Source organism: Delphinus delphis, chromosome 1 (genome assembly GCF_949987515.2).
Source record: "Delphinus delphis chromosome 1, mDelDel1.2, whole genome shotgun sequence".
NCBI lineage: Eukaryota > Metazoa > Chordata > Mammalia > Artiodactyla > Delphinidae > Delphinus > Delphinus delphis.
Window position 1 is genome coordinate 67414402 of NC_082683.1, and position 274296 is coordinate 67688697.

Here is a 274296-nt window from a genome sequence, read left to right on the forward strand (position 1 = left end):
TATGCTCAGAAATTGGAATTTTAAAATCTGCAGTTCTGATGGAATGTTTTGGCTCAGGACTGCACATAGAAACAGCATGTTGTTTTCTGTTGTTCTCCCTCCCACCCTATTAGTTTACTGTGTATTAGAACCTCGGAGCTGTGAATACATTGCCTAACCCCTCAGAGTTGACCATATTCACATATTATTTGGTAGCCTAATTCAGTAGGAAATGTGGAGAAAAGCTAAAGAGGAATTGAAATCAATAATAACTTCATCATTACTACAGGATTGGAATACCTCAACATTAATTTGTTTGGGGGCTGAGCATCTATAGTAGTTCTTAATCTGGGACCTGTGGATTGGTTTTGGGCATCTAACCTCATATACACACACACACACACACACACACACACACACACACACACACTATTTTTTCTTTTAATAGTATGTGAGTGTATTTTTTTAACACTGTATTTAAATGACATATGGGGAAAAGTCCCCATAGTTTTCACCAGATTCATAGTATGGTCCTAGAGCCCTCAAATGGTTACGAACTAGGATGCTAGCTCTTGACAGCACTGTAAGAGGATGCAATTCTTCCATTCTATATTTTACATCTATCTGGCAGGGCGAGAGCCTCTACCCTAAACAAAAATGGCGGGAGCTGCTTCACACGTAGCCCCTCACGCAGAAAGGCTAGGAGGCCCCCGCGACTTTCTCTCCACCTTCCCACTCCTGACCCCGGAAGGACTCCGCCCCCGGGGTCGGCCTGCGGCTCGCTGCGGCGGGGAAGTAGGCGTGGGCAGGCTACACTTACCCAGGAGCGCCAGGTACGCGGATGGAGCAGGCGGGCGGAGGGTCGGGTGGGGTCGCAGCGGACACGGGGTAGAGGCTGCTGGGCGGGCAGGAGCGCCAGCCTGCGACCTCTGGACTCCGAGTGCGGGTGGAAGAACAGAAAGCCGGAGGGAGGCCCGCCCGGGACCGCTGAATCAGGGTGGGCTGGCGACCGCTTGGAGCCGGAGCGAGGGTCGGTCGGGGCGGCTGAACCGAGAGGGAGCCCCTTTCCTGGTCCTCTTGGTAAAGAAAAAGGAAGCCCTCAGAGGAGAGCGCGGTGGGGGTGAGGGAGGCCTGAGGGAGGGGCAGCTAGTGTGGTACAAGTTCCTGCAAGAATGTCAGTGGTTTGAGCAGGGAGTGGTTTTTGGATGTGGAAGATTACGCTTTCCTTGAAGATGCTTTCCGAGAATAATTTAGCATCGGGAGGTTTGTGGCGTTAGAGGCCTAATGTAAATAAAGTTTTTCAACTTTTATTTTCTGGAGGGAGGACTCCAAAAGGTCTTGCTCGTGCACAGACCTTTATTTTTTATCATTATTGCAACTAAGCATTTTTTGCTGTATTTCAAGGATCTTCTCAGATTTCGGTTGTATAGATTATCAAAATTTTGTGGATATTTCAGACTTTCATTCTTGCTTGGATTATGAAGTTCAATTTTAGGGTGTTTAAGAAACAAATTCTATTTATGACACTTATTTTTAACTCTCTCGTGGTTAGAATGGAGAGAAGCGAGTAATATTACAGAGTATAATATTTTTAGTGATGTTTTAGACCCCCCTCTCGAAATTTGAATAATCATGAATCTGCCTTCATGTTTTTTAAAATTAATATTTATGAAAGCAACTGAAATGACCAGTTTTTAAAAGCTATTCAGTTATTAATGATTAAGTTTGGAATCACTTCCTCAGTGATTTTAAATGAAAGGGAATGAGGTGGTTAGAATGCAAAAATAGAAATTTGTCAGAATTCTTTTAAGAAAACCCCTGCGGCAAATTGAAGTGATTGCTTTATTTTCTTTCTCCTCTGCTTAAAAATCTGGAACTCTGTTATGGAGAAAATCACTTTGGGTGAATTACTCTCAGTATCTTTTTTTTTTTAATTTTTAATTCAATGGCACAGATAGCTTTAATGATCCAGAATCTATTTCGTTACCAAAAATGTTTCTCTAAAAGAAATTGTCAGGTTTTTTGGGGTTTTTTTTTTGAGGGGGGGGATAAATGTGCTTCCCCTCCTTTTTTTTGTGTAACATCTCAAAAAAGAAGTACATGTAGGCACTTAAACAATCAAATATTACAGAAGCACTTATAATGAAAAACAGTGGTTCCCTGCCCAGCCTCCCAACATCCCTAGTCTCATTCCTCAGAAGTCTATTTTTCACTTGTTTAACTGTTTCTTCATGATTTCCTTTGTATTTCTGAATAATATGTCTCTATCACAGTTTGTTGGTTAGAATAAATGTACTTCAATTAGAAATAATTACACTGAGCTGAAATATTCTAATTAGAATATGAGTGAGGGGGAATTAAGTTTATACTCCTTGAGTGTCCCTAATAGGGAAAAGGTAAACGGTCAGTAGCAGTAACTCACCTTAAGAAGTATTACTGTGCTTGATGTGAAAGGAAACTACTACTTAATCAGTAGTTTGTGTTTTTTTGTTTTTTTTTTCCGGTACGCGGGCCTCTCACTGCTGTGGCCTCTCCCGTTGCGGAGCACAGGCTCCGGAAGCGCAGGCCCAGCGGCCATGGCTCACGGGCCCAGCCGCTCCGCAGCACGTGGGATCTTCCCGGACCGGGGCACGAACCCGCGTCCCCTGCATCGGCAGGCGGACTCTCAACCACTGCGCCACCAGGGAAGCTCTTAATCAGTAGTTTTGATAGTTGTCCGAAAAAAAAAAAAACAAAAAAAAAAGGGGCTTATTAACGGAAGGGATTAGTCTACTAGAGTTTAGAAAAAGAGAACAGAGATATATGCAGAAATAAAGGACTTAAAGTATAGCAAATAAGTTTTTATAGAGGGATTGTTGGTAGTTTCTGTTTTCTCTTTGGTATTTTGTACAGCACTCTGCAAGGGAAAGAAGTATTGAATTCGGTAGGCCTAAACATTCTGGCTAGTGGGGAAGCCTACTCTTGTACATCAGGCTCTTTCCCAGCTTGTATGAAATATTCCTTAGGGTCCATTAATTTTGTGCTCACCACACAGCCTTTTATACTTAATTCAACTCCCTGCAAAGTCTTATTTCAGAAAGGGTATGTTTTGATAGCATATAAAGGTATTCTTTCACTAGATAGTGTATTTCCTTATTATAAATGAGCAAATTTGTAAACTATATTAATACTCTGTGAATTTGTTTAGTGTGTGTCCAGCTGGGTACACTGATAAAATTGAGTTTCTGGCTCTACAAAGCATAGACCCAGACCCTGAACCATCATGTTTCTGTCAGCGTTGTGCTACCTTTAAGGGCCTCTCTCAGTGATGACTGCCTTCTCTGTGGACAACTGATGTTTCTTTCTTTGGTTTCAATAGAAATAGGCATTCAAACAATATTAAAATTTCATAGCATGTATGTCATTTCTTTCAAGAGCTTTCAAATGGGATAGTAGGATCAACTATATTCCAGTATAAAATAAAAATTTTTCTAAAACGGGACAGTAGGAGAATAAATGCATGAGTTCTGAAGTTCAGTGAGCCTTGAGGTTCATTTTTAGCCCCTAGAGTCAAGATTCCAATCAGATTTCTTTCAGTACCTGACCCCACCCAATGCTGTTATTGGACGGAAATAAGTGGGAAGAAAAATATTTTAGATTACTATTTAACAGCTGAAACATTTATTTAACCAGAAAAGAGAGAATCTAGAACCTGCACTTTTCTAAGGAAAGTTTACTACTTGAACTCAAAATTGAAATCTAACTCATGTTCTTTTTGGTTACTTTGGTGATTAATAAACTTTTAGCTCAAGTAAATTTGGCTCAGAATGTTATTTTCTTCAGGTTGGTGTGCAAAAAAGACAGCTGTTTAATTAAGTGCAAAAAAGAAAGCTGTTTAAAAAGAGTTAAATTTTCAATTTGTATCTTTCATTTGTAGAATAACCAGAAATCTTTGTGGCTAATATATTTTTTGTTTCATTTATTGAAGATTAGAAGAGGAGTCATGTCAGAAGAAACAGTAAGTGAATCACAGTTTTCCCTGAGGACAGCAGCACTAAGAGTATTTGATCTTCCTCTGTCTTGGTACTATTCTCTCTGCCAGGTAAAAAAAAAAAAAAAAAAATGAAATACGAAGTTGAATAATAAGTCTATTGCTCAGAGCGTATTGTGTTTACAGTATTTAAATTTCATTTGGGGTTTTAAATGCTTCAAAGTGTTTATTAAAGTAGTTTAAAACTTACTTGGTTTTTATTTATTTCACGTTTTTTTGTTGTTATCATATTCATAACTCTTAAAAGGAGATTGTATTACTTTAAAAAAATCTTCCTACCTTAAGTGAATTTACAGTCTATTACAGTTATTTTCAGAGAATTATGTTATTCAGATAGGCTTGTTCTCACTATTACAGTCCTTTAATTTTAACTTTATTTTATTGTGGTAAAATATATGTAACATCAAATTTACCATTTTAGGGCTTCCCTGGTGGCGCAGTGGTTGAGAGTCCGCCTGCCAATGCAGGGGACACAGGTTCGTGCCCCGGTCCGGGAAGATCCCACATGCCGCGGAGCGGCTGGGCCCATGAGCCATGGCCGCTGAGCCTGCGCGTCCGGAGCCTGTGCTCTGCAACGGGAGAGGCCACAACAGTGAGAGGCCCGTGTACCGCAAAAAAAAAAAAAAAAATTTACCATTTTAACCATTTTTAAATGTGCAGTTCAGTAGCATTAGGTACATTGACACTATTGTGCAACCAATCTTGAGAACTCTTTTCATCTTGCAAAACTGGAACTCTGGAGCCACTAAACAGCAATTCTTTATTCCCGCTCCCACCAGCTACTGGCAACCACCATTCTCTATTCTGTCTCTATGGATTTGATTTGACTACTCTAGGTACCTCATAAGTGGAGTTACATAGTATTTGCCTTTTTGTGACTGGCTTACTTCACTTAGCAAAATGTTTTCAAGGTTCATCCATGTTGTAGCATGTGTCAGAATTCCCTCTTTTTCCCCAAGTTGGATAACATTTGATTTTATGAATATACCACATTTTGTTTATTCATTCATTCATTGCTGGAACTTGGGTTGCTTCTACCTTTTGGCTTTTGTGACTAATGCTGCTGTGAACATGACTGTACAAGTATCTATTCAGATTCCTGCTTTCAGTTATTTTGGGTATATACCCAGAAGTGAAATTTCTGCATCATATGGTAATTCTATTTTTAATTTTTTGAGGAATTGCCATACTGTTTATAATAGTGGTTGTACCATTTTTTAATTTCTACCAGCACTGCACAAGGGTTCCAGTTTCTTTACATCCTTGCCAACACTTGTTTTCTGTTTTTTTAATAGTAGCCACTCATGGTAGTGAGTTGGTATCTCATCGTGGTTTTGATTTGCATTTCCCTAATTAGTCATGTTGAGCATCTTTTCACGTGCTTACTATCCATTCGTGTATCTTACATAGAAACATAGAAGCTGCACGGCCTGCAGGATCCTAGTTCCCCGACCAGGGATTGAACTCAGGCCCTAGCAGTGAAAGCACTGAGTCCTAAGCACTGGACCGCCAGGGAATTCCCAATCCTTATATGTCTATATATATATATGTGTGTGTGTGTGTGTGTGTATTTTTTTTTTTTATTGCCGCACGCGGGCCTCTCACTACTGTGGCCTCTCCCGCCGCGGAGCACAGGCTCCAGATGCGCAGGCTCAGCGGCCATGGCTCCCGGGCCCAGCTGCTCCGCGGCATGTGGGACCTTCCCGGACTGGGGCACGAACCCGTGTCCCCTGCATCGGCAGGCAGACTCTCAACCACTGCGCCACCCAGGAAGCCCATTTTTTAATATTTTTTTAAAAATAAAATTTATTTATTTTTTTGGCTGCATTGGGTCTTTGTTACTGCACACAGCCTTTCTCTGGTTTCTGCGAGCAGGGGCTACTCTTCGTTGTGGTGCGTGGGCTTCTCATTGCAGTGGCTTCTTTTGTTGCGGAGCACGGGCTGTAGGTGCACGGGATTTAGTAGTTGTGGCTCACAGGCTCCGGAGTGCAGGCTCAGTAGTTGTGGCGCATGGACTTAGTTGCTCCGTGGCATGTGGGATCTTCCCGGATCAGGGCTCGAACTCGTGTCCTCTGCATTGGCAGGTGGATTCTTAACCACTGTGCCACCAGGGAAGTCCCTCCTGTTATTTTTAATATATGCTTCTAATGCAGTTTACACTCCATTGTAGTAAATAAAAAGATACGTATGGAAAGTAGCATTTATTTCACTAAACTTAAACACTGAATTTCATCAAATCTAAGATGATCATTTTTCACATTTCAACATTTCTAAAACTTCTTTGCATCTTAAAAGGAATAGTACCTTAGATTGATAAAATATAGTATAATTTTATTTTATTTTTCTCTCTTTTTCTTTTTTTCACCATGCCACACAGCATGTGGGATCTTAGTTTCCCAACCAGTTCCCCCACCTTAGTTCCCCCATCTTAGATCCCTGCAGATTGGATCCACGCCCTGTTCTGTGGAAGTGTGGAGTCTTAACCACTGGACTGCTGGGGAAGTCCCCTAGTATAATTTTATATAGGCGAGGATGTTACACAGATAAGATGTATGAGAATAATACTGGTTAGTATTCACTATGTTTAAGACATTAGTTAGGTCATTTTTACATATAATGTCTCTAATCCTTAAAATAACCCTGGAATTTCTGTATCATCTCCATTTTACAAATCTGGCAGCTTTTTAACAGCTTAATTAACTTGTCTAAAATTGCATATATGATATGGGATTTGAACTTGCATTTCTTTGATCCCGAAATCCATTTTCTCTCTCTTTCTTTCTTTTCCTTTTTAGGATTACATGATTAAAAGAAAATTTGAAAAATACAGAAAAGAATTAAAGAGAAAATAAAAATTGCCAACAACCCCTCTATAAAAGTTTACTGGCTGTACTTTACTTAGGTCTTTTATTTCTGCATATATCTCTCTGCTTCCCAATCCCTCACTCCCCACCCTCACCACTCTGTCCCCCTCATTTGAGATTATAAAGTTGTATATTTTGAGCATTTTCTCTGTCATTAAAAATGCTTTATAAGTATAGGTGTACTATAGTTTATTGAATATTTCTCTGTTTTTGAGTTTTTGGGTTGTTTTAGCAGTTCATTATTTATATTTAAATCTTTGTCCAATTTTTAGATTTTTATTAAGGTAGATTCCTAGAGATGAAAATATTGAGTCTAAGTGTTTGGTATTTATTCTTTTATTCGTTTATGTTATCACACCATTTGGATGACATTTAAAAAGACCAGCAACAGGACATAGCAGCACCCACTGTGTGTAAAACACTGTGTTAGAGATTTTATATTGGTTACATTTACAAACTCTTTAATCCTTACAATGATTCTAAAGTAATATTATTCTTTAAAATTTATTATTTGAATAGCTAATACATTTACATGGTACAAAAAACAAAACTACACACACACACACACACACACACACACACACACATACACACGTACATACATGGAGATGTTTTCTCTCAATTCCTATCCACTGCTATAGGTAACCTTTTAGATTACTTGAATATCTTTCAAGGTTTCTTTATTCAGATATCAGCAAAAGCAATTATATTTTCCTTCCTTCCTTCCTCCCTCCCTTCCTTCCTTCCTCCCTCCCTCCCTCCCTCCCTTCCTTCCTTCCTCCCTCCCTCCCTCCCTCCCTTCCTTCCTTCTTTCCTTCTTTTCTTCGGCTGTGTTGGGTCTTAGTTGTGGCATGTGGGCTTCTCTTTAGTTGTGGCGTGTGGGCTCCAGAGCATGCAGGCTCAGCAGTTGTGGCACGCAGGCTTAGTTGCCCCACGGCACGTGGGATCTTAGGTCCCCAACCAGGGATCAAACCCGGGTCCCCTGCATTGGAGGGCGGATTCTTAACCACTGGACCACCGGGGAAGTCCTATATTCTGTTTTTTAGAAAATATTTATTTATTTATGCCTGTGTTGGGTCTTCATTGCTGTGCGCAGACATTCTCCAGTTGCAGCAAGCAGGGGCTACTCTTCGTTGTGCATGGGCTTCTCATTGTGGTGGCTTCTCTTGTTGCAGAGCACAGGCCCTAGGAGTGCAGTAGTTGTGGCTCATGGGCTCTAGAGTGTAGGCTCTGTAGTTGTGGCGCATGGGCTTAGTTGCTCTGCAGCATGTGGGATCTTCCCAGACCAGGGCTCGAACCCGTGTCCCCTGCATTGGCAGGTGGATTCTTAACCACTGCGCCACCAGGGAAGTCCCAATTATATATTCTTATTTTCTCTTTCTTATAGAAGGTATCATACTACTTATTTTCTTGCTTTTTTTATACTTAAAACATTTCCTGGAGATTTTTCCATATTAATATATGTAGTTTTTTGTTTTTGTTTTTATTCCTACAGCTACATGATGTTTCTGTATATGGACATTTGGGTTGTTTCTGATTTTGTTCATTACAAACAATGCTATAATGAATAAGCTTGATATACTTCAATTCACATAGGTACAGGTATAAGATAAACTTTTAGACTTTGGATTTCTGGGTCAAAGAGTAAATGTATTTAAATTTTGATGGATGTTGTTAAATTTCCTTCCATAAGGATAGTATTGTTTTGCACTCCCCAAAGCTTTGGGATTTTTGCCAATTATTTTTGTGTGTTTTGTCCACACTGATTCTACTATACAACCTGCTTTTCAATCCTAAGAATAATTTTCTGAGGCCAGGACTATTGTCCACATTGTTCCATGGAATATTTTTTTAAAAAATAATATAAGGAATCATTGCAAGTAAACTGAAGGATACATCCTCTACTCTCAGTCATGGTATTGCGTATCCAAAACTCATTCCATGTTATGAAATGCACTAAGGTGGGTCAGCAACCTACAGGCTATGGGCCAAATCCTGGCCGCTGCCTGTTTTTACAAGTAAAGTTTTATTGGAACACAGCCACGTTCATTTGTTAATGTATTATCTGTGACTGATTTTGTGCTACAACAGCAGTGTTCAGTGGTTACAGTAGAGACCGTATGTTCCACAAGCCTAAAATAATTTACCTGGCCTTTACCAAAAAAGTTTGTTGGCCCTGTACTAAGAGAGTAGGCTATAGTTGGAATAGCATCAAAGGACCAAGAAAAGACCAAGGAAAAGCTCAGAGTTCTTGTTCAGACAGTTCTGTAGCTTTAAATAGTTTTGTTGATTCTCCAAATTCAGAGTGTTATGTGGAAAAGGCTAAGAATTAACTAAGCACTTAAAAAATAAAAATCTGTCTAAATGTAGTGTGGTATCTTGAGTTGGCCTTAGAATAGAAAAAGAACATTAGTGGGAAAACTGGTAAAATCAGAATATATACTTTAGTTAATATTGTACTAATGTTAATTTCTCAGTTTTGACAAGAGTACTATGGTTATGTAGGATGTTACTATCAGAGAAAAACTGAGTGATATGGGAACTTTCTCTACTATCTTTGCAACTTTTCTGTAAATTTAAAATTATTTCAGAGACCCGTGATATGCGAGTAGGAGCAGTGTACAGGGTAGTTGTCTCTGAGGGGTGGCAAGGGAAAAGGATTAACCATGTCGTCTTTGATCAGAAAGGTGATCAGCACCGTGAAAGCCCCAGCGGCCATTGGTCCCTACAGTCAGGCTGTGTTAGTTGACAGGACCATTCACATTTCAGGACAGCTAGGCATGGATCCTGCAGGTGGACAGCTTGTGCCAGGAGGGGTGGCAGAAGAGGCTAAACAAGCTCTTCCAAACTTGGGTGAAATTCTGAAAGCAGCAGGCTATGCCTTCACCAGTGTGGTAAAAACAACTGTTTTGCTTGCTGACATAAATGACTTCAATACTGTCAGTGACATCTACAAACAATATTTCCAGAGTAGTTTTCCTGCAAGAGCTGCTTACCAGGTTGCTGCTTTGCCCAAAGGAGGCCGTGTTGAGATTGAAACAGTAGCTGTCCAAGGACCTTGTGACAGCATCACTCTAAGTGGGCCCAGTGTTACTTAGTCTGGAATTTTAATAATGTTTTTAAATTAATGTCTTAATTTTTACAGTCTTTGTTGGAAAGTGTAAGGTTGACTGAAATATCTGAAGTTATTATGGAAATACCATATAATAAGGGGAATTGAACATGAGTTGAAGATTAATAATGAATCTAGTTACTGAAGTTATAAATTACACTTCTATAACACTCATATTACTGGATGTGGGAAAAGAGACACACACTACATAGTTACTCAGAAAAATAAAAATAAAGGGAAATAACATGTAGGAAAGATGAGTTACTATTCCTGAGAAATAATAAAGAGCACACCTAATTCAGTTAAACTATTAATTTAATGATGTGAAATATTTAGTTTTCATGTCAGATACATGATTCTGCTTTTACTTGAGTAAAATTATTTAAGTTTGAATGTTAGAGGTAAAGGAGAAGAAACTGGACCAAATTTTATATAGATAATATTTTTCTAATGGAAATAAAATAGCATGCAGATTTTAAAAACTAAATAAAATAAAATCAAAATAAGGTGTTCGTTTAAAAAAATTTTTTTTAATTAAAATAATAAGAGTGCATATTTTTGGAATGTGTACTATGTGTCAGATATAACTTTACGTGTTATCTCCTTTCACAACAACCCTGTGAGGAAGACGGTATTATTCTCATTTGTCCAAAGGTCACAGTTAGCATATGACATGTGGTGTGTTCAAGTTACCAGAGAGATTCATTCAAACTATGTTTATTGAGTATCTACTCTGTTTCAGTTGATATAAAGTGGTGAACAAGATCTAGATATAATCCCTGGCATTATTGAGCTTAGAACTTCAGTAACGCTCTTAAGAGTCCCCCTGCCAAAAAAAAAAAAGGAGTGTTAAGTACTGTGTTAGAGGAATAGATCAACTTAGTTCTAGTTAGAACTTAATGCTGAATAAAGGGAAATAGGTTATTGGAGCAGGAGACTTGTGTGTGACTAAATAGCTATTCTGTCTCCAGAGAACATTAGATGACGGGGGAAACTTGACAAGAACATTAAACAATGGCATCGGGTTATGGAGTGGGGAGGATTGTGAAATCTGAGCACCAGGAACAGTGTCTTATTCCTTTCTTTGTATTCTCAGTGTTTGGCCCATAAGTTGGTACTCAGTTCATGTTGAATGAATAGGACACATGTCTGGTTTCCATTTTGTCTGGGGGTAAGGAACTGTATCACCTCGAAAAGCCCCTCAGAATTTGGGATTCAGAGATGCAGTATTTTCAGTGTTCCAGGCAATGATAATAGGAAATAATTGACTTTCCTCTGGGGAAGAAAGAAGTAACAAAATGAGAAGTGATAGGCAGGAGTAATAGAGACTTTCAAACCTTGTGTCATCTAGATTACTTGTGATAAAAATCTTTTCCTGGGAAATTTACCTTATTTTTGTCATGGAAAGGTTTCTTTTTTCATGAGATTAGGACTGTAAGTTGTAATGGGTCTTTTATGTAAAAATAATATTTAACATATACACAGAACTTGGATCTTAATAAAAGTGAATTGATTTATATTGTATTTGAATTCATATTAATAAAAGCATGTTATATTTTTGACAGTAGTTTTAATTTTGTATTTATGTCTCCTAATAGTTCTCTAACTTCAGTGCCCTAAGATATAGCAGAACTGACAGTTTAAGAACATGTGATCACTTAGTTATGGCTGGGCCTGTGTTAATAGATTATTTTCTTTCTTTCCTTTATTTTTTCTTTTTTTTGGCTGCACCACATGGCTTATGGGATCTCAGTTCCCTGAGGAGGGATTGAAACCAGGCCACAGCAGTGAAAGTGCCGCATCCTAACCACTAGTCCACCAGGGAACTCCCAATAGATTATTTTCTTTAGTTGAGGTCTTAATTTTGTTATCTTACATTTGCTTATTCAGTAAATACTAATTTTTATATTTGATCTAAGAAACATTTTTTGGGGGTAATGAAGTTAAGGCAGTTCATAAAATAAAATGAAAAGTAAGGTGTTCTTAATAATAGTGCTATTTTTAGAATTTATTTTATTATTGGTTGTTTAGCATCCAAATTCTAGGAACTGTTTTGTTTTGGTTTTTTTCCCTGAATCTCATTTGGTTGCAGTGAACACTGGAGCTATGGTTCCAGAGGGAAAAACATAGAAATGGAAAGAAACAAAGATTTGGCAATTCCTGTATGGATACATTACTGAAGAGAATAATTCTTACAGTTTGCAAAAGGAAAAAATCTGAGGCAACATTGGAATGTTCCAATTTTCCATGATAGTTTTGGAAGAAATTAAATGGATTTGAAAGAAAAGTAGAGTAAGAATAGTTTTAACTTTTTGTTAGATTACAGTCACTGAGGCCAAATAATAATGACAAGTGGAAGTAAATAATTTCTGGTATACCAAAAATGAGCAATTATTTTGGATTTATGTGTAGAACCAAGATGTTATTTTTTTAATTTATTTAGTTTAAAAATTTTATTTATTTATTTTTGGCTGCATTGGGTCTTTGTTACTGTGCGTGGGCTTTCTCTAGTTGCGGTGAGCGAGGGCTACTCCTTGTTGCGGCGCACGAGCTTCTCATTGCAGTGGCTCCTCTTGTTGCGGAGCACAGGCTCTAGGTGCATGGGCTTCCGTAGTTGTGGCACGCGGGCTTCAGTAGTTGTGGCTTGCGGGTTTTAGAGCGCAGGCTCAGTAGTTGTGGTGAACGGGCTTAGTTGCTCCATGGCATGTGGGATCTTCCCGGACCAGGGCTTGAACCCTTGTCCCTTGCATTGGCAGGTGGGTTCTTAACCACTGCACCACCAGGGAAGTCCCGAAGATGTTATTTTTCAAAAACAGCTTTATTGAGGTAAAATGGACACACATTAAACTATACGTGTTTAAAGAATACAATTTAAGTTTTATCATACATGTGTATATGCCTGTGAAATCCTTGGCACAGTCAGGGTAATAAACATACCTATGATCTCTAAAAGTCTATCATTCCCTTTTGTAATCTCTGCCTTTGCATCTTCCTGTCCAACTCCCCTCCCCCACTTTTCCCCAGGCAAGCACTGATCTGCTTTTTGTCACTATAGATTAGTTTGCATTTTCTAGAATTTTGTATAAATGGAATCATACAGTATGTACTTCCTTTTGTCTGGCTTTTTTTGACTCAACCTAATTTTTTTTTTTTTTTTGTGGTACGCGGGCCTCTCACTGCTGTGGCCTCTCCCGTTGCGGGGCACAGGCTCTGGACGTGCAGGCTCAGCGACCATGGCTCACGGGCCCAGCCGCTCCGCGGCATGTGGGATCTTCCCGGACTGGGGCACAAACCCGTGTCCCCTGCATCGGCAGGCAGACTCTCAACCACTGCACCACCAGGGAAGCCCAACCTAATTATTTTGAAATATATGCATGTTGCATGTATCAGTAGTCAGTTCTTTTTTTATTACTGAACAATATTCCATTGTATGGATATACCACAGTTTGTTCAGCTATTCACCTGTGATGGACTTTTGGGTGTCCTGTTTTTTCTTTTTTTTAAAAAAACTTGTACATAAAGCTGCTAAGAACATTTCTGTGCTAGTCTTTGTATGAACATATGGTTTCACTTCCTTGGGTAAATACTTAGGAGAGGAATGACTGACTCATAAGTAGGTATATGTTTAATTTTTTAAGAAAATGCCAGACTTCTTCCAAAGTGGTTATACCATTGGTATGGACAGTCTTTTTAATTTTTGCCATTCTAAAATAGGTGTGTAGTGGAATCTCATTGTGGTTTTAATTTGCATTTTCCTAATGACCAGTAGTGTTGAATGTGCTTTCATGTGCTTATTTGCTATCTGTTTATTTTCTTTGTTGATGTGTCTGTTCAAAGCTTTTGCCCATTTTTAAAAATTTATTTATTTTTAACATCTTTATTGGAGTATAATTGCTTTACAATGGTGTGTTCGTTTCTGCTTTATAACAAATTGAATCAGCTATACATATACATATGTCTCCATACTTTGCCCATTTTTAAATTGGGATTTTTGTTTTCTTACTATGTTTGGAGAATTCTTTATATACCCTAGATACAATTCCTTTGTTAGATAGATGATTGGCAGCAATTTTCTCCTAATTCGTGGATTGTCTTTTCATTCTCTTAACAGTGCCTTTTATTTATTTTTTTGTTTTGTTTTGTTTTTTTCTGTTTGTTTTTTTAACATCTTTATTGGAGTATAATTGCTTTACTATGGTGTGTTAGTTTCTGCTTTATAACAGAGTGAGTCAGTTATACATATACATATGTTCCCACATCTCTTGCCTCTTGTGTCTCCCTCCCTCCCACCCTTCCTATCCCACCTCTCTAGGTGGTCACCAAGGACCGAGCTGATCTCCCTGTGCCATGCAGCTGCTTCCCACTAGCTATCTGTTTTATGTTTGTTAGTGTATATATGTCCATGCCAGTCTCACTTTGTCACAGCTTACCCTTCCCCCTCCCCATATCCTCAAGTCCATTCTCTAGTAGGTCTGTGCCTTTATTCCCGTCTTACCCCTAGGTTCTTCATGACCTTTTTTTTTCCCCTTAGATTCCATATATATGTGTTAGCATACGGTATTTGTTTCTCTCTTTCTGACTTACTTCACTCTGTATGACATCCACCTAGACTCTAGGTCCATCCACCTCACTACAAATAACTCAGTTTCATTTCTTTTTATGGCTGAATAATATTCCATTGTATATATGTGCCACATCGTCTTTATCCATTCATTCAATGATGGACATGTAGGTTGCTTCCATCTCATGGCTATAGTAAATAGAGCTGCAGTGAACATTTTGGTACATGACTCTTTTTGAATTATGGTTTTCTCAGGATATATGCCCAGTAGTGGGATTGCTGGGTCGTATGGTAGTTCTATTTGTAGTTTTTTAAGGAACCTCCATACTGTTTTCCATAGTGGCTGTATCAATTTACATTCCCACCAACAGTGCAAGCGGGTTCTCTTTTCTCCACACCCTTTCCAGCATTTATTGTTTCTAGATTTTTTGATGATGGCCATTCGGACTGGTGTGAGATGATATCTCATTGTAGTTTTGATTTGCATTTCTGTAATGATTAATGATGTTGAGCATTCTTTCATGTGTTTGTTGGCAATCTGTATATCTTCTTTGGAGAAATGTCTATTTAGGTCTTCTGCCCATTTTTGGATTAGGTTGTTTGTTTTTTTGTTATTGAGCTGCATGAGCTGCTTGTAAATTTTGGAGATTAATCCTTTGTCAGTTGCTTCATTTGCAGATATTCTCTCCCATTCTGAAAGTTGTCTTATCGTGTTGTTTATGGTTTTCTTTGCTGTGCAAAAGCTTTTAAGTTTCATTAGGTCGCATTTGTTTATTTTTGTTTTTATTTCCATTTCTCTAGGAGGTGGGTCAAAAAGGACCTTGCTGTGATTTATGTCAGAGTGTTCTGCCTGTGTTTTCCTCTAAGAGGTTGATAGTTTCTGGCCTTACGTTTAGATCTTTAATCCATTTTGAGCTTATTTTTGTGTATGGTGTTAGGGAGTGATCTAATCTCATACTTTTACATGTACCTGTCCAGTTTTCCCAGCACCACTTATTGAAGAGGCTGTCTTTTCTCCACTGTATATTCTTGCCTCCTTTATCAAAGATAAGGTGACCATATGTGCGTGGGTTTATCTCTGGGCTTTCTATCCTGTTCCATTGATTCATATTTCTGTTTTTGTGCCAGTACCATACTGTCTTGATTACTGTAGCTTTGTAGTATAGTCTGAAGTCAGGGAGCCTGATTCCTCCAGCTTCATTTTTCATTCTCAAGATTGCTTTGGCTATTTGGGGTATTTTGTGTTTCCATACAGTTTGTGAAATTTTTGTTCTAGTTCTGTGAAAAATGCCAGTGGTAGTTTGATAGGGATTGCATTGAATCGGTAGATTGCTTTGGGTAGTAGAGTCGTTTTCACAATGTTGATTCTTCCAATGCAAGAACATGGTATATCTCTCCATCTGTTTCTACCATCTTTATTTTCTTTCAGCAGTGTCTTTTAGTTTTCTGTATACAGGTCTTTTTTCTCCCTAGGTAGGTTTATTCCTAGGTATTTTGTTCTTTTTCTTGCAATGGTAAATGGGAGTGTTTTCTTAATTTCATTTTCATATTTTTAATAATTAGTGTATAGGAATGCTAGAGATTTCTGTGCATTAATTTTGTATCCTGCTGCTTTACCAAATTCATTGATTAGCTCTAGTAGTTTTCTGGTAGCATCTTTGGGATTCTCTATGTATAGTATCATGTCATCTGCAAACAGTGACAGCTTTACTTCTTCTTTTCTGATTTGGATTCCTTTTATTTCTTTTTCTTCTCTGATTGCTGTGGCTAAAACTTCCAAAACTATGTTGAATAAGAGTGGTGAGCGTGGGCAACCTTGTCTTGTTCCTGATCTTAGTGGAAATGGTTTCAGTTTTTCACCATTGAGGACGATGTTGGCTGTGGGGTTGTCATATATGACCTTTATTATGTTGAGGAAAGTTCCCCCTATGCCTACTTTCTGCAGGGTTTTTATCATAAATGGGTGTTGAATTTTGTCGAAAGCTTTCTCTGCATCTATTGAGATGACCATATGGTTTTTCTCCTTCAATTTGTTAATGTGGTATATCACGTTGATTTGTGTATATTGAAGAATCCTTGCATTCCTGGAATAAACCCCACTTGATCATGGTGTTTTGATCCTTTTAATGTGCTGTTGGATTCTGTTTGCTAGTATTTGTTGAGGATTTTTGCATCTGTGTTCATCAGTGATATTGGCCTGTAGTTTTCTTTCTTTGTGACATCTTTGTCTGGTTTTGGTATCAGGGTGATGGTGGCCTCATAGAATGAGTTTGGGAGTGTTCCTCCCTCTGCTATATTTTGGAAGAGTTTGAGAAGGATAGGTGTTGGCTCTTCTCTAAATGTTTGATAGAATTCACTTGTGAAGCCAAGCCTCGGTAAATTTTAGAAAATTGAAATTGTATCAAGTATCTTTTCCGACCACAACGCTATGAGACTAGATATCAATTACAGGAAAAGATCTGTAAAAAATACAAACACGTGGAGGCTAAACAATACACTACCTAATAACGAAGTTATCACTGAAGAAATCAAAGAGGGAATCAAAAAATACCTAGAAACAAATGACAATGGAGACACGACGACCCAAAACTTAGGGGATATAGCAAAAGCAGTTGTAAGAGGGAAGTTTATAGCAATACAATCCTACCTTAAGAAACAGGAAACATCTCAAATAAACAACCTAACCTTGCACCTAAAGCAATTAGAGAAAGAAGAATAAAAACACCCCAAAGTTAGCAGAAGGAAAGAAATCATAAAGATCAGATCAGAAGTAAATGAAAAAGAAATGAAGGAAATGATAGCAAAGATCAATAAAACTAAAAGCTGGTTCTTTGAGAAGATAAACAAAATTGATAAACCATTAGCCAGACTCATCAAGAAAAAAAGGGAGAAGACTCAAATCAATAGAATTAGAAATGAAAAAGGAGAAGTAACCACTGACACTGCAGAAATACAAAAGATCATGAGAGATTACTACAAGGAACTCTATGCCAATAAAATGGACAACCTGGAAGAAATGGACAAATTCTTAGAAATGCACAACCTTCTGAGACTGAACCAGGAAGAAATAGAAAATATGAACAGACCAATCACAAGCACTGAAATTGAGACTGTGATTAAAAATCTTCCAACAAATAACAGTGCCTTTTAAAGAACAGAAGTTTTAAATTCTGAAGTCCAGTTTGTCAACTTTTTTTAAAAACTGAGTCAGGTTTTTGGTGTCATCTGAAAGAAATATTTGTCTAATCAGAGATCACAAAGATTTTCTCCTATGCTTTTTCTGGAACCCTTATAGTTTTAGGTTTTGTGTTTAAGTCTGTGATCCATTAGTTATTTGTTGTGTATGGTGTGAAACAGATTGAAATTCCATTTTATTGCATATGGATACTCAGTTTTTTCCAGCACTAGTTTTTATTTTTTTTAATATCTTTGAGTATAATTGCTTTACATTGTTGTGTTAGTTTCTGCTGTATAACAAAGTGAATCAGCTATACGTATACATACATCCCCACATCCCCTCCCTCTTGAGCCTCCCTCCCACCCTGGCACTAGGTGTTGAAAAGACTATTCTTTTTCCACTGGACTGCGTTTTTGTACCTTTGCCAAAAATCAATCTTCTGTATATGTGTGGGTCTATTTCTGTACTCTCTCTCATTGCATTGATCTGTTTGTCTCTTTGTGTCAACACGACAGTGTTTTGTTTATTGTAGCTTTATAGTAAGCCTCAAAATCAAGTAAGGTTAGTCTTCCAACTTTGTTTTTCTTTTTCAAAATTGTTTGGACTATTCTTGATCCTTTTCATTTCCATATGAATTTTATTTTTTTGGCTGCACTGTGCGTCTTGTAGGATCTTAGTTCCCTGACCAGGGATTGATTGTACCTGTGCCCTCAGCAGTGAAAGCACAGAATCCTAACCATTGGACAACCAGGGAATTCCCTCTATATGAAATTTAAAAATCAAGTATCAGTTTTTACCAAAAAAAAAAAAAATCTTGCTAGGATTGTCACTGGGATTGTATTGAATCTATAGATCAATTTGGGGACAGTTGACATCTTTGAGTCTTTCAACCTGTAAATGTGTTATGTCTTTCCATATATTTAGGTTTTCTTTCTTGAACCTCAGCAGTGTTTGCTAGTTTTCAGGATACATGCCTTTCACATCTTTTGTCGGATTTATCCTTAAGTATTTCATATTTTATGATGCTACTGTAAATGGTATTTTTAAAATTTCAATTTCCAGTTATTTATTACTAGTATATGAAAATAGGCTTTTGTATATTGATATTATATTTTATAGCTTTATTAAACTCAGTTATTAGTTCTGGTAGCTTTTTGTAAGTTTCATAGGGTTTTTCTACACAGATGATCATGTGGTTTTAAATGGTAATGAATAATTGTTTTTATTCTACTGTTATAGTTTAAAGTTTATGTTAATTCAATTTTTATTTTTACAAATAGTTTTATTATAGAAAATTTTAAGCATATACAAAATTGAATAGTTTAATGAACCCCCATATACCTGACACTTAGCCTCAACAGATAGCAATGCATGGGCAATCTTATTTTTCTTTTTTTCTTTTTTTAAATTTTTATTGGAGTATAGTTGATTTACAATGTTGCATTAGTTTCAGGTATACAGCCAAGTGAATCAGTTATACCTATACATATATCCACTCTTCTTTACATTCTTTTCTATACAAGTCATTACAGAGTATTGTGTAGAGTTTGCATGGGCTGTCTTGTTTCCTCTGTTTTCGTATCCGTTTCCTCCTCCATCCCTCACTGGATTCTTTTGAGGCAAATCGATACATCATATTATTTCATCTGTAACTGTTTCATTTTATATCTCACCTCTTAAAAGTAGAGCCACCACAATAACATTACATCCTTCCATACAATAGTAATTCCTTAATATTACTAGTATCCAGTCAGTGTTTAATTTCTCCTGTTGTCCTATGAGTATTTTTTGTTTGTTTTTGTTTCGTGTGATGGAATTGAGGTATCTGTCAACTCTTAGATCTCTTTTAATCTGTAGTTTCCCCATACCGTTTTTTTTTTGTTTTGTTTTTTGCTTTGCTTTTATTTTCTCTGTGGAAGAAACCATGTTCTTTATTGTGACAGGATAATCCTGATTATATTCTCTCCACTGTATTTTTCTATGAATTGAGTTAGATTGGAGTATCAATTAGATTCAGTTTGTTGCTAAAGCTAAGTTATAGGAAGTACATAATATCTGGTTGAGTCTTTTTGTGATGTTGGCAGTCTTTAATAATTATTATTGGATCTGCTAATTCAAGAGGTTGTAATATGGTGACATCATTCTATATTTCCTTCTTAATTTATTAGCTAAAATATATCAATGAAGAGAAACTTTCTGTCACTACTTGGGTACCTTGGTGCAGTTTGCATAGAAATGGCAGAATAATTGCTTCTTTCCTTTTTATTGACCAGATTGTAAAATAATGAGATGGTTCTTTAGTATTCGTCAGAGCTGATCAAGGAGGGTTTAAAAAAAGATCATTTTGATCTCACAGATTTAATTATATATGATATATTAAACCATTACTTTATTTATCCTTATTTATGCTCGAACTCATTTTGGCCAGTGAGAGCCTATTCAAGTTGGCCTGTTTGCGCTTTAGATACAACTCTGTTGACAGCCTCCTTGCTATCTGGTATGAGAAGATGTTACAGGCTCCTCTCATACTTTTCATGCCCCATATCTGGAATCAGCCACTTCTCCAAGAAACCCTTTAGTGTAAAATGATATTTAAAGACAACAAACTGTGCACCATGGGTCAATTCAGTTCTTTAAAGATTTTTATTTATTTATTATTTTTTGGCTGCACCGCACGGCCTGTGGGATCTTAGTTCCCCAACCAGGGATCGAACCCAGGCCCTCGGCAGTGAAATCACAGAGTCTTAACCACTGGACTGCCAGGGAATTCCCAGTTCAGTTTAATTGAATAGTTGTGCAAAGGAAAACAACCCAATCATAAAATTCTTCCAAAATTTCATTGGTTTGAATTAACTGGGATTAGCAGCTGTGTTAATACAGCTTTATTTTCTAAAAACTTTAAGTACTTATAGATTCACAGGAGGTTGCAAAAATAGTACAGAGAGGTTCAATAATTTGTTCCTTTTTATTGTGGTATTCCGTAGTCTGTATATGGATGTACCAGTTTGTTAACATTCATTTATTGAGGGACATTTTGGCTGTTTCCAGTTTTGATTATTATAAATAAAGCTGCTGTGAACATTTGTGTACAGGTTTGGTGTGGGCATAAGTTTTTATTTTTCTGGGATATATGCTCAGGAATGTGATTACTGGGTCATATGGTAAGTGGATGTTTAGTTTTTAAAGAAATTGCCAAATTATTTTCCAGAATGGTTGTCCCATTTTAAATTTCCAACAACTATATATGAGAAGTAGTCTTCATATCCTCACCAGCATTTGATATTGTCACTAAAATAATTTTTTTTAGCTGTTCTAATAGGTGTGTCATATGTCACAGTAGATTTAATTAACATTTCTCTATTGATTATGTTGAACATCGTTTTGTGTATGTGTGTGTGTGTGTGTGTGTGTGTGTGTGTGTCTATGCCATCTGTGTATCATCTTCTGTGAAATGAAATGTCTCTTCATGTCCTTCGCCTGTTTTCTAATTGGATTGTTTTCTTACTGTGGAATTTCAAGAGTTCTTTATGAATTCTGTAAACTAGTCCTTTGTCAGATAGGTGGTTTACAAATATCAATATTTTCTCCCAGTCTGTAGCATGTTTTTTCATCCTCTTGGCAAGGTCTGTCAGAGCTTTATCTCTTTTATTTTAGAAAGAATTTTACTTATCAAAGTTGTAAAGATTGTACAGAGAATTTCCATATACTTTTCACCCAATTTTCCTTAATGTATACATCTATCATAACTCTAGTATAATTACTAAAACTAAGAAATTAACATTGGCATAATATTCTTAACTAAAAACTGTAGACTTTATTTATTGGGTTGACCAAAAAGTTCCTTTGGTTTTTAAGTAAAAATAAAAGACACATTTTTCATTTTCACCATGAACTTTATTGAACAACATATTCACTGTTTTGATCCACTACCTTCTGCCATTTTTCAGGCAACTTCATGATTCCATCTTGCCAAAAGTTTTTATCTTATTGAGCAAAGAACTGTTCCAGGTGCCTTTTACAGTCTTCTAGGGAAGTGAAATTTTTTCATTAGAGAATTTTGTAAAGACCAAAATAAATGGAAATCTGAAGGTGCAATGTCTAGTGAATACAGTGGATGAATCAGAACTTCCTGCCAAGCTGTAACACCTTTTGCATGGTCATGAAAGAAACATGTGGTCTTGCGTTATCCTGATGGAAGATTTTGTGTTTTCTGTTGACTAATTCTGGATGCTTTTCGTTGAGTGCTGCTTTCAGTTGGTCTAACTGGGAGCAGTACTTGTTGGAATTAATCGTTTGGTTTTCCGGAAGGAGCTCATAATAGAGAACCCCCTTCCAATCCCACCATATACACAGCATCACCTTCTTTGGATGAAGACCGGTCTTTGGTGTGGTTGGTGGTGTTTTACTTCTCTTGCCCCACGATCTCTTGCATTCCACGTTATTGTACAGTGTCCACTTTTCATCACCCATCACAATTTGTTTTAAAAACGGAACGTTTTTGTTATGTTTAAGTAGAAATTCGCATGCGGAAATACAGTCAAGAAGGTTTTTTTCCGCTTAACTTATGTGGAACCCAAACATCAAAGTGATTAACATAACCAAGCTGGTGCAAATGATTTTCAGCATTTGATTTGGATATTTTGTGTATGTCGGCTATTTCCTGTGTGATATAACGTTGATTGGCATCTGTCACAATTCAGTCTAACAAAATTGTTTCACATGAAGTTAAAGGGATAGGTGCTACTAGAGCAATCTTATGGGGAAACCGAACGAACTTTTTGGCCAACCCAATTTTTTTCTTTTATGTAATTACTTAAATTTCATTGCTTTTTCCACATTGCTTTTAGTTGTTAAGTCTCCTTAGTCTTCTTCAACCTGTGACAGGTCCTTCAATCTTTCCTTGCCTTTTATGCTTGACACTTTTGAAGAGTACAAATTAGGCATTTTATAGACTGTCCCTCAATTGAATTTGTCTGATGTTTTCTCAGGATTGCATTGAGATTATTCATTTTTGACACAAAACCACAGTGCGTTATATCAGGGGATACATGATGATATGTATATGTCTTTTACAGGTGATGTTAACTTTGATCACTTGATTAAAGTTTTTCTGCTGTGTTTTCTCTTTGTAAATAAATTTGGAGGTGGGTGCTTTGAGACTATACAAATATATTGTTTCTCCTTAAACTTTTGTCCCCTAATTTTATTTATTTATAATAAATTTTATTTATTTATTTATTTCTGGCTGCGTTGGGTCTTCATTGGCTGTGTGCGGGCTTTCTCTAGTTGCGGCGAGCAGGGGCTACTCTTCACTGCGGTGCACAGACTTCTCATTGCGGTGGCTTCTCTTGTTTCAGAGCTTGGGCTCTAGGCCCGTGGGCTTCAGTAGTTGTGGCACGTGCACCTCAGTACTTGTTGCATGCAGGCTCAGTAGTTGTGGTGCATGGGCTTAATTGCTCCGTGGCATGTCCAGGGATCTTTCTGGACCGGGGATTGAACCCTTGTCCCCTGCATTGGCAGGCAGATTCTTAAATACTGCCCTACCAGGGAAGTCCCTGTCCCCTAATTTTAGCACTTAGTAGTGAATCTTGCCGTAAGCAGTTATTACCATAGCGTTTATTGGTGATTTTCTATTTCCTTCATTTCTTCTACACTCATTATTTAAAATTATTCTATAAAGGAGAGTTGTCCCTTCTTCCCCTTTTATTAATTTATTCAATTATTGATTTATATCAGTTTGGGTATTTATTTTGTTCTTTGGTTTGTAATCTAATACTATTATTTATTTTGTTGCTCAAATTGTTCCATATTTGGCTTTGGAAGCTCTTTCAGGTTGGCTCCTGTGTCTTTTTTTTTTTTTTTGCGGTACGTGGGCCTCTCACTGTTGTGGCCTCTCCCATTGCGGAGCACAGGCTCCGGACGTGCAGGCTCGGCGGCCATGGCTCACTGGCGCAGCCGCTCCGCGGCATGTGGGGTCTTCCCGGACCGGGGCACGAACCCATGTCCCCTGCATCAGCAGGCGGACTCTCAACCACTGCGCCACCAGAGAAGCCCTCCTGTGTCTTTTGACATGCCTGACATGCCCTCTTCTTTTTTTTTTTTTCCCCTCTCCAGGTTCATTTTGTATTTTCTCTGCCTCAGTCCTGGAATTACCCACTTTTCCGGGGAGCTTTGGCTCTCTTTAGTCTCCATATTTAGTTCTCTTTAGTCTCTGGCAATTAGAAACTAAGATCTGGATGCAAGGTGTGTGCGTTGCTACTGGGATGTTGCTATTTCTAGTCCCTCTTAGGAGACAGAACTAGGATGTGTGTGAATGCATACTGATCAGTGTATTTATACACAACTGTATTTCTGAATTTGTCTATCTGTATATATTAAAAAGAAAAAGCAAAACATGAGTTCATATTGATACTTCTTTTTTAATATATTGAGATATTATGGCTTTTCTTCCTTAGTTTGTTATTATGTTGAAGTATATTAATTAGTTTTTGAATGTTGAACCAGATTTGAATTCCTGGAATAGACACCATTTTGTCATATATATTATTCTTTTTATATATTGCTGGATTTGATTTGTTAATATTTTATGAAGGATTTCTGCATCTATCAATGTTGGTCTGTAGGTTTGTTTTTGTAATGTCTTTGGTTTTGATGTTAATAGTAATGCTGGGTTTGTAAAAAGATTGGGAATTGTTCCCTCTGTAGGATTTGATATTTCTTCCTTGAATATTTGGTAGAATTTGGCTTATAATTTGCTTTGTTAGAAGATTTTAACTACATATTCAGCTTCTTTAGTAGGTATGTAAATATTCATGCTATCTATTTCTTCTTGAGTAAATTTTTTTTTCCAAATTTATTTATTTTTGGCTGCATTGGGTCTTCGTTGCTGCGCGCAGGCTTTCTCTAGTTGTGGCGAGTGGGGGCTACTCTTCGTTGCGGTGCACGGGCTTCTCATTGCGGTGGCTTCGCTTGTTGCAGAGCACAGGCTCTAGGTGCATGGGCTTCAGTAGTTGTGGCACACGGGCTCAGTAGTTGTGGCTCGCGGGCTCTAGAGCACAGGCTCAGTAGTTGTGGCATGGGCTTAGTTGCTCCGCAGCATATGGGATCTTCCCGGAGCAGGGATTGAACCCTTGTCCCCTGCATTGGCAGGCAGATTCCTACCACTGTGCCACCAGGGAAGCGCCTTCCTTAGTAAATTTGATGGGTTTTCTCTTTTAAGGAATTAGTCAGTTTTATCTAAGTTGTTGAATTTATGGGCATAGAGATGTTCATAGTAATCATTTTTTTTATCCTTTTCATATCTGTGAGGTCTGTAGTGGTGGCCCTTCTTTCATTTCTGATTTTGGTAATATGTATCTTTTCTTTCTCCCTTTCTTTTTGATCAGACTGAGTAGAGGTTTATCAGTTTTATTTATTTAAAAAAAAACCTAGGGGCTTCCCTGTTGGCACAGTGGTTAAAAATCCGCCTGCCAATGCAGGGGACACGGGTTCAAGCCCTGGTCTGGGAAGGTCCCACATGCCGCAGAGCAACTAAGCCCTTGCGCCACAACTACTGAGCCTGCGCTCTAGAGCCCGCGAGCCACAACTATTGAGCCCACGTGCCACAACTGCTGAAGCCCGTGTGCCTAGAGCCCATGCTCCACAACAAGAGAAGCCACTGCAATGAGAAGCTCGCACACCGCAAGGCAGAGTAGCCCCTGCTCGCCGCAACTAGAGAAAGCCCATGCACAGCAACGAAGACCCAACACAGCCAAGAATAAACAAATAAAATAAATTAAACAAAACAAAACAAAACCAGGAATTCCCTGGCGGTCCCGTGGTTGGGACTCTGAGCTTCCACTGTCCAGGGCCTGGGTTTGATCCCTGGTCAGGGAACTAAGATTCTGCAAGCTGCGCAGCGCAGCCAAAACAATAAAAAATTAAAAATTAAAAAACCCAAACAACTCTTGATTTTATTGAGTTGGTTTTCCATTTCATTGATTTCTGTGTCGTCTTCATTACTTCCTAATTTTCTGCTTGCTTTAGATTGGATTTGGTTTTCTTTTTCTAAGGTCAAAGCTCAGATTATGGATTCAACACCTTTCATTTTTTCTTAATATAAACATTTAATGATATAAATTTCCCTCTAAAGTTAAAACTGCATCCCACAGTTTAAGGCTTTTGTTCCTTTTGGGGGACAAAAGAGAAGGGTACTGATGCAGTTCATGTCCCTCAACAAAAATTCCTGTTTCCCTTCCACAGTTCACCATTAGGAAGACTTTCTTAGGACTCTTGCCGTCTTTTCTGTGTGTGCTTGGTGGGATTCAGGAAGATAAAAACGTCCAAAAAGTGTGAATTACCCTTATATTTGCACCACACCTGCCCCCCTGGGAAGGGTGATTCACCGTCTTTCACCAGTACACTCTCAGTCTCCACCAATTTACCAACCATGCTAGCTGAACTCTTCTTACTGATATCCTGATATGCCTTCTTCCTGCATGTCAGTGTTCATGTCTTATCTCTCCGGGTGAAAACCTGTGTCTTCTTAGTTTTGGGGCCAGTTGATTACCCTCCAACTTCTGCATTCTGATGGGTTCAAAAAAATTGAGAATTTGTCATTTGACTTTTTTGTTTTTGGAAGGTTGGAAGTGACACTCTTTCTAGCTTTCTACATCCCCAAGCCTATAGCTTTATTTTAAAGTTCTTTTGCATTTTAGGTGATTAATAGTGTTTGTCCCTCAAGACAAAGTTAATTACCTCTTGCTCTTATGTTAGTACTTAGTACATACTTACATTACTGTATTTATCACACTATACTGTAATTATTTGTAATACATTATTTGTATATTTGTCTTTACTATTAGTACACTCTTTAGGGAAGCAAGATCTGTATCCTCTGTATACCTGGTGCTTCTTGATAAATGAAAGACATATGCTTATTGAATAGAATTACACTAAGATTTTCATTTTCATTTTCATAGCACAGTCCTGGTATATTGTAAGATGCTGAGTAAATATTTGTTGATTAATTCATGAATAAAAGGGCTTATTTAAATGATATTTATAAATTGAGTTAATTTATGTTTGCCCACATTTCCAGATAGTTTTAAAAAATTGGTTCATTTTAAAAGTCTGATTTAATCATTCCTGCAATTAAAAATCTTGCTGTGATTCAGATAGAAGATTGAGTTGCATGAATTAATCATTAGTTGTTCAACAGATATTAATGGGATTGAATTATTTTGTGCTCCTGGTAACTTTTTGGGCATTATTATTTATCTGAGAACTGCAGAGCAGTGGATAATAAATTACTACATTTTTTGGGTTTGTCTTTAAAATTCAAATTGGGCTAGTTGTCATTGAAAGAGTAAAATAATATTATCTTGGTAGTACTTAGAACTAGATTAGCTTAAGAATAATTTTAGTCCTCATGTCGATTTTAAACAAACAAATAAGACTTTTTTTCAATCTAATTGCATCTTTTCCAGATCAGATTTTCGCCAGTAGCTAAAAAGTTATTTGTGGTAACTGCAGTGAGTGTTGTATCTGTAATTTTTCTGGCCCGTCACTTTAAAAGAAGACGTGGAAAGAAGAAAGGAAAAATATTACCATGGGAACCAGAGCATCTCATACTTGAATACACTAAAAGAGCAGCATCAGACAAAGGTATGTAGAAATAGCTGAATTAAGTCTGCAAAGGAAATTTTATATGTAAATCATTACTGGAGTGCAGTGATTTCAGTGTTTTAATTTCCAGAATTTCCTTGCTTAATATTTAACTCACAAGTAGTACAGATTAATTTTAGAAAGATTAGAAAATACAGACCAGCAAACAGAAAAAATTAAAATCACTTGAAATTCTGCTACCCAGAAATAAATACTGCTAATACTTTGGTATATATCTATCCATTTATATTTGCACTTAAATGTCATATTGAGACATAAAATTTTATATTATATACAAGTAAATAATTTATGCATTTTAAGTAAAATTCATACCTTTTGTAACCTGCCTTTAAAATATTTAACATTATATAAGAATGTCTTTAAATGTCAATAAATATATCTCTGTGCTATCATTTTTAATATGTATTTAGTGTACAAATGTACTCTAATTATTTAACCAGTTCCCTGTTGTTCTCATTAGGTTGTTTTTCTTGCTTTGCGTATACTTGTCTGGTTTATTTCCTAAGTTTATAAAGTTCTAGAAGTAGAATTGCTGGCCTTTAAAGCATCTATAGTTTTTGTTAGAGATTTGATACATATTATCAAATTGTATCAATAGAAATAATTTCTTCAGCATGCTGCATTTATTTTTTAATTTTAAATTATTTTAAATTTATTATTTGATTTATCATATGATTTTGTGATTTGTTGGCCCAACAAATAATTAATGAATGACTATTTTGTGCCAAGTGTAGTGAACATTACAATAATGATGCCTCTCACTTACTGATGTTTTATTAGACCTCGGGTGCAGTGCTACATTCTATATATTCACTGTGTTAATTTAACCTTTATAACAATCCTATGAATTAGGACTATAATCCTATTTGTTGTTCCCATTTTATACCTAAAGAAAATTGAGATATGGAAAAGTTGAGTGACTTGCTCAAGTTCATATAACTAATAAGTGCAAGGATTTGAATTGAGGAGTGTCTTAACTGCTGCATTAAGATAAACTAAGGCACAGTGTCTGCCCTAGATGAATGGGTAGATGGTTAGGGGAGACAGATGTATAAAAAGGCTGATTACAATATAATGTGATAAGGATAAAGTTTAGAGGTAATTCAGGAAAGAAGTGCTTATATTTTGTTAAATTTATAATTTGAAGGTTCATAGTTGCCAGTATTTTTATGCTGATTACAGTAGACCATTCAAATACCACCTTGAGTAATTGATGAATGTTTTAATCTTCATTTCAGAAGCAGATTTTAGCAGTATTAAAAATATTATATAGAGATGTAGATTTTAATAATGGTATACATTTAATAATTTACACAGTTGAGGGAAATGTGTTTTAAAATGAGCCCTCTGAATGAATATATAAACTTTGAAATTTTACCTGAAATTTATCATTGGAGTTATTGATACTTTTAATATTAATACGTTTGTTTGGTAGGTTCAAGTTGTTCCAGTAGCAGACAGAATTTGACACTATCTTTAAGTTCTGCCAAAGACAAAGGATCTCAGTCTTATAATTATGCCAATGGAGGACTCTTCAGTAAATACTCAGGTTCTGCACAGAGTTTGGCCTCTGTAAGTAAAGAAAAAATTTTTATTAGTTTTTTCTTTTAACTATTTATATATCTATTGTTATCTATTGGTTTAAATGTCATACAGTTATAGATAGCTCTTAGTATGGAAAGAAGCTTAAGAAATCTGGTTGATCCTGTTTTCTTCAGGCAAGTAAAATTATCCTTTTGCTAAATATTCAGCCAACTTGGTTCCAGGTTGTTTTGAGTTAAGTGATGTGGTCCCATGGGGTCCTCTGAGGATGATGTTGGTATGGAAGTGTTGTTTCAAAGCTAGATGCTCTGCAGAAAGCTAGAAGATGCAGCAAACATGGTACTAGGTCACAAAAATCACTTGATGAACCTGCCAAGGGTGGAGTTCTTCACCTCTTTCTTGACAGCATTAATATAGTATTGATTGACAGGTGAAAAATGAAGTTAATATTTGTTTAAATCTAATGTAGTTTTAAAAATTAGGTAGGATACGCACTTCCTACTAAGTAAAGAAGAGGCAAAAAGCAAACAGTGAAAATGTGCTCCTGATCCTCTCAATTCCCCTCCTTAGAGACGGACACTGACAATTTCTTATGTGTATACTTCCAGGGAGAATATGCCTCCTACCATCATGTATATTCATTAAAAAAAATAGTTTAAAAAATAAAAAAATACTTTATAGAATATCATAATCTGTTCCATACCTTGCTTCTGTATTTTGTTGGAATATACAGCTGCCCCATTCTTAAATGCCTAAAAATATACCAAATTTTTAAAGGCTATTCTGTGGTAGGAACATCTAGATCAAAGGCATGCAGACTCTCAATTCGTTTGTGAAACTGAGCTGGATGATGAAGTATATGCCCATTCTATAATCTGGGGTACCTCTGTGTTGAATTTTCTCAACTGAAAGTTGAAGCTGTTCTTGACTAGAGAAAAGGAGTTTTATGGTAATAGTATAAGTAAGAAGTCTTTAGAATCACTTTACTAGATGTGCCTTAGCTGACCTAGTCATTCCACTGCCAGGGCTGTGAACCCAGATTTCTGCCTCTTAATGAGTGCCTCAGTGAGGGTCATGACAACAGGAGTGGAAGAGGAGGGAACAGGGTCCACAAAACTTGGTAACTGGATATGAGGGGTGTGGGAAGAGAAGTTGTTTGAGGAATTATGGAGATAAAAGTACTGTGAGTGAACTTGGGAGGAGGAAGAGTTTTTGTTGTGGGAAGATGCAGAGCTCTTTTTTGATATAGTCATTTTGAGATGCCAACAGAAGAGCCAAGTGGAGTCACCAAATAGGCAGGTGGAAGTGTGGGCTTAGATTTCTCAAAAGAGGACAGAATTGAAGTTCAAGATTTGGGAGTCATTTGCATAGAGGTGGCTGAAATGATTGGCTCAGCGGACCTTGCTAGAGAAGGGAAGATGACAGAGGCTTTTCGATTTTCATTATTACATAGTAGAGAATCAGCATTGTAATAAGTTCTAAAAGGAAAATAAGCTAGCTACCTCAAATCAAAGTAGGTGTGGATAAATAAATACTTAATGACAGTAAACTATAAAAATAACTGCTTGATTTTTGATGGAAATATCTGATTTATGTTCAAAATATTGTTCTAGTTGTATATTTTTGAGCAAACAAGGGTTCAGAATACTTAGGGCCTTATGACTCTTAAGTTTGACTGAATATAATCAGATTTATTTCTTCAGGTAGAAATTCCATGGGTTGTTATACCAGGATTAAGATTTACATAAATAATTTATAAATATAAAAGATCGCAAAATACTATTACAAAAGAGATTTTGAAGTAACTTCTGTCCATTTTAATTTTAGGTCCAGAGTGTCAATTCTTGTCATAGCTGTGCTTGTGGCAATTCTAATTCCTGGGACAAAGCAGATGAAGATGATATTAAACTTGTTAATATTCCTGTGACCACTCCTGAGAACCTATACTTGATGGGTAGGAATAACATAATGAAGTTTTAAGATACTGTACTCACATTTAATGTGAAACAGAAGAATGATGAATTGTTCTAAGGGAAGCAACTATAATTCTAAAATGTTCTCATCTGTTGACTCTAGTCTATATAACATAACATGTTGTGTTAGCTTCCTGAGGCTACTGTTAAAATTACCACAAACTTGGTGGTTTAAAACAATAGAAATATATTCTTTCAGAGTTCTGGAGCCCTGAAGTCTGAAATCATTAATTATCACTGGGCTGAAATCAAGGTGGCATTTGGGCCATGCTCCCTCTGGAGGCTTGGAAGAGAATTCATTCCGTGCCTCTTCCAGCTTCTGGTGGCTTCAGGCTTGTGGCCACATGACTCTAATATCTGCCTTCCTCTTCACTGTGTGTATCAAATCTCCCTCTGCCTCTCTTTTATAAGGATGGTTGTGATTGGTTCTAGAGCCCACCAGATAATTTAGGATAATCTCCCCATGTTAAGATTCTTAATTTAATCACATCTGCAAAGACACTTTTTTCTTATATGGTAACGTTTACAAGTTCCAGAGACTAGGGCCTGATATCTTCGGGTGGTTATTATTCAATCTATTACACTTACCTAACCTAATCTGTTGACTTTTATCTAATGAATCTATCAAAATCCACTTTATGTAGTCTTTTATCTAGATATCATTTGTATTCTTCCTATATCTAGAAAGGATTTTAGATAGAAAGAGGCATGTGTTTACAGCTCAAACATGAGCATGTCTAGAACGTCTCACTGTAGCCCAGGAAGAGAACCAGAGACCTTAACACCAAATCAGATTCAAGTGCATTTTCAAATCCATTCCCCTGTTCTTCTGTACTCTATTTCAGGCTATATTCCTTTTAAGGGAAGTGCATACTAACTAAAAAAAAAAAACCAAAAAACTCTTGATGTGGCCTTGGCCAGTGAGTAGTAAGGGGATGATGAGTTGGCAGAAGGACTGTGTGCCTGCGTGCATTCCCACACTCTAGAATAGTTAAAGACTATATCATCTGTAAAGCAATTATACTCCAATAAAGATGTTAAAAAAACAAAAAGACTATATCATCCGCCGTGATGTCACAGTAGGTAATACTGCACGGGGGGAGAGATATAGGAGTAGTTCTTCTGCCACCTTTTCCAGGTCTTCTGAGAATTAAGCTCACTATGTTTCTAGATTAACTATGCCTAGTAAACCTACACTCAACACTTCTGTAGGAACACTGAGAGTTAGAATTGAAGAGAAATAGAGTAAAACTAGGGAAGCTGCAGGGAGTCTCAGTGTCATAGAATTAGGATCGGTAGGAGATATTGTTTCAATTCCCACCTATTGTTTCAGTTCCCTTCATAGTGTTGATGACATAAAAAATATATTGGTAACATGTTTGAATTCCTGTTACAAAACTGCTGATGTGTGACAGTTTGGGCCACGTTCTGCAGTCAAGTGAGACACAGTACTTCCTGAGAGGTAACTTTTATCTTTGGACAACTCTGCTGTTAGATAATTCTTCCTTGTATTTAGCCAAAATAATCAGAAGGATAGAGAGTGGATGGAGTGAGAGGAGGATGAAGGAATTAGAATTGTATAGCTTGGAAAAAGGAAGTCTTTTAAGTGAGTAAATTTTTTAGAAGCAAGATCCAGACAATGAGTCTTCGCTACAGAAAATTAAACAATTTAAGGCCTACATTTCATTTAAAGAACATCTTATTTGTTTAGAGTTGTAGGTTCTCCAGATAACTGAAGAAATGATTTTCGAGGACAGGTATTCTCTAGCTACCATATCTTAAAAATATCTTCAGAATGACTTGGTCAGATTCTTAAGCAGCTTTTAAAGATCTTTTACTTTTATATGTCTAGAAAAATTGAGGTTTTGAAATATTTTGGTTTTGTTTGAAGTGCATAATTATTATTATTATTATTATTTTTTTTTGCGGTACGCGGGCCTCTCACTGTTGTGGCCTGAAGTGCATAATTATTTTGGTAAGCCTTTTTTTTTTTTAATTTGGAGAAAAAGAGGCACATATTCACCTATTTTCCTACAAAAGCTTTCTATAAGGAGGGATATGAAATTCCTACTCAGATTGTAACCCTTTATTGGTTCTTCTTGTATATTTTTAACTCTGGCCCAGCACTTTATCCATCCAAATCAGCAAGTTGGTGTCAAGGTGGTCTAAGACACCTTTTGGTGGAAAAAAGATAGAAAAGACTTTATTCTGGACCTCTGTGCTGTTATCTTTCTTCTTAGCTTTACTCTCTCCTTCTGAGAACCTCTTGTAAACCTGATAGTTTCTTATCAACTAGTTTCTTCTATTCGCCCATCAGTTTTCTGTTTCATTTAGGGGGATATTTTGAAAGATAGTTATGTGACTATAAAAATTAGCCATTATTGTTAGGACTTTTGATGAATTCATGATATTTTTTTAGAAAATTTCCAAGCACCGTATACCTTTGAGTTACATATTTTAAAAAGGGAAAACATACTAGTCATTTCTCTCTCATTGTTGGTTGACTACATCTGTAGACCTGGAATGTATTGGGATATTAAGATTCTGCTAAGAAATGATGTGAGCATAAATTTTATCCTTTAGTGCCAAAATTACAGTCACACTGTGCCATTGGTGCTAACTGTGTGAAAAACACTTTAGACTGAAAATGATTTTGGTATTGATTTCACTTATTTAAAATTGTTCTGTTCTTGGGACTTCCCTGGTGGCGCAGTGGTTAAGAATCTGCCTGCCAATACAGGGGTCGTGGGTTCGATCCCTGGTTTGGGAAGATCCCACATGCTGCGGAGCAACTAAGCCCATGTACCACAACTACTGAGCCTGCGCTCGAGAGCCCACAAGCCACAACTACTGAAGCCAGCGTGCCTAAAGCCCGAGCTCTGCAGCGAGAGAAACCACCGCAATGAGAAGCCTGTGCACCGCAACAAAGAGTAGTCCCCGCTTGATGCAACTAGAGAAAGCCTGCATGCAGCAACAAAGACCCAATGCAACCAAATAAATTTAAAAACTTTTAAAAATTAATAAAATTGCTCTGTTCTTTGGAAATCGCAGGCAGTCCAGTGGTTAGGACTCAGCACTTTCACTGCGGGGGCCTGGGTTCAGTCCCTGGTTGGGGAACTAGGATCCTGCAAGCCATGTGGCACAGCCAGAAAAAAAATAAAATAAAATTGTTCTGTTCTCAATTTTTAGGTATGGAATTGTTTGAAGAGGCATTGCGTCGATGGGAACAAGCTCTAACCTTTCGAAATAGACAGGCTGAAGACGAAGCCTGTAGTTCCATTAAATTGGGTGCGGGAGATGCCATTGCAGAAGAAAGTATAGATGTAAGGATGATTTATTTGGGAGTGATCTTCATAATATTGGAACAGTTGAACTATTTTTAATGTTGGTTCAGTGTATTTGATTTCTGTGGCATTTAATAGAACTTTTTTTTTCCTTCCTTGGGATTGTGTGGGGATATTTCTTACTGGGCTTTTCCTGTTCGGTTAGTTGTTAAACCCCAAATTTGCAATTTATCATTGTTTCCTGATTTTTCAAGAAAATAAAGAATTAAGCAAATATGATTTTTAAAAGTCTGTTTTGTGCTTTGGGTTTAATTAAGTGCCATTATATACATAAAAATCACACAGAGTTAGAGCTAGACTCATCTAGGTTAGTGATTCTCAAATTTGAGCATGCATCAGAAGCCTCTGAAAGGCTTGCTGAAAAATAGATTTGGGGGTCCCACCTTCAGGGTTTCTAATTCATTTCTAATTTGCAATTCTAACAAGTTCCCAGGTAATACTGATGCTGCTGGTTCAGGGACCTTACTTTGAGAACCTTACTTTGAGATCTAGTCCAACTCCTTAATTTTACAGATTACTAAATGGAGATGATTTTATCTGAGGCATAGCTAGAACCCAGGCCTCCTGACTTCTATCATAGTATTCTCACCACCCAACAGCATTTTTTATATCCCTCACTTTTCTGCCTTTCATTTAAAAGTGGAAAGTGTTTAGAATTTTAACATTAGAATCTAATATTTGCTGTGTGTACTTTTTCTCTCCTTATAGGATATTATTAGTACTGAATTTATCCATAAACTTGAAGCTCTGCTGCAAAGAGCATATCGTCTCCAAGAGGAGTTTGAAGCTACTCTAGGGGCATCTGATCCTAATTCCCTTGCTAATGATATGGGTAAGGTGGTTATTTTATATGGTTTTTATGAAATGTGTGATTTTATTCTTTTCTATTCTTGGAATCATTGGCATAAGTACATTAATATGGTTACATACTTTTTAGAAAATAGCCAACAGAAAAAGAGTACTAGCATATTTATTGGATTTTTTTCTTTCAGTTTAACTTTTCAAGTGAACTAATTGACATAAATTCAAGTACTTACCATAGATAGGATTGTAACATTATTTTAAAATTACATTCTAAGTGAAAGAATCCCAGTTAAAGTGTTAGAGGGAGGAAAAAAATAATAATATAAAAATGAGACAGAGACACACTACCTCAGAAACAGGCATGTAGCTCATGACTTACATTTAAAGTATTTTAAGTCACTCTATTTCTTGACGCAATTTCAGTTGCAGGCTACATTTTGATGTAAGTAGTCAATACATACGTCAATATATACCATTACCTTTGTTTCCTACTTTAAAGAAAAAAGAACTTTGAAAAGACTTCTTAAGTGAAGTCTTCCAAGGAAAGAATGATTAAAATTATTTCCGGGAGTTCCCTGGTGGCTTAGTGGTTAGGATCCTGGGCTTTCACTGTGATGGCCTGGGCTGGTTGGTGAACTGAGATCCTGGAAGCTGCCCAGCGCGGCCAAAAAAAAGCTTCCTTGACTTCAGTACATCATCCAAAGAATGAAATAAAATAAAATTACATTATATATTTTTTTTGTTAAAAGTAATTTAAATTTTTTTATTTGAGGATTTTTGTTTTCTAATAAAGAAAAATTGTTAAGGCTTGTTAAGTTTTTCCACATTTATTTCTGAACATGAAGTACTGAAAGTGGCTGCATTTTGAGATGTTTACATATTTATATATTTTGAATTTAGGTAAAAGATTTCACTTGTATTAGAATTATGAATTTCTGTCTATATGTTACAGTGAGGGTTATGTGAAACCTCTGCATTAATTTTGGTCTTTGCTTTTTCATCCTGTTACTGTCACCAAAAATTATTCATTAGACTTGAATGAATAGTTTTTTAAAAGTTTCTCTGCTTTTGGCATAGGTATAATATTTTGACATGGAGATTCAGGCCAGAAGAAAAGTAGACAGTATTCATGTCAACAAATAGAATTTGCCAAAGGTTTCTATTTACATTTTTTTTACACAATTTCTTTTATAACTTACTAGAATGGCATTTATGATAGTAAGTAGGAAAAAGAACAGAGAGAAGCATTTTTGTAAATGAATTTTTACTGGAGTATAGTTGCTTTACAATGTTGTGTTAGTTTCTACTGTACAGCAAAAATGAATTGGCTATACATATATCCCCTCTGTTTTGGATTTCCTTCCCCTTTATGTCACCCCAGTGCATTAAGTAGAGTTCCCTGTGCTATACAGTATGTTCTCATTACTTATCTATTTTATACATAGTATCAATAGTGTATATGTGTCAATCCCAATCTCCTAATTCCTCCCTACCACCGAAGCATTTTTAAAAGAAGTCAAATGTAAAAATGGGAATGGAACAACTAGAAGAGACAGCAAAGTGGTTAAGTAGCAAGGAAAGCCACAGAGAAAAAGAAGTAGGAAAAAATTATAAATATAAGGAAGGAAGAGGAAGAGGGCCTGAGACTTTTATTCTTTTATTCTGGGAATGGAGGCTTTGCCCTCACTGTTCTAATCTTCTGCTTGCAGTTTCTGTCTAGCCTCATGATAAGGATCATGTAGATGTGTAGTTCTTGTACTTGTTAGTCTTCTAATATGCATCTCAGATTTCGTTCTGTTTGGCATGCCCAAAGTTTCTTTTTTCTACTGTCCATAGAAGTTGGTGGAATCCATCTCTGATTTCTTCAGTTTATTAGGTAATAAAGGTTTTTTGGGTATTGCCCAGAGGGTCTGCTTTGGGTTTACATTGCATCTGGACAAGAAGACCCCTGGGAAAATGGCTTAATTTCTGGGGCTTTCAAGTTGTTTCTGAGGAAATTGTTGTTAATTTGGAACTCTAAATGGGTAGGATTTCTAGAGTGGGACTCATAATCAGTCTATCCATTTGGTTAGCTTAGGTTTGTAATAAGTTCCTGACCCCACCCATGTCTTAACCTGAGCTGTCAGTGGCTACTAGGCTGGCTGGCTTTTCCCTGCAGCCTAGCAGTACCTTGGCCTGTTATTGCCCTGGAGATTCCAGTTGACATGAAGCTGTTATATTTTGTTTCTTCTTGGGAATTATTTGGATGTTCTTCTATATCGCAAGTTTCCATTTTGGAACTTCTGGATTCAAAGAGCTGAATCTATGGCCAGGACTCTAGTAGGGAAGTAGTTCTGTTATATCTGTTATTTGATATTAATCAAAATTGCTTAGAAGTCAGTTAACTCTCCTCATTCTCTAAATCCAAATTCATTTTACACATTTAATGTATATTAATGAGAGGCAACTTACAATTAGTAGTCATAAATAAAGAGAGGTTAACAAATGCCTTCAGAGGCTCAGGGGTGAATTTAAACCACCCCTTATTGATCTGACTTCAGTGAATACTTTATTGTTTTGAAATTTGCTTTGTCTTATTTAATAAAATCAAATTTTTTTTCTCCTAAGGATTTGATAGGTTTTCAAGGTTGGAAGATTTTTTAGCAGTCATCTAATTTATCGCCTTTCCCCCTGGACTTAATATTTGACAGCTACCATTGTTTGCATGTCACCATGTTCCAGGGCCTTTGCTAAGTAAGGCCCATAGTTTCTTCTCTGAGTCAGGCACAATTCTAAGTAAAAATTATGTCACTTAATCCTTACAACTTTTATGAGGTAAGTATAGTTATCCTCATTTTTCAGACGGGGAGAGAGGTACAGAGGTATTAAATCACTTCCCCAGAGTTACATAGCTATTAAGTGACAGAACTTAGATTTGGGCCCAGGTGGCTGGCTTTGGAGTCCATAAAACACCATGCTGTATTGCCTCACCACTTAGAAGACAGACATGTTCTTTGAATGGGAGGATTGACTGTGAACTCTTTGTGGCAAAGTTCCCTGTAAGAAATGTCTTGGAGTAGGTAGTCTGGAATCCCCACAACTGCTGAAGTAAGGAACCTTATTTCTGGTGGTGGTATCATTTATTTAGTGTGGATCTTCCTTTCCTTTAAATTTTTTCTTCCTCCGCATCTATCTGGGGATCTGCAATGAACTCATGCATCTTTCCTCCTCTCTCAGGCCCTCTATGCAGTCTAGACAGACTTCGCGCATTTTATTTTTTTTAAATATTTATTTATTTGGCTGCGTCAGGTCTTAGTTGCAGCATGCGGGATCTTCGTTGCAGCATGTGGGATCTTTCGTTGCGGCGCGTGGCCTTCAGAGCGCAGGATCAGTATCTGCGGCACATGGGCTCTCTAGTTGTGGCGTGCAGGCTCTAGAATGCACAGGCTTAGTTGCCCCACGGCATGTGTGATCTTAGTTCCCCAACCAGGGATCAAACCTGCGTCCCCTGCATTGGAAGGCAGATTCTTAACCACTGGACCACCAGGGAAGTCCCTCACGCGTTTTATAGAAGGGAGTTATCAAGGTTTAATCCAGGAACTGAAGACGTGAACTGCTGTATTTACCTGAGGGAATAGGGGGAGAGGGCCCAACTGTGCCAGCTGACTTTAATGTAGCACTTTAATGAGTTATTCTAGTGGATTACCTTTTGGCCTATATCTGCATAATAGCTAAAAATACAAACTCAAGATTCAGACTAACTGGGTTCAAATTCTGTCTTCACCATTTATTAGCTGATGATTATGTAACTTGTCTAAGCCTCAGCTTCTTCATCTGAAAAATGGGCATGTAGTACCTATTTAACAAAGTAATTATGAGAATTAAATTATATTAACAAATAAAAAGTCTAGGGAACAGGGTAACAATATTTATGAGGTTGGAGTTTGGAACTCTCTGAGGAAGACAATCATTTTTACCTCTAGGATATTAGGCTGTGGTTTGATAGGACCTACCTGATCCTACCTTGGCCAATTTCAAGGTATTCTTTAAAATTTCTGGTCTGGGGCTTCCCTGGTGGCGCAGTGGTTGGGAGTCCGCCTGCCGATGCAGGGGACGTGGGTTCGTGTCCCGGTCCGAGAAGATCCCACGTGCCGCGGAGCGGCTGGGCCCGTGAGCCATGGACGCTGAGCCTGCGTGTCCGGAGCCTGTGCTCCGCAACAGGAGAGGCCACAACAGTGAGAGGCCCGCGTACCACAAAAAAAAAAAAAAAGATAAAATTTCTGGTCTGGTGATACCTTTTCCATGTGTTCCAGTGAGGCAGTTATTTTCTTCCTGTCATTTTTTTTGGGGGGGGGGGGCCACTCCACGTGGCTTGATTGAACCCATGCCCTCGGCAGTGAAAGTGCGGAGTCCTAACCACTGTACCACCAGGGAATTCCCTCTTCCTGTCATTTTTTTTTTTTTTTTTTTTTTTTGCGGTACGCGGGCCTCTCACTGTTGTGGCCTCTCCCGTTGCGGAGCACAGGCTCCGGACGCGCAGGCTCAGCGGCCATGGCTCACGGGGCCCAGCCGCTTCGCGGCATATGGGATCCCCCCGGACCGGGGCACAAACCCGCGTCCCCTGCATCGGCAGGCGAACTCCCAACCACTGCGCCACCAGGGAAGCCCTCTTCCTGTCATTTTTAATGGGGCTTTAGGAAGGAGAAGTAGATGCTTTTTTTTTTTAATTTAATTAATTAATTTATTTATTTTGCCTGTGCTGGGTCTTCATTGCGGCACACAGGCTTCTCTAATTGCAGTGCGAGGATTTCTCTAGTTGCAGCGTGCGGGCTCAATAGTTGTGGTGCACGGGCTTAGTTGCGGTATGTGGGATCTTAGTTCCCCAACCAGGGGTCGAACCTGGGCCCCCTGCATTGAGTTAAGAACATGGAGTCTTAACCACTGGACCACCAGGGAAGTCTGGAGAAGTAGATGCTTGCTCTGTCATCTTGAACTAGAAATTCTGGACATTATAATTACAGAGCCTAAGGACTACATTAACTTGTAACATTGCTAATGTAGAGCTAATGGTTAACTAAAACTTTTAAGTTCTTTGTTGTTACTGTTAGATGTTATTATTAAGTCACATCTTCCTTCATTTGTTCCTGTGCAGTTGTGTTTTTGGACCCAAGGTTTAGATGTTATGTTTATTATTCCTACTAAATTGTCATTTCTCAGTCATCACTCTGAACTAAGATAGTTTTAGATTTTGATTTGACATCCCTTTTAGCTTTCTGTCACTTTCTAGTTTGTTCAGTTTGGTCTATTTGTTCATCAATGCTCTCATTGAAACCATTAACAAAAAATGCTTAAAGGAAAACTTATTTCCCTCTACTTACAATTTCTGACAACAGATGAGTGGATTTTCCACACCAAGCAATTCTCCGGTTCTCTTTGGATACCAACTGGGTATCCTGCAATTTAATTCAATTTGAGCACTAATTACCCAGAGTTAGCACAGATTCCACAGGTAAAGGGCTCATCTCACAAGGCTGCCCCCCCTCATATGCCAATCGCAAATCCAGGCCTCCCATGCTTCTGACCAACTGTCTGTAAATCAGAGGTTCCCACCACTCCCTCCTTGGGCTTCATAATTTACTAGAATGGCTCACAGAATTCCGGGAAACACTTTTCTTACTATTACTGGTTTATTATGAAAGATATAACTTAGCAACAGTCAAATGGAAGAGGTGCATAGGGCATGGTATGGGGAATGGGTGTAGAACTTTCATACCCCGTCCAGACACAACGTTCTCCCGGCACCGGGATGTGTTCACCAACCTGGAGCTCTCTAAACCCTACAGTTTGGTGTTCTTATGGAGATTCCATTATATAGGCATGATTGATTAAATCTTTGGCTATTGGTGATTAACTTAATCCCCAGCCTCTCTCCCTTCAGGGGTCAGGGTTGGAGTTGAAAGTTGCAACTTTCTAATCAGAGGGTTTGTTCCCTTGGCAACCATCCCCCATCCTCCAAGAGTCACCTCATCAACATAAACTCAGGTATAGTTGAAAGGGGCTTATTATGAATAGCAGAAGATACTCCTCTCACCCCCATCACTCAGGAAATTTCAAGAGTTTTAGAAGCTCTGTGCCGGGAACCATGATAAATATATATTACTTATTTTATCACAATACCATATTTTAAAGTGGACAGGGCCAGAGTCAAAGATCTGAGGCATGACTTTCAAGTAGCCTTAGCAACTTGTGCAATAAGCTATAAATTCAACTGTTTCTGCTTTCATATTTTTTTCATCTTGATCATAAAGAGATCATGGGATACTTTATTATGTATCATGCCAAAATATGTGTGTATTTATGTACTTAACTAGTTAATTTAAGAAAATATTATATGAATTTTTTTGAAAAAGATTTAATATCAATTCACATTGTTTGGAAATATTGTCATTGCTGAGCTGTTTTGCAGATAGGTATTTGCCATCAAGTATTCATGGCTGGTTTTACACTCACTTGCAAATAAATAAATCATTTTAGTTTTGAAAGGCACATGTGTCAGGTTTTATTGACTATAAGAGCCTCAGCAAAACTTATTTCTCTAATTTTGGAATTCAAAATATAAACGGGGGCTCTACTTAATTTTACATTCATTTGTACTGTTTATAGTAAGTAGTAAGTAGTTTGCCAAGTTAACATTGTGGACTATAGGAGGACAGTTTAAATCCTCCTAAGCATGATTCTTTTAGTATGTTTAAAATCGTCTTAGAGTTTTTCTTTTTTGATAACAGTGTATTTGTTGAAAGTAAATTGTATCGATCCTCTTTAGCAGATCCAAAAATACTTTTGACTTGTCAGTATTGTGAGTTATTTGGTTAGTTTAGGTAGGTGAAGTTAATAACAGAGTTTTAAAAATGTATGATTCTAACACTGGATTGCGGTGATAGTTGCACAACTCTATACATTTACTAAAATTCATTGAATTGTACACTTAAAATGGGGAAGTTTTATGGTTTGTAGATTATACTTCAATAAAGCTGTTAAAAATACAGTGTGATTCTGTTAAGCTAATTTTAAGTAAGTAATTTTTTGTGATTTGAAAAAGTGCAAAATAGCACTTCATACTAAAAATTTTAAATAATGCAAGTGTCAAAAAAAATTTTTTTTAATTCATTAAGAATCTCTTAGTTTCAAAGCTCATGGACATGGTGAATTACAAATTTTGTTTACCCAAGGTGATGCCACTTCAGCTGGTAACCAGAAATACTGAGTATCCTATGTCAATATCCAGTGAACTATACTATTGGTTACATGCATGGGAACTTATGCAAATGGTTTTGGTGATAATTGTGCTGTTAATTTTACTTTTATTGTTAACTTTAGAATGTTTTTTATATTCTATAATATAATCATCCAAGTGGTCATTAAATTAAATGTGATAAAGAAGCTCAAATAACTGCTGACACTCATGCTGTTAATTTAGTACAGAGCATCCTGGAAATATTGGAACTAATGCTAAGAAAATAAAAGAGCGGAATTGAAGCAGGAGCCCTTTTATTTAAAAAATGAAATAAACCTCTGGCAACATGGCTCTAAAATCACAACTCGAATTCACCCCTAAGCCAGGTTATCATCTGTGTTGAAATAGGAAATATTTTTGATATCTGGGAAGGAAGTGATAGTGATACAAAAAACTTTACTACCAATACTTAGTGTTTTTAAAATATTCTTAAAAACAGACCGTATTATAGTCATTTATTGTGCTTTGAAACTATGCTTGAGAAAAGAAATATAGTACAATAGTTGTATGTCAGCATTTCTTTACATTTATTCCTATAGCAAAGTAGCTTTGAATTAGGCAGGGTTTGAATTACGTTTTAAGGCATGAATTCCTTGTATAAAATGTAACCACCCTGTATTCTCTAATTCACCTTTGTCATGTTCTGTACCGATATTTCCTTAATCATTATGAATTAATGAATCATTATTGGGTATAGTTCTGTATTTGCTCTTACACACCAAAAAGTTTACTTCTGGCTTAAAAGTTATTTGCTCTGTTCTTCTGATTATTAAATAAAATAAAGATTTTAGTTCTCTAATTTAAAAAAAACAATCATTTCCCTTCACTTACAAGAGACCACTTATTGTTAAATGCAAGGTGTTGAAGTCACTAGAGGGCAGCACACTTTATCTGCATGTGGGACGCCTATGACTCATAACTGCCCTTCTGTGCTGTTCGTAGCACTGGGAGTTAAATTTAGGTCACCACTCTTTTTCTGGCGTGTTTCGTATACACCTGCTACTGTAACTCAGAGTGAGACAGAGTCAGGAGGGTATGCACAGAGACTTGAAATAATATTACTGTACAGTTCCATTTGTGTGCAATTTCTTCTAGCTAACAGCATGTAGAAGTGTTACATTTATTTGTAGTTTCTGTTTTTCAGATAGTTGTTAAATTATAATTGTTAAATGATAATTTTGTTATTGTACTGATAATTTTTGAAGATTCAACCAAAAGACTGCACTATGTTTTCAGTTGTAAACAGTATAGCTTAGTGGTTAAGAACATGGGCTTTGGAGTTAAACAAACATGGGTTCAAATACTGGCTCTACCACTTTTACTAGCTGTGAAACCTAAGGAAGCCTTGACCTTTCTTAGACTCATATTCTTCCTCTGTAAGCCGGAGGACTATATTAGGATCAGCTTCATAGAATTGTGAAGATGAAATGAGATAACATGTATATCGTATTTTAGCATAGGTACATGGTGAACACTTGTTATCCATTCATATATATTCTGGCATTTTTATGAGGCCTGTTCTAAGATTGTTTAAAAAATACATGGTTGGGCTTCCCTGGTGGCGCAGTGGTTGAGAGTCCGCCTGCCGATGCAGGGGACACGGGTTCATGCCCCGGTCCAGGAAGATCACACATCCCGCAGAGCGGCTGGGCCCGTGAGCCATGGCTGCTGGGCCTGCGCGTCCAGAGCCTGTGCTCTGCAACAGGAGAGGCCACAACAGTGAGAGGCCCGCGTATCGAAACAAAAACAAAAAACATGGTTTATCACCACAGAATCCACCTAACCGATCTCCCACTCATATCACTCTGTCCACTCAAGTGGCAGACACTCTCCTGAATTGTGTACTTATCATTTTCTTTGAAGTTCTTTTAGTTTGACTCCTATGAAATTTCCAGTATTTGATCATATTTGCCCTATGAAACAGGCAATAAGTTTAAATGCCATTGACTTATCATCCCTGTATATATTCCTGTCCAATTTATACATTTGACTCTTTCTTTTTTAAAATTTATTTATTTATTTTTGGCTCTAGGTGTGCAGGCTTCAGTAGCTGTGGCACACGGCCTCAGTAGTTGTGGCTCACGGGCTCTAGATTGCAGGCTCAGTAGTTGTGGCGCACGGGTTTGTTGCTCTGTGGCATGTGGGATCTTCCCGGACCAGGGCTCGAACCCGTGTCCCCCGCATTGGCAGGTGGACTCCCAACCACTGCGCCACCAGGGAAGCCCACATTTGACTCTTTCTTAACCTGTTAGAAGATTAATCTTAAAATATGAATTTTGTGTCCTGGTTGTTCTTTTAATTATTGCACTTTCAGTTCAATCATGTTGTTGGTTGTGGCAGAAATGAACTCATTTCCAGTACTCTGGACTTTTATGTTACATGTGGTATCTTTTCAAAGTGTGTGTTCTTTCTGATACTGATGGAAATTTTATTTCTTTGTAATTAGTTCTCTGAATAAATGTTTTTGAATAGGCTCTTACTTTAAAAAAATACGTGGTTACAGGTAGATGCTATCACATGTTCATAACTTGTTTTACAGTGATATTGTTCAGTTATGCTCCAGACAGCATTTATTTGTCTCTGGAAATTTATTTTTCTCATATTTTAGTAGTAACCTAAGTTTGCACTTCCTTAAACAAGGTATTTAAGCCATGTTCAAAGTTATTTGGGAAAGTAAAAAAAAATGCTCTTTATAAATCTACTTTTTCTCAGCATTAGAAAAGAAAACTGCCATCTGAAGGACAAATACTTTGTGGAAGTATTTATTTCAGATATAGCTAAGATTTTTGACTTTACTTGATCCTTAGTCTTGCCATATGCGTAGGAGGAAAACAAAAAATGATAGTGGATGTACTTCTTGCCAGCACATCCAGTAATTCTGCCTCCATAATATAACTGTCGTTCGTTCCCATTTCTCTGCACCCTCATTGTATTTTGCTGGGATTTAATAATCTCCTAATAAGGTTCCTACCTCCAGTCTCTCTCCCCACTGGTAAATCTGTACCTTGTTTCTGGAGTTATCTTCGTGATGCAGAGCTCTCATCTTGTCACTCCCAGGTTCTCAGACCACTTTTCTGACCTATTTGTTTTACTGTTTCGCATATATTCTAGCCAGACTAGGTCTCTTCCAAAACTGAAATTCTTCTCTAAGATTTTAGTTTTATAATCAACTCCAGGTTTTTAGTAAATTTTCAGTGTTTTTCTTTTGCCATTTCTTTGCTGATGCTCTTCCTTTGTATAATTCAACATGCTTTGAATCATTTGTTTCTGCCTTTTGTGGAAGCAGTCAGGAGCTGATTTTTTAAATGTATATTATTACTCTTTTTTTTTAACAACAAAAAAAACATTTGGATAACTAGTTGCCTCAATACCATTCACTGAATGATGTATCCTGTTCTTACTGATTTGAAATGCCCCCTGTCATATGTCAAGTTGTCTTATATGTGTGTCTTTTCTGGACTCTGTTTTGTTCTGTTTGTCTGTTTCTGTATTGGTTTCTAGTGTCTTAATTACTGTAGCTTTATAAAATTTTATAATGAGTCTTGACACCTGATGGGGTGAGTCCATTCACTGTGTTCTTTTTTTTTAAGTTCTTTAATTTTAATTAATTTATTTATTTTTGGCTGCATTGGGTCTGTTGCAGTATGTGGGCTTCTCATTGAGGTGGCTTCTCTTGTTGCGGAGCATGGGCTTTAGGCGCACGAGCTTCAGTAGTTGCAGCACACGGGCTCAGTAGTTGTGGCTCGTGGGCTCTAGAGTGCAGGCTCTATAGTTGTGGTGCATGGGCTTAGTTGCTCTGCCGCATGTGGGCTCTTCCGGGACCAGGGATTGAACCCGTGTCTTCTGCATTGGCAGGCGGATTCTTAACCACTGCACCACCGGGGAAGTCCCCACTGTGATTCCTTTGGCTATTTTTAGCCCTTTGCTTTTCCATGCGAAGTTTAGGACAGCTTGTCAAGTTTCATGAAAGCCCCTCTTGGGATTTTGATTATTGCTTTGCATTTTTAGGTCAGCTTGTGGGAGAATGTATATCTTTATAATATTAATGTTTCCATCTACAAACATCATATGGCTCTTCATTTACTTAAGTCTTTTATGTCTTTCATAGTTTTTTATAGTTTTCTCCATAGAGGTCTTATATATCTTCATTCCTAAGTCCCGTATAGTTTTGTTGTCATTGTACATGGTATCTTTTCTAAATTTATTTTCTAATTTTTTATTGCTGGTATCTAAAATGTTGTTGATATTTGCATTTGAATATTATCAACAATGCTTATTAACTCTTAGTTCTGCCACCAGTAATTTGTCATAGGTTCTTTTTTTAATAATATTGATTGATTGATTGACTGATTTGGTTGCACCGGGTCTTAGTTGTGGCACGTGGGATCTTCGTTGCCGCACATGGAATCTTTAGTTGTGGCCTGCGGACTTCTTAATTGCAGCATGCAGACTCTTAGTTGTGGCATGTGGACTTATTAGTTGGAGCATGTGGACTTCTTCGTTGCAGCATGCGGACTCTCAGTTGCGGCATGCATACGGGATCTAGTCCCCAACTAGGGATTGAACCTGGGGTCCCTGCATTGAGAGCTTGGAGTCTTACCCACTGGACCACCAGAGAAGTCCCTGTCATAGGTTCTTTTTGGAATTTTTATCTAGACCACGTATCTGTGAATGATAACCTGTTTATTTTTCTTTCTTTCTTTCCAACCCTTATGCTTTTTTCCAACCTTTATGCGTTCTTTTCTTTCCTTCTCTTTTTTCCCCCATCTTACTGCTCTGGATAGATTCTTAGAGTCTTTTTGCCTCTGAAGAGAGCTGTGTAGAAAGGAGGACCATGAGTTAGCTGGCCCACTACACAGAATCAAAGACTGTGCCCCTATTGCTGTAGGCTCCCAGTTAGGTACAAGAGTGTTGATGTAGGGACTTGTGAATACTGCTAAGGCGAATTAAAGCTTAAAAGTCACCTTGCAAATATTTATTTAACTGTTTATTGTATGCCTTATGTGTGATGACGTGCAGATGAAATAAGGACTACAATGCCTGTTTTCAGGTTACTTGTCGTCTGATTGGCCAATTAAGACTTTTAGGAAGCAGTTAGAATACCATACAGATTAGTATAAACCTCAATACTGAGCTATTTTGTAAAACTCAGACCTTAAGCTCCCTCTACAAAGCAGAAGATCCTTCTTTTAACTTTTCGTTCCCACCTCCATTCTTTCCCATACTTCCCAACTGAAGTGCCCTCAGTCTGTTTAAGAGCCTAAGATAAGGGTTTGGGACATGTGGTTATCTTTGGTTATCTGCTGCTGTTTTTGCTGAATATCTATGAAATTCATTTGGAGATTCATGAATATCAGGTAAGGAGATGATATTTACAGTAGTGTCTTCTACGTGATTATATTATTTTTTCCTTAATAAGTAAATAATTTTGTAAATGTTGAAAAGTGGCTGTAGGGAATTCCCTGGCGGTCCAGTGATTAGAACTCTGTGCTTCCACTGCTGGGGCCTGGGTTTGATACCTGATCGGGAAGCAAGGCACATGGTGCAGCCAGAAAAAGAAAAGAAAAGTGGCTGTAAATGGGTAGTATATTCACAAATGTTTGTTTCAGTATTTTGATTCAAAATATGCACCTATACTATATATAGTTTTTTGTTTGTTTTTTTGTGTGTGTGGTGCGCGGGCCTCTCACTGTTGTGGCCTCTCCCGTAGCGGAGCACAGGCTCTGGACACACAGGCTCAGCAGCCATGGCTCACGGGCCCAGCCGCTCCGCGGCACGTGGGATCCTCCCGGACCGGGGCATGAACCTGTGTCCCCTGCATCGGCAGGCAGACTCAACCACTGCACCACCAGGGAAGCCCCTATATATAGTTTTTGTACATATCAAATATTACACAATAAAAGTATATATATTTTTCATATTAAACAGAAATTTATGTTATTTGAATTACTTTGGAAAAAATTAGACTTTATTTGGTCACAACAACTAACACCAAGGAATGGTGTTATATTTTAGGAGACTTTTCTTATCATCATATCATGCAGAGTATACATCATTACGTAGTTTGGTAGTTTATTTCTGTAACAGTGCATTCAGGAATTAAGATTATTTTTTACTCATTTGGTTAGATTATTAGGGCAGGACCAGATTGCTGAATTTAATACCAGTGTAAAAATAAACTTGATTAATGCCGAATGAAGCTTGCTTACAATTTCTTGGGCATATTATTTAGTTGATATGGTTTACAACAGATAAAGTTTAATCTATACTTTAGATTTCTTTTAAAATTAATTGGGCTTTGTAGTTTGTATGCTTATATTTTCTCTCTTTTTTAAAATTGAAGTATAGTTGAGTTACAATGTTGTGTTAATTACTTCTGTACAGCAAAGTGACTCAGTTATACATATATATATATATATATATATATATATATATATAGATTCTTTTCCATATTCTTTTCCATTATGGTTTATCATAGGATATTGAATATAGTTCCCTGTGCTATACAGTAGGACCTGTTTATCCATTCTATATATACCAGTTTGCATCTGCTAATCCCAAACTCCCAATCCATCCCTCTCCCACCCCCTGCCCCCTTGGCAACCACCAGTCTGTTCTCTGTGTCTGTGATTCTGTTTCTGTTTCATAGATAGGTTCATTTGTGTCATATTTTAGATTCCACATATAAGTGATATCATATGATATTTGTCTTTCTCTTTCTGACTTGCTTCACTTAGTGTGATAACCTCTAGTTGCATCCATGTTGTTGTATGCTTACATATTCTGTAAAGAATAGTATGTGTTTGCAATAACCATGTTAGCAGGCAACTCTGAAGCCATAAGTTTGATAAATGTTGTTTTTTTGGCTGAAGCAAAGGACTTTGAAATTCTTTTATAATGATGTGTAGGGACAAATTTAGCCCTTAAAAACAAACCAGGAATTTTTGTAGCTTAACAGCATCGCTTTGCATATTTCAGATATGTGTTTAGGCCTCTTTATAATCTATTTTTTGAACAGAATGAACACAGAATCTTAGGTCTGGAATATTTATTTAGCAAACATTTGCTTTCCTGGTATATGTCAAACATGGTATAAGCCACTGGAGAGACAAGAATGAAGAAGATTTCACTCTTGCTTTTAGGCAACCCAGAAGCTAGTTTTGGAGACAGGCATTAAAAAATTTTATAGCACAGTGAAGTAAGTGCTGTAATAATGTGTTTAGAAGGTGCTGTGGAGGTGTCACACAAAGAAAAGTGTGACACTTGAAGAAAGACAGTCCACCAGGAACGTGAGAAAAGAGCATTCCCAGTGGAGGGAATAACATGGATCAAGGTGTAGAGTGGAGCCTGTTCAGGGAACTATAAGTTGATTGATATGTTTGGGAACACAGTATATGTAGGAGAGTGGTGGGAAATGAATCTAAAAAGGTGGGCAGGAGATAAATCTTGAAGGTCTTTGTTTTATACCTTTAGGCAACAGGGAGCCACTGAGAATTATAAGAAGTCATAATCAAATTTACTTGTTTGCAGGAGATTGTGGAAACATTGACTGGTACAGTTTAAATATTTTATCCATCTTTCTGTCTGCTCACTTATGCATAGGATTTCAGGGGAAATTAGAGATTTTTCCAGCCTAGTACTGACTGCACAATTCTCTGGCAGAGAACAGGAAAAGCTGTAAAGTGGGACCTCCCGACCGCTAGAGAGACGTTTTTCTTCTCTTTTGTTAAGCAGCCAGATAGAACATTTAGCGATATTGAAAGAGCTCAGCAGCAAGAGGAAATAACCTCAACCTATCATCTTATGTCAAACGTCAGACAGCCCAGAGTTGACACTCTACGACCTTGTCCTTTTCTTTCCTGCAGAATCACTGTGGTCAGAGGATAAACTCCCTGAGGGTTTATTTTTAGGGAGTGACGTGAATTACAGGCCTAACTTGTATACTCAGACCTCTAAATATACAGACTGCAAATTGCAGAACATATGAGAAATTTGCCCTGTAATTTTCTCTCACGCATTAAGGCTCATAATCTTAATTTCAAAGTGTTAAACAAAACTACAAAATGAAGTGTAAGTGGTGTTATATATGCAAGTCAAAATCGGTTCAGAGATGAAAGCAGTATAATGAAAATTGCTGGGGTGCCACGCACAAGGGAAATTCCTGCTTCTTGCCTTTGCCTTTTTTGTATTCAAGTTATATCTTATCCACTTGGATTTCTAAGTACAGGACCTGCACTAGCCCATCCAAGGCCTTTGTTTGATTTAGATAAAGGCCCATGTAACCTCTTGGGAAGGGCACGTTTGTGATAAGAAAAAGGTTCAACTTCTTCCAGGAAGATGTAGGCCTGAGATGTGGGCTGGAGTTCTGCCCCTACTTGTCCCATCAGCCAGGGACCTTTGTGTAATGTACAGAGTGACCAGTGGTTCTAGTGTCCCCATTAAAGTCTCCATAACTGCAGACCTACCCTTAATTACTTTTTGCCCTTTGGGTAATCCAGTTACTTCTTTCTTCTCCTAAAAAAGGTATAAAGTGCTGTTACTCCTTTCTCTTTCCTTCTATTACTTGTTTTGCATTGGCAGCTGTATTTCCCAGTTAGGAATCACAGTTGTTATGTTGGCCAATCATGGCATATAAGAAGTTTTGATACACAGGGAAAGCCACCGACAACTGTTGTGGAACTATTGTTTTGAGTAGGGACATAGTATCAGGCTGTTTTGTGCATGTACTGTTTCACATAGGCAAAATTGTGTAAGTTATACCACATCAAGAATTGGTAAGATAGCCTTTTTTTTGCTCCAGTGGATTTCATTGCTGCTCTTTTCAATATTAAGGTACATAGAGGGAAAAATCAAGAAAATATCATCTGTTAGCTCACTCAATTCTTTCACTTTCTGAAATTATGGGTTTCTTGATTCCAGTTTTATTTTAATTGACATGTAGCACGGTGTATAGCATAATGGTTTGACTTACATGCGTCATGAAATGATTACCACAATAAGTTTAGTGAACATCCATCGTCTCATATAGATACACAATTAAAGAAATAGGGAAAGGAGATTGGTTCAAGATGGCAAGTAGAAGGATGTGCAGGGTCAAGATGGCAAGTAGAAGGATGTGCACTCACTCCCTCTTGCAAGAGCACTGGAATCACAGCTAACTGCTGAACAGTCATCAACAGGAGCACACTGGAACTCAGCAAAAAAGACACCCCACATCCACAGACAAAGGAGAAACCACAATGAGATGGAAGGAGGGGCACAATCACAATAAAATCAAATCCCATAACTGCTGGTTGGGTGACTCACAAACTGGAGAACACTTATACCACAGAAGTCCACCCACTGGAATGAAGGTTCTGAGCCCCATGTCGGGCTTCTGAACCTGGGGATCCAGCAACAGGAGGAGGAGTTCCAAGAGAATCAGACTTTGAAGGCTAGCGGGATTAGATTGCAGGGCTTCGACAGGTCTGGGGGAAACAGAGACTCCACTCTTGGAAGGCACACACAAAGTAGTGTGCGATCAGGACCCAGGGAAAGGAGGAGTGACCCCATAGGAGACTGACCCAGACCTACCTGCTAGTGTTGGAGGGTCTCCAGCAGAGGCGGGGGGTGGCTGTGTCTCACCGTGGGGAGAAGGACACTGGCAGCAGAAGTTCTGGGAAGTACTCCTTGGCATGAGCCCTCCCAGAGTGTGCCATAAGCCCCACCAAAGGGTCTGTAGGCTCCAGTGCTGGGTAACCTCAGGCTAAGCAACCAACAGGAAAGGAACTCAGCCCCACCCATCAGCAGACAAGCAGATTAAAGTTTTACTGAGCTCTGTCCATGAGAGCAACATCCAGCTCTACCCACCACCAGTCCCTCCCATCAGGAAGCTTGCACAAGCCTCTTAGCTTCATCAGCCAGAGGGCAGACAGCAAAAGCAAGAAGAACTACAATTCTGCAGCCTGTGGAATTAAAACCCCATTCACAGAAAGACAGACAAAATGAAAAGGCAGAGGACTATGTACCAGATGAAGGAACAATATAAAACCCCAGAAAAACAACTAAATGAAGTGGAGATAGGCAACCTACCAGAAAAAGAATTCAGAATAATGATAGTGAAGATGATCCAGGACCTCGGAAAAAGAATGGAGGCAAAGATCGAGAAGATGCAGTAAATGTTTAACAAAGACCTAGAAGAATTAAAGAACAAACAGAGATCAACAGTACAATAACTGAAATGAAAAATACACTAGAAGGAATCAATACAGAATAACTGAGGCAGAAGAATGGATAAATGACTTGGAAGACAGAATGGTGGAATTCACTGCCGTGGAACAGAATAAAGAAAAAAGAATGAAAAGAAGCACAGCCTAAGAGACCTCTGGGACGACATTCAGCACACCAACATTCGCATTATAGGGGTCCCAGAAGGAGAAAAGAGAGAGAAAGGACCTGAGAAAATATTTGAAGAGATTATAGTTGAAAACTTCCCTAACATGGGAAAGGAAATAGCCACCCAAGTCCAGGAAGCACAGAGAGTCCCAGGCAGGATACACTCAAGGAAAAACACACAGGACACATAGTAATCAAATTGACAAAAATTAAAGACAAGGAAGTTCTCTGGTGGCGCAGTGGTTAAGAATCCGTCTGTCAATGCAGGGGACATGGGTTCGAACCCTGGTCCAGGAAGATCCCACATGCCGCGGAGCAACTAAGCCTGTGCACCACAACTACTGAAGCCTGCACACCTACAGCCTGTGCTCTGCAACAAGAGAAGCCACCGCGGTGAGAAGCCTGTGCACTGCAAGGAAGAGAAGCCCCCACTCGCCGCAACTAGAGAAAGCCGGCATGCAGCAATGAAGACCCAATGCAGCCAAAAATAAATAAATAAATTTATTTTTAAAAAAGAAATTAAAGACAAAGAAAAAGTATTAAAAGCAACAAGGGAAAAACGCCGAATAACATACAAGGGAACTCCCATAAGGTTAACAGCTGATATCAGGTGAAACGCTACAAGCCAGAAGGGAGTGGCATGATATATTTAAAGTGATGAAAGGGAAGAACCTACAAACAAGATTACACGGCAAAGATCTCATTGAGTTTTGATGGAGAAATCAAAAGCTTTACAGACAAGCAAAAGCTAAGATAATTCAGCACCACCAAACCAGCTCTACCATAAATGCTAAAGGAACTTCTCTTAAGTGGGAAACACAAGAACAGAAAAGGACCTACAAAAAGAAACCCAAAACAATTAAGAAAATGGTAATAGGAACATACATATCAATAATTACCTTAAACGTGAATGGATTAAATGCTCCAACCAAAAGACACAGGCTCGCTGAATGGATACAAAAACAAGACCCATATATATGCCGTCTACAAGAGACCCACTTCAGACCTAGAGGCACATACAGACTGAAAGTGAGGGGATGGAAAAAGTTGTTCCATGCAAATGGAAATCAAAAGAATGCTGGAGTAGCAATTCTCATATCAGACAAAATAGACATTAAAATAAAGACTATTACAAGAGACAGTGAAGGACACTACATAATGATCAAGGGATCAATCCAAGAAGAAGATATAACAATTGTAAATATTTATGCACCCAACATAAGAGCACCTCAATACATAAGGCTAATGCTAGCAGCCATAAAAGGGGAAATCGACAGTAACACACTAACAGTAGTGGACTTCAACACCCCACTTTCACCAATGGACAGATCATCCAAAATGAAAATAAATAAGAAAACACAAGCTGTAAATGATACATTAAACAAGATGGACTTAATTGATATTTATAAGACATTCCATCCCAAAACAACAGAATACACTTTCTTCTCAAGTGCTCATGGAACATTCTCCAGGATAGATCACATCTCGGGTCACAAATCAAGCCTCGGTAAAGTTAAGAAAATTGAAATCATATCAAGCATCTTTTCCAACCACAACGCTATGAGATTAGAAATAATTACAGGAAAATAAACATAAAAAAAACACACACATGGAGGCTAAACAATACATTACTAGATAACCAAGAGATCACTGAAGAAATCAAAGAGGAAATCAAAAGACACCTAGAGACAAATGACAACGAAAACACGACCATCCAAAACCTATGGGATGCAGCAAAAGCAGTTTTAACAGGGAAGTTTATAGCATATACAGTCCTACCTCAAGAAACAAGAAAAATAAACAATCTAAACTTACACCTAAAGGATCTAAAGAAAGAAGAACAAACAAAACCTAACGTTAGTAGAAGGAAAGAAATGATAGAAATTAGAGCAGAAATAAATGAAATAGAAACAAAGAAAACAGTAGGAAAGATCAGTGAAACTAAAGGCTGGTTCTCTGAGAAGCTGAACAAAATTGATAATCCTTTAGCCATCCTCATAAAGAAAAAGAGGGAGAGGGCTCAAATCAATAAAATTAGAAATGAAAAAGGAGAAGTTAAAACGGACACCACAGAAATACAAAGCATCATAAGAGACTACTAAAAGCAACTCTATGCCAATAAAATGGACAACCTGGAAGAAATGGACAAATTTTTAGAAAGGTATAACCTTCCAAGACTGAACTAGGAAGAAATAGAAAATATGAACAGACCAGTCACAAGTAATGAGATTGAAACTGTGATTAAAAATCTTCTAACAAACAAAAGTCCAGAACCACATGGCTTCACAGGTGAGCTCTATCATAGAGATGAGCTAACACCCATCCTTCTCAAACTCTTCCAAAAAACTGCAGAGCAAGAAACACTCCCAAACTCATTCTACGAGGCTACCATCACCCTGATACCAAAACCCTACAAAAATACTACAAAAAAAGAAAATTACAGACCAATGCCACTGATGAATATAGATGCAAAAATCCTCAACAAAATACTAGCAAACGGAATGCAACAACACATTAAAAGGGTCATATACCATGATCAAGTGGGATTTATCCCAGGGATGCAAGGATTCTTCGATATACACAAATCAATCAGTGTGATACACCATACTAACAAATTAAAGAATAAAAACCATATGATCATCTCAACAGATGCAGAAAAAGCTTTTGACAAAATTCAACACCCATTTATGATAAAAACTCTCCAGAAAGTGGGCATAAAGGGAACCTACCTCAACATAATAAAGGCCATATATTACAAACCCACAACAAACATCATTCTCAATGGTGAAAAAGTGGAAGCATTTCCTCTAAGATCAGGAACAAGAGAAGAATGTCCACTCTCTCCACTGTTATTCAACATAGTTTTGGAAGTCCTAGACATGGCAATCAGAGAAGAAAAAGAAATAAAAGGAATACAAATTGGAAAAGAAGAAGTAAAACTATCACTGGAGATGACATGATGCTATATATGGATAATCTTAAAGATGCCACGAGAAAACTACTACAGCTAATCAATGAATTTGGTAAAGTTGCAGGATACAAAATTAATGCACAGAAATCTTCTGCGTTCCTATATAGTAACAACAAAAGATCAGAAAGAGAAATTAAGGAAACAATCCCATTCACCGTTGCAAAGAAAAGAATAAAATACCTAGGAATAAACCTACCTAAGGAGGTAAAAGACCTGTACTCAGAAAAGTATAAGACACTGATGAAAGAAATCAAAGGTGACACAAACAGATGGAGAGATATACCATGTTCTTGGATTGGAAGAATCAATATTGTGAAAATGACTATTCTACCCAAAGCAATCTACAGATTCAATGCAATCCCTATCAAATTACCAGTGGCATTTTTTACAGAACTAGAACAAAGAAATCTTAAAATTTGTTTGGAGACAAAAAAGACCCTGAATAGCTAAAGCAATCTTGAGGAAAAAAAATGGAGCTGGAGGAATCAGACTCCCTGACTTAAGACTGTACTACAAAACTACAGTAATTAAGACAATATGGTACTGGCAGAAAAACAGAAATATAGATCAGTGAAACAGGATAGAAAGCCTAGAGGTAAACCCATGCACCTATGGTCAACTAATCTATGACAAAGGAGGCAAGGGTATACAATGGAGAAAAGACAACCTCTTCAATAAGGGGTGCTGGGAAAACTGGACAGTTACATGTAGAAGAATGAAACTAGAACACTTCCTAACACCATACACAAAAATAAACTCAAAATGGATCAAAGACCCAAATGTAAGAGCAGACACTATAAAACTCTTAGAGGAAAACATAGGAAGAACACTCTTTGACATAAATCACAGCAAGATCTTTTTTGACCCGCCTCCTCGAGTAATGGAAATAAAAACAAAAATAAACAAATGGGACCTAATGAAACTTCAAAGCTTTTGCACAGCAAAGGAAACCATAAACAAGACGAGAAGACAACCCTCAGAATGGGAGAAAATATTTGCAAATGAATCAACAGACAAAGGATTAATCTTCAAAATATATAAACAGCTCATGCAGCTCAATATTAAAAAAACAAACAAGCCAATCAGAAAATGGGCAGAAGACCTAAATAGACATTTCTTCAAAGAAGACATACAGATGGCCAAGAGGCATGTGAAAAGCTCCTGAACATCACTAATTATTATGCAAATCAAAACTACAATGAGGCATCATCAGAAAATCTACAAACAAATGCTGGAGAGGGTGTGGAGAAAAGGGAACCCTCTTGCAGTGTTGGTGGGAATGTAAATTGGTACTCTGGAGAACAGTATGGAGTTTCATTAAAAAACTAAAATTAGAACTACTGTGTGCCCCAGCAATCCCACTACTGGGCATATACCAAGAGAAAACCATAACTCAAAAAGACACACGCACCCCAATGTTCATTGCAGCACTGTTTACAATAGCCAGATCATGGGAGCAACCTAAATTCCCATCGACAGACAAATGGATAAAGAAGATGTGGTACATATATATAATGGAATATTACTCAGCCATAAAAAGGAACAAAATTGGGTTGTTTGTAGAGACACGGATGGACCTACAGTCTGTCATACAGAGTGTAGTAAGTCAGAAAGAGAAAAACAAATATCATATGTTAACATATATATGTGGAATCTAAAAAAATGGTACAGGTGAACCAGTTTGCAAGGCAGAAATAGAGACACAGATGTAGAGAACAAACATATGGACACCAACGGGGGGAGCGGGGATGGGGGTGGTGGTGGTGGGATGACTTGGGAGATTGGGATTGACATATATACACTAATATGTATAAAATAGATAACTAATAAGAACCTGATGTAAAAAAATACATATAAAAATAAATTGGTGAAATAGGCAATACAAAAAAAAGAAATAGGGAAAAAAATTTTATTGTGATGTGAACTCTTAGGATTTACTCTCTCTTTTTTAGATTTATTTATTTATTATTTGGCTGCGTCACGTCTCAGTTGCAGCACGCAGGATCTTCGTTGAGGCATGCGGGATCTTTCGTTGCAGTGCACGGGCTTCTCTCTTGTCGTGGTGTGTGGGTTTTTCTGTGTCTAGTTGTGGTGCGTGGGGTCCAGAGCACGTGGGGTCTGTAGTTGTGGCATGTGGAGTTGAGAATGCCTTAGCTCTGTGGTGTGCAGCACGCAGGCTCTCTAGTTGAGGCACGCAAGCTCAGTAGTTGTGGCATGGGCTTAGTTGCCCCGCGGTATGTGGGATCTTAGTTCCCTGACCAGGGATTGAACCCGTGTGCCCTGCATTTTAAGGCGGATTCTTTACCGCTGGACCACCAGGGAAGTCCCAGGATTCACTCTCCTAACAACTTTCATATATAACATCAAATAGTGTAAATTATATTTATTATTTTTTACATTACATACCTGGAAGTTTGTACCTTTGACTACCTTCATCCAGTTCCCCCTCCCCTATGTTGTTTTTGGTTTTTGTATTCCAGTTTGTTTTTTTCTCTCAAACTTTTCTGTAGTATTAAAATAAATGAGAGTAAAAAATTATCCACAGTGTGGAAGGAGCACATAGTCATGCAGGATAAACAAAGAACAGCAGTAATTTTCTAGATTTCTTAATTATTTTAACAGGTTATAGCAGATTCTGGAAAATAACTTGTCAGCAGCAGGACCTTTTCCATTTTTATTAAAACCATAAAAAAGATAAGGTTCCACGTCATATTTAAACTGCTAAAAATCATCTGGAGAATAGCTGCTGACATAGAAGTCAGATGACATTGAGACATCTGGCAGGCTCCCTCTTCTTGTTGGTGTTATAAAATTCACAGTGGACAGCCTGGATTTGAAAAGAAGAGTGGCATCTTTGGAATCTCCACTAGAACCTGCTGAAGTTAAAATAGACCTGATGCCTTCTAAGTGACAGAAAATAGAATATGCTTGGGCATGGCAAAAGTGAGACATGCATAAAACCCACTTGGTTTGGTTTAAAGAAATAGATCCAGGCTTGAGGTTCCAAGTTCCAGAGCTGAAGTGTCCTCTAGTTTTTTCTTTTTCTTTGTATAACTTTCAAGCAAATTCTGCTTTGGAAAAAACTTAAGTAATATGTGAATTATGAGATTGTTAAAGAAGGAGGAAGACTTGAATCCAGTCAGATTTTCAGCCTAAAATATATGACTATTTAGTTAAGTAAGCAGTATACTTTCAGTGTTCTTCCAAAGAATGTAGTTTATGTCTATGCATGAATGTTTTAAAAGTTCTGGATGATTGAGACATGTAAAAAAATGTTCTTAAAAATGTTAGATTTACTATTTAAGAAGGTTAGGAAAAAAAAAAAAGCTGCCCCACTGAGAGCCAATGAGGCAACACATGGAGCATTTTTTTTATATTTAATCATCCAATTATGTGGAAAGCTTTCTTTTAGGCACTTCTAAGGTTAATGATGAGTCCTTAAGGGGCTTAAGCTGCATATTTCATGTTTATAGTATCATAAGTTTAATTAATTTAGGGTTGGATTTTAGAAACATAAGAATTTTAAGAGTGCTCTTAAAACAAGTTAAAGTCATAGAACAAGCAAAATAACCCAGGGGAAATACATGAGAGGTTTTAAAATAGACATTTTTCATGTGTTGAGAATGGTCAGTCTATAATAACAAGTTTTATTTAGTTTATGTGAACAAATAATTGTTTGCAATGTGTTCAATGCTGTACTGAGAACTGTAGGAACCATCAGAAAAAAGAAAAAATGAAAGAAAAAGGAAAGAGAAAAAAAGAGAAAGTTCATCCACTCAAGTTGTTTCAGTCCAGCTGGACAGACAGGTTACATATTCAGGCAGTAATTAAATAAAGATTCAGAGAGTGTATTAAATGGTATGTCCTTATTTTTTGCATAATAATATGAATAGCTAACATTTATTCAGTGCTTACTTTACATATACAGTCATCCCTGCTCCCCATGGATACCAAAATCCGTGGATGCTCAAGTCCCTTATATAAAATGTTGTAGTATTTGCATATAACCTATGCACATCCTCCCATATACTTTAAATCATCTCTAGATTACGTATAATACCTAGTACAATGTAAATATTATGTAAATAGTTGCAAATACAATGTAAGTGCTATGTAATAGTTCTTGGCACACAGCACATTCAAGCTTTGCTTTTTGGAATATTCTGGATTTTTTTCCCCCCATCTGTGGTTGGTTGGCTCCTCTGATGTGGAACCTGTAGTTATGGAGGGCCGACTATATTAACTTGTTTAATCCTCACACAGCCCTGTGTGGTAGATTTTATTCCGATTTTACAGTTGAGAACACTGAGGAATGGAGAAGATAAGAAACTTACCCAAGGTTACACAGCTAAAAAGTAGCAGAGTCAGACTTTGAATCTAAGCTGTCTGGCTCCAGAACCCATGGTTTTAACATCTTTTCTGTACTGCGTTACATAAAAGCAACAAATTAGGTAGTTCTTGGAGGAGAATGCATGCAGGGGTTAGATAGTACTTGAGCTGCATATTATAAAACAGTATGTGTTCCTGGGTAGCATGGGGCAAGGGAACAGAAGGAGAGAAATTTATATGTTGGAGAAGTTTCAAGAGAAACCGAAAACTTGAGTAAAGAATATATTTGGCAGGGCTTCCCTGGTGGCACAGTAGTTAAGGATCCGCCTGCCAATGCAGGGGACACAGGTTCAAGCCCTGGTCCGGGAAGATCCCACATGCCTCGGAGCAACTAAGCCCATTTGCCACAACTACTGACCCTGCACTCTAGAGTCCGCAAGGCACAACTACTGAGCCCGCGTGCCACAGCTACTAAAGCCCGTGTTCCTAGAACCTGTGCTCCGCAACAGGAGAAGCCACCACAATGAGAAGTTCACACACCGCAACAAAGAGTAGCCCCCCGCTCACTGCAACTAGGGAAAACCCTCACACAGCAACAAAGACCCAATGCAGCTAAAACTTAAAAAAAAAAAAAAATTAAAAATTTAATATTATAAATTTTAAAACTGCACAAAAGCAGTTAAATATTGCCCAATATTCTTTCTTTATACTTCTTATTGGCTTATCTAAAAAACAGATGTATTATTTCTCTTCAAAATTATTAAGCTGTCATTCCAGGAATCATAACAATTACTGAAATGAGAGATATGGTCTGTGGTTTATGAAGTTGGGTTTAATGAGTAAGACTTTCCAGTTCCTTGGAGCCACTTTTCTTTGTTAGATTTAAAAAAAATAAAATACAACCATGGTAACTGATCTGGATGACATTGAATGGCTGGTTACTGTTGAGTGAAGTAAAACAGACTTTTAACAGCTCCTGGGTAATGTCTGAAAGGTAAAGTGACATAAGATAAATGTCTGTGTTCTACTCTGAAAATAGCAAAAGGCATATGGAACCAAGATTTAACTTAGTTGGCTTGTAACTTAATCCCACTTTAAACATGCTTTGGCATAATGAAGGTTGTAGTGTGATTTTTTTTTTTTGCAGAATTAATACCAACGATGGAAAATAATTAAGAAGATAAAGGTTTGAAAGTTATGAATGCTGATTTAATTTTGTAAATAATTGATTCCTCAGAGTTTGTGTATGTATTTTCAAAGGTCATATATGCACTGAAAAGAGAATACTGGGAATTTTTCTGGATACCTGAGTGCCCCAAAATACCAGTTTTATAGCTGTTTATAAATGTAAAACGATTATGTTGTTTTGTTCTCAAGTTTGATGAAAAAATTTTAAATTCCTAAAAGAACTTTTATTTTTGAAAATAGAATAATTTAACCTCAGATTTTGTTCAGTTAATAGTCATTTAGTAGTAGGATTTTGAACTGACAAGTTAGGTATTTTAAAAGGATTGATGTAAGCTTCATTTGAAAACAATTATAACTTAAATTTGGAAGATAAATGGTTAAAATGTCAACTATGGTCCTATCAGATATAAAGTAGAAAAAAATATGCTATGCGTATGGTTATTTTTGATACTTAATAGGAATAAACCTTGTCCCAATTCACCCTTCTGCTTGGCTTAGAGATTGGAATACAAATGGCAAAACTTGAGTTTCAACTAAATTGATGGTTTGGATTTTTTAAAACTTTACACTTCCTGTAGATCATCATAAAAGGTCTGTTTTCTGGTACTTGGGGGTTGTAAACAGGATTTGGAACATTTATGGTAAAGGTAATAAACTTTATTTTGGGAAAAAATGATGGAATAGAAACTTGGATTAATGAAAGCCAAAGAGATTTCCGATTTCTTTTCAAACAAGATTAAGTATCTGACAAATTTAGCAGATTGAAAATCAAAATAAAAATCTGTATATATTTTGTTCTTTGCTTTTTTCATACTTGTGATAGAATTTGAAGAGTATCAGTTGCTTGCTACAATGTAGTCACATCTATAAGTGAGTACTGAATTTGTTTGAAAATGTAATTTTTTTTAACTTTTTATTTTATATTGGAGTATAGTTGATTAACAATATTGTGATAGTTAAAAAACTATAAACAGAAAAGTGATTTGGTTATATATGTATATATATATGTCTCTATTCTTTTTCAAATTCTTTTCCCATTTAGGTTGTTACATAATATTGAGCAGAGTTCCCTGTGCCAATCAGTAGGTCCTTGTTGGTTATCCATTTTAACTACAGCAGTGTGTACATGTCAATCCCAAACTCCCTAACTATCCCTTCCCCCCACCCTTCCTCCCTGGTAACCATAAGTTCCTTCTCTAAGTCTTGAGTCTGTTTCTGTTTTGTAAATAAGTTCATTTGTATCATTTCATTTTAGATTCCACATATAAGCCATATCATTAAGATATTTCTCTTTCTCTGAGTTACTTCACTTAGTATGACAGTCTCTAGGTCCATCCATGTTGCTGCAAATGGCATTATTTCGTTCTTTTTTATGGCTGAATAAGATTCCGTTGTATATATGTACCACATCTTCTTTATCCATTCCTCTGTTGATGGATATGTAGGTTGCTTCCATGTCTTGGCTATTGTAAACAGTGTTACAATGAACATTGGGGTGCATGTATCCTTTCGGACCATGTTTTTCTCCATATATATGCCCAGGAATGGATTGCAAGATCATATGGTAGCTCTATTTTTAGTTTTTTAAGGAACCTCCATACTGTTCTCCATAGTAGCTGTACCAATGAAAATGTAACGTTAACAGTTAGATGATAGTATGTGAAGATATTGACATCGACGTTCAGAATGCTTTATATTGGTAATAGGTAGCCTGTCTTGGTATGGTCATATTAACCATTTACAAATGCCTTTAAAATTTTTCAACACTGCAAATCATTGGGGAGGAATTCCCTGGCAGTCCAGTGGTTAGGACTCTGTGCCCTCACTGCCAGGGGCCCAGTTGCAGTCCCTGGTTGGGGAACTAAGACCCACAAGCTGCCACAGTGTGGCCAAAAAATAAATAAAAATAAAATCATTGGGGCAGTTATATTTGATCCTCAAGTAAGCAGAATAAACATGAGGGACCTAAACCAGATCATTTTGGGCCTTTCAGTGTTTTAAAGTAGACCTTAGAGACTGATGATATCTTCCTGAATTATTTTAATTGGTCAGTTTATCACAAGTGACTGGCCAGACAACATTTTATGTGAATAATTCATTTAATTTGAATGAACCTACCAGTTATCCCGATTTGGGCAAGGCCACTTGCAACTTAAATTGCTCTGTTTCAGGCTATCTGTGGTATATGCTGATAGCTGGTAGATAATCCAACTCCAGTTATTATATACCAGTTTAAGTTATTATTTACTCAGAAGCTTTTAAAATCTGAAATAGTTTAATATTTTTTAAAAATAAACATGTCTCCTTTATAGTACTTTCTCCTCTTCTTGGCAGTGTTCAGAATCAGTTTGAAGCACTTTGAGAGTCTTGTCAGATTATTTCCCATTGATTTGTATTGTTTTCCTTTTAGATTCCAGAATTCTAAATAAAGACTGATGTTCAAACGAAAAAAGAAAAAGAAAAACCAACCATAGAATATGAAATATAGCAATGACAAGGAATGTCAATTTCTGAACTTTTCACCTTTTCTTTTAAGATAAAGATACAGATATCACCATGAAGGGGAATATGGATGACTTTGGCCTGAGAGACACCTTGAGTGTCACATCAACCGATTCTTTTGCTTCAGCAGCAGAGGTAGGACATATATGTTCCTAATGAGGATTTCTTATTCTTTTTAGGTGGAGAATACAGTTTTGCCATTGTGCTGTAATTCAGTTCAGTAGCCATTTATTGAGTATCAACTCTGTAGATAGATACAGAGATACAAAGATGATAAGATACCAGGATACAAAGATGAATATACCATGAATATAAGTTCCCACAGGAGCTTAGAGTCTCTTTAGAGAGGTGGACATGTAAACACAAACTTTAGATAAGCACTTTCATACACTGTGGATTATGGGTGAGGCATATAAGTGTCTCAACGGAAAGCAATTAACCTTATATCAAGTGTCTTAAACATATTCAGATTCTTTAGCTGAGAGATCATACCTCTAGATATTTTTTCCAAGGAAATGATCGGATTCAAAGATTTATATATAAAAATATTCACTGTAGCATTTTTAATAATAATGAAAAACTGAAAACAGTCTAATACCAAATTATGGAACATCCATAATTTGAAGTATTATATTGCCATAAACATGTTTCCAATAATTTTTAATGACATGGGAACACATGTTAAGCGAAAAGAGTGGTATGTAGGTTTTATACAGAGAGTATGCTTGTAATTTTGTAATAAAGAAAAACATGTATGTGGTATATTATGTAAGTATTTAGGCTGAGGAAAAGAAGACTAGATATAAATACACTAATGTGTAAGGAGTGGTGATCACTGAATTACAGATTTATGGGTAATTTGTTTTCCACTGAGATTTAAATTTTTTATCCAAAGAGAAGATTGCAAAGTGGTCATCTTTTTCTACTTGAAACAGCTTTAAAAAATCACATATGGCCAATTTTGTCTTAGAATTATTTCATTTTTATGGTAGATTTTGGATACTAATGCTGTCCTTTTTCATATCGATAGTATCACACATCTGTAATTGATGTGTGAATTCAAGCTCTAGTGTGGAAAGCTTTAGGTGTTCCAACACCCTGTACCCTAAACCTTGATTCTGCCTTTTTTAAAGCTGTACTGACCATAATCTTTCATTGTCTCAAGATTTTTCTGTATATGTATATTTTAGCTATTGCTCACAGTATCATCTCCTGAATTGTTCATCTTTTTCCTTATATTTTTATACTTGTAAGTTTGCAACACACAGAACATATCTACTTGTTTTATGAAGAACCTATTTCCTCTTCTTTTTACTATTCTATATAGACAGGGTTATCTTTCTGTTTTTTCTAGCTTTATTGAGATATAGTTGACATATAACTTTGTGTAAGTTTAAGCTGTACTAAGTGATGATTTGATACACATATATTGTGGAATAATGAACACAGTAAGGTTAGTTAACACATCCAGCACCTCACATGATTACCTTTTTTTCTTTGTGGTGGGAACGTTTAAGATCTACTCTCTTAGCAACTTTCAAGCATGTAATGTAGTATTGTTAACTGGGGTCACTATGCTGTACATTAGATCCTCAGAACTTACTCATCTTCTGACTGGACATTTGTACCCTTCGACCAGCATCTCCCCACTTTTCCCACCCCCAGTTCCTGGCACTCACCATTCTAAATCTCTGTTTTTATGGGTTTGGCTTTTTTAGATCCCACATGTACGTGATACCATACAGTACAGTTGACCCTGGAACTGCATAGGTTTGAACTGTGTAGTGCATTTATACGTGGATTTTTTTTCAATAAATACATACTACATTATCTGCAGTCGGTTGAATCCGAGGATGTGAAACTGCGAATACTAAGGGCCAACAATAGGACTTGAGCATCTGAGGATTTTGGTGTCCGAGGCAGGTCCTGGAACCAGTCCTTTGAGGAAACCATGGGATGACTATTTTCAACCACATGGGGGGTCAGCGCCCCTAACCAGCACATTGTTGAAGGATGAACTGTATTTGTCTTTCTCTGTCTGACTTCACGTAACATAATGCCTTCAAGGCCCTGCCCCATACATATTGTTAATGGCAGGATTTCTTTCTTTCTCATGGATGAATAATATTCCATTGAATATATATAAATATATGTATACCACATCTTCTCTATCCATTCATCCATTGATGGACATTTGACTTGTTTCCATTTCTTGGCTATTGTGAATAGTGCTGCAATGAACATGGGAATGCAGATATCTCAAGATAGTGATTTCATTTTTTTTTTTGATATATACCCGAAAAACAGTAGGATTGCTGAATTATATACATATATATTTTTTTAATTTTTTTATTTTATTTTGTTTAATTCTATTTTTGGCTGCGTTGGGTCTTCATTGCTGCATGCGGGCTTTTCTGTGGTTGCGGCGAGTGGGGGCTACTCTTTGTTGCGGTGCTTGGGCTTCTCATTGCAGTGGCTTCTCTTTTTGCGGAGCACAGGCTCTAGGCGCACGGGCTTTAGTAGTTGTGGCATGCAGGCTCAGTAGTTGTGGCTCGTGGGCTCTAGAGCGCAGGCTCAGTAGTTGTGGCGCACAGGCTTAGTTGCTCTGTGGCATGTGGGATCTTCCCGGACCAGGGCTCAAACCCAATGTCACCTGCATTGGCAGGCAGATTCTTGACCACTATGCCACCAGGGAAGCCCTGAATTATATTTTTTGGTATATACCTAGAAAAGAAGTAGGATTGCTGAATTATATATTTAATTTTTTCAAGAACATCCATATTGTTTTCCATAGTAGCTGTACCAGTTTACATTTCTACCAACCATGCACCAGGGTTTCCTTTTCTCCACATCCTCGCCAGCATTTGTTATCTCTTGTCTTTTTGCTGATAGCTATTCTGTTTGAGGTGATGTTTCATTATAGTTTTGACTTGCATTTCCCTAATGATTAGTGATGTTTAACACCTTTTAATGTACCTGTTGGCCATTTGTGTCTTCTTCGGAAAAATGTCTATTCAGGCCCTCTGAATATTAACCCCTTATCAGATAGATGGTTTGCAAATATTTTTTCCCATTCTGTAGGTTGCCTTTTCATTTTGTCGATTGTTTCTTTTTCTGTATAGAAGCTTTTTAGTTTAATTCAGTCCCACTTGTTTATTTTTGCCTTGTTGCTTGTGCTTTGGGTGTCATATCCAAAATATTGTTGTCAAGACAAATGTCAAGGAGCTTTTTCTCCCTATTTTTTTTTTTAGGAGTTTTATGGTTTCAGGTCTTAGGTTTATGTCTTTAATTCATTTTGAGTTAATTTTTGTGAGTGGTGTAAAATAGGGTTCCAATGTCTTTCTGCATGTGGTTATCCAGTTTTCCCACTACCATTTATTGAAGAGTCCTTTCCCCACTGAATATTCTTGGCCCTTTTGTCAAATATTGGTTGACTTTATATGCAAGGGTTATTTCTGGGCTCTTGGTTCTGTTCCATTGGTCTGTGTCTGTTTTTATACTAGTATGATACTGTGTGATTACTTCAGCTTTGTATTATTGTATGAAATCAGGAAGTAGAATACCTCCAGTTTTGTTCTTTCTTAGGATTGCTCTGGCTAGTTGGGGTCTTTTGTGTTTCCACACAAATTTTAGGATTTTTTTTTCTGTTTCTGTGGAAAATTCCATTGGAATTTTGATAGGGATTGCAATGAATCTCTAATGGCTCTAGGTAGTATGGACATTTTAACAATATTAATTCTTCTAATCCATGAACATGAGTGTCTTTTCATTTATTCGTGTCTTCTTTAGTTTCTTCATCAAAATATTACAGTTTTCACTCTACAGATTTTTCATTTCCTCGGTTAAATTTATTCCTAAGTGTTTTACTCTTTTTCATGCTATTGTAAATGGGACTTTTCTTAATTTCTCTTTTTGATAGTTTGTTTTAGGGCATAGAAATGGAACTGATTTTTGTATATTGATTTTTGTATCCTGCAACTTTACTGAATTTGTTTATTAGTTCTAATAGTTTTTTGGTGGAGTCTTTAGGATTTTTCTGTGTGTAAGATCATATCATGTACAAACAGAGGCAGTTTTACTTCTTTCTGATTTGAATGTCTTTTCTTTGTGTCTCTTGCCTAATTGCTCTGGCTAGAACTTAACAGTGCTATGTTAAATAGAATTGGTGAGAGTGGGCACCCTTGTCTTGTTCCTGATCTTAGAGAAAGAGTTTTCGACCTTTCAATGTTGAATATGATGTTAGCTGTGGGCTTGTCATATGTGGCCTTTATTATGTTGAGGTGCATTCCTTCTATGCCAAATTGTTGAGAATTTTTATCATAAAAGGATGTTTTATTTTGTCAAATGCTTTTTATCTTTCTTGCTGTAGACACTTATGTCCTAAATGGTTTGTAAAGAGAATTGCAAGTCACTTTGCATTTTTTCCACTGTGAAGAACAATATACCTTTAGAGCAAATTGCTCTAAAGTTTCTTTATAATATGCAACCTTAAAAAATATTTTGCCGGGCTTCCCTGGTGGCGCAGTGGTTGAGAGTCTGCCTGCCGATGCAGGGGACACGGGTTCGTGCCCCGGTCTGGGAAGATCCCACATGCCGCGGAGCGGCTGGGCCCGTGAGCCATGGCTGCTGAGCCTGTGCGTCTGGAGCCTGTGCTCCACAACGGGAGAGGCCACAACAGTGAGAGGCCCGCGTACCGCCAAAAAAAAAAAAAAAAAAATTTGCCCAAGTATTCATTGTACTCACTTTAAATTTGTGGTTTAAGTTACAAAGCTTTGATAAACTAAAAAAAACTTATGGAAAACAAAATGCATGAATACCACAAGAAGGGCTCACTATCTGAGAAACCTCCTAGGAATGCTTCTAGGGTATAAATGTATGATCTCAGAATGTGAATGTTCCAAGATAAATTGCGTACTAAGAAATGTTTGTTAAATTATTTTTAATAGCATTTACTATATGCCAAGCACTTAAGAAAAACTGCTTAATGAAGAAAGTTATTAAGAAAATAAGACCAGAACTGCTTATGAAGTTAAACAGTTTGTGATCATTTGAAAGCTTTATTCAGAATTATCAGAAAGAGTTTTCACCTATTTAGATTAAAACAAGTCCTGGCATAAGCTTTTCTCTAAGGTTGGTCAGTCATTTGTGAAAGTGATTAACAAAATTTTCCTGTATAAGCTTTGCCAAACATTGGTTTGGAACCAGAGCCTTTTTTCTCTGAAAAGTCTTTTTTTTAAATAATAGCTTTATTGAGATATAATTCACATACTATAAAATTCACTGTTTTAAAGTATACAATTCAGTGTTTTTTAGTATATTCAGAGGTGTGCAAACTTTCTAATTCTAGAACATTTTTATCACCCCCAAAAGAAACTCCTCCCTATTGGTCATCGCTCCCTTTTCTCTCCCTTTTCTCTGCCTAATCGCCCTTGGCACTTACTCCTATACCTTCTGTTTCTATGAATTTGCCTATCCTGGGCATTTCATACAAATAGAATCACTCAATATATGATCTTTTGTGTTTGATGTTCTTTCACTTAGCTTAATTTTCAAGTTCTGAAAAGTCTTTTTAATGTTAGGGTACCACTGCATTGAGTACTCTCCTAACTCTCCCATCTGTTAAAGAGATAGGTAGGGACTAATATTGCAGAGAGAGAGTTTTTAGCTGTAAATTTAGTTTTTCTTAGAATTACCACTCTGCACTGTGTGCATGTTTAATATATAAGTTTTAGGGTGCTCTTTAAAGAGAAAAAATTTTATTTCTTATAATTCAGATACCTATACTTATGGTCTAAAAGGAAGCTTGGAAAGCTTTTGATGTACCTCTCTGATTTGATAGCACTTGTTTATAGCGATCCAGAATTATCTTACTTCCTCTGGGGTCAATTTGTCTCTTTTATTTTGGGCTCTCATTCTTGTGCCAATGGTTTTCCTTTTAAATGTGAAAGCTTAGCTGGTGACTGGACTGATTTCCTTAGGTAGATTGTGGAGGTTGAGAGCATTGTTTTCTGTTTGTTTCTTCCTTGAATAGGTGAACAGGAAGGATAACTGGGCTCAGTTGACTTCTTTGAGGTTGCTGATTGGCAGGCTTTTCTTTAGGATGAATGGTCTGTAAAGAGCCTAATAGTCAGGGCACACCTGGATGCAGAATGAAGAGGGCCTTACTCTGGGGGACCCATCACTCACCCTAGCAGACTTACTTTCCCCAGGTAGTTCAAGTAATTTTTGTTTGTTTGTTTTTTGGCTGCACCATGCAGCTTGTGAGATCTTAGTTCCCTGACCAGGTATTGAATCCAGGCCCTTGGCAGTGAAAGCATGGAGTCCTAACCGCTGGACTGCCAGGGAATTTCCGTTCAAGTAATTTTTTTTTTTTATTAAGTTTATATTATTTATTTATTTTTGGCTGCATTGGGTCTTCGTTGCTACGCGAGGGCTTTCTCTAGTTGGGGCGAGTGGGGGCTACTCTTCGTTGCGGTGCACAGGCTTCTCACTGCGGTGGCTTCTCTTGTTGCAGAGCACGGGCTCTAGGCATGTGGGCTTCAGTAGTTGTGGCACTTGGGCTCAGTAGTTGTAGCTCGCGGGCACTAGAGCACAGGCTCAGAAGTTGTGGCGCACGGGCTTAGTTGCTCCGCAGCATGTGGGATCTTCCCGGACCAGAGCTCGAACCCGTGTCCCCTGCGTTGGCAGGCAGGTTCTTAACCACTGCGCCACCAGGGAGGCCCCCGTTCAAGTAATTTTTAAAGAGAAATGTTCTCTGGTTGCAAATTCTTTTTTGGGGGGCAGAGAGTAGAATAAGATATAGGACAACTACAGTTGTTTGGACAGACTTTCATTTAAACTACTATTTTCAATCCCTCTTCTTCAGTCCTGCCCTCATACCTGCTCACTGTGAGCCTGGTTCTCTTTGAGGCTCTGCTTAGCAAATGTCTCCTCTTTGACTGTATCCCCTCTTGAACTTATTCTGGACTATGGCTTCCTCATCTCTTTCATCTGTCCACACACTTCCATTTGCTTTCCAGTGTTTGGAAATCTGTGTGTCTTCCTTTTGCTCTTAGTATTATTTCCACTGTTATATTAGTTATCCGTTGCTATGTAATAAATTACCCACAACTTATTGTCCTAAAACCAGTAGAATTCAGGTGTGGGCTGGGGGCTGGTGCCAAGGCTGTAGGTCCTGTCCTGGGTCTCAGAAGTGTGTGCTAAAGAGTGGGACCACATGCCCCAGTTTGGGAGTTAATTGCCAGAGTCCTCAATTTCCTAGGGATTAAATCAAGTAGAGGGCATGTGTCTTTGTGTTAATCTAGATTAGAGCCTTCTAAGTCCTGGGGGTTCCACACTTGGAGTTTAATAGAGGCACAAGCGTTTTAGGAGTCCTTCTTAAAATCCAAGTCTTATGGGGTGGTTTTCTGGAGCTCTTGGACCTTAGGGTTAGTCCTGTGAGAACTAAATCCTAGGGCTAATCCAAGGAGCCCGTCGTTTTGGTATTTAATTGTGAAGCCACATATATTAGATAAGGAGTGACTCCTGGACTGAGCGTCCCTACCAAAGGCAGCAGATACCATCTTTCAAAATAAAAAGAGGGTCCTGCTTGGAGAAACTGTCGAGGAGAAGCTCCCACAATACAAGAACATTGGCCTGGGCTTCAAGGCACCTGGAAGGCCATTGAGGGCACCTACATTGACAAGAAATGTCCCTTTACTGGTAATGTCTCCATCTGAGGGCGCATCCTATCTGGTGTGGTGACCAAGATGAAGATGCAGAGGACTATTGTTGTCCGCTGAGACTACCTCCACTACATCCAAAAATACATAAGAATATGTCCATGGACCTGTCCCCCTGCTTCAGGGCCATCCAGATTGGTGACATTGTCACAGTGGGGGAGGCTGGCCCCTGATCAAGACTGCGAGTTCAGCATGCTCAAGGTCACCGAGGTTGCCAGCATGAAGAAGTGATTCCAGAAATTCTGAGACTGGACGCCTGCCCACTCCCCCAGTTATTTCCCATACAATAATAAGAACAATAGCAAATATTTGTTATCTCATTGTTCTGAGGGTCAAGAATTTGGAAATGGTTCTGGCTTGAGGTCTTTTGTGAAGTTGTAGTCAAGTATGTTGGCTGGGGCTACAGTCATCTGAAGGTTAACTGGAGCTGGAGAATCTGCCCCAAGATCACTTACATGAATGGCATGTTGGTGCTCCCTGTTGGTAGAAAACCTAAGTTTTTACGGTTTTATGGACTTCAATAAGACTGCTGGAGCCTGTTCACAACGTGGCACCTGGCTTCCCCAAGAGAGAGTGAGACAGAAGCAGTGACTGTTATAATCTAGCCTCAGAAATCACACTCCATTATTTCTATATGTTATTGGTTACACAGGTCAGCCCTCTTCAACATGGGATGAGGTATGAAGTACCAGGAAGAGAGAATCATCATGAGGGCTGTTTTAGAAGGTGGTTATTGTGGGTTTATTTCCTTTTTTATTTCTTTTCTATTAGTGACATAGGAGATACAATCAGCCCGCTTTCTTTAACTGTAAGTCCTATTTGTAATTTTACGTGATTATTTTGAAAGGAAAATGTAAATGTAAAAAATAGTCTGTATTAAAATTGAACTTAGCCTATTTTATGCCCCAGCTTATAATAGTTTTGGAACTTTGGACATTTCTTTCATGGTTGTTCAGAGGCTTTTAAAAATATTAAAGCTTTTAAAAATACTACTTCACATTCAGCAAAGTCATTGCTTGTCAAAGAAGATAAGACATCTCATGGAGGGCAAGGGGGAAGTAATTTGGGATGTTAAATAATTTAGAAATAAAGCACATTTCAAGTTTCAGCCAGCAAAGAAAAAGAACCCTTTTTCATGGTAAATTGCATGTTATGCAGAGATTAAACTGTGTTTCTGACTGCTTCTGAAGTAACGGCTCTAGTAAAATGTTAATCTTTTTCTGAAACCTTCTAAAAAGTTTTTGGGAATTTTGTCAAAAAAATTCTTCCTGTAAGATACATGCTAAAATGAGAATTTAAGCCATCATCTTAGTGATTTACTTTAAAAAATTTAAGACTTTTTTTTTTTAAGATTTAATTTTATTTTTACTTTTTTGGCTGCGTTGGGTCTTGCTGCTGTGCGCGGGCTTTCTTTAGTTATGGCGAGCGGGGCTACTCTTCGTTGTGGCGTGCAGGCTTCTCATTGCGGTGGCTTCTCTTGTTGTGGAGCACGGGCTCTAGGCGCGTGGGCTTCAGTAGTTGCAGCACGTGGGCTCAGTGGTTGTGGCTTGCGGGCTCCAGAACGCAGGCTCAGTAGTTGTGGCGCATGGACTTAGTTGCTCCGCAGCATGTGGGATCTTCCTGGAACAGGGATCGAACCCGTGCCTCCTGCATTGGCAGGCGGATTCTTACCCGCTGCGTCACCAGGGAAGTCCTTAAGACATTATTTAAGTTAATGTTTCTGAGTTGTCATTGTCTCTTATGAAGAATTGATGATAATGTTAGCCAGTGTCAAATCTTAAATATGATGTATTTTCACAGCTGCAGGCTTATTTTAAGAGACTTAAACGATCACCTCAGCCAAACCAACAAATAAACAAGATAGACTAAAAAATCAAGACTTGATCCTGGAATCCCTCATTGTTGGATTTGTTCACTTCTTATTAGTATAAATTATTTTATGTAGAGAGTTTAATTGGAGCCTCAGTTTCCTCCTTAGAATTTTTCTCTGCTGGTAGGTGTACATAGATCCTATTTGTTTTGACAGTGGTACAAAACTTTAAATTATTTAATATCTAAAGAATTTCCACTCTAATTTTTTAAACTGTTAGCTTTTTTTTAACCTCAAATACACTTTGCCTTTAGCGTAATATATCTTCCTTAAAACATGCAGGAAATATTACTTAAAGCAGACAGTATATATAATGGCAGGTATTGTCATTTTGTTTACTTTTTGTTTTTTTTGCCTCTGGACTAATAGACGTATATATACTGTCCTAAATAATGCTGATGTGTAAACTTATTCTCCTTTGGATTTTTGGATAAGGCTGATAGGAGAGTATGTATAGTTTGATATTTAAAAGTACATATAAGCTCTGGAATGAATGCCTGGTTTTAAGTTCTACCATTTAGTAGTGGGCCTTGGGGCAAGTTCCTGCTAATCTAAATCTCTGTTTCTTTACCTATAAAAGGTGGATAGTAATAGTACCTACTTTATGAGTGGTTGTAAAGAAATGAGATAATCAAGTTAAAGCATTTAGCCCAGCATGGGTGCATATGAAGTGCCAGAACTACAGCATGGAGAAACACTTCTGGAATAGCAGAGTAAAAACTTCCAAAGATCTACTCCACAAAAGCAATGAAAGCACTGGCAAACATTGTCAAAAATCAAAATGTTCAGAACTCTGAAAATTAAACATTTGTAAAAATTCGAGGAAAAGAGCTGAACCTCCATGAGAACAGTAAACTTTGTAAATTTTTAACTTGTTCTATTTCTAGCCCTTTCTCCACAGTAGTCTTGAAAACGAACAGCTTCATAACCATCAGTTATACCATCAGTTATCTATGGTAACTGAAAATCAGGGGCTCAGCAGCCACTGGAAGAAACTTAATGGCTTTGGAGCTTCCCCAAAGTCCCATCACTAGAGAATCGTCACTATTTGGCTTGTATGGCAGCTCCTTGCAAAGCTCCATTCTCAGGACTTGTCTTTATTTGACCTGACTTAGAGCTTGCTCTGTGCAAAATTTCTATCCCTAGAGCCTTTGTTGAAAAATATCAGTGGTAATTGTTTAACACTGGAGCTGCCTCATTCCCCAATTTTTAAAAGGAAAAACTGGGCAATGAGATGTTTATAGGGAGCTTTGAAAAGCTCCAGTGTATTTCTGAGAATCTAGAAGGTCATAAGCATGTGCAGGGCTATGCATGTGTCCAGCAAAGACCTTAGAAGTCCCTAACCTCTCACCTCTGGCCAACCTTGATGCTCTGCACAAAAGAAAAAGTTAAGGCAGACAAAAGAAAACAAACAATTAATTGGCATTTATCAAAAGTAGAAACTTTTGTGCTTTAAAAGACACCAAGAAAGTGAAAAGACAGTAGAATGGGAGAAAATATTTGAAAATCACGTATCTGATAAAGGTCTTATATCCAGAATATATAAAGAACCATTACAACACAACAATAAATAGACAAATAACCCAATTTAAAAATGGTCCAAGATTTGAACAGACATTTTTCCAAAGAAGATATACAAGGGCCAATAAGGAGATAAAAGATGTTCCACATCATTAGTCATTAGAGAAATTTAAACCACTTCACGCCCCACTTCAACCACTAGGGTGGCTATAATAAAAAGAGATGGCCAATAACAATTGTTGGCAGAGGTGTGAAAAGATTTAAATCATCATACATTGCTAGTGGGAATGGAAAATGGTGCAGCCACTTTGCAAAACAGTTTCCTCAAAAAGTTAAACATAGAGTTACCATCTGACACTTCCATTTTTAGATATATACTCAAGGGAATTGAAAATATAAAAGACTTGTACATAAATGTTCAAAGCAGTCTTTCTTATTCATGATTATCAAAAAGTGGGAACAGCCCACAAGTCTATCAGTTGAGGAAAGGATAAACAAAATGTGGTATATCCCTACAGTTCAGCCATAAAAAAGAATAAAGTACTGATATATGCTGCGTTATAGATGAACCTTGGAAACATTATGCTATGTGAAAAAAGCCAAACACAAAATGCTGCGTATTACTTGATTCAATTTATGTGAAGTTTCCAGAGTGGGAAATTCCATAGACACTGAAAGATTATTGGTTTCCCGGGCCTAGAGAGAAAGGGACATAGGGAGCGACTGCTGATGGGCAGAGGGTTTCTTGTTGGCATAGTAAAAATATTCTGAAATTGGAAAGTGGTGCTGATTGTACAACCCAGTGAATATACTAAAAAGCCACTGAATTGTACACTTAAATGGGTGAATTTTATGGTATGTGAATTATCTCTCAGTAAAGCTGTTATTAAAAGCAAACAAAAAACCTCTACAGCGTCCCATTTAAATGGATCACCTGGTATTGAAAAATAAAATCACTCCAGAGTTTTCCTGTTAGCTGGCAACTCTATAGTGTTGGCAGTGTTTTTTCTTTTTTGTCATCATTTTCTTTTTTTCCGCATCTTTATTGGAGTATAATTGCTTTACAATGTTGTGTTAGTTTCTGCTGTACAACAAATTTATTGGTTTTTAATGAACTATCAGAAGGCTGGAATTTCATTTGTAGAGTTTTTATGCTAGCCATAGGTACATGACTCTTCTTCAGTTATACAAAGGTTAGTCGAAGCTACATATAAAAAAAAAAATTCCCTGGAATTAGCCAAATTGAGATTATTACAGTGTTTTTCTAGACAACTTTACTTCATTTTCAATCATGAGTTATAATGCTTTTAAGCATTCTTTGGATGATAAAATTCTCTTCTTTTTTTTCAATGCTTCATCATCAGTTTTTCTTGTTGGTGAACTGTAGTTGTATTCAGAATTAACTATAAGCTTGTTATAAAGTTTTACTCTTTTTTTACAACTGAATTTTGAAATAAAATGAATTCAGATCTTACTAGCTATAAAATCTTACTGAATTATTTTCACATTTTAATAAAATTGAGTATATTTTAATATTAGCAAGATCCTATTTTCTATTTTTTATAGTTTTTCTTCTCGTATCAGTGTAGTCTGTTTTAACCCACTGTATTCTTAGCTTGCAGAACACAAAGAAGTACAGCATATCTACAGTCTGGAGTCTCTTTGCCACTGCCCTTTTTATGAAGAGGCCATGCATTTAGTTGAAGAAGGAAAAATTTACTCAAGAGTGCTTAGGTATCATGCTTATGTTTGTAAAAAATATTAAGATGCTGTTGCTATGTTTGTCTGATATTTGTTAAAAATATTTATTAGAATAGGGGAAAATATGTTCTAAGGCTCAAAAAAAATTATTTTTACATGTTTTGTCAGTACTGAAAAGACATGTGTTTTTTTATTAAGGTCCCGAGGTTAAGCCTTGTTCGAGTCCACATTTGTAGTAGGCTTGATCTTAAATGCACTTTAACAGTTGTCTCCCCTGTTTATTACTTAGAACTGAAATGTTGGAGTGCCTAGGAGACAGTGATTTTCTTGCCAAACTTCACTGTATTCGACAGGCTTTTCAGGTATTTTTTTTAACAGTAAGTGACTTCACCCAGCCACTCATCCCCACCCTCATGCCATAGAGTCCAGCTGCATATAAACAGGACAGCCCTGTGCTCTTTATTATCCTTATTCCTATTGGCAAATAAAAAGTCTGCTAAGTTTGTTTTTCCTGCCTGCTGTTTCCCTTCATTTGTCTTCATTTGTCATCCTCTGCTATAACTTCCTGGGTCTACCACATTTTGTCAGAATAGAATATTTTGTTGCTAAAGATGTATGTGTATAAATTGCTGCTTAAAATATAGATCCTTTTTCTTACTGTCAATTAGCATGTGTTCTAGAATATTTTTATTTGAATCAGATGTGAAATCATTGATTTCCTAAAATGAAATAAGGTCATTTAACAACAAAATTATCTTTATTTTTCTATGTTTTGGAGTTGTATAATATTTATTTTGGATTTTCTAATATGAAATTGAACAGAATTTAAATTCATATTTATCTCCCTTTAATCTTTTTTATTATATGTTCAAGAGCTATTTTTTAAGTATTTTTCTTTTTTAAAAAATTTTATTTGTTTTATTTATTTATTTATTTTTGGCTGCATTGGGTCTTCGTTGCTGCGCGCGGGCTTTCTCTAGTTGCAGCGAGTAAGGGCTACTCTTCTTTGCGGTGCGCAGGCTTCTCACTGCAGTGGCTTCTCTTGTTGCGGAGTATGGGCTGCTTCTGTAGTTGTGGCTCGCAGGCTCTAGCACGCAGGCTCAGTAAGCTGTGGCGCTTGGGCCTAGTTGCTCTGCGGCATGTGGGATCTTCCCGGACCAGGGCTCAAACCTGTGTCCCCTGCATTGGCAGGCAGATTCTTAACCACTGCGCCACCACGGAAGCCCTCAAGAGCTATTTATATTTTAGTAACTTAGGACCTTTTCTGTGGTCTGCCTGCTGAAATAGAGTCACATGCCATGTATTGACTGTATTTGGGTTATTTATGCATAGATATGCTATAAAGTCAAATGTCCATTCAAATTAATTATAGGTCTCTTTTTTCTTTGTTTGGGGATGGATATTTTTCAGGTAATTCTTTCAGAAACAGCCAACAGGATATTCCTTGCTGAAAGTGGGAGGAAAATTTTATCAGCGTTAATTGTAAAAGCACGAAAGGTAAACTTGTTTTGTTGGCAGGTTTTTTTATTGTTGTTATTTCAGTTGAGCTGAAGATTAAGATGCATTAAATTTTTAATAGAAGAAAATGTTTTTGTAGATAGTTACAAAGGTTCACATATTGAAAATAAATAACCCAGGGACTTCCCTGGCAGTCCAGTGGTGAAGAATCCACACTTCCACTGCAGGGGGCATGGGTTTGATCCCTGGTTGGGGAACTAAGATCCCTCATGCCGTGTGGCGTGGCCAAAAAAATAAATAAATAAGTAGCCCAAAGAGCATTGATTTCTACTTGGGTTCATTTGTTTTCTTTGTATAAAGTTCACACTGTTTTGATCAAGTTGATAAATTATTCTCAATTTGCCATAAAACTTGTGAATGTCATGGTAAGAATTATCATTAGATCTGCTACTACAGCCACCACTATTGTTATTTCTAATACCTCTTCTCTTACGTCCCTCAATCCTGTTCAGTAAGAAGGTTCCAGGAAGTAGTATAGATCTCAGAAATCTGGAAATATAAATTGAGCTGCCTCTTACTCATCTTCATGGGACTGACAGAGGCAGAAGCAATGGCAAGAACTTTATGAAGACTGTGAGGAACCACTTTCCTTTATGCAGGTTGTGTCCAGATAATGAGGGAAAAAACAAAAACCAGACTTTCTCTGAGCCCTTTGAACACCTGGTTTTCAGACCCAGTCCCTTTGAACCTCAGTTCCCTCATTTGTAGAATAGAATTTTATTTATGGTACCCTATTTCAGAGAGTCCTTACGATGATTAAATACAGGATAAATGGGAAAGCAAATTTTTAAAAAATACAACATAAATTTAGGGTGATATTAACTACTTGCAATTCCCAATGTAAATCTTTTTTTTTAACAAGAAACAGAATGTTTAATGATTATATGAAAAAGTTCCATAGCATTATAGTCAAAGAAATTAAAATTAAAACAACACAGTAGCTTGTTCTGCCTATCAAATTGCTACCACTAGAAAGAAAATAAACCCAGCGTAAATCTTACGTTGCTTTCTTGGCCTTCCCAAGGCAGATAAACCCACTGATTTGAACTAGAATTCCTCCAAAAGGAATAGAACTGCATCGAAAGCATCGCGTAGTATCTGCTGTAACTGAGTTTTCATCTTAAGGACTGACCTAAATAAGCACACATATTTGAGTAGTAAGCAGTTTGTGAATGACATTTTACATAACATTCTTAGTCTTGGCTTCTGCAAAATGTTGGACTAACAAAATATTAAATCAAATGAATACGGCATCCCTTGAAAGTGCGTTTTAATTCAGTTACCTAATAGAATGAAGATCTAACAAACTTACTTGAAGAGTAACTTATTTACTTTGTAGGCTTGAGCCTTGTTATAAAGTCGGGCTTAGGATTAAAGTGTGTTTTCTTCTACAGAATCCGAAGAAGTTTGAAGATGTTTTTGATGAAATGATCTATTTTTTAGAGCAGACTGATCACTGGGATAGTACTGAAATGGAACTTGCTGCTAGAGGAGTAAGTTCAAATTTTTTATAATAGTTGTCCCCCTTAGTTATTTACTCAGAATATTTACATAATTTGAGGCCACTGTTTCTTTGTCCTTGTTAAATGACAGTAAAACCAATTGTGTGATGGTGGCTATGACAGAGTCAGAAACAAGAGCAACCACAGTCTTTATACATTGAGGCAGCAGGTGAAAATACTATTTTTTTAGGAAGCCCTTCATTCCTTCTCTCCCTGTCTTCCATCCAGAAGTCAATGAGCAGGCGCCAGCAGGGTGGTAATGGTAGCCTGTGCAAGGATGGTTTCAGCTAGGACAGTGGCAGCTCAGTGGGGCCAGGGAATTGGCTGCATACACAGGATCAGACAAACAATTAAATACATTAAGAATGATCAGAACCAGATAACTCACTGTCAGAGAAGGGAGGTATAAAAAAGCTAGGATTGGAATTGGAGCTGTCAGTGTGAATTCATAGTTTACAATATAGATAGATAGATAGGGAAATAAATATACATAAACACGCATAAACTTCCTAGCTCTATTCACTGCGAGGGTCTGGGAGCAGAAACACCTCAAAAGAAATTATTTCTAGCACACAGATTTTAACTTCTAAGTACCACTCTCCACTAAAAGGAACTAGGACTTCTTGGAAAAATGGCTGATTTCTGCGCTGGATTAGAGAAAGCACATGATGAGCCTGGAATATTTTGTTATGGAAGCTAAAAGAATGAGTTTGCAAGGGACTGAAAGGCTTTCTAGGCAGAGAAGACAGTAGGTGCAGAAACACGGAGGCACGATCTTTCCTTCTCTGGTGTTCCCTCACTCAGTGAAGGAATTGGCATCCGTTCAGTTGCGCAGGCCCGAAACCTGGGACTCATGCTTTTACACGTCACTGGTCCTCGCCTACTTTATCATATTCATCTCTAAGTTTTGTCAATTTAACTCCTATATACCTTTCAGTTTCTGCAACTTTTCTCTGTTGCTGCCCGCCCCGTGGTAGTCTGAGTAACTGTTGTTTTCCCTTGGGCTACCCCAGCGTTTTGCATTCCCCAATTTCTTGCCTGCTTCTCCCCTCCTTGCATTCACTCTTCCTCCTCTCTGTTCTGCTCTCCACATTTCTGCCAAAACGGTCTTGAGCAATACAAATCTGAATATTACTCAGCCATAAAAAAAAAATGAAATCTTCTCATTTGTGACAACATGGTTGGACCTAGAGGGTATTATGCTGAGTGAAATAAGTCAGGCAGAGAAAGACAAATACTGTATGATTTCACTCACATGTGGAATCTAAAAAACAAAACAAATGAACAAACTTAACTAAACAGAAATAGAGTCATAGATACAGACAGGTAATTGCCAGATGGGAGGGGGATGGAGGGAGAAGAAGAAATAGGTGAGGGAGATTTAAGAGGTACAAACTTTCAGGTATAAAATAAGTGAGTCACAGGTATGAAATGTACTGTGTGGGGAATATAGTCAATAACTATGTAATATCTAGACTAGACTTATCATGTTGATGATTTTAAAATGTATGGAAACATTGAATCACTGTGTTGTATACCAGGAACTAACATAGTGTAGGTCAATTATACTTTAAAAACAAACAAACATAATCATAGAAAAGGAGATCAGATTTGTGGCTACCAGAGGCAGGGGGTCAGGGGAAGGGGAGTTGGATGAAGGTGGTCAAAAAGTACAAACTTCCACTTATAAGATAAATAAGTACTACAGATGTAATGTACAACACATTAAAGATAATGAACACTGCTGTATAAATATGAAAGTCATTAAGAGAGTAAATCCTGAGTTCTCAAGGAAAATTTTTTTTTCTAATTCTTCCGTGTTGTATCTATATGAGATGATGGTGTTCACTAAACTTACTGTGGTAATCATTTCATGATGTATGTGAGTCAAATCATTATACTGTACACCTTAAACTTTTACAGTGCTGTATGTCAATTATGTCTCACTGAAACTGGAAAAAAAAAGAAATAGATTCATGAGTTACCAAAGAATAAAAAAGAAGATCTGATCATCCATCTCCCCTCCACCACTACCCCCCAAAATACTGTGAGGATAAAATCCAAAGTCATTAACCTGGGCCATAAACTGTGCAGGAGCTGGCCCTTCCTCCTGTCTCTAGGCACTCGCCCCCGTGCTGTAGAGAGCTGCGGCACACGTTCAGTGATACTCTTTGGCTCCACATCACTGTGTTCTTTCTTACCTTCAAGTATTGATAAGGCATTTCATGTACTTGGCTTGCCTCACTCCTTGAAAAAAGCCCTCACTGACATCCAGTCTAGATTAGAAGCTCCATCATAAGCTTTCATAGTACCGTGTACTTTTTCCTTTACTGTGCTTATCACAGTTTTAATTGTGCATTTGTGCAATTATTTATTGCTGTCTTTTCCCCACTAACCTCTAAGCATATAGTTTGCTTACTGTAGAAGTCTCAGCACCTGGTACAGCATGTAGTACAATACAATTTGCATGAATGAATGAAAGAGCGAGAGGTTCATGATGTGGTGGGGAAGACAGGCAGATACACCAGTAACTAAATGACGGAACAGAATGAGCATTGTGGATACCATAATATTTGGTGGGCCAAAAAGTTCGTTCGGGTTTTTCCTTAACATCTTATGGAAAAACCCAAACAAACTTTCTGGCCAACCCAATAAAAGCATGAACAAAGAACTCCTAGAATAGAGTGGAGGGAGAGATTAATTTCACCTGATAGGATCTAGGAGGGAACAGCTGTCATGTGAATTATAATTTCTGGTGGTGAGTTGTTCTCATAGTTGTCTCTCTTCTTCCTCTGTTTTTGTCAGAGATATAATCTGATTCAACTAAAAATGTACTGCTGTTGTAATGTATCAGTATGAAGCCCTGGCTCAGACTTCATTTCAGCTCTATGTAGTAATAATTTGTTTTAACTTATAATTTAATGCAGGTGAAAAATCTAAATTTTTATGATGTTGTTTTGGATTTTATATTAATGGATTCCTTTGAAGATTTAGAAAACCCACCCACATCCATACAGAATGTAGTAAATAATCGCTGGCTAAACTCCTCCTTCAAAGAAACCGTAAGTGGTGGTTTACCTTTCTCAACCATTTAAATTTGATGAAAATTAGTCAGAATTGGGAAGATGGGGACTTCCCTGGTGGTTCAGCAGTTAAGACAATACACTCCCAATGCAGGGGGCCCAGGTTCGATCCCTGGTCGGGGAACTAGATCCTGCATGCTGCAACTAAGAGTTCGCATGCCGCAACTAAAAGATCCCGTGTGCTGCAACTAAGACCCAGTGCAGCCAAATAATAAATAAATAAATATATTTTTAAAAACAAAATAGGAAGATGAATAAGATTTATATATATGTGTCTGCCTGTAGACGACTGTTATGGAAACTGAGCTCATCCTTTGATATTGGGATCAGATGTGTATGATATGTAACATCTGAAGATGAAATTTCCTTTTGGCTCTTCTGTCAGTCCCTGCCTCGACCTGGAGGACCCAGTATTTCTTCAGATCTCAAAAAACACTTGGGTTTCAAACTAGTTCAGGCCTAACAAAAAATTATCTGTAACTGAAATGGCTCTATGACTAAACAAATATAGCAATTTCAGTGAAAAGACGATATATATATTTTTGGAGGAAAAAAAAATATATATATTATAATACTTTTCCTTCAAAGTATGCTTTAACCATAAAAGATACATGTCTCCATTTCTGTAACTGATTTGGGACAGTGACGTTGATCGAAGTGGGGTCATGCCAGAGTAGGGTCAGATTCCTTCAGGATCCACTTGGGTGTTTTTGTCCCTGTCATTATGGTTATGTTTCTTAGTTCTTTATTTGAATAAGACTGTTGGTTCAACTCACAGCTATTTCCAGCACTACTATTCTTGAAGAAAAAAATATTACTTGAACTATAATTACCAAGTTCCTTGTCACTGGAGTCCACCCTTTTTCTTTTAGTGGCTTTGTATTTAATTTTAAAAGTTATAAACATCTTTTCATTGATATTTACAAACAATAGAAGGAACATGGACTATTTCTTTTTAGTTAATGTTTTAAACATTTTAGATCTTTAAACTTTGAATTTCTAATTAAAGTCACTCTTTTCTAAATGGAAAGTTTATATAGTTATAAATTTAAATCTTGCTTTTTCTCCTCTGTATATGTTTAGGCTGTGGCTTCAAGTTGTTGGTCAGTGTTGAAACAGAAAAGGCAACAGATGAAGGTAAAATTCATTATGTCTTGGAGTTCTCTGTAAAGTAATTTGAAGCTCCTGTCAAAGAAACTTGTGAGTCAGTTCTCAGCGGGGGATGGCAGCTCATAAGCACTGTCCCTCAAGCTAGATGAGTGATCTTTTGGCACTGCATTGGCTTCTCTGTTTTTAAAGTTGCAAACAGTGCTAATAGACTTTTTTTTTCACTTAATGATATTTTAAGATTAAAAAAATTGTTTAGGGCTTCCCTGGTGGCGCAGTGGTTGAGAGTCCACCTGCCGATGCAGGGGACACAGGTTTGTGCCCCAGTCTGGGAGGATCCCACATGCCGCGGAGCGGCTGGGCCCGTGAGCCGTGGCCACTGAGCCTGCGCGTCCGGAGCCTGTGCTCCACAATGGGAGAGGCCACAACAGTGAGAGGCCCACGTACCGCAACAAAAAAAAAAAAAAAAAAAATTGTTTAGCATAGTGGATTCCACTTCATGTAATCCAGTTGAGAAATGATGATTGATTAGCTGGTTTATTCAACTGAGAGCGCCTACCAAAAAACATCTCAAAGTCATATCCTGCTCGCACGCTCCGCACCCTCCAGGCTATCTCACCCACCACACACTGCTCTCACATACACTCTTGTGGTAAAGGAGGATGGACTCTGGGGTGAGGCTGCCTGAGTTCAGATGCCACCTACCAGCTATGACCTCAGGCAAGTCTTGACCTCTCTATGCCTTAGTTTTCTCATCTCTAAAGAAGAGCATAGTTTCCACCTCATGGGGTTTTTTGAGGATTAAATGTAGTGTCTTAGAACAGTGCTTGACACAGTGCATTATGCACCTGTAGGTTATTATTATTTTATTATCATTTGCCCACTGACCTACAGTATTTTGTCATGTCCATATTTCTAAGTCTGAGCCTTACACCTTTGAGATAGTATTGCCAAGTGCAGTGTTTCTGGAGCATAGGTCTCACAGCATCTGCAGAAGGTGCTTGTTAAAAATAATTCTGGAAACCATATATTTGCATAATTCTTGTTTCAAAGATGTTGTACAGGGTTGTATTGTACAACATGGGGAAAAAGACAATATTTTGTAATAACTGTAAATGGAATGTAACCTTTAAAAATTGTATAAAAAATGATTCTAAAGACCCTGTGTTTTTAGCAAGCTCTCCAAATGATTAGAAACTCTAACATCTGAGAACCACTGGTTTAGGGCTGGGGAACAGACTTGTAGACTTAGGTTTGATTTTCGCACTAACCATTATGATCATAGGCAAGTTACTGTCAGCTGACCTTCAGTTTTCCTGTTTGCAAAATGAAGTTAATACCTACCTCATAGAGCTGCTGTAAAGATGAAATGGGATAAAACATAAAATTAAGAGTAAATATAAAAAAGAGTTTAATAAGTAGTAGTTTCCATAATAATAATGATAGTAATATTATTATCATTATACCTAACCTTATTTCTTACTTCTTAGTATAAATCTCATGCCTTGGACTAATATTCTTCCTGTATCCACAGATAGCTATATATCTTACGTCTTGGGGAACTATTTCCTATCCTGGAATGTCATACTCTATCCTGTCTACTTAAATAAATTTTACCTACTGTTTCAGTTCACGTTATTCCTTGATGAAGCATGACTCTTCTACTTCAGCCTATGCTAACTTCATACCTGTCTGAATTCCTATTATAGTTAATATATATAGTTAATATAAGTATGGGATTTAGAATTTTAATATATGCAGAACATCTCTTAGACTACAGTCCATGTATCCATGATAACTTTTTGGCCTTTACTAACTAGCTGTATGTGAGTTAGGATAGGTTTTTTTTTGTTTTGTTTTGTTTTGCAGTATGTGGGCCTCTCACTGTTGTGGCCTCTCCCGTTACGGAGCACAGGCTCCGGACGCGCAGGCCCAGCGGCCAGGGCTGACGGGCCCAGCTGCTCCGCGGCATGTGGGATCTTCCCAGACCGGGGCACAAACCCATGTCCCCTGCATCGGCAGGCAGACTCTCAACCACTGCGCCACCAGGGAAGCCCAGGATAGGTTTTTTAACCCCTCTGAAGTCTCACTTTTTACATATTAAAATGATACTAACATGACCTAATTTTTCAGGAACGTTTTATTAAATTAAATAGAACCTAGCATATTATCTGGTATATAGTGGGTACTCATTAAATGGTAACTGCTGTTATAATATATTTTTAATTTGAGATTTAAAAGACGTCTTGGAGCCTGTAAAATAGAAGATAACTCCTCCAAGAGGCAGGATCTTAAGGCATACTTATCCCCAGTAGATGCTATGACAAAATCTCACAGGATGTTATTTAACAAAGGAGATTTAGAAAGTTATTAATAAACTTAGAGAGTTTCCTAAATCACAACTGTATGTATTACTATTTCACAAGAAGGTGCATTGCCTAATTAAATGCTTCAATAATATCTGGTTCCTTAACTAAAAGTTAGAATTCTAGTAAGCATATTTTTGTGCTTAATCAATTAAAAATTCATTTTAGTCTTTTTCAGATAATCTAATTAAGTGATTGAGTAGAATTTCTTAAATTCTACTGAACTAGCTAAAACCATGTTAGTCTCATTCATCCTAAAAATTATACTGCTAAGGAACATTGTAGCATTCTTGTTATTGCTTGGTTACAGCACTGTGATTGCTTTTTTATGAGGTAAAAGTGCCTTTAAGAAATAATGTTTTCAGCAAATTGAGACTGTTGGCTAGGATATGAAATCTACTTAAAGCATTCTGTGACTCTAACAGTTACTTGTTAAGTGTATTAACTGTCTTATTAGGCTAGCTTATCATTGACCCTTGGTCTGTCCTTAAAAAGAGCTGGTCATATGATGGATAGCAAGCAAATGCAAGAAGGTAAAAATAACTTGATTCTCCTTTACTTCGTAACAGATCCCAGATGGATTTTTTGCCCATTTTTATGCCATTTGTGAGCACATCAGCCCTGTCCTAGCCTGGGGTTTTTTGGGTCCTAGAAATTCTCTCTATGACTTATGTTGCTTCTTTAAGGTATGTTCAGTCATTGAATCATTTCTTTTTTCTAAACTGAAAAACGGATAAAGTTTTATTCTGTTTGGTTTTGGTTTTGTAGAAGAATGTTATTTAAATGTAAGATTATAAAAGTCACCCATGCCAGTGAAACAGTATTATATAGATTTGGTGTTTTATCCTGGAGAAGATTCAACAAGTCCATTCACCTTATCAGTTTCTTCTTTAATGTGTACATGTTCTCATGTGTGTTACAATGTTAAACAAATTGCTATAGACAGTTCTGCATGCCTGGACACTTCTGAAATTTGTAAAACAAATAATATCTGTCTTTATTGCACATGTGGCAATTTAGAAATAAGTTCTAGTTAAAGGTAATATGAATGATAAAATCCCAGCTGTGAGAAATAAGGTGGGAGTTTAAAATTGTATTCCAAAGTCAGCAGTTTAAATTTACCAAAACACAAATTGCAGCTTGTTGCAGAAATTTCTGCCTGGCACAGTGCCAAGAAAAGTCTCACTATTTAATAGTCCTGAATTTAGGCTGAGTTTCAAGGAGCAAATAAAAGTAAACATAAGTATGAATTTGAAAGTTTTTGATGTTTGAAACTTTGGATGTTACTCTATACCCTTCACTTAAAAAATTAAATTATTTTGTTTATGTGCCGTTAATGTAACATTTATGTAAATGGTTTAGGACATTTTTTTTTTTCCTGTCATTGAAAACTCAATTTTTGATTAATTTACTTGACCTCTCAAGTGTAAGGTATGTGTTTAGAGGGAAAAGTTTGGACTGGGAATTAAGTATGCCATTAATGAGCACTCTGATTGTGGGCAAATCATGCTTTGTCCTCCTCCTCTTCATAAAATGAGGGAACCATACAGGTTGATCGCCAGCGACCCTTCCAGATATAAAATCCAATGAAATCTATAAACTGTGCCTTCTTAGTACCTCTTAACAGTTGATTTCTGTAGGATAGAAATTAAATATTCCTGTTTTTTTGTTCTTTGGAATTACTTTGTTTTCCATCATGGCATAACAACCTGAGACTTACTTAGTAGTATACAAGTTGCTTAAAATGGGTTTCAGCATAAGTATTAAGTTACTGAAGTGAAATATTCTTCACGATCTTCCACTGATTTGAGACCTGAAATTATTTTTATTTTTCACATGTCAAGTCATTTTTGGTACATTTGAAATTTATAAGTTATAATTATTGGAAATAGTTTACTTTCCTGTCTTAAAGTAGTACCAGTGCCCATAGGTAACAATGAAAACTTCAATTATTCGGAAAGGACTAATAGTAGCCCCTTAGGTTTATACAGTGCTTTAGTATTTACCAGCATTTCCCAGAGATTTTTTTTTTAACATCTTTATTGGAGTATAATTGCTTTACAATGGTATGTTAGTTTCTGCTGTATAACAAAGTGCATCAGCTATACATAAACATGTGTCCCCATATCTCCTCCCTCTTGCATCTCCCTCCCACCCTCCCGAGATTTTTTTTTTTTTTTTAAGATTTTTTTTTTTTAATCATTACATCAGCCCTGAGTAGTAAAAAATGACAGGTAGTAATTATCCCTTATTTTACAGAAAAAGAAAATGAGACTCCCCAAAAAGGTTTAATCACTTGTTCAAGGTTCCTTTTCTATTGAGATTTGAAATTAGTAGTGGAACTGACCCCTAATTCATTGTTTGTTACAATATTAGTAACTATTTAGTTTTAATATAATTTTGGTCTAATAAGTGCCGATTTGTTTTGTGTTCATTTTCCAGAATCAAGTTCTTTTCTTTCTCAAAGACATTTTTGATTTTGAGAAGGTGCGCTACTCCAGTATAGAGACTTTGGCTGAAGACCTCATGCAGTTGCTTATTCGCCGCACTGAACTTTTAATGGCCTATCTTGGAGCCGATGCACTGAGGCATACAAGTAGCTGTATAAGTAGTCATAGTCATGTTATGCCCAGTGGCCTATTAGAAGCCAAAGTACAATAAGTACCATAAAAATCAGACAATTTCAGTGTGCTATGAAATATTTTAAGGTAACTATTGATTTTGTAACATATATTACACAGAATTGGTGGATATGGACTCAGGGAGGGAAAAAAAACCTAGTAAAGAATGAGTGATTGTACTGTACTTACACAGAAGTTCTGTCATTGAATCCCCATGTAGTGTATCCAAAGTGCTTTTTTTTTAATCTTTAGGTAATAATCTTTGTGAAATGTATATTTTACAGAAATACTGCTTGAATTGAAACCAGTACTTGGGAGTTAATTGATTTGTTGTCTTGAAGCTGTCTGAAATGTCCAGTTTCATTCTCAAAAGCTTTGTTTTTATGCTTTGCACCTGGAATACATATACTTTAGCCAAGACTTTTATGGCCCACACATGCAAGAATATATTACTCCTAGTGTCAACAAAGTTAACTTTGCCTGAAAATGTATTTTTAATTGTAAAGTTATTTGTTGTTTAATCAAATTTAGGCAGTAGTGGTGTTTAATACGTACTGCTTATGTTATTGCTTGTGCATTTGCTTAAGTATTTGAATCAAAGAAATTGTAATAGCCGAGTATCGTTACAGAACATTTAAACGAATTGCCACTGAGAAGTTTACAAGTTTATATTAGATTTACTGAAGTTTCCAAAATACATTACAGTTGGTCCTATGTTACAATAGAGAGACTGAAGAAATTTCTTTTATCTTGGTATAGATTAGAATATTTCCCTTGAATGAATATTGATTAAAAATATAACACTTATTAACTATGACAGGCAATTAAAATTTTTCCATGTAGTTTTGAGACCATCTCCCAACATCCTAGGGTATTAATCTTGATACAGTAAAATCATTTCTTCTTTCTCCTTATGCAAAACTGGCTTTTAGTTGTTTCTACAGAGAACTTAGCACACTGAGAATTTGTCATATTATAACCATATTTTTAAGTTATTCATTGATACTTTGAATCTTAGGGAGGTCTTGAAGGTTTTTCCCCCGAATATAGAACAAAATATTTTTTAATGGTATGGAAGTATGTTTCCTGTCCTTTATGATAGATGTATGAACAAGTGCGTTGTTCATATGAATAAGGTTCTTCAGAGTATATTAGATACTTTCAGAGTTGTATTAATTTTATGTGTAAATCATATGCCACTTATTTAAAGTGGCTGTTTGAGTAAAACAATAGATTGGATTTGTTGATTTTGCTCCTAAAGTGGGCTTTATTCATTTTAGGAGTGAGTTATCCAGAAGGATCTAAAATATATTTTTTTTAAATGCATTTTTAAAGTGCCTAGTTTCTGATGAATGAATAGAAAATGAAAAGTGGGGAAAGAAGCATAGTCTTTTAAGGTTTTAAGTTTATATATGTGCCAAATTTATATAATATTAGTTACAAAATAGGACATTCAGAACCTTTATGCTGTTTGCATGTACTGTGTTCCATAATGTATAGGTTACAACATTAAACAATATGAAATATTGCTCTCATATTTTTTGAGTATATAATTCCTTGACTTTTCTTACACATATTACATATATTCTTAATTTAACACTTGGCTGTTCATAATTCTTATTGTTGATGGAGGAATATCTTTAGAGGTATCAAAGCTAAAAATTGCATTATGTAATATTTTACTTTTTAAATTTGTATCCTGTATTTTGGTTTCTTGTTGAGGTACCACCGGCCTTGAATGATTCACACACGTACACACGTGTGCACACACCTATTCCCATCATTGTATAAGCAAGATAGTTATTGCTTATGTTAATTTTCCTGTTTGGGGGCTGAATGTTTTAAGCTGTGGTTTTATAAACAACGCTATAAGTAAACTTAATTACTTTATTATTTGAAGAGGATATTGTTTGAAATCTGTTTTGAAGAATTGCACTATTTAATAATGCTGCTAGTACATGAAACAACTCTGGGAAATTTATTTCATCAGATAAGATGAATGGCTTTCCAGAAGGTGTTTTTTCTTTTACACTTCACCTTAAAAAAAAAAAGAAATTGCCCATATTTAAGAGCATATCAACCTCAAATTCAGTGCTTGAGGTTGGTTAGTTTCTGGTCATTTCAGAAGCTACTACCTTAGTAAGAGGCTTTCTATGTGGCCTTTGACTTAAGAGACAAGAATGACCAAATAGACTTTCAAGGTAATACGTATAGAAAAAACCCTCTCTATTATAAGGGAAGAAACTTGACCTTTCTAAAGAAACAGCTCTTAAAAATATTTCTGACCACTGAAGAGTACTTGAGGCGTATGTTCCAATTTCAGTTTGCCTTGAAATTGGGTTAAAAGCAGTTTTAAAAAATAAAAAGTAAGTAAATTAGTCCAGAGCCTTTTAGGATAAAACCCTATTTAACACTTCTTCATGGTAGTATTATCAGAATATTGCCTTTGCCACCGTGAGTTCTACCATCTACTTCCCTATGTGAATTATAAGAGGACCTTGAATTAATCATGAGAAAATGCATTTTTTTCCCTCCTGTTTTCTGGAAGAAAAAAGATAAGTGTTCAGGTGATTTATATTTGATGATTTTTTTTTCTATTTTGGTTTCTCTACATCTTTGTTCAACTAAAAGGCTAGTTATTTATTCTTGCAGGATTGTGATATGTTTATTAAATGTCAAAATGAGATTCTTTTTAAAAAGAAGGCAAGTTTTTCATAGTGTTATAGTCAACTCCAAAGAACTTTTTCCTTCTCATAAAAAAATTTTTTATTTGTATATATTTATTGTGATTCTATTAAGTTGTTGAATTAACTGACTTCATAAAAAATATTTACAAACTTTTTCTTGCCTTAAGATATAATATTTTCCACGTAAATGATTATCTAGGGAGTGATTATTTGCGTTACAAAAGAATTCTTTAGTTTATTATTCCTTTAAACCTGTGAGATAGGAATGCCAAAGTAACATTTAACATACTTCTCTGTGACATTTCATAATTAGAAATTTTAAATTATGTTCATAACATAATGTGCTTTTATTTTAATATGAACACATATTAGGAAATTATTTGGAATATATATTTCAAAGTGGTTGTAAGAAATAGGCTGAATTAAAAAATATATTTTTTTTGCTTGGATTAATCAAATTTAGAAATACCTCTGTATGTGAGACTTAAGAATTTGTATAGTCTGTGATTAATGGAAATAAGGGCATCCTTTCTTTGTTCCTAATGATTATATTATGTTATTGTTTTGCTTAGTTTGAGAACAACCGTGTATTAGCTTTACTTGGCTGATATCAGTAAATGTGTCTATTTCCTATATGTAAGGACTGCACTTATTAATTTATGTAAAAGTGAAACACTACAGTAGCAGAAAAAAATAGCACTGGCTCTTTAGCCAAAATAAGCACTGTAACATGGCTGTATTTCTACTTCTGCCAAATAAAAAAGTGATGGTACATCTTGCTGATGTATTGAATATTTTATACAATGCTTATATATATTTGCAAGGTCACACTTGTCTCAGCAAACCCTACCTACCTTATGGGAGCTTTCAGTCTCCATAAGACCACATATACAGGCATGGAGAATACAGAACGCTGCAGAAATACTGAAATCAAGTGTAAAAGTATGTTTTCTTTATGTACTAACTGGGAGAGAAAATAGTTTTGTGATCAATAAAGGCAAAGTACTTGTGTTTTTTATTAAGAATTTAAAGTGTTTTGGTTAAAATTGCCATCAAACACAATATAAATTTCTTATTGATGTACATGCATCCTTCCCTATTCAGACATGCCCCTTGCCCACCACTTCTTGGTTCAGATACATTTAGTCAAGGAGAGGGATGCTGCCTGGACACCACTGAAGACACCGGATGGTGAGAAGGGTTTACCTCGTTATAAAAACAGTATTCTCGATTTGGGACTTTTTAATGAAGAGGTTTATTTTAGAATAAACCTGTACAGTATAGATAAATGTGTATAGTTATACTTTTAGACTGTTAAACTAAACATAAACTTAAGTATATTACTTAATAAACGAACCATACAAATATGGGTGAAATTTTTTCCTAGCAAGGATATAGGGTTGGAGATGGAATGGGAAACCTGATCCATGTCTCAGTCTCATCTTCTGTTTTCTTTGTCATCTGCCATCCTCCTGTTGTCTCATGCCGTCCTCGTTGACCCTGCTACATGAACTTAATATTTTGCCCTTTAAACATGTCGCTCTGAATTTTTATGTTTGTCTAAAATACTCCTCTACAAGAGTCTCAGTGTCCTATTGTTACACTCTTTTTAGGGCTTTGCTGGAAATCGTTATAAACTCACTTGGTTTATCCAGCTGTCTTTCCTACTGTTCTTTCTTTTGACTTCTATTTTTTATGTAGTGTTTCTTCCTACACTCTGTATTCTGTAATACTTTAACCTGCCACTTCTCCTTTAATCTCTTTCTCTCCTCATGCTACTGACATCTTTGATCAGGCTGCTCAGCTCTTTTGTCTGATAAGGTTCTTTTTTTGTTTTTTTTCTACCTTTGAACAGTGAAAAACTCCTAAGTAACCTTTATCGTTTGGGCAGGAAAGGACTGAATTCCAGTACAGGAAAAAAAAAAAAAAAGGAAACCTTCCTTCTATGGTGCTTTTTATTCTGTACTTAAAAGCCTCAGCAAGGCAACTGGTATATCAGATACCACCTCAGCGTTTTGCTTTTAACTGTCTCTTATGTGTGTCACAAAAGGCTTTCACAAAGTATACTTATATATAGGAAATTACAGAACTTTTGTAATTTGCTATCTGAAATAATACCATAATACTTAAATATAGAGAAGAACTTCAACATTTGAAAGCACCTGAAATATGTGACTTCTAGAATTTTGCTAATTCTTTTATTTAATAACACTGTGAGAGAATTAGGCCCAGGGACTTTAAAAAGGACTGAGTGCTTAATGTGGTAGCAGATGGATAATTTTTTTAAAAGTAGGTTAAAGCGGGTACATTTGTTATCTATTGCTGCGTAAAAAAATATCCCCAAATTTAGCAGCTTTAAACAACGAACATTATCTCCCATAGTTTCTGAGGGTTGGGAATTTAGGAACGGCTGGTTCTAGTGGTCCAGGGTTTTAGGGTCTGTCCTGAGACTGCAGTCATCTGAAGGTTTGACTAGGGCTGGAAGATTTGCTTCCAAGATTTGCTCACTCGCATGGCTGTTGTCAGGGGGCTTTAGGTCCTTGCCACGTGGGCCTCTTAACAGACCTGCCTGAGTATCTTTAAAATACAGCAGCTGGCTTTCCCCAGAGTGAGTAATCCAAGAGATATCAAGGCAAAAGACACAGTATCTTTTATAACCTAGACTTGAACAGGACATACCATCACTTGTGCCATATTCTATTAGTCACACAGACCAACCCTGACACAGTGTGGGAGGAGATTACACAAGGGTGGAAAGACTAGGAGGCGGGATCATTTGGGGTTATTTTGGTGACTGAGTATCACACCAGGGAATCATAATAAATTGTATATAGATAATGTAGACATTTTAATTTTAAATGAATATGTGCACATTCTTGGACCAATCTTTTGAGGGAGGGTGAAGGCCTTTACTGGGAGTATGGATCTACTGGGTATTCTGAGATGTCTTTGTTGTAGAAACTATACCTCAAAATCATCATCTGGGTTTTCCATTTTCCCTTATTTAAAGGAGAAAAAGTTACATGAAAAGCAATGAGTCCCAAATCCCCCTAGGTTTTCATAATTTTCTACCCAATCTTACATTTGTCTTCCCCACACCTAGCTTGATGGTAATGTTTATAAGCTATTTGCTTTTATTACGTCTTCAAAGCATTCGACTTAGCTTTTATAAAAACTATTAACTGTTTATTTTTGCTTTGGTATTTCTTCCTTTTTATAATGTTTGTGTAATTTCAGTAACATGCAACTGATGTAATCAAGAGTGAGAACAAATCTAATCGATTCATGATAAATATACAAGGAATGTTTACACAGATAGACAAATCTTGGATTTCTAATAGTCTTCTCAAACTTAGCATGTCCAAAACAGATCTCCTGACCACACCAGCCTAAACCTCCTCCCCATCTTTCTCATCCCAGTAAATGAAAACATTTTTCCAGTTCCTCAACCCAAAACTTCTTTTCCTCACATCTCACACTGAATCTGTTACCAAAATCCTACCAGTTCCACTTATTTTTTAACATCTTTATTGGAGTATAATTGCTTTACAATGGTGTGTTAGTTTCTGCTTTATAACAAAGTGAATCAGTTATACATATACATATGTTCCCATATATCTTCTCTCTTCGTCTCCCTCCCTCCCACCCTGCCTATCCCACCCCTCTAGGTGGTCACAAAGCACCAAGCTGATCTCCCTGTGCTATGCGGCTGCTTCCCACTAGCTATCTATTTTACGTTTGGTAGTGTATATATGTCCATGCCACTCTCTCACTTTGTCACAGCTTACCCTTCCCCCTCCCCATATCCTCAAGTCCATTCTCTAGTAGGTCTGTGTCTTTATTCCTGTCTTACCCCTAGGTTCTTCATGACTTTTTTTTTTTTCTTAGATTCCGTGTATATGTGTTAGCATACGGTGTTTGTTTTGCTCTTTCTTACTTCACTCTATGACAGACTCTAGGTCCATCCACCTCACTACAAATAACTCAATTTCATTTCTTTTTATGGCTGAGTAATACTCCATTGTATATATGTGCCACATCTCCTTTATCCATTCATCTGTTGGTGGACACTTAGGTTGCTTCCATGTCCTGGCTGTTGTAAATAGAGCTGCAATGAACATTTTGGTACATGACTCTTTTAGAATTATGGTTTTCTCAGGGTATATGCCCAGTAGTGGGATTGCTGGGTTGTATGGTAGTTCTATTTTTAGTTTTTTAAGGAACCTCCATACTGTTTCCATAGTGGCTGTATCAATTTACATTCCCACCAGCAGTCCAAGAGGGTTCCCTTTTCTCCACACCCTCTCCAGCATTTATTGTTTGTAGATTTTTTGATGACGGCCATTCAGACCGGTGTGAGATGATATCTCATTGTAGTTTTGATTTGCATTTCTGTAATGATTAATGATGTTGAGCATTCTTTCATGTGTTTGTTGGCAATCTGTATATCATCTTTGGAGAAATGTCTATTTAGGTCTTCTGCCCATTTTTGGATTGGCTTGTTTGTTTCTTTGTTATTGAGCTGCATGAGCTGCTTGTAAATTTTGGAGATTAATCCTTTGTCAGTTGCTTCATTTGCAAATATTTTCTCCCATTCTGAGGGTTGTCTTTTGGTCTTCTTTATGGTTTCCTTTGCTGTGCAAAAGCTTTGAAGTTTCATTAGGTCCCATTTGTTTATTTTTGTTTTTATTTCCATTTCTCTAGGAGGTGGGTCAAAAAGGATCTTACTATGATTTTGCTGTGATTTGTGTCATAGAGTGTTCTGCCTATGTTTTCCTCTAAGAGTTTGATAGTGTCTGGCCTTACATTGAGGTCTTTAATCCATTTTGAGTTTATTTTTGTGTATGGTGTTAGGGAGTGTCCTAATTTTATACCTTTACATGTACCTGTCCAGTTTTCCCCGCACCACTTATTGAAGAGGCTGTCTTTTCTCCACTGTATATTCTTGCCTCCTTTATCAAAGATAAGGTGACCATAGGTGCGTGGGTTTATCTCTGGACTTTCTATCTTGTTCCATTGATCTATATTTCGGTTTTTGTGCCAGTACCATACTGTCTTGATTACTGTAGCTTTGAAGTATAGTCTGAAGTCAGGGAGCCTGATTCCTCCAGCTCCATTTTTCGTTCTCAACATTGCTTTGGCTATTCGGGGTCCTTTGTGTTTCCATACAAATTGTGAAATTTTTTGTTCTAGTTCTGTGAAAAATGCCAGTGGTAGTTTGATAGGGATTGCATTGAATCTGTAGATTGCTTTGGGTAGTAGAGTCATTTTCACAATGTTGATTCTTCCAATCCAAGAACATGGTATATCTCTCCATCTATTTGTGTCATCTTTATAATTTCTTTCATCAGTGTCATACAATTTTCTGCATACCGGTCTTTTGTCTCCTTAGATAGGTTTATTCCCAGATATTTTATTCTTTTTGTTGCAATGGTAAATGGGAGTGTTTTTTTAATTTCACTTTCAGATTTTTCGTCACTAGTGTATAAGAATGCCATGAGAGATTACTACAAGCAGCTCTATGGCAATAAAATGGACAACCTGGAAGAAATGAACAAATTCTTAGAAATGCACAACTTGCCGAGACTGAACCAGGAAGAAATAGAAAATATGAACAGACCAATCACAAGCACTGAAATTGAAACTGTGATTAAAACTCTTCCAGCAAACAAAACCAGATGGCTTCACAGGCGAATTCTATCAAACATTTAGAGAAGAGCTAACACCTATCCTTCTCAAACTCTTCCAAAATATAGCAGAGGGAGGAACACTCCCAAACTCATTCTACAAGGCCACCATCACCCTGATACCAAAACCAGACAAAGATGTCACAAAGAAAGAAAACTACAGGCCAATGTCACTGATGAACATAGATGCAAAACTCCTCAACAAAATACTAGCAAACAGAATCCAACAGCACATTGAAAGGATCATACACCATGATCAAATGGGGTTTATTCCAGGAATGCAAGGATTCTTCAATATACGCAAATCAATCAATGTGATACACCATATTAACAAATTGAAGGAGGAAAACGATATGATCATCTCAATAGATGCAGAGAAAGCTTTTGACAAAATTCAACACCCATTTATGATAAAAACCCTACAGAGGGCTTCCCTGGTGGTTGAGGGTCCGCCTGCCGATGCAGGGGGGACACAGGTTCATGCCCCGGTCCGGGAGGATCCTGCATGCTGCAGAGCGGCTGGGCCCGTGAGCCATGGCCGCTGAGCCTGCCGTCCGGAACCTGTGCTCCACAGTGGGAGAGGTTATGGCAGTGAGAGGCCCGTGTACTGAAAAATAAATAAATAAATAAAACCTGCAGAAAGTAGGCATAGAGGGAACTTTCCTCAACATAATAAAGGCCATATATGACAAACCCACAGCCAACATCGTCCTCAATGGTGAAAAACTGAAACCATTTCCACTAAGATCAGGAAGAAGACAAGGTTGCCCACTCTCACCACTCTTATTGAACATAGTTTTGGAAGTTTTAGCCACAGCAATCAGAGAAGAAAAAGAAATAAAAGGAATCCAAATCGGAAAAGAAGAAGTAAAGCTTTCAGTGTTTGCAGATGACACGATGCTATACATAGAGAATCCTAAAGATGCTACCAGAAAACTACTAGAGCTAATCAATGATTTTGGTAAAGTAGCAGGATACAAAATTAATGCACAGAAATCTCTGGCATTCTTATACACCAGTTCCACTTTTTAAAAAGTACCAAGAAAAAAAATACGCCAAGCATTTCTCACTACCTACAGAACTATCATCTTGGTCCGAACTCCCATTACCTTTCATCCTGATTATTTTGGAAGCCTCCTAATTGGTCTCCCTGCTTCATTTAGTGTGTTTGCAGCACATTGGCCAGAGTGAACATGTTAAAAATATGTCAGATTATGTCACTGCTTTGTTCACAATCCACCGGTGGCCACCCATCTTACTCGAGTAAAAGCTAAAGTCCTTACAATGTAAAAAAGGTTTCTCACAGTCTGTCTCCTGCCCCACTCCACTCAGTATTATTTCACCCTTTGCCTACTCAGCTTCACCCACAGAAGCCTTCTTGCTCTTCCTAGAACATGTCAGATAGGATCCTTCCAGGGGCTTTTGCACCTCCTTCTGGACCATTTTTCTCCCACTCCGTTCCCATCATTCCCTACTTTTCTGCTCTGGTTTATCTCTAATGCATATCACTTAGTTGTTTATTTGCTTACCGGCTGCCCTCTTCCACTAAAATGTATGTCCCATGATGGCAGGGCTTTTTCTTTGTTTTGTGACTGCTGTATCCTAAGTATCTAGAACTGAATATTTGTTGAATGAATGAATGATGAATTGAGGGGAGAAGAGGTAGGCCTTGCATGCTGTGGGTAGCTAGCAGAGTTTATAGGAAGAATGAAGAGCTTTATTGTATCTGGTGAATCTGAGTGGATCAGTTAAGACAGTTTCTACTCCTTTAGGTCATAAATATAAATGTGTTAATTATAAATTGGTAAGTGTAAGAAAGAAAAGGGTGAGTGAGAATTTATAATGGGGGGACTGACAAAGATTGGGGTAAAAGGAAGGCTTCTCTGAGAGAGCAACATATAAGCAGACAGCAAAAGCATATGTTGAAGTTAGGTAGGTGAAGAGTCCAGGGAAAGAATTTCATGCAGAGGGAACAGCTTATGCAAAGGCCCTGCAGCCAGAATGACCACGGAAAATTCCATGAACTGAAGAAGGTTAGGGTGATGGTATTGACGGGTGCAAGGGAACAAGCTAGATTATCCAGGCCACGCTAACCTGTATTAGAGTAAGTTTAAATAGCTGTCTTAATTACCAATCTAGAACTTTTCTCTAATTGAAGAATGAATGGTTTATACCTCTTAAAAGAATTTCCATCCCGAGTAAATAGTGTACGGGGATGGGATGGAGAAGGAAAGTTTTAGTTAAGACGAGAAGGCCTTTTCAGAATCCCTGAAAATATAACCTGAGCACCACTGTGCCCAGGGCTGGAAATTGGAGGTAGTTGTCCCTGGCTTATCTGTGTGGATAGTTTCCCTGGCTTATCTGTGTGGATGCTAGTTCGATTTTGTTAATTCATTCACTCATTCATTAAATTTATATTCATTTTATGCATGCAGTGCAGAACTGAAGGTCTCCCCACCAGGAAAATGTCACCGCTGGATTAGTATTTCGGGTTTTAATGTAGGTTGTCTGATGGATTTAATTGGCAGTCTGGTGGTCCAGATTGAAAAGTTCTGTGGTGCTAATATTCGCAAGATGCATTAATGTAGGTTTAGAAAGACCAGAGATGATTTGCCTTCAATTAAGGAAAATTGGAAGATTATATAAATATTATTTATTTTTATGCCTCCTCCTCCCCGCCCCCTCCCCCCTCTTTCTTCCACTTTTCTCTATCAGCCATTCTCTTTGGAGTTGAAGACCAGAACCAAGAAAAGGAGAGCAACAGACAAATGAAGTGGTCCTCGGTCTGCTGCCCTGTGCTCTCAACAGTAAGAGGAAGGTTGGCCAAGGGTCGACGCTCTGGATGAAGAAGATAAGGCAGTGCTTCGGCTTCTTAGACACCAGGACCGGTAGGGCAGCTGAGAAGCGGGCCCATCGCAAAGCTGCTGCGGGTCGCGGCGAGGCAGCCGCCGCCTGTTTCTGAACCCCATTCCGGTAGCACCCGTTTCCCACAAGGGAGGCAGCCTGCCTTCCCCGGACCCCGCCGCGAGGTGGAGGGGGACCCGCGGGGAGGGGGTCAGCGCAGGGACCCAGAGCCGGGCGATCCGCAGGTCCCGGCGGAAAGTTGGCAGCCACCGCCCCCCTCGCCCGCCTTCCTCCTGGACTCTCCACCCCTCTCCGGGCCACACGGCGGAGGCGGGGGGTTGGGGGAACTGGCCTCGTGTTTTGGAACAGCTGCAGCCGGCGTTGGGCCCGCCTGGAATGCGGGAACAGGCTGCACACCAGGACTTTTATGGAAACTTGCTGCTGGAGCCGGCGGCGGCCAGAGGGCTCGTAGCGGCTGGAGCGGCGGCGGCCGGAGCGCCAGGACCCCTGACCACACCCCGGCGCCCACAGCCTGCCAGCGCGCACCCCGGACCTTCGCGTGTCGCCGGCTCGAGGCGGGTGAGAGGAGTCGGGGGGACGTGGGGAGGGGGCGGCCGAGACGGAGCCGTTGGCTCCCCCGGGGCGGCGGGGACGCGCGCCTCGGCTCCTGGCCCGGCTCCATCCAGCTGTGGCGACGCGCTAGTCCGCCGGCGCGAGCGAAACGGCCCTCGGAGCCGCTTCCGCGGGCTTGGCGGAGGGCGGACCGGGATCGGCCTGGCTGTCCCTCCGTGGTCACCGGCCTCGGGCTCCCGGCCACGATTTCCTTGCCCGGCTCCGCAGCTTCAGCTCGGCTTGCGCCCTGTCTGTGCAGTTTCGGGAGCTTTCTCGGTCCTGCAGGTAGTGAGCCCTACGGCGGTGGAGCGGGTGCCGGTCCCCTTGCTCTGTCCCAGGGGTCCCGGCAGGTAAAGTGCCGTGTCGTCCCCCACCACGTGCCCCCGGCGCGGTCTCCGTCTCCGCCGGCAGTGCCTGTTGTTTTTAAGAGCAGTCATTCCTGATCGGTCCCTGTGGAGGCTGGGGACTGAAATGTGATTTAACAGCCCATCATCTGCCCCCTCCCTCCAGACTAGTTTTTAGTGATTCTAACCTATGTCGGATGTTGGGAGTTGTGCAACTAGAGCTGGAAGTTGGAGTGAATGATGTAGTCACCTCTCGAGACCTCCCTTCTCTGTATGCTTTTTGAAAACGCCGAGCCATTCCAACTGTTTGTAAACTCTGCAAAGCTCTACAAATGCTAAAAAATTATTATTAATGGCGTTTATAAAGAAAATAACCTAGTTGAGAGGTTAGTTGATTATCGCAATGGCTTCAAGATCTTCATTTCATATTTATTTAATTTAAGGTCCATAATGCGAACGAAGAGGTTGGAAGGGGGGGTGGGGTGAAGAGTGGGAGAGAGAGACAGAGAGGGAGGATAGAATGAGAACAAGATAAAAATAGCATAAGGATATGCCCTAACAAAATGTCTGTCCTTGGGCTGGAGGCAGGTAAGAAAAGAAGTTAAGCCATAATAAGAAAGAAATTAGTTCCATGAGCAAAGCAACAGGAGCATCATTCACCAGCTTAATTTTGTTAATGAATTCATGTATGGGCCCATTGGCCTTCGAGTCACAACATAACTATGTGTTGGGTAGCATGATTATATAAACTTAGGTATTTATACCATCTTAGTCACCCGTCATTGAGTGAACCACATTATTCTCCGCCAATCCTTTTACAGGTTAAATTGTTGCCATAAGAAAACTCAGAATACACATAAGTCTCTGAAATTCTTTTGAGTTTTGAAGCCCGGTAGGGTGGAAAAGTGCATTATCAACCAAATTGAGGGACAGCGTTTTTTTTGAGGAGGTATGTTTAGTATAAATGAACTTTGATTACTTAATGTAGTTAAGTCAGATTCTTTCTCACAGCTATTAGCCCCCTATTTTTGAAGATATTTTATATTCTGGATGGGAATACTTGAAAGAAAAATGTGGGCAATTCTGTATTTTGTCTGCCACGACTCCCTTAAAGAGCCCTAAGCAAAAACCACAACAAAATTCTTTTAAATCCAATTTACGTTGATACAGTATTGATGTAATTTCCATTTTCATGAAAGAGTCACACTTTTAAATCCATTTTAAGCTAAAATGTAGTGAATAGCAATTTTTCCTACTCATTGAAAATAGAATCTGTGCTATTTTTGAAAATTTGATATGTAAGACTGATCATTGTCAAAATGTATGTCATCTTGAGATGACTATATTTAGCATCAGCGAAGGAATGCATTATCTAGGTTTTTGAACAGTATTTTTCCCCTGAAATTACATTTGAGGTATTTGGGTTAGGGTTTCATTTGTGAACAGAATGAAAACTGGATATGTATATTTGGAAGAGATTAATTGGGAATTTAGATTGCTTAGAACCCAAGTGGCCTGAAATGAGATACTACTTCATTTAGGAAAAAAAAAGAAAACCTACTGTTACCTTTGAAACACCCTAAAGGCAAATAAAAGTATTGTTTAAATAAAAATACATGCCTAAAAGAAAGAAAACAATGTAGTAAATGTAGAAAAGTATGTAACAGATGGGCAGATGTCTGAAAGATTTTATAGAAGAGAGGACTTAGTACATTGTATGTTTGTAGGCCACACGCACAGAACATCTTAGTAGTCAACTTTATAATTAAGAAGAATGACCTACAGCGTTCTTAACAATTTCACATATCTCTGTTCTTATTTAATCTGTCTGTGGTCGAGATCACCTGTATAGTTTCTTTCATGTTCTCTTTCTTCTGGTTTTATAATTGCAAGGTTACATATCTATATACACTTAGAGTTGTTATATTTTCTTTTTCTATTTAAATGCTCAGTGCATAGTTTGGCTTGACTTAATGGTAGTATACTTTCTACACTCTAGGATGGGTGGATTTTTACCCAGAAATCCAACTTACTTATTTAACTTGCAGTCAAATTTGTTTTTTATTATAAAGTTAATATAACCATATTATATTTATGGTTAAGAATTGTGGGGAACTGGAAAGGGGGCTCTCATCATCTGACACATAAATGGTTAGTATTTTGATATAGTTCCCTCTTTTCCCCATGCATAGGATGTTTTTTCTCTCATTGCCATATCTCAGTGAAAGTGCATATGTGAAAGCATCTGATACAGCATCTGCCATCTAGTAAGTGTTCAAGAGTTGGTTCTTTTTCTCCCTTCCCCTCTTTTTTTTTTTTTTTCTTTTTTTCTTTCTTCATCTCCTCCTTTTTGTTCTCAGATTAGAAGACAGATAGTTTGGGTTCCCTAGGCCAGGTTTTGAGGTTGGTGAAATTTGACTTCCACCTTCCTTTCTGTGCCTCTTTCCTGCCCTTTTCTCCCCTTTGATTCTGCCTCCCTCTTTCTGGCCAAAATAGGCCTCCCCTTTGTCTCTTTGCATTTTCTCAGTGATGCTTGTTCATTTAGATCAAGGGCCACAAACTGGGAGCCAAAAAGCCACTTTCAGCCATAGACATGCTTAAAAATAGTACATTTTATATTAAAATATGGATTTTCAGCCTCTTGAAAAATTGGAAGATCTTGGCAAAACTGGGTCCACATTTCTGCATAGCAAGAATATGCTGGAACTAAGTAGTGGCTCCCTCCTCAGATAGGGTACACACTCTTCTTTTGACATAGTCTCCACCATCCCTTACTGTTTGACAGTTAGTCATCTCTCATTTATATTACCTGTCAATTATACTACATAACATGAACTTACATTACCTGACTATAGTCACTTGAATATGCAGGCCCCTGATCTAAGTATCAATATTAGGGCAAGTCTGAAGCCATGATATGATGGGCAGTCTGCTGGACTTGGCATTAGGAACCTGGACGTTAAATGTTGAAGATATATTTTGGTTAGCAATCCTTCTCTTAAATAATCTGATCATGGGAATGGGAAGGAGAGGTTAACTTTCATTGACACTAATTGCTAGTGTCCATTGAGCTGAAAGGAACCATGTATTGAGAACTAAAAATATTTTAACTGGTGGGACTTTAAAAAGCATAGGGGAGATATCTCTGGGAAAGAAATCTTTCCTAGGAACTCTTAAATAATCCTACTCCTTCCCCATCTTAAGTGTTTAGGAGAGTTTTTGCGACCCTTAGACATTGGTCATCAAGTGGAGTTAACTACTATTCTTCCACCTCACTGTCCCACCCACTTGTTTGGGGCCAGCGGCCTGGGTCTTCCCCTTCCCAGCTGTGTCCTTCATTGAAAGGCCATCTTCCACTTGAAGAGGGGTTGAGGAGGCCCAGTCTCCTCCAGAAATTGCTTGGGAAGCCAACATCCTGAAAGCCCAATTTCTGGTTTTTCATGATATCTAGGTTAATAAGTAAACTCACTCCATTTTATTTTACTTTCTATAATTTTATTTATTTGTTTGTTCATTTGTTCATTCATTCGTGCGTCCTCATCATCAGCCCTCCTTTTAGAGATATCATTCATAAGTTTCATTTGGGCTGATTTTGGATCAGACAGTTTTCCTCCTCTTTGTTATTTGTTCACTAGCTCAAATATGAATCGAGTTTGTACTGTGTCCTAGTTGTTATATGAGACGCAAAAGATAAAGAACCAACTAGAGCACAGTTCTTACCTTTCAGGGACTCATAGTATGGTGAATGCTCTTTTGAAAACGTTACATACAGTCATATGAGTGCAAAGTATTATATATTAATACAGAAGCATGTCAAGACAGGTTGAAAATAAGATTCTTGGTTATAAGTGAGGAATTATATATTGGTAGGAGAAAAAAACTCACTATTTTAAATAGGTAAAATAGGATCTAGTTTCATATTTTTGAGCTGTGATGAGGTTCATGATGTTTTGTAATATAATTTTTAGAGTATAAGGTTACAACCTTCATTAAATGTAATAAGGTTACATAATATTTAAGTTTATATTTCTTGTACAAGTGCAAATTGATAAAAATTTAGGGGCTTCCCTGCTTATGCAGTGGTTAAGAATCCACCTGCCAATGCAGGGGACACGGGTTCCAGCCCTGGTCCGGGAAGATCCCACATGCCGTGGAGCAACTAAGCCTATGTGCCACAACTACTGAGCCTGCACTCTAGAGCACACGAGCCACAACTACTGAGCCCAAGCGCCGCATCTACTGAAGCCCACCCACGTGCTCTAGAGCCCGTGCTCCGCAGCAAGAGAAGCCACTGCAATGAGAAGCCTGCGCACTGCAACCAAAAGTAGCCCCCACTCGCCGCAACTAGAGAAAGCGCATACGTGCAGCAATGAAGACCCAACACAGGCAAAAATAATAAATAAATTAAAATAAATCAAAAAAAATATTTAGGCTCACATTTTATGAAGCTCAAAATAATTTTGTTTGTTCCAAAGACTGTAAAGAGGTAGGTTTTAACATTTACTTCTAGTGTATAGGTAAGCGTTCTGTCTAAAACCTTCTTAAAAGCTGAGACAAAGAATTTACTTGAGTTTAATGAAATGCAGATTTAAAGCTGTCACTTTCTTGACAATTCTGTTCTCCTTGAGAAAAGAGATAATACATTAACACAATGAAATAGTTATTGTAAATGATAGCCAGCCATGATTTAAAATTCTTTTCTTGATTCCTGCATTATTTGCTATCTTGAAATACTTTAATTGCATATCAAAAAAAGTCAAGTAAAGTAATTAAATTTAGAAAATTTAGAGGTCAAACATAGGTCCGATGAAATTCTAGAACAGGAACATTAGCATGCGTATTTTAAGACCGTCTGTCACACTTACTATTATATTCCTCTGTGAGACTTACATATTGTTTCACAGCTTGAGCTTTATACCTTAATATTCAACCTGGAAACCATAACAGCTCAAAAGTATACACTATTTTTGAAACATATTTTATCAGGCCATTAAGTCATTTTCAAAGACTTTCTGAAGGTTATCTCATTTATTGCTATGCCAGCTGATACCAATATTAGTATACTGTGTATGTATACATATATACAATTCATATATATATATTTCGTGTACTTTTAGGTAAAAATGGAGAATGACGGAGTGAAAGAGTAGTTGACTAGAAGTCAAGAAACTTGGAGTCTAGTTCCTTCTTCTGCTGCTGAATAGTTTGCAGCCTTGGATTGGTCACTGAATCTTTTTGAGCCTCCCATTTTTTCGTATGGTAAATGAACGGGTTGGACTAAGTGATCTTTAAGGTCTTTAGCGAATGAGCTCTAAAAGTCCATAGTTCTTAGTACATGTATAACCAGACCCCAAATGTAATTCTGACAGGTAGTAAAACCTGTTCAAAACTGAACTCAATTTTTTATCCCTTAAACATGCTTTTAATGGTAACCCTGTCCACCCATTCACTCAAACTAAGAAACTTGAACTAATTCTTTTTTTTTTTTTTAAGATTTATTATTTATTGATATATTTTGCTGCATCGGGTCCCAGCTGTGGCACGCAGATCTTCCTTGCGGCTCACGGGCTTCTCTCTAGTTGTGGTGTGTGGGTTTTCTCTCTCTGGTTGCAGTGTGGGCTCCAGAGCACATGGGCTCTGTAGTTTGTGGCACTCAGGCTCTAGTTGAGGCACACGAGCTCAGGAGTTGTGGCGCGCAGGCTTAGTTGCTCCACAGCATGTGGGATCTCGATTCCCTGACCAGGGATCGGATCCGTGTCCCCTGCACTGTAAGGCGGACTCCTTAACACCAGACCACAAGGGAAGTGCCTGAACTAATTCTTGACAGTATTCCTCTCCTCACCTCTACCCTCCAAATCTAATTGGTTAAAATTTTTGCAGTAATGCCCCCAGTACAACCCCCTTCCCTGGAGGAAGGGACTTTGTCTTTTTGTTCACTTTCATCTCTCCACAGCCTAGGATAGTCCCTGGTATGTGGTAGGAGCTTCATAAACACTTGTTAAATAAATGAATGAATGGGTCACCATGTCATGTCAATTATACTTCTAAAATGTCTTTTCCAACGTTTCATTCCTAATGCTGCTATCTTAATTCAGGCCCTTATCTTCTGTTGCCAAGATCATTCTACTTGTCCTCCCTGTAGTCTTTCCCCATTTTATTCCAGTTTTCTACACTACGTCTTTCTTTTTTCTTTCTAGAATACGTATATTATTAAGTCACATTTCTACTTTTAAAAAATCCTTTGCTGGCTCCCCATTGACTATAGGATCAAGTCTAAACTGTTTCTAAATATGGCATTTAGGAATCTTCCTATTCTGTGCCCAGTCTGTCTCTCCAGTTTTACCATAGATTCTCTGGACAACTTATAGCTCCCCCAATTTGTACTGGGCTATCAGGCCTTGGTGTTTTTGCTCGTGTTGCTTCTTTTGCCTGGATGCCGTTACTTTTCTACATTGCGAAATCCTACTTATCCTTCAGGGTCTAAATCAAATGTCACCATCTCTCTCTGTGTCATCTGCCCTCACCCCAGCCCCCTCCTTAACCCACCATAGTCTTTCCATGACTTTTCCATATTTCTGTAGCCCAGTATATCCTGCTGTTATAGCACTTATTACTTTGTTTTATAATTAGTTGTGGTCCCATCTCTTTTTCCTAACAAAGCTAATTGATTTCAAAGGCTGTCACCTACATTTTGTATACCATCACCAGGCATAATGTCTGGTACACAGTAGATTCTCCTCACAAAAATACTGTGTTTGTAAATACAGACCTAATCTGTCAAGTTTGAAAAAAAATGCATTCTTGATAAATCATGGACAGGCTATAGTAATATTGCAGTATTCCCTCTGAAACCTATGATGGGTACTTGTCTTCATTTAAGAAGACATTGAATGCTTAATATGCTGGAATGGCATTATTAAATCCCTTCATCATACTTTTATTATGACCAAGCTTTTGTTGATGAACCACATGTTCAACCTTATCCTTTGGTCAGTGTTTTGTCTTATTCTTGATAACAATTCAACTGGCTTGCTTGACATCTTAGACACTTAGAAAAGTACAGTGAGGCCTAATTGTTGTGTTGCTGCTGCCCCTTTAAGGTGGTTAAAGACATTACATCTGCCTGCCCAAACAGAGGAAAAGTTACTTAATACTAGATTAAGTGTGTGAGATTCCAGATATAAATCCTTTGGCATTTATGTTACTGAGTATAGGAATTAAGGTGTTAAACTAAGCCTCATTTGGTGTTCTAAAATACAGTAAGGGAGTGCTCAGTCTACTACTTTATTTTTAGAATTAGAACTGACATGATTTGATACAATGTTCTTTCCTATAATTCAGGAAATCTCAAAATGTGGTTTTAGAATCCTTGGGAGTCCCCAAGACCCTTCAAGGACCCATGAGGTCCTTCCTTTTCTAACAACATATCTGTATGAGGCCATGTTTTCTTTATATACTTCAGTCAAAACAACGTATCATGATAGTTTGAATGCAGAAACAGATATGAGAATATACCTGTCTTTTATTAAGCCAGATATTAAAGAGATATGCAAAAATGTAAAACAATGTCACTTTTCTAATTACTTTTATTTTGGAAAGTAGTTTTTTTCATAAAATGTGTTTATGTATAATGGGCTTGTTATTTCAAATGACTTAATAAGTATATATTTGGAAATTCTGTTTTATGTTCAATACATTATGTATCTATAGATATAATCTATATAAACAAAAGCTTTCTGGGCTCCTCAGTAATAGGCTCAGGGAACTTCCCTGGTGGCGCAGTGGTTGGGGGTCCGCCTGCCGATGCGAGGGGCGCAGGTTTGTGACCCGGTCCGGGAGGACCTGCGTGCCGCGGAGCGGCTGGACCCGTGAGCTGTGGCCGCTGGGCCTGCGCTTCCGGAGCCTGTGCTCCGCAACGGGAGAGGCCGCGGCAGTGAGAGGCCCGCGTACCGCAAAAAAAATAATAATAAATAATAGGCTCAGACATTATGCCTTTTTATACTTTCTTGGTAATTATCTTTCATCCCATGTGGTCTATGAGCTCCATGAAAAGACATATTTTATTCTATATTCATCTTTGTATATGTAGTGCCTTATACTGTCTAGCACATTGTAGAAAGATGTTTAATAAATGTTTCTTGAATTAATTAATAAATACATATTTATTCATTTTAGCAAATTTCTTCATTTCCCATTTATTCTTAGTTCTATCATACTCATCACCTCTGACTTTAAGAAATAACATTCAAACCACCTAGTATATGGTACATAATAGGGATTCAGTTGTTATTTTCCACGCTTCTCCTTAATTAGTATAGAGACACCAGGTCTTTCTTCTAATGTACTGTAACTTTAAAAAAATTCTTACTTTTTTTTTTAACATCTTTATTGGAGTATAATTGCTTTACAATCGTGTGTTAGTTTCTGCTGTATAACAAAGTGAATCAGCTGTACGTATACATATATCCCCACATCCCCTCCCTCTTGCGTCTCCCTCCCTCCAACTCTCCCTATCCCACCCCTCTAGGTGGTCACAGAGCACCAAGCTGATCTCCCTGTGCTATGCGGCTGCTTCCCACTAGCTTATCTGTTTTACATTTGGTAGTGTATATATGTCCATGCCACTCTCTCACTTTGTCCCAGCTTACCCTTCCCCCTCCCCATGTCCTCAAGTCCATTCTCTACATCTGCATCTTTATTCCTGTCCTGCCCCTAGAAAAAAATTCTTACATTTTATTGATATATGTAACTTCATTTCATTAATGACTTCACCAAATGAGAACTTGCCAATTTTCTTTGAGTGGTTACTTTAAAGTCTTCCCAAGAGAGAATAAAAGGCGAGAGTTACGGGGTTTGATCCTGGGCATAATTCTGAGGGCTAGGAGGAGGTCCTGCGCAGTGCCTAGAATGTGGTGGGTGCCATTGCAGTAGGGCTTAAAGCGTCTGTAAAGTGCTGTGCGCTGTGCTGAAATAGGCATTGGGCAGGCTGTAAGAAACAGACTTTGCATTGTTGAAGACAATGGAAAAAGCCGATAATTGTTGAAGCTTTGTGGTGGGTGTATGGGGGTCTATGATATGAGTTGCTCTAATTTTATATATGTGTGAAATAATAAAAAATTAAAGAAGATAGATTAGACTGATACATCTAAGATGTTTAATATAAAATATTTAAATTTATGCCAGATACATCTAGCAACCAGAAAATCTAATATATCTAGAAAATCTAAACACATTTTGAGATGTCAGAGACTGAAGGAAAAAAATCCATGCTTAGGTTGAAGTGCAGAAAATCACCATTTCTATTTATTGTTAGTTTGGGAAAATACTTCATTGGGAAAGAAGTGGCTTAAGAATTGTCTTGGAGATGGAAACAGGCATTGAATGTATTTGTCGAGGTGGGAGGTTGAAGGAATGGAAGAAGACAAGGTAAATCAGAGAGGCTAAGGGAACCTGCAAAAGGGCCTAACAAGCCCAGGTAAGAATTTCGGTTCTGGTGCATGATGCACTGTGCAGTTTATATCCTCAGAGCTGAGTGATAGACCAGAGTTAAGGAGCACAGAGCAGTAGAGAAGGCAGTAGCCGAGTTGATGAAGGTAGAAAGAATGGCAAGCTGTTACCTTATTAGAAATCAAAAGAATCATGGCTAGAAGTTACTCTGGAACTTCTAAAACCTCATTTTAGGGACTTCCCTGGCAGTCCAGTGGTTAAGACTCCACACTTCCACTGCAGGGTTGCGGCTTCGATCCCTGGTGTTGGGGAGCTAAGATCCCCCATGCCACGTGGTGAGGCAAAAAAAAGAAAAAAAAAAAAGAAAAAGAAAACCTCATTTTACTAATATGTAATGTGTACTTAAAATCATTATTCTGATTTGCAAATGAAGCAACTGACAAAGGATTAATCTCCAAAATATACATGTAGCTCAATATCAAAAAAACAAACAACCCCATCCAAAAATGGGCAGAAGACCTAATAGACATTTCTCCAAAGAGGATATACAGATCACCAACAAACACATGAAAAGATGCTCAGCATCACTAATCATTAGAGAAATGCAAATCAAAACTACAATGAGGTATCACCTCACACCAGTCAGAATGGCCATCATCAAAAAATCTAGAAACAATAAATGCTGGAGAGGGTGTGGAGAAAAGGGAATCCTCCTGCACTGCTGGTGGGAATGTAAATTGATACAGTCACTATGGAGAACAGTATGGAGGTTCCTTAAAAAACTAAAAAAAGAATTACCATATGACCCAGCAATTCTACTACTGGGCATATACCCTGAGAAAACCATAATTCAAAAAGATAAAAGTACCACAGTGTTCATTGCAGCACTATTTACAATAGCCAGGACGTGGAAGCAACCTAAATATCCATCGACAGATGAATGGATAAAGAAGATGTGGCACATATATACAATGGAATATTAGCCATAAAAAGGAAGGAAATTGAGTTATTTGTAGTGAGTTGGATGGACCTAGAGTCTGTCATACAGAGTGAAGTAAGTCAAAAAACCAAATACCGTATGCTAACACATATACATGGTATCTAGAAAAATGGTACTGATGGACCTAGTGGCAGGGCAGGAATAAAGACACAGACATAGAGAACGGACTTGAGGACACAGTGGGGAAAGGGGAGGCTGGGACGAAGTGAGAGAGTAGCACTGACATATATACACTACCAAATGTAAAATAGATAGCTAGTGGGAAGCAGCCACATAGCACAGGGACATCAGCTGGTGCTTTGTGATGACCTAGAGGGATGGGGTAGGGAGGGTGGGAGGGAAGTCCAAGAGGGAGGGGATATATGTATATGTATAGCTGATTCACTCTTGTACAGCAGAAGCTAACACAACATTGTAAAGTAATTATGCTCCAATAAAGAAGTATAAAAAAATCATTATTCTGATAATATGTACCAGTTAAGAACTTTGAAGAGACTGCATTAAAAAAGCTTTCCTATAGCAACTGAGGTAACTTTATGTACTCACCACATTGGATTCTGGTACCTGTTGAAAAGTTTTAATAATTCAGAAATGTTTATCAGCATTCTGAAGGAGAGAAAACTATTAAAGTGAATACTTTGAATTTTATAGCTTCTCATTTTTATTAATCAAAGTTTATTTTATTAATCAAAGTTTATTAAGTAAGTTTATTAATCAAAATAATGATCCATATGCATAGTAAATATATATGAGTATTTCTAGTAAGGATTATTATGTGAAATTGAAGGAGGGCCTGGGACCTCTGTGCTAAATAAAGCAGCAAATTCCACATGAGTTTATAGACTAGTAGGTGAAATGTTGACTAGTAATGTATGTAAAAAGCATGAAAGTGGGAGGAGTTGATAAAATGATCAAAGATTGAATGGGTATTTGGAATTTGAGAATCTGTTTCCAAAACATTAATTTGAAAATCTTTTGTTAAGTGTTCGATAGCATATTTTAAAATGTAGTATTGACAGTTTATTAAGGGGATAAAAGTTGAGTCAGAGGAATGGAATCTTTTAGAGTTCCTGGTTTTGATGATTACTACATGGATATTGAAAACCTTTCCATGATGGCTTTTGGGATTTATTTTAAATTATAATTTATTATTTAACAAGCATGGAGCTAGGCACTAGAAAGGAACCAATCCTCTGTATTGTGGGAAAGGAGCATAAAGTCTACCAGATGTACAGATGAAAGTCTGGGTGGAATTAAGAGTATTGCAGAATGTAGACTGAGAATGGAAGTCATTGACCTTAGGCATCTAATGGGAAGTTTGGGGTATGGTGTGTGCTGGTTTTCAATTCTGTGTCAAGTATGGTTGATGTTAGCACCATACCGGTGTCTACAGGTAGCAAGGCAGACTGAACCATTAAAAATCCTGTTCCAAGGCTTTTGTTCAGAGTTTTGGCCAAGAGACTGTTAATAACGTGAGAATAGGGAGAGCACCTGTCTATTCAGTGCTGCATTTCTCAATGTCTGGCAGAATGCCTGGCACATAATAGATGCTTAATAAATATTTTTGTAATGAACGGTGTGTTCTATTTATATTATAGTCCGGCATAATGATAATCATAGAGTCACACATTATATCCCAACAATCCTTAACTGTTTATAAAGTGCTTCCTCTTGAAGTTGGCAGGATTTACTTACTCAGTAAACAATTATTATATATGTCTTCGATGTACCAGGCACATGCTAAATACTATGGATACAGTGGTGTATAAAATACAGTCTCTACTCTCAGAAAGCTTACTTTCTGGTAGAGGAGGTGGTCAAGAAAGTCCTTTATTACCATACATTGTGGTAAATGCCACAGTTAGGGTAAGCATGGGGGTGCTACAGAAACACACACAGGAAAAGCACCTAACCCAGTCTCGTGGAGGCAAGGAAGGCTTCCTGGAGAAAAGTGACAGTCTATCTAAGAACTAAAGGATGAGTAGGAGTTAGCTAAGAGAATAAGAGAATGAGTAGAACATCAAGCTGGGGGAGCTAGCTGTGTGAAGGCTCAGGTGTGCCAGTATTTCAGTATGGGTGATGGAGGGAGGTATGGAGAGAGATGAGACCAGAGAGGTAATTTAAACGACCAAAGTGTATTACTCACTGAAGAAAAAGTGTAGAGTCAGAAGAAAAGGGCAAAGACTGGAACGAGGGGGCAGACAACACTGACGAAGTGTAGAGAGGCAAAGAAGCCCTCAGAGGAGCAGAGAAGGAATGGTCAGAGACATGAACAGGGAGAGAAATGGTGTCATGAGCCAAGTGAAGGCTCATGAGAAGGATTTCAAGAATGAAGGAGTGGGACTTCCCTGGTGGTCCAGTGGTAAAGAATCCGCCTTCCAATGCAGGGGGACGTGGGTTCGATCCCTGACCCCTGGTCGGGGAACTAAGATCCCACATGCCACGGGGCAACTAAGCCCACATGCCACAACTACTGAGCTTGCACACCTCAGTGAGAGAGCCCACGTGCCACAAACTACAGAGCCCATGCGCTCCAGAGCCCACGCACCACAACTAGAGAGAGAAAAACCTGTTCACCACAACAAAGAGCCTGCATCGCAACGAAAGATCCCGCACGCTGCAACGAAGACCCCGCATACCGCAACTAAGACCTGACGCAGCCAAAAGAAGATAAATAAATATTTTAAAAATAGAATGGGGCTTCCCTGGTGGTGCAATGCTTAAGAATCCGCCTGCCAATGCAGGGGACATGGGTTTGAGCCCTGGTCCGGGAAGATCCCACATGCCACGGAGCAACTCATGTGTGCCACAACTACTGAGCCTGCGGTGTAGAGCCCGCGAGCCATAACTGCTGAGCCCGCCAGCCACAACTGCTGAGCCCACCAGCCACAACTACTGAAGCCTGCTCACCTAGAACCCGTGCTCCGCAACAAGAGAAGCCACCGCAGTGAGAAGCCTGCGCACCACAACGAAGAGTAGCCCCCGCTCGCCACAACTAGGGAAAGCCTGTGCGCAGCAATGAAGACCCAACACAGACATAAATAAATAAATAAATAAATAAATAAATTTGGTTTAAAAAAAAGAATGAAGGAGTGACTGAGAGTGTCAGATGTAGCAAAGAGGTTCAGAAGGCAGGAACTGTCCATTTTATTTGACAATATGAGAAAAGTATTATTATGCCTAATTTACATGTAAAACTGAAGTTCACAAAAGCTAACTGGCTTGCCCAGGACCATACATCTAATAAATGACCTCATCCAAGTTTTCTGGCTCTAACTCCAGTACTTCTTCCATAGTCATTGTCTTTTGTTTTTGTTTTTGTTTTGGCCATGCTGCACGGCTTACGGGATCTTAGTTCCCTGACCAGGGATCGAACCCGGGCTCAGGTCAGTGAAAGCGCCGAGTTCTAACCACTGGACAGCCAGGGAATTCCTACCATCATTGTCTTATTGTGTTAGAAACGTCAACAATTAACTGAGAAAGTATCAGGATATATTTATAATTCTAAATTCTACAAAGGTTCTTAAGCAGCAAAAGTTCTAGGAGAATATTTTGGAAGATTTCAAATTATATTTGTATGAATCTTTTATCAAATTTAAAAATACACAGGTTTGTACATTTTTGTATGAGAGGAGTTATGAAAAGTTATGACAAGATCAAACCTGTATATGTCATTTGTTCTGAAATTTTCATTTCATAATACACATTCCACCACCTGTAATTACAATCATTTATTGATACATATTGAGCAGCTTAGTCCACGGCATGGTCCCTAGTTGGCTGATAGAAGAGAAGGAGGTAGTTTGGGCAGAGTTGAAGGTGACGGTGCCCTTCTGGCAGGAAGGGCATGAGTATTTAGGACATTGTGGAGTTAGGATGGAGAGAGGGTACTAGGAGGCAGAAAGGAGAGGATTTAAGGAAACTGAAACATTTTCAGCTGCAGTTTAGAGTGCATTATGGCTCCATTCCTTGACTAAAGTTCACCGTCTCTGACTCCCTTTCACAGGAATTTCTTCTATGGGTTTATGGTTTAGTGTTGAGATACACTAAAATGTGTGACGTTCAACTAATTTTTAAATGTTTCACAGAGTCTTTGTCATGACTTTGTTGAAGTCAATTAATACTTTAAAAAGCCTTCATAAAACCAAAATTCTCACAGTCACTAAACAAATAAAAGTGAATTTGGTTACCCTAGGAGTACATTGTTAAATAATGTTCTGTTACATTAGCGATTCAGAAGCCTTTTGTACTCTCAGCAATTTAGCAGAATGATGAGATATATCATTGTGTTTCTTAAGCAAGAGAATAACATACATGTGAATATTGTTACTGGATTCTTCAGTCATTAGTTACAGCAATAGGAGGGCTGCTTGCATGTTGCTGACTTAGGCACTTTAAAAATCAGAGACCAAACAGTCCCTAACTTTATCATACATGAATGAGTTTACTAAATGAATTCTAAACCACAACCAGCTGAGAGAGCAGCATTTCATTCAATACCTGGGAATCCTTTAATAACCTCACTGTGTGTTTTGCTTAACTCCAAGTAATTCTAAGATAATAACTGCTAGCATGTATCACTTTAAAAGGAAATAAACTACTTAAATAAAAACTCTGTGCTGCTCACATAAGGCAAGACACCTGCTTCTCACTTACCCAGCACCATGTTCTGCTGCCAGTTGCCAGCTAAATATTACAAATTCACTAAATGTAGAGAATACTGTTAGTAATGTCTTTTTAGCTTCCAACATGTTTCTACTGCTCAGAATTGTGGTTCTCAGATAATTGGATTAAAGGCTATGTTGATTACATAAGAAGGTAAAAGCTTATAAGCTGGCTGGTATTCCCATACAAAACAATTGTGCTGCTTTCTTGGCATCAGCATAATACAGTGGGGAAGAATGCAGACTCAGTAGTCACACTGCCTGTTTCTATCCTATGTCCACCACACATTAGTTGTGTGGTCTTTGACAAGTTACTTGACTTTTCAGAGACTCAGTTTTCAGAGACTCAATTTCCATAAGACTTCAAATCCTATTACATAAACTCCGAGACATTGTTCTCATATTAATATTTTAAGAAATTTTAAATTACTGAGCTTGGAAAGGTTTTTGAGAGAGGGTTTTATGATAGTATTTACTTTAAAGGGTTATTGTGGGAAATAAATGAAATAATGCTTATTAACCAGTTGGCACATTACCTAGCACATAGTAAAGGCTCAATAAATACTAGCTAGGATTGTTATCATCATAAATTATTCATATTGTGATCAAAGGAATTATTAGTGAGATAGTGGGTTTAGATAAGGCAATCCATCAATGACTGTGGCACAGAGTTCTTTCCTGTGAAGTTAATAAACCAAATGTAGTCAAATTTATACCTTTAACCTGGTTTAGCACAGAAGGACAACTGAGTTAGCATTGGAAACACGCTGTTGTTCTACCAGGCAGAGTCATGCCTTTTAAAAATTATCTATAAATCCTACAAATATTTATCTGTTGATTTTGAATTTTCTTCTTCAACATAAAACTATGCAAGAGATATGGGTCCTATGGGTTTTCAATCTACACCTTAAAAGACAGTCCTACGATGCAAAAAGCTAATAAACTTATTTTGCTACAATTTTTTTATCCTCAAAATGCAGAACAGAGCGAACTCTGGGCAAAGAATAACTTGCTTGTACTTTAACCAAAAACGTTAAAGTTAGTACTATTCAAATTTTCACAGACTTTCAAAAAGAGAGCTCAGAATACTGAAATGACATTTTAAAATTTTTTTTCAAAAATATTTATTTACTTGGCTGTGCCAGGTCTTAGTTGCGGCACATGGGATATTCGTTGCCACGTGCAGGATCTTCCTTGCGGTATGCGGGATCTTTTTAGTTGTGGGTTGCGAGATCTTTAGTTGCGGCATGCAAACTCTTAGTTGCGGCATGTGGGATCTAGTTCCCTGACCAGGGATCAAACCCAGGCCCCCTGCATTGGGAGTGCAGAGTCTTAGCCTCTGGAACACCAGGGAAGTCCCTGAAATAACATTTAAAAAACCATTTTAAGTGGTTTTGCTCATACTAAATTTTAAAAAATCAATCTCATTTTATTCTGAATCTATAAATAAGTCAAGATATAATTTGAAGATTTTTAAAAAATTAGATGACGAGGGCTAGCTGATCCATGTATTCTCCAGGATTACTCTTGACAGGCTAATTCTTCACTGTCACCAAGCCACACAATTTTCTTTTATTTCACCAGGAAAAAAAGGCTTCCTGAAATTCCCTCTGGCCAATTAATTCAGCTAAAATTATCAGTCCCTATAATCCCATGTGAGATGATCAAATTTTCATCATACCCTGTGGTATTACTCTTTTAAATTGCACAAATAATATGTTAATGTGCTCACTAGCAGGGGAAATGTTGGTTTTTACTGAAAAGGGTAAATTGTGGTGAGGGAGACTGAGGAATGAAATTAATCAAACTTATTGATACCCACTAATGGTAGGTATGATTCTTGAGATATCTAATCCTAACTAGGAAGCAGCAGAGTTGGAATTTAGATTTAGGTCTGATTATCAAATTGTAGTAATCAAAGTGTGAGGTGATGAAGGCTTGTATTAGTATGGGGGCAGTGAAAATAGTCAAGTAATATATAACAGCAAATTTGAAAATAACATTCACAAATCATGACAATCTATTAAAATTTAGGAGATATAGAAGAAGAATGAAAGCTTGAGAAGCTATGAGAATGAAGACTAGGTTTTATTATACAAGAAGAAATATCTTATAGGTAACTCTAGATATGATACAGTGGCTCAGGTAAGACAGCAGAACTAGAGCTGCTTGTTATTTTTATCTCAGGCACATAGATTACTCAAACCTTGGTTAATGATACTCTCATTCATGCATGACCTCCTTTTATTAGGTAATTATTGTTAATAATGTAATAAGCACCCACAGACCCACTAAACAACCAAAGTTAGGATTTGTTAATAATTACATGGAATCTTGTCCAACCCACTCCTATCATATTGTCTCCTCCTACAAAGAAAACTTTGGCCCTAGATGGCTTCACTGGGAAGTTCTTGCAAACATTTAAGGAAAAAATAATACCAAGCCTGCATGAACTCTTACAGAAAACTAAAGAAGAGGAAATACTTCCCAACTCATTCTATGAGAACAGTATTACTCTGTTAACAAAAGCAGACATTACAAGAAAATAAAACTGCAGACTAATATGCCTTATAAACATGGGTGCACAAGTGCTTAACAAAATTTTATCAAATTGAATTATCAGTATGTTGAAAGAATAATACATCATGACTAAATGAAATTTATCCTAGGAATATAAAGTCTATTTAAGGGACTTCCCTGGTGGTGCAGTGGTTAAGACTCTGCACTCCCAATGCAAGGGACCCAGGTTCGATCCCTGGTTGGGGAACTAGATCCCACATGCCTGCTGCAACTAAGAGTTCACGTGCCACAGTTAAGGAGCTGGCGAGCCGCAACTGAGGAGCCTGCAAGCTGCAACTAAGTAGCCCACTGGCCGCAAGTAAGGAACCTGAGAGCCTCAACTAAGGAGCACGCCTGCTGCAACTAAGATAAATTAATTAATATATAATTAATTAATTAAATTAATATATATAATCGGGTGCAACCAAATTAATAAATTAATAAATAAAATAACAATAAATAAACTTACATTAAAAAATGAAGTCTATTTAACATTTGAAAATTAAGTAATTCACCATAATGAAAATTAAAATCATATGATTACTTCATAGACATAGAAAAGGCATTAAATTAAATACAACATCCGTTCCTGAAATTACTCCACCACAATAGGAATAGAAAAGAACTTCATCTGAAATAGGGCATCTAAGAAAAATCTATAGTTAAAAATCAGGGCTTCCCTGGTGGCGCAGGGGTTGAGAGTCCGCCTGCCGATGCAGGGGACACGGGTTTGTGCCCCGGTCCGGGAAGATCCCACATGCCGCGGAGCAGCTGGGCCCGTGAGCCATGGCCGCTGAGCCTGCGCGTCCAGAGCCTGTGCTCTGCAACGGGAGAGACCACAACAGTGAGAGGCCCGTGTACCGCAAAAAAAAAAAAAAAAAAAACATACTTAATGGTAAAAGACAGAACATTTTCCCCCTAAGATCAGGAACAAGGCAAAAATGTCTGTCCTCACTACTTCTTCTTTTTCTTCTTCTTCTTCTTTTAAAATATTGGACTATAGTTGATTTACAATTTTGTGTTAGTTTCAGGTGTACAGCAAAGTGATTCAGTTGTACGTATACATACCTCTAATCTTTTTCAAATTCTTTTCCCATTTAGGTTATTACAGAATATTGAGCAGAGTTCCCTGTGCTATACAGTAGGTCCTTGTCGGTTCCTTTCACTGCTTCTATTTCACATTGTACTGGAGAGTCTAGCTAGTACAATCAGGCCAGAAAAAGAAATAAAAGACATCCAGAGTGGAAAGTAAAAGTTAGAACTGTGTTCACAGATGATATAATCGTCTATGTGGAAAATCTGATGGAATCTACAATAAAGTAATAAATTACATCAGCAGGGTAACAGGATATAGGATCAGAATACAAAAATAAGTTCTGGACTTCCCTGGTGGCGCAGTTGTTAAGAATCCGCCTGCCAATACAGGGGACACAGGTTCGATCCCTGGTCTGGGAAGATCCCACATACCGCGGAGCAACTAAGCCCGTGCACCACAACTGCTGAAGCCCACGCACCTAGAGCCCATGCTCCGCAACAAGAGAAGCCACTGCAGTGAGAAGCCTGCGCGCCACAACAAAGAGTAGCCTCTGCTCGCCGCGAATAGAGAAATTCTTCTGTGCGCAGCAATGAAAACCCAACACAGCCCCCCCCCCAAAAAAAGTTGTATTTCTATATACTAGTATCAAACAATCATCAACTGAAATGTAAAAAACAGCATTTACAATAGCATCAATAAACATGAAATTATTTAGAGATAAATCTCACAGAAGATGTGGAAGACCTGCACAGTGAAAACTATAAAACATGTCTGAGAAAAAATTGTAGAAGATGTAACTAACTGAATCAAGAGATATACTGTGTTCATAGATCAAAAGACTCAACATTATTAAGATGTGAATTCTCCTCAAATCCATCTACAGTTTTCAACACAATCCCAATGAATATCACAGCAGGCGTTTTTACAGAAATTGACAATCTGATCCTAAAATTTGTATGTGAATACAAAGGACTTAGAATAGCCAAAACGAGTTTGAAAAAGAAGGGTCAGAGTTACACTACCCTTTTCTTTTTCTTTTATTTTTACTTTTTTATTTTTTTTGGCCGTGCCGCACGGCTTGCAGTATCTTAGTTCCCTGACCAGGGATCGAACCCAAGCCCCAGCAGTGGAAGCATGGAGCCCTAACCACTGGACCACCAGGGAATTCTCTACAGCACCTTTTTCATATCTCATTATATAGTACACTAATCCGGGACTTCCCTGGTGGTCCAGTGGTTAGGACTCCACGCTCCCAATGCAGAGGCCACAGGTTCAATCCCTGGTCGGGAACTAAGATCCTACATGCCCCGTGGCATGACCAAGAAAAAAAAAAAAAGATTGTGGCATGGTGACTATAGTTAAAAACAAACAAACAAACGTAATATTGGCATCAAGAGAGACAGATAAATTGATGGAACAGAATGGAGGGTCCAAAAATAGACCGACATATGTAAATGGTCAATTGATTTTTTTCTTTTTCTTTTTCTTTTTTTTTTGCTGTACGTGGGCCTCTCACTGTTGTGGCCTCTCCCGTTGCGGAGCACAGGCTCCGGACACGCAGGCTCAGCGGCCATGGCTCACGGGCCTAGTCGCTCCGTGGCATGTGGGATCTTCGCGGACCGGGGCACGAACCCGTGTCCCCTGCATCGGCAGGCAGACTCTCAACAACTGCGCCACCAGGGAAGCCCTGGTCAATTGATTTTTGACAAAGGTACAAAAGTATTTCAGTGGAGAAAGGGTAAGTTTTTTTTTTTTTTTCTTTTATAAATTTATTTTATTTATTTTTGGCTGCGTTGGGTCTTTTTTGCTGCAAGAGGGCTTTCTCTAGTTGTGGCGAGCGGGGGCTGCTCTTCGTTGCGGTGCGCATGCTGGTCAGTGCAGTGGCTTCTCTTCTTGCAGAGCGCCGGCTCTAGGCATGTGGGCTTCAGTAGTTGCGGCTCACGAGCTCAGTAGTTGTGGCTCACGGGCTCTAGAATGCGGGCTTAGTAGTTGTGGCGCACGGGCTTAGTTGCTCCGTGGCATGTGGGATCTTCCTGGTCCGGGGCTCGAACCCCTGTCCCCTGCATTGGCAGGTGGATTCTTAAGCACTAAGCCACCAGCGAAGCCCGGATAAGTTTTTTCAATAAATGGCCCTGGAAAGATTGTTTTCCCATATACAAAAAAAAAAAAAAAAAGAGAGAGAGAACTTGCACCATATACAAAAATTAACTAAAAATGGATCAAAGACCTAAATGCAAAACCTAAAACTATAAAACTTGTAGAAGAAAATGTAGGATAAATTATCTTTGGGTTCTTTGTGCCAGTACAAACCCAAAAGCACATTCCATAAAAGAAAAAAATTGATAAAATGGACTTTATAAAAATGAAGGACTTCTCTTCAAAAGACACTGTTAGGGCTTCCCTCGCGGCACAGTGGTTGGGAGTCCGCCTGCCAATGCAGGGGACACGGGTTCGTGCCCCCGGGAGGATCCCACATGCCGCGGAGCGGCTGGGCCCGTGAGCCACAGCCGCTGGGCCTGCACGTCCGGAGCCTGTGCGCCGCAGCGGGAGAGGCCACAGCAGTGAGAGGTCCGCGTACCGCAAAAAAAAAAAAAAAAAAAAAAAAAATTGGCTTGTCTTTTGACAAGCCAAAGAGTGGGAGAAAAATTTTTCCTATTCATACATCTGATATATGTCTTGTACCTAGAATATACAAAGTACTCTCAAAACTTAATAATGGGAAAATAAACAACCAAGTAATAAAATGGGCAAAAGATTTAAACAGATACCTTCACCAAGGAATATTTATAGATAGAAAAGAAACATATGAAAAGATGTTCAATATCATTAGGTATTAGGGAAATGTTAAAACCATAATATGATGTCACTACACACATTTAGAATGTCTAAAATTAAGAAGACGATACCAAGTGTTGATCAAGATGTAGAGAAAGTATAGCTCTTGTACACTATTGGTGGGAAGATAAAATGGTACAACCACTTGGAAAACAGCTTGGCAGTTTCTTAAAAAGTTAAACATACATTTACAATAAGGCCTAGCCATTATACTTTATTTATTTACCCAGGAGAAATAAAAAAGCATATGTCCACACAAAGACTTGTATGTGAATATTCATACCAGCTTTATTTTTTTTAAGAAGGAGACTATTTTTTAATTAATTTTAAAAATTTATTTATTTATTTTTGGCTGCACTGGGTCTTCGTTGCTGTGCGTGGGCTTTCTTTAGCTGCCACGAGTGGGGGCTATTCTTCACTGCGGTGTGCGGGCTTCTCTTGTTGCGGCTCATAGGCTCTAGAGCGCAGGCTCAGTAGTTGCAGCACATGGGCTTAGTTGCTCCATGGCATGTGGGATCTTCCCAGACCAGGGCTTGAACCCATGTCCCCTGAATTGGCAGGCAGATTCTCAACCACTGCGCCACCAGGGAAGCCCAATACCAGCTATATTTGTAATAGTAAGTGGAAACAACCTAAATGTCCATCCACAGATGAATGATTAACAGTGGTTAACTCTGGTATATTCATACAACGGAATAAAATTCAGTAATAAAAAGAAATGAACTATTGATATATGCAACAACATGGATGAATCTCAAAATAATTATGCATGGTGAAAGAAGCCAAACAATAGAGTATACACTTGGATGATTCCATTTACAAAAAATTTAAACTAATCTGCAGTGACAGAAAGCATATCTGCCTAGGGATGGAGGTGGGAAAGGCTAGAAGAAAAGGGAGGTTAAAGGGGGTCTGAGAAAACTTTTGGGTGTAATGTGTATATTCATATCTTTTTTTTTTTTGGCCACGCTGCATGGCTTGAGGGATCTTAGTTCCCCAACCAGGGATTGAAGCCAGGCTACAACAGTGAAAGCACCAAGTTCTAACCACTGGACCACCAGGGAATCCCTACATATATATATTTTTTTAATATTTCATTTATTTATTTATTTATTTAATTTTTATGGCTGCATCTAGTCTCAGCTGTGGCGCACGGGATCTTCTTGCGGTGAGTGGGCTTCTCTCTAGTTGTGGCGTGCGGGTTTTCTCTTCTCTAGCTGTGGTGCTTGGGCTCCAGAGCACGTGGGCTCTGTAGTTTGCAGCACGTGGGCTCTAGTTGAGGCACGCGAGCTCAGTAACTGTGGCACGCAGGATTAGTTGCCCCACAGCATGTGAGATCTTAGTTCCCAACCAGGGATCGAACCCACATCCCCTGCATTGGAAGGCAGATTCTTTACCACTGGACCACCAGGGAAGTCCCTCTCTCTCTCTATATATATATTTATATCATGACTGTGGTGATGGTGTCATGGGTATATACATATGTCAGAACTTATCAAATTGTGCACTTTCAAAAAGTATAACTAAAAAAAAAAAGTATAACTTATTGTATGTCTATTATACCTTAAAATTTTTTTAATTAAAAGTTTAAAGCCAATAGATAAAATTCTAAAAATTATTCAATTAATACAGAAGTAGGCAGAAAAAGAATAATAGAGGAGCAAAAAAAGAGGGGCAAACAATAAACAAATAGTAAAATGGTAGGCTTGAGTCCATTCATATACATAGTTACCTTAAATGTTAATGGGCTAAACACTGCAATTAAAAGATATTATCAGAATTTAATTTTTAAAAATGCAAGATCCAATTATATGCTGTGTCCAAGAGATGTGCTTTACATATAAAGGGATAAATAGGTTGAAAGTAAATGGCTAGAAAATTATACACCATGCAAACTAAAGAAAGTTGGCGTGGCTATTTTAATAACAGATAAATTCAAGACAATGAGATAAGAAGAGGGAAATTTCATACTGATGAAAGAGCCAATTCAAGAAGAAGATATTATAGTCATAACATATGCATTTTTAAAAGTTTGAAATTGCATAAAACAAAAATGACAGAATTAAAGGAATAGACAGGGACTTCCCTGGTGGTCCAGTGGTAAAGAATCCGCCTTACAATGCAGGGGACATGGGTTCGATCCCTGGTCAGGGAACTAAGATCCCACATGCCGCGGGGCAACTAAGTCTGTGCGCTACAACTGCTAAGCTCGCTTGCCTCAACTAGAGCCCACGTGCTGCAAACTGCAGAGCCCACGTGCTCTGTAACCCACGCGCCACAACTACAGAGCCCATGTGCCCTCGAGCCTGCGTGCCACAACTAGAGAAGAGAAAACCCACACACCACAATGAAGAGCCCGCGCTGCCACAGAAAGATCCCTCATGCCTCAACGAAGATCCCACGTGCCTCAACTAAGATCGGACACAGCCAAAACTAAATAAAATAATAAAGGAGTAGAAAATTCCATATAGTTTAAGACTGATAGAACTAGGCCAAAAAAATTTTTTTTTAGTAAAGACATAGAAGACCTAAATAACACAATCAACCACCTTGGCCCCATTGATAATTATAGAATAATACATCCAATAACTGCAGAATACAAATTTTTTGCAAGGGTACTTGATACGTTCACTAAGTTATTCTGGGCTGCAAACTTACAAGAATCTTTTAACACCTTGTACCTTGTACCTTCTATACCCTGAATCTTGGGAAAAGCTGAGGGTTATTATAATTTATTACTTGCTTGGATGATGTCATTATTCTTTGAGGGGCAATTAACGTGCTATTTCTCTTAAAAAAATACACAGCATATTAAAAAATTAAGGCATTAAAATTATTCAATACTAATATATTTTTTTCAGGTGCAAAAAATTACAAAGCTTCATAATCACCCCAAGACTGCATAGAGCAAACATGAATGATATTTCTCAAAAGGCTGAGGTAAGTCTTAAAAGTTAAAAAATGGGGGAATCATAGGGTTGACTGTAGAATTGCTGAAAAGGGCAACTGGTGGAAAGGTCATTCACAGAAGTTCATAGTGACATAGTGTCAAGATGTAAAACATAAGAAGAGGTAAAATTCACAGGCTGGTCTTGGGCCCAGTATTTTCGTTTGGATTCTTATCTAGGAAGCATGATTATTAAGTTTTGTGAGTGATAGTGAAGTCGATGTGATGGCTAGCATCTTGAGTAGATTTTAATATCTTGATAAATTTTAGAAGTTATTTTTTCAGTATTAAAAAAACAGAATTGATGTATATACTTTAAGGAGAAAGAGATAATTCACTCTCAGGTGAGGATCCTTCTTAGCTACTTCTTCTAGCATCTGCAATTAAACTTATCTTAGGCCTTTTTCTGGTTCTTGGCTGTTGTTACTGAGAATTGTAATAAGAAGAAATCAGTTGCTGACACCTCAAAATTATAAACTTTAAAAAACCTTAAAATGGCCAATGGTACCATAAGTAGAAAATAAAATAGGGGCTGGGTATGGCACAGATTAATTATGCAATTTGCCATTATCACTAGAAGAAAGGGTTTGGTGTTCTGAGGCAATGAAGTTTTGTTTTCTGAAACTTCTTTTAGAGATCAGTTTAATTTTCTAAAAGATGAAAATAATTTGCTTTCCTGGTTTCAGATGGAGGAAAATCATTTCTCTAGTCTTTTAACAGATTCCTCCTTCTTTGGAAAGCTCTTTTGTCATTTAGGAATTTTCCTCTTAGGGCACCTCCTACTTGGAATGATGCAGCATTTTTACATATTTTCAACTTGGGTTTAAAGAAGTTCTAGATGGGCAGTATAGCAGTAGTAACAACAAAAATCACTGCTTGTGCACAAAGACCTTGGCTCACCTCAGCCACAAATGAGAAGTAAAGGCCTTCAGTTTTGCTGATATTAGATATGGAAACAAGCAAGAATTAGGCTTATGTGAATTAGTCTTAAACTTTTTGCTTTGTTTTCAACTTCATCTAACTTATTAAAATTAGTCTTGGTATCTTTTAAGCAAGAGATATAAAATCTGAATCTTTAATGTAATGAAATAGGACAATAAAATACAGGTTGTTTTAAATGGAATCCAGTCTTCAGTTTTTATATTTTGCTAGCCTTCAGCTTCAGTGGAACACACCTACAAAATGGGACTTCTTTGCTTTATATTAATAACATTTTTACTCTCATATTTTCTGTAATTTCATTTTTCATACTTAGACTTTAGAACGTATCTAATCAGATTCCGATTATACAAATAAAGGTTTCAAACTCATTTCTATCTATAGTCTGTTTCAATAAGTATTTCTTATATTGCTTATTCTGATCTATCTTTACCTAATTTCTTCCTTTCTTATTTTTTTAACTTTCTTCTCTTTATTTTCTTCTAATGAAGCTTCTGCTTTCTTCATCTAAACCTGTACCAAAAACCTATGTGCCAAAACTTGGCAAGGGTGATGTAAAGGATAAGTTTGAAGCCATGCAGAGAGCCAGGGAAGAAAGAAATCAAAGGAGATCTAGAACCGAAAAGCAAAGAAGAAAAGAACAATATATTAGAGAGAGAGAATGGAACAGGAGAAAGCAGGAGGTTATTTTATTTTATTTTATTCTCATGCAAATATTCATTTTCATCTTTTACATTTTATTTGTTATTCACATTAACCACATTTCATATTAACTATAATTAATATTTTCTGTGTTTATAAACTAATTGCAAACTCTGCATATAATATGATCTAGTCTAAAGTTTGGATATGTTCATATTAATTTATTTAACCATCTAGATTAAAGAAATGCTTGCTTCTGATGATGAGGAAGAGGTATCTTCTAAAGTAGAAAAGGCTTACGTCCCAAAGCTAACAGGTAAGACACTTGAGGGGCAAATTGTAAATAAAATTGCAAAAAAGGAAGCATAGCAAAATATCAAACATGTTTCATATATTCTTAGGAACTGTTAAAGGTAAATTTGCTGAAATGGAGAAACAAAGACAAGAGGAACAAAGGAAGAGAACAGAAGAGGAACGAAAACGCAGAATTGAGCAGGATATGTTAGAAAAGAGGAAGATCCAACGTGAATTAGCAAAAAGGGCTGAGCAGGTATACACTAGATATTAATTTGGTATTTGCTTCAGAAACTAATTGTACAGAGTAAAACTAATCAGTATGCTGCCTAATCAAAATATTTTAATATAACATAAACCTGTTAAATAGTAGCTAACATGGAAATAAGATCTTAAGCACAAATATTTAATATCAAATGCCTAGAAGGATAAGGGCAGAATGTGCCTATTTCAAGGTTGAATACTGAGATGACTTTTGTTATATACCATCTTATCATTCTCTCTGCATTCCTTACACTGTCCACATTCCTAATTTTTCTTGACACATTAGAGAATTTTACAAAGATATAAGGCAAGTTCACACATAAACTATCCACAAGCCTATAACAAAATGCTGGTCTTTTAATAGCAATCAAAAAATACTTGCTGGTTATTATCAAACACAGGCTTAATTAGGATATCTTCCTACTCAATTATTTGAAACAAATTCAAGTCACATTTTATTCAATAATGGTATTATTAGCTAGCTTAGCTTTGTTTTTTAAGTTGGGGACGGTAGTAGAAGGGAGAAATGTGTGACAGTCATTTCCTTCATATAGCCATTACTGTTGCCCATAGCCACAGAGGACAAATTAGAGGGAGAAAAACATTATTACTATGATTTTATATAGTCTCTTAATGAACTTAGAATTCCCATATATTTTCTTCTCAGAGCATGAGAACTAAGAAGCTGGTAAGTATTTTAAAATACTCAAGAATCTGATCTAATTTCCAGAAAAAGCTAATCTCTCCAAATGATTCATGTGTGTAATGACATAGAAACTTGAAATTCTAATAGTCATAATTACATTTTATTAAGTAAAGAACTGGTCAATTCACAAAAATTTCTTTAATATATTGATATCTGTTTTATATTACAAAAGATCTGTTGTCATAGAGACATAGAAAAAAGACACAGAAGACAGTTATATTGCTTATGTACTTTAACCTTGTCTACACTGTAGGATCAAAAGAGATGATCAATGTATTGAGCTTAACAAGACAATAATGGTATATCTCCTAGCGTTTTTAATAAGATTATATGAGTTAATAAATGCAAAGCACTTAGTACAGTGCCTGGTACAAAGTAAGTGGGCTATAAATAAATGTCTCACCTAAATGGTACATATAGATAAAATGTCATGAAATCATTTTAGTTTCTCCTCCGTCATCAGTATTTTAACAACTATCCTAACATTGTCTTCACAGTATATTGTCTTTCATAACCGTTTTTATTGTGAGATTGTACTTGGCTCTTTTTTGCCTACTCTTTAAGTGCCTTAAATCTATTTGCTATGCTTCTTTCAGTTTCTACTACTTTTCTTTAAAAAACGTGACAGGGAATTCCCTGGCGGTCCAGTGGTTAGGACTTGGCGCTTTCACTGCCGGGGCCAGGGTTGGATCCTTGGTCAGAGAAGTAAGATCCTGCAAGCCACACAGTGCAGCCAAAAAAAAAAAACCAAACAAACAAAAAAATTTTTTTAAAGTGACAAAGAAGGCAAAGCATATGCTGTATTTGCATGTCAAAGAAATTTATTTACCCTGACTTTGCAAATAATCACTTTTATGGCACAAACAGCCATTTTTATGGTGACAAATAATGTCATATGCCGGATGAATTACAGAAAAGAATTGGAATTTCCTATATTTTATTACTTTGCATCTCTTTGTCTGAAGAAAGGTTGGTGTACTTTACCTCTGCCACCTCCAGTCATCAAAGATTAGTATTCATTTTGAAATGAAGTTTCAGACTTCCCTGGTGGTGCAGTGGTTAAGGATCTGCCTGACAGTGCAGGGGACACAGGTTCGAGTCCTGGTCCAGGAAGATCCCACATGCCACAGAGCAACTAAGCCCATGCCCACAACTACTGAGCCTGCGCTCTAGAGCCCACAAGCCACAACTACTGAAACCTGCGTGCCCTCACACCACGATGAAGAGTAGCCCCCGCTCGCCACAACTAGAGAAAGCCTGCACACAGCAATGAAGACCCAATGCAGCCAAAAATTAATTAATTTTTTTTAAAAAGAAATGAAATTTCACAAGGGAATACAGTTATAAGGAGGGAGTTCCCTTATTATAATAAGGGGATACAATATATAATAAATGAATATTTTAGGTTATATATAAAATATATCACTATATGTAATTATATTTATAATACAAATCGTAAACTAAGGTAATAAAATATATAATTAAAATATATGGTGTTTGGCAGGAAATGGTGAGTATGCACATGGGGTTAGTCTATCTCTTTTAAGTCTGTGCCCTTTTCCAAAAAGCACTGATTACACTACCACCCCGAGAACTGAATATGGCAGTGGTTTCAAAAAGAAGAAATATGTGTGTTGAGGTGAATTTGAATATGATGAAGACATAGGATACTCAGAGAGAGATGGAAGAAAACTAATCATGAAAAAGAACCACTTTCTTTAGTAACCCTGGATACTACATGGCAGGGTGCGAGAGAATCTTAGTTAATAAAATGTTTAGCCTATTAAATTATTTGAGAATATGTCGGTAGAGCAATATAAACTATTAATAGTAATTTCATCTTGCAAATATGGGAAGTCTAATTTTAAAACCTAATTAAATACATTTTCCACTCAAATCTAATAAAATTTAATCTATCTTTGAATATAAGAAGGCACGACATAGTCAAGAAGAGTCTTAATGTTTGTTTGAAAAATCCTCTTGTATACGTCCATATTCAAGAACACTATAGAAAGGATTCCTGAGTCAGACAGGTAGCTGAGTAACATTTAAGATAATTACCAGTTCTGAGATTCTAGGATATTATGATAAATTAAAAATAGGCATAGTTCGTATACTGGATGTTGGAATCAAAGACCAATAAAATTTGGGGGAGAATCTTAATTTGGTATAATCTGGTTATCTTTGAGGGTATTTTGATGGACAAGGTTAATGTCTAACAACTTGGAAAAAGAGAAGTTATTGGTGGGAGATTGAGATGTTGAAAAGAAGGGGAGAAAGGAAGTTGATTTGGGAAGTAGCAAAAGGAGTTTTCTTTTCATAAGTCAAAAGAAATAATTGGGAAGCAGATCTTCAATGGTAGTTTCTGAAAGCTAGCACTATAATTGAACTGAATATCTTAGTTCTCTATGAATATACTGAGACCATGGCCACTTAGGCAAATTCATCTTTTTCTTTGTTTGTTGAAACCCAACGAAAAAAAAATTCTATCTTTTGTTGTTTTGATAATGGTTTAAAATGAGCAAAGAATAAAGCAAAAATAACAAAAAAACACCCAACCAAACAAAGAAAAACTATTCTAAATATAGTTTATTATCTACTGTAAGCTAATAAAAATCTGAGAAGGTTGTAGCAGCAAGAAAAAGAAATTTGGGGTTAAAAAATTTAGAATTTTTCTTCCCTATGCTCTCAATGTCTCGCTTCTCACCATATCTCCTAGAACTTTTTATTGAGATTAACATGATTTGTAGAGGAATTGTTAGCACTCTTTTGAAGGGAAATAATTTTGTAATTATTTTATTACAGATTCATTAAAATTTTTCATAGTATCATTTATCATTCAATAAAACCTTCATCATTTATACAACAACTCAGTGTAATAAATAATTCTGTAACAAAGCAAATTATTCTGAACAAAGCTATTTAAAATAAACTATTAAGATACAAAATAGACTTATTTTTAATAAATGATTTGTTCAGAATAATTTCTTTTTCAAGAAATTTGGTATCTTAATAATATGTATTATTTCTTCTTGACAGAGAATATAGAAAAGTGAGATGATGAGAGAACAGGGAGTTAGCCAGCCCAGTTCCTAGTATGAGACAAGGTACAGCAGAATTCCCTTAGACTGAGTGAGGAACAAACTACTTCCAGCTCTTTCACTGGTGTTAAAAATCAAATTAAAACAATAAACAATCTGAATTTTTACTTTCTAACTTTTTCCATTTTCCTGTTGCTTATGTTTCCTTTTCCTGAGATCTCAAACATTGTGTTATTTAAATCACTTTTCTGTCATTTCTCACTCTGTTATGTATCGTACATTAGCCTGCCCCTCAAGCTAATCTTAATGGCCAAATTGAGCTCCCTCTTTTTGAATGAGGGCCTTTCCTACCTAGGTCTGTCAAAATATAGAGTAAACAATTATGATTTCCAGAATTATTTTCCCTTCTAAACTAGCCATGTGAACGCCTACACCTTTTACTGTGCTTTATTATTGTGTCAGTTATATTTTTGCCATCTATTTATATTATAAAATATAGTCATGATGATTATTTGATTGCTAATGATAGGTTTTCCTTTCACTGTGGCAGAGAGAGAATGGGGAAATGTTTCTGTAGCTCCATTTAAATTGCTTAATTAATAACTGCTGGTTGTAAGCTCACAGCCAGATTATAAGAGTTTGGTCCATTATTCAAATTCCAGAATTACAAAGGTAGGCTTTATTTTAATTTTTTCTTAATATGTTGTTCCCTAGATAGTGATATCAAAATGCAAAAATTAATATAAAGTTTAATCTCTATTTAAAAGGACATAATTGGTTAATTTGGAGCAACATAAAAATACTTCAGAATGCTAAATTTTGAAATTTACCATAAATCACAACTAATACTTTTCAGTTGTATGTTTAAAACAAAAAGCAGAAATCTGATGTAATGTAATGATATAAAATTCTTATTCAATAGATTGAGGACATAAACAATACGGGAACTGAATCAGCATCAGAGGTAAATGGACATTTCCTTTAATGAAACATTCACCTAAAATTATCTGATTCACAAATAATCTTTCAATTAAAAAAATTAAGAGTTCTTTTATTATAAATATAGCAACAACAACAAGGACAAAAATATTTTGCAAAGCAAGATCATACTTTTGCACTTTCAAACGCTATAGCTTAGTGTTTTTAAAGAAAAGTATGTTTTTGCTTTCATGGTTAGAGACACAAGTCTCAATTTGAGATACTCTGCCAAGGCTGTATATTTCTTGAACTGTTACTAATAGTTGAGATTGTTGAAAGCTAACATTTGAAAAAGGCAGTTTTCTTTTCATCATCTGTCTTCTTTCCTCAGAGTTCCTGATAGTTTGTTTTGCTTATCACATACTAGCAGAGAGTACAGAATCTATTACCATGAAGGAATGTTCAAACCACAAAAATTTTAGTTATCTCTTTTTATCTAACAGAGAAAGTTAAAGATCAATCAATTTGATGGTGTGCCTAAAACTACAGCCACATAAATTGGAAGCAGTTTTATTTTAGGGGGCATGTGTTACATATTACAATTCTTTGTTTTTGAAAAAAGTTCAAAGGCAATAACAGATGATGTAATAGAACTAATTAACATGGATTTTAAAAACAAGTTTAAGAATATTTGAATAGGACCAAAGGCCAAAGAGTTTTGTCCATAATATAAATGTTTTCTAAATCACTTGGAAATACTGGGGTTTTTTTCCTTGCTAAAATGTTAGTTTTATTAAGTATTTAAAAACTTGCATGGAGAGAAAAATCAAACACAGAAACCTTTCTTGTGTGTTTAAACTGAAGCCATCCACCATCAAATTGATTTAGAGTATGCTCACATGCACATTACCTTTTGTGGGATGAGTGCACGGATAGTGAAATTCAGATAATTTCACGCAATTTTATCCAAACAGCTGTATTAACACCATCTTCTAGGAAAAAAGATGCTTCTTGAACCTGTCAGCAGTGGATTTCAATAAGATTGACTCATCATGTACAATGAATTCAGAGAAAGAGCTATTTAATAGAAATCTGTTAAAAATATTAATTTTTGTTCTTCATAACATTGATGGCAATGTAATGAAATTCACCAATGATGGAAGTCCCATGAAACCTAAATTTTGATTAGGAAGAAATATGCTAATTATCTATTTTATAAATTAGGAAGGAGATGATTCACTGCTTGTAACAGTGGTACCTGTCAAATCACACAAAACATCTGGAAAAATGAAAAAGAATTTCGAAGATCTAGAAAAAGAACAAGAAGAAAAGGAAAGGGTCAAGTATGAAGAAGATATAAGATATGAAGAACAACGTCAGTCTCTCAAGGAAGCAAAGTGTCTTTCATTGGTCATGGTAATTTTTTTTAATAAAGAACAAATAAAAGCAGTTAAGTTGGTTAGCAGCATATCCCTTTATGATTAACAGGTTTTCATTATGTTTTCTTAGGATGATGAACTGGAAAGTGAGGCAAAGAAAGAGTCACTTTCTCCTGGAAAATTGAAACTGACTTTTGAAGAATTGGAAAGACAAAGACAAGAAAACAGAAGGAAGCAAGCTGAGGAGGAAGCAAGAAAACGTTTAGAAGAAGAGAGGCGTGCTTTTGAAGAAGCAAGGCGGCAAATGGTAAAACAAACTGATATATATGTAACATTTATATATGATATTATAATACATAATTATATTATGATACATAACATTTATATATTATATTATACAAATTATATATTATATGTATAATATGTTATACAAATGTTATATATAAAACATTTAATATTAAGGGAGGTAGCTGGCTTTAGATAAGGTTCATTGCTATAAATTTAAGGAGGTTTTCTATATACAAGGGTCTGATTTTGAAACTGTATACATATTCCATATATAACATGCATTTATATTATTTTCTAGCTTTCATTTTGGGATATTTTACCTAATATGCCTTAAATTTTTATTTATATAAATTGTTGTAAACATACAAAATAATTATTCAACAAATCTAATTTCTCTTCATCTGTTAGCTCAGCCTGCAATGTGTTTAATAGCATGGTGCAGCGCACTTTCAAGTCTAATCATAGTGTACACTTAGTGTCAGTATATATATATATATATATATATATATATATATATATATATATATATATATATACTGAATATATATAGAGAGATATATATATGTGTAATGTATATAATCTAAGTGCTTAAGAGCATGGATTTTGGAGCCAGACTGCCTGGATTCAGATATCTAACCTTTATTGTGTACCCATGGACAAGTTATTGAACCTCTCTACATCTTAGTTTCCTCATTTGTAAAATGGTGAAAATAATTGTGCCTACTTCTTAAATCATTAAATGAGTTAATATAGAAAGCAGTTAGAGTAGTGTTTGGCATATAATAAGTGTTTCATTTATTTATTTATTATGTATTTTTATCTTTTTATTATTATTTTTTTTTTGACCTCGCAGCACAGCTTTTGGGATCTTAGTTCCCTGACCAGGGATTGAACCCATGCCTCCTGCAATGGAAGCGTGGAGTCCCAACCACTAAACCGCCAGGGAATTCCCAATATGTGCTTTAAAAATGTTAACTGCTATTATTATAGTAACAGATTTAACAACAAAAAATAAAATTGAAATAAGAAAACACTGATTCCAAATCTCATTGCAAGAATTTAAGAATGGAACATATGTAATTTTTTAAACTTTCAGACTTTCTTGATCAGTTTTCATTAATGATGTTCTGAGGTCTATATCTCCAAAATTTTAATTTTCTAGATGTTTGTTTGAAAATGTTGTTATTGGGTTGGCCAAATTTCGTTTGGGTTTTTCTGTAAAATGTTATGGAAAAACCCAAACAAACTTTTTGGCCAACCCAATATTTTGGGTAGTTACAGTTGGATAATACCTACACATTTTAGATATCACTGGTGGTCAATTTAGTGAAAAGACATAGAAATATCATTAATTAATCAAATCATAAATTTCAATGAGTATTTAATTAATTTAATTAGCATTACATTAGAATTTTAATTATAAAATCATAAAATTTGAATTGTATGTAAAATAGTTCCAGATAATGTTTTATCCATTTAATAACCATAGTTCATAGTAAAAAAAATCCATGAAAATTACAGAATGAGAACTTTATTATGTAAGAGACTCAGTGTGTGTATACTTGAACCTCAATTTAAGTACACACACACACTTTTATTTTTTTTGGAAGATAAATTGTAGAATTTTTAATCAATGAAATACTATACAGCAATAGAAAATAATTAACCACAGGTAGCCCCATCAACACAGATAAATCTTAAAAAAAACTACAAGATTCAGCAAAACTGTAAGTCAATAGGACCACATACAGTATAATTTCTTATATGTAAAATTCAAAAGCTGCAACACTGAACAAATTTTTACATATTCAAACAAAGCAAAAGAATAACAAACACAAAATTAAGCATATTAGTTTCCTCTGAAAAGCCAGCAAAAGGTGGATGGACTCTTGAAGGATACACGAAGACCTTCAAGAGTACTGGAAACATTCCATATCTTAAACTGAGTAGGACCCACATCTGTGTGTTGGTGTTACTTTTATTTATTTATTTATTTATTTTAACATCTTTATTGGAGTATAATTGCTTTACAATGGTGTGTTAGTTTCTGCTTTATAACAAAGTGAATCAGTTATACATATATGTTCCCATATCTCTTCCCTCTTGCGTCTCCCTCCCTCCCACCCTCCCTATCCCACCCCTCCAGGTGGTCACAAAGCACCGAGCTGATCTTCCTGTGCTATGCGGCTGCTTCCCACTAGCTATCTATTTTACGTTTGGTAGTGTATATATGTCCATGCCACTCTCTCACTTTGTCCCAGCTTACCCTTCCCCCTCCCTGCGTCCTCAAGTCCTTTCTCTAGTAGGTCCACACACGTGTTTTATGTTTGTTCTGGGAGAGTTAATGTTTAGTAAAAGTTTTAAATGATTCCTTAAGAATTTTAAACAATTAATCTTATCCATTTAAAAATTTGACTTGCTTGAGAAGTTTTATTTAACTTGAGTACATCTTTATTTGGAATTTTTCCAAATTTGATTTTTTAAATCATATGAGACGTTATAAAGGAAGGGGATTTTGGTCAAGAATACTAGAACAAAGAAACATTTCTGTGTAAGGTGGCTGAGTCTGTGCCTTTTGATTTATAATTCATTCCTGTCTTTGATTAATCCCAGTTTTTAGTAGTGAGTTGTTTCTTCGTTAGGTAAATGAAGAGGAGGAAAACCAAGACACTGAAAACATTTTTAAAGCGTACCGCCCTGGTAAACTCAAACTCAGTTTTGAAGAAATAGAAAGACAAAGGAGAGAAGATGAAAAAAGGAAAGCAGAAGAAGAAGCCAGAAGAAGAATAGAGGAAGAAAAGAAGGCATTTGCTGAAGCAAGGAGAAGCATGGTAAGATAGAATGTGACTGGAGGAGGCCACTGGGATTCAGTATGTTATGAGAAATCATTCAACTTTGGGGAATACCCTATTATTTCTGAACTTATATGCCAGAAGTAGGGATGGCATGTAAGTTATTAAAGTCTCCTATGGCATAACACTGTCAGTTAAAGGTGTTTGCTTCATTATAGTGTTGAGAAGTTTCTGATTAAATTGCTATGCCTAGCATAGAGAAGTGTATGTTATCTTCCTTCTCTGGGAAGGCATGTTTTCCAGAACTAAGTATCTAAGCGAGGAGGGAGAGGGGTTCCTACCCCCACCTTTCCTTCCCTCCTCTCCATTCTCTTCTCCTTCCCTCCCTCACTCCTTCCTTCCTTTCCTCCTTTCTTTCCAGTATCCATCCCATCTGGGATATATTAAATGATCAAAGCCATTTAATCACAATTAGTTAACTCTCCAAAATGCTTACCATCACTCTGGATATTGCTACTAAACTTAACTCTGTTACAAAGTTATACTTCTTATACCATTTTTTAAATATTTATTTATTTATTTGGCTGCGTTGGGTCTTCGTTGCTGTGCACAAGTTTTCTCTAGTTGCGGAGATCAGGGGCTACTCTACACGGGCTTCTCACTGCGGTGGCTTTTCTTGTTGTGGAGCACGGGCTCTAGGCACATGGGCTTCAGTAGTTCTCGCTCGCGGGCTCTAGAGCACAGGCTCAGTAGTTGTGGCGCATGGGCTTAGTTGCTCTGGGGCATGTGGGATCTTCCCGGACCAGGGGTCAAACCCGTGTCCCCTGCATTGGCAGGCGGATTCTTAACCACAGAATCCAGGGAAGCCCCTATACCATTTTAATGTTTGTTAAATGTACAGTTACCTGACAAACTTTTTTTTAAGTAAGTTGACACGTGAACGCTGCATCCCCTTCCTGAAACATTTTAATTGGCTTCAATGATATCATGACCTGGTTTTCTTCCTGTGTCTGGGTGAGCTTCAGACAGATATATCCAAGTGTTTATTTGGCTTCATCACCCACCCAGATGCTCAAATCAGAAACCTGTGGGCCTTAAGCACTTCCACCTCTCATTCATGCCTCACATCCAGTCATTCACTGTCTCATTTCCTATATCACTCTAAAAATTGATCAGTTTTCCCCCATTTCCCACTACCACTACTATAATGCAGGTCACTGTTATCCCTTGCCTGAGGCCAACTCCTAATTAATTTGCTTTCTTGCCTATAATCCATTCTTTCCTATAAAGCCAGAAGTGGTCTTTCTTAAAAAATAAATAAATAAATAAATAAATTTGATTATGTTACTATTTTGCTTAAAAATTTTCCACGTCCCTTAAAACAAAAATCCAAACACTAAAATTTTTAAATAAATTTCTTTATAATCTTGCCCTAGTATTTTCTCCAGTTTCATTTCTTGATTCTTCCTTTTTTTTTTTAAATAAATATATTTATTTATTTTTGGCTGTATTGGGTCTTTGTTGCTGCATGCAGGCTTTTTCTAGTTGCAGCGAGTGGGGGCTACTCTTTGTTGCGGTGAGCGGGCTTCTCATTGCGGTGGCTTCTCTTGTTGCAGAGCACGGGCTCTAGGCACACGGGCTTCAGTAGTTGTGGCTCGCAGGCTCTAGAGCGCAGGCTCAGTAGTTGTGGCGCACAGGCTTAGTTGCTCCATGGCATGTGGGATCTTCCCGGACCAGGGCTTGAACCCATGTCCCCTGCATTGGCAGGCAGATTCTTAACCACTGTGCCACCAGGGAAGTCCCTCTTGAGTCTTCCTTAATCTGCCATGTTTCTTCCAGACATACTAAATTTCTTTCCATTTCTTCAAAACGCTATGCTCTCATCTCTGGAACTTCATAAATGCTATATGAAACGTGTCTCTCTCTCTTTTCCCTGTGCTGAGGTATCTCCTATTCATATATTCCATTTCCTCTGGAAGCCTTTCCTGCTAATACAAGTTCCAGAAAGGTGTTCCTTTCATGTGTTCTTAGAGCATTTAGTGCTCCCCTAGCATAGCATTAGCGCTGTATTGTGGCTTATGGCCATCTTCCTCACTCAGTGAGGCTGAGACCACATCAAGCACATGGCACGGGACTTCACTGAAGCCCGCGCACTCTAGGGCCCGCGTGCAGCAACTACTGAGCCCATGTGCTGCAACTAAGGAAGCCCACGTGCCTAGAGCCCATGCTCCGCAACAAGAGGAGCCACTGCAATGAGTAGCCCGCTCACTGCAACGAAGAGTAGCCCCTGCTCACCACAACTAGAGGATGCCCACGCACAGCAATGAAGACCCAATGCAGCCAAAAAAAAAGAAAAAGATGGTGCTTGGACTTAGGAAAAAAAAAGCACATGGCACAATGCATTCTAGTGTAACAAACTTCCTGTAAATGCTTGTGGAATAAGTGATTTATTTTATTATTATTTTTTATTGAAGTAGAGTTGATTTACAATGCTGTGCCAATCTCTGCTCTACAGCATAGTGACTCAGTTATACACATTTATACATTCTTCTTTTTAATATTCCTTTCCATTATGGCTTATCACAGGATATTGAATATAGTTCCCTGTGCTATACAGTAGGACCTTGTTGTTTATCCATCCTATATATAATAGTTCAATCTGCTAATTCCACACTCCCAGTCCTTCCCTCCCCCACCCACCTCCCCCTTGGCAACCACAAGTCTGTTCTCTATGTCCGTGAGTCTGTTTCTGTTTTGTAGATAGGTTCATTTGAGCCATATCTTAGATTCCACAAATATGGTATTTGTCTTTCTCTTTCTGACTTCACTTAGTATGATAATCTGTAGTTACATCCATGTTGCTGCAAATGGCATTATTTTGTTCTTTTTTATGGCTAAGTTGGAATAAGTGATATTAATACTATCTTATTAGGTAATCCTTGATTCACAAATGGTTTCTACACAGAAACCCTACAAACATTCTGAGAGCACTTAATTTCTGGAGAATCAGCTGGTTCAGAAGTGGTAGATAAGAAGTAGCTGTGAAGATCAGGAAATCTAGTCCTGGGAGCAGATTTTTAGGCCAAATCTGCCATTTTATCATGACTCACTAGTGGAAAAAGTGCAGGGAAGGAAAATGGCAATAAACCAAAACTCTGGCTTCCTAAAGACATTTCTATATCAGGAAAGGAAAGAGAAACTTTTTCCTTCATTTATGTTGTTTTCTTATCTAGGGCCAAGTATTGTCATTTCATATTATTGCTCAGTTAACTCATATATTAATAAAAATTTTTTTGGCAATCTGTGGATTTTGAGACCATATAAACATTATTTCTGAGTTGAACTGGTTCTGTGGTAAAAGCCTGTCATATATAAAAATTGGAACAAATAATAATTACCCTTTACCTCTCTTATTCCTATTTCTAGTTCAGCCACAGGGACACAATTCAAGTGAGAGGTTTATGTATATACTTTCAGGGGTTAGAATTAGGTCACTGCTTTTCATGGCAAAATGTATTCCAAGTCAATGATTTAAAAGCACAGTTTCTATTTGCAATTTAGAGATTGCCTATATACAGGGAATGATATTGTAATAATAAAACTGCTATTTGGGAGCTTACCATAGTGTCAGACACACTGCAAAGTGTTTCCAAACTTTATGTACTTCTCATGACAACTCTATGAAAGTTGTCACAGATAAGGAAACTCAGATTTAGAGAGGCTATGTAACTTGCCCAAGGCCATAACTAAATGGCAGACATGTAATTCATGAAATTACAAAAAGGTAGTCTAAATAGTTATTTATAGTTTTATTAGAAAGACTTTTAAGGTTTGGAATTTCACCTTTTCCACATAGTATTTGTGTTGACTTTGGACAAGTTACTTTTTAGTGCCTCAGTTTCCTCATCTATAAAATGGGGATATTAATAACACTTACTTCACAGGGTTACAGAAAAATAAGTCAATACACGTAAAGTGCTTAGAATTGTACCTGGCAGCTATAAGTATTAACTATTATTATTTATTTTTAATTAGCCTGACAGTAAATAAATCAGTAAAATCACAGCATTAACTGATTTTTGCCTGATTATGAAGGGGTCATGATATCTAATTCATTCAGGTAAAAACCATGATTTAACTGAAATGCTCTATTTTAATTACCAGAATGGAGGTTAATTTTAATCCAATTAAAACGTTTTCCCAATATTAGAACATCTTTTTAATTTTTTTAATTAAAAAAAATTTGTTGTTAGAATATCTTAATGTCTAATTCAAATTACTCATAGTATAAAGTCAAAGTATTTATTTGTGTTCACTGGAATGGAGACTTTATGGTCACCATTTTCTCTGTTACTACAAAATACTTTAGTCTTACAGTTTCTAATAATTCCTTCTTGTTTATTGTTTTATACTTTTAAAGAGAATTTTTGGGTTTTAGTTCAATGTGAAACCTTTCTATTCAAGAAATATTCCCTTTGTAGTATGTATAATTCTGGCAAGAGTGATAAAAGAATTATTTTAAATAGGTAGTAGATGATGACTCCCCAGAGATGTATAAAACAACCTCTCAAGAATCTCTTACACCTGGAAAACTAGAAATTAATTTTGAAGAATTATTAAAACAAAAAATGGAAGAAGAAAGACGACGAACAGAGGAGGAACGGAAGCATAAGCTAGAGATGGAAAAACAGGAATTTGAACAACTGAGACAAGAAATGGGAGAGGTAAGACTTTAAGAAGTGTCCATTTTTATTCCACAAATATTTAGTAATCTCAGTATTTCACATGCATTACCTTACAATAACTTTCTAAGTATTATTATTTTTACATAAAGGACACTCTTATGAGGCACTTGGTACAAGTTTCAGCATAGTTGAGTGTACCTTTCCAGCCTGCTATAACTCTATTCCTTCTTGCTAGTTTGAAAAATATATAAGATTCCAAGTGACTGAGATATTACTGTAGTATGTAAGTAAATATTTCTTCCTATATACCTCACAATTGTGTGAGATTACACCATGATTGAGAACTGTCACTCTAGCATACTTAATATACCCAGTTATACTTATTTTCCTTGAAACAGAATTAAACTGGTAATCAAAATAAGAAAAAACTATAAGAGTACCATGGATGCTAATAGGAACATCAGTTTGGCAACTCTGAATAATTTTACAGGCATACTGCATTTTATTGTGCTTCACTTTATTGCACTTTGCAGGTACTGCACTTTTTACAAATTGAAGGTCTGTGGCAACCCTGCATGGAGCAAGTCTGTTGCCACCATTTTTCCAACTGCATTTGCTCACTTTGTGTCTCTGTATCACATTTTGGTAATGCTCTCAATATTTCAAACTTTTTCATTATTATTATATTTGTTATGGTGATCTGTGATCAGTGATCTTCATTGTTACTATTGTAGCTGTTTGGGGGCACCACAAACTGCTCCCATATAAGATGGTAAACTTAATCGATAAGTGTGTATGTTCTGACTGCTTCACTGACCGGCTGTTTGCCCATCTCTTTCCCTCTCTTTGGGCCTACCTGTTCCCTTACACAATAGTATTGAAATTAGGCCAATTAATGGTCTCTGAGTGTTTAAGTGAAGGTAAGAGCCGCACATCTCTCACTTTACACTTGGCCAAGAAGCGATTTGTCTCACTTTAAATAAAGCTAGCAAGATTAAGCTTAGTGAGGAAGGAACGTCGAAAGCTGAGATAGATAGGCCAAAATCTAGGCCTCTTGGGCCAAACCATTAGCCAAGATGTGAATGCAAAGGAAAAGTTCTTGAAGGAAATTAAAAGTGCTACTCCAGTGAACACACAAATGATAAGAAAGTGGAACAGCCTTACTGTCGATGTGGAAAAAGTTTTAGTGGTCTGGATAGAAGGTCACATAAGTCACAACATTCCCTTAAGCCAAAGCCTACTCCAGAGCAAGGCCCTAACTCTCTTCAATTCTATGAAGACTGAGAGATGAGGAAGCTGCAGAAGAAAAGTCTGAAGCTACCAGAGGTTGCTTCTTGAAGTTTAAGGAAAGAAGCCATCTCTGTAACAAAAAAGTGCAAGATGAAACAGCAAGTGCTGTTGTAGAGGCTGCAGAAGTTATTCAGAAGATCTAAGATAATCAAAATGAAGGTGGCTACACTAAACAATAGATTTTCAATGTAGACAAACAGGCTTGTATTGGAAGAAGATGCCATCTAGGACTTTTTTAGCAGGAGAGGAGAAGTCAATGTTTGGCTTCAAAGCTTCAAAAGACAGGCTGACTCTCTTGTTATAGGATAAAACATAGCTGGTGACTTTAAGTTGAAGCCAATGCTTATTTACCATTCTGAAAATCCTAGGGTCCTTGAGAATTCTGCTAAATCTACTTTGCCAGTGCTCTATAAATGGAACAGAGAACCTAGATATAGCAATCTATTCACAACCTGGTTTACTGAATATTTAAAGCCCACTGTTAAGACCTACTGCTCAGAAAAAATGATTCCTTTAAAATATTACTGCTCATTAATAGTGCACCTCAAAGAAACTTCAGGTGCACTGAAGGCAGGAAACACAAGAGAAGGAAAAGATATACAATAACAAACCCCAAACAATTAAGAAAATGGTAATAGGAACATACATATCGATAATTACCTTAAATGTAAATGGATTAAATGTGCCAACTAAAAGACTCAGACTGGCTAAATGGATACAAAAACAAGACCCGTATATATGCTGTCAACAAGAGACCCACTTCAGACCTAAGGACACATACAGACTGAAAATTAGGGGATGGAAAAAGATATTCCATGCAAATGTAAATCAAAAGGAAGCTGGAGTAGCAATTCTCATATCAGACAAAATAAACTTTAAAATAAAGACTATCACAAGAGACAGTGAAGGACACTACATAATGATCAAGGGATCAATCCAAGAAGAAGATATAACAATTGTAAATATTTATGCACCCAACATAGGAGCACCTCACTACATAAGGCAAAGGCTAACAGCCATAAAAGGGGAAATCGACAGTAACACAATCATAGTAGGGGACTTTAACACCCCACTTTCACCAATGGACAGATCATCCAAAAAGAAAATAAATAAGAAAACACAAGCTTTAAATGATACATTAAACAAGATGGACTTAATTGATATTTATTGGACATTCCATCCAAAAACAACAGAATACACTTTCTTCTCAAGTGCTCATGGAACATTCTCCAGGATAGGTCATATCTTGGGTCACAAATCAAGCCTTAAGAAAACTGAAATCGTATAAAGTATCTTTTCTGACTACACGCTATGAGACTAGATATCAATTAGAGGAAAAACTCTGTAAAAAATACAAACACATGAAGGCTAAACAATACAGTACTTAATAACCAAGAGATCACTGAAAAAATCAAAGAGGATATCAAAGCATACCTAGAAACAAATGACAATGAAAGCCAACGACCCAAAACCTATGGGATGCAGCAAAAGCAGTTCTAAGAGGGAAGTTTATAGCAATACAATCCTACCTTAAGAAACAAGAAACATCTCAAATAAACAACCTAACCTTACACCTAATGCAATTAGAGAAAGAAGAAAAAAAAACCAAAGTTAGCAGAAGGAAAGAAATCATGAAGATCAGATCAGAAATAAATGAAGGAAACAATAGCAAAGATCAATAAAACTAAAAGCTGGTTCTTTGAGAAGATAAACAAAATTAATAAACCATTAGCCAGATTCATCAAGAAAAAAAAGAAGACTCAAATCAATAGAATCAGAAATGAAAAATGAGGGCTTCCGTGGTGGCGCAGTGGTTGAGAGTCCATCTGCCGATGCAGGGGACGTGGGTTCGTGCCCCGGTCTGGGAGGATTCCGCGTGCCATGGAGCAGCTGGGCCCATGATCCATGGCCACTGAGCCTGCGCATCCGGAGCCTGTGCTCTGCAGCGGGAAGGGCCACAGTGGTGAGAGGCCTGCGTACGGAAAAAAAAAAAAAAGAGATGTAACAAAGGACACTGCAGAAATACAAAGGATCATGAGAGATTACTATAAGCAACTATATGCTAATAAAATGGACAACTTGGAATAAATGGACAAATTCTTAGAAGCACAACCTTCCGAGACTGAACCAGGAAGAAATAGAAAATATGAACAGACCAATCACAAGCACTGAAATTGAGACTGTGATTAAAAGTCTTCAAACAAACAAAAGCCCAGGACCAAATGGCTTCACAGGCGAATTCTATCAAGCATTTAGAGAAGAGCCAACACCTATCCTTCTCAAACTCTTCCAAAATATAGCAGAGGGAGGAACACTCCCAAACTCTACAAGGCCACTATCACCCTGATACCAAAACCAGACAAAGATGTCACAAAGAAAGAAAACTACAAGCCAATATCACTGATGAACATAGAGGCAAAACTCCTCAACAAAATACTAGCAAACAGAATCCAACAGCACATTGAAAGGATCATACACCATTGATCAAGTGGGGTTTATCCTAGGAATGCAAGGATTCTTCAATATACGCAAATCAATCAATGTGATACACCATACCAACAAACTGAAGAATGAAAACCATATGATCATCTCAATAGATGTAGAAAAAGCTTTTGACAAAATAAAACACCAATTAATGATAAAAACCCTCTAGAAAGTAGGCATAGAGGGAACTTATCTCAACATAATAAAGGCCACATATGACAAACCCACAGCCAACATGGTTCTCAATGGTGAAAAACTGAAACCATTTCCACTAAGATCAGGAACAAGACAAGGTTACCCACTCTCACCACTGTTATTCAACATAGTTTTGGAAGTTTTACCCACAGCAATCAGAGAAGAAAAATAAATAAAATGAATCCAAATCGGAAAAGAAGAAGTAAACCTGTTTGCAGATGACACGATGCTAAACATAGAGAATCCTAGAGCTGCTACCAGAAAACTACTAGAGCTAATCAATGAATTTGGTAAAGTAGCAGGATACAAAATTAATGCACAGAAATCTCTGGCATTCCTATACACTAATGATGAAAAATCTGAAAGAGAAATTAAGGAAACACTCCCATTTACCATTGCAAAAAGAATAAAATACCTAGGAATAAACCCACCCAAGGAGACAAAAGACCTGTATGCAGAAAACTATAAGACACTGATGAAAGAAATTAAAGATGATACAAACAGATGGAGAGATATACCATGTTTTCGGATTGGAAGAATCAACATTGTGAAAATGACTATACTACCCAAAGCAATCTACAGATTCAATGCAGTCCCTATGAAACTACCACTGGCATTTTTCACAGAACTAGAACAAAAAATTTCACAATTTGTATTTTAACACAAGAGACCCCGAATAGACAAAGCAATCTTGAGAAAGAAAAACGGAGCTGGAGGAATCAGGCTCCCTGACATCAGACTATACTACAAAGCTACTGTAATTGAGACAGTATGGTACTGGCACAAAAACAGGAATATAGATCAATGGAACAGGATAGAAAGCCCAGAGATAAACCCACGCACATATGGTCACCTTATTTGTGATAAAGGAGTCAAGAATACACAATGGAGAAAAGACAGCCTCTTCAATAAGTGGTGCTGGGAAAACTGGACAGCTACATGTAAAAGAATGAAATTAGAACACTCTAACACCATACACAAAAATAAACTCAAAATGGATTAAAGACCTAAATGTAAGGCCAGATACTATAAAACTCTTAGAGGAGAACATAGGAAGAACACTCTATGACATAAATCACAGCAAGATCCTTTTTGACCCACCTCCTAGAGAAATGGAAATAAAAACAAAAATAAACAAATGGGACCTAATGAAACTTAAAATCTTTTGCACAGCAAAGGAAACCATAAACAAGACCAAAAGACAACCCTCAGAATGGGAGAAAATATTTGCAAACGAAGCAACTGACAAAGGATTAATCTCCAAAATTTACAAGCAGCTCATCCAGCTCAATATCAAAAAAACAATCAACCCAATCCAAAAATGGGCAGAAGAGGTAAATAGACATTTCTCCAAAGAGGATATACAGATTGCCAACAAACACATGAAAGAATGCTCAACATCATTAATCATTACAGAAATGCAAATCAAAACTACAATGAGGTATCATCTCACACTGGTTAGAATGGCCATCATCAAAAAATCTAGAAACAATGAATGCTGGAGAGGGTGTGGAGAAAAGGGAACCCTCTTGCACTGTTGGTGGGAATGTAAATTGTTACAGCCACTATGGAAACAGTATGGAGGTTCCTTAAAAAACTACAACTAGAACTAACATACGACCCAGCAATCCCACTACTGGGCATATACCCCAAGAAAACCATAATTCAAAAAGAGTCATGTACCATAATGTTCATTGCAGCTCTATTTACAATAGCCAGGACATGGAAGCAACCTAAGTGTCCATCAACTGATGAATGGATAAAGATGTGGCACATATATACAATGGAATATTACTCAGCCATAAAAAGAAACAAAATTGAGTTATTTGTAGTGAGGTGGATGGACCTACAGTCTGTCATACAGAGTGAAGTAAGTCAGAAAGAGAAAAACAAATACCATCTGTTAACACATATATATGGAATCTAAAAAAAAAATGGTTATGAAGAACTTACGGGCAGGACAGGAATAAAGACGCTGACGTAGAGAATGGACTTGAGGACACGCGGAGGGGGAAGGGTAAGCTGGGACGAAGTGAGAGAGTGGCATGGACTTATATATACTGCCTAATGTAAAGTAGATAGCTAGTGGGAAGGAACCGCATAGCACAGGGAGATCAGCTCGGTGCTTTGTGACCACCTAGAGGGGTCGGATAGGGATGGTGGGAGGAAGACGCAGGAGGGAGGAGACATGGGGATGTATGTATATATATAGCTAATTCACTTCGTTATAAAGCAGAAACTAACTCACCATTGTGAAGCAGTTATACTCCAATAAAGATGTTAACAAAAAAATTAGTGCACCTGATCACCCAAGAGCTCTGATGGAGATTTGTGACGATATTAATGTTGTTTTCATGCCTGCTAGCACAGAATCCATTCTGCAGCCCATGGATCAAGAAGTAATTTCTACTTTCAAGTCTTATTATTGAAGACATACGTTTTGTAAGGCTATAGCTGCCATAGATCGTGATTCCTCTGATGGATATGGACAAAATCAATTAAAAACCTTCTGGAAAGGATTCAACATTCCAGGTACCATTAGAATATTTGTGATTCATGGGAAGAGGTCAAAATATCAAATTCACAGGAGTTTAGCAAAAGTTGATTTCAACCCTCATAGATGACTTTGAGTTGTTCAAGCCCTCAGTGGAAGAAGTAAATGCAGATGTGGAAATAGCAAGAGAAGTAGAATTAGAAGTGGAGTCTGAAGATGTGAATGAATTGCTGCAATCTCATGATAAAACTAATGAATGAGGAGTTGCTTCTTATGCATGAAAAAAGAAAGTGATTTTAACACTTCACAGCAAGGCCCTAACTCTCTTCAGTTCTATGAAGGCTGGGAGATGAGGAAGCTACTCCTGGTGAAGGTGCTGTGAAGATTGTTAAAATGACAGCAAAGGATTTAGAATATTACATAAACTTAGTTGATAAAGCACCAGCAGAGTTTTAGAAGACTGACTCCAATTTTGGAAGAAATTCTATAGCGGGTACAATGCTATCAAAGAGCATTGCAAGCTACAGAGACGTCGTTCACAAAAGAAAGAGTCAATTGATGCAGCAAACTTCATTGTTGTCTTATTTTAAGAAACTGCCCCAGCCGCCCCAGCCTCAGCAATTAACACCCTGATCAGTCAGCAGCCATCAACACTGAGGAAAGACTGTCCAACAGCAAAAAGATTACAACTCACTGAAGGCTCAGGTGATGGTTAGCAATTTTTAGCAATATTTTAAAGTTAAGGTATGTACATTATTTTTTTAGACATAATGTTATTGCACACTTAATAGACTACAGTATAGTGTAAACATAACTTTTATATGCACTTAATAGACTACAGTATAGTGTAAACATAACTTTTATATGCACTGGGAAACCAAAAAATTCATGTGACTCACTCTATTAAGATATTCGCTTTATTACAGTGGTCTGGAATTGAATTCCCAATATCTCCAAGTTATGCCTGTATTTTATTAATTATTCTAAGATAGAATTTTGATACTATTAAATACCTTAGTATGGTTTCACCAGCATTGAAATGAATTTTAAAAATACATATATAGGGACTTCCCTGGTGGTGTAGTGGTTAAGAATCAGCCTGCCAATGCAGGGGACCACGGGTTCGAGCCCTGGTCCGGGAAGATCCCACATGCTGCGGAGCAACTAAGCCTGTGCGCCACAACTACTGAGCCTGCGCCTTAGAGCCCGCGAGCCACAACTACTGAAGCCTGTGTGCCGCAACTACTGAAGCCCGCGCGTCTAGATCCTGTGCTCCACAACAAGAGAAGCCACCGCAATGAGAAGCCCGCGCACCGCAACGAAGAGCAGCCCCCGCTCGCCGCAACTAGAGAAAGCCCTCACACAGCAACAAAGACCCAACACAGCCAAAATAAATAAATAATTTTAAAAATACATATATACACATACATACCTATAGACTGTACAGGGCCAGCTTCATGAACATGCAACTTGTGCCCTCACAGGACCCCATGCTCAGAAGGGACACAGGATTTAGTGCTCTGAGGTTGCCTTTGAAATTTTAAATAAGTTTATCTTTGAACTTGTGCGTGTTGTCATTGAAAGTTGGTTGGACAGTGGAACCTGCACTAGAGTCTCGGAGCCTTGGCTCACCCACTCCATGTGACGTCTCCGTGCTTCCTCATGGTGGGCTCTCAGCAGCCCTCTTCCTACCTCCTGATGTCCTAGGTCCCTGTCTAACCTTCGCCTTCCTAACCCTGAACACTGCTTCCTTCCATCTGGATGGCCAACCAGTTGCATAGGCAGAAGTGGGGAGGGTGAGGGAGGAGGCCAGCATTCCACCGTCACCCTTGGCCTCCGGCTGGGCAGGGGGCCCTAGCAGCTACACGAACAACAGTGTTGGGGATGAATGCACAACCCCATTACTTGGGGTGAGGCGAGCAGTGGCTTTCCCAGCCTAAGTAGGATTGGCAGTGATATGGCATGTTTGGTAGGTGACTTGGTGGGGGCCCCTTGCCAACTCCTGATCTAGGAACCGAGTGGGTTCCTTCACAGAGGTCGCAATCTCTTAGAAGTTGCCTCTTTGTCATGGGTTGGAGCAATGGGACTGTGGGGATATTTACTTCCTTGCCCAGGTCAACCAAGAGACTATAAATGCTGCATAAATATATAGTTAATAAGAAAATATAATGAATATGCTGTAGGAAAATACTTCAAGGTGTACCCTCAGAATTTTAAAAAAATGTAATAGCATTTATTTTATAAAGGAAGCTGAAAATGAATTGTCTGTCTAGAAAAACAAAGTAAATTAGAATATATTTTAGTAATACTATGGGGAAGTAATCTAATTCATATATGGCAGGGTGTAATTGTCTGACATTCTGGTGCTACTAAGTGACTTACTCCACTATGTCTGGGAGTTTTCAAACAAGTAAAATGCCAGTTCCAAGATTACATAGATCATAACTGATTAGTTCAACCATTAATTTTGATCAGAGTGATGTGGGAACCATTGTGATATGATGTGATGTCATAACTTTGTTAATTTCTGGTATTTTAGGAGTTGCCCATTTTCACCCACATAGACCAAAAAGTGGAGGTAGTATAAAGGAATAAACTTTCTTTTTTCCCTTTGTTGAACCAAGAAATTAAGCCTCATGTCAACATCATCCACTGTGACTCTTCCCGCACCCCACCCTGCCCAGTCCCACCTTTTTTTTTTCTCTCTGCCTAGAACTCTAGGTCTTCCCCAGGAGAAGTGTACCAGGAATAACTGCAATATTCTACCAGTCCATTAGGGTTTACGAAGTATACAAAGTATACTTCAAAGTGTACGAAGTATACAAAGAAAAGGGAAAGACAAGGTAAAAGACAAGGGAAAGGAACCTGAATATGGTATTCAAGATAAAATGGTATAAAGAATTCGAACCCAATTTTTGTTGACTCATCTTTCTTGGCAGAATATAAAATTGAGAATACAAGTGATATGTAGCAAAATGTAGGGATTTTACCAGACTGTAGAAATGCTTAATTCAGTTGAATTATTAAGAGTAATATTTAACTTTGACTATCATCAAATGAAAGGCAGGAGGAATTTTAGAGATACTGTGGCTCTATATAGAGATGAAAAAATCATGTCCAGTGGACTAAGTGACCAGGCAAAAGGCCACACAGTATCAGAGTCAGAACTATTGACTCCTAGCCCAGTAGTTTTTGAATTTTCTTTACCTTCCCCTAAACAAAGGTCTTCCTACAATTCCTAGTAAAAGCTAATCGTGTACATATTTTACTTTTAGCAGGTTATAATGGAATGTTAATGAGGTTTTGAGCCATAGCCCCTAATTAAATAGCATTTTAAATGAAATGTTATCTACAGTCTTAAATTTGTAGCACTACTTTTAATTAGTAAATTTAGGCACTGTGTTTAGGGAGGAAGTTATTTAACATTTAGTTTTGGCTTCAAATAAGAAATAGTGAACTTTCTGGATGGTTTATTGTACAAACTAATTTTCTGGTATTTAATATATAAAAATCAATTTTTTTGAAGGAAGAAGAAGAAAATGAAACCTTTGAACTGAGCAGGGAATATGAAGAATTAATCAAATTGAAAAGGAGTGGCTCTATTCAAGCTAAAAATCTAAAAAGCAAGTTTGAAAAAATTGGACAATTGTCTGAAAAACAAATACAGAAAAAGATAGAAGAAGAACGAGCAAGAAGAAGAGCAATTGATCTTGAAATTAAAGAGCGAGAAGCAGAAAACTTTCATGAGGTAATACTGTTTTATATTTAACAGTTATAGTTCAGTAATGATGATGAACTTAACAGAAATAACATTGACTTTGAAATAAGTGTTGGAATTTACAGTTAACCATCAGTGTATAAAATAATCTTGGAACTAAATAGCAAAAGCACATTAAGATCCTAAGAGACTTTAAAAAGATTTCTCTACTCTAGCATTGTTCCAAAATGACTTTTATAAGAATTAAAGCCTACAGTGAACATCAAATGGTTCACTTTAGCAAAAATAGCTCAGAAATATTTATTGGCACAAGTTTTACTTTGAATCAGTAGAACCAGTGTATATTAAACTCCAGAGATGATTCATACCTACTTTCTTAAAGATGAGGCCAACAAAGCCTATATGATATGTTCAAAGTCATGCCAATCATTCAGTGGCAGAGCCTAAATCAGAATTCAGGTGACATGAATTTGAAGTACCTCCATATGTAAAATAAGGAGGCACTCACTAGATGACCTATAATGGCCATTCCAGCTTAAGGACTAGTTCCATGATTATGAATATTGGTTTAAATAAGATCTGGAAAACTTATTCTGTCAAAATTGCCATTTTATGTTATATTTAACATATATTCTTCTAAAAATTGATTTTCGTCATACATTTAACTATAAAACAGGTATGGGAATTTGGGAGGGTCTTCAGAGGAGATTGGTGAATAAAAAGAATGATGAAACTATGGGCAAATTCCAGGACTATAAGCAATTCATTATTACTGAGACAAGTAGAGTGCAAGCACAGCAAGAGATGATGAAGACGCAAGCACAGGCAAGATGACCCATCTTAGATGCCATATTAAGGAACTTTGTTTTATTGGGGTGCAAAGAAGGGATTTTTAAAACATGGAATGATATTATCAAATAGGCATCTTTATCGCAAGATCATGCTGAAGCTAAAGATGGCTTTAGACTTATGCATTAAAAAATTATTTGAAAGCCTACTATGTTCCGGAGACTGTTCTGGACACTGGGACTACATTGGTGAATAAACCTGCAGTCCTCGCTCATATGGTGTTTAGAATCTAACAGGTGTGGGGCAGGAGACAGGGAATGGAAACAATGATTGGGTAGTAAATAAAAGCTATGGAGATTAACAAAGCAGGGTAAAAGACTATAGATTATGTGGTACAATTTTGTACAGGGTGGTCAGAGAAAACATGAGGATTTGAACTAGAACTGGAATGGAGAGGACTGATAAGTATGTAGGATACAAAACTGGCAAGACTTAGCTTGGAAATGGTGGTGGAGAGGAATCAAAGTGACTGGGTATACTAGGTAATAGGGGAACATAGGAGTTTGGTAGGAAGGGAGGTCACAAGCTAGACAAATGGAGATGCTGTAGAACATCCAGATATCAATTAAATTGATATGCATCTGAACTTAGTGCAACATACACAAAAACATAAGGACTTAGGGACTGGGTTATAAACCATTTTGTCACAGCTAAAAACTAATGCCATTGCTATTTTCAATATCTTCTATGTTGGGCCCTATGTTAAGTTTTGGGTACATAAAAGTGAATATAATATGCCTTCAAGAAATCCAGCCTAATGAGATGTATGAAAACAATTAATTAAAATTGTCATTAAGTGCTAAGATAGTTATGTATTTAGTGTTATGGGATCAAGTAGTATGGAATCAGTATTCCTAGGAGATGTTTAACAGGGCTGAGAAAATGACATTTTAGCTGAATGTGAAGGTTGAATAGAAGTTTCAGTTAAAGAGGGAAAGCATTCCAGATTGGAAGGACAATGTGAGTCAACAGGAAGGTTGTAAAACTTTATCTGGCAGAGTGGAAAATAGGTTCAAAGGAAAGGTTCATATAATAGGTGATAGGATAAAATGTTGTAAAACTAGGTTGCAGCTAGCTGAAGGGCCTTTTTAACCTTGTGGGCACTATAATCCGGGAACAATGTTAATAATCAGGGTTTTTTTGGGGCTGCATTGGGTCTTTGTTGCTGCGCGCGGGCTTTCTCTAGTTGCGGCAAGTGGGAGCTACTCTTCGTTGCAGTGCGTGGGCTTCTTATTGCGGTGGCTTCTCTTGTTGCAGAGCACGATCTTCGTGGCTCGCGGGCCCTAGAGCGCAGGCTCAGTAGTGGTGCACGGGTTTAGTTGCTCCGCGGCATGTGGGTCTTCCCGGACCAGGGCTCAAACCCGTGCCCCCTGCATTGGCAGGTGGATTCTTAACCACTGCGCCACCAGGGAAGCCCAAATAATCAGTTTTAAGACAGAGTGATAAAAGGCTTATGTTTACAGAATCCTGGGATCATGGAGGATAAACTGGAAGATGGTCATGAAGTTGGGGGCAAGGGAGAAAAATTGACCCAACTTTAACAAAACTGAGTTACAGGCAGGTGGTTGCTGAGAAGCCTAACATTGCTTCAAGATTACCAGGGAAACTAGATGATGCTACAGAGAATTCAGGAGGTCAGGAGAGGAGGGAGGGGTGAATAAACTGTTTTGGACCTGTGAAGTTTGAGCTATATTTGGAAAGATAATGGCAGTCTGAAACACAGGTACTGGGCTCAGGGAAGAGGCAGGAGCTACAGATTGTTTCAAAGTATAGATGTAGATAAAACCATCTTGAGAGTTAATAGTTGGAAGGTGAATGATAAAACCCTGGAGAACACCAACATTAAATGGACGGATGGGCCATAAGATCAGTTGATCCTTTAGAGACAAATCACAGAAGGTAAAGAATTTAAATAAGCATGCATGTGCTTCCTTTTTTTTTTAAAAAAAGATAGTGAAATCTCAGTGATACCTAGTCCTATAAAATTTGTAGGTAAAATAAATGAGGTACGTAGCTTCTGGTTTTAATGCTATTACTGACTCTTGTATAAAAGGATATGAGATTAGGACCTGGCTGATCTTCTGTAATCCATGAAGATGTCCTAAATTGAGTTTCCTGTGTAGAACCTGACATTCCTCCTATCATATCCCTCTAGATTAAGGGTCACCGAGATCCTGTGTTAGCATAGTTTTGGCAGAGTATAATCAACTTCCAGAGTAGGATCTTCCCCTCCCATCTGATATTTGTTTTCCTCCTTTAGAAAATACCTTCTCTTTATGTTCCAAACACCTTTCAAGGCCTAACTCATTCATGTAACCTTACCTAATCTAAGAATTCCGTCCCAGCTCCTGTAACCCTTAACCTGTACTAACATTTGGTAGGTAAACCACTTAATTTCCTTAGTTTGACATTCTATCTAGATCTTACAAGGTGCACTCCAAAACCATTCCTTGCATTTTTATCCCAAATTCATTGCCTATTTCGGTTGCCTGTAATATCCACATGCTGGGAGTATCAATGCCCTGCTAAGAATGCACCTAGACTCTAGAACAAAGATCATTCCATTTATAACGTGACTCTCTTAGTAGATTCATTTCCTGGAAACACTTTTAACCTGGCTTTTCAGGGATTCAACAAAAGGCAACTGTACTCAATAACTGAAAGACTGTTCATGAACTTTCTCCCAGTTAACTTATGAATCCTTTTTTTTTTTTGCGGTACGCGGGCCTCTCACTGTTGTGGCCTCTCCCGTTGCGGAGCACAGGCTCCGGACGCGCAGGCTCAGCGGCCATGGCTCACGGGCCCAGCCTCTCCGCGGCATGTGGGATCCTCCCGGATCAGGACACGAACCCGTGGTCCCCTGCAGCGGCAGGCGGACTCCCAACCACTGCGCCACCAGGGAAGCCCGACACAAAATTTTATGCAAAAATTCAGAAGGCAAGTTATTAACCAGGAGGGATTCAGTCAGAATAGCAGTTATTGTGCCTGCTGAAACATCCTGAGGATTTATTTTGTAAGCAAAGAATAACATGAACTGTTTTAAGTCTGAAAAAGGAGGTCCATTTTTCTTTCCATGTAAGTCTCAGAAAAGCCTGCTGAGATTAAAACTGCAGTTTAATACTTTGCTTGTTAAGCAAGCAAACCATTGTTTAACATGTACTTTTTACCCTACCTTTTAAATATAATAAACAATCGTATCAACACTGTTCATTAACAATAATGGTAGTCAGGCTTTATGTTTATCCACTGAAGGTTAAATAATGGCGTTAACAATAGAATTTACCCATTAGGTCTCTGGTTGTGTCTGATGTTCTAGCACTTTCCAGTATCAAATAAAAATTTGATTCAGGAGAACCAGAAAAACTATCCAACTTACTTTTAACTCCTCCTTCTACATTCATTGGAGCTGTGGTGCAACACCTCAAACTAATGTAAAACATTGATGAACCAAGATTTTTCTTACACAGGCAGTTATTTTACAGCTTGTTTCAAAATTTCCTTTATTGTTGCACGTGGTACCTGGAAGCAATTTCCTCATAGTACAGTGAAATATGAAGTGGTGGCATTTCCAGATAGACCCACAAGAGTCTAAGTAGTTTAGAAACCAAGAGTCGACTACAACTAAAGTACTTTTGAAACCATGGATTAACTGTACCCATAAGACCCCACTCTACTAAAACTGCTATCAAAAGGCCAGTGAGTGATCTCATCATCACCAAACTAGTTTTACAGACTCACACTATCTGACAGTTTAAATTCTGCTCTTAAATTACCCCCTTATTTTCATGGCTTCCAGCTCTCACCCCTAAACAGACTGACTCAGAACCATACTTCACCTCAATGATTTCCCCAAGTTCCACCATTGCCTCTTTCAATAGTTGTCTTCCTGTTTATTCTCCCTGAAAACATTCTTTGCCATTGCCCATCAATAAATTATTTGTTGAATGGAATTCATCTCAGTTATTAACAAAGAGGAGCGAGGAAAGAAATCATGAAGTGGGAAATAACAGAAATTACATTTCTGTATTATGTAGTAGGGTGAAGAGTGATATGGAGACTCTAATGAGAAGGAAGTATTTTAATAATTGTTAACAATGTATCATATCCTCACCCTTTTCTGTTACTCATTATCAACAAGCACTGAGATTTGGTTGGGCAAATAAATACACCAGGACTCCAGAGATAATGTATGATCTTTACACTGGGAGAAAAGGATTCCAATAGTTAAGAAAATAGTTCACAAATGAAACTTTCATCTTTCCCAAATTGGGGGATAGTGAAAATGTCCATGTCTGCAGTGTGGCAAATAGGCATAACCAAACATGTTAATTATTTTGTGCCTAGACATCTTCAGAACTATTAACATCTCAGTTCTTGTTGGTTTTTAGACAACAATTCTTATTCTTGGCCCATTTTTGTAAAGGAAGAAGATGTTGATATCAAGCCTGCAAAAAAAAGTGAGGCTCCATTTACTCATAAAGTGAATATGAAAGCTAGATTTGAACGAATGGCTAAGGCAAGAGAAGAAGAAGAACAAAGAAGAATTGAAGAGCAAAAGTTATTACGCATGCAGTTTGAACAAAAGGAAATTGATGCAGCACTACAAAAGGTACCAGGCTTATATTTCCTTTATTTTCCAAAGATGACCTTTTAAAGACAATGAAGTTTTATGAAGAGGTATTAAAAAAAATTTTAATAGTTTTCAAGTAATTGAAATGTTTTATAAAATACTTTGTAGTAAGCATACTTACACGTTCTTTACTTTGGGGGGAAAAATATATTTACCTCCAAATTCTATTACTAAACCACTGTCCTGAAAATAGTACTACAGTATAAATGCCAACTTGAATGCACTTATTTTATTATAGAAAAGAGAAGAGGAGGAGGAAGAAGAGGGTAGCAACATGAATGGCTCCACCATTGAAGATGAAGCGCAAACCAGATCAGGAGCTCCGTGGTTTAAGAAGCCTCTAAAAAACACATCGGTTGTAGACAGTGAGCCAGTTAGATTTACTGTTAAAGTAACAGGAGAACCCAAACCAGAAATTACATGGTGGTTTGAAGGAGAAATATTGCAGGATGGAGAAGACTATCAATATATTGAAAGAGGAGAAACTTACTGTCTTTATTTACCAGAAACTTTCCCAGAAGATGAAGGAGAGTATATGTGTAAAGCAGTGAACAATAAAGGCTCTGCAGCTAGTACCTGCATTCTTACCATTGAAAGTAAGAATTAATCACTCTTTGAATCTAGAACTTTTATTCTATTTAAAAATGTTTTCCTTTAAAAAAAAAAATCACTTTTCTTCTCTCTTTTTTAGCTGACGACTACTAGGTCCCCTTCCCTCTCCCTGGAACACACACCCTCTCTCTCCGACTTTCTTACTGCATCCATCCTTTCTGTGGCGGGGCCAGAAAAGGAAACTGGAAGTGCCACTATGCTGACTCCTCATTCCTTTCCCCAACAGTCTTCACAACACAAGCTCGTCTGAAAAGTACCTCCTTCCTTTTCAAATGAGCACCAGATTCACATTACGCAGTATACGTTGGTGTGTAATTTAATAAGGCCAAGTGGGAAATTTACTCAATTATTTCTATCAGAACCCATACAAAGGCTGCGTATTTCCCATGTTTACAGCAATGATGTTTAAAAAAATCATAAATCGGACATATTTTGCATGAAAGGATAACACTTATGAGCTACGCACACCTAAAATTAGTCTGAAATAGCTGAGTTAAGGAATTTGGAACCTATCAATTTGAGTGGGCTTTTTTTCCTCAGTAGTTTATCATTTTGGTTGTTGTAGTTTCGGAGTCTTTCTGAAGCAGAGATATGAGGGGGTAGGGGTGTCATTTCTCCCTGTGTGTGGAGAAAACAAAAAAACTAAAGACTTTTAAGAAACAACTGCCAGAGCAAATGTGATGGAAACCACTGCCTAATACAGAGTTCTGAGTGTTGAGAATATCAAACGTACTTTTCAAATGTGTGTGATATATATTCAAGCTTATAAAAGCAAATTTATGTTGTGACCTTGCCTGAACAAATTATATTTTAATGAGAAAACTTTGTATTAATAGTTTATGCAGGAGAAAACAATTTCAACATAATCAAAGATTTCAAGATCTAGAATTAGATTTAGGGAAAAATGGCACAATCTTCAATTTTGAGTTTTTAAAGTGAGTTTGTAAATAATTAGCAACCATGTACTAATCAAGTTGTTTTATATTTTAATTGTCTGGAAGACAATTTTATTTTACAATGTAAACCCATAATAAAGTCACTTCTGTATTTAAAAAAAAGTCTTTCAGTATTTTAGAAAAGAGACGAACATTCCCTTATAATATTCACCAATGTACATTTATTTTTTTATTGAGGAAACCATGATCAATACAAAATTACAGCAATCATGTACCCTTTTACATACAATGGTATTAAAGCAAACTCTAAACCACAGTTTGTAAAGTATTCAATTTACCTCAAGTCCAAGCTGCATCTCCCTAAGACACTGTTCCCATCACAGTAGCCATTTTAAGCCAATCTTCTTTTTACACGGGTAGTTTCTGTAGAGAACACTTTTCTCAGGACGAAAATGCATTGAGCATGCATAAGAAAAAATATATATATATGTGCAAATACATTTAAGAGTTTCTATAGGGGTATCACTGAAGAAAATAAAATTCTGGGACTTATTTGCTTTCTTAAAAGCACCAATTTAAAAAAATCCCTCAAAAGTTTACTGTGGCAAGAAAACTCAAGTGACTAAACAAAAACTAAGGTTATTTTCAGAGTCAAAATTATCTTTAACTAGGTATTGTTAAAATACATTTTAAAGTGAGGCAGAATTTTCAGAAAATAAAGACATCTTCATTAATTAGTAATTTCTACAACCTTATTCTAGACAACATAACTTTGCAGGCAGAAGTGGTTCTCCTGGCAGAGTATTCAAACAAATGTTATCACTTTGAATACATTTCTATTTCCCTCTTAAGGTACTCTGTTCACTCCTATCCAAACGCACTCCTGTAATTAACTACTAAGGTATCTGTCTAAGGATGTATTTTACAATGCTCATAAACAACTAGTATTAAACCACTAGTTTTAGTATTAAAACCATTTTCATTAATTAAAAATGAAAGTATACTTCCCATTTCTAAAAGAAACATCAAACCATAAGAATTCTAAGTACTACCACACTAAGAAATCTTAAAAACAAAAACACATTGTCAAGTTTAAGTGCTAAATAAAATAAATCAATTTCAAGCTAAACATTCTTTCTACCACTCCTAACATCCATTGCATTCAAATCAACTGGCTCACCTTTTCTGCTTTCCATTTATTTCAAGGTTAAGATTAGCGCCATTTAAAAAATGCTTGCAGTATCAGTGAAGGCTTATGATAATGAATAAAAAAAAATTCTCATGAGATAGAAACAATGCCCCAATATCTATTAGCATTCATATGTATTTTGTTTTATAAAAATGCAAACTACAACTAACCAAAACTTGACAGGCTCTTAAGGTTCAAAGAGCTCCTTAATATCAATCTTAACATACCTATCATTGACTATTAAAACACACATACACACACATAAATGTGGTGCAATAACTACATGACTTTCAAAATTTAACAGTTCATGGAACATTTAAGATCAAGTGAATAGCACTTTAAAATGAAAAGTGATCAAAGCAGGTACATTACACCCTATACCATATATTATGTATGGGAAAACATTTCATTTTTCTCAATTATGATTTGCCAATTTTACCTTCTACATTGAGCCCTTCTATGGTCCATGCTCATCGGCTCACCAATGGCATACACTCAAAGGATTCCTCTTATGGGTAACTATCTCAGGACCTGATTTTATGAGCTATGATTTGGTGCTTGCAGCATCTTCAGCACTGTGTGTGAAAATGAAGGCAGTATTTTTGAATATTTTTCTTTGTTGCAAAGATAAGCAGGAGTTTTAAAAGGATCAGCACATTTTAGAAATCGAATAAACAAAACTGATATGATGCTGCTTTAATACATTCATCTTAACTCAAAATATGTACCAGTTAAAATCATCTATAAGAACACACAAACATTTTAAACTGGCAAAAAATAAAATGCAGCGTCAGTTATTAAAGTATTATAAACCAGAAAAATATTGGTTGCTATACAGATTATGAAAGGTTATTTGCTATACAGTTAACATTTCACTGATGCACATGCCTTTACCAAAACTTACTGCCAGTATTTCTTATAATTTTTTCCTTTTTCAGTGTATATAAAAAAGTTATGAAAACTGAATTGTCTAAAAAAAAAAAAGTCATAATGAAATTCTTGACCCATAATGTCCTTACTGAATTACTACAGTTCAAGAATAAGAAAAAAAATAAAGACTCCATAGCTTTGGAGGGCAAAGAAAATGTCCTGTCAATCATAAACAGATTGTGAAGGCTGTTGAAGTGTCTGACCAAATGATTTCCTAAATCCTGAAAACTATGTAACTGTCCTTTTTAAAATTTTAACAATTCTTCTATATTTGGGAAAAGTTCGGATGTAGTTTAATTACAGCAGCAATCTACTCATCATTTTTTCTCATTTTAATTTAAAAAATTAAAATAAAAAACATTACCCAGAAATGTAAACAGTTGTTTGAACAACTTAAAGACTTTCCACTGAAATGGTAGCATAAATAACAAAATACACTTTGGGGAAGCAGTAGCAGATTGCTTTTGAATACACAACCACAAAAACCTCACAGGGACAACATTAATGTACTGAAATATTTATTTATATATGTCCTTAGGTTGTGCTTACCTGTTGCTTTTTGCAGCAGAACCTAAGGTGGAAGGTCTGGGAAGGCACTGTGAAGTATAAATAATTGCACTGTTTGCAATTAATAAAGATTTTAAACCTTAAATGAATCAAAATCAACAGCCTCCAATTTGTGAGTTATGATATTGAATCCAACTGAACTATCTCTTCAGTTTAATTAATAAATGTACCACTTTCCTAAAAGTTCATCTATAAAACAGTATCATGCAAAATACTGAAACTGTTCACATCAATACCCTACTCTTAAAGATAACAGATAACTCCTTAACTATTAAACTTGAAGCTAGAACTACATATCCATATCTAAATAAGGGTAAGGGAAGTCACTCTAGGTTCTATAAAACAGTCAAACAACATTTCAAAACATCTACAATGAACTGTACTGCTATTTTCTACCCTATAAGTAATCTCAACATTTATGTCCTTGCACATCTTTCTTTATAGTATATTCAGAACAGCAAATGGTGCTCCCCCACCAATGAAAGAACTAGTATATATATATATATATAGGAAATGGTGTTAAAACCACTACATTGCTTAATATTTGCAAACTGAAAACCACTCTGTCTGATACATTTCAAGTCTTTCATATTAATATATAAGATATGCATGTTTTACACTGAAAAACAATATATTTTAGGAGCACCAATGAGTAATACTATTCAACTTTGTTAATGATCAGTTTTCTTTAGCTATAGCTAAAGCATATCAAAAATACTTACCCATTAAGCTCACTTTAAAAAAAAATACAGACCTATGAATTATTCTACGTTAAATTAAGAAGCAGTTATGGTTTTCCAAGATATAAGCACTGTATTCCAACATAATATTCACACAAAGTATGGCATTTGCATTATGTGGAACATTGACAAAAAGATACTGTTGCAGTTCATCAATTTGTCATTCTGATGTACTTACAGTGCAATGCTCCTTGAAGGAACACAATCAAGGATGATACACAGCACAGTCCTCCTCACCCCTACAGAGCTAGTTCTATACTGGCTGGATCAAACCTGCACTTCAACAGACAATGGCAAGACAGACTGTATTTGCATGTAGTCTAATATATTAATATGCAAAGAGCCAACAAATATGCAAAGAGTAAAACAATGGATTTCAACAAAATATCAGAACTTCAGCATGAGTGTTATAGAGTAATAAAATGATTTTAAGTACATAAAAAAATTAAGTTGATTCAATGATTGGACTTGTGCATTTACAAAACAAAGCTTATCTATACTGCAAAAAGAAAAAAAAGAAAAAAAAAACTTGAACATTTTCATACCCCAATAATGTTTCAATGGCAGATGCACTGTAGCTATACTTTTTGCACACTACTACTTTTTCTACCCTAAATTTAGAAAGAAACACTCTAATATTGTATACATTTGCAAGAGCTGCTTTACATGAAAAAACTGTTCTTATTATAGACTACTCATATTCACTATCCGAAAACTGAAACAGTCTTGGAAATCAAGTAATTATCAAATTAAAAACAGAAAGGTTAACTGTTATAGCAGCAGTACAGGTCTGAAACAGTGGTCATGTATAAAAGGAAATTTCACTGTTAATGCAATGGAAGTATGCCAAAAGATCACTGTACACACATGCAGTTTTTAATCAAACAGAAGGGGAAAAAAATGAAGATATCAGGATTACTTGTGCTGAAACAGCCAAATACAATAAATGGAAAAGATCCTCCAATCTACTACTATACTGCAAGGGGGAAAAAAACATGCCAGTGTTTAAAAACTCAAATTAATATTTCATGGGGAAAGCTTATATATTTGTGTATATGTATCTTAATTTATCATTGCTAAGAAATTATGAATCCTTTAAATACCCACATATCCAACTTACCGACACAGGAGGTTTCATATCATTTATTGTAAAGCACAAAACAGGCATTTTAAAAGTGAAAGTATACATTGAAAAAAGTACATTTATATCACAAAGCATTGACCACATAATAGTTGCAAATACATTTGCTGGAATGTGTACATCTACACTAAATACTAAAAACAAACCAATTTTCATTTCTACACAGAAATATTAACCTCCTATCAGTAGTGATAGATATTTTGTACATTTTCAAAAAAAAAAAAGAAAAAAAAGAAAGAAAGAAAGAAAGAAAAAACACTATTTTAAACCAAAAACAAAATTAAGATCTTCATCAAGCCGTCTGCATCCATATATTTAACAAAGGTTTTTTTCCCCCACACAATGAAGCAAATACTGTATTGTCCACTTCTTATTATTGGCCCTGTGCAGAAGAGATACATAAGAAATACACAAAAAGTTAAAGAAAATCCTTTAAATGGAGCTAACTCAGGAGTGAATCCTTTAAGAAAGAAAAACTGGTTAATATAAATGGTGGTGGCTTCTTGCATGATTTGCAAATCCCTGGGGGAAAAAAATTTATTTTTAAAATCAAAGGCATTATAGAGATATCTAGCACTCAGATGCCAGAAAGCATTGTAAAAAACAAACAAACAAACAAAAAAACCCAAACAATATACCACAGTACTTCATTTAGTTATACTTTGCCTGATAAAAATTTAAAAGGCAAACATAATCCCAGACAACAGTAAACATGCAGAAAACAGGACTGGAGTTGAAATCAACACATTAGCAAATTTATTATACCTGAGGTGCTGGAGGATGCTGTGGCATTCCCTGGGGACTTGTCTGGGCGTAGTAGGCTGCTTGTTGTCTATAGTACTCAGCCCAGGCTGCACTATAATCTGGCTGACCACCTGGTGGAGCACCAGTAGGGGCAGGAACTGCTTGACCTTTGAGAAAACAAAACAACTTTGTTGCTGTAACCACAACTAAAAGCCCCAAAGAATCTCAGTTCTAATAAAAACAATACCTTGCTTCTTGTAATATTCCTCCCAAGCCTTTGAATAATCTTGTGTCTGCCCTTGTTGACCTAAAAAAAACCCCCTAAATTTTAATACAAAATTATATCCACTGTAAGTACAGGTTATAAAAACAAAAGCACAGAGGGTCAGAATTGCTCCTGTTTTATTTTAAATATTCATTAGTGTCAGAAAACTACTCTGTAATTAAAAAAAAAAAATCTAAATGCTCTTTTATTTTCTTTTTGCCTTATACTAATAGTAACTTTTCGTTCTAGAGCATCACTATTAATAAAAACAAAGCCATCCACATAGTTTTAACTAAGATAGGTAAACATTTAGGCATAATCTCGATTCAATTACAGAATTAATGCTCTAAATTCAGTCTGGAACAGCAGTCCACGGTTCCCCAGTGGTGATGCTGGGAGGAATGGATGGCCCATTATTTTTTTTCTTTTGTTTTCTTATCCATTTGGATTTGTTACACTACAAATTTTAAATAAAATGTAAATCTTCAATGGAGAAAAAAACATTTTGGGGGGAAAAAAACCCACTTAAAAGCTATTATTTAAAGACTTCATTATTTTAAGATCTGGCCAACATTTTTGTTTCCTGATAAGTAACCTATAAACTACATGTATAAACACTAATCTTCAAGATATCTTTTAATATGACATTTAAAGTTTTAATATGCTGTGTCCAAATTACAACACAATTTTATTAAAAATATCTTGATGAAGGACATAAAGAATAATCACTACTGAAGAGGTTCTAAGAAGCAAAATCAATGAAACACAAAGCTCAACAGCTTGCGCAAGTACGTTCTTCTAGGTGACTTTCTGGAATTAAGAGACTAAAGAGACATACTCAAATGCGATGCATGAACCTTGAATGGTCTCTGGATTTAAAAAACAAAAACAAGCTCCCCCCCCAACACACAAATAGCTACAAAAGACACTTTTTCTGACAACCAGGGAAACTTAAATATGTTGATATTATTGAAAATTTATTTAGAGCAACAGTTGGCAACTTACTTTGAAATGGCTCAGGCACCAAAAAAAGTATACAAAGTACATGTTGCAAACTTTTTGAAAATGGTCAATCTGGATAGGAAATATAAACATGGGTGTTCGCTGTACTATTTTTCCAATTTTCTGAAGGTATAAAAAAATAAAAAAATTTGAAACAAAAAGATGGAGAGAAAGAGAACCTGAGTTTCCCTATTTAACTCCTTTATTTGAAAAAAAAATTTATTTAGTTTGTAATTTATCTTTTATAAAATTATTACAGCTAGACAAAAAATACTGGCAGAAAGCTGTTTTTGTCTGTTAGATGTTGCCAAAAAGGCAACTTTATAGTTTTAGAAAGTGGTCTATTCACCATCACAAAATTGGCCAAAGAATAAAAGCAACTGAGTAAATAAAAATTTAAGATTTGTGACTAACTTAAAAAATGCAAGAAACTCCCCCCTACTTATATGGGCAACAGCACAGAGAAATCCCATATACTGTAAACAAAATTCTCACACTTTGTTTTCCATACTCTTTTCAAAGAGGAAGTGAGTCTAACATTTTGATCTTATGAGACACAATTCAAGTAAATCTAAAACCAGTTTCAGTATTTAAACAACTGCCAAATATCTTGGTACCAATAGTAATAAAACCATACAACATTTTCTTACAAACTGCACACTTGAAAACTTGCTGACTTGAAGCCAAACTTATTTAAGACAGCAACACTTTCCACTTCAGGTTTACAAATGGAACTAAACCTCACTGTTAAGAGATACTCATATTTTAGAGGCAAAAAAATAACAATATCAGGGAGACATATCAAGAAAATTCATCAAACTCAAATGTTCCCTGAAAAACACCCCCCATCCCAAACTCAAATATCCCTGTGGAAAGCTAAAAGTAAACATGTTAGACTCTAAGAAAAATAAACAGTTGGTTAAGTAAGTCATCAGCATTTGACATTCCAATCTTGAAAGCGTCCACAGAAAAACTCATTCCACTCCTATGTGAAGGGCAAATGTCATTCTTTTTGCCCAGGTGAAAGCAGGAAAAGAACTGTTCCTACCTAATCTATTTATGTTTTGGCTCTTCCTCTAGCCTCTTGCCCTTTGGAAAGCCATGTCCTTAACTTGTTCCCTTTATTCTTCTCCTCAGTTTCAAAAATTGTTTTGATATGAGATAATTTAGAAGAACAATACTTAACATTTACATGTAACTTTACAATGTATAAAGTCTTAATTTCATTTCATTCAAGAGATAAGACTTGTCCTAGAGTTCATATGTAACATTCTATTACAGCCCAAGCGACAGTCTTGCTTGATTTCACCTCACCCTCAGTTATTTCTCCACACACCTGCATCTTTCCCACAACCACTCTCACCTGGCTCTTTTAGGCTAGGTACCATATGCTAAGGGTTCAGAGTCCACCATATCAGTGCTTAACATTAAAAGGGACTCTGCCTCAAGTCAAACTTATCCCAAAATGCCTTCATTTACTTTCCTCCAAATAGAAACTGCCTGTCTCTATTCTGAAACCCTATTTCTCTTTAGGGTGTTTACTTTTTTACAAAAGTTCCCTTCATTCTAGCTTCAAAAGCACCCACATCTAGACTGCTGTCATTCCGTATAGGACAGCGATATGAATTCCTTAAAGTTTCCATCTTTAATCCTCCAGAATCTCATCTTTAAGAATTTCTCTCTTAAGTTCTCTTCATGCTAATCTAGGGAATTTACAATTGTTTCAGAAAACAAAACTAATTTAAAAAACTCATCTGTTTCAACAGACTTTTTTTTTGCGGTAAGCGGGCCTCTCACTGTTGTGGCCTCTCCCGTTGTTGAGCACAGGCTCCAGACACACAGGCTCAGCGGCCATGGCTCACGGGCCCAGTCGCTCCGCAGCATGTGGGATTTTCCCGGACCGGGGCACGAACCCGTGTCCCCTGCATCGGCAGGCGGACTCTCAACCACTGCGTCACCAGGGAAGCCCTCAACAGACTTTTATTAATAAGCTGACAAATCCACAGTGTCAGTGGGGATTTTCTGTTCTTAACAGAAAAAGCTGAAATGGCTTCAAAAGCTGAGACAGTCTCCCTCGTTTGGTGACGAGGTCACTGGATTAGAAATCAGGACATCCTTACTGGACTGAATGTCAGTATTATGACATAGTATGAGTGTGTTTCGTGTTTGATAATTGTAATCATTGTTGCTTTTGTTGTGGTCATCCATTTACAATGCCTGGTGTTAGTTTATTTATCTCTTGTAAAAATAAAATACAGTGCGTGTGTGTGGGGAAAAAAAAAACAACAAACCTCATGGGAACAGCAAACCCAAAAACTGCAATAGATACACAAAAAAGAAAAAAAAAAAAAAGAAATCAGGACATCCAGAGTCCTAGGAAATCCTACCTATGCCACTTGGAAGAGTAAAACTCCATCTTCCCAAATAAGGGAGTTTGACTTAGAGATAAAGATCTTTCTCTCTCCCTGATATTTTATTACCCCTTTCTTTCCCTTCCATTTAAAAACATCAAAAGATCGAACTGATTAGTTTGATGCTTTAAGGTTTCTTATTTGTAGTTATCCTAAAAAGATCTTAAGGACAAGCAATGCACCTAGAAGAAATCAAAGTAGTTAAGCAATCAATCCTTTACAAAACAAAAAAAGACTTATATACAGGAAAAATATATGGACCTTGTAGCTATCATTAAAGACCTGACAACCTAACATTATTTAAGATTTACATGTAAGGGGGAATCACTCAACCAGTTCACTTAGCTCATAAAATTAATAGCTTATCATTGTGCTGCTACAGAAAAACATTCAAGTGAAAAGAAGGTGGGGGTTAGGAGGATCTTCAAACATGGTGTTATGGCAAAGAACACTGAAATTTACGTTGAGAATCACAAGTAGACTGTACCTTATGACAAAACTATCACCTATGGATACTTTCTGTATCAGTAAAGTATGAGCAAGTTTATCTTATTAGCTTCTGTTTGTGACAACTGGCTATGGTGTAAGTGTGTTAATTTTGAATGACTGAGAATAAGCATCTGAAAAAAACCCGGTCTGTCCGGAAGTATAACATCAGGTTTGAAATGGTTCCTGAAAAATGCAAATTCAGGAGACAGGCTTGGGACTTAGACTCTCTTAAGAGTTCAAAGTCTGGTTCCACCACTTTGTAGTTGTGTGACCTGTTTTACAATGTGCACATCTAAGTGTCAGTGAACAGAAAGAATCCCATCCACGGTTTTGCTTTCTGCAGTGAAGTGACCTGTGGTCAACCGTAGCCTGAAAATATTAAATGAACAATTCGTAAGTTTTAGATTGCGCACCATCCCGAGGAGCATGATGAAATCTCATACTGTCCCTTTGTCTAGCATATCCCACCAGTTAGTCACTCAGCAGCCATCTTGCTTAAAAGATTGACTGTCCTGGTACTGCAGTGCTTATGTGTCCAAGTAACCCTTATTTTATTTAATAATGGCCCTGAAGTCCAAGAATAGTGATGCTGGCAATTTGGATAGGACAAAGAGACGCCTTTTCCTTTAAGTGAAAAAGTTAGAAGTTCTCCATTTAATAAGGAAAGAAAAAAATCGTATGCTGACTGAGGTCGCTAAGATCTATGTAAGAACAAATCTTCTGTGAAATTGTGGTAGAGGAAAAAGAAATTCATCCAAGTTTTGCTGTCCCACCTCAATATGCAGGTTACAGCAACAGTACGTGATTAGCTGCTTAGTTAAGATGGAAAAGGCATTAAATTTGTACAAGGTATTTTGAGAGAGAGATCACATTCATGTAACTTTCATTCAATATACTGTTGTAACTGTTCTATTAATGTTGTTACTCTCTTACTGTACCTAACTCATAAACTTTATCATAGTTATGTACATATAGGTAAAAAGCACAATACAAATAAGGTTCAGTACTATCCGCACTTTCAGGCATCCATGGTGGGGAGGGGACTTGGAACATATCCCCCATGTAAAAGTGGGGGACCACTGTACAGTTTTCATTCACAGCAGTTTGCAATAATATATTTGCAAAGTACTTGACTGACAACTGTACTCTCCATTAGAATATAATAACCAGAAGGGCAGGGCTCCTAAGTGTTATGCCCACAGTCACATTCTCAGTATCTATTCCTATGCTTGGCATATAGTATATGCTCTACATTTATTGAATGAAAACAGCCCTTCTAGGTGACTGTTTTTCCTTTTTCATAATGCAAATGTTATTTAAGTAATTAACTTCCTCTGTCACTGTAGGTTACTTCTTTTTTTTTTTTTGCGGTACGCGGGCCTCTCACTGTTGTGGCCTCTCCCGTCGCGGAGCACAGGCTCTGGACACGCAGGCTCAGCGGCCATGGCTCACATGCCCAGCAGCTCCGCGGCATGTGGGATCTTCCCGGACCGGGGCACAAACCCATGTCCCCTGCATCGGCAGGCGGACTCTCAACCACTGCGCCACCAGGGAAGCCCTGTAGGTTACTTCTTATCTGTTATTTTGCAGCACAAATAATATCACATGCAACCAATTTTTGCTTGGTGCTCTATAATTTAACCAGTGCCATTTAGGTTACTGACATGTAACTTATCTTTGACAAAAGTATAGGTAATATTCAATGTCCTATGTGCCAGTGGGGAAACCTTTAGCTTCAATTAGTAAATGGCTGACAAATACACTTAGAAATAAAAAGATTTCTTAACCACAAATTTAACAATTATTATTTGTAATGACCATGATACGTCTGAAAGTTCAGTGATTTTGGAATGTATTCTTGTTCAATAGTTCTATACCTCAAGATTTTAAAAGTTATTGGATGAAAGAAGTCCAAGGTAATAAAAACATGGAACAAACATGCTTTTTATCAAAATCTTCAACATTTTAGTGTGATATTTACTAAACGTTTCAGTTAAATAAAATGTATTAAAAAAGAAATGTAGAACATACCCATTTTCTTGTAGTACTCTTCCCAAGCCTTGGTATAATCAACCTGTCCAGCTGGAGCTGGATTCTGTTGATCTCCTTATTTAAGAAAAACATAAAAAATTATGATTAAGGTTTTTAAAAAGCAATTTTGGCCCTTTCCTTCTGTTTTTTGTGTAGAGGAGTTGGGAGTAGCCTGTCATGGAAAATGAGGGTAGGAGAGAAGTGCTGTGTGATAGTGGCATCCTTGCTGGTGCCAAAGACACAGGACTCTGGGAGTACAGAGATAGTGTACAGAAAAGATGGTCTATTTATTTAGAAGAGTAGGTACACTGAGCATATAAGTAAATTCAGTGGTCAAGTAAAACACACTGACGATACCAGGTCTTTCACCATTTATAAGCATGGAAAGTGGGAAAAGCTAGAAAGAACTTTGAAACCCTGGAATGGAACTGCAGGTAATATGAATGTACAGTTTTAAAAATACATACACATATGGATATTTATGTATTTTTATATGTATGTAGATATGCATATACATAAATTCATTTCCTAGCTCTGTACACTGAAAGGAGCTAGTAGCAGTAACACCTCAGCAGCAATGAACACAACTGTTTTCTAAATATCATCATCTACTAAAAGAAATCAGGGATCATTGGAAAAATGGCTGATTCAAGGGCTGGAGCTCAAAAAGCACAATATAAGCATCTTATTGTGCAAGAAAGTAGGGAAGTGCTTAAAGAATGACAGGCATGTCAAAAGGATACAGGAGCCATCTTAAAGCTACTCCTGACTGACCAAATCTAGGACAATCTGGTTAAGTTAAAAACATAACTTACTGAATAAAACAGGAATCCATACTGACATCAGAAATAAACAGAAAGAAAAACGAAACCTCTTCTATAGTAAAATACCACCTAATAAATGCAGAATGAATGACGAAAGGAGAAAATTATCATATTTGTAATTCAATCAGGCAGCTATTATCAATGAAGGCTAAGGCCTTCAATGAGGAACAGAATCCTAAGAAAGTTTAGCTTAGAAATCTTAGGAAGTTTTCTAAGGAACTTTAGCTGTGGTACATGTTTTGATCAGAAAGGTAGTTTTCTCTTTGCTCTAGTAGTTTTATAATTTGTACTATTTCTTTGTTTTTGCTATCATTTGTTTTTAAAAAAAATGTTAAGATTATAAATCACATCTCATCAAATTGAACTGTAAAACTTCTACTGTATCTTTATTTTAAGGAAAAATGAGAATAAAATTATCCTGTTTGTCCTGCCCCCCTCCAAAAAAAGAACAGAATAGTGGTATAATCTCAGTATAACTCTATAGACAGTATTAATTTCAAAGAGAAAAATGGTGATTTTATGGTATAGAATCTTGGCAGACATCAACATGACTGAGTGACCATGGTCACCACCTCTGGAGATAAAACAGGTCCACATTATAGGACCCCTATTGTAATGCACTAAGAGAACAGCATTCATTTCTGACGTATTCTTGCCATAATGTAAGCAGGAACCCTGACTGTGACCTCATCTTAATAAGAAAAGGTTGAAGGGACCTAGGTTGATCCATAAACATCTCACAAAAGGTCTGCACTCTTTTGAAAGAAAAAGACAGGAATTATTCTTGATTGATGAGAAGCTGTTGGAACAACTGGTGAAATCTCAGTAACGGCTGTGCCTTGGGGATAGTAAGATGTATCAACGTTGATTAAAGAGTGCCGTGTGATGGTTAATTTTGGAGAAATACAGAAAAAAGTATTTAAGGGTAATGGGGCATTATGTCTATAGCCTGGTCTTAATGGTTCTGAAAAAGACTAATGATAATGGATATGGACACGTGTGATAGAGTAATGGATCAAATGGGGGAAGATAAACATCAACAGCTAGATTATCTGGATGTTCTTGGTAATGTATCTTACAACTTTTATGAAAGTTTGCAGTTATTTCAAAGTAACTTGTTTTTAAAAAAGCAAAGGCTGCTTACTGAAGCTGCTAACTAAATAATATTATAAATTTGGGGGTAATACACCGATATACTTTATATATAATTCCAAACACAGGTTTTCACTTCCACATAGAAAATAAATTCTTTAATTACCATAGTTACCTTGACCATTGGTTTGGGTTGTAGTTGGTGCACCGGCAGGAGCTGCAGGCGGTGGCTGTGCTTGTTGTTGATAATAGTGAGCATAATAAGCAGCCCAAGCTGCTGAATTTGGATCTGTTCCTGTTTTAGCTAGAATAAACACAAGTTCTATATTTGTATCTAAAGTCCATAATCAATCACACACACACCTCTCTAGCAAATATATAGACCCCCAAATTAACTGGACATTAAAAAACAGTAAGTGGACACTTTCAAATTCTTCTATTATTTTTACTGTCATCATTAGCTTTTATTATAGAAAACTTAGGCTCAGAGATTAAGTAACTTTCCTAGTTCCTAGAAAACTAGTGACTGGCAGAGTTGGAATACGAATAAAGATCTTTTGGTTCCAAATCCAATGCTTTGTCTCAAACCATCCTGTGCCCTTCTTTTTCTAAAACAGTTTTGCCTCAAGCACAACAGTTTTATGTGGCAGATGACTAAAGGAAAGGAATTCTAGGGACTAACCTGTACAAGAAAGAATTATTTTACAACTATGAACTCTGTCCTATCTTGTTTTCAATGAAGAGACAACTTAAAAACCTTGGAAAAAGAAAAAGATTCGCCATATTTCATCTCATCATATTTCAGTGATTATCCTAAAAGATAAACTTGATGTCACTGCCCTATTTGAAATTCATTTATTTCCTGGAGTCTTTAGGGACTATTAAAGCTTTTAAGTAAAGAATATCATTCAACATATTTAACAAGATATTTGGACACCCTCGCTTATACTTTCCCTTCCAGCCTCCTCTCCCTGCTGTCAATATTTTTCCAACACTCAAGTTCTGGCCACTGTAAACTGGTTGTACTTTTCAAAAGTCATCATGCTCATGTTTGGGCGTTTCACCATGTTATGCTTCCTCTGCACTTGACTGTCCCTCACTCATCCTTCATAAAAATCAACTGATGCATTAAAAGTTTGAGACTTCTCAGTCTGAAACAGAAATCCTCTTACTGATTCTGTCTTTTATACTGGGTGTATCATATGATACTATAGGTATATCTTTATTAGTTTATATCCCGAAGAAAGATGTAATTTCCTTAACCAGATTCTATATCTATATGTAATCTATTTAGCCTTCATCACAAATGGGCAGCAATTCTCAGCTGCCTAATAAAACAAAGGTTAGTGATGTTTGAGAAAAAATGGGTAAGGATTCCCAGAGTGATCCAATGTCTAAGGTGATACAATTATAAGGCATTATGCCACTCTCCATAAGTTTCTAAATTAATACATGTGTCCCAATACATAGTATCATTACCTGTATAGTAATTAATACAAATATGACACAGCACGTCTAGATAGAGAAACTGAGATAAAACAGACTTTTAGGAATTGATACTTACACTCTTAAAATGTGTAGACCATATATGAAAACCAGTCTCATAATTACATATAACTAATACATACTGAGAACTTACTAAATTCATTCATTATTATATTCATTCATTTACTTATCATTTTATAGATAAGAAAACAGATACAGAGAGGTTCAAAACTTGCTTACTATCCCGTAATTAGTTAAGTTATGACTAGGACTTATTCAAGTCTGTTTCACTCTAAGTATGTGACTACTACATAAATCTTTAACCACCCAGTAATTTTTTTATAGAAACAGATTTTAATTCAGAGAATACAGACTTTACTGTCAATATAGGGCCACATTTAAATACCAGGATGTTTAATACAAAGTAATGAAAATTTCATTTTGGTTTCTACATATAAGCAATATCTAACCCTAGCTGTTATCTTTTAGCAAAATGGGTTATTTCTTTCCCAAAGGCATTGCTAAAAGCCACATTCATTAACCAATTCTTTCACTGATGACTTCACCACTACCCCAAGTGGGAAAATGAGACTGTGAAACAGAGACCACTTCTTATTCCCATCATTTCTCTCAATCATACTACCTACCCAAACAGAGCATCCAAATAGGTGCAATCCTGCAGATCCAAGTTACCCAATATAAATCTGCCCCTTAATTTTCTCAATCTCTTCAGTGGTGGGATTCTTCTGCTTAATAACACCATACCAATTAGCTTACAAGAGGGAAAGAAAAATCCTTCCATTCTTTAAACACTATTATACAATAAATCATATTTGACCCTTCTTAAGTCCTTCTAGCACAGTACTGCTAACATTTTAAGTACGCATTTCTACAGAATGTAAATTCGTTGCTGCATACTCAGACCTTAGCGCACACAGTTTAGTTTCTTTAACGTGTGGGAGTTGTGGTTATTTGGTAACTGTCATGTTGTATCATCATGTTCCAAAGAGCATATACCTCCTATGAAATTAAGGTATGTTATAATACAGGGCCACCCTTAACTCCAGAAATGTTTAATAAAATTCACTAAAACAATTTCATTTATATTATTTTAGCTTTTTAAAAAGTAAGTATAGGGCTTCCCTGGTGGCACAGTGGTTGAGAGTCCGCCTGCTGATGCAGGGGACGCGGGTTTGTGCCCCAGTCTGGGAAGATCCCGCGTGCCGCAGAGCGGCTAGGCCCGTGAGCCATGGCCGCTGAGCCTGCGTGGCCGGAGCCTGTGCTCCGCAACGGGAGAGGCCACAACAGTGAGAGGCCCGCGTACCACACACACAAAAAAAACTAAACTAAAAAGTAAGTATACTAGTGTGAAAAGGAATTCTTAATTCAGTACCTTCCTTGAAACTACTCCAGTGAAAGAGGCCTAAGAGGTATGTAGTAGGTGAGGGAAAAAAAAGGGATCATAAATAAAAGTTACTGGTTTCAATTAATGCTCTTTGACTGTGATGGAAAGAAAACCACAGGGTGGGGAAAGATTCAAGGATAGAATAAAATGTAACAGATAAAAATCACATCTGAACAGAGAAAATATTTAACTAAATTAATCTGAGAGTTCCAACATGCAGATATTTAATACAGGCCTGCTTTTTACTAATGTGAAGTTATATCAGAAATACTAAAATAGGCAACTTACATATCTTATTTGAGAATTTGGAAGTTTAATGCCCAAGGATTAAACACTCCAACTGACTCTCACACAATTTTATAAATAAATATACACTATTCTTTCATGGATGTCACAATTAACATACATTTGATGGCACTAGCATCTAAAACCTAAGACACTGTACTTCTTCCTACACTCTTGGCTTTTAGCATTCTGCTATATCACTTCTAAAGTAGAGAAAGCCAAATGCAGGTAGAAAAAGACCTACGAAAATAGACCATACTCACAACAGTCTTATACACTGTAGTAGAACCAGAACCTAACACTTCTGCTGAAGGAGTGAAACAAGTGCAGAAAATGCACACAATGTAGAATCAACACTAGAAAATTTATAACTATAACAGGAGTGGCAAACAAAAACACAGATTACACCCAAATGATAAGCATCTTTTACCTGGATCTGGAGGGGCCTGTTGCTGCCAATGTGGATACGCATTTCCCCACCCCTGGGGAGCATAAGGGGCTGGAGGACCACTGAAAACACAGAAATCAATTTTAAAATAGTTTCCCAAAATCTAGAATCTTTGAGGAAAAGCCTAGAACCAAACTCAAAACTTACTGAGGAGCAGGGCCAGGTGGTCCCGGATTATAAGGTGCAGGGTTATATGGTCCCATTGGAGTTCCAGGCCCAGGGGGCCCAGGAGGTCCATGGGGGCCTGGGACACCATGGGGCCCATGGGGTACAGGTGGCCCTAAAGGATTTACTGGGCCCTGCAAAAAAGCAAAAGACAAACAAAAATCAGAAAGACAGTAATGGTTAAACATTTCAAAGGCCAAATAACCTTCCATTTCTACCCTTTTACCTAACCACAAGCAATCTAAAATTTATGATTTTCTTCATTTCCTCACTCATGTTGCAAAACTTCTGAAAGGCATGTAAAATTAATTAAAATCAACAGCATTAGCAAAGAACTGAAACATTAACTTTACCTTCTATTCTTTTCAGGCGATTCCCTTTTCCATTATTTCCCTTTCCTTGTACAATTTTTACTCTTACTAGCCCTTTATCATCTTAATCATGGAAGCTTATCAAGTATCAAGTTCTTACCTCTAGCTCTTCTCTCTCTGCATCTACTCTACATCTATTCACTTAACATTGTAATCAGAGAACCATGCTGACAATACAGTCCTCAAATTGCTTAGGTCTCATATCGTGAACTGGCTATTGAATACTTCCCCAATAATGTAACAAGTTCTCACTCAACAAACCAGTCCTTCTCACAGCCTTCCTGTCACTGAGCCCCATTTCAATCAATAATTTAATTCATTTCCTCCCTTACCCTTTTTATCATAATTTTCTGAATACCATGAAGATTCCCTTTTTAATTGATTTAACAAATCAGGATATTTCGTATCCATTTCATGCCACATCATAATTAATAATGCTTAGTTGATTCTTCTTTGATAATCCAACTTGTAAGGACCACTAGATTTAACTGTTCTAAAATAAAATATTCCTTTCATGCAGTTAATACTCACCATGTGACAATTTGGACAAAAATGCTTAATCTATATATGGTTGTCAATTTTCTCACTACAATAAAGCCAAACTTCAAGACTTTCATAATAACCTGTCTCTTTAAGTCTCTAACTGCGTCATTATCCCTCACTTCAATTATACATAACCTTTCCTTTCCAAATAGTAAAAAAAAGGATTACTGAAAAAAGGTAGCAGCATTTTTACAGGGCTTTGTGCTAGGCACTCTTTTAAGGGATAAACACACATACTTCCAACATTTAATCCCTATAACCCTAAAAGGTAGGTATGATTATCCTCACTTTCAGATGAAAAAGAGGCAAAGAAGAGTGTAATTATCTTCCCCCAAGGTCACAGTCAGTAAATGATTCAGAGTATTTTGAACCCAAATAGCCTGACTCAAGAGTCCAAGAACTTAAGAGCTTCTCTTGAACAACCTATCTAGTCTGTCCATCAATCCAGAAGCAATGCTGATGATAGCAAAATCCAAAACAAGATGCACTATTCATTTTTCTGCCATCAATTCCTGCCATTACTGAGTCCAACAATTATTTTCTTCATTTTTTTGAACAATTATACTTATTCTCCATACCACAGAACTTATGTTTGTGTATATTTTTATAAGGTATTCTTTTTTTTTTTTAAATAAATCTGTCTATCTATCCTACCTACCTACCTATCTATCTATCTTGGTCGTGTTGGGTCTTCGTTGCTACACGAGGGCTTTCTCTAGCTGCTGTGAGCGGGAGCTACTCTTCGTTGTGGTGCGCAGGCTCCTCATTGCGGTGGTTTCTCTTGTTGCAGAGCATGGGCTCTAGGCATACAGGCTTCAGTAGTTGTGGCACGTGGGCTCAGTAGTTATGGCTCACGGGCTCTAGAGAGCAGACTCAGTAGTTGTGGCACACGGGCTTAGTTGCTCCGCGGCATGTGGGATCCTCCCGGACCAGGGATCAAACCCAGGTCCCCTGCATTGGCAGGTGGATTCTTAACCACTGCGCCACCAGGGAAGTCCCCATAAGGTATTCTGAAGTGTCTTTTGTACATCTATTTTTGTTTTCCCAAGCAGAGAGAAACACCTCATTCACAGCATGGCAAACATCAAGAAGAACTTTCCTAAGATACTCTAATTATTATTAATAATTTAAGATGCTCGTTCACGTTAATTCTTCATACTAAGATGAACACAGTAAAGCACTATTTCCTCACTATTTCCAAATTTGATCATGCATCAGAATCACCTGGAACATCCTTCTAAAATTAGATGCTGGGTCCTACTGCAGACATTCTGAATCAGAACTGTGTACGTTATATGTGTCAAGGTGTAAAGCACCCAAGCGCTCGACATTTTAAAACTCCCCAGACGACTGTCAGCCAGTCTAAGAATTAGGATTTATAGATTTCTACTTTACTGAGGGGGCAGGCATCTGATTCACCTTTGCTTCACCAAAGTTGGGTAAGCAAGCCCTTAATAAATAGTGACTTCCTGTTAACTGTCTCCTTCAGGTATATTCCACAATCTTCCACCAACCCTAATACCGTAACTCAAGTAATGCTATCCTCTTATTTACCCACCCTCAAGTACAAGGTTCTGAACACCTGTAATTGTGTATTAACTGGGTTATTTTCATCGCTGGAAAATCTCTTCTATATTGTATGTTTCTATTATGTGACCAGACCTATAATTTTAGAGTAGAAATTAACATTTTTCTGTACAGCACTTATAGGAACACATGAATTACTGTCTTATTTAACTAACAGGATCTGTGCTATCAATTGGAAGTTTAAAGCATACTCACACCAATCTTTTCTTCTATGAGTTGCCGAGCATAGTCTATTTGCTGTGGAGTGCCACGAATTGTAAATAACTTCATATTAGGATCTGCATTAGGTGGAGGATTTCTCTGAAGTTCTATTCTTGCACCAGACTGTTGGCTTATGCTTTTTATGGTTTCACCTCCTAAAATCAAAGCACAGTAATTTCTCTAAAGATTCAAAGGATACAGAGGAGCTATTCAAAAACTGGTCACAATTAAGAATGAAGGTATGAACAGTAACCCATTTGCCTATATTCTACTAGGAGTTTCCATTTATTCTACACTTCAAATCAAATTATATGAAGCATTTCACGCATTTAAGTTTTAAGACATAACTTAGTATGTCTGCACCCAACCTTAAAATGAATTATAACATCAAAATATTTGCTTCAAAGAAATTGCTTTTCTAAGCAATGTAAATATAAACTAACACAATGATTTAAAAATTCAAAAATTTAAAAACATGTCAGGAAACAGCAAAATAAACAAAAACACTAACCACTTTCTAGGTCAGAAGAAAAATTTCTTACACTAATAATTATACTGTTGGTTCCCTTCTCTAGAAGCCAATGTGATTCAAATCCCACTCTTGACTTAAGTACATGTAAAGCCCTTCATTTAGGCTTTAGGTGTTACTATCAGCGTAAGAACACTTTTCTACTAAAACACAGCCAAAAAAAAATTATTGCTACTCATTTACAACAGCAACAGAAATAGCATCCAGAACCGTTAAATTATTAACCACACAGTAATAGTTTTAAATACATTGCCTTTTCCTATTATTAATCCAGTTTTTCCAGTTGGTACAATGAAATTAAATTCCTGTAGTCCACCAGGTGGTCCCATGTTCCAGTTGCCTTGACCTCTACCTCTTCCTCGACCACCAGGTCCAGGTCCACCAGGATTACCAGCCTAAAAGAGGGGAAAGACAAAGTCAGAAATATGCTCTTCTTTCCACAGTAAAATTATTACACATCTATTTCCCTTAACTTTCATTTTCCTAAATGAGAAGTTTAGAGAAGTTGGGACACATCTTGGCCCAAATAATCAAGAAATGACCACCACCATTTATTCCTTTTATGCCGTGGTGAATAAAGCAGTGCACTTATGTAGCTGCCGTCCTGCTCCAAAATGTTCATCTTAAAGCAATTTAAACTTTCTAGCTATTAATGAAGTATCACCAAACAGATTCTGATAAAAATAATATGGAGGGGGACTTTCATATTTAATGAAGCAAAATATTTTTTAAATGAAAACAAAACAATGAAAATTTAACATTCTATCAAACCTGAACACTTCGGAGAAGGTCTGTAATAATTTCTGCAGCATGTTGACATCGGTCTGGAGGTCCTGTTATTTGTGCTATTCTATCTGGTGTCGTTCCGTCATCTTTAAACAAAGGAAACAAATTGGATTAATTTAGCATTAAATTAATTAGTGTCAAAAGTAACTGCCTCCATCGCTTAGAAAATAAATATATGTACTCACCTGGCTTAAACTGAATTCGAACACCAGCATCATTTTGTATTTTTTTAATCATCTCTCCATTTCTTCCTATTACGATGCCAACAGCAAATCTTGGAATGGGGACCTTATGCAGAGAAGACCAAGCATTAGGAAAGCCATTTCCTGAAAAATTAATCTGCCCCAAACCATAGAAGTACTATATTTATATCAAAGAGGCTGGCAAGATACAAAGTACACATTCTGTATTCTAAGGTAGAAAGTGAGGGGGAAGACAGTACAATGTTAGAGAAGGCTATGTAAAACAAAACAGGAAAAGCCTTATTTTATTTATGGACTAGCATTCAACCACTTCTAAATTGGTATTTTTACTTACATCTATTCCTTCATTTCCTCCTATTCTTGACCCATACTCATTTCGAACTTCTCTGAAACCACCTTGATCACGAATTAATTCTAACACCATTTCCTTGGCTTGCTGAAGTAGAAAAAATTACCCAATTTAGGAATCGTGTCTCAAAACGCCTTAATTATTCATGCATGTGTTCCCCCTCTGCCATCCACCCCAAATCCCTCTTTGTAAAATATAAACTTAAGTTTACTTGAACTTTGTATGGGTCCCCTGTAATCCTAAGAGGTTTGTCAGCACCAGTGTTCTGAGGTCCATCTTGGATCATAACCATTTTAACTCCAGCCCGTTCCTGTTAATCACAGAAATCAGATGTATTAACAAGAGGGGACAGGAAGGAAACGGGCTTCAAAACAGACAAAAAGTAATCATTTTACAAATACCTGAAGTTGTTTAATAGTCTCTCCCCCCTTTCCAATGACTAATCCTGCTTTGCTAGCTGGAATCATGATTTCCTGAACCGCATTTCCTGGCCCATCACCATGATGGAAGCCAGGGGCTGGTCTTCCTTTTTCAACAATCTGGTCCAGTAACCGTTTTGCTGATCTGTTAACAAATTAATAGCCAATACAAAATAATATAATCAGGTACTCCTCCCATCCCAATTCAGGATAAGGTGGCCTAAAACTAAATTTTAACAATTAAAAGAAAATGCCGTGAGTGTCAAAGACTGAAACCACACAATAAATTTTCTAGGTATCAATATATAATCAATATTTTTGAGAATAGTCCAAAATTTCCAAGACACACCCTACTTCTAAAGTTATCTCAGAATAAAGCTCATTCTTCCAAAAATAAACCATGTGTTTACTTTTTAAAACCTTTACTTTGGTTACTCACATGTTAAAATTTATTTGTTCATTCAACAAATACTTAAGAAATGTCAACTATATGCCAGGTACTATTCTAAGTAATGGGGTTACAGCAATGAAATAAAAAGACAAGGTCCTTGCTGGCATGCCTTAACTTCATTAAATAAGTAAAAATAGCAGGTTAAAGAAAAAACATGTCATTTGTGAAGTGCTATAAAGAAAACCAAAACAAGATAAGGAGGACAGGTTGTGTCTATGTATGTGAAGCGATGCTATTTTATGCAAAATAGATGAATGAACAATTCCCTAGCGGTCCAGTGGTTAAGACTCTGCGCTTCCACTGAAGCAGGCTCAAGTTTGATCCCTGGTCGGGGAACTAAGATCCCAGAAGCCGCATAGCAGGGCAAAAAAAAAAAAAAAAAAAAAAAAAAGAATAATGAATGACCTTACTGATAAGGAGACATTTGAACCAAGACCTGAAGGAAGTAGAGGAGTGACTATGAAAATATCTGGGGAAAAATGTTCCAGGGAGAAGAAACAGAAAGCGCAAAGGACTCTAAAGAGAAGCACGCTTGGTGTGCTGAAAAAATAGAAAAGAGGCTAAATGGGGCTAGAACAGAGTGAGTTGGGAGAAGAATGGTAAAATATGAAGTGAGAAAGGTGGCAGGTAAGCCAAGACATAATAAAGACACTGATTTCTACTCTAAATGGGAAAGCATTAGAGGATCTTTGAGCAAAGTAGTGATATGAATTGATTCATATTTTAAAAGGATCGGTATGGCTATACTATAATTAGACAAGGCTAAAAAGAATGGAGACACATTGTGGTAATATAGGCAAATGGTGTCATAGATAAGGTGACAGTACAGAAGGTGGCAAGAAGAGGCTGAATTCCAAATAACTGGGAAGGAAACAATGCTTATGGATAAATGAGACTTCAGAGAAAGATAAAGTATTAAAACAGAGTTTTCATACACTGAAATGAGATGAACTAGATTGAGTAAAAGAAAAAGCATGGGCTGGAAAACAATGATTCTGTTTTTAACAATTTGAAGTTTAACATTTAAAGATGTCTAGTAGACATTCAAGTGGACAGTATACTAAGGAAGCAGCTGGATATGAATCTGGAATTTAGGGAAAGAAATCAAGGCTGAAGATTCAAGCAGAGCTACCACCTTTTAAGGAGTTTTTTTGTAAAAGAGAGCAGAGAATTAGAAATGTGGGGTTTAGGGATGGTTTTCTGTTTAGAGGGATTTTCAAGCATGTTTATATGCTGTTAGAAATTTTCTAAAAAAAGGGAAAAGGAATAGCTCAGGAGAAAGTCAGTTCAATTGCAGGGACAATATCCTTCAGTAGGAAGGAAGGGCTGGAACATGATTTTCGTACTTACTGGACAGACTCAGGGGTTCCAGTTAACATACAAGACCTTTCTGGAAGGCCACCACTGTCTACAATTAAAAACAAACAAAAATCTTAGGCCAAGAAAATGTTAACAGAATCATTTTCACTAGCAACTTTAAAAATGCTAGTTTTCTTGTCACTTTGAAAAATAACAGCAAGAGAATAACATTACCAGGAGCTATCTGTATTTTGCATCCAGATTCCTGTTGTATGCGTGAGATCTGTTCACCTCCTCTGCCAATTACTAGTAAGAAAAAAGAAAATTATTTGCTGAAAGATTTTAAAGTATGTTTTGATTATGTTTTTTCATAGCTTTAAAAAAATCAGATTACTTACTAAATCCAACCATCCCATCTGGAACTTTGTATTCTTCTGTCATTACAGACCTGCTAAGAAATAACAGAAACCAACATTTTCCTTCAAAGAAAGATAGATAATTTGTTTATAAATAAAAGGTAAACATAAAAATGGAAATCTAATGGCTCCTAATAACTTAAACTACATTTCTAGGCACATACTTAAAATACTCAAAGTCAAAATATGGGGCCTGAGTAGTTAAACTCAGTATCTTAATTAAGGTCATACACATCAAGTGAGGAAGGTATGGTGGATGGAACAGTCTGAAGGCATGAACAAAAAGGAGTTGGGGTGCAGTTCAGGAGATACCATTTTAACAGTTATTTTAATTCAGCTTAGTTCTTCTAAAGTGTGGCTAATTCCACCCATCCTTTCAAATTACAAACGTATCTCACTCAAGAAAACAGATCATTTGCTATCACCTATTTGAGTCAAGGGAAATGAACCATATATACCAGGGAAAAAAAAAAAAAAAAGCAGACACATATTCACTATATACTAACTTGGCTGTGTTTCATATACAGTTCAACTAAAACTTGCAAAGTGCTCTTTGAAAAGCTTTTATTTGACTATACCTTTGCTGCTGATGCATCGGTGGTAACTGTGTTCCGAAAGCTACCAAAAAATTAAATAAAGTGAGAATTTAATTTAATTGACATATATTTAACAATATAATCATTTTAAGCAATTCTAAAATCTTTCCCTGACACACAGACAACACCCTGAAGAGCACAAAAATTTTACGCAGAATACTTAACACTGAGAGTGGGCAAGAAACTCAGTGAAATGGCAGACATTATTGGCAATAGCATAAAAGAAAAACTGTCCTTTTTCAAGCAGCATAAGCAAAGATTAAGAAATGGAGCTATGACCCCTATGTTCATAGCAGCACTATTCACAATAGCCAAGACATGGAAATAACCTAAATGTCCATTGACAGATGAATGGATAAAGAAGATGTGGTACGTATATACAATGGAATACTACTCAGCCATAAAAAAGAATGAAATAATGCCATTTGCAACAACATGGATGCAACTAGATATCCATACTAAGTCAGAAAGAGAAAGACAAATATATGATATCTCTTATATGCAGAATCTAAAATTTGACACAAATGATTCTACCTACGAAACAGAAACAGACTAGTGGACAGAGAACAGACTTAAGGTGGTGGGGGGTGGTGTTGGGCTGGGGGAGGGATGGAGTGGGAAGTTGGGGTTAGCAGATATAAGCTAATATGTACAGAATGGATAAACAATGAGTTCTTACTACATAGCACAAAGAACTACTACATTCAATATCCAATGATAAACCATAATGAAATATATAACAACTGTACTTCAAAAACAGAGCTATAAAATAAATTGAACATGTAAAATGACTTAGCAACTAAATCTTAAATTATATTGATACATGGCCATAATTGAACTAGGAGATAGGAGGTATATTTTTAGAAATAAATTCATACAAAAAGATAATTTATGGCCTTCAACTAACTTCAAAGATACCCAACAAAACATAGGAACAAAGCCCTAATATTAAAATCCATAGTTACTTTAACTTTTAACCCAATTTAAAATAAATACTTACAGTCATTTTGAGGAGCAACTTTCTTAGCATCTGGCTGATCTGTAAAATTAAGAGTCTTTTAATTTTTTGCCAGTAAGTACAAACATAAGACTTAGCTCCCCCATGCCCAATCAAGAATACCAATATAAACATTTACTGAAATAGCTGAGGGTATTGTTTATCATTTGAACCAAAACTGCCAAAACTCAACCCAAACACTTAGTGATCAAAAGAAAATGGCATTTCTTTCATTCTCTTCATGTTTAAAAGATGCACAGACATTAAAAAAAGTTCTTTTTTACGGAATCAAATCACTGACCTTAATGTATGTTAAGCACTTTAGAATGATACAAGACAAAGTATTTAGTCCGTTACTTAGCAAAACATCACATGCTAAAGTCTAATGATGCTTCCCACTGTAGGAACTGAAGATTGGAAGGAAAAAAACCTATCAAAATGTGAAAATTTGACATATCAAAAGTTGAGTGTATCTGACAGTGAACACAAAGCTATGAAAAATAAGTAAAAAATCACATTGCAAGGCAATCTCAATCTAAACTGTTCTACTGTTCCTAACCAAACATTTCACAGCATAAACTTCAAAAGAAACTCAAACAACTACATGACTTCATCTTTATCTACATCCTTTACACACATGAATACAATGCGTACCTTAGAATAGACAACCTACAGCTCAAAGTACTACGTTCTCCTCCCCCCTTCAAACTTAAATGATTAAACATCAGAATGTTGTGCAACAAAAATTCAGACACATAATCCAAGAAATATTTGTGTCCATTTAAGAATCCACTGGTTTATTTCACGTTTACATACTGAACACAGGTAATAAATAAAAATTCCTGCCTTTAAAAGGAGAGGGCATTCCCTCCCAGTGTGTTGTACTGCTCGGACTTGTCCAAGAGCCATCTACACATAAAATAAAAAGAATACATTACATACAACATCTGAAGCATCATTAGCTCATTTTTTTTGTATATTAAAACCTCACTATAAATGTGAAAGACACTTAAATAAAAGGAAACCAAGCACTCCTGGTCAAAAGCTACAAATACATTCTATACGCTCATTCAGAATCCTCCTTTAAAAAAAAAAGGGCAAAAAGAAAATGTATCAAAATTCATACATCAAATCTAAAACAAAAAAATATGTGCAGACTTCTAAGTTCAGAAGGTTCAACAATTATGTTTTTAAAAAATACAAGGCACTGTTTATCTACTGTTTTAAGCCACATTTTGAATTAAACCTGAAACACAAAACAAGGTACTAAAACAAACAAAAAATGGTATAACCTGCAACACACTAAAGTAGCAAACTATAACAACTTCAACCTTTAAAGTGAAATCTGAAATAACAAAGTAATGAGAATACAGCATCTCAGATTAATTCATGTATGATGAGAAAAACCCATGAAATGTTTCCTAAACATTTTGTATTTTTGTTTTCTTCAGTATATTAACAAGTCGTCTGTGCAAACTATCAATCTGGCACAATCCTAAAAGAGGGAAAATGATGTTCTCTAGTAAGACAAAACTGGCTGGTTAACTCAAATTTTACCTACCTTGTCTAGGTCTCTTTTCCCCCCTCTCCTTTTGAGTCCAATATAACCCTTACAATTTTAGGAACCTTATGATAAAAGCAATGTTTCAAAAAAAGAACATCTGAAAAATACTGAAAATCACTTCAACTAAACTCTGTGTAAAACAATTTAAAATATTTATGGCTATAACTTACCTCCATCTTCCAAAGGTCTTTTCTGTCCCCCATAACCATAGTCATTTGAATTCAGTGATGTACCAGCATCACCTCCAATTTTTGCTGCAATCTTAAAAAACAAAAAACACACCGTCATTAAGGATAGCACCATAACTACATTATTTCCTAATATATGCTAAATATCTATCACATAAGAAAATTAATTTGATAGACAAATTAAAATTACAGTTCAATTTATTACTATCATTAATAACTTCAGAGCTAACAAATAATCATCTGGAATTGCTTCTGATATATCTCTATAAAAACAAAGAAGTAATCAATTAAGAATCTTTAGAAGACTGACCAAATAACTTTGAGGAAAATATGGATCCTAATCCTATCTTCTCCATGTCTCTCTCCCATGACTCTCTATATGTTGGTATAGGGAGAACGTGAACATGCTAAGGCTGTGCTGTCTAGTAAGGTAAAATGCTAGCCACATTTGGTTACTGAGTATTTCATATGTCTAGTCCAAATTGAGATGTACTTCAAGTGTAAAATGCACACCAGATAGCGAAACCTTGGAACAAATATAAAGAATGTAAAGCGTCTCAAAAATTTTTATATTGAACACTTTAAAATGGTAATATTTTAGATATGTTGGGTTAAACAAAACATGTAACTTGCATTATACTTCTATTGGACAATCTTTTTCTAAGGGAACGAGGTGGTGTGGAGGAAGCCTGGGAAGTTGTATGTCTAAGGAAGTCTGTTATAGAACCACAACTCATTTCACTGTTAGAGACTTTTAACTTTTAGAGTGGGGCAAACATAGTATAAGAAACACCAGCCTCGGGCTTCCCTGGTGGCGCAGTGGTTGAAGAGTCCGCCTGCCGATGCAGGGGACACGGGTTCGTGCCCCGGTCCGGGAAGATCCCACATGCCGCGGAGCGGCTAGGCCCGAGAGCCATGGCCGCTGGGCCTGCGCGTCCGGAGCCTGTGCTCCGCAACAGGAGAGGCCACAACAGTAAGAGGCCCGCGTACCGCAAAAAAAAAAAAAAAAAAAAAAGAAAAAAGAAACACCAGCCTCAAGTCTTAAGTGGGGCACAATCAGGGGTTATTTACTGCATTTTTCTATGAAAAGGGAAATGGAACTAAAATTGCTGAGTGCCAGCAAAAGGCCAAACTCTGTATTATGATAAATGTTTTATACTCATTTTGTCACTGAATCATCACAACAATTCTATGAGGTACAGTATTTAGTGAGATAGATATCCATTTTACAATTGAAAACAATCTCAAGAGGTAACTTAACCAATGTTACATAGTAAGTCAATGGTGGAGAAGTCCCAATTTCTACACACCTCCTTGGCAGTTACAAGTGGTAATCACCAAAGATGGGTGATGGGCTCATTAGAGTTCACCACGTTATTCTTTCAATTCTGAGTATGCTTGAAATTATCCATGATAAAAATTAAACAGAAAATGAAACTTTTGGTGACTGGAATTCTTCTAAAAAGGTGTTGATGTGGAACTAAACCAAGTGCCTCAAGCTTCATTATAATTAGAAAACTGGAAAGGATAAGCGTATTCAACGACTTGAATCCAATATGTATCACGTAAGTCCTAAACATATATCAGTTCCCATATACCAAATGTATTTCCTAGGATTCCTAGGTTTCCCTTTTTCTCATCTGTAAATGCAAACACCCACCACAAAGCATATTAGGATTAAATATAAAAATGCTCAACAAGAAAGGTATACAATTATATATTTCCTGACTTTATAGCTTTGGTCACTCTAACCTATCTTAATCATCTTTCACTTTCTCAAAAGCTTATTCGAATCTTTGATCTAATTAAAATCTTATTTCTTCCCTGAAAGTCTTCCTCATCACATCTGAGAACTGCTTTTCCACCATTCAGTTTTAAAGCAATCAGCATTTGAATTGTTCCTCAGGAAATTTAACATACTGCTAGGCATTGATTTTATGAGGAAAATGTTTCTGGTCCAAGGAAAGAGTTAATACTAATGAAAGAAAATGGTTTAGGCTGGTAGTACCTTCTGCAGTTAGCTTTTATAAACACTGAGTTTGCAAAGCAGCACTCCTTGAACTCCAAGGAACTTCTGCACAGAAAAAGGATATTTATTTATACCTCCCTATCCACTGAATAGTTCTAAAAATATCCAACTGAAAATAAAATTGATCTTTAGTTCACTCAGAAGAACCAGTTAACACCATCTCAAAAATTCAGAACCAATACAAAAACATTAGAGAAGAACTTTTAGAAAAAATACTAACACAGATTTAATCAATTCTCCAAGATCAACAGAAAACATACACTTCCTAGGTCACTGCACAGAATTTAAGAGAAACAGTAATTCCTACAATCCAGTCTCTAACTATATAAAATTCTTATGAGACTAGTAGAATTAAGTGTAGGTAACTTCTTTGATTTTCAATTTACAGTAAAAATTCAAGCTTTCCATTTGGACCCTGCCTACTTCTCAAATGAATAAATATTTTTTGTGCTTTCAATGTTTTAGCATTTTCCACCTTTCTTCATCAATTATTCCTAGAATCCAAGAATTTTGGAGTTGAAAGGAAAGTTGAGATTATTCAGTCATACCACCTGATTTTAGAGATTAAAACGACAAGAACAAAACCACAAACAACAACACACAAAAAGCTGATTTTCAGAAGTAATTACCTAAATGCCCAAAATGACTATCTCCTAATTTTCAGTCTACATGCTTCCTTAGGCTTTGGGGTCCAACCGTGATTTGGGGTCAGTGGTAATTCTGGTTTTACTGCTTTGTGTCCTTGCCAAATTTTCTTAAGCATTTTGTGCCTCATTCATCTTCTGTGTACAAAAGAGATAAATAGTTTCTACACTTACCCTGTAGAATAGTTGTGAGAATTAAATGAATTAATATAAATATGCTTAGCACAGAGCCTAATATGTAGCATATAAATTGCCAGTTACTATGAACAAATCAGCACACTTTAATTCAACTATAAAGCAGGTTCACAAGACTTCAAATATTCAATTTAAAAAATTTAACAGGTTTTTATTTGTACTGGCCAAAGATATACACTTTGAAAGAACATAATTATTTTCAGAACAAAATTTCATTACTGCTTTAATTCATTAAAGATATCTGTTGATTCAATTCAATAAATAATGAGTACCTACTATGGTCAAGGTCCTAATGGATTCAATTCCTATGCACCAGAAATGTGAAGAGGCTAGAAATATTACTAGCCCACCACTTTATTAGTATTGTCCCCTCTTTACAGCCCAGAAATCTGTGCTTATTATCATAATCAAGCTTTGCTATCCCATCTCAAAATGTGTTAAAAAAACAAAAACAACCAAACAACCCCACCCCCCACACACTCAAATACTAGTTTTCACTGGAGATTAATGCTAAGTAAAAAGTCAACAGTCCTATTTTATAAATTCTTCATTGCATTCAAACATAATACAGTCTGAATTACTTTCACAATTATCAAGAAAGAGATTTCAAGAATTGAGTACTTAATGATTAATTTAATAGTTGTTTAGAGGGGAAGTGATAAGGATTGATATTCTTGCAACCTGTGATCTACCACTATACTTAGTCTCAGTCTCTGATTCACTTCTATCTTCATATAACCTTAAGGGGAAAAAAGTAGATAGATGTATCTCAATTTTCCAGTGTTTCAAAGACAGAACTTATTATCAGTGTGATCACTAAAGATCTAATCAAAGAATTTCAACATCACCCTCTGCAGTTACAGTTTGAAATACCCAAATATAAATTTCTAAAATAGACAGGTTGGAAACCTAAACTAGAGAAGCAGTCTGGTGCCCCTGTGCTAGATTTAGCTCACAGAATATTATAAAAATCTGGAAATTTCACATTAAGAAAATAAGCTATTAGAATTCTCTGGAAAAAAGACTGAGCAACTCGGCCTCAATTGCCTCATGGCAACAATCAGCTAGAGTAAATGCTACTAGCATTTACTAGATAGGGACCAGGGATCCCTATCATTTGTTCTGCTTTCCTGCATAACAAAGAACTATCCAGCTGAAATGCCAATAGCTTCCCAAGCAGTATGCAGCTCTTTGAAGGCAAGAAGCTGTTCTTATACCTCTTCCTTCCAAAGAACACAGCACAATACTCTAGACAAAGAAAAGAAACTTAAGGTTAGATGGAGATTTTGGAAATATAATTCAGTATCCATTTAATATAGATAAGGAAAAACGTATTTCAGGGATTAACCTAATTTGTCCCTTCAGCCCAAGCACTTTTCCCTATACTCGACTTACATAATCAGACAAGCAGCTCTACAACCAATATAGAGGCACTCTCAAATGTAACCAGAAGGGGCAATTCAACTCAAATGCTAAATATGAGAATCTCAGATTTAAGATTAATTCTGTAGAAACAATCAAATTACAGCAAAGACACTTGTAAATTTTATTACAGAAAGGGCACTGGGGCAGCTACTGGCATATAAACAGAGAACAAGAAATTCATAGTCTGAGGACAATTTCTATATTTAAAAAGGCAGTCTAAATAAGAAAATTGTCTTCAGAAGTTGTATCCACCTGTACCTTTTCTCACCTCATTTTCCACCCTCCTTCCCCCACGCAACCCTATCCTCCAGTGACTTCACTCTTAGGTTCTTGTCATCCCCAAAACCCCCATACCTTTGCACATGCTGCTTCTTTCTCCACTGGTCAAACTCTCACTCATTCTTTAATGCCTTGCTTAAAATATCAGTCCTTTACTTTGGCAGTTAGGTACCCCAACCCCTGGTGTTATGTACAGTACCTGATTCATAGAACTCTAAAATGTTTATAGAACAAATGGATGAATTAACAGTGCCCATATTTTGTCTACTGTTTGAAAGTGTTAATCAGATACTTCTATTCTTTTGTCTTTGGTTCCCTGATCATCATAGCTTCCTAGAAGGCAGAAACCCAATTAACACATTTAAAAAGTCTCCAGTATTTATGTACAGTGTCACAAATTAATTCAATATGCTGGTTGAATAAAATAATTCAGGTGAGTCTTCCAATCCAATCTAATAAAACCCTTCTAACAGAGTTCCTGACATTATATAAATGTTTCAGTCACTATTCTAAACATGTTCAGAAGTAGTAAATAAGAATTAGGTAAATAAATCGCAGAATCAGGGTTAATGATGACCTTCTGTTGATTCCTTGGAAAATTTCTGATTAAAAACAAGTACAGGTACATTTTTATTTATAATGTGTTCACATTATAAAAATATGAGCGCTTTGCTACATCACTACAGATTTTATGGATTTTGACTCAAATGATACTTTAATCCAACCGGGGGGTGAAAAGTAAGTTAACGAAGTGAACTAATGTAATCAAAACATACCACAAAATTGGATTCTGATTACCATGAGCTTAACACTGTACCCTAAAAATGTCTAGCATCTAACACGCATCGTGTCATAACGAGAATATAAGATTCTTACTTTTACTTAGACACAAGTCCATACCAACATCACACGTTTTAAAATTACATTAAGGGACTATCTAATAAAGTTCAAATAAAATCCTAGAATATAACTTTTTTTTTTTTTTTACAGCTTTTGTTTGGGAAAGTGGTGCCTTCAGGGCAAATGTACGCACCTACGTAATACAAAGAGGTCTGGTCAGTTTACGACTCTGAACTGAGAGGCAGATTCAAATTGAAAGTTAGGGTATAATGGCCCTGAAGCCATTTTGAGAAGTAAGAGGGAAGGAACCGTAGAACACGCGTAAATCCCGCCCTGAAAAGGGATTCCAACGCGGAATACGAGTGCTCGCCTCTAATTTTCTTCCTTGAAGGTGTGAAAGTGTATGGTACCGAAAGATTAACTGCGGGAGAGCTCGAACGGGTTGGAAGCTCTAAAGACTGCTTTAATGACAGATCCCTTCCCTTACCATGGCTCCGGCGGACAGACCCTAGTCCTTTCCCAAACTCATTACCAGAAGCTTCCATACTATTGTGTAAAACTACGCGCGCTTTACCCCATGGAAGAGGATGTTCACTCCGAGGAAAAGGAAACGCTAACACCTTGGAGAAAAAAGCGCGAGTACCGCAGAAACGGGAGAAAAAAATCTAAAGCCATCTTCGCGTAGCACGCGTTGGGGTTCAAAGTGGCTTAGACACCAAGAACACAAAACCGAGTTCCAGCCTCTATTCGGTATTACCAACGTGGGGAAACGTGAGTCTCGTCACATTTCAGAGGGCGGAAGGGCACTTCTTTCCTCTTCCTCATGCGCGAAGAAGTAGCGGCCTACTCAGCCAACGGCCAATTACCGTGAGCTGTCGGGGTCTCGCCGCGCGGTCCAGACTTACCTGTCGGGCTCTCTGCAGCGCATCTTTGAAAGCATCGTTAACTCCTCCACCACCACCGCCGCCGCCTCCACCACCAGCTGAGCCAGACGAGGGTGGAGGCACTGTTGAATAATCTGCCATGCCTACTCTACAGTGGCCGCTACCGCTTCTTCGCAGGGACCTCTCAGCCAACTGCTAAGAAAGAAAGAAAATGGCGGCCGCCGAGGCTGTATCACATTCTTGTGCGACCATCGTGCCGTAGAGGGGCGGAGACTGAAAGAAGAAAATCTCGCGATGTTTTGAAGCAACGCGCTGTTGTGGGGGTGAGGCTGGAAAAAGCCAGGCAGCGAGATATCGCGAGAATTGTCTTTAGATTTCGCGAGAATGGGGTTTCTATTGGCGCCTCCTCTATGGGCGTTCTCGGGTTGAGGTGGTGCGGTTATCCCTCTGGGTTAGTGGAAAGACTGGTGAGCTGGCCGCCGTCTGCTTGAAATTTTGAGAGGCTGGAGGAAAGGAGTAGTTTCTTATCGGTCGCCGCCTCAAGGAGGTAGAATGGGTGGATTTTCCGCCCAGGGTCATTCTGTGTACTAATGGGGAAGTGGGGGACGTCGATAGGCGTAACGGCGGCGCAGCAGTGTCTAGAGCGTGCCGCCGGGAGGGCTCGTGGGAGACGCGCGCTTTGGCCGCCGCGCGGTGATGCTCCCGAAAACGTCCGCCCGGCATAGCGGGAACGCGGCATGATTTTAAGGGTAGTGAAGTGTCCCAGCATTTTACTTCTAGATTGTCAGTTTTGAGTTTTGTCACAAGTGGGGATGAATTTAGGCCGGAGGCCTTCGTTCTCGAACTGATTTCTAAGTTATTGTGTAAATTCTTTGGATGAGGCTGTGACGATATGACTGCTCTTTTCTTTACCTTTTAAAAATGTAATTGTTCCTAAAATTCAGTTTTAGCCAGACTCAGTAACCTAGTATCGTATGTATCCATGGCCAGTTTTATTGAGGTCCTTATAGATAAGAAACGGCGTCCATTTCTTGACCAAAATTGCTCTGTAGCTTCTTCGAAATAGTTTCCCTCAGCCGCAACCTGTGAGAACTCTGATGTTTTGTATTGTCATCCCGGGACTAGATGATGATGATATTATTTTGTTTTTTGTTATCTACTTCAGTTACCAGGTAATTTCTTTCTGGAGCATATCGCGGCACGTAGTTTATTGCATTAGTGGTAGTAGTTTCAGGCCCATTAGAATGCTTCAGGAGTCGATCACAGTGATTTTATTTTTCCCCCTAATTCTTTCCCTTTAGATAACAAAAAATGAGGTAAAATGAACTTTACCAACTTTGCTATTTTGTGTTTAGTGAGTTAGGTCTCAAAGAGTCCTTTGCCCATTGCTAGTTTTAAAGTAATAAAGAGAAACGTGTGCTGCAGTCTTACTTATACCTGAAATTAATGTATCCACTTGCTCAAGGCCCAAAGTAAGTCTGATAACAGTTACATGCACACAGGTACAAGTGGGCCATCATTTTCCTATAATTAGCTTTTCCTACCATTTTATCCATTTACAGCTCTGATTATGTCCTTCAGTGTGCATAGACATCTATTTCGATTTGGGGGGGAATTTGTATTTGGAAAAGCAGTGAATGTGTTGGACTACAGATTTAAGCATAACTGGTAAAAAGAAAAACTGTATAAGCAGTGTTGGGTGGTATTGCTAAATAGGATTTCTTCAGCTGTGCTTTGAGAAAGTCTGTCCAATAAATGGCATTTATTAATCAGTAACTGATTTTTTCATATGTTATTAATTAGACATATACCAGTTAGTCCTGATCAACATAGTGTTAGTCACAGAGTGATATAATTTACGTCCAAAGAAATAAACTTTGTTTCATGTATACCACAATTTTAGTTATCTCTAAACATTGAAAATAAGTAAAGAGCTCCATTTCTAGTTTTTTTTGGTAGAGTCTCCTGGAAGTACGGGTATTCTAGGATGGGAACCATTTGGAATCAGTCAAGATCAGGATTTCTCAACCTTAGCACTATTGACACTTTATGGCCAATTTTTTATTATTACTTTATGGTAATTTTTTATTTTATAGCACTACTGTGCATTGTAGTATGTTTAGCAGCATCCTTGGCCTCTACCCATAGATGCCAGTAGAACCTGTACCAATATGAGAACCCCCATACCAATTATGACAACCAAAAATGTCTCCAGAGATTGCAGATGTCCCCCGGGAGGCAAAATCACTCCACAGTGAGAACCACTGGTCAGCCTTGATTGCTGCCCCCTGATTTTTCCATCAAGAAGACCTATTTACCTTACTTCAGAGGTATATTCCACATTCCACTACTCTTCATCTCCACTACTCCTGAGTTACCGTCACCTCAGTCTTGGGCTGTTACAGTAGCATTCTAGTTGTTTTTTTCTGCTTCCACCCTTAACATCTTTACAATTTACTTCTAAAAATTATGAAATTTTGTACAGCGAAGTATATAATGTATGTAATGTCTCAATTGTAACAAGCACCCATGTATCTGCTTTCCAGGAATGTTCTCCAAAAAGTAAACCATTACCAGTACTCTTGAAGCTCAAGGGTGCCTCTACTTGAATGTATTACAATTGTTTCTTCATATAGCAGCTTAAAAGCTTTCTTTAAAACATAAATCACATCATCTCACCTAGTCTTCTCTCCTGTTGCACTTTATTATTTTTTTTTTAATTTTTTTTTTCCTGTTGCACTTTAAATCCCATCTCCTGGAATGGCCTAAGGGTGCCATGTAATCAGGCTACTATCTAAACACTCCTGCTCCTCATTCTATTTGAGCCACCTTGCTGTCCAAGAACATTCCTGCCTCTAGGGCTTTATGCTTGCATCTTCCTCTGCCTGATTCAGATGTTCTTATAGACCTTCACATGGATGATTTGTCCTAATCATTTGGGTCTCAGTTCAGATGTCATCTCCCTAGACCATCTCTGACCTCTGTTGTGCCATTCTGCAATCACTCTCCAATTACCATGTTCTCTTTATAGAATTTATTGGAAATTATGTCGTATGTGTTTACTTGTTTATTGTCTGTCTTCCATTAGATTGTAAACTGCTGGAGAGCAAGGACCTTGTCTGTCTCTACCACTGACTAGTTCCTAACACATAGTCTTAGCTTTCTAGATATTTGTTGAATGAATGAATGTCGAAAAAAATCCATCTCTACATTTTAGTTGATTTTGTGACCTTGGTCAAGTGAACTTAGACTTTGTGTCTCAGATTTTCTCATCTACATAATGATCATAACCTGCATTGGTATCCTCAAATGAGGTATCTCTGTGAGCTCTTCAGAAACTGGAAAGTGCTATCAAATGGAAATTGGCTTTATTAAACATAGAATTTGGCTTCTGGTATTTCATAATTAGGAAAGAATAATCCGTGGTACTCCACTTCTATAAATTTTTTGGATTAAACATCTATGTTCAAATCTTAGTTTTGGTAAAACCCAGGATCTTGTAACAGCAACTGAATTGTAGGAAAACTATAACCAGTTACTTGATTTGGTTATATGTGAATTAGTTCTGATTCCACTCAGTCTTCTCAAAGCCATTTGTAGTTTGCTGGTTACTCTAGATAATTTCATTATAACTGATGAAATCAGACTTTTCTTGACTAAATGCATTTCCCTTTGCAATGTAAATCCTCTTAAAAGTGGTTGTATCATAGCTAATCTAAAACTGGTTTATTGTGCTTTGAGAGATTGGCTAAATTTAAAGCTGAGTTCTATTTTATAGTCACTGTCTTATCATAGAAATTAGTATTCCATATTTCATTCTCAGGATGAAGCAAAAGTCAATGTTTTTAAGCTTATAAAAGTCTAGCTGGGGCATTCAGTTTTATCAAATAACAGAGTAAAAAGATTAGTAAAGGTAGTACAAGTTGGGTTATTAAATGTACTGGCAACATTCTTCATTTTACCTTCTGATTTATTGTTTACCAAATGACTGATTCTTTCTCAGCATAACTTTCCACTGTTGGATTAGTTAAATCTGTGTGAAATATTAACAGATTCTTATTTTATAGCTATTGGAGAAAAAGTCCATTATAGCTTTTTGGATAGGCATTTTAGAGTGGCAAAATTGTACAGACTTCCTGCCTCATCTTTATATCTATCACCCACCTCCTAACAACTCTTAGCCAAAAGGAGCTGATAACTTTATGCTGTATTCTGTGTGTCGTTTGAACCAGGCCTGTATTTTCTCAGTGCACAGTCACAACAGATTCAGGTTAAATGTGAGGAGGAAAGTGGCCAGTTAGTTCAAAGTAAAGTAAGTGGTCCAGGATGTTGTTTTAGGGTATTTGATCATTAATGTTGGTCATTGGTCTTAATGACTTTTGTATCCTTTCTGATTGAGTTTGTAGGATTCTGTTTCAGACTGTGTGAATGGAAGCAAGAACTATCAGTACTTGCATTATAAAGGACAAAGTTGTTAACACAAATGTAACTTGGGAACTTTGTGGAGAACAACAGTTTGACTAGTGTCTGAAACTGGAGGCAGCCCCATGTAGTGAAAAGAACTCTGGACTTGGTCCCAGAGGATCTAGATTCAAGTCTGACCCATGTGCCCTTTGGTAAGTCACATAACTTCCTTTTACCAGCATACCAGAGATGGCAGTTTAATCTGCTTTTTAAAAGTAAACGGTAATAAAAATGTCTTATGTTTTTACACCATGATTTCTGTCTTTTCTCTTTCAGAAGTCACCATAGTATCATCTCACCCTCAGTTATTAGAAATTTCTTCTCAGATTTGGATGTCAGATTTAATAGTATGTCCTGATTGAAAGGCTGTTAGAGCATTGACAAATCCTCTAGGATATTGCTCATGACCATTGATTTGCCATAAATCCAGCCTTTTGCCATCCTTGTCATTCCCACTTATTCATAACTGTAGGGCCCTTGGGCCTTTGCACATATCTTTCTCTTTGTCAGGAACACTCCTCACCTCTTCCATTTCACTGTTGCCTGTTGAAAATTTTCCATTTTTCCAGAAAACCTGTCCAGAACTATCAAATTTAGGAATTCCTATTTGTATTCATGTACCATATCATGGTAATAATACCATAATATCATTTATTGTTTAGAATTCCCACTAGATTATAAGGTTCATGACAGTAAGGGCTATGTCTTTTTCTGTGTCTTTACTGCATAGCACACTCTAAAGTGCTATATACTGGGCACTGTAAGTGCTTCACATGTATTTTATTCATTTATCCTCACATTGGCTTTATGAGATAGGCACTATTAAAATCTTCATTTTGCTGGGGTACAGATGAGCTAACGAATTTGCCCAGGCTCACGTTAGTAAATGTTAGAGCTGAGATTTGAACCTAGGCAGCCTGACTTGAAAGAATGGAAGAATCTATTAAAAATCTATGAAATGTATCTCTTTGTAATTTCTAGGGTATAAGTCACAATTTGGTATTTCTTACTTGGATGTTTAAAATATTTGCATTAGTTTTTATCAAGACTTAGGCTAAAATTCTTCACGGGAAGACAGCTCTTAATGTAAGGTAATAAAAGTAGATTACTTACAAAATTTTAAAAACCCGTGTGTTGTATAACAATATAGAAGCTTGTTTCTCTGTATTGCTAATTGCACTGGGTGGATTAGTAATATGCCTTACTAAAGTATATAGTGCTTTATGGTGTGTGTGTATATATACATATATACCTGTATATTTGATGATGATTAGTGTTATTTTTCGAATACATTGTTCAGGGGGTTTATGTGTTTGTAGTACACATCACTAACTAGATTGTAAGACTTCTCAAGACAAGGATAGAATTGATTAATTTTAATTTTTCCCCTATATTACCACACAGCCCCTGTGATAATGTTTGCAAAATTCATATATTTACTGTTCTTAGTCTCCCTTTATTTTGTGGTCAAAAGCATCTTTATTTGTTCCTCCCCTACTTAGATCATTTATTTATACATTGGTTCCTTTCACTTCTTCTGTTACATTTATCTTTTTCATTAAATTTTTAGCCAAGTAAAGAGTCTGATAAAAAATCATCTTTTTTCATGAAACTTAACCTGACTAACCAATTCCAGTGATCTTGCCCTTAATTTAATGGTTGTCTGCATTTGTTACAAGGAGATTTTTTTAAATGTAAAAGCTGAGCCACAACTACCACTCCCAGAAACTCTGATTTAACTGGTCTATATCTGTATCTGTAAAAACTTCCTATGTTGATTTTATTTGTTTATTTATTTAATTTAGCTGTGCTGGATCTTAGTTGCGGCATGTGGGATCTTCATTGCGGCATGCATGCGGGATCTAGTTCCCTGACCAGGGATTGATACCTGGGCCCCCTGTATTGGGAGCACAGAGTCTTAACCACTGGACCTCCAGGGAAGTCCCCCTATGTTGATTTTTTTAAGTACAGCCCACACTTGAAAACCACTGAAATAAAAAGTCTATATGCTCCATCAGATTTTTGCTTATTTTTAATGCCTTGCAGTTTGTTCTCTAGTTGTTATGGGCATATAGTCTTGAGAACTCAAGCTCTAGAAACATTTTCTGTTTTTGAACCTATCTACTTTATGTTGATATAGGCTAATGGCAATGTTAATTGAACAGGACCGCCAGCATCATCTGGGGGTGCTTTTAAAAATGTGGATACCTGGGCCCCACCTGGATGTAGTGAATCATTTTTATGGGAAATTACATTTTTTTAAATGTGTCTTAGGGGAATTCCCTGGAGGTCCAGTGGTTAGGACTAGGTGCTCTCACTGCCAGGGGCCTGGGTTCCATCCCTGGTTGGGGAACTAAAGCCATGGGGCATGGCCAAAAAAAAAAGCATCTTAGATTCTTATGCTCATCAAAGTTTGAAAACTGACACTTTATGCAAAAAGTATTTAATAAGTATTTACATAATTAAGCTGAATTAAAATTTGTCTCCCCAGCTAGACTGTAGCAAATGTTCTGAATACAAAGATCTTGTCCTTTCCCGTTTCCCCTCTGTGTAAGAGAGGGCTGTGGTCAAGGACTGACTTTTACTTTTCGGCTTGCCCAGTATGGCTTAGTGCTTTTCTTTTGGTAGAAGCCTGATAAATATTGAATTGAGTTTTATATGTAATCATACTTATTTTGCTGCAAAGCTAGAGCTAAAAACAAATTGTTGAATATGTGGTTACGAATGTTGGGGGCCTTCGAGGCTAGGTGGCACAGAAGAGTAGCTTCACTCGAACTTTTCCTAAGAACTTGGAAAGACTTTGAGGATCGTCTGGTCCATTTCTTTCATTTTATGGAGGAAACTGTGACCCAGATTGCTTGAGTGCTATGTACAAAGTGACAAGATTAATTGCAAAACTAGAGCCAAGACTAGATTCCTAGTCCAGTGCTCTTTATTTCATGAAATAAGTTCTCTTTGAAGCAGCAGTGATTAGGTTAAGTTTCAGATGGAGGTTTTCTGCTTCTTAGGTACAAGGGGAAGAAAACTCTGTGCACAACCAGAAACAGCTGATTTTTAAAATCAGGACATCTGCCTTTACTCACATTTATTTTTTGAGATAGATCACTAGGAGATGGAGGATCTTTGCCGATGAAATCCTTAACTGAAGACGGGTGGGTGTGAGATATAGAACTCACTTGGCATACAATTTTGTTGCTGTTTTTAGTGGAACTTTGCTTCTCTGTCCTGACATTTCCATATCTATAGCAGTGATCTCTTTGGAATTTGCCTTCTGATTGTTTGTTCTTTTATGTTGCTTCATATTAACAGATATTCTCAGTTCATTTTTAAAAGAGTGTATTTGAAAGGACTTGAGAAGGAAAAGAAGGAATAAAAAATTTTAAAGTATCTGAAATTACTATTTTCCTGTGACTTAACCATAATATTCTTCATAACAGCTTATCTAATTACAGTACCTAATAATACAAATACTAAATTTTCAAGATAGCATGGTAGTTTATTTTCTAAATTTAAAAGCATATCGGGACTTCCCTGGTGGCACAGTGGTTAAGAATCCGCCTGCCAATGCAGGGGACACGGGTTCGATCCCAGGTCCGGAAGATCCCACATGCTGTGGAGCAACTAAACCTGTGAGCCACAACTACTGAGCCTGCGTTATAGAGCCCGAGAGCCACAACTACTGAGCCCACGCACCTAGAGCCCATGCTCCGCAACAAGAGAAGCCACCGCAATGAGAAGCCAGCACACCACAATGAAGAGTAGCCCCCCACTTGTCTCAACTAGAGAAAGCCCACGTGCAGCAACTAAGACCCAATGCTGCCAAAAAAAAAAAAATTAAAAAAAAAAACTGTATAAAAGCATATGAAGTCTACAATAAATTCCTTTTATCCAGGAGAGGTATTACTTTTAGATTCTTAACAACCTTGCTTTTTTAACTGTACTTTGATATAAGTGAAGATCAAGAGATTTTATTTTAGTTAGAGTCTTTAAATGGTACACTCTTTAAGTGCAGGAGCTGCCTTATTTACTTTTTTTTTTTACTTTTTTTTTTAAACTTTTGAATTTTTTTTTTTTTTTTTTTTCGGTACGCGGGCCTCTCACTGCTGTGGCCTCTCCCGCCGCAGAGCACAGGCTCCGGACGCGCAGGCCCAGCGGCCACGGCTCACGGGCCCAGCCGCTCCGCGGCACGTGGGATCCTCCCGGACCGGGGCACGAACCCGTGGCCCCTGCATTGGCAGGCGGACTCTCAACCACCGCGCCACCAGGGAAGCCCTAAACTTTTGAATTTTATTTGTTTATACAGCAGGCTCTTATCAGTTATCCATTTTATACATATTAGTGTATATATGTCAATCCCAATCTCCCAATTCATCCCACCACCACCATCCCCTCCGCCACTCTCCCCCCTTGGTGTCTATATGTTTGTTCTCTACATCTGTGTCTCTATTTCTGCCCTGCAGACCAGTCAGGAACTGCCTTATTTACTTTTGAGATGAATATACTACCTGGCATCTAGTGGATGCTTATTAATCTATTCATTTATTCAGTTCAGTGAAAATGCTGGGCATTGTTCTAGGTGTTAGATATACAGTAGTGAACAAAATAGACAAATACCCTTATCCTCATGGACCTTATTCTAGTGAGTGAATGTTGAATGAAACCATGAATCACTTTGGAAAGACTATATTTTCAGATCGTAATTTGCATCACTCTAAAAAGGGTTAGCAAATTCCCTGGCGGTCCAGTGGTTAGGACTCAGCGCTTTCACTGCCAAGGGCCTGGGTTCGATCCCTGGTCAGGGAACTAGGATCCCACAAGCTGCCTGGTGTGGCCCAAAAAAAAATTCTTTGAAGAATTAAAAAGCTTAATCAGACCACTCATTCATTTAAACATTTATTTCCTTGTGTGAGTATGTAAAATTATTTGAAATAATTACATAACTGCCAGTCATTGTCATCCTAATTGTCATTCAGTTCTTGTGTTCTGTTTGTAACCCTGAGTAAAATGTTCTATTTGTAACTCTATGAGTAAAGGCCTCAGTTGCTAGCCCGGCTACAACCAGGGAACTTCATCAAAAATCAAATACCACTGAGTGCCTCTGATTATGCTGGCCCAAAACTCCGTACACACCAAAGTTCTAGTTGTTTACTTGTTTGTTGTCAGTTTTTCACACCGTAGTGTGAACTCCACAGGGTGTATTTTAGTCACCACTGTATCTTAAGTGCATAAAATAATGTGTCACATAGTAGATGCTAGTAAATATTAATAACTCAATCCTTGACCACTGAAAATGCAATTTCTTCCCTACTCATAGCTACAGCCTACATCTAATCTTCATCCAGACTACTCAAACAATAAAAATCTTCAATTCCAATATTCTCTCAAGAAGACCTCTTATTATTTTAATAGCCTGTTTACTGATGTATTCCTTCTGTTCTTCTAGTCTTTTGACACTTTTCTTTTTTTTCAATCTCTGTTACTTCCTGGCCTTATTTGCCAGCGACTTCAAGAATTCTCAACTCCCATTCCCCTTTGTCTTTCAGTTACGTCCACTCTTTAAACCACTTAAAATAGACTTTGGAGTTAGTTAAGCTTCAGTTCACCATTTGCTACCTATGTGCCAAGTTATTTAACCTGGCCATGTTTAATCTTTTTTGGGTCTCATTTTGTTCTTTGTGCTCTAAGCATTGTTATGAAAATTAAATGAGATTATGGTAACCAGATACAATTGCCTATAAGTAATGAAAACCCTTATTAAATAATAATAAAAAGTCCAGGTGCAGAGTCACTCTAGGTCTGGTTGATTTAGCAGCTCAACAATACATGAGGTATCCATATTTTTTTCATCTTTGCCCTCTGCCATCCTCATCATGTGGCTTAGTGCCCCTAATGATTGCATAATGGTTGCCACAGTTCCCAGTGTTATGCAGGCATGATTGTAAAGTGGAAAAAGAAAGTTTCTTCCCTTTAAAAACAAGGAAACGCTACTACCTCCTTCCTCTGGTTGCTCATTGGATTAACGTTGTGCTGCTCGGAGCTGAATCACTGGCTTACTCCAGCAAGTATCATACTTGGTTTTGAATAATTAAGATTCAACTCCTGAGGCTGAGAGGCCTTACCTTATTAGTAATAGTTATCATTACTACTATATTTGTAAATCTTAGTACTCTCTCCTTGGACCCTTTTTTTTTCTATATACATTCAATCTAGTATACTCTCCTTTAGTCTTGTGGTTTTAAAGTTCACCTCTACTGATATTTTGTCTTCCCTCTGTACTGCCTCTATTAATACCAAACTCATCCAAATGCCTTTTGGACATTACCATTTATAAGCTTAACTGGCGTCTTAAACTTAATATGTCCAATATTGAACTCTCCAATTTCCTCCTGTAGCTCTTCTGTCTTCCTATTTTAGTAAATAGCAATTCTGTTCTTTTAACTTGCTGAAGCTGAAAAACATTGAGGTCATTACTGATTTCTCTCACATTCCACATCTGATTCACCAGAAAATCCTATTGACTCTACCTTTAAAATAAAGTAGGACCTTCACTGCTACATCATGGTCCAAATCACCTGAACTATTATTGCAATACATTCTTAGTCTTCCATCCTTGCCCGCCATGCTTCTCTACTCCAGATGCCAAAGTAATCCCATCATTTTTCTGCATAAAACTCTCCAGTGGCTTCTCACCTTCCCTCAACTCAAGTCAAAGTCTTTAGTGGCCTGCAAGGCTATACACGATCTAGACATCTATTATTTCTCTGACCATTTCCCAATCCCTTCCCCACCCCTACCCCATCATTCTTAAATAACCAAACCTCAAAGATACCTGGCATTCTCTCACCTCTAAGCTTTTGAATGACCCCCACATATGTATATAGCTTTTCCCTTTTCCTCTTTGGTCGTGGTACAAATGTTTATTTTCTCTGTGAAGCCATTTCTGGCCACCCCATCTAAAATTTTAATTCTCTTATTTCCCTTTCCTACTTTATTTTCCTTAGTACCTACTACCATCTAACATTACATATAGTATTTTTTTAATATTTTTAATTATTAAAAAATCTTTAAAATTATATCTTCTTCATTATATTGTAAAGTATATGAGGCAGGAATTTTTGTTCATCTTTTATCCCCAGTACCTAGGAAGGTGCCTTGGCATATGGAAAATCCTTAATAAAATGTTTATGAAGAAATGAATAAAATGAATATTGATTCATCTTATCATGGTTTCTGGTTTTGGCTAGGTCCTTAGTGAGATTTAGTAATCCTTTACTTGTTTCTGATTAGTTTCCTTCCTAGTTCACTTAACTGCTGTGTCAAACCATTACCATTCTGTGTCAAATGCCCTACTTTTATTCTCAACTCCTTAGTTGCAGATGTCCTTTTTAAAAAATTTTAAGAGGATTGATAGCATCTATAAACTTTTTAGTCTTCCTAGTCCTCTTGCCTTCAAATTTATAATTTTTTCCTTATTTATTTTCTCTTAATCTCAGAGCCCTACTTCTTATTTTGTTCAAATTTCATCTATTTCCAATCTTGGCACCAAACCCTCCTCCCTCCTATTTCCTCTGAGACCTTAATTAAACAATTATTTCATTTCTTATGTATTTTTATATATATATATATCTCATTTTCCTCTCTATATTTTTTCCTCTCGACCATCGTTTTTTTTTTTTTTTTTTGGCTGCATTGGGTCTTTGTTGCTGCACGTGGGCTTTCTCTATCTGCAGCGAGCGGGGGGATACTCTTCATTGTGGTGTGTGGGCTTCTCATTGTGGTGGCTTCTCTTGTTACAGAGCATGGGCTTCAGTAGTTGCGGTGCGTGGGCTCAGCAGTTGTGGCTCGCAGGCTCTAGAGCGAAGGCTGAGTAGTTGTGGCGCACGGGCTTAGTTGCTCTGTGGCATGTGGGATCTTCCCAGACCAGGGATCGAACCCATGTCCCCTGCATCGGCAAGCGGATTTTTAACCACTGCGCCACCAGGGATGTCCCTCACTTGACCATCTTAAAACTTTCTTTATCCCTACTTTATTACAACTCTCTCTTCTTCCCTCAGATGACTTTCTTTAAAAGCTTAAATTTACTATTCTATTTTCATATCTCTCTTATTGTTCAATTCACTGGATTCTGGCTTTTGCTTTCATTGCCCACAATTCCATCTACATCATAGGATTGTTGTGAAAGATTAAATGAGGTTATATGTATTAAGTTTTAGAATAATGCTTGCACATAGTTAATGTTTGAGTGCTTACTATGATTAGCTATAACTACTGAAACAAAAATCATTCTCACTCTAGTGGGTACTTTTCTATCACCCTTCTTGCCTTTCCTATATCCTTCATGAAACACTGTCCTCCTTTTGGTTTCGGGACACCAGTGATATCAAGATGTTTTCAGCTCCAAGTAACAGAATTTCTTTAACAATAAGACCAATGATAGATGGTTCTAATATTGATTAAGGGATGCAACAACACTATCAAGGACCCAGGCTCTTGCTTTCTTTGTACTCTAGCATTCTCACTGTGTCACAGATGTTTACCTTCAGGATTGTAAGATAGCAAGCACCGTAGTTTAATCATCCCAAAGCAGAAAGGCAGTCGGTGCTGGGGTTTCTCTGGGGTAGGTATCTCTTTATGGGGAAGACAGTCTCCCCCAGAGTTCCCCAAAGCATTTCACTTACATCTCATTGGCCACCCCTACCCCAGTTTCTGGCAAAAGGAAATGTGATTACTATGATTGACTTAAACTAACCATGAGTCATTCCCCAGGGGCTGGCGGAGGCACTGACCTTCCTTGAGTTCATTACTCTATTCTGGAAGAAACTAGATATCTGTTATCCAGAAAGAAGATAGGAATGGCTTTGTGGTTCATAATCAATAGTGTCTGCCGTACCATTCTCACCTGGTTGATCTCTGATTGTTCCTTCTTAGTGTTTTTCATTTTTTCCTCTTGATTGATGTGTCCCCTAAATGCTGGTATCCCAAAGTTCTGGCTTTGATTCTTTCAAAAATTATTCTTCTACCCTTTAAAATAACACCTGTGTTATGATCTTTTCTAAATCTTTATCTCCAGCTAAAACTTCTTTCCTAAGCCCCAGTTTAGAATATCCAACTGTCTCCTGGACATCTTCATCCACATTCAATTCAATTGAATATTGTTGTGCTAGGTTTTTAGGAGTCAAAAAGTAAATAAACCTTGCCCTGTATGATCTTACATTATAGTTGGAACAAGTTATTCCAACACAGGTAGTAATTAGGAAGGCAGTTTTATCAAGCAATAAAATTTTCCAAGTATAGAAGTAGCATAGGGACTTCCCTGGTGGCACAATGGTTAAGACTCTGCACTCCCAGTGCAAGGGGCCTGGGTTTGATCCCTGGTCAAGGAACTAGATCCCACATGCATGCCACAGTTAAGAGTTCGCATGCCACAGCTAAGACCCAGCACAACCAAATAAATTAAAAAAAAAAAAAAAGTAGCATAGGTGAAGAGGTTATAGGAAACTAAATGGAACTCATCTTTTCTTCAAATGTACTCTTCCTATATTCTATACTTTAATTAGTAGCACAACTCTGCATACCTTTGGCCTAATGGTTAGGATTCCGGGCTTTCACTGATGTGGCCTGGGTTCACTCCCTGGTCAGGGAAGATCTCGCAAGCCGCATGGTCAAAAAAAAAAACAACAAAGGGGCTTCCCTGGTGGCGCAGTGGTTGAGAGTCTGCCTGCCGATGCAGGGGACGCAGGTTCGTGCCCCGGTCCGGGAAGATCTCACGTGCCACGGGGCGTCTGGGCCAGTGGGCCATGGCTGCTGAGCCTGCGCATCCGGAGCCTGTGCTGCGCAATGGGAGAGGCCACAACAGTGAGAGGCCCGCGTACTGCAAATAAACAAACGAACAAAAAGAAAACGAAGAAGAAACCAGGGCAATCTAAAATCCTTCCAAATCCCCCACATAAAGTTGGTTGGCAAATTGTATGTATTCTACCTCTATTAAATTTGCCCATTTGTCTTTTTATATCATAGTCATCATACTTTAGGTCCTTGTAATTTCTCATTTCATTGAATTATTCGCTCAGTAAAAGTTAATTGAACAGCAATGTATAACAAGGCTTTATACTAGGAAAATGTTCTAAAAAAAAGAAAAAAAACCCAAAAAACAAAAAACTGGGTTGTAGGGAGGCTACAACCCAGTGAGTAGGGCATAAGCAAGCAGATGGTTATGTAGTTGTGATAAGTGGTAGAGATACTGAGAAAAATGTGGGAACTTGTGTTCAGCGGAACCTAACCCAAGTTGGGATCAGATTTGCCCAGTTAGAGACTGAGTCTCCAAGTAGTACTAAGCTGAGTATGGAGTGGGGAAGAGGGAAATACACACATACATACACACCCCACTCAATTTATACATACCAAAGAAATATTACTTTAAAGACATTATTTTGGGTGACTGTGTAGTTTTCATTTTGCTGTTGCTTAAAAATAATTTTTTAAATGATCATAATTAATTTAGATTATCAGTAGTAGTACATACAGTTGATCCTTCATATTCACCAGTTCTTTACTTTCAAATTTGCCCAATCACTAAAATTTATTTGTAACCCTGAAATCCAGGGTGCTTTATTGGCCATTTGCACATGCATGTGCATGAGCTGAGCAGCAAAAAAAATTTGTCTTATGTTCCCAGCTGATATCCAACAAGGCAGTGCTTAGCCTTCTTATTTCAGCTCTCTTTAACAAGTCTTTGTAGTCTATTTAGTGCAGTTTTGCATTTTTTGCATTTTCGTGCCTTTTTTTTTGGTGATTTTACTGTTTAAAGAGATGTTTGAATGTGGTGCTGAAGTGCTGTCTGACGTTCCTAAGCGCAAGAAGTCTGTGATGTGCCTTATGGAGGGAATACATGTGTTAGATAAGCTTCATTCAGGTAGGAGTTACACTGCTATTTGACCATGAGTTCAGTGTTATAATAAATAAAGTGTCTTCATTACAGAAATAAATGGGAAACAAGGTTATGTGTTCATGAGTTGACTTAACCCAGCATTTCCCTTAGGGGCAATGATTCAGTATTTGCTAAAATTCAGCATTCACGCAACTTTATAGAATATAAATATGTTAAATAATGAGACAGGATAAATTTGACTTTGGGAACCAGCCAAAGTCATTTATGGCCAGGAGTGATGAGTTAGATGGTCAAGCTGAACAATATAGAGGTATGATTAGAGGTATGATTAGTTCTGTTAGATTCCAATGAGAAATTGGGGATAGGTAAATATAATTTAAATACTGCATGACTCAGCTCAATGGCATTAATATTAATCACTATATTGATATGGAGACTTTTATTCTATAAACATATATGGGGTGCCAATGTTCCAGCTACAGTCTGAGCACTGTGTTTTTCTATCTTTGCAATGGGAATAAAAAAGCAAGACTAATTTTAATTGGAATGACCATCTAGATTCCTACAAGGTACTAAGATCCGTTCTTTATATTCTTTACATTTGCAGTATGCGGTTTTCTAAAATTGTAGTTAAAATAAAAATTGAAACCATTTTACCCCCCATTTACAAAATTTATCCTTTTGATTTAAGAGAAAAGCAAATTGTTTTTTCGCAAGCTAATAAAACTCTGAGTTGTGTCTAAATCAGTAGTTTCCAAACTTGAGTGTCCATTAGTGTCACACTAAGGGGTGGGGGTGGGGTTTAGGTCTCATCAAAAATGGAGATGCTGAGACAGCGTGCCCCTCTTGATAAACATCTCACTTCACTACCCTAAGTTTTCTAATATATTCCCCTTAGCGAACATGCCCAGGTTGAGAACTTTAGTTTACAAGTTTTATTTTACCATCAGCCAGGCTGATGTTTTATAAGCTTAAGTGTTTACAGTGAAAACTTCTTTTTTTTAATTTGCTAGATATAACAAAATTTTATTGTGTTCACTGCTGCTTTAGCCTGCCCTCTCCCTCCAGTTAAAGGATAATTTGTATAAAGCAGGGGTTGGCAAACATTTTCTCTTAAGGGCCAAACAGTAAATTTTTAGGCTTTGTGGGCCACACAGTCTCTGCTACAACTACTCAACTCTGCCACTGTATGGGGAAAGCAGCAATAGACAATAGGTACTATTTTATGTTTATATTGTATGGGAAGGGATCATGACTTAGACTGTTTTGATCTCAGTAACTGTTGCCTTTACTTGCTGATTTAGCCTAATAATAAAAGGCTATATTTTAAAATATTAAAAACTCAAACATTAAAACCCATCCACTTAAATTATTCTTGAAATCCTACTTTTTCTTTTACCTATAAATGTCCTCCTTTAAGCAATTACAGTACTTTGGGCTCATTGTATTTGGAGTTAGGCAGTCGATGGCCTAATTTTATAGCAGTTGGTGGATACTATATAACAAGTTGGCTTATTTTATACATGTGCTAATACTTAATATTTGGTACGTAGCAATAAAGTCTTTGAATCATATTTTAGTCTCCACAGTAGCAGAGGTTTAATTATTTATGCCTTCACAGGTGCAACGTATTATAAAGATATTTCATACTTAAGGTTAGGTACTGATTTAAATTTAAAATAAATCATTTTAGGGACTTCCCTGGTGGTCCAGTGGTTAAGACTTCCAGGGGGCATGGTTCAACCCCTGGCTGGGGAAGTTCCGCATGCCATGCAGCACGGCCAAAAAAATAAATCATATTATTGAGTTGTAAACAGTTGGAGAGCTAAACAAACTTGCGAGATAATCAGTTTATTGCAATCTTGCCTAAGAGCCTAACAGTTTGGCGAAACAGCAGCTTATCCTCTCCTTTCCTGCTTTACCTCTGGGCTACAATCATTTTTTTTTTCCCTCTACTACTTGTCTTACCCTGAGGAGCTGTTGGTTTCACTTTGGCCACAGAGTGCTCTCCTCTCTGGCCAGCCAGTTAAGTTTTCCAGGTGATTCTGATGCCTTCCCTAGCTACTTGTGAGAGGAGAAACTTTAGAAAAGAATAAAGTGAAAATCGCATAAATTCCTCATTTCCCAGTGTTGCTTTTACTTTCAACACTGTGAAAGCATATACTGAGTGAGCATGTGTAAATAGAACCATCCCCACTACTTTACCCTAAAAGTAAAGTATTACTTTGAAAAAGTCCTCACAAAAAGTCCTTTTTTTGCAGATGAAAAATGGGATGTTTTGTTTTTCAACTTTACTGAGATATAATTGACAATATTGTAAGATATTTAAAGTGTGCATTGTGAAAATTTGATATATATATACACTGTGAAAGGACTTCTCCCCTCTAATTGAAACATCCATCACCTCACATATTTATCTTTTTTTTTTTTAGCCGTGCCCCACAACTTGTGGGATCCTACTTCCCCAACCAGGGATTGAACCTGGGCCCTCAGCAGTGAGAACTTGGAGTCCTAACCACTGGACTGCCAGGGGAATTCCCTCTATCTTTTTTAAAATATATAATGCTTCACGAATTTGCGTGTTATCCTTGGGCAGGGGCCATACTAATCTTCTCTGTATTATGCCAATTATATGTACAGCTGAAGTCAGCACTGGAATACTATTTTATGAGTAAAAATGAACTTTTTAAAAATTTTATTTTATTTTATTATTTTATTTTTTTGCGGTACGTGGGCCTCTCACTGCTGTGGCCTCTCCCATTGCGGAGCACAGGCTCCGGACGCGCAGGCTCAGCGGCCATGGCTCACGGGCCCAGCCGCTCCATGGCATGTGGGATCCTCCCGGACCGGGGCACAAACCCGCGTTCCCTGCATCGGCAGGTGGACTCTCAACCACTGCGCCACCAGGGAAGCCCAAATTTTATTTTATTTTTGGCCATGCAGCATGGCTTGTGGGATCTTAGTTACCTAAGCATGGAGTCTGAACTACTGGACCACCAGGGAATTCCCAGAAATGAACTTTTCTTTATTATTCATCTGTTAAGATTTGGTTTTCCCTAAATATGCATGTCAGAGATGTGTATGTATGATATACTTAAGTTTATAGGTTAAGGTTTCTGAAAAGTTGGATCATAGCACTGGGAATTGGAAGGAACCTCTAGATCTACACTGTCTAATACAGTAGTCACTAGCCACATGAAGGCAAGTGCCTGAAATGTGGCTGTCTGAACTGAGATGTTGTGTAAGTGTAAAATTCACACTGGATTCTGAAGACTTAGTACAAAAAAAAGAATTGTAAAATATATCTTACTGATAATTTTTTATTGACTACATGTTGTAGTATATGATATCTTAGATTTATTGAGTTAAATATATACATTATTAAAATTTCACATTTCTTTTATTAAAATGTGGATTATAAAAATGTTTCAGTAACACATGTGGCTTGCATTTGCAGCTCACTTTATTTGTAGCTCACTGCTGGACAGCACTACTCTAAGTTATGTGATCTTTCAACATGATCAAATACCAATTTACAACACCTATTTAAAGTGACCTAGAAACTCTATAGTTTCTTTTGGCTTTCTGATTCAATATTGAAAAATATTGTACAGACACTTTCTTTTTTTTATTAATTAAAAAAAATGTGGGGGGGGCCACACTACGCGGCATGCAGGATCCCAGTTCCCCCACCAGGGATTGAACCCACACCCCCTGCAGTAGAAGTGTGGAGTCCCAACCACTGGACCACCAGGGAAGTCCCAGAACACTTTAATTCTAAGATGTTAGGAAAGTATGAGATTAGCTCACTGTATATTCATTAGTCCTGTGGTAAGCTTTTCAGTAACTTCTTATAAAAGAGGGTTAGAAAGAAGGGCAAGTTATTATTGGGCTATTTTATTAGGAAACTTTTTAATATCACCACAGAATAAAATCAGTTCTACACTCCCCAAAAAGGAAATGCTTTTTTAAAAAGCAGAAAATATTTCTTATGCCTGGGTATCTCCAGATAACTCTAGTATTTTTTATAAAATGATTAAAGCAGTTTTATTTATTTTAAAGGCATGTACTTTAAAAATTTGTTTTAATATTATTTTAAATCTTTTTTTGGGTAAATACTGTTAAATTGGTCAAATTGAATGTGTAAATTCTATTATAGTGCTTTGTGCCAGGAAAAGTATTGTAAAATCAAGCAATGAAGGACTTCCCTGGTGGCGCAGTGGTTAAGAATCCACCTACCAATGCAGGGGACACAGGTTCACGCCCTGGTCTGGGAAGATCCTACATGCCGTGGAGCAACTAAGCCCGTGCGCCACAACTACTGAGCCCACACCCCACAACTACTGAGCCTGTGTGCCAAGAGCCCATGCTCCACAACAAGAGAAGCCACCGGAATGAGAAATGAGAAGCCCATGCACTGCAATGAAGAGCAGTCCCCACAATGCAGGGGACATGGGTTCGATCCCTGGTCCGGGAAGATCCCACGTGCCGTGGAGCAACTAAGCCTGTGTGCCACAACTACTGAGCCTGCGTGCCACAACTACTGAGCCTGCGTGCCACAACTACTGAAACCTGCGTGCCTAGAGCTCATGCTCCGCAACAAGAGAAGCCACCTCAGTGAAAAGCCTGTGCACCGCAACAAAGAGTAGCCGCCGCTCGCCACAACTAGAGAAAGCCCGTGTGCAGCAACGAAGACCCAACAAAGCCATAAATTAATAAATTTGAAGTACACATATAGTACACCAAAAATTTTAAATAATTAAATAAATAAAATACACAGAGAAGACTGGCACAAGAAAAAAAAAGCAATGACACAGAATCAAAACTTGGGAATTACTAATATAACTATAGTGATTAAAGTACTGGGAAATTTAGGCGGTATAGACAGTATTCCAAGGCGAATTATGATTGATAAAGCTCTTCTTCCTATCAACTTTTTAGGTTAGTTCGACATCTTTTACTGGTGCTCTTGGAAGCTTACAAATATTAATGAAATTTTTTACCTTAATAGAATTAATTTCACTAGCTTACTAAGACAACTAAAAAAGTAATTTCACTAGCTTCAAAGTAAATTGGCACTTAAGAAATGAAGCAAGCTTTTGAATAAAGTTTATCTCAAAGACCTAACAAGTTAGCACTTTTTTTTTTAGCACTTTTTGAAGAACATGAACGAGCAGTCATTAAGTAAAAAAGTGACATTCAAAACTTTCAGCAATCTGACCGTAACTTTTATCTGTCAGCTTCCTAAATCATACGATTTAATCTGACCACTCTTTTTGCTGTATCAAATGATTTTATGCTTTTTGCTTCTGGCCTTTGAGTTCTTGGTCCAAATCACAAACCCTCCCCCTTCCTCTCTTTCTTTCTAAATTGTATCAATCTTTCAAGATCCTCACTTTTTTTTTTTTTCTGAAACCTTTCCCATCCCCACCACTCTGCCCAAAATGAGCATATAATTAACATTTGTATAGTATTTTACTTTCCGTAAAGCCCTTTCCATATTGTCTCATTCTATATGTCAGTCTAATGAGGTGGATGATGTTATTCATTTTGGAGAATAAGGGAATAATACCTGATTTTTCCAGAACTTTGTATAAACGCTGAGTAGCAAAACTAAGAATACTGGAACCAAATCCTCTCATTCCAAGTTTGATGCTCTTTCCTCTCTGCCTCAATGGTCCCTTTACTCCTATAATAGTTACATAACACCTATTTGGCCTTTAATTGTTTACTGTCTTTGTATCAAACTAATTTGATTGTCAGCTATAGATTTGAAGGGATATGTACAGATTTGTACATGGGGAATGGGAATAAATGGAAAAGATGATGAGAGCTGAATACATCTCAATAATAGAATCAAAGAGGTCATTAAGAACTCCTTACCAGGCCATTTGCTTTTCTGAAAGCATTATATTTTTTAAAGTATGATACCCAGACTTTCTTCTTTTCCTCTAGCCAAAATAACTACCTACCCTAGTGCCAAAATTTTAGTATAATTTTTAAGAGGGAGCTAAAAAGAGAGGGCTTCCCTGACCACCCTGGCTAAAGTAGCCACTTTCCATCTCTGTCTTAGCAACATTTAAAATTTTTCTTTAAGGTACTTCAAATTATCTGAAATTTTATTATTTATTTTTTAACTTGTTTATTGGTTGTCTTCTCCCACCAGAATATGAGTTGAATGAGAGCAAGGATATTGTCTGTCTAGTTTATAGCACATAGTATGCACTCAGTAAACATTTGCTGAATGATTGAGATACTTTATTAATGGAGAATGTTCCCTATGGTCATAGCCATGAGATACTATAAAATGGGCACTCACATGCTATTATTGACTGCCTAATTCCAAATTCAAGTCCAAATTACTGTAGTTACCCAAAGAAGGACATTTATCGTTAAGAAAAAAGACAGGGTTTCCAGAACAGTTTAATTTTAAGTAGATGGCATTTAATGACTTAAAGACACTTGCCTTAAGTTTGCTTTTTCTGTTTTGTAAACGTGGATGGAGTAAGAAATGAATCTTTTCAAAAATTTTTAATTGTTTTCCCTAAAGTTAAAGTTGCATTTGTAACCATGACAAAATTTTTAGGTTTTATAACTTAGGCTCAAAATTTGAAGCCTTTCCACAGGAATGAGAATATAGAATCTAAGTTCCAAACTAGCAGTCAAGCAATTTGCTATAAGAAATCTATGATAATGATTCCTCAGTGCTGGAAGGAGTTTTAGGAAAGTATAAAATGTAGAGGTAAAATATATTCTATTATTAGATGGCCATAGTTTGATTATATGTAATTATTTAGGTATTATCTAAAACGCAGGCCAAATATTAGGACACCAGCCTGGTAGTACTCCTTATGTTAATATTGGAACAATGTCTATTTAAGTATTGTTTAAAATATCTTAACTCAGGCTTCCCTGGTGGTGCAATGGTTAAGAATCTGCCTGCCAGTGCAGGGGACACAGGTTCAAGCCCTGGTCCAGGAAGATCCCACATGCTGCGGAGCAACTAAGCCCGTGTGCCGCAGCTACTGAGCCTGAGCTCTAGAGCCCATGAGCCATAACTACTGAACTCACGTGCCACAACTACTGAAGTACGTGCGCCTAGAGCCTGTGCTCCACAACAAGAGAAGCCACCACAAGGAGAAGCCCGCACACCGCAACGAAGAGTAGCCCCCGCTCACCGCAACTAGAGAAAGCCTGCACGCAGTAACAAAGACCCAACACAGCCAAAAATAAATAAATAAGTAAATTAAAAAAAATTAAAAAATATCTTAACTCACTATTAAATTGCTAGCCATTGAAAAGCTCTTTGAAATCTTATCACTACTTTCAATATCAGATGTGTGTGCATATATATAGATTACATATGGGAAAGCATACGGAAGTGTTTGATAAACTGTAAACTAATATATAACTGTTATTATTACAGAGAAGACATAGCACAGTTTTGTTGTTGTTGTTGTTTTTTGGCGGTACGCGGGCCTCTCACTGTTGTGGCCTCTCCCGTTGCGGAGCGCAGGCTCAGCGGCCATGGCTCACGGGCCCAGCCGCTCCGCGGCATGTGGGATCCTCCCAGACCGGAGCACAAACCCGTGTCCCCTGCATCGGCAGGCAGACTCTCAACCACTGCGCCACCAGGGAAGCCCCACAGTTATTTTTTTAATACTAAGAGACTAAAATTCAGTGATGAAGGTCTGAAAAGGGAACATGGCAAGGGGCACGATCTTAGAGGATGCCTGCCTGAGTCCTTTGGGGGTGATTCTGGTAGTTACTCTAATGCATTATACCAAGTAAAATTTCCTCAGTAAAGAGAGATGATTGGTCAATAGACCTTCAAGTGGTAGCAGAATAGTTTGTATAGCTTAAAATAATGAAAACAACATATGTATACGTCATTATATAAATTTTAGTGCTTTCATGTGTATTATTTGATTCTCACAATAACATGTGTGAGATAGGAATTCAAAGAAATTAAATGATTTGCCTAAATTACCTACTAAATGGCAGAGCTGAGATTAGGAACCAAGCATTGAAATGCTTAAGTCTTTATTATTTAACTTATACTTTAGACATTTGTAGCCCCTTTATGCTAGTCCACTAGTAGGAATTGACGATTCAGTGATAAATAATAGTTTTCCCTAGGCATCTTTCAAGTAATATAGTACGATTGAGGTATATGAGGCAGCAACAGAAATCAAGGCTGGAGGGATTTTCTGACTCTCAAATCAAAGATATATATTTTAAAAATATAAACACAACTTTTTATCCATTTATTTTTAAATTGACAAATAGGCTTTATTTTTTCGATCAGTTTTATGATCACAGCACGATTGAGTGGAAGGTACAAAGATTTCCCATAAACCTCCTGCTTCTAAACATGCATAGCCCCCCCCCATTATCAACATCTCCCACTAGATGGAACGATGAACTTATATTGATACATTATTATCACCCAGAGTCCGTAATTTACATTAGGTTTCACTCTTGGAGTTGTATATTCTATGGGTTTGGACAAATATATAATGACATTTGCCTACCATTCAGTATTATACTGAGTAGTTTCACTACCTTAAAATCCTCTGTACTCCACCTATTGATCCTTCCCTTTCCACTAACCCCTGGCAACCACTGATCTTTTTATTGTCTCCATAGTTTTGCCTTTGCAAAATGTTACATAGTATGTAGCCTTTTCAGACTGGCTTCTTTCACTTAGTAATATGCACTTATTTAAGTTTCCTCCATGTTTTTATATGGCTTGATAGCTCATTTCTTTATATTTTCTTGTTTTTAAATTTATTATTTTTTTCTGCCTGCCAATGCAGGGGACACGGGTTCGAGCCCTGGTCTGGGAAGATCCCACGTGCCGCGGAGCAACTGGGCCCGTGAGCCACAATTACTGAGCCTGCGCGTGCGATGAAGAGTGGCCCCTTCTTGCCACAACTAGAGAAAGCCCTTGCACAGAAACGAAGACCCAACACAGCCATTAATTAATTAATTATTTTAAAAAATTATTATTTTTTAAACTCATTTCTGTTTAGTGCTGAATAGTGTTCCATTGCCTGAATGGGATTTTACCACAGTTTATCTATTCACCTACTGAAGGACATCTTGGTTGCTTCCAAGTTTTGGCAGTTATGAATAAAGCTGCTATAAACATTCATGTGCAGGTTTTTGTGTGGATATTGGTTTTCAACTCCTTTGTGTAAATAGCAAGAAGCACGATTACCAGACCACATGATGGATGTATTTTTTGTAAGAAATCACCAAACTTTCTTCCAAAGTGGAAGACATTCCTGTCATCAATGAAAGAGAGTTCCTGTTGCTCTACGCCAGCATTTGGTATTGCCAGTGTTCTGGATTTTTGCCGTTCTAGTAGGTGTGTTATGGTATCTTATTGTTTTAATATGCATTTCCCTGATGACATACATTGTGGAGCATCTTTTCCTATGCTTATTTGTCGTCTGTATATCTTCTTTGGTGAGGTGTCTGTTAAGGTCTAAAAAATGTTAACCCATTTTTTAACTGAGTTGTTTGTTTTCTTATTGTTGAGTTTTGGAGTTCTTTATGTATTTTGGATAACAGTCCTTTACCAGATATGTCTTTTGAAATATTTTCTTCCAGTCTGTGGCTTGCCTTTTCATTCTTTTGACAGTGTCTTTGTCAACAGAAAATTGTAATTTTAACGAAATCCAGCTTATGAATTCTTTCTTTCATGAATTGTTCCTTTGGTATCATATTTAAAAAACATTGCCAAACCCAAGGTCATCTAGATTTTTTCCTATGTTCTAGGAGTTTTATCATTTGCATTTTACGTTTACGTCTGTGATCCATTTTGAGTTAATTTTTGTGAAGGGTATAAAGTCTGTATCTAGAGTCATTTCTTTGCAAGTGGATGTCCAGTTGTTCAAACACTATTTTTTCTCTATTATATTGCCTTCAATCCTTTGTCAAAGATCAGTTAACTATACTTACATGAGTCTATTTCTGGGCTCCCTATTCTGTTTTATTGACCTTTTTGCCTTTCCTGATCTATTGTTCTTTCACCAATACCACACTGTCTTGGTACGGTATTTGAAATACACTGCATTTGAATACAATGGATGCTACCTATATGATGTCTTAATGATTCTAAATTTAACAGAGAGTCAAGATGAGTAAGTAGAAAATAACTGGAATATTTGGAAAAAGCCAATTCTTCTTAGTTGGATAGCTTTTCTGTGAGTGGATGTATATGCTTGTAAATAAGGGCATTTTGTTATACATATGGTATAGTAATCATTTTTCCAGGAAAAAATTCTTCTAGTTCATATGATGAAATCATTTTTATCATTACAGTAGCTAACACTTGCATGGACTGCACTATCCACATTTAAGTGCATCAAACATTTATCTCATTTAATCCTCATAACAGCCCTGCAAAGTAGGTGTTAATGTTAATCCCATTGGACAGATAAGGAAACTGAGGCACAGAACGGTTAAGTCCAAGGCCACACAACTAGTAAGTGGTGTTGCCAGGATTCTAATACAGGCAGTCTGTCTCCAAAGTGTGTGCTTTTACCTACTACACTGTCAATATTCCCTGATAAACCTTAGCAGATTTTATAACCACTATTCAAATATCTCAAGCACTGTTAACAAGGTATAATAGAGCCTCAGTTTGCTTATTCTTGGATAAGAAGTATCAGGGAATGGAAGTCATAATTTACTAATATTAATACTAAATGAGAAATTTCAGTTCTGAATGTACCGAGTTAACTAAATATTGACAGAAAAAGTTTTCAGCAGGAACAACGGTAAACTATTAGAAATCATTTGTATTCAAGTATTGCTGTGATGATCTAAATTTTAATAGTAATTTCTTCTGAGACTCTAGAAGGCTTACTGTCTTTCTCTGTACTAATTTTCTTGTAAACTGAGAAATGATTTGTGAATTGAAGAAATAAAACTTACTTTTTTATTGTCTGTGAATAAAGCCAAAGTAGAAGGTGGAGATTGTATCAGTTGAATGACTAGTTTTATACTTTCAGGGTTTTTTTTTTTTTTTTTTGCGGTACGCGGGCCTCTCCCGTTGCGGAGCACAGGCTCCGGACGTGCAGGCTCAGCGGCCATGGCTCACGGGCCCAGCCGCTCCGCGGCATGTGGGATCCTCCTGGACCGGGGCACGAACCCGTGTCCCCTACATCGGCAGGCAGACTCTCAACCACTGCGCCACCAAGGAAGCCCCAGGGGGTTTTTTTGTAGTTAAAATACTATTATCTTTAGCTCTCATTCTCTAAACATGTTTAATATTTAAACTGTGGTGATAAAATCAGAAAGGACACATACTTCTGTAATAATAATTTCTCTGTACTTATTAAAGCATAATATCCCAAATAAGGACGTTTTATTAAAGTTATTAAAAATAAAATGTAATGTCATTAGAATATTTACTTAATTCTGGCCCTCGACTCCCTAAAAGAGAGTGATACACTTCCCTCAAATATATTATTAAGCACAAAAGTTTTGTTGCTATTAACTTTTATAAACAAAATAATAAACATACTTAAGTTTTATGATTTTATTGAAAAAATTAAAATCATTTCTTTAAAATACATTATAACTTGTCTTTCAGTTAGAGATGAACCACGTCTACCCCAGCATGAGAACTTGACCTTGTAAACTATAAACATTAAAAAGAAGAATCTCACCCTTTGTAATTTTCTTTTAATAAAGGGAAGAGAATTGTGTTTTCATGGAATAATCTCATCAATGTTTGAGTAATAAAAATAAAAAAATACAAACACTAATTTCATATCCTTGTTAAAAATACAGCAGCCTTAAAGAAATTAAAGAAAAAAAAAAGAGTGTTCCTAACTCGTTAGTTTTTGTTCTCTTCAAATTTTCTGCCACACATACACATACCTATAAAATTAAATAAGCACTGATTTATGTGATTTTTAAACAGTGTTTCAAATAGACTTATTATGTAATTTTTTTGTTTTTATTTTTACTTTTAAAAGCACACTTATTAGATGAGCTTTGCTTACATCTCTGCTCCATTTTCCCTACAGGCTGCCATTACTCTTTGCTTTACACACTCTATTTTTGTCATGATAATTATTTACAGGGATGACAATTGCTCTTGCGCCCCCCCCATCCCCCCCAAAACAACAACCCACATTCATCTCATCTCAAACAAACTTGGATGAAGAAAATTGAATGTAAAGTGATTGTGTAATGGATTTTCAACTTTTAAGTGTATGTAAGAGTAAAATGTCTCTCAAGTACTATGTAGTATAATAATGACCACATTGATCCATTACCCTATTGCGTGTAATTGCAATGGGTATATTTGTATATATAATTTTTTCTTTGAATTATTTCTTAAGAAATTTCCAGGTATATTTACAGTGCTTCTAAAATCATTTTAAATAACAATTCCCAAATGTTTGAAAGAATTATTTACACTGCTCATTTTACCAAAACCTAGCTAGATTATTTTACCAAAACCTAGCTAGATTGTTTTACTATTTAAAGTCTTAAAATTATAATTTCTTCCGTATTAACTTGGAATTTCCAAGTTGAGGGGAATTCTTGCATTTCAACACTACTACTATAATCCTTTTGTGTGCTTATGATATTTGAAAAAAAATATGAAAATCCTTTATCACCGTTCTCTATGTGTGAAGAGCCAGATTTCTTTCCATTTGTTAACATGTAATGCATTTTTCAGAGATGTGAAAGATCTAGCCTTTGGGTTCTGAAATCAGTTAATATGTCAAGTCCTGATAATATTTCTGGCTCTCTGAAAATGATTGAATCAGATAAGAATCTGTTTTTTTTTTAGTTCCCAGCATTACCCACCAGAACAATTCAGAATTTTCATATTACTATACCAGTGTTCTTTGGTAATAAATATTTAAAGGAACTCTCTTGGAAATTAATTCTAGAATAGATGATTTTTATTATATTTTTACTCTACTCTCAATGCTGATCATTGCGCTGGATTCCAACTTGCAATATGCTTTTTTAAAAAGCAGGAGTCTTAAGGTGACTTTGGATATTAGCATTTTTCCTTAAGTTTTCTGGATTTGAAAGTTTATCTTTTGACATTGACTATTCCTTGGTGGGACTAAAAAAAATTGCTGAATAGCTGACAAACCTCTGTAACCTGTAAGTAGGCTAGATAAATACGATACCTTTCTATACCAAGGTGTTTCTAGAGTTTTGAGAAATAGTAAATCCTAGCTGTCAAAATGCACAAAGAGGAACATTATGAAAGAATTGCTGAATCATTAATGTAAGGCTGATTGGTGTATAGAGTAGGTGTTCCCATATTTTTAAAGGTTAGTATGTGATCACCACCCTTTCTTTATACTCTAAACATACAGGTACATTTACTTTTTCTCATAACTGTTCTGTTTTCTTTTAATTTTACAGACTTAAGATATTCAATACAGTGCTCTGTACAATTCTTTTGACATTTTCTTATGTCACACTAACATTTAGCAGCGATTACCTAAAGTGGTATGATAGGAAGGTTTTGTTTTGTTATTTATTTATTTATTTTTGGCTGTGCTGGGTCTTCGTTGCCGCGCTCAGGCTTTCTCTAGTTGTGGCAAGTGGGGGCTACTCATTGCGATGCACGGGTTTCTCACTGCGGTGGCTTCTCTTGTTGCAGAACACGGGCTCTAGGCACGCGGGCTTCAGTAGTTGTGGCATACGGGCTCAGTAGCTGTGGCTCGCGGGCTCTAGAGCGCAGGCTCAGTAGTTGTGGCACACAGGCTTAGCTGCTCTGCTGCATGTGGGGTTTTCCTGGACCAGGGCTCAAACCCGTGTCCCCTGCATTGGTAGGCAGGTTCTTAACCACTGCGCTGCGCCACCAGGGAAGCCCAGGAAGGTTTTTATTTTATTCTTTTTTCTTTCTGTGTTTTCCAAAATCTTCAGTTAGCATTTATATTTATAATTAGGGAAACTGTGGGTTTTTTTGTTTTTGTTTTGTTTTTTTGCGGTACGCGGGCCTCTCACTGTTGTGGCCTCTCCCGTTGCGGAGCACAGGCTCTGGACGCGCAGGCTCAGCGGCCATGGCTCACGGGTCCAGCCGCTCCGCGGCATGTGGGATCTTCCCGGACCGGGGCACGAACCCGTGTCCCCTGCATCGGCAGGCGGACTCTCAACCACTGTACCACCAGGGAAAACCGGGAAAGTGTGTTTTTAAAAGAAAAAATATCTCTCATATTATGCCTCATAAATAGCATATCCAGATTTTAAGCTGATCCAGTTAAAGTCTTAAAAGAAACATGAGTTTTTACTGTCTGTAACCTGATACTTTCTCCTATCATTCCTGAAGCAAGACAAAAATTCTTTAAATAGTGACCCTAGGAGTGGGGAGGGCAGATCTCATTCTGTTTTAGTTGAAGTAACTAAAATCAGATATGAAGCTTTCAGAAGTTATTAGTTTGCCTGAACTATTAACTCTTCTATACTACAAAAAAAAGAGTTAAAATCATCAGCTAAAGTCATATTTAAGTCCTTTACTGACTTTAAAACCTTGCTTTTGATATTTATGATATGTAGACTTTTACAATGCCAAATTCCTGGCATTTCTGATTGATAGACCCTAGGAATTTTGAAAATGACACAAATTATTTGACAATTCTAATTTAAACAAACCATATTTTAGTATTGTATACCTTACATTTGAATAACTTGAAGTTGAGATTAATATACCTAAAATAAGTATTTTTATTTGTATAATAACTTTAACTTATTTTAATGGTAAGATACTTAATGGCTATAATGATTTTTTTGTTGCTTTCTTACCTAGAATGGAGTAAATAAATGTGTAGTTAGGACATTCTGTGCTGAAATATTGGTTTCTTAATCCACTTGGCCTCTTAAAAAGGACATAAAAATGGTAGAGCCAGAAGGAAAATGAATAGTTAATCGTGGAGGAGGAGAAAACCTAGCTCAATACTTTGACTAGAGGCAGCTGGGGAAGTGACGTCCTGTAGCATTTGCTGTTCTAGAAAGTACAGAGACACGTAGTGAAAATGGGAGGATCTAGAAGGAGGCCGTCTCCTGTGTAGTGTATATTTATCTGTAAGTGAGCTGTTGGGGAAGGAATTAAATACAGAGACACTGTCTGCGTGCTGCCTTAAGACAGCAAAGCTGAATTGCTGATTTGCTTTAACTTTTAAAATACCCAGCTTGGTTTATTTTTCTTAGAATCATTGTATTGCTAAGACTGGGGACGCTGTTTTCTTTCACAAAGGGAATCTAAGTTCATTTCAAGGCATTCGAAATGGGGAAAGACTATTATTGCATTTTGGGAATTGAAAAAGGAGCTTCAGATGAAGATATTAAAAAGGCTTACCGAAAACAAGCCCTCAGATTTCATCCGGACAAGAACAAATCTCCTCAGGCAGAGGAAAAATTTAAAGAGGTCGCAGAAGCTTATGAAGTATTGAGTGATCCTAAAAAGAGAGAAATATATGATCAGTTTGGGGAGGAAGGTAAGTATTCAGTGTACATCTTTCTGTTTCTCCAGCTCTGTCTCTCTTTTTTCTCTCTCAGCCTTCTGGTTATTAAATTAAATTCTCTGACATTTCAAAAGTAGAAAGACAAATAATGGATGAAAACAAGATTTCATCTCTGATCATATGAATGAATGTTATATAGCTATGAATGAAATGTATTTGTTTGCCTTTTTTTGGATTTTGACATTTTGTAATATGTATATTCTACCATTAGATTTATAATGTTAACATTATATTTGAAAAGAAACCTTAAATTCCCATACTCATTAAGAAATTGTGTCAAAAGTCTTATGCAACCTGTTTTGTTTTCTAAAGAATTTTCTGTCAGAACCAGTAAAGATTCTTTAGTCATTTAAAATCTTAAGATTGGCAGTTCAAATTCTGGGTAGTTTATATTTTATTCACGAAAACAAAAGAAGTTTTTTGCCTTTCTTATGGCAAAGCTAGTTTAAATTAAACAGGACAGAATCGTCTCTCTGAGAAGCCGAAGGCCCAGGCATTTAGCTGTAGTTGTTTTTGGCATTCTGCCTGGAGAGGAAAGAATTTTCCTGATGTCATAAAATACCAGAACAAGTTTTTAGCTTAATTGTAAACAGTAATTGTGTGCCAAGAAAATGAGATCTCAGAAATATAATTTTTTGACCTAAAATGGCCACCTAGTTAGAACAATTATTGATTTACTTCAAGGTAACATTATTTCTTTTAAAATTTTACTATCTAGGTATAGAGGAAGGCATGATAACTTCCCTTTCCTCTCCCTGCCACACTTTTGTTTCTTGGATTGTGAGATCAGAAACTAGTTGAATACAGTAAATGGGAATAATTGAAGATTATCCTTTTATCATTCTGGATTTTAAAGTGTTTATCCATCATCTCCATATAATTGTAGCTATAAAGTAAGACTATTTTAAATCGCTAATTTAACAACAACACTTCAATTTCTACAGGTTCTGGGATTTTCAACGTTTTATATCAGGACTAAGTTGTTTTATTACTAATTTTTCTCCCCAGATGTTTTTTTTTAAATCATTGTAGTTATGAAAACTGTTTTCGGGTTTTTTGCTTCCTTTATTGCATTTAATGTTAAATTTTCCTAATTAGAAATATAGCCTAAAGTATAGTGAAGTAGCGACTGCTTATTTTGAGTTAAAACATTAAATTTAGATAAGCAGGGTGATTGTGTAGAGGGTTTTTTGTTGTTGTTTTTTGTTTTTGATCTGAGTTGCCCCAAATTGCAGTTTCTGCTGCCAGTTTTGGTGTGATGAGGACCTGCAGTGTCAGGTTCTTACAAAGTAAATATTGAAAAAAGCAAATAGTGGGCAGTTCAATCCTGTTGGTTCCTTATGGCCATACTACTCAAAATACAATGATTTGGTTCTTCTCAAAACCTAAGCAGGATTCTGAGATACTACTAACCATATACTACTCTTTCTGAAGAAGTTATTTTGTAATTTTGTAAAGAAATCTACAAACATGCAGTAACACAATAAATTCCCATGAAAAAGCAAATATCCACTGATTTAATCCCCATCTCACAAATAGCTCAAATCTCTCTATAACTAAACCATAAGATTCAGTGTTTACTAAGGATATTTGCAGAATTTTCAAGTCACCAAATGATACATTTTTCTTGGCTTAATATTACCTCTTAATAGTGTTTTTCTTGGGTGATATTTCTCCAGTTTGATTTTTACTGAGCATCACCAGTGAGTGAATTTAAAAAAGACTAAAACAGGATCATGTGTGTACCCCAAATCTTTTTTTGTTCTTGACTCAGGTAATTGATGTAAGCAATAGAGGTAATAGGGAAGAATAAGTTTTTTAAAGCATTGAAATATATTATTCAGAAATATCATTCTCTAGTTATGTTACTTTAAAATACAGTTAAATGAAAGTTATTCTATTATGTTTTAGAAATTATCTTCCTTTACAGAAAAGCATTATATTTACTTATCCTTTATTTAAAATACCTGGTTACGTATACTGTTAAAATGTGGGAAAATACTTTTTGTCTTTGCCTGTCATTGATCTGTTTGTGCCTGCAGGCCTGGTTCCATAGCCCTATGTGTTTCTCTAGAAGTAACATAACAATAATTTTAGGACTGTGGGGCCATTACTAATTTACCTGATATACTTTTTTCCCCCAATTATTGCATTCTTTTGCAAGGCCTGAGACTGTGGAAATAAGGAACCGTGAACTGAGAATTATATGAGTTGAACATGCTAATTTATATATTTAGGACCTACCAGAACCAGTGATCTCAGTATATTTGTGTTTTGAAAATCTCTAATAGCCACAATTTTATTTTTTTTATATCTACTTGGTTGTGTGTTTTTTTTTTTTTTTAATTCATTTATTTGGTTGCGTTGGATCTTTGTTGCTGCTCGCGGGCTTTCTCTAGTTGCGGAGAGCAGGGGCTCCTCTTTGTTGCGGTGCTCAGGCTTCTCACTGCGGTGGCTTCTCTTGTTGCGGAGCACCAGCTCTAGGCGTGCGGGCTTCAGTAGTTGCGGCGCACAGACTCAGTGGTTGTGGCTCTTGGGCTCCAGAGCTCAGGCTCAGTATTTGTGGCGCACGGGCTTAGTTGCTCTGCAGCATGTGGGATATTCCCGGACCAGGGATTGAACCCGTGTCCCCTGCATTGGCAGGCGGACTCCTAACCAGTGAGCCATCAGGGAAGCCCCTCTAATATCCACAATTTTAAATTCTGAGTTTTTTAAAGGTTGAATAAAAATAGAGATGTTTTGAAAGTATCATATGACCCAGCATTTCCACTCCTAGGAATCTGTAAAAGAGAAATGAAAATATAGGTCCATAGAAAGACATGTACGTGAGTGTTCACAGCAGCACCATTTGTGATGGCCCCAAATGAAAAAATCCGAAAGTATCATCTTTTAGTGAATGGATAAAATGTGTTGTATATGTATACACACACACACACACACAAATACTACTTAGCAATTAAAAGAACTGATTTAATAAAACATGTTACTAAATGGAATAACCTCATGAACTATGCTAAAAAAGTCAGATATAAATGACTACATATTCTGTTACTCCATTTATATGAAATGCATGGATAAGGCAGATTTATAGAGAAAGATAGCACATCAGTGGTTGCCTAGGGCTAGAGGTGGGAGCAGGGATTAACTACAAATAGAAATGAAAGAACTCTTTGGGTTGATGGAAATGTTTTATAACTGGATTGTAGTGATGGTTGCACAATTCTACAACTTCACTAAAACTGTATATTTACAATGGGTTAATTTTATTGTATGTAATAAATAAAACTATTTTTCCATATAGAGACGTTTCTCCATAGTTGAATCATTTGAAACAAAAAACAGAACTACAGAAATTGAAAATTGGATTTTGATCCAGTCTCTCCCCTAAAGTTTTAGGTTTAGTTCTGAATTGTTCCGTGATGTCAACAGAAGTTTATATTAAAAGACTTAAAAAAAAAAAAAAGATTTTCAATAACACATTTTCATAGTAGTCTAGTTTTCTAACATTTCTTTTTCCTTATGCCTTCTTTTTTTATTGTTTATGTTTTACTCAATAACTTAAATACTGAAAGTTAGTATTTATATGATCAAATTTGTGTTTAGTATATTAATCTTTATACTAGCTTGCAGCTTCTGTTCTTCATATAGTTAATCAACTGAATTTATTTACTATATATTTTTTTAAATGAGTATTTACTCATTTTTTGTATTTTTATGAATCAAAGCTGTCTAAAGAATTTCATTATGCTAGTTAACTCTAAGTATTTTTTATAAATCTGGGTTCTTACATATTAGATCTCCTTAAAGAAAGTTTTTAAAGTCCTATAATTTTTTTTCTTTGAAATCCTAATTCTTCTCCAATGCTGCTGCTTTTGATAAACTTTTAATCAACTAACTAACGGATATCATTGTTATGGATAGTATCCCAGACACATAATTGTTTCTGGATTGCAAATTGGTTGATTGGTTGTTTTTTAAATAATAGCTGTCGGTACAGCATACGTAAATGTTGACTCTGGGGTGCACTTCTTGCTCACACGAGTGATGATGATGTCTAGAGAAAATTTTGGATAGCAGAGGGAATCTAGCTGAATATTAAAATTTTCCATGAGCAGTCAGAATGTATGTAGTGAAGAGTTGACTCTGTAGTTGATGACAGGCTTGTTCCAATTCAAGTGCCGGGCAATGCAAGTGATACTTGCATAATAATTCATGTTGTATTGGTGTGAATTTTGGTAGGATTTTTCTCAGTCATAGAGGATACGTAGTTGACTGTTTAGTGTCAAAGCTGCATTGTTAGCTGTTAGCTTTGATAAACGTCACTTCAGACAGTGTGTGAATCTTCTCAGGGACTCTGTAATCCTGATTGAGTTACCATTTTTGGCAGAGGAAGGAAGGGCTTTTAGAGAAAAGCCAAACCCATGATGTAATAACTTAAAATGTTGTTCTTTCTTTTCATGAATCCATTATAGGTCCAAAACATTTAGATTTTGTCTTGTAGAGGGTTAGACTGGGCAGGCTAATTCCTCAATTTACTTTATTAACTCTGTTAAATTATTATACTCTATTTGTGGGATGAAAGATGAAGTGATTGAAATAATTTAGCATTGGTTTAATCACATTGGTAATGACCTTGAGTTATATGATATATATATATATCATTAAAAAAATCTGCCACTAGCTTTTTTTAACATTTGGAGTTATAACTATACCACTAAAATTTATAAAAAGAAGTTTTGGATGAGCTGTGTGTTAAAAGTTCTTGTCCTGCTTGTACTTGTCATTCTGATTCTACAAGGCATATCCCTGAGTGCTATTTGGATATATCATCCAATACATATATTGACAATTTTCAAATTGTTAGATTTCTTTTTGTGTCTCCAGATTTCTATTCACGGATGAAGGTAAAAATTTAAACATCATCTGGCACTGTTGGATGAAGTAGAGTACCTGTATACCTTTTAGTGGAAGTTGCCAAATAGAATAAGACACGTAAAACTCTGTGAAATCATGCTGAGTGACTTCAGTAGAATTTTTTATTATTAAATTTCTCATATATGTGTATGTGTGATTATACTTTATATTGTTTTTGCTTCTGCCTTTTCTCAAATATCTTGACACTCAAAATACATTTTAAAGTTTATTTTTGGAGGCTTTAAGAATTAGTTCATTCCCTTTATTCAATAAACATGAGCGGGGCTTCCCTGATGGCGCAGTGGTTGAGAGTCTGCCTGCCAATGTGGGGGGCACGGGTTCGAGCCCTGGTCTGCGAGGATCCCACATGCCGTGGAGCAACTGGGCCCGTGAGCCACAACTACTGAGCCTGCGCATCTGGAGCCTGTGCTCCACAACAAGAGAGGCCGCGATAGTGAGAGGCCCGCGCACCCGATGAAGAGTGGCCCCCATTCGCTGCAACTAGAGAAAGCCCTCACACAGAAACAAAGACCCAACACAGCCAAATATAAATAAATAAATTTAAATAAATAAATAAACATGAGCGCCTGTCATTTTCAGACCTGTATGCATGAGCAATGCAAAAATGAATAAAATGTATTTCTTGCCCTCAAATTGGTCACTGCTTAAATATATTGGAATCACTTAAATTCTCTTGAATTTTTCTTTACAGTTTCATAATTTTTATATTCTTTTCCTGCTTGTTTCCTTGGTCAGGAATGCCCATAAGGCTCATTCAGAAACTTTGCTGATACTGTAATGATATAAATCCTTGTCAGCATTGATCCCTTAAAAGATCACTATACTGTTGTTCTGTGGGTTTCAGTAGAATCTTCCTTCAGTATGTAGTAGAAAATGCTACTTCAAATATGTAATCTCTTGTGAGCTACTTATTACTTAGTTGAGCTTAAAAAAGAGGATCAAAGGGTCACTATCTTGGGGTCTGAAGCAGGTTGTCCATAATAGACAGAAATAACTAGCCCAAAGGCCTTACATGTCAAAAGAGTTCACAGCTCATGATTTCAGTCTTTTCACATGCTGTTGAAATTAATGCTATCACATGGTATGCCTAGATAAAGAATTTCGTTATCTAGGATAGGATAACAATTTTAGTGTCTAAAATTTTTTTTCATAGGGTTTTCTGTTATTAGAATTTTTTCCCTTTCTGCCACAAATGAGTTCTATTTAATTCTTAAACAGTGAAAGGTGATCTGAAATACAGATAGTTAGTATAAATATGGTATTTTATATTATTGATTTGTGCTGACTGATTATAATGGTACTCAAAGATTTAGGTTACGTATTTTGCATTGATTACTGAAGACCTTTCAATTGACATCTTTTATTTTTTATTATTATTATTTTTCTATTTTATTGAAGTATAGTTGATTTACAATGTTGTGTTAATTTCTGCTATACAGCAAAATAATTCAGTTATATATATATATATATTCTTTTTTATATTCTTTTCCATTATGGCTTATCACAGGATATTGAATACAGTTCCCTGTGCTATACAGTAGGACCTTGTTGTTTATCCATCCTATATATACTAGTTTGCATCTGCTAATCCCGAATTCCCAATTCTTCCCTCCCCCACCCCTTGAATGACATCTTTTAAAAACTTACATTTATATACTTTAGGTTATCAAACCAGTAGCTTATGCGATAAGAGGTTCCCGATTTTTATTTATTTTCTTTTTACCTGTGGAACAAAGACTCAGGAATAATTGATCATTAAAGATGGGGTTTGGGGCTTCCCTGGTGGCGCAGCGGTTAAGAATCCGCCTGCCAGTGCAGGGGACACGGCTTCGAGCCCTGGTTCGGGAGGGTCCCACATGCTGCGGAGCAACTAAGCCCGTGCGCCAGAACTACTGAGTCTGCGCTCTGGAGTCCAACAAGAGGAGCCACCGCAATGAAAAATAGCCCCTGCTCTCCGCAACTAGAGAGGGCCCACCTTCAGCAACAAAGACCCAACACAGCCAAAAATAAATAAAATGAAGTTTTTTAAAAAAACAAACCAGTTTAAAAAAAAAAAAAGATGGGGTTTGGAAGAAGAATTTGAAAGATAAAAATTTAACTTAGGGTGGAATGATTGGAAGTTATGTAGCTGTTCTGTATTCAGTTATAATGGCATTTCTGGTCAATATTAATAAATAGCAACCTAAGTTAGCCAAAGTTTATTAGTAATACAGTTGTTGAAAGTTTAACTTTCAAGAGTTGTAAGCATTTTTCTAATCATGCTTATCTCTTCATTTAGGGTTGAAAGGAGGGGCAGGAGGTACTGATGGACAAGGAGGTACCTTCCGGTACACCTTTCATGGCGATCCTCATGCCACATTTGCAGCATTTTTCGGAGGTTCCAACCCCTTTGAAATTTTCTTTGGAAGACGGATGGGTGGTGGTAGAGATTCTGATGAAATGGAAGTAGATGGAGATCCTTTTAGCGCCTTTGGATTCAGCATGAATGGATATCCAAGAGACAGGAATTCTGTGGGACCATCCCGCCTCAAACAAGATCCTCCAGTTATTCATGAACTTAGAGTATCACTTGAAGAAATATATAGTGGTTGTACCAAACGGATGAAGATTTCTCGAAAAAGGTTAAACCCTGATGGAAGGAGTTATCGAACTGAGGACAAAATTCTTACCATCGAGATAAAAAAAGGGTGGAAAGAAGGTACCAAAATTACTTTTCCAAGGGAAGGAGATGAAACACCAACTAGTATTCCAGCAGACATTGTTTTTGTCATTAAAGATAAAGATCACCCCAAATTCAAAAGGGATGGATCAAATATAATTTATACTGCTAGAATTAGTTTACGAGAGGTAAGTTGGTAGGACATAGGATTCTGAAACCAAACAGAATTATGCATGTGATCTTAGGGCATTTATCTAAATAATAGCTAACATTAATTTTATGTTTACTACACAATATTTTTAAAATTATCATAAGAACCTTCTGAAGTAGTACCACTATTATACCTCATTTATGGATAAGATTATACTTTCTAAGTTTAGTTATTTATACTAACAATTTAAATCACAATTTTAAGTGAATTATATACTATGAGGCCTAGTCTGGATTAACTCTACTCTGTTTTTTACAAGTATGGTTTATGAGATCTGTACTGTAATCTCATCACCTTAGTCCATGTATAGAATTTTTCCAAAATTGTTAACTTGGGTTAATAATTATATAACAAAAAAAGTATTAAAAGACATAATAATTTATGAGGGTACTGCTTTAATACATTAGTTCGTATTTGTTCTATTTTTAGGCACTCTTTCTCAAATTGGATTGTAATCCTGCAAATAAGGCCATATCAGTTCCCTGCTTAAAATTCTTAAATGACTCCACATAGCATCTACCATAATGTCTAAACTCTTTATCTTAAAATAAAAGGTTGTTTTTAATCTGATTTCTAACCCTCAATGTATATGCATTTCCCTAAGTTTGATGTATTATTATCTCATATACCTCTGTGTCATTGTCTGAGCTGCACTCTGTGGAACACTGCTGTTCCTCACTCTACCTCAACACCTGCTACTGGTCCAATGCTTACCCCAAACTTACCCCCTGAAGCTAAGGGGGTAGGTTGGGTGCCCTTTCTCTCACAAAAGACTTCTGCACATACTTCTGTGCCAACTTTGTACTGTATTATAATTACTAGTTTGCTTCTGAATTCTTTGTGCGTTCCTTGAGGTGGGGTCTGTGTGCATGGTCCCTATGTGCTCAGGCTCTAACAGGAATATATGGCATATAGTAGGTACTCAGTAAATATTTATTGACTAAAACATTAAGTATATTTCTTGTCCTAACATTTTCCCTCTAGAGAAGTTTGTAGTTGCTCCTATCTTATTCTTTCTAGTCCTGAATTTCTCCCTCTTCTCTTCTCCCATTCCATCCCTGCATCTTGAATGTTGTAATAGCAGCCTCAGACAATCCATTTCATTCCAGGGCAATGTGAAAGACATTCTTTCCTCCGTTTTTCCTTTTCTTTTCCTTCCCCTTTTCCTTTCCTTCTTTTGTAAAATGTCTGATTATATGTGTCCTGAAGGGACTTTCTAATGTGGAAAAAGTCTTATAATTATTGATATTCTTTTGGAGGTTAAAAATTTGCCTTAGAGGTATCGTCCTTTACAGCTGGTAATATTTTTGATTAGACTTTTACGTTTTGAAATTTGTTAATTTTATTTGGTCCATTTTAGGCATTGTGTGGCTGCTCATTTAATGTGCCAACAATGGATGGAAGAACCATACCTATGACAATAAATGATATTGTGAAACCTGGAATGAGGCGAAGAATTATCGGATATGGGCTACCGTTTCCAAAAAATCCTGAGCAACGTGGTGACCTTCTAATAGAATTTGAGGTGTCCTTCCCAGATACTATATCCTCATCATCCAAAGAAGTACTTAGGAAACATCTTCCTGCCTCATAGAATGAAAAACTTTGTTACCCATATTTTGATAAGGCACTGAAAATATAAAAGAACTGGCCATTTACTGATGTAGATGTGAATTCTGTATAAAGACATGTAAATTATTTCGAGGGTTCATTAAATTGCATGAATAGACGGGTCAAATAAAAAGGCAAAAGGGATTTTTACAGTTAGAGAAGAAGAGAAAACCATTCACTGTATTTTATTTCATTTCTCCCAAATCAGAAAATTTTAGTATTTTGCTTACATATAAAACTTGTTTCTGTGGAGTTAGTAGATATATTTCTAATAAAGTACTAGGATATCCAAGTACTTTATTTCTTATATCTTTACATTATCAGTATGATAGGTTCTCATTTATGATGGAAATTTAAATTCTTAACAAAACTATACATGTGATAGGTATTTCTAGAAAGTAAAAACCCAAGTCACTTGGAAATCTAGTTAACTAGATTAAAGTCACCATATGAAATGCTGCTATAGGGCTGGTACCCATAAAAGAATATCCTAATACATATGTTTCACCATTTTGATTTTTAAAGTATGTTGTAGCATTTCTTAATAACATAGTTGTAATGTTCTTAAGGCAGACATTTTCTTCATAAAAAGGATATTAATGGCAATTTATCTCCTGTGGAAATCCCAATTGGCCTGAATTACTGATATTTTAGAAATAGGTTGTTTTTAAAATGCCATATATAATTTTATGCAAGTTGACTATATATCTTGGACTTAATAAATTATAGGTACATTTTATTGTCCACTAGTTAAAAATAATTTGTTTGATAATAAATGTGTTTTTAGAGGAAATATTGCTACTTGGAATTAATTTTCCAATTACACAGCCTTCTATAACTTACTCATAATATGCTATATGTACCATATGCAATTTCCCTAAAAAGAATAAACTACCACTATGGTGTTAAACCAAAATATGGGGAAAATAAACACTAACTGCTGCTTATGAATGATGTTGCTACTACTTGTTATGCATATAAATATTTTACTTTTTCATATGTATAGATTGCATTCTTAGGTGTTTTAATTTTTTAAATATATTTACGTTTAAAAACTTATTCTGGGGCTTCCCTGGTAGCACAGTGGTTGAGAGTCCGCCTGCCAATGCAGGGGACACGGGTTCTTGCCCTGGTCCGGGAAGATCCCACATGCCGCGGAGCGGCTGGGCCCGTGAGCCATGGCCGCTGAGCCTGCGCTCCGCAGCAGGAGAGGCCACAACAGTGAGAGGCCCATGTACCGCAAAAAAAAAAAAAAAAAAAAAAAAAAAAAAAAGTTATTCTGTTTTCTGTTTTATAGCTATAGTGAGAATGATATTTTGAACCAATGTTTTTGGTTCAAAAGTGATTTTCAGGATGATTGGTATACAAGGTATATTGAGCCCTATCACCTTTCAGCAGAATATTGTCTTCTTTTAGAAATTCAACACATAGGTTTTAATCACCACATGCTTTACCACTTTATTGAGATATAATTTCACCTGCTAAAAAGTTTACCCTTTTAAAGTGTACAATCCAGTGGTTTTAGTATATTCACAGAGTTGTGCAACCACTTTCTAATTCCAGAACATTTTTATCACCCCAGAAAGAAACTGAATAACCATTAGCACTCACTTCGCATTCCTCCAGCCCCTGGCAAACACTAATCTACTTTCTGTCCCTATGGATTTATCTATTCTGGACATTTCCTATAAATGGCATCAAACAATGTTTGGCTCTTTTTTTTTTTTTTTTTGGCTTCTTTCACTTAGCATAATGTTTTCAGGGTACATCCATGTTGCATCATGTATCAGTACTTTGTTCTTTCTTTATGGCAGAATAATATTCCATTGTATGATATACCACCTTCTGTTTATCCATTCATTAGTTGATGGGCATTTAGGTTATTTCCACTTTTTGGCTATTATGAATAATGCCACTATGAACATTTTTGTACAAGTTTTTGTGTACATCATTTTTCAATTCTCTTGGGTATATATATACCTAAGAGTAAAATTGTTGGGAATAACCATATACTTTAGTTGCAAGTGGAAAATGCTTGAAAATACCAGAGAATTCAGCTAATCATGCATATTATTCCATCTAATTCGTAAATGATTCCTTTATAACTTTTCACTGAGTGACATTTAAAACTCCTTAGGGAAGTAAGAACATCATGGAAATTTTCTCACAGGTCTAAAGAGATAAGAGTTGAAAAGCATCAGTCAGAGTGGTAGGTGTGGTTTCTATTTTAAACTCACTGTTATTTATTGTAATTTTCTTGATTAAGCATTTTCTCCCAAGTTAAATAAATGATTTGTAGATTAGATAGATGGATAATCTTTGGATTAAAAAGTATTTTTTTAAAGTACAGAATTATTCTTCTAGTAGTAAAATTAATTTGCATTGCTATAGAAAAATAGTATATCAATATTTTTCATGTCTTTCAGTATATCAATATCAAATAATGCCTTAGTTTGTAGTAAGTGCCCAATTTTTATTTATTGAATTTGACTTAATGTAAGAGTTTTACAGTTTTCTTATTTACTTAAATTATGAAGGTACTTTTGATTTTAAAATGTTCTCTTTAAATTCAACCAAGTTCTTGGATACCTGGATAGTTTTGAAGTACTGTGGATCTCAGTAAGCTAATTGATAAACATGTTTACCTACCTTTCCTACAACTAAAATTTGATTGGTACATCATCTCTGTAGCTGTTAGAATTTTGGTTTATGTGAATGTAGTTCTTAAGCCATTCTTATAAAGAGGAAACTGGAGATTTGGGAGAGTAAAGTGAATGACAAAGGAAAATGAGAAGTTTTGGATGCAACCTTAAGCATGAGAAAACCAGAGGCAAAGAACTCCACTCCTGTTTCTGTTAGAGGGGTGGCACTGAGATGAAGACAAAAAATCTGGACCAGAAGTACTACTGTGACACTAAATTATAACAGGAGATCTGTATCAGAGAAGAGCTTGGGAAATATTTAGTTACGTTCAATAGGTTAAAGGTTGCACAATATTTTTAATCAGTATTTATTTTGCATCTCTGGGACGGGGAATAAAGGGGTTCAAGAGATGGGATTAAGTGAGAATTCTAAAACCTGAAAAATATGAAACATTTGGAATGAGGCTAGGCTTCTTTTTTTCTTAATTGCCTTTCTTCATATACCTGTTATGTCTAACAAAGGAAAAATAAATTTGCAAGCATCTTACTGAAGCTGTGAGAATGAGCGATCCTGAAGAGTTTCTAGGAAGCAGGGACTGACAAGCCATATTTATTCCTAGCTAAAGACTATCACTCTTTTGACTTCGTGCAGCCTTCATTTTAGTGAGCATAAACGCTGAGTTCCGGGCGCAGCCCACCCGAGGGCTGTGCGGCCCCCAGCCCCGACAGGGGGTCCCCGCTCTCCCCAGCTCTGCGCGGCCCCCCTCCCCAGCCTCCTGTAGGACTGGGTGCCAGCTCCGGGCCCACCCACCTCCCGCGCCCCCCGCCCCGACCCTCCGGTTGAGTTCCCCACCCCACGCCCAGGAACACACGCGCCGACCACCTCCCTCCACCGCAACCTCCGGCGACCCCATCGCCCAGACCTCTCCTCTCGCATCCCCGGGTTCTTCGTGCCCTTCGGTGCGTGGGATCCCCACTTCCTCACCCACCCCATCCCGCGCACTCACGGGCTCTCCCGGGGCAGCGCCCAGGCCCGCGCTCGCCAGCGCCTCAGCCTGGCTCAGGCCGGCCGGGCAGACCCACCGGCCGGAAGGGAGGGCGGGGCTCTGGGCCTTCTCAGAGGGCCTGGCCGCTGCTGCTGGGCTACCAACCCCGGTGTCCCCAGGTCAGAGTCCCGGAAAAGCGTTAATCTAAAAACCGCTTGACTAGATGACAATTGGGTTGGAAACGCGTATGCTCCAGGCAGGGGTTTCTGAGAGTCTGTTCTTCCGTGGGCTAGCTTCAGTTGGGCGGGGGCTTTGATTATTTTTGTCCGTTTCTTCAGAAACTTTCTTTGAGTTGGATTGCTTCTGAACAAGCTTCTAACGTCCAGCAAGTTGTTCCCGTTCTGTGGTGTTTATGGCGGGGCGGGGTGGGGGAGTGGGGTTTGAAACCATCCAGAGATTTCCTGTTTGCGGGCTGTTAAGGACAGAAGGTCAGTTACAAACCGCAGGGTGGCCAGCAGGTGCCCAGGTGTGACCCACACAGCCCGGATCAGTCTCTGCCCCTGCATCTGTATTGGGAGGGTGTGTGTGTTTGTGTGTGTGTGTGTGTGAGAGAGAGAGAGAGAGAGAGAGAGAGAGAGAGAGAGAGAGAGAGAGAGAGAGAGAAAGAGAGAGAGAGAGATTCCTGTTTGCCTTACTTGGATTTTCTGACTTTTCTGTAATAACCTTGCTTTGCCTTTTGGCGAGGGTGGGGCAGAGCTGGGGGAGGAAGCATAAACTAGAAAAGAAAGGAACCCCGGTATTTTCAAGTTTGGATTTTAAAGTCTCAAATCCAAAAAAGAAAAAGAAAAATCTGACTTCTTAGGGTTCTGCCTAAAACATTTTGTTTTTCCTATAACAACTGAAATTCCTCAGCTAATTGTGTTCCTACCGAATGCTTTCAGAAACATACCTCTCTCAACTGGGGAAATTATATTTTACTCTGGCTTTTATAAATTACACTCCCTTACTTATTAAAACAACCTGGAAAATTGGCACAGCCCACTTCAGAGTAGTAATTATACAATAGGACTAGTTAAACATTTTATGCCTCTTTTTCCAAAATATATATATATTTTTTGCGGTACACGGGCCTCTCACTGTTGTGGCCTCTCCCGTTGTGGAGCACAGGCTCCGGACGCCCAGCCTCAGTGACCATGGCTCACGGGCCCAGCCGCTCCGCGGCATGTGGGATTTTCCCGGACCGGGGCACAAACCCGCGTCCCCTGCATCGGCAGGCGGACTCTCAACCACTGCGCCACCAGGGAAGCCCCTTTTTCCAAAATATTTGACTCATCAATCTTGAAAGAAATTTTTCAGAAGTTAAAACTGGAACACTTAACTGATAATGGGGCCTTAGTATTATTTAAAAATTAGTTACTGGCTTATATACGTTTATTCTCATTAAGTTTGTAGAAGGTATACATGATGACCAAGTGGGATTTTTTCTAGGAGTGCAAGACTGGTTTAGTATTTGTAATTTCTCCAATACAGCATTGTTCTCACTCATCTCCTTTGTGTTGTCGTTGGCAAATATACTACATTTCTATATATTATGGTCATTACGTTATATGTATGTTGTTTTATACAATTGCTTTCTAAATCAGTTAAGAGAAAGAAAGGAGAGGAAATAGGATTTGCATTGTGTTTTATAATTACGTAATTACCTCTACCAGGGCTCTTTGTTCATGTGGATTTGAGTTACTGTCTGCGGCCACTTGCTTTCAGCCTGAAGATCTTCTGTTAGTATTTCTTGTAATGTGGGTCTGCTATCAACAAATTCTCTCAGTTTTTGTTTATCTGAGAATGTCTTTATTTTGCCTTTATTTTTTGAAAGATAGCTTTGCTGAATATAGGATTCTTGGTTGACAGATTTTTTTCTTGGAGCACTTTTAACATCTTATCCCACTGTCTCTGGTCTCCCTTATTTCCAGTTATAAGTAAGCTGATTTTATTGGGGTTCTTTTGTAAGTGATGAGTAGTTTATCTCTTGCTGCATTCAAGAGTTTCTCCTTGTCATTGGCCATCAGCATTTTTACTATGATGTCTATGGATCTCCATGCTTATCCTGTGTGGAGTTTGTTGACCTTAGTGGATATATAGACTAATGTTTTTCAATAAATTTGGGAAGTTTCCAGCCTTCCTTCCTTCCTTCCTTCCTTCCTTCCTTTCATTCTTTCTTTTTGTAAGATTTTTTTTTTGATGTGGACCATTTTTAAAGTCTTTATTGAATTTGTTACAATATTGCTTCTGTTTTATGTTTTGGTTTTTTGGCCACGAGGCATGTAGGATCTTAGCTCCCCAACCAGGGATCAAACCCGCACTCCCTGCATTGGAAGGCAAAGTCTTAACCACTGGACCACCAGGGAAGTCCCCAGCCATTATTTCTTTAAATATTTTTTCTTCTCCTTTCTTTCTCTCCTCTCCTTTTGGTACTCCATCCAGTTTTGCATATATTGATGCATTTAATGGTGTTCCACATTTCTCCAAGGCTCTGTTCATTTTCCTTCATTCTTTTTTCTCTCTATTCATTCCTCATTCTCTCTATTCCACTGAATTGCATAAACTTCGTCAGTCTGTCTTCAAGTTTGCTAATTGTCTTCTCCTGCCAGTTGACATCTACTGTTGAGCCCCTCTAGTGAGTTGATTATTTCAGTTATTGTTGTTTCAGCTCTAGAATTTCCACTTGGTTCTTTTTCATAATTTCTCTGTATTGACATTCTGTATTTGATGAGACATGGTCATCATACCTTCTGTAATTAATCATGGATTCCTTTTGTTCTTTGAACATATTTATATTGTCTACTTTGAAGTTTTAAAATCCGACATCTGGCTGCTTCACATGCAGTTCTTGTGCCTTCTTACTTTCAAGTGTAGGGGTCATATTTTGTTTCTTTGTATGTCTTATTATTTATTTATTTTTATATTAAGCATTTTCAACAATATATTAGAGCAACTCTAGGTACTGGTCTCCACCTTCTTTTAGGACTTGTTATTTACATTTTTAGCGACTGGCTGAAAAATTTAGTAAAGTCTATTTTCCCCCTGTGATAGGAAGCCTCTGGTGTTGCTCTTCAGAGGTTGCAGCCTTCAGTATGCTCAGTCACCCTGGGATGACAGTGATTTTAATAAGGCTTTCTTTGTCTCTTTCCCTGACCACACCCTGCTGTTAAGCTACACTAACTGCTGAGTGATACTCTATTGTTTTCAACAACAGTCCTTGGGCCATAAATTGCTCCACAAACTGATCAAATTAGATTCCTTTGAAAGGATAGTTCTACAATTTTGTTTGAGATTTGTTCTGACCCCAGGAGGGCTCCTCCCACTTTTCTCTTTCCTCTCTCAGGCAAACTAGTGCTGGCAGGTAGGAACAATGTTGCCGAGTTTTCTGAGTGACACCCCTGCTTTAGGAGCTTAATGCTGCTGGGTGGGGGGCAATTTGAGAGTGACACCAGGTTTCCTCAGTTTGTCTCTCCAAGCATGGAAACTCTGCCCCATGAACCAGTATAAGGGCCCTGAGGGCTCCAGTGTCCTCAGCTGTGCTGCTCCCAAGGTAGATCCTCCATCCTAACGTGGGAGTAGGAGAAGGGATCCCCCAACTCTCCCTCACACTCACCCAGAACTTAGCCTCAGCCACAGGTAATGGGACAGGATGAGAAATACTGATGTCCTGCCTTCCCAGGAGGATAACCCTCTGACTGGGTTATAATTCCTCCCACTGGAGGAACAGGATACTCCTGGCTGTGCCCGTCTGGACTGGAGTTTCCATCTCACTGAGTTGGAAGGGGGAGGGATAGTGTGGGTCTTTGTTCAAATACCACAGGTTCTCACTATTCTTACAAAATTTTAGTAGCTGTTCTTTTTCTTTCTTTCTTTCTTTCTTTCTTTGTTTCTTTCTTTTTTAAAAATTATTTATTTGGCTGAGCCAGGTCTTAGCTGCAGCACGCAGGATCTTTAGTTGCAGCATGCGGGATCTGGTTCCCTGGCCAGGGATCAAACCTGAGCCCTTGGCAGTGAAAGTGCAGAGTCCTAACCACCGGAGTGCAGGGGAATTCCCTCTAGAGATTTTATTTATTTTTTAAATATTTTATTTATTTATTTATTTATTTTTGCTGCGCCGGGACTTAGTTGTGACATTTGGACTCTTAGTTGCATGCATGCAGGATCTAGTTCCCCAACCAGGGATTGAACCCAGGTCCCCTGCATTGCGAGCTTGGAGTCTTACCCACTGGACCACCAGGGAAGTCCCTCCCTCTAGAGATTTGAAATAGTTGTTTTAAAAAGTAATTTTCACCAGTTTCACTAGGAAGTAGGACTGTGGAGCGGCACATTACTGTCTCATACCGGAGCCTCATAAGGTTTAAATCGTAACAGATTTAAAAAAACCTTCTTGAAAGGGTGATAGGTAAGTTGCTTGTAATATGTTTTTTATTATTGATTAATTAATTAATTTATTTTTGGCTGTGTTGGGTCTTGGATGCTGCGCACGGGCTTTCTCTAGTTGCAGCAAGCAGAGGCTTTTTCTCGGTGTGCAGGCTTCTCATTGCGGTGGCTTCCCTCATTGTGGAGCACAGGCTCTAGGCACATGGGTTAGCAGTTGTGGCTCACAGGCTCTAGAGCGCAGGCTCAGTAGTTGTGGCACACGGGCTTAGTTGCTCTGCGGCATGTGGAATCTTCCTGGACCTGGGCTCGAACCTGTGTCTGCTGTATTGGCAGGCAGATTCTTGACCACTGCACCATCAGGGAAGGCCTGTAATATGCATTAGTTGTTCATATTAGTGCAATTATTAAAATGCCTAATCTACTAATGATGTGTTTTAACAAATGTCTTTGGAGAAGGAAAACGGATATGCCTTTATTTTTTTATGAGTAATTTTTTTGCTTACTTCTGAAAGCTGAAATAAAGTACATAATAATATAATACTAGAAGGTGGTCTGTTTAAAATATGATCCACTAATGAAGGAAAGCAAAATATTGGTGGGAAGAATACTATTAGGCATCAGGTTTTATCAATAACTAACGTTTGTAACCTTGAGCAGGTAATTTTTTTTTTTTTTTTGCGGTACGCGGGCCTCTCACTGTTGTGGCCTTTCCCGTTGCGGAGCACAGGCTCCGGACGCACAGGCTCAGCGGCCATGGCTCACGGGCCTAGTCGCTCCACGGCATGTGGGATCTTCCCGGATCGGGGCACGAACCTGTGTCCCCTGCATCGGCAGGCGGACTCTCAACCACTGCGCCACCAGGGAAGCCCTTGGGCAAGTAATTTAACCTCTCTGCTTTAGGTGTTCTTCGTTGATAAAAAGTTTAGTAAGATGATCTCTAAGTCCTAGGACACTTGAAAATATTGTATTTCTAACAAGGAGAATTATGGAGTGATGACTTCCAAATTTTATTTTGTTTTCAAATTATTTATTTTTCAACAGGTCAAAGTTTTAAAATTAGGGTACAATGCTATTTATAGTGTATCTATAGAAAAAAGATTGGAGAAAAGAAACCAAAATGTTTAACAGTGATGATCTTGAGACCATGAGATTAAGGATAACTGTTGCTTTCATTTTAATTTTTAAATTAAAAAATATATTTTCTTCAAGGAGCACATGCTACATTTATAGACATAAAGTTGTTTTATAATGACCCCTGTTTAAAGTCACATTGTATTAAACAAGAGAGGGGACAAATTCTTCAGAGGTTGATTTGCTTGTCCAAAGTCTCACAGCCAGTATTCATTCAACACATTTTGACTGGTACCTACTCAGATGCCAGGTGCTGTTCTGGGCCTGGGAAAGGCAGCAGTGGACACAGACAGCTGGACTACACTTCCCAACCTCCCTTGCAATTAGGTGTGGCCATGTGAGTAAGTCTCCTCCAGGGAATGTGAGCAGTGTGCTACCTTCTAGGGCACATAGAACCTGGCTTGTTTTTCCTACCAAGTCTAGAATTCTAACATTGCTAGGACACCAAAACACCATGTGTGCCCTTTCCAATTTTAACCTCTTCCTTTCCTCCCTTACTGGTAACCAGTGACCTGATTTTACAATAATCTTTTTCTGGCTTTTTGTATACTTTCCTCTTCATTCTAACAATATAGTTGGTTTGTCAGTTTTTCAGCGTTACATGGTGGGATTCATACTTCCTTTTGTGTTTTGCCTATTGCTTAATATGTCTATGAGATTTATCCATATTGTTTCCTGGAACTGGAGTTCGTTTTTATTGCAGGATACTATTCCATTGTATGAGCACACACCACCTACCAAAGATGAATATTTGGGTTGTCTTCGGGCCTGGCTTACCATGAATAATGCTGCTGAGAAAATTGTTGTCCATTGCCCTTGGCACACATGTGCATAGATTTCTCTAGGGTAAAGACCCACATGTCTTAGGACGTGTCCAAGCTCACATGATAATTTCTGTTCTCCAAAGTAGTTAAAATTGTATTGTCAGATCTCTTATATACTGAATATAAAACCAGCATCTCATTGTGCTCTTGTTTTGCATTTCCTTGATTACCAGCAAGTGAGCAGCTTTTCACATGCTTATTGCTCATTTGTATTTTCTCTTTAGTGAAATCACTATCCCTGTCTTTTACATTTTCTATTGGGTTATTTCTTATTGTAGTTCTTTATATTCTGGATATTAATTACTTGTTGGCTAAATGTGTTGCAAATATATCCTTCAAGTTTGTGGCTTGTCCTCTGTTTTCTTCATGGCATTTTTTGGTGAATAGAAACTCTTAATTTTTAATGTAATCTGGTTTCTCAATCTTTTCTTTTATGATTTGGAATTTTTGTGTCTTCAGAAATCTTTACCTACCTTGAAGTCCAAAAGATATTCTTTTATATTTTCTAAGAGTTTTCAAGGTTTTAAAAAGTCTCATTTTAAAAATTTTAATCCACTTAGATATACTTTTTCTGTATGGTGTGAGGCAGGCCTCCAGTTTCATTATTTCCATCCAGATAACCAATTGTCTCAGTATCAGTTATTCAAGAGATCATCCTTGCCTCAGTTGATCAGGAATGCCACCTTGGGCATTTCATCTTCTGGAAAACCAGGAGTCTAGGAGTGAACATGGTGGTGGTTCCATCAGATTTCAGCTCTGGGTTCAGGCAACAGGGAACTTGAAGAGCTGGAGGGAGGGAGGGAAGGAGGGGTGGGACAGAGGGGAGCAGCAGGAAAGAGGGTGTAGGGTGGGGGCAACCAGTGAGCATTCGTGTCTGGAGCCCCAGCCCAGCCTGAGCTGGAGCCTATGATTACCTTTTCTAAAAAAAAAAATTTGACCTCATGGGTTCTAACAAAAGATTTAATTTTCACACATTGTTTTTATTTTAAAAATGTCAAGGTATCAAAATAAAATTTATAATTTTATTTAAAAAACCTTCCTTTAGTCATTAAACAAGTATTTACTGAGCATACTGAGTGTATATCACTGTTGTAGGTGTTGGGATACAGTCCTACCACTAAAAACCTTATGTTCTAATCGCAGAACATTTTTAAAAAGTTAAAGAATAATGTATTTTTTTGGATGATGATAAGCATTAAGAAAAAAAGTGATAATGGGTAGGGAAAGAAGAGTGCTACTTTTTAGGTAGAGCACTCAAAGAACGTCTCTTTGGGAAGAGTGACATTTGCCCGTAGACCTCAATGATGCAAAGGGGGCAGCTGTCCATGACCTGGTAGGAGAGCATTTAAGGAAAAAGAATAGCAATTACAAAAGTCCTGAGATGGGAACCTTTATTGAAAACAAGAAAAATACATTTAATTAAGATTTACTTCCTAATTTTCAAATAGTGTTAATATTATGTTTCCTATTTCACAACAAAAATGCAGAAGATAATGTCAAAGAAAGAAAATGGAACTAGAAGATGTCAAATGTTGACCTCTGATCCTGGTTTTCGGAGCTATAGAGCCTCAATCATATTTCTTTTCAGGCTTGTTTTACCTATTTGTAAATGGAGAATACTTATTGCTTCCTAATAGAATATGATACTGTACAAAGAATACTAGGTATGGATAGGATGATGTTAAAAGAAAAGTTTACTTAGACATTTTAAGTTATGTTAAACTAAAAATTTATCTTTGGCTAAAGTTTCTCAAATGAAGATTTTAAAGGACATATGGTTCTATAGCTCTCAGGCTGCTGATTTATATATAGTAGAAAATATTCCTGCATATTCTTGTAAATTGAAATTCTTACCTCTTAAAAATAAAAAAAAAGTAAAGATTTACAATCACAAGTTTTAAAGAGGAGAGATCTTCAAGTTGGCAGAGGAGTAAGACATGGAGATCACTTCCTCCCCATAAATACATCAGAAATACATCTACATGTGGAACTACTCCTACAGAACACCTACTGAACGCTGGCAGAAGACCTCAGACCTCCCAAAAGGCAAGAAACTCCCCACTTACCTGGGTAGGGCAAAAGAAAAAAGAAAAACCAGAGACAAAAGAATAAGGATGGGACCTGCACCAGTGGGAGGGAGCTGTGAAGGAGGAAATGTTTCCACACACTAGGAAGCCCCTTCACTGGCGGAGACGGGGTGGGGGGTGGGGGTGGCGGTGGGGAAGCTTCAGAGCCACGGAGGAGAGCACAGCAACAGGGTTGCAGAGGGCAAAGCAGAGAGCCCACACAGAGGATTGGTGCAAACCAGCACTCACGAGCCTGAGAGGCTTGTCTGCTCACCCTCTGGGACGGTTGGGGGCTGGGAACTGAGGCTCCGGCTTTGGAGGTCAGATCCCAGGGAGAGGACTGGTGTTGGCTGCATGAACACAGCCGGGAGGGTGCTAGTGCAGCACGGCTAGCCGGGAGGGAGTCCGGGAAAAAGTCTGGAGCTGCCTAAGAGGCAAGACACCATTGTTTCCCGGTGCGTGAGGAGAGGGGGTTTAGAACACCGCCTAAACGAGCTCCAGAGACTGGCGCAAGCTGTGGCTGTCAGTGCAGACCCCAGAGACGGGCATGAAACACTAAGGCTGCTACTGCAACCACCAAGAAGCCTGTGTGCAAGCACAGGCCACTCTCCACACCTCCCCTCCCAGGAGCCTGTGCAGCCCGCCACTGCCAGGGTCCTGTGATCCAGGGACAACTTCCCTGGGAGAACACGTGGCGCCTCAGGCTGTTGCAGCATCATGCTGGCCTCTGCCGCTACAGGCTACCCCGCATTCCATACCCCTCCCTCCGCCCAGCCTGAGTGAGCCAGAGCCCCCTAATCAGCTGCTACTTTAACCCCGCCCTGTCTGGGCAGGAACAGATGCCCTCAGGGGACCTACATGCAGAGGCGGGGCCAAATCCAAAGCTGAACCCCAGGAGCTGTGCAAACAAAGAAGAGAAAGGGAAATCTCTCCGAGCAGCCTCAGGAGCAGTGGATTAAACCTTCACAATCAACTTGATGTACTCTGCATCTCTGGAATATCTGAATAAACAACGAATCATCCCAAAATTGAGGCAGTGGACTTTGGGAGCAACTGTAGACATGGCATTTGCTTTCTGCATCTAATTTGTTTCTGCTTTTATGTTTATCTTAGTTTAGTATTTAGAGTTTATTATCATTGGTAGATTTGTTGCTCTCTTCCTTTTTTTAAATGTATAGATATAGGTATATTTTTTGTTTTTCTGCTTTTGTGAGTGTCTATGTGTATGCTCCTTTTTGTGATTTTGTCTCCTTAGCTTTGCTTTTACCATTAGTCCTAGGTTTCTGGCTGTCCGTTTTTGTTTTTGTATAGTTTTTAGTGCTTGTTATCATTGGTGGATTTGTTTTTTGGTTTGGTTGCTCTCTTCTTTCTTTCTTTTTAATAATTTTTTTTTTTTTTTTTTTTTTTTTTTGCGGTACGTGGGCCTCTCACTGTTGTGGCCTCTCCCGTGGTGGAGCACAGGCTCTGGACGTAGCTCACAGGTCTAGCCACTAGGCGGCATAAGGGATCTTCTCGGACCGGGGCACGAACCCGTGTCCCCTGCATCGGCAGATGGACTCTCAACCACTGAGCAACCAGGGAAGCCCTATTTTTAATTTTAATAACATTATTCTATTTTATTTTTTCGTTCTATCTTCCTTTTTTTCTCCCTTTTCTTCTGAGCCGTGTGGCTGACAGAGTCTTGGTGCTCCGGCTGGGTGTCAGGCCTGTGCCTCTGAGGTGGGAGAACCAAGTTCAAGACATTGGTCCACCAGAGAACTCCTGGCTCCATGTAATATCAAACGGCAAAAGCTCTGCCAGAGATCTCCATCTCAATGCTAAGACCCAGCTCCATCAACAACCAGCAAGCTACAGTGCTGGACATCCTATGCCAAACAACTAGCAAGACAGGAGCACAAACCTACCCATTTGCAGAGAGGCTGCCTAAAATCATAATAAGGTCACAGACACCCCAAAACACACCACCAGACATGGACCTGCCCACCAGAAAGACAAGATCCAGCCTCATCCACCAGAACACAGGCACCAGTCCCCTCCACCAGGAAGCCTACACAACCCACTGAACCAACTTTAGCCACTGGGGACAGACACCAAAAACAATGGGAGCCAGAAACCTGCAGCCTGTGAAAAGGAGACCCCAATAACAGTAAGTTAAGCAAAATGAGGAGACAGAGAAACACAGCAGATGAAGGAGCAAGGTAAAACCCCACCACAACAAACAAATGAAGAGGAAATAGGCAGTCTACCTGAAAAAGAATTCAGAGGAATGATAGTAAACATGATCCAAAATCTTGGAAATAGAATGGAGAAAATACAAGAAACGTTTAACAAGCACCTAGAAGAACTAAAGCTCAAACAAACAATGATGAACAACACAATAAATGAAATTAAAAATTCTCCAGAAGGAATCAAGAGCAGAATAACTGAGGCAGAAGAACAGATAAGTGACCTGGAAGATAAAATAGTGGAAATAACTACTGCAAAGCAGAATAAAGAAAAAAAGATTGAAAAGAATTGAGGACAGTCTCAGAGACCTCTGGGACAACATTAAACACACCAACATTCGAATTATAGGGGTCCCAGAAGAAGAAGAGAAAAAGAAAGGGACTGGGAAAATATTTGTAGAGATTATAGGTGAAAACTTCCCTAATATGGGAAAGGAAATAGTCAATCAAATCCAGGAAGCATAGAGAGTCCCATACAAGATAAATCCAAGGAGAAACATGCCATGACACATATTAATCAAAGTACCACAAATTAAATATAAAGAAAAAATATTAAAAGCAGCAAGGGAAAAACGACAAATAAGATACAAGGTAATCCGCATCAGGTTAACAGCTGATCTTTCAGCAGAAACTCTGCAAGCTAGAAGGGAGAGGCAGGACATATTTAAAGTGACAAAAGGAAAAAACCTACATCCAAGATTACTCTACCCAGCAAGGATCTCATTCAGATTCAACAGAGAAATTAAAACCTTTACAGAGAAGCAAAAGCTAACAGAATTCCGCACCACCACCATACCAGCTTTACAACAAATGCTAAAGGAACTTCTCTAGGCAAGAAACACAAGAGAAGGAAAAGACCTACAATAACAAACAATTAAGAAAATGGTAATAGGAACACACATATTGATAACTACCGTAAATGCAAATGGATTAAATGCTCCAACCAAAAGCCATTGACTGGCTGAATGGATACAAAAACAAGACCCGTATATATGCTGACTACAAGAGACCCACTTCAAACCTAGGGACACATACAGACTGAAAGTAAGGGGATGGAAAAAGATATTCCATGCAAATGGAAATCAAAAGAAAGCTGGAGTAGCAATTCTCATATCAGACAAAATAGACTTTAAAATAAAGACTATTACAAGAGTCAAAGAAGGACACTACATAATGATCAAGGGACCAATCCAAGAAGAAGATATAACAATTGTAAATATTTATTCACGCAACATAGGAGCACCTCAATACATAAGGCAAAGGCTAACAGCCATAAAATGGGAAATCGACAGTAACACAATCATAGTAGGGGACTTTAACACCCCACTTTCACCAATGGACAGATTATCCAAAATGAAAATAAATAAGGAAACACAAGCTTTAAATGATACATTAAACAAGATGGACTTAATTGATAATTATGGGACACTCCATACAAAAACAACAGAAAACACTTCCTTCTCAAGTGCTCATGGAACATTCTCCAGGATAGGTCATGTCTTGGGTCACAAATCAAGCCTTGATAAATTTAAGAAATTGAAATCGTATCAAGTATCTATTCTGACCACAACACTATGAGACTAGGTATCAGTTACAGGAAAAAATCTGTAAAAAATACAGACACATGGAGGCTAAACAATACACTACTTAATAACCAAGAGATCACTGTAGAAATCAAAGAAGAAATCAAAAAATACCTAGAAACAAATGAAAATGAAAACACAATGACCCAAAACCTATGGAATGCAGCAAAAGCAGTTCTAAGAGAGAAGTTTATAGCAATACAATCCTACCCTATGAAACGAGAAACATCTCAAATAAATAACCTAACCTTACACCTAAAGCAATTAGAGAAAGAAGAAAAAACTCCAAAAGTAAGCAGAGGAAAGATATCATAAAGATCAGATCAGAAATAAATGAAAAAGAAATGAAGAAAATGATGCAAAGATCAACAAAACTAAAAGCTGGTTCTTTGAGGAGATAAACAAAATTGATAAACCATTAACCAGACTCATCAAGATAAAAAGGGAGAAGACTCAAATCAATAGAATTAGAAATGTAAAAGGAGAAATAACAACTGACACTGCAGAAATACAAAGTATCATGAGAGATTACTACAAGCAACTATATGCCAGTAAAATGGACAACCTGGAAGAAATGGACAAATTCTTAGAAAAGCACACCCTTTCAAGACTGAACCAGGAAGAAATAGAAAATATAAACACACCAATCACAAGCACTGAAATTGAGACTGTGATTAAAACTCTTCCAACAAACAAAAGCCGAGGACCAGATGGCTTCACAGGCAAATTCTACAAAACATTTAGAGAAGAGCTAACACCTATCTTTCTCAAACTCTTCCAAAATATAGCAGAGGGAGGAACACTCCCAAACTCATTCTATGAGGCCGCTATTACCCTGATACCAAAACCAGGCAAAGATGTCACAAAGAAAGAAAACTACAAGCCAATATCACTGATGAACATAGATGCAAAACTCAAGAAAATACTAGCAAACAGAATCCAACAGCACATTAAAAGGATCATACACCATGATCAAGTGAGGTTTATCCCAGGAATGCAAGGATTCTTCAATATACACAAATCAATCAATGTGATACACTATACTAACAAACTGAAGAATAAAAACCATATGATCATCTCAATAGATGCAGGAAAAGCTTTCAACAAAATTCAACACCCATTTAGGATAAAAATGATCCAGAAAGTAGGCATAGAGAGAACTTACCTTAACATAATAAAGGCCATGTATGACACACCCACAGCCAACATCATTCTCAGTGGTGAAAAGCTGAAACCATTTCCTCTAAGATCAGGAACAAGACAAGGTTATCCACTCTCACCACTATTATTCAACATAGTTTTGGAAGTAGTAGCCACAGCAATCAGAGAAGAAAAAGAAATATAGGGAATCCAAATCAGAAAAGAAGAAATAAAACTGTCACTGTTTGCAGATGGCATGATACTCTACATAGAGAATCCTAAACATGCTACCAGAAAACTACTAGAGCTGATCAATGAATTTGATAAAGTAGCAGGATACAAAGTTAACCACAGAAATCTTTTTCATTCCTATACACTAATGATGAAAAATCTGAAAGAGAAATTCAGGAAACACTCCCATTTACCATTGGGACAGAAAGAATAAAATACCTAAGAATAAACCTACCTAAGGAGACAAAAGACCTGTATGCAGAAAACTATATGACACTGATTGAAGAAATTAAAGATGATACAAACAGATGGAGAGATATACCATGTTCCTGGACTGGAAGAATCAACACTGTGAAAATGACTCTACTACCCAAAGCAATCTACAGATTCAGTGTAATACCTATCAAACTACCAATGGCATTTGTCACAGAAGTAGAACAAAAAATTTCACAGTTTGTATGGACACACAAAAGAACCTGAATAGACAAAGCAATCTTGAGAATGAAAAACGGAGCTGGAGGAATCAGGCTCCCTTACTTCAGACTATACTACAAAGCTACAGTAATCAAGACTGTATGGTACTGGCACAAAAACAGAAATATGAATCAATGGAACAGGATAGAAAGCCCAGAGATAAACCCATGCATGTATGGTCACCTTATTTTTGATAAAGGATGCAAGAATATACAATGGAGAAAAGACAGCCTCTTCAATAAGTGGTGCTGGGAAAACTGGACAGCTACATGTAAAAGAATGAAATTAGAACACTCCTTAACACCATACACAAAAATAAACTCAAAATGGATTAAAGACCTACGTTTAAGGCCAGACGCTATAAAACTCTTAGAGGAAAACATAGGTAGAACACTCTATAACATAAATCACAGCAAGATACTTTTTGACCCACCTCCTAGAGAGATGGAAATAAAAACAAAAATACACAAATGGGACCTAATGAAACTTAAAAACTTTTGCGCAGCAAAGGAAAACATAAACAAGGTGAAAGACAACATTCATAATGGGAGAAAATATTTGCAAATGAAGCAATTGACAAAGGATTAATCTCCAAAATATACAAGTAGCTCATGCAGTTCAATGTCAAAAAAACAAACAACCCAATCCAAAAATGGGCAGAAGACCTAAATAGACATTTCTCCAAAGAAGATATACGGATAGTCAACAACACATGAAAGGATGATCAACATCACTAATTATTAGAGAAATGCAAATCAAAACCACGATGAGGTATCACCTCACACCAGTCAGAATGGCCATCATCAAAAAATCTACAAACAATAAATGCTGGAGAGGGTGTGGAGAAAAGGGAACCCTCCTGCACTGTTGGTGGGAATGTAAATTGTTACAGCCACTATGGAGAACACTACGGAGGTTCCTTAAAAAACTAAAAATAGAACTACCATATGACCCAGCAATCCCACTACTGGGCATATAACCTGAGAAAACCAAAATTCAAAAAGAGTCATGTACCACAATGTTCCTTGCAGCTCTATTTACAATAGCCAGGACATGGAAGCAACCTAAGTGTCCATTGACAGATGAATGGATAAAGAAGATGTGGCACATATATACAATGGGATATTACTCAGCCATAAAAAGAAACAAAATTGAGTTATTTGTAGTGAGGTGGATGGACCTAGAGTCTGTCATACAGAGTGAAGGATATCAGAAAGATAGAAACAAAAACCGTATGCTAACACATATATATGGAATCTAAAACAGAAAAAATAAAGGTCTGAAGAACCTAGGGGCAGGACAGGAATAAAGATGCAGATGTAGAGAATGGACTTGAGGACACAGGGAGGGGGAAGGGTAAGTCGGGACAAAGTGAGAGAGTGGCATGGACATATATACACTACCCCCTCCCTGTGTGTAGATAGCTAGTGGGAAGCAGCCACATAGCACAGGGAGATCAGCTCGGTGTTTTGCGACCACCTAGAGGGGTGAGATAGCGAGGTGGGTGGGAGACTCAAGAGGGAGAAGATATGGGGATATATGTATATGTTTATCTGATCCACTTTGTCTTAAAAGAGAAACTAACACACCATTGTAAAGCAATTATACTCCAATAAAGATGTCCAAAAAAACCGTTTTAACGAACCTGAGTATATTATCGTAAAAACAATTTATTTCATATTCTTTGTTTCAACCTTTCTATACCAAATTGGCCTTTTATTATATTATTTCCCCCATTAAATCTTTTCAAATATTTTTGTTCTGCTGAACAGATTGTATTTATTAATAATTTTTTATGTATCAAACATAATACAGCTTCTGGTCACCTACTGATAAACAGGAGGTAAACAAATAGAAGCAAAAACTTGATGTTTAAAAATTATCCTCAGTTACCCGTTTGAGGATATGTGAGTCCCATTACGTGATCTGGGATATCAAAAGTAACTTGACTTATTCCTATTACTTCCACTGTAATTTCCTTGGACCCTAGAGACCTCAGATTAGGAGTCATTAGCCTCTGTCTTTGATTGTAATTTTGGTGACTGCTGTTAGATGACAATGACGTTAGATGAGGTCTATCCTCCCATAGATGAAACTGCCTTGAGTGATTGTACCATAAATTTAATTCACTAGTATGTATTTTTTTAGAAATCATGGTCCAAAAGCTCATTTGTACGGTTAACAGCTTTGGAAGGTCCTGCAATTTCTTAAAAAAAAAAGAAAAAATAGTGTTAGGTTATAAAAAAATAATGTATGGTCTTCACAATTATAACAAATCATACTAAATGATGTCTGCAATTTAAATTAGTTAATGTTACTGTTTAATAGCACTTTGAAATTTAAACTATTTAATAGAAATAATATGGTTTTGAAATATTGATATGGGAACAATGTTAGAAAATCAGTTTTTCTACCTTTCTTGATTATTCTTCACATAACCGCCGATTTTTTCCTCAAAGGTGTTATAGAGATAATAAAAATCAGAGAAGCTTAGAAATTTTACAATATCTGTATATATATATGAAGCCTGTTAAAGTTCATTGTCAAATATCAACCCACTTCATAGTAGAATAAAAAGTTAATAAACAACAGAAATTTCATAATTTTGAGTACAACTGCACTGTAATTTAATAGAAATAAAAATTCTTAAATATTAGTCTATTTTCTAAAGCTACGTAATGCATAGCAGTGTTTTGTTTTGTTATGTTTTTTACTCTTTGCCAGTAAGGATACATTTTACAATTGCTTATATTTGTGCATGAATGTTTGAGTTTGAACCCTAAGAGATTACAGATATTCAACTGTGTTTTTAAAGAAATACTCTTTAAAAAAAATAAATTTACTTATTTTTATTTATTTATTTTGGCTGCATTGGGTCTTTGTTGCTGTGTGCGGGCTTTCTCTAGTTGCAGCCAGCAGGGGCTACTCTTCGTTGGGGAGCATGGGCTCTAGGCCCACAGGCTTCAGTAGTTGTGGCTCACAGGCTCTAGAGCGCAGGCTCATCAGTTGTGGCGCACGGGCTTTATTGCTCCATGGCGTGTGGGATCTTCCTGGACCAGGCCTCAAACCTGTGTCCCTTGCATTGGCAGGCGGATTCTTAACCACTGTACCACCAGGGAAGCCCTCAACTTTTTTGACGTATAAAAATAGCAATAAGAAATTACCTGATTTTTTGCCCTATGAAAATAATCTCATATGCGTATATTTATATGAAATCAGTTTCATAAAATATCAAAGACCCAGAGATTTTCTATTTTACTCTAATTACTCTTTTTCTGATGATACCCCACTACATTTCTTTTATGATTTACATTTGTGGAATAGCTCTACAATCTGAAAAACACTCGTAGGTATTCTTTTCTTTCTTTTTTTTGGCCACGCAGTGGGGCATGTAGGATCTTCCCCAACCAGGGATCAACCTGTGTCCCCAGCAGTGGAAACTAGGGGTCTTAACCACTGGACCACCAGGGAAGTCCCTAGGTATTCTTGTAATGACATAAAAGTAGTAATTGACAAAAATTAAAACTTAACTGTTGTTTAAATTCACTTTTAAGTTATTGATTGGAAGATTTTAACTCATTATTTAATTGTTGGAATAGCAAGAGATATAGCTTTTTCTTGGTCATGAGACAACTTCTAATAAAAGACCATATTTCCAGTTAATTTATAGACGATGTTCATTCCTCTCCCTCCCCCAGAACTTAAGGTAATTATAGATAAGAAAGTAAATTTGTATTAAATATACCCACATAAAGGCTCATAACTGTGACAATAACATTAAGATTTCCTTCAAATTCTGTTTATACGTTATTTTAGCAAACCAATTAGTGACATTTTTAAAAATTAAGTTTATGCACCAAAAACTTTATGAAGATCCTACATAAAGAGATGGTGTTTTAGTAAGAAACAGAAATGTCTTAAATTTCTCATTAGATTTATTGTATTTGGAATATTTGGAATGGACTTGAGTGAGCTTAATTCTGATGTGTTGTTTTACCCCAATTGAGGGAAGATGATTTTTTTAAAAAAATTTATTTATTTATTATATTTATTTATTTATTTTTGGCTGCGTTGGCTCTTCGTTGCTGCACGCAGACTTTCTCTAGTTATGGCGAGCGGGGACGATTCTTCATTGCGGTGCCTGGGCTTCTCACTGCAGTGGCTTCTCTTGTTGCAGAGAACAGGCTCTAGGCGCGCGGGCTTCAGTAGTTGTAGCTTCCGGGCTCTAGAGCACAAGCTCAGTAGTTGTGGCACATGGGCTTAGTTGCTCTGCAGAATGTGGGATCTTCCTGGACAGGGATCGAATCCATGTCCCCTGCACTGGCAGCTGGATTCTTAACCACTGTGCCACCAGGGAAATCCCAGGAACATAATTTTTAAAATAGCATATTTTTACTTAAATTTTTACAATTTACTTTAAATTTTAAAGTAAATATTCAAAATTTACTTTAAAAATTTCATTCTGTTTGTCTGCCTCACAATAATTTATCTCAGGATTACATATGAGAAAACAAAATACCATTAAAAGTGTCTGATTAAATTCCATTTTCACATTATTTTAAAAATTTTTGGTTGTCATTAGTGACCACAAAAGTAGTGTAGGAAAAAGTATGTTTCCCAAGTTGTTATATTCAGTGGTTTTCATTTGTAAGCATTAAGTGTAATCTTGATGTTTTAAGAGACTATACATAAAACTTATGTGTAGCCTGTTGGAATTCATAGACCTTCACGTAAGTGTCCTCTTTTTTTTTTTTTTGTTAGTTTCTGCATTATAACAAAGTGAATCAGTTATACATATACAAATGTTCCCATATCTCTTCCCTCTTGCATTTCCCTCCCTCCCACCCTCCCTATCCTACCCCTCCAGGCGGTCACAAAGCACCGAGCTGATCTCCCTGTGCTATGCGGCTGCTTCCCACTACTTATCTACCTTACGTTTGGTAGTGTATATATATGTCCATGCCTCTCTCTCGCTTTGTCACATCTTACCATTCCCCCTCCCCATATCCTCAAGTCCATTCTCTAGTAGGTCTGTGTCTTTATTCCTGTCTTACCCCTAGGTTCTTCATGACATTTTTTTTTCTTAAATTCCATATATATGTGTTAGCATACGGTATTTGTCTTTCTCTTTCTGACTTACTTCACACTGTATGACAGACTCTACGTCTATCCACCTCATTACAAATAGCTCAATTTCGTTTCTTTATGTGGCTGAGTAATATTCCATAGTATATATGTGCCACATCTTCTTTATCCATTCATCCAATGATGGACACTTTGGTTGTTTCCATCTCTGGGTTATTGTAAATAGAGCTGTAATGAACATTTTGGTACATGACTCTGTGAGTTATGGTTTTCTCAGGGTATATGTCCAGTAGTGGGATTGCTGGGTCATATGGCAGTTCTATTTGTAGTTTTTTAAGGAACCTCCATACTGTTCTCCACAGTAGCTGTATCAATTTACATTCCCACCAGCAGTGCAAGAGGGTTCCCTTTTCTCCACATCCTCTCCAGCATTTATTGTTTGTAGATTTTTTGATGATGGCCATTCTGACTGGTGTGAGATGATATCTCACTGTAGTTTTGATTTGCATTTCTCTAAAGATTAATGATATTGAGCATTCTTTCATGTGTTTGTTGGCAGTCTGTATATCTTCTTGGAGAAATGTCTATTTAAGTCTTCTGCCCATTTTTGGATTGGGTTGTTTGTTTTTCTGTTATGGAGCTGCAAGAGCTGCTTATAAATTTTGGAGATTAATCCTTTGTCAGTTGCTTCATTTGCAAACATTTTCTGCCATTCTGAGGGTTGTCTTTTGGTCTTCTTTATGGTTTCCTTTGCTGTGCAAAAGCTTTTAAGTTTCATTAGGTCCCATTTGTTTATTTTTGTTTTTATTTCCATTTCTCTAGGAGGTGGGTCAAAAAGGATCTTGCTGTGATTTATGTCATAGAGTGTTCTGCCTATGTTTTCCTCTAAGAGTTTGATAGTTTCTGGCCTTACATTTAGGTCTTTCATCCATTTTGAGCTTATTTTTGTGTACGGTGTTAGGGAGTGATCTACCTGTCCAGTTTTCCCAGCACCACTTATTGAAGAGGCTGTCCTTTCTCCACTGTACATTACTGCCTCCTTTATGAAAGATAAGGTGACCATATGTGCATGGGTTTATCTCTGAGCTTTCTATTCTGTTCTATTGATCTATCTTTCTGTTTTTGTGCCAGTACCATACTGTCTTGATTACTGTAGCTTTGTAGTATAGTCTGAAGTAAGGGAGCCTGATTCCTCCAGCTCTGTTTTTCATTCTCAAGATTGCTTTGGCTATCTGGGGCCTTTTGTGTTTCCATACAAATTATGAAATATTTTGTTCTAGTTCTGTGAAAAATGCCAGTGGTAGCTTCATAGGGATTGCATTGAATCTGTAGATTGCTTTGGGTAGTAGAGTCCTTTTCACAATGTTGATTCTCCCAATCCAAGTACATGGTATATCTCTCCATTTATTTGTATCATCTTTAATTTCTTTCATCAGTGTCTTATAATTTTCTGCATCAGGTCTTTTGTCTCCTTAGGTAGGTTTATTCCTAGATATTTTATTCTTTTTGTTGCAATGGTAAATGGGAGTGTTTTCTTGATTTCACTTTCAGATTTTTCATCATTAGTGTATAGGAATGAAAAAGATTTCTGTGATTAACTTTGTATCCTGCTACTTTACCAAATTCATTGATCAGCTCTAGTAGTTTTCTGGTAGCATGTGTAAGATTCTCTATGTATAGTATCATGTCATCTGCAAACAGTGACAGCTTTATTTCTTATTTTCCGATTTGGATTCCTTTTATTTCCTTATCTTCTCTGATTGCTGTGGCTAAAACTTCCAAAACTATGTTGAATAAGAGTGGTGAGAGTGAGCAACCTTGTCTTGTTCCTGATCTTAGTGGAAATGCTTTCAGGTTTTCACCATTGAGGACGATGTTGGCTGTGGGTTTGTCATATATGGCCTTTATTATGTTGAGGACAGTTCCCTCTATGCCTACTTTCTGCAGGGTTTTTTTAATCATAAATGGGTGTTGAATTTTGTCAAAAGCTTTCTCTGCATCTATTGAGATGATCATATAGTTTTTCTCCTTCAATTTGTTAATATGGTGTATCATGTTGATTGATTTGCGTATATTGAAGAATCCTTGCATTCCTGGAATAAACCCCACTTGATCATGGTGTATGATGCGTTTAATGTGTTGTTGGATTCTGTTTGTTAGTATTTTGTTGAGGATTTTTGCATCTATATTCATCAGTGATATTGGCCTGTAGTTTTATTTCTTTGTGACACCCTTCTCTGGTTTTGGTATCAGGGTGATGGTGGCCTCGTAGAATGAGTTTGGGAGTGTTCCTCCCTCTGCTATATTTTGGAAGAGTTTGAGAAGGATAGGTGTTAGCTCTTCTCTAAATTTTGATAGAATTTGCCTGTGAAGCCATCTGGTCCTCAGCTTTTGTTTGTTGGAAGAGTTTTAATCACAGTTTCAATTTCAGTGCTTTTGATTGGTCTGTTCATATATTCTATTTCTTCCTGATTCAGTCTTGGCACGTTGTGCATTTCTAAGAATTTGTCCATTTCTTCCAGGTTGTCCATTTTACTGGCATATAGTTGCTTGTAGTAATCTCTCGTGATACTCTGTATTTCTGCAGTGTCAGTTGTTACTTCTCCTTTTTCATTTCCAATTCTATTGATTTGAGTCTTCTCCGTTTTTATCTTGATGAGTCTGGCTAATGGTTTATCAATTTTGTTTATCTTCTCAAAGGAAAAGCTTTAAGTTTTATTGATGTTTGCTATCATTTCCTTCATTTCTTTTTCATTTATTTCTGATCTGATTTTCATGATTTCTTTCCTTCTGCTAACTTTGGGGTTTTTTGTTTTTCTTTCTCTAATTGCTTTAGGTGCAAGTTTAGGTTGTTTATTTGAGATGTTTCCTGTTACTTAAGGTAGGATTGTATTGCTATAAACTTCCCACTTAGAACTGCTTTTGCTGCATCCCATAGATTTTGGTGTGTCGTGTCTCCATTGTCATTTGTTTCTAGGTATTTTTTATTTCCTCTTTGATTTCTCCAGTGATCACTTCATTATTAAGTAGTGTATTGTTTAGCCGCCATGTGTTTGTATTTTTTACAGATCTTTTCCTGTAATTGATATCTAGTCTCATAGCATTGTGGTCAGAAAAGATACTTGATACAATTTCAATTTTCTTAAATTTACCAAGGCTTGATTTGTGACCCAAGATATGATCTATCCTGGAGACTGTTCCACGAGCACTTGAGCAAAATGTGTATTTTGTTGTTTTTCGATGTAATGTCCTATAAATATCAATTAAGTCCATCTTGTTTAATGTATCATTTAAAGCTTGTGTTTCCTTATTTATTTTCATTTTGGATGATCTGTCCATTGGTGAAAGTGGGGTGTTAAAGTTCCCTACTATGAATGTGTTGTTGTCAATTTCCCCTTTTATGGCTGTTGGTATTTGCCTTATGTATTGAGGTGCTCCTATGTTGGGTGCATAAATATTTACAATTGTTATATCTTCTTCTTGGATCGATCCCTTGATCATTATGTAGTGTCCTTCTTTGACTCTTATAATAGTCTTTATTTTAAAGTCTATTTTGTCTGATATGAGAATTGCTACTCCAGCTTTCTTTTGATTTCCATTTGCATGAAGTATCTTTTTCCATCCCCTTACTTTCAGTCTGTATGTGTCTCTAGGTCTGAAGTGGGTCTCTTGTAGACAGAAAATATATGGGTCTTGTTTGTAACCATTCAGCCAATCTGTGTCTTTTAATTTTATTTATTTATTTATTCATTTGCGGTATGCGGGCTTCTCACCGTTGTGGCCTCTCCCGTTGCGGAGCACAGGCTCCGGACGCGCAGGCTCAGCGGCCATGGCTGACGGGCCCAGCCACTCCACGGCATTTGGGATCTTCTCGGACCAGGGCATGAACCCACGTCCCCTGCATCGGCAGGCGGATTCTCAACCACTGCGCCACCAGGGAAGCCCCAATCTGTGTCTTTTGGTGGGAGCATTTAGTCCATTTACGTTTAAGGTAATTACTGATTTGTATGTTGCTATTCCCATTTTCTTAATTGTTTTGGGTTTGTTATTGTAGGTCTTTTCCTTCTCTTGTGTTTCTTGCCTAGAGAAGTTCCTTTAGCAGTTGTTGTAAAGCTGTTATGGTGGTGCTGAACTCTCTCAGCTTTTGCTTGTCTGTAAAGGTTTTAATTTCTCCATCAAATCTGAATGAGATCCTTGCTGGGTAGAGTAATCTTGGTTGCAGGTTTTTCTCCTTTATCACTTTAAATATGTCCTGCCAGTCCCTTCTGGCTTGCAGAGTTTCTGCTGAAAGATCAGCTGTTAACCTTATGGGGATTACCTTGTGTGTTATTTCTTGTTTTTCCATTGCTGCTTTTAATATGTTTTCTTTGTATTTATTTTTTGACAATTTTATTAATATGTGTCTTGGTGTATTTCTCCTTGGATTTATCCTGTATGGGACTCTGTGTGCTTCCTGGACTTGATTAAGTATTTCCTTGCTCATATTAGGGAAGTTTTCAACTATAATCACTTCAAATATTTTCTCAGTCCCTTTCTATGTCTCTTTTCTTCTGGAACCCCTATAATTCGAATGTTGGTGTGTTTAATGTTGTCCAAGAGGTCTCTGAGACTGTCCTCAGTTCTTTTCATTCTTTTTTCTTTATTCTGCTCTGCAGTAGTTATTTCCACTATTTTATCTTCCAGGTCACCTATCCATTCTTCTGCCTCAGTTATTCGCTATTGATCCCATCTAGAGTATTTTTAATTTCATTTATTGTGTTTTTCATCGTTGTTTGTTTCATCTTTAGTTCTTCTAGGTCTTCGTTAAATGTTTCTTGCATTTTGTCTATTCTATTTCCAGGATTTTGGATTATCTTTACTATCATTATTCTGAATTCTTTTTCAGGTAGACTGCCTATTTCCTCTTCATTGTTAGGTCTGGTGGGTTTTTATCTTGCTCCTTCATCTTCTGTGTGTTTTTCTGTCTTCTTATTTTGCTTACCTTACTGTGTTTGGGGTCTCCTTTTTGCAGGCTGCAGGTTCGTAGTTCCCATTGTTTTTGGTGTGTGTTCCCAGTGGCTAAGGTTGCTTCAGTGGGTTGTGTAGGCTTCCTGGTGGAGGGGACTAGTGCTTGTGTTCTGGTGGATGAGGCTGGATCTTGTCTTTCTGGTGGGCAGGTCCACGTCTGGTGGTGTGTTATGGGGTGTCTGTGGACTTATGATTTTAGGCAGCCTCTCTGCTAATGGGTGGGGTTGTGTTCCTGTCTTGCTAGTTGTTTGGCATAGGATGTCCAGCACTGTAGCTTGCTGGTCATTGAGTGAAGCTGGGTGCTGGTGTTGAGATGGAGATCTCTGGGAGTTTTTTGCTGTTTGATAGTACGTAGAGCTGGGAGGTGTCTTGTGGACCAGTGTCCTGAAGTTGGCTCTCCCACCTCAGAGGCACAGCCCTGACTCCTGGCTGGAGCACCAAGAGCCTTTCGTCCACATGGCTCAGAATAAAAGGGAGAAAAAGTAGAAAGAAATAATTAGTAGAAGTAGAAAGAAAGAAAGAAAGAAAGGAGGGAGGGAGGGAGGAAGGAAGGAAGGAGGGAAGGAAGGAAGAAAAAAAGAAAGAAGATAAGGTAAAATAAAGTAAGATAAAATATAATAAAGTTATTAAAATAAAAAATAATTATTAAGAGAAAAAAAAGAAAAAAAAAAAAACCGGACAGATAGAACCCTAGGAGAAACGGTGGAAGCAAAGGTATACAGACAAAATCTCAGAGAGAAGCATACACATACACACTCACAAAAAGAGGAAAAGGGGAAAAAGTCATAAATCTTGCCCTCAAAGTCCACCTCCTTAATTTGGGATGATTCGTTGTCTATTCAGGTATTCCACAGATGCAGGGTACATCAAGTTGATTGTGGAGCTTTAATCTGCTGCTTCTGAGGCTGCTGGGAGAGATTTCCCTTTCTCTTCTTTGTTCTCACAGCTCCCAAGGGCTCAGCTTTGGATTTGGCCCCGCCTCTGCGTGTAGGTCGCTGGACGGTGTCTGTTCTTCGCTGAGACAGGACGGGGTTAAAGGAGCCGCTGATTCGGGTCCTCTGGCTCACTCAGGCTGGGGGGAGGGAGGAGCACGGAGTGCGGGGCAGGCCTGCAGCTGCAGAGGCCAGCGTGACGTTGCACCAACCTGAGGCGCACCGTGTGTTCTCCCAGGGGAGTTGTCCCTGGATCCCGGGACCCTGGCAGTGGCGGGCTGCACAGGCTCCCCCCAAGGGGGGTGTGGATAGTGACCTGTGCTCGCACACAGGCTTCTTGGTGGCGGCAGCAGCAGCCTTAGCATCTCATGCCCGTCTCTGGGGTCCACGCTTTTAGCCGCGGCTTGCACCTGTCTCTGGAGCTCCTTTAAGCAGCGCTCTTAATCCCTTCTCCTCGCGCACCAGGAAACAAAGAGGGAAGAAAAAGTCTCTTGCCTCTTCAGCAGGTCCAGACTTTTCCCCGGACTCCCTCCCGGCTAGCTGTGGCACACTAACCCCCTGCAGGCTGTGTTCACGCCGCCAACCCCAGTCCTCTCCCAGCGCTCCGACCGAAGCCCGTGCCTCAGCTCCCAGCCCCGCCCGCCCCGGCGGCTGAGCAGACAAGCCTCTCGGGCTGGCGAGTGCCAGTTGGCCCTGATCCTCTGTGAGGGAATCTCCCCGCTTTGCCCTCCGCACCCCTGTTGCTGCGCGCTCCTCCGCGGCTCCGAAGCTTTCCCCCTCCGCCACCCGTAGTCTCTGCTCGCGAAGGGGCTTCCTAGTGTGTGGAAACCTTTCCTCCTTCACAGCTCCCTCCCACTGGTGCAGGTCCCGTCCCTATCCTTTTGTCTCTATTTATTCTTTTTTCTTTTGCCCTATTCAGGTACGTGGGGGGTTTCTTGCCTTTTGGGAGGTCTGAGATCTTCTGCCAGTGTTCAGTAGGTGTTCTGTAGGAGTTGTTCCACGTGTAGATGTATTTCTGGTGTGTCTGTGGGGAGGAAGGTAATCTCTGCGTCTTACTCTTCCGCCATCTTCCCGGAAGCCTCCACACCCATGTTTGTAAGTGTCCTCTTTATTACCACTATTTCAGTATAAGGTATGCTTCTGGGATAACAATAAATGGGCCACATACATATATCTCTAAGGCAGCAGCCAAGAAATTGTCTATAATAACTGTTCTTATAAAAATTTAGAAATTAGGGGCTTCCCTGGTGGCGCAGTGGTTGAGAGTCCGCCTGCTGATGCAGGGGACACGGGTTCGTGCCCCGGTCTGGGAGGATCCCACGTGCCGTGGAGCGGCTAGGCCCATAAACCATGGCCGCTGAGCCTGTGCGTCTGGAGCCTGTGCTCCGCAGCGGGAGAGGCCACAACAGTGAGAGGCCCACGTACCGCAAAAAAAAAAAAAAAGGAAATTATTAGAATATTTATTTGCATTAGGTGCTTTGTGTATATGCATAATTCACAAATTTAGGGACTTCCATTGTTGTCCAGTGGGTAACACTCCACGCTCCTAATGCAGGCGGCCTGGGTTCGATCCCTGATCAGGGAACTAGATCCCATATCCGTGCTACAACCTCGAGACCACATGCCTCAACTAAGAAGTCTGTAGGCTGCAACTAAGAGCCTGAGTGTCGCAACTAAGACCAGGTGCAGCCAAAATAAATAAATAATAAATAAATATATAATAGAACAAACAAACAAAAAGACAAAAAAAAACCACACGCTAAATTCATGAAAATACATTTTCAGAAAAGCTAAACCTTCTTCTTTTTCCTAGGAAAAAAAATCAAAGTACTAGTCGACTAAATTTATTTGGAAGATATTAGCTCTATTAGGTAAATTATAATGCCTAGTGTATGAGTTAGGATTCTCCAGAGAAACAGAACCAATAGGATATATATCTGTATTAGTATATATATATATATATATATATATATATATATATATATATATATATATATATATATATATATGAGGAGATTTATTGTAGGAATTGGCTCATGCAGTTATGGAGACTGAGAAGTTCCACAGTCTGCCATAGGCAAGCTTGAGAATTAGGAAAGCCAGTGGTATAATTCAGTCCAAGTCCAAAATCCTGAGAATCAGGGGCCCCTGGAGTAGTCCAGAGTATGAAGGCCCTCGAATGAGGAGCTCCAACGTCCCAGGGTAGGAAAAGATGGATGTGTCAGCCCAAGAAGAGAGAGTGTGATTTGCCCTTTCTTCCCCTTTTAGTTCCCTTGTTGCCCTCAATGATTGGTTAAGATTGGATATGGATAATGCTTGCCCACATTGGTGAGGGCAGATCTCTTTACTCAGTCTACTGAATCAAATGCTAATGTCTTCCAGAAATTCCCTTACAGACACACCCAGGAATTATGTTTTATCAGCTATCTTGGCATCCCTTAGCCCAGTCAAGTGGACACAAAGTTAACCATCACACATAATGAACATTTAAGTTATATGTTATTATTGTAAAAAAGTATAACCCATGGGGGATTGGTTCCAGGATCCCCATGGATACCAAAAACTGGGGATGCTCAAGTCCCTTATATAAAATGGTGTAGTGTTTGCATATAACCTAAGCATATCCTCCGCTATGCTTTAAATCATCCCTAGATTATTTTTAATACCTAATACAATGTAAATGCTATGCAAATAGTTGTAAATACAATGTAAATGCTATGTAAATAGTTGCCAGAGCTTAGCAAATTCACGTTTTGATCTTTGGAACTTTCTGGAATTTTTTTTTGAATATTTTCCATTCGTGGGTGTGGAACCTGTGGGTGCACAAGGCTTACCGTATGCTTCTTTTTCTTAGTTCCCTCTCAGAATACAAAAGGAAATCATAGTTGTTTCATCTATTACATGCATTACTTCATTAAAGAAATAAACACCTATAATCATGTTTGGCTCAATAATAAATATTAGTTATTATTAATCATAGCATGTTTTCAACTGGAAATGAACTTAGAATTCTAGTTTCAGGCCTTAGTGCCAGGGTTCATTCATTCAATAGTAATTAAACATTTAAGAGCAAACTATATGCCAGGTATTGCATTCATGAGAATTTGAGAGTTTCTAGTTCCTGGCTAAGATAGGATAACAGCAGGAGCTGCAAGCTCCCTCTCTGATAATCAACCCTAGAGAAACTATAGAACTAGGTGAAAAGAAGAGGAACCCTATAGAGTTTGAACTGCCTTGAACTAGGTTGTCAGGATTGACGGGTGGCAGGCTGGTGAGGCAGCAGTGAAGACTAGTTGGCGGAAAGCTTAAGTCTGCACTTATCTTTCTCCTGCATTACCTTGTAATAGATATTACTTGCAGCTTCACTTTTTTTTTAATACATTTATTTATTTATTTATTTTTGGGCTGCGTTGGGTCTTTGTTGCTGTGAGTGGGCTTTCTCTACTTGCGGCTAGCTGGGGCTACTCTTCATTGCGGTGTGTGGGTTTCTCATTACAGTGGCTTCTTTTGTTGCGAGCACAGGCTCTAGGAGTGCGGGCTTCAGTAGTTGTGGCACTGGGGCTCAGTAGTTGTGGCTCATGGGCTTAGATGCTCTGCAGCACGTGGGATCTTCCCAGACCTGGCTCAAACCCGTGTCCCCTGCATTGGCAGGTGGATTCTTTTTTTTTTTTAATATAAATTTATTTATTATATTTCATGTTTTGGCCATGTTGGGTCTGCATTGCTGCACACGGGCTTTCTCTAGTTGCGGCGAGCGGGGGCTACTCTTCATTGTGGTGCGCGGGCTTCTCATTGCGGTGGCTCCTCTTGTTGCGGAGCACGGGCTCTAGGTGCTCAGGCTTCAGTAGTTACAGCATGGTGGCTCAGTAGTTGTGGCTCACGGGCTCTAGAACGCAGGCTCAGTAGTTGTGGCACACAGGCTTAGTTGCTCCGCGGCATGTGGGATCTTCCTGGACCAGGGCTCGAACCTGTGTCCCCTGAATTGGCAGGCAGATTCTTAACCACCGCGCCACCAGGGAAGCCCCAGCAGGCGGATTCTTAACCACTGCACCACCATGGAAGTCCCAGCTTCACTTCTGAAAATGGATGCAACAGTCCAGGTTGCAGATGCTGATAACTGTAGAGAATTACCAGGGTGATGCAAAGCCTCGTTGTTGAGGCGGTGATGAAAATGAATGTAGACTGACTGGTAGGCCTTGGATATTTATTCCTCCTCCACCTTTCCTTTAAAATCCTTGTACTATTGAATTACTTCTCCCAGTGTGCTTCTCACTAAGGACTTACAGGTAATACTCTGATAAAGAAGTTGCTTAATGGATAAGCAGCAAACCAGAATGATCAATAGTGCTTAGGCAGTGCCAGGAGTTCTGTGCCCTTGGGCTCCTCACATGACTTTAAACTCACCCATTCCCTTTGTTAATTTACATATCAGCTAGAGTACCTGGGGGAATGTGGCCAAAGTAAATAGATACCAGGGCATTTTTCTTTCCATGCAAAGTGGACCATCAAGTGAACAGCCCAAAGTTCTGCATATTGGGGGGATTTCCCTTCACCATGTGTTTCAGGCCCACCCCAAGTGGATGTCCTGCAATATCTTTCCATTTCTGGCTGGTGCCAGCAATACTGTGCAGATCCAGGCCTGTGTTTTTTTCCCCCTTTCTAAGTGGTCTTTACTTGTCCCCAGTGTTGCCATATCATTTCTATTTAATGGAATGCATTATTCTATTATTTCCATTAATAATGGAGCGCATGTTTCAACTGTATGATTTGGTTACCAAGTAACATTCACTTCAGGAGGAGCAGCTCAGCTTGTGTAATCACTTTGTGTCCCTCCATCAGGTGATGGATGAGTCTCTACCAGCACGCGTCAGCAAGTCAGGAGCTGCTTTTCAAAGGGAGAATGGTTGTTGGCATTAGAAAGTATGCCCTTACTGCAAAATCCTAGGGCTTTGCATTCTAATTCTCTTATTGGGACTTATCAGAGGTTCCATATAATATCTATATCTGCTACAATACTTCAGATGCCCTTCAGCAGAATTTTGAAAAGTGAGCAGGGAGCTATCAGGCTGCCATGTTGGGAAAATGCTTTCCAGGAGTACAGTGAGCAAAAGGAAGTATAATAGTATTTAAGGAATGGCCAGATAAAATAATGGCAAGGCTAAAATGTAGGGTGTGATTTGGGAGAGAGGCCGGGCAATACATGAGGAACTGGTGCTGGATGTATCCTAACCTAAGGTACTTTTATTTTATCCTACAAGCCAGTTATTCCCAAACTTAGGGTACATCAGAATCACCTGGAGAGCTTGTTGAAACATGGACCATAGGTTCGGAATGTGACCTGAGAACCTGCACTTATAAAAAGTTTGTGAGTGATTCTTATGGTGCTGGTCTGGGGACCACACTTTGAGAACTACTTCTATAAGCAATTTTAAACAGGGAAGCAACACAATTAGATTTAAGTTTCCTAAGATCACTCACAGAAGTATGGCAAATGTAGGAAAGATACAGCACAAGACAAATGAGACCAATTGCAAGATGATCAAAATGATTGTGTTAAGAAATTTTGAGGTCTTGAGTTAAAGTTAACAATAGAAATAGGAAGGAAAGAGAAAATAATTTCACAGATATTTATTAAATGACAGATACTGTGCCTAAATATTTTGCCTGGAATTTTTATGGCAGTCTGTATTTTTTCAAAGCATTTGAGACGCTGGCAGAGAAGAAAGTGCTATAATGGCAGAAGAGGAGATAAACTTTCTTTGGGGGAATTTATTTTATTTATGTATTTATGTCTTCATTTATTTAATTGAAGTATAGTTGATGTACAACGTGTTAGTTTCAAGTGTACAGCAAAGTGATTGTTATATATATATATATATATATATATATATATATATTAAGCTTCTCTTCCCTTGTAGGTTATTACAAAATATTGAGTATTGTTCCCTGTGCTAGAATATATTTTATTTAATTTCCAGAAAGAAAATATTTATTTGTTATAGATTTAGAACCAGATTTCAGCAAAATTGAATCATCATTTAACAACCATGAGGATGATATGATTTAAATTTTTCTATGTTCTATTTAAATAGGAATAATCCATCTTCAGCTTGTAAATTATACAGAATGATAAAAGGTTAAAGTAGTCCCAAAGTTTTATATTGAATCATAGAATTATATTACTTTTTTTTTTTGGCCGCGACTCACTGCTAATGGGATTTCAATTCCGCAACCAGTGGCCCAGTTTTGGGCCCCATCAGTGAAAGCACCAAATCCTAACCACTAGACCACCAGGGAACTCACCAGAATTACATTAATTTTGTATTTAAAGGAATCTTAGATGATTCAGTTCAACTCTCAGTTTTGTTTTTTAAAATGCAAGTGAGGAAACTGATGCCCAGAGTTGATGAATGATGTGCACGTGAGCTAAGTGGCAGTAGAGCTTGGGCCAGGTATCCTTATTGCTGGTCTGGTGTTCTGCATTAATCACATCATTGGTTATCATCAATTGCTTACAAAATAAAATTCAAACTTCTTCCTAGTATTCAAGATCATTTATCATCTAGTATTGACCTGCTTTTTCAGTTTTATATATTTATTCCAAACTTAGGCACATATATAACATAAGCCATTCACATCTACTATTTGGCCTGTGCAGAAAGAAATCCCCTCAGGTTTTCTCCTCATGTGGTTCTTATACCATTCTAATCTCATCTTCTGTCAAAATCGAGATCAACCTAAAATGTGAGATATTCCTGATCTCTTTGATCAGAATCAATCTTTCCCTCATTCTGCTTATTTCCTTGTAGAGCTCATTAAATCTGCCTTGTATAATTCACAATTATGTAACTCGTCCTCACTAGACTGGGTCTTCCTGAAAATAGACTTTTCTTTCCCAACATTTAGGTCAGGCCTTATGCAAAACAATTTCTCAATACATGTTGGACTGAATTTATGCTGAATAATTTAAATAGACGTCTTGTGGAATTTATTTGTTAATATTTTTATTTAAGAAAAATGTCCAAGGAGGGAGATAATGCAACATGTCTTTGAAACACAATAAATTGAAATAATTTAGAAATAGACTATTCTGAATTAAAGAAATATTAAATACAATGAATCATGAAGACAGATCGTTTGATAATTTTCCAGTTTATTTTATAACTCGCAATACTCATTTGCCAAATAAATGTACTTCAGGATTTGATTTAATGAGCAGATAAACATGTAATAATAAGCATAATTAAGCTGTTGAAATTTCCTATTATATTTTAAAATGATTGGATTGAAAGTGTCTTTTCTTAAGATTTCTCTTATAGTTTATATTCACTATTTAAACCAACTTTTATTCATCCAAAATTTTTGGAATAAACTAGTCTGATTCATTATTTTGAATAATTAAATATATACCATGTTCAGATAGCCTATTATCAAACTTTGAGTACAATGAAATACTCCATATGAAAGCTTATCAAACATAGAACACATACTTGATTTAGCATGTCATTCATTTTTGTTATGATTATCTATTATGCAATAAGGAATAACTAATATTCCTTAATCACTTACTATGTGCTAGGTGTTATGCCACCAGATCCACATGTTATTTCATATAACCTTCACAGTATCCATAAGAAGTAAATATCTTCAGGGAATTCCCTGGCAGTCCAGTGGTTAAGACTCCGTGTTTCCAATGCAGAGGGAGCGGGTGTGGCGGAACTAAGATCCTGTATGCTGCGAGGCCAAAAAAAAAAAAAAGTAAATATCTTCAAGTATGAAAAATTAGCCAAGAGATTAAAAGATTTGTTCCAAATCATAGTCAATTACTGTTATATAATGTCTTGATGACTTGAATCAGGTCACTTAATCCAATACTCATGTACTTAATCGGTATCCTGAACAGTTTCCCTGATTTATAACAGTTGTGGAAAGTATGGAAAGTAATACCATCGCTGTGTAACATTCCCTTATGGCTGATTTTTTTCCTTTTTTAAAATATATAAACTCATAATTTCTATTTGTTTACTTGACTCTTGAAAGTGGAAAGCAGGATGCCCACTTAAAAATTCCATTTGGGGCTTCCCTGGTGGCGCAGTGGTTGAGAGTCCACCTGCCGATGCAGGGGACATGGGCTCGTGCCCCGGTCCGGGAAGATCCCATGTGCCGCGGAGAGGCTGGGGCCGTGAGCCATGGCCGCTGAGCCTGCGCGTCCGGAGCCTGTGCTCCGCGACGGGAGAGGCCACAACAGTGAGAGGCCCGCATATCGCAAAAAAAAAAAAAAAAAAAAAAAAAAAAATTCCATTTGGATTTTGAATTTATATGTATGTCATGTAAAACAACATTCTCTGCATTCTGCTTGGCAGATAAAAACTTCAGCCCTGTCTCTGCTAAAATTACAGTAAAACCTGAAATATGTTACGTTAAATGACGGAGGTTATATTATACTGATTAGTTTTCAGATCAAATTCTTAGTTTTAAAACTTTCTGGGTAGGTTCAGTATTCTAATTTTAATTATCAAATGTGGCAAAATATTTCTGGATAACATTTACTGTATAATTTTTCCAATAAAACTGAGGAACAAAATGAAAAATATTTGGCCCTGTTTCAGAACCTATTATTTGCATGTATTTGAAATTAAAAATGGAACAGTTGGAGACAATTATCTCATCACCACTAATGACTATCAGGTGCTGACAATCTGTCACCCTTTTCTCCCAGCAAATGGAAGCAACCCCAGATTTCATATTTTTGATATGTAATATAATTGCTCCACTATTTCTACTCTTATGTGAGATATTTTTCCTTAGAGAAATTACATTTTTTAGCCTTTGCTGTATCCTGACCTCCAAATCACTATAATGGTTATCTTCAAAGGTTACTTAGTTATCAATTTCATCGAGAATATTTGTTTTACTCTAAATACTATTTTGGATTCTATATAAAGGAAATTATTTGCCCAACTCTGAAGAGTCATCAAGGGCTTATATGCCAACTAATTACTATTTTCAGTTCTGAATACAGTTCTCGAGTGATTAAAATATGTGACTTTTGAATGAGACTACTTTCTAAATCCCATGCAGCTTTTTCATATTTGTTTTATTATAGAAGGACTTATGTTAAATTAGTTTACTGTTCACATCTATTATTGTTTCTTTACTGTTTTATTTACCATAACCTTAGAGATGCAGAGTAAGTTGGATTCCAAGCCAGAGGGTTTCCTCCAAGTATCAATGAATGAGACAATGCATGTAACATAGTGAACACTATGCCAGACACACAGTAGGTGCTCAGCGAACAACTACATATTATTATCTTATTCTTCCTACTATATCACTTCACCTTCTTTCCCTCTTTCCATTTTCCAGTTTTTAATTTCCAATTATTCCTAAAAGGATTTATCTGAATTTCAGCTAAATAAGGGTTATTTCCTTGCCTACTTGTCATCTTCAGTTGTTCATTGTTTCCATGCAACTATAAAACATGCTATCTTTAGTTCCAGGGAAAACTGCCTATGGTTTAACAAATCCTGTGTTTATTTTCTCCCAAGTATTTGCTTACTGGATACATACATAACTGGTGTGGGGGAGGGAAAGAGTGTTGAGTGGGGTGGGCGGTGTGTGTTTCTTCAGAACTACTAATGTTACATGTAATTAGAGGCTATATTTGCTGGGAGAAACAAGTTAGTAAATTTGTCTTATGATTCATTTGATGACTACATGTTTTCTTACAAACAAGGTAATATTATTGCTTTTGGCAGGCATATAAAGTTATATTAATTTAATCCTAGAATTTTTTTTTTATGACTCAACTCATACATGATTTTATTGTTGATACTTTTAGGCTGTAGCAACACAAAATGCTAGTGAGTGGAAGTACTGTAGATTGATAACTGGGTTGAACTCTACGGCTAGATGTAAAGCAAAGACAATATATATATTTTAAAAATTATTTATTTATTTATTTATGGCTGCCTTGGGTCTTCATTGCTGTGTGCGGGCTTTCTCTAGTTGTGGCGAGCGGGGGCTACTCTTCATTGTGGTGTGAGGGGCTTCTCATTGCGGTGGCTTCTCTTGTGGAGCACAGGCTCGAGGCACGCGGGCTTCAGTAGTTGTGGCTCGCAGGCTCTAGAGCGCAGGTTCAGTAGTTGTGGCACACGGGCTTAGTTGCTCCATGGCATGTGGGATCTTCCTGGACCAGGGCTCAAACCCATGTCCCCTGCCTTGGCAGGTGGATTCTGAACAACTGCGCCACCAGGGAAGCCCCAGACAATATTTTTGATTAATTGTAGTTAATTCATTTGTCTTAGGTAGGAACAAAGATTGGTTTATTTTATCCAATGATATTTACTGATATATATTACATATATAACACTACTTGAGAATCTGGAAAGGGTACCAAAGAGGAATATGAAACATGTTCTCTAACTTCAAGGAACTGTGTGGTTGGGTAGACAATTCACCATATGTGAAAAAAGTCAGCATATATGCAAATTCAGAACTCTGTTGCGGAGAAATATTTCTGGTACAATAGATGGGATTAGGTGGGCTGGTATGCCAGCCTCTCTAGACACAAGCTTCATGTTTTCCAATTTTTCCTGGAGACATCTGCAGCCTGGACAATGTCAACAGACACTCTCTTCCCTCTGACATCTGGTTTGGTTCAAGGTTGCATTTGGGCAGGTGACCTGGGGAGGAGAATGAAGTCAGGGTAGGCACATGTGTGAGATGCGGGGCAAGAGTACACATGGAGGCCCAGTTACCATATCTTAACTACTGAAAACTAATTGCTTAGAAACAAACTGTCAAATAATATATGTTCTAGCCTCCTATTTTGACCAATATATTTTAATAATGATCTGAAAGGCCAGGTTCAAAATTTGAGGTCTCCAGATCATCAGAGTTACACAGAGGAATGTAGGGACATGGGGAGAAACAGGTCTCTGCCTGAAGCCTACCTCATTCTTTTCCTACCCAGCTCTGCTCTGTGCTCCCCCCCCCCACCTCTTATTGTGGCGAAGAGCTGCTCCTGGGCCACCCCCCAGGCATAAGGTTGTGCACATCAGGTGCTGACCTGCCTTGACCCTGGGAAAGCCTATGCAGTTTTTGGAACAAGACTTGGGGCCACTTGAGCAGGGAAACCCAGGATCCTGTGTATCCAGAGCATGGTCTAGAAGGGAGGGCATAAGTTCTGGGTGACCATGCCCCTTGACCCTGTGGACTCCATATCTTATAGGATTTTTTGCAGCTAAAGGAGGGCTGGAGTAGGTGCTCCCTTTGCTCAGGTCTAAGGGTAATATTAGGTCAGGCTATTCATTTCCCTAGCTTCTTTCCTTCTAGATTGCCTTTGGCTACCTGTTTCCTTCAAGCAAATGTCACAGCTCCTCTTAAGGTGATTCTCTCTACAGAATTTCCTAATTCCTCATTTCTTTGGACTTGGGAATAGAAAGGGCTGTGGGGTATTATACTATATGTTATGAGTATATCCTGACTGCTACCTGTCCATTCCTTTTATTAAACCATCACCATATATTCTTAATTTGAGTGTACCATCTATTTCCTTCTATTACTATGGCTGATACAGCTGGTGCCTCAAGTGAGATTTTCTTTTCTTCCAGTTTTATTGAGATATAATTGACATATCGCATGCTTAAGTGAGATTTTACGGTAAAGGTGAACTTGATGTAGACCTTAAGGGAAACTTCCACTCTCTAGGCAAAGAAAAATAAATGGAATTGAAAGGCTATAGAGGGCTTCCCTGGTGGCACAGTGGTTAAGAATCTGCCTGCCAATGCAGGGGACACGGGTCCAAGCCCTGGTCCGGGAAGATCCCACATGCTGTGGAGCAGCTAAGCCCGTGTGCTACTGAAGCCGCGTGCCTAGTGCCCGTGCTCCGCAACAAGAGAAGCCACCGCAATGAGAAGCCTGCGCACCGCAACAAAGAGTAGCCCCTGCTTGCCACAACTAGAGAAAGCCCACGTGCAGCAACGAAGACCCAATGCAGCCAGAACTAAATGATAATAAAAAACATAAATACAAAAAAAAAGAAAGAAGGACTGTAGAATTCAAACTTCCCACCTTATGTCAATATTTTTACCTGTTTATTTGATATTTTATTTGATACAGCTTAAAGGGATTCTTATCTTTGAAGTTTTTCTTAACTTCACACCCTATTGTGTTCCCTTGTACTAATCCCTCATACATCACATGTAGATATTGATAATGTATCTGCCGTATACCCTACGATGACTCACTTCTCTTCTTACTTTTCTTTAATCAAATTTCAGTAAGCTTTTTACTCAGGCAATATATTGTGACATTATTTCACTTGATGGGAATGCATTATTTATAGTACTTACTAGGTTTTCTCTAATCTTTTCTCATTAGCTCAAGACAAGGTAATGCTATTTGGTGCTGTAACAACCATAAGTACAAAGGTAAATTCAAGCCTTGAGATCCTGTAGCAATATTCCATTTTGAGGGAGTATGAACCAGACTATGAATCATAATATGTTTATATTAATTTCTTAAGTTATAGAAATATAAACACAAAAAATGTTAAGTTATCCTAAGGAATTAGTAGACTCTCTTTGTCTCCCCCTGTAATTCTGCTAACGTTAATTAGGAAAACATGAATTTTCAGGACTGAAATGATAAGAGAGGTGAGGGAAAATAAAAAAGCTTGGTATGATGACTCAAATATGTCTGGTCTGGGCCACTGAGTACGTGATCCTGTTTACTGAAATCAGGAGAAAAAAAAAGATATTTTTCAGGAGAAGGGA

At 37.3% G+C, this 274296-nt stretch overlaps 4 protein-coding genes and 2 pseudogenes across 22 annotated transcripts; 4 read left to right on the forward strand and 2 right to left on the reverse strand.

Annotated features, from left to right (window-relative positions):
- Positions 1-942: 942 nt before the first annotated feature.
- Positions 943-92380, forward strand: MIGA1 (mitoguardin 1). Its single transcript, XM_060006136.1, has 16 exons — positions 943-1059; positions 3947-4060; positions 27192-27369; positions 28826-28962; positions 30760-30886; positions 34095-34228; positions 34958-35081; positions 63725-63825; positions 76418-76536; positions 76793-76865; positions 77914-78000; positions 79416-79514; positions 82451-82585; positions 83690-83743; positions 86649-86765; positions 88522-92380. Exons 2-16 carry the CDS (start codon positions 3962-3964, stop codon positions 88738-88740), a joined length of 1803 nt encoding a protein of 600 aa, XP_059862119.1. The 5' UTR covers positions 943-1059; positions 3947-3961; the 3' UTR covers positions 88741-92380.
- On the forward strand, positions 9540-9971 carry LOC132421051 (2-iminobutanoate/2-iminopropanoate deaminase pseudogene; annotated as a pseudogene).
- A 7988-nt stretch (positions 92381-100368) lies between the features above and the next one.
- NEXN (nexilin F-actin binding protein) lies at positions 100369-158635 on the forward strand. Of its 6 annotated transcripts, XM_060024048.2 has the most exons (13): positions 100369-100497; positions 125277-125355; positions 127181-127259; positions 127345-127493; positions 132171-132212; positions 133391-133582; positions 133676-133852; positions 136476-136664; positions 141152-141349; positions 151300-151521; positions 156764-156949; positions 157209-157566; positions 157662-158635. In XM_060024048.2, the coding sequence occupies exons 2-13, from the start codon at positions 125329-125331 to the stop codon at positions 157673-157675; spliced, it is 1833 nt and encodes a 610-aa protein (XP_059880031.1). In that variant the 5' UTR covers positions 100369-100497; positions 125277-125328; the 3' UTR covers positions 157676-158635. The 6 variants fall into 6 exon arrangements, with proteins under 6 accessions (XP_059880031.1, XP_059880039.1, XP_059880008.1 ...); XM_060024056.2 differs by having other exon boundaries at positions 157209-158635; XM_060024025.1 differs by lacking the exons at positions 100369-100497; positions 125277-125355 and adding an exon at positions 126681-126984.
- A 135-nt stretch (positions 158636-158770) lies between these two features.
- On the reverse strand, positions 158771-192719 carry FUBP1 (far upstream element binding protein 1). Of its 12 annotated transcripts, none has more exons than XR_009521125.1 (24): positions 192508-192719; positions 186173-186263; positions 185285-185347; positions 184442-184480; positions 183424-183463; positions 182828-182880; positions 182664-182735; positions 182481-182538; positions 180662-180824; positions 180472-180570; positions 180246-180347; positions 179894-179996; positions 179694-179794; positions 179176-179317; positions 178388-178548; positions 175674-175825; positions 175509-175588; positions 172070-172207; positions 169988-170062; positions 164037-164096; positions 163811-163956; positions 161147-161193; positions 160107-160242; positions 158771-158901 (listed from the first exon to the last, which is right to left on the reverse strand). XR_009521125.1 is itself a non-coding variant. In XM_060023942.1 (23 exons), the coding sequence occupies exons 1-23, from the start codon at positions 192625-192627 to the stop codon at positions 158856-158858; spliced, it is 2148 nt and encodes a 715-aa protein (XP_059879925.1). In that variant the 5' UTR covers positions 192628-192719; the 3' UTR covers positions 158822-158855. The 12 variants fall into 12 exon arrangements, 10 of the variants coding, with proteins under 10 accessions (XP_059879993.1, XP_059879925.1, XP_059879933.1 ...); XR_009521129.1 differs by adding an exon at positions 162083-163427 and having other exon boundaries at positions 158822-160242; positions 192508-192716; XM_060023942.1 differs by lacking the exon at positions 160107-160242 and having other exon boundaries at positions 158822-158901; positions 182828-182877.
- Positions 192720-192905: 186 nt separating this feature from the next.
- DNAJB4 (DnaJ heat shock protein family (Hsp40) member B4) lies at positions 192906-233719 on the forward strand. 3 transcript variants are annotated; one of them, XM_060024092.1, is made up of 4 exons: positions 192906-193033; positions 216658-217211; positions 230570-231138; positions 232522-233719. In XM_060024092.1, the coding sequence occupies exons 3-4, from the start codon at positions 230704-230706 to the stop codon at positions 232753-232755; spliced, it is 669 nt and encodes a 222-aa protein (XP_059880075.1). In that variant the 5' UTR covers positions 192906-193033; positions 216658-217211; positions 230570-230703; the 3' UTR covers positions 232756-233719. The 3 variants fall into 3 exon arrangements, with proteins under 3 accessions (XP_059880075.1, XP_059880085.1, XP_059880064.1); XM_060024102.1 differs by lacking the exon at positions 216658-217211 and having other exon boundaries at positions 192926-193033; XM_060024081.1 differs by lacking the exons at positions 192906-193033; positions 216658-217211 and adding an exon at positions 222714-223329.
- Positions 210390-210489, reverse strand: LOC132416178 (U6 spliceosomal RNA; annotated as a pseudogene).
- Positions 233720-274296: the final 40577 nt, after the last annotated feature.

Bases quoted from the DNA above. Each gene is read 5' to 3' on its own strand.
- MIGA1 (XM_060006136.1), top strand. From the start codon at position 3,962: ATGTCAGAAGAAACAGTAAGTGAATCACAGTTTTCCCTGAGGACAGCA. The intron at 34,229-34,957 runs GTAAGGATGATT...CTCTCCTTATAG, and splicing joins TTGCAGAAGAAAGTATAGAT to GATATTATTAGTACTGAATT. The intron at 63,826-76,417 runs GTAGGACATATA...CTGTATTCTTAG, and splicing joins CTTTTGCTTCAGCAGCAGAG to CTTGCAGAACACAAAGAAGT.
- NEXN (XM_060024025.1), top strand. From the start codon at position 126,787: ATGAAGCTTCTGCTTTCTTCATCTAAACCTGTACCAAAAACCTATGTG. The intron at 127,260-127,344 runs GTAAGACACTTG...ATATATTCTTAG, and splicing joins TTACGTCCCAAAGCTAACAG to GAACTGTTAAAGGTAAATTT. The intron at 133,583-133,675 runs GTAATTTTTTTT...ATGTTTTCTTAG, and splicing joins AGTGTCTTTCATTGGTCATG to GATGATGAACTGGAAAGTGA.
- FUBP1 (XM_060023932.1), bottom strand. From the start codon at position 192,627: ATGGCAGATTATTCAACAGTGCCTCCACCCTCGTCTGGCTCAGCTGGT. The intron at 183,464-184,441 runs GTAAGTATTTAT...ATTTTTTGGTAG, and splicing joins AGTTGCTCCTCAAAATGACT to CTTTCGGAACACAGTTACCA. The intron at 179,997-180,245 runs GTAAGTAAAAAT...TCTCTGCATAAG, and splicing joins GAGGAAATGAAGGAATAGAT to GTCCCCATTCCAAGATTTGC.
- DNAJB4 (XM_060024081.1), top strand. From the start codon at position 223,119: ATGGGGAAAGACTATTATTGCATTTTGGGAATTGAAAAAGGAGCTTCA. The intron at 223,330-230,569 runs GTAAGTATTCAG...CTCTTCATTTAG, and splicing joins TGATCAGTTTGGGGAGGAAG to GGTTGAAAGGAGGGGCAGGA. The intron at 231,139-232,521 runs GTAAGTTGGTAG...GGTCCATTTTAG, and splicing joins CTAGAATTAGTTTACGAGAG to GCATTGTGTGGCTGCTCATT.